Raw genomic sequence first — 288,358 nt, 5'->3', positions numbered from 1 at the left:
AACATTGAACAGCCAATCCGGTTCCCCAGATGAAGACACGTGACGGTGTCGTAACGCGTAGGGATTGGCTGGAGCGGCTTGCATACTGAAGCACAAGTGAGAGGGCGCTGAGAACGCCAAATCATTCAGTATTTACTCTGCCTGTTTTGAATGTTTTAAATGTAAGAAGAATAACCTAATAAATAGCCCCCCTTTGATTTTAAACGTTAATACACTAGTGGAGACTTTCTTCTCTCTCCTCCTCCCCCCCTTTTTTTATCTTCCTTGATACTGAGTTTACTAGAGCGGAGTGACAGAGAAGAAAGCATGGAGAGATAACAACAAAGAAGGAGAGGCTCCCAGACACTGCTTCCATGTCTTAAAGTCATAACAACCCATATGCCTGTTTATTGCATAATTAAGGTGAGAGTTCTGAGAGACCACACTAGGAGGCACCACCACAAGATTAATACACCCAGTATACAAGATAGAACAGATCCGAATAGAAAAAACAATTTTTAATATTTTTTCATCATTGCCATCTATTTTTTCAAGAACTTTATATATTTTCAATTTTATTAATAATTATACAATCTTACCACTTGCACTTTAAAGTCACATTTGCATGAATTTTGACAGCACTATTTTAAGATTATTGCTGGTATTGTGATTGTTTATGAATTTATGTATGATGGGTTATACATAATATTATTTATTAGCACTTTAGAAAAAATTATTTCACTCATAAGTATTTATTTATTTATGCTTATTTATTCATGGATTTAACTTGTTTTCCACGATCTTTGTGTCACAATAGTATAATAGATTTTTATCATTAGCATATCATTTTAGCACCATCACTCTACCTATAGATAGTGGGTATTGCTATATGTGGCTAACATAGAGATCATTGATCCTAGTAATTATAGCTGTAGCAACCACTATCCAAAAGGTTTTATTTTGTCTATGTTTACACAGACTTGTACATATTTAGTATTGGTGATATTGCGCGAAATACATTCAATATCTACTGTATCAAGTGTTGGTGTGAAACACCCCCATTTTGCTGCAATATTGATACCTGTTTTATAGGAATATTTTATTAGAAATAATTTTTTTTTTAACAGAAGATTTTATTAAACAAATCAGCATTACAATACAATAAATTAGTACAGTCAATGCGATGAGAAAAGTGACAGTAGGATCTGCCTTCAATCAAAAGCCACTATTTAGCAGACATATCAGTTATGCAAACGTCAGAAATTACACCCAGCAATACTTCTTATGGCATTAAAGCGTAATAACCTCTTCAGGTGGAATAAAGTAGGCAACCAATATGCAGTCAAACCTAGTAGGAATGGCGGGGGGGGGGACGGGGGAAGAGGGGGGGGGGGGGGGAGGGGACCAGGGGAGGGGGAAGGAAGGGGATGAGGGGGGGGGGCGAGCATCAAAAAATGAACACGAGATGTAGGATGTCCTCTAAAATGTTTCACTTCTTGGTTATGGGGATGGGGGTTCAGAATCCCCGGAGGCATCAACCCAAGAGGACCAGATTTTATCAAACTTTCCTGGGCATTGTCTACTTTCATATGTCAGTCTATAAAGAGGAAGTGCCATATTCACCGACCTTCTCCACGAGGCCAGAGTAGGAGGCTCCACTAGTTTCCATCGCAATAAGATTTCACGCCTAGCATAGTATAATGCAAAGGTTAGACACAATTTACTATATCTATCTCCCTCCACTTCCTCCAAATGACTAAGCAGTAGTACCTGCGGATCAACCGGCAAGTGTGAGCCTATAACCCTGCTCATCGTGGAGGCCACTGCAGACCAGAAGGGGTGAAGTTTGGGACAGGACCAGACCATGTGCCAGAAAGTACCCTCCTCCTGCCTACATCTCTGACAGTTGGGATCTCTTTGATGGTAAATGCGCGCCAGTCTCTGTGGGGTGAAATACGCTCTGTGTAGGAACTTAAATTGTATGAACCTATCTTTTGCAGCTATCATGGAGGGAATGTAGGAGATTAAACACTCCTTCCATTCCTCCTCGTTCAAAGAGGGAATATCGACCCTCCACTTTTCCCAGGTTTTGGTCAATTTGGTATCATACTCCACTGTAAGGTAAAGATATAGTGTTGAGAGGGGCTTCCCCATCACGCTGGAAGTCAAGAGCCGTTCAATGGAGTCCGGTTCCAGAATGAGGGGGGCAGGGAACTGAGCTTCAAAGGCGTGTTTCAGCTGCCAGTACCTAAATTGGAAGGAGAGCGGAATAGCGAAAGATTGCCTCAGGGCTTGGAAAGACATAAGTCTACCCTCTTTGACTATATGTTTTAATGTGAGAATTCCCTTTTTTGCCCAAAGCGAGGGATCCGGTATGCTGTAAAAGTGGGGGAGCATAGGGTTACCCCATAGGGGCATATGGGGTGAGATGAAATTGGGCTTCCCATATATTTTCCTAGCCTCCTGCCATACCTTCACGGTAGTTCGCATCAGTGTTGTCATGGTCAGGCTGGCTCTAAGTCCACGGAACGGGAGATTGCTCAGGGCCGCATAGGAACCCAAAATAGCTGCCTCCAGAGTGACCGCCGGATTCTGTATGGGCTGGGAGAACCACCACCGAATCGTGACCAGAACAGCTGCCCAATAGTAGATTTGAAAGTTCGGTAGGGCCAGTCCCCCCCCCGAGAGCGGGAGATATAAAATCTGCTTAGCCACCCTAGGTGGCCTCCCGGCCCAGACAAAATGTATCAGCAGACTCTCCAACCTTCGAAAGAAAGTCCCAGGTATGTGTATAGGTGTATTACGGAAGAAGTAGAGATACTTGGGAAGAAAGATCATTTTTAGCAGATTAACTCTGCCAACAGGTGTCAGTGGAAGGGAACGCCAAGCAGCACATCTAGCCGTGAGCTGTGTCATGAGTGGTCGTAAATTGTTATCCATGTAGTCTTGGACCTTGCCGCTAACCTGGATCCCCAAATATTTGAAGTCATCTACCCATTTGAGCTGTGGGTGTGGCACCCTAGGGGTCGAGGGGTGGAGCGGGAAAAGAACCGACTTGTCCCAGTTGATGCGTATCCCCGAGTACTCACCGAATCGGTTAATCAGGTCCAGTGCAGTCTGTAAAGAGGACGACGCATCCGCTAAATAGAGCAGAGCATCGTCCGCGTATAATGATAATTTCTCCTCAATTGGACCTACCTGGAGACCCTTCACACCCGGATCTTCCCTCAGCAATATAGCCAGGGGCTCCATCGCCAGAGCAAATAGACCCGGGGAGAGAGGACACCCCTGTCGCGTGCCACGAAAGAGTCCAAACTTCCCCGATAAGCATCCGTTGGTACGTATTCTAGCTGAGGGGCCATGATATAACATGCGGAGCCAGTTCGTAAAACCCGTGCCGAACCCGAATCGCGAGAGCACCTCCCATAGGTAACCCCACTCGACGGAGTCAAAAGCCTTCTCCGCGTCGAGTGAGGCCACCACTCCTTTAGTCGCCTCATCCGCTCTATCTATGTGGGTATAAAGGCGTCTGATATTAATGTCAGTTCCCCTTCCGGGCATAAAGCCCGTTTGGTCCCTGTGGATGAGGGCAGTAATGACCAAATTAAGCCTGTTGGCCAACACTTTCGCCAGCACCTTTGCATCGACATTTAGAAGGGATATGGGGCGATACGAGGAGCATAGCGTGGGGTCCTTCCCCGGCTTAGGGATCACCACTATAATTGCCTCACTCATTGTGTCCGGGAGTTTTTCAAGACGCGCCGACGCAGAGAAGAGGTCCTGTAATTTATCAACTAGTTCTGTTGCGTACTGTTTGTAAAACTCCACTGGAATGCCATCAGGACCCGGTGTTTTCCCTGACTGCATTGATTTAAGTGCCCGGAGTATTTCCAGAGACGTAATTGGGGCGTCGAGCTTGTCGCGGTACGTAGCTGTAAGGGTTGGGATGTCAATATCATCTAAGTATGCTCCTAGATCTTCTCTTCTATAGTCTGCCCTGGAGCTGTAGAGGGATTCATAGAATTCCGCAAAACAGCCATTTATCCCTTCCGGTGTATGGATCAGCTGTCCCGATAGGTCTTTAATACATGAGATATTCATCCCACCAGCCTGTTCCCTGGAGAGCCAGGCCAGCAGATGGCCTGACCTCTCCCCCTGCTCAAAAATCCGCTGAGACTGAGCCAACATTTTCTTCTGGGTGAGAGAGGTGCGAAGACGCACCACCTCCTTCGTCATGAGTTGTAGATGCGAATAGTGCACAGGGTCTCGAGTACGAACAAAAAGAGTCTCCGCACTGCCCGCATCCCGCTCAGCCTTAATCAAATCTGCCCTACGCTCTCGTCGGACTCTGGCAATGATGGTCTGGTACCGCCCCCGTGTTGTGGCCTTAAAGGCGTCCCACACTACTGTGGGGTCTGCCGAGCCCACATTTACTGCCCAAAAGTCTAGGAGTTCCGTCCTAAATTGGGAATCTACTGCAGTGTCTGAGATCCAAAATCTGGAAAGCCTCCATACCCTTGTCACCGGGCCTAGGGAGAGGTCTAAAGACAACAGCAAGGGTGCGTGATCGGAAATACCTCTAGGGAGAATTTGTATGTCTGTGACCCGTGGGAGTACCTGGCTCCCTGCAAAGACCAAGTCTATACGGGAAAAAGCTCTGTGAGAGGCCGAGTGGCATGTGTATGCCCTGGTCTGGGGGTGACGCCACCTCCAGACATCCGTCAAGCCATAGGTATCTGCCCACTCAGCCAACCCAGAACAATGATGTCCCGCAGGAGTTAGCCTGTCAAAATCCGGGTCAGGGACCAGATTAAAGTCACCGAGTATAACAGTATTGTCAGATGCAAAATCGGCTATCTTGCTAGTGATCTGGTTAAGCACCACCAAGGAAGCCGGGGGAGGCAAATACAAGCCCACAATGGTCCACGTTAAAGAATATATTTTGGCATGCATAATGACATACCGACCATCGGGGTCAAGGGCCAAATCCAAGAGCCGAAAGGGGAGTGACTTCAATACCAAAATAGTAACACCCCTAGAGAAAGAGGAGTGCGTGGAATGATAGTGGTGGCCCACCCAAGGTTTTTTAAGAGCCATAACCCTTCGCCCTGTTAAGTGTGTTTCTTGGAGTATACATATATGCGGGTTATAAGATTTAATAAATTGGAACACCAGGGAGCGCTTGACCGGGGAGTTCAGTCCCCTGGTATTCCAGGAGATAATATTAAGGGAGGACATATCTGTCAAGAATTTTAATAATATTAGGATCAATGTAGATCACGGCTCCTGGACTGGACCCCGGGACCCAAAACGGACACATCTGGAAACAATGCAATGCTGATGAGTTAAGTTTTTTTGGTATAAACATCAAACAAAAACAAATAAACCCACCTAAAAACAGATAAAGGATATCAGTATCCAAAGTAAATGAAACAAGCCCCGTTAGGGGAACTTTCTTCACCCCACCCCCCACCCCACCCAACCCCCCAAAACTGAGGCGGGTATCAATCCCAAACTTATTCAGCTCGCCGGCTGCAACGGGGGGTCCGTGGAAGAGGCAAGCCCACCCCCCGGGCTTCACACGGGGGGGGGAAACAGCAGTTCAGGCGGCCCTACACAAGTGAGATCTCCGCTTGTAATGCAGCAGGCTGTGAGGACGTGGAAAGTCAGACATAAGGAAGTATCCGGTAATGCGACCTCACAGTAGTTACGATCCATCTTATAGTAGAAGATACAGAACAAAGACTCCAACGCTCCTCTTGGAGTCAAACAGATGGAGTGGAACTTCTTTTCCAACAGTCTCCTGGCCAAGTTCTTTGGCAGGGGCATTAACTTAACGTTTCCCTAATAAGGATAACCAGTGCTCCCTCCACAGATCCGCACACTCCATGGATTGAACTGGGCATAACCTGTGTAGCATAACAAAATCATCCATGTAGTAGTTCGTGTGATAGCTCAGACCCAGATTTAAGCTGTGGAGAGGGACCAATAAAAAAAGTCATGGAGAAGGATTTCACCTAGCATGCCAGGTAGACTGTCAGCGGATCCGTGGTAGCGAGTCCAGCCAGGTGGAGGCCTCCCTTGGAGAGGTAAAGAAACGAGTTGTCTCGCCATCCTGGACTCTCAGGCGAGCAGGGAAAAGTACACTGTAACGAATGTTGCGTGAACGTAGAGCCGCCTTGACTTGGTCAAAAGATTTTCTAAGCTTCTGGGTCTCTACCGTGTAGTCGGGGAAGACCATCAACTTCGAGTTCTGGAATCTGAGATCCCCAACGTTTCTAGAGGCACGGAGAACTTCGTCTCTGTCTCTAAAATTAAGTAGGCGTAGGATGAAGGTGCGAGGGGGGGATCCAGGAGGGCCCGGCTTAGGCGGGATGCGGTGCGCCCTCTCCACCGTGTAGTAAGGTGACCAGCGGGCCTCAGGTAGAAGGTCACGAAGCAAACCCTCTATAAAGGAGGTAGGGTTACTCCCCTCCACCCCCTCCGGTAGACCAACAATACGAAGGTTATTTCGCCGATTCCTGTTCTCTGCGTCCTCGGCTCTGTATTCGAGGGCCTTTACTTTAGTTTGGAGAGTACGGAGTGACCTCTCATGTTCCGCAATGGTGTCTTCAGTGGTACTCAGTCTTTGCTCCGTCTCAGTGACTCGTGATCTGATTTTGTCTATATCTTGACGGATTAGACCCATGTCCAACTGAACTGCTTCGATCTTTGTTGTTAGTGTTGATTGGCAAGTAGCAATGGCTGCCATGACGTCCGCCAACCAGGGGGGGCGAGAGTCATCCGACTCCATAATGACTGTCTGTGGGGCCCTGTGGGTGTCGCGTACTCTAGGGACCTCCGGAGGGGGACCGGTGGGCGTCTGGGGGGAGTCCGGCTGGGGCGGGAAGGTCAGCTTCTTACCCCCTCTACTGTATCTTGCGCTGGAATTCCGGCGCCTCATTCAGGTAGTGGGGGCCCAGGTCCGGGCAGTATTCAGCAATTGGTATAGGTCTGCAAAGTCAGGGGTATTCAAGCGGCTGGTAGGATAAAGTCTGTGTCCCCTTAATATTCTTCCCTCCTCTTCTGTATGCAAATGGCACAGGAGCCACTGACTTCAGGTCTGCACAGGCCCATAGGGAGAGCCAGCCCATCCACCACACTTCACTACCGGGGTAAGGGGGGGTATATGCACTCCAGGGTCTGGTCCTGCAGCTTGGCAGTGTCTCTGAGTGATCAGAGGGCCCCCTCCACTAGGCCAGCAAGACACAGCGCTACCCCCTTCTATCCGGCGGCCCCGGGGCTGCAGGAAAGGCCGCGGTCGCGGCCTAGCAAATCGCGGAGGGAGTAAAAGGAGTTCAGGCCCAGGATTCGGCCTGGATACAGTCCGGGGCTCCCTCTCCCGTCCTCACCTGTGATCCGAGGCAGCTAGCTAGGCCCGATGCTTAGGCCGATGGCGGCAGGAGGTCCCGGTTCGCCGCGCGGCCGTCAGGAAAGGCCGCGGCTTCGGCCTAGTCGCCCGCGGCAGGCCGGGCCCTCAATCTCGTGCCGGGAGTCGCAATTTCCCCCAGATGACAGCAGGGACAGGATCCCCTATCCCCTGCCTGGCAGCAGGAGTGAAATTGGGGTGATTTTGGGGCCGATGGATCCGGATTTCTATGCGGATCTGCGGAGCTCTCTAAAACACAGCCACCTACAGCGCCATCTTGGCCACGCCCCCTATTAGAAATAATTTAGTCACTCTTTATTTATTCTACATCTACCAGCGCGAAGGAAAATTTTTACTAATTCACTTTTCCTACCATTTCACAAAAAAAGTGTCAAAAATGTTAAAAATGACAAGAGACAGTTTTTGACAATTCCTTTATTTAAATGCTTCTTCTTTCCATCTTCTTTCTTCTATCTTCTATCTTCCTTCTGTTTCTTCCTCCATCTTCTTCTTCCTCTGATCCTCTGCTTCTTGCTCCGGTGTTCTCGTCCGGCATCTTCCTCCGTGGCGTCTTCTTCTCTTCTTTGTTCTCGGGCCGCTCCGCATCCTTGATGGGAGGCTCCCGCTGTGTGACGCTTCTCGTCTTCTGACGGTTCTGACCACCCGGTGACCCCGACCCCTCTGACGCACGGGGACTTGACAGGGACTTCCCTGAGTTTTTCCCCATGACATCAGAGGGGGAGGGGTCACCAGTTACGTAAATGTCAGGAAGATCCTGCCAGTAATCGGCATTCCAGGCTCACTGGCGCGCAGCCGCAGGCGCTACCACGCACGCACACGGGCGCGCACATCCCCGTTGGTGCCAGGCGGGCTATTTAAACCTGCCTGTCATACTCAGTCCCCACTGTCTGCTCTACAGCGTTCCCTGTGCCAAAAACCTGATCTGGTCTGAAACCTTCTGTTACCTGACCCGGCTTCCTGTTTGGACTATCCAGCTATCCGCCTGCAACTGACTCCCTGGCTTGCTGGCTTGCTTAGACCATTCTCCTGTCTGCCTGATACCTCTACTTGTCTGCCTGATATCGACCACCGGCTTGTCTTACTATCCTTCTGCTTAATCCCTGTTACCAGCCTGCTACCTGCTATTATTCCTGGTTCCAGTTCAGCGTTCCAGTATCCAGCCTGCTACCTGCTGTTGTTCCTGGTCCCAGTCCAGCGTTCCAGTATCCAGCCTGCTACCTGCTGTTGTTCCTGGTTCCAGTCCAGCGTTCCAGTATCCAGCCTGCTACCTGCTGTTGTTCCTGGTTCCAGTCCAGCGTTCCGGTATCCAGCCTGCTACCTGCTGTTGTTCCTGGTTCCAGTCCAGCGTTCCAGTACCAGCCTGCTACCTGCTGTTGTTCCTGGTTCCAGTCTAGCACTCCAGTTTCCTGCCTACTTACCTGCTGTTGTTCCTGGCTCCAATCTGCGTTCCAGTCTCCAGTCTTCTCTTCAGTTCCTGGTTCCTGAGTTCCCACCACTCCTGGACTTCTGGGTGACTGTTGATCCTGCCAGGCACCCATACCACTCCTTACTCCTGTGTCCTCTGTCTCCATTCCAGAGGACCGAGAGTGGGAGCCGTAGGGGAGGTCTCTCTCTGCGCTTCAGGCTCAAAACCTACCAGGTACGTGACAGTAGCAGACAGCCATGTCTGAGCCTGAGTAGGGAACCTCTCCCATGGAGGAACTATGTGCACACCTGGCAGGATTGACTGAAGCAGTCAAGAATCTGCAGCAAGGATACACCCGGCTGGAAGAACGGGTATTAACTTTGTCTAACAATACCGGTGTCCAGGGAGCCCCTCCTGCTTCCGCTTCTTCAGCTGGGCCTTCCCCAATGGTGGTGATGCTTCCTCCAGAACCCAGAGTTCAGACACCTGAAAGATTCTCCGGAGATCGACATAAATTCAGGGCCTTTCGCAATTCCTGTGAACTATTTTTTGCCCTCCAGCCACGCACCTTCTCCCTGGAAGCCACCAAGGTGGGCTTCGTGATTTCCTTACTTACAGGCGATCCCCAAACCTGGGCCCATCGTCTCTTGGAACAAAAGGATGTAACTCTGACCAACATCACCACCTTCTTCGACGCATTGGCCCAGTTATATGAAGACCCCCAGCTCTCTGTGACTGCGGAAACTGTACTGCGTACCCTTCACCAGGGATGCAGGGCAGCAGAGGATTATGTGGCTGAATTCAGAAGGTGGAGCGCAGACACAAACTGGAATGATGCGGCCCTCCGCTATCAATTCCGTATGGGACTTTCTGATTCTTTGAAGGATGAGTTAGCCAGGGTTGGTATACCACAGACTCTGAATGCGTTAATCGATCTGGCCATTCAGATTGATCGACGCTTAAGGGAATGTAGGGCAGAAAGAGCTACAGGATTTTCTCGCCCATCCTGGATGCTTCCCAAGGTTCCAAATCATACTTCACCAGCGCCACCTACCTCCACGTTTAACCCACCTGAACCTATGCAGTTGGGGGTCCTTCGGCCTTCTCTCACCCAGGAGGAGCGTCAATGTCGTCGGATGAATAATCTGTGCCTGTACTGCGGGGAACCTGGACACTACATCAGGAACTGCCCTCTTAAGCTCCGTAAGTGCCTCTCCCTGTCTACTGACTATGTTGTTCCCCTGGCCAAGAGGACTTCTCACCTTGCTCTCTCTATCTCATTACAGCTCCCAGGAAAGACTCTGCAAATAACCGCCATTATTGACTCCGGAGCTTGCAGCTGTTTCATGGATTCCTCTTTTGCTGCAAAACACCAGATTCCCCTGTTGACAAAGGCCCATGGACTCTCCATCCATCTGGCTGATGGGACCGCCATCAAATCCGGCCCTGTCACTGAAGAGACTGCTCCAATACCTGTTATCATATTTAACTCTCATCACGAATTGCTACGCCTGGACATCATTGCTTCACCCTTGTTCCCCATAATCCTCGGCATGCCTTGGTTGCAAGCGCACAATCCTGACATCAACTGGGCCACAGGAGAGGTTACCTTTTCTTCTTCCTATTGTCAGCAGTTCTGTGGATCTCAAGACGCTCATAGGGCCACTACCTTGCTATGCCTGGACACAAATTCCAGCCTACATCAGTCTATTTCCGAAGCTTACCATGACTTCCTAGATGTGTTTAGTAAACAGGGGGCAGAGGTCTTGCCTCCCCATCAGGCCTATGACTGTCCTATCGAATTGCTCCCTGGGGCAGAGATTCCGTTCGGAAGAATTTTTCCCCTAACAGAGTTAGAACAAGGGGCATTAAAGGAGTATATCGATGACAACTTAAAGAAAGGCTTCATTCGCCCGTCCACATCTCCAGCAGGCGCGGGCATCTTCTTTGTACAAAAAAAAGATCATACCCTTCAACCATGCGTGGACTACCGTGAACTAAATAAAATTACAGTAAAGAATCGCTATCCTCTTCCCCTGGTACCAGAATTGTTCCAAAGACTTGGAACTGCCACTGTATTCACTAAGCTTGACCTCCGCGGAGCCTACAATTTGGTCCGTATCAGGGGCAGAGACGAGTGGAAGACTGCCTTCTGTACCCGCTATGGGCATTTTGAATAATTGGTGATGCTCTTCGGATTGTGTAATGCCCCTGCTACGTTCCAGTATTTCATCAATGATGTTTTACGAGACTTTCTAGACCTTTACCTAGACGATATACTAATCTTCTCTTTTTCCCTTGAATCTCACCGCAGGCACATCATAAGTGTGTTGGCTCGGCTTCGACAGCATGGCTTATATGCAAAGGCAAAGAAGTGTGAGTTTGAACAGGAAAGTATACCATTTTTGGGGTTAATCATCTCCAGTAGGGGCATTAAGATCGCTGCAATATTAGATTGGCCGGTCCCAACAGACAAAAAGGGAATCCAACGGTTTGTTGGATTCGCCAATTTCTATCGGAAATTTATTTAGGGGTTTTCAGCCATTATCACGCCCATTACCCAGTTAACCAAAGAGGGAACACGTTTTCACTGGTCTGCTGAAGCCCAAAAGGCTTTTGAGACCCTCAAGGCCCTCTTTACTTCTGCTTTCGTATTAAAACATCCAGATTCCTCTCTGCCGTTTGTACTTGAAGTGGACGCATCTGAAATTGCTGTAGGAGCAGTGTTGTCCCAAAGACAAGGAACCAAGACCCTGCTGTACCCAGTGGCCTTCTTCTCTCGCAAGTTGTCCACGGCAGAGAGAAATTATGACATGGGAGACAGAGAGTTGTTGGCAATTAAATCGGCATTGGAGGAATGGCGCTACCTTCTGGAAGGACCTGCTCATCCAGTCTTAATTTTTACAGATCATAAGAACCTGGAGTATTTGAGGTCTGCAAAAAGATTGAAGCCACGACAAGCCAGGTGGGCCCTCTTCTTCTCCAGGTTCTCTTTTCATGTCACTTACTGCCCTGGCTCCAAAAACACTAAGCCTGATGCCCTATCCAGGATGTTCCACAAACCCCAAGAAATTTCCCCTCCGGATACCATCCTGTCCCCGGGGAATTTTCTCCTGCTTCAGGGAAACCTGCTTTCTCAAATTAAGCAAACTTCCGCAAAACTGGGACCTTCTGTTGGGCCATAACTTCAGATTAGGGATTACTTTGGCACGAAAATGAGATTTATATACCCGAAAACCTACGAGTACCTATATTGGAACTTTGTCACGATCATGCATTGGCTGGGCATTTCGGTATAACCAAGACCACCGATTTGGTACAGCATACCTTCTGGTGGCCTCAGTTACATGAGGATTGCAAAAAATTTGTGGAATCCTGTACAACCTGTATTAGGAACAAGGGTTACAAAACCAAGGCATGGGGGCTACTAAGACCTTTGCCTGTCCCAGACATGCCATGGAAGATGTTATCCATAGACTTTATTGTTGAACTACCTCCGGCGGGGGGCTACACCACCATCTTTGTGATAGTAGACCGGCTATCAAAGATGGCCCATTTTGTTCCAAAGACGGGTACTCCCTCAGCTTCAGAAACAGCACAAATGTTCATCAAAGAAGTCATCAGACTCCATGGGGTGCCGGCCAATATTGTTTCAGATCGGGGGGTACAGTTTACCTCCCGATTCTGGAAGTCTCTGTGTAAAACTCTGAACATTGAACTATCATTCTCCTCTGCTTACCATCCCCAGATTAATGGGCAAACAGAGAGAACAAACCAAACTCTTGAACAATACCTACACTGTTTCTCTTCTTTTGCCCAAGATGACTGGATTTCCGTACTTCCATTGGCTGAATTCGCTTACAACAACTCCATTCACTCCGCTATCAAACAGACTCCATTTTTTGTAAATTATGGCTTCCATCCTTCATTCCTACCTACCTAATTCCCTCCCTGAATGTACAGTACCCACAGTTCAGGAGAAATTGAATTTCTTTACCTCCAAAAATCAAATTCTGCATGAAACCATGACCCAGGAGTACAACAAAATAACTTTCGATAAGAAAAGGCGAGGTGAGCTGTTACTTGCACCCGGTGACCGGGTATGGTTATCCACGGTGAACCTTAGGTTGGCCTGCCCTTCGAAGAAATTGGGCCCCAAGTTCTTGGGGCCATTTCCTGTCAGATGGAGGATTAATGAGGTGGCATATGAACTAGAACTCCCTGGTTTGTTAAAAGTCCACCCGGTATTCCATGTATCTTTACTCAAACCTTCCATTTTCAATCCATTTCCAGGTCGAAGTACGGATCTCCCTGATCCAGTTTTGGTAGATGGCGAGGAGGAATTCGAGGTGGAATCTATCTTGGACCACAGGAGGAGAGGTAATCAGAATCAATTCCTGATAAAATGGAGGGGGTTTGGACCCGAAGAGAATTCTTGGGAGCCTGAGGGTAATATCCATGCTGAAGGTCTGTTACAATCTTTTAAGAGGTCCCATCCTGAAAAATTTGCCCGAAATGGCATCCGGAGGCTGCCCCTTGGGGGGGGCAATGTCAGGAAGATCCTGCCAGTAATCGGCATTCCAGGCTCACTGGCGCGCGGTCGCGGGCGCTACCACACACGGGCGCGCGCACGCGCATCCCCGTTGGCGCCAGGTGGGCTATTTAAACCTGTCTGTCATACTCAGTCTGCTCTACAGCATTCCGTGTGCCAAAAACCTGATCTGATCTGATCTGATCTGAAACCTTCTGTTACCTGACCCGGCTTCCTGTTGGACTATCCAGCTATCCGCCTGCATCTGACCCCCTGGCTTGCTTAGACCATTCTCCTGTCTGATCCCTGGTACCTCTACTGTCCGCCTGATATCGACCACTGGCTTGTCTGACTATCCTTCTGCTTGGTCCCTGTTACCAGCCTGCTACCTGCTATTATTCCTGGTTCCAGTTCAGCGTTCCAGTATCCAGCCTGCTACCTGCTGTTGTTCCTGGTTCCAGTCCAGCATTCCAGGATCCAGCCTGCTACCTGCTGTTGTTGCTGGTTCCAGTCCAGTGTTCCAGTATCCAGCCTGCTACCTGCTGTTGTTCCTGGTTCCAGTCCAGCGTTCCAGTACCAGCCTGCTACCTGCTGTTGTTCCTGGTTCCAGTCTAGCACTCCAGTTTCCTGCCTACTTACCTGCTGTTGTTCCTGGCTCCAGTCTGCGTTCCAGTCTCCAGTCTTCTCTTCAGTTCCTGGTTCCTGAATTCCCACCACTCCTGGACTTCTGTGTGACTGTTGATCCTGCCAGGCACCCATACCACTCCTTACTCCTGTGTCCTCTGTCTCCATTCCAGAGGGCCAAGAGTGGGAGCCATAGGGGAGGTCTCTCTCTGCACTTCAGGCTCAAAACCTACCAGGTACGTGACAGTAACGGTGATCCCGCCCCCTCTGACGTCACGGGGAAAGCCTCAGGGAAGTCCCCGTCAAGTCCCTATGCCTCAGAGCGGGGCGGGGTCACCGGGTGGCCCTGCCCTCCGTTATTTAAGAACCGTCAGAAGACGAAAAGCGTCACACAGTGGGAGCCTCCTATCATGGATGCGGAGCGGGCCGAGAACGAAGAAGAGAAGAAGACGCCGCGGAGGAAGATGCCGGACGAGAACACCGGAGCAAGAAGCAGAGGATTGGAGGAAGAAGAAGATGGAGGAAGAAACTGAAGGAAGATAGAAGATAGAAGAAAGAGGATGGAAAGAAGAAGCATTTAAATAAAGGAATTGTCAAAAACGGTCTCTTGTAATTTTTAACATTTTTGACACTTTTTTTGTGAAATGGTAGGGGTACTTTTGTACCCCCTTATTTCACACAGGGGGGGCTGGGATCTGGGGGTACCATTGTTAAAGGGGGCTTCCAGATTCCGATAAGCCCCCCGCCCGCAGACCCCCACAACCACCGGGCAAGGGTTGTGGGGATAAGGCCCTTGTCCTCATCAACATGGGGACAAGGTGCTTTGGGGGGGACCCCAAAGCACCCTCTCAATGTTGCGGGCAAGTAGCCTGGTACAGTTCAGGAGGGGGGGCCGCTCTCTCATCCCCACTGTTTTCCTGCGGCCTGCCAGGTTGCATGCTCGGATAAGGGCCTGGTATGGAATTTAGGGGGACCTCCACGCCATTTTTTTAATTTTGGTTCGAGGTTCCCCTGTGGGGAAATCCCATGCCATTTTTTATCAATAAACTTATATGTGTATTGTCGGACCGACAATTCATATAGCCACAAGTACTTTTAAATGACTTTTTTTCCTTTGAAATTTAATTTTGCTGTCAGACTGTTCTAAACACGGGAAACATGCGCCCTTTACAGGCATACTATAGACACCCCCAGATACAAAATTTAAAGGAATATTACACTTTTATTGTTTCACTTTAAGCATTATTAAAATCACTTCTCCCGAAAAAACGTCAGTTTTTAAAACTTTTTTTTGCATTGATCCATGTCCCCTGGGGCAGGACCCAGGTCCCCAAACACTTTTTATGACAATAATTTGCATATAAGCCTTTAAAATTGGCACCCTGCCCCCCCCCACCAGTTCACCACATTTCCAAACTGCCATTCAGGGACAAATTTGCTAAAGACGGCGGGGGGGATTATGTAGTCTCAGGGTTGATCAGCGGCAGGGTTGACTTGTGGGGCGATTGGCTGTTAGCAATTAAATCATCCAGACACCATGCTTGATATGGTGTCAGGATGATCAAATCACATTTCTTTTATTACATTGTAATACATTGTAATGAAATAGCTCAACTCACCAAAATGCAGAATCAGTGGGAACCTTGAGATTGTCACTTGCCGCTAGATGCAGCGTGTCACTTGCCACATCACCTGCCACCAGATGCAGCCTCACTTGCCTCCATCGCCTGCCACCAGATGCATCATGTCACTTGCCACCAGATGCAGCATGTCACTTGCCACTGTCGCCTGCCACCAGATGCAGCATGTCACTTGCCACTGTCGCCTGCCGATGGATGCAGCGTGTCACTTGCCACCATCGCCTGCCACTAGATGCAGCGTGTCACTTGCCACCATCGCCTGCCACTAGATACAGCGTGTCACTTGCCACCGTTGCCTGCCACCAGATGCAGCATGTCTCTTGCCACCATCGCCTGCCACTAGATGCAGCCTGTCACTTGCCCCTGTCACCTGCCACCAGATGCAGTGTGTCAGTTGCTACTGTTGCCTACCACCAGATGCAGCCTGTCACTTGCTACTGTCGCTTGATATGGTGTCAGGATGATCAAATCACATTTCTTTTATTACATTGTAATAAATTGTAATGAAATAGTTCAACTCACCATAATGCAGAATCAGTGGGAACCCTGAGATTGTCACTTGCTACTAGATGCAGCGTGTCACTTGCCACCATCACCTGCCACCAGATGCAGCATATCACTTGCCACCGTTGCCTGCCACCAGATGCAGCATATCACTTGCCACCGTTGCCTGCCACCAGATGCAGCATATCACTTGCCACCGTTGCCTGCCACCAGATGCAGCATGTCACTTGCCACCATCGCCTGCCACCAGATGCAGCATGTCACTTGCCACTGTTGCCTGCCCCCAGATGCAGCATGTCACTTGCCACTGTCGCCTGCTGTTAGATGCAGCATTTCACTTGCCACTGTCACTTGCCACTAGATACAGCGTGTCACTTGCCATCATTGCCTGCCACCAGATGCAGCATGTCTCTTGCTACCATTGCCTGCCACTAGATGCAGCCTGTCACTTGCCACTGTCGCCTGCCACCAGATGCAGTGTGTCACCTGCCACTGTTGCCTGCCGCCAGATGGAGCGTGTCACTTGCCATCGTCGCCTGCCGCCAGATGCAGCGTGTCACTTGCCACCATCACCTGCCGCCAGATGCAGCGTGTCACTTGCCACCGTCGCCTGCCACCAGATGCAGCCTGTCACTTGCTACTGTCGCCTGCCACCAGATGCAGCGTGTCACTTGCCACCGTCACCTGCTGCCAGATGCAGCATGTCACTTGCCACAGTCGCCTGCCGCCAGATGCAGCATGTCACTTGCCACAGTTGCCTGCCACCAGATGCAGCGTGTCACTTGCCACCTTTGCTTGCTGCCAGATGCAACATGTCATTTGCGGGCAGCTGTGCTGGTCACAGTTAGATGGTGGTTTGAGCAGTCTAGGGCCAACGCGGCAGTTTGTTTGGAGTCGGCTATGGTGGGTTCCCTTAAAGAACTCGGGAACTTGGTATATCGTGGGGCCTCCTCTAGTCCTGCCCTTGCCGATCCCACTCGAACCACTCTGCGTGTATGGGGGGTGGCTAGGAAGCTGTACTTAGTTCCAAATAGGTGGTCCCCTTATTGCCCACTATGGGGAAATCCTAATCTCCCGCATTTTAGGACTGTTCCTGATCCTCAAGTGTGGGCCCGGTATGGAATCAAGGTTCTGAAGGATATTGTCTCATCTGGGATCCTGGTTTCCTTCCAAGATTTGGTAGCGAGATGTGGCCTTCCAGAGGGAATGCTGTTCCGCTATTATCAGCTGCGTCATGCCTTCCGGGCTCAGTTCCCGACGCCACCCGACCTGTTGACAGATGATGTTGAGGAACTATTGGCGCAGGAGTCCCTGGTTAAGCCCCTATCAACGTTATACTCGACGTTACTTAACACAGACTCCAAAAAAATGGATGCATTGTGGGACAAATGGAGGGCAGATATCCCATCCTTAGATAGAGAGACTTGGAATGAATGCTTTGAAAATTCCTCGCAGCTGGTGATATCCTCTAGGGACAAATTTATACAAACAAAATTCCTGCATAGGATTTACTTTACGCCTCAGAGGCTGCACAGAATTTACCCACAGATATCCCCGAATTGCCCAAGATGTCAATCTTTGGAAAGTGATTATATGCACATGTTCTGGCTGTGCCCGAGGCTCAACCGTTACTGGGCTGATATCTTCGAGTTTATTAGTGTACGGCTCCAGCTGGAGCTCCCCTGGTCGGCTGAATTGGCCCTACTGGGCATACAGGACGATGACCAAAGGCCTCGATATACTAAGCTTTTACTTTCATTGCTACTCTTTTATGCAAAAAAAGAGATCCTCCTTAGATGGATGTCTCCTTCACCACCTACTATAAGGTCATGGGAAAACTCAATCAATGCTATTTTGCCAATGTATAAACTTACATACATAAGTAGAGGTTGTCCTCGTAAATTTGAGAGGGCCTGGCAGCCATGGACCGATCCCCTATGATATTGCTCTACATTATCCTCTTCTGTAGTCCCCACCCTGTGGGTCTATGTTGCACTGTATTAGACTGAGCAGTAATTATTGAGGTTCCCCTCCCTCTGCCCCCCCCTTCCCTCTTCCCTCCCCCCCCCCCCTCTTCCCCCACTGCATACTGCATATGTACTGCTTTTGTTCCATCGATGTGTTCACTGCAATGTTTGTGTGCCTTATAATGTACTGCAACTTGATTTTTTCCAATAAAGACCAACCTTGTTGTTAAAAAAAAAAAAAAAAACATGTCATTTGCAACCCTTACCTCCTGCCAGATGCAGAGTGTCACTTGCCACCTATATCCTGGCTCTCTCTCCCTCCTCTTCAGCTGGGCATGCTGGGGGCTGCAGTTTCCCTCTTAGGATTGCTGGGGCTTGCCAGTCCTCGGGACTACATGTCCCATGATCCTCTTTTGTGCTCCTCACTGCTCCTCACTCCCGAGTACAGCAGGATGAGGAGGAGAGGGAGGGGGAAAGAAGAACCTGCAGCTGCTCTTTCCACACAGAGACACAGCCACTCCCTCAGCTGCTGACGAAAGGAAGGAGGGGGGGATGGGTAGAAAACAGAGGCCCTCTCCTTACAGCGGAGGCTCGAGGGGTGGGCAGCACAGTTTCTCCTCCTCGGACCCACTCGCCGCTGCTATCATTTGCCGGCGGAGAGAGGATGCGGGAGGGGGATCCACGGCACCTGAGCTTCACCCCCCCCCCTCTGCCTTAGCTCGTGTCGCCTGGGCGTGGGGCATAGGGTTGCCACATCATCCCTTTAATCCAGGACACACATTAATTACATAGGTTCTGTGACTGATTAAGGTGGTAATTAAACTCACTTGGTGCCTTATCTGCATTAAATCAGCCTCAGAACCTGTGTAATTCATATGTGTCCTGGATTAAAGGGATGATATGGCAACCCTAGTGGGGCACACAGTGTACCCGCCCAGGATCAGCCCTGGCTGAGCCTTCAACGGCCTCTGAGGCACTCTCTGCTTTGTGTCTTCTTTTAGTATCATTGTTTAGGTAACCGTTGCCTTAATGCCAATCCATTCCAACTTTAGCTATTTCTGGTATGTATGTTGATGCTTATGCTACTCATCTGCCTAAGGAAGCCATGCCTTCTCTCTAATTAGTGTCACTCTCCTAACATCTTGCTGATTGCATTTTTGATGTACATTGTGCTCTACATCCCCTGTGAGGGTCGCACTGTTACTAATGATTTGTGTATGTGTTTCTTACATGTTCGTGACATTAAAACTAATAAAAAGACTATTAAAAAAAAAAAGGTTCATGTGCGTGTAAAGGCAGGCATTTCAGTACTAAAATTATATAGAACATCCTGTGAGCCTCCACTAACAATAATAAACCAATAAATCCTCTTTGAATCAGCTGCAAGTCTCATAAACCATGTAAAAGTACTAAAATCGCATTAAAAACGCTGCGCTAGCAAAAAGCCTCTGAACTGGTAAAAATATATCCTCTACACTGTGGTAATAATAATGTATAAAATATATGATGAAAAATATATAAAATGGCACATGCTTAATAGCCAAATAATAAAGTCACAATGTGCATTCATATAGTGATAAAAAAAATTAAAGCAAATAAGTCAGTGGAAATTTAAATAGCTCCAAATACTGGAATTATAAAAAAGTGCTTAAGTGCACTGTGCAAAGTTCAAATTGATCCAATTTACAGGTGCTCCACACTTCATGCGATTCAGTATGCTGTGAAAGTGATGCGATAATCAGATGCTGTGTTCTCACTCAGGTGCTCCCCCCCATGTAATGAAGGCTCACCTTAAGGTGTGTGACCTTGCTGTTAAGCTTGGTCAATACACGCTTTGGAACCACTACAGGGTTCAACAGTGCGTCCGGGATCCTGGATCAATTACCAATGTGCCTCAGTAAATCAATGAAAAAAGGATCTCATTGTGTAGTATGCTTATGCAATTTATTGTACCAAAAGTAAACAGGTCCCACACAGGGTACTCACAATATCCAGGCGCTTCAGTGCGCCATTCTACATCAAGCAAAAAACGAATGGTTGAAACCGGTCGGTAACGGGATGGTATGCTGATTGTTCCTAACAGGTGATCTATTAAACGTGCCATCCTGTCCCCTTCCCCTACATGTGTCGATACAAGGGAATTGGATGGTGAAGCTGTCAGTTAAAATAGAGTGTCCGTGGCCATTTTGTTGTGGTCCGCAGGACACTCTAGTGCTGGGTCTATATACTTCAAAGAGACCAACACATAAAGTTAAACTACTTGGATGCATTTAAGTGAATACCAATCCATAGTGATTCACCATTTTTCCTATGATGTACGGTGTCCTACATGAGCCATCACTGCTCAATAAACAGTGTCCTCCATGAGCCATCTTTGCTCAGCAAATAAGTGCACAAAAATACAAATTAACAGGATGGACACAGAAAAACCAGCCTATCATCCCTTTTGTTAACCGGCAGTGTTAAATGCTTAAAACAGTTACTAATAGTAATATATAATTGCAGTTAAAAAAGGAATAAACTTTACTATGTACTTAAAAAAAAAAAATTTAATTATAAAAAAATATATATAAAATATATGTACATGAACCTGGTTTTAAGTAGAAGTGACGGTATAACCAGGAAAAGGGAGCTAATGCTAGAAAAATGCATACCATATTAATATAGGATAAAGACATGTAATTATATGACTATACCAATAATGAAAAAGATAACCGTAATATACAGAGGGGGCAGAAATTATTCAGACCCCCTTAAATTTTTAACTCTTTGTTATATTGCAGCCATTTGATAAAATCATTTAAGTTCATTTTTTTTCCTCATTAATGTACACACAGCACCCCATATTGACAGAAAAACACAGAGTTGTTGACATTTTTGCAGATTTATTAAAAAAGAAAAACTGAAATATCACATGGTCCTAAGTATTCAGACCCTTTGCTGTGACACTCATATATTTAACTCGGGTGGGTCCATTTCTTCTGATCATCCTTGAGATGGTTCTACACCTTCATTTGAGTCCAGCTGGGTTAGATTATACTGACTGGACTTGATTAGGAAAGCCACACACTTGTCTATATAAGACCTTACAGCTCACAGTGCAGGTCAGAGCAAATGAGAATCATGAGGTCAAAGGAACTACCAGAGACAAAATTGTGGCAAGGCACAGATCTGGCCAAAGTTACAAAAAAATTTCTGCTGCACTTAAGGTTCCTAAGAGCACACTGGCCTCCATAATCCTTCAATGGAAGACGTTTGGGACAACCAGAACCCTTCCTAGAGCTGGCCGTCCGGCCAAACTGAGCTATCCGGGGGGAGAAGAGCCTTGGTGAGAGAGGTAAAGAAGAACCCAAAGATCACTGTGGCTGAGCTCCAGAGATGCAGTCGGGAGATGGGAGAAAATTGTAGAAAGTCAACCATCACTGCAGCCCTCCACCAGTCGGGGCTTTATGGAAGAGTGGCCCGATGGAAGTCTCTCCTCTCCTCACATGAAAGCCCGCATGGAGTTTGCTAAAAAAACACCTGAAGGACTCCAAGATGAAATAAGATTCTCTGGTCTGATGAGACCAAGATAGAACTTTTTGGCCTTAATTCTAAGCGGTATTTGTGGAGAAAACCAGGCACTGCTCATCACCTGTCCAATACAGTCCCAACAGTGAAGCGTGGTGGTGGCAGCATCATGCTGTGGGGGTGTTTTTCAGTTGCATGGACAGGACGACTGGTTGCAATCAAGGGAAAGATGAATGCGGCCAAGTACAGGGATATCCTGGACGAAATCCTTCTCCAGATTGCTCAGGACCTCAGACTGGGCCGAAGGTTTACCTTCCAACAAAGCAATGACCCTAAGCACACAGCTAAAATAACGAAGGAGTGGCTTCACAACAACTTTGTGACTGTTCTTGAATGGCCCAGCCAGAGCCCTGACTTAAACCCAATTGAGCATCTCTGGAGAGACCTAAAAATGGCTGTCCACCAACGTTTACCATCCAACCTGACAGAACTGGAGAGGATCTGCAAGGAGGAATGGCAGTGGATCCCCAAATCCGGTGTGAAAAAACTTGTTACATCTTTCCTAAAAAGACTCATGGCTGTATTAGATTAAAAGGGTGCTTCTACTAAATACTGAACAAAGGGTCTGAATACTTAGGACCATGTGATATTTCAGTTTTTCTTTTTTAATAAATCTGCAAAAATGTCAACAATTCTGTGTTTTTCTGTCAATATGGGGTGCTGTGCGTACATTAATGAGGAAAAAAAATTAACTGAAATGATTTTAGCAAATGACTGCAATATAACAAAGAGTGAAAAATTTAAGGGGGTCTGAATACTTTCCGTCCCCAGTGTATTGTATACAGAACCACTGGAATATATATATACATACATATACGGTGAATCAATGATCAGAACTCATTAAGAAAATAAAAACATTATTAAATTACACAAAAATATATAAAATGTATACATATCTTGGTCTCATCAGACCAGAGAATCTTATTTCATCTTGGAGTCCTTCAGGTGTTTTTTTAGCAAACTCCATGCGGGCTTTCATGTGAGGAGAGGAGAGGCTTCCATCGGGCCACTCTGCCATAAAGCCCCGACTGGTGGAGGGCTGCAGTGATGGTTGTGTATATATATATATATATATATATATATATATATATATATATATATATACACATATATATATGTATATATAAACTCATTGTCAGACTTTTACTTACCAGACTGATGAGTCCGCTTGGGCAGAGGGTAGACTCCCTTACTGATCCAACTCACGGCCCCTGGTAGAGCAGACAGGAGGCACGAGAGTGCAGAATGGTATGAGAGCCTGCTGAAGAGATCCAGGTACAGGATGAGAGATGATCTTCAGACAACAGGTCAGTAGTCCGTAACACTGGTAACAGGTGCTGAGCAGGAGCAAGACAGGCAGATCGGGACACAAGCAGGGTTCGGCAACAGACTGGCAGCAAGGTACAATAGGAGCAGGCAGAAGCGGAGTCAAACAGGCCAAGGTCAGGTACAGGCAGCAAACAGGAGAATCCAAGGGCAATCCTGGTCGTCAGGAGATCAGGTAAACAGGAAGACAAGACAGGAAACAGGAACTATGGCACAGGAAGCTGATGATCAGGCAGCACTGAACAGAGTGCCTGAAAAAACTTAAATAGGCCGGTTTGCTCACAGGCACGCCCCCAGGTGGCCAATCCCATGACCAGCAAGGTGAGCTCTCTGACACTCATACTCCATAAGGAGGTATCATTTTACCTAATGGCGAATAAATTAATCATTGTGGGGGGCATGCACGGACAGCTCGGGGAACCCGGCGGCAGGTCTGCACTTGGTCAGAGACGGCTGGTATCGTCCCCTTCTCCTCCCGCCAGGCCTGCTCCACGAGGCGCCGCAGCCGGCGCACACGAGGCATCCGGAGACTCAGGCCCGTCCTGTAGACCAGGGCTTACAGGAAATTGATAGCCTGGGCAGAAACCCGGAGGACACCGTCCAGGATCCAAGCAGCGGCCGGACACCTCTGCCCCTTCCGACCGGACCTCCTCCTCATAGACCCTGAGAGGCTGACAGCGGCGCTGTGTTCCCTGCCTGCACACCAGAGTAAGAGGGCCCAGGAACCAGCAGTTAAATCCTTTTTAAACGTTATTACACCATCCAGTTTTTTCTTTTATTCTCCTATAATTGTGGAGCTGCTACTTACGTTGTACACCTGGATACCATAATTGAGCCGTGGGATGGCTCCAAAGCGTGTGTAGACTTAGTTTCACAGCTGAGTCACAGGCTCTGAGGTGAGAGGCTTTCCCAGGGGGGGTCACTGATGACACTGAAGCATGATTTCATAAGCACTAAGATTTGGAGCATGCTGGATTTTCTTATGGGCATTTGTATGGATTTTTTCGTAGACTTATATTATTGAATATTAGACTCCCGGATCACTTGTAAAATTGTTTTTGGATTGCATATTACATCATTGTATGGCACTTGGCACTTTTTTGAACACTGCACATATTACATCTACTGCGGTAGATTATTTGCCCATTATATTTTTTATTGATTTATTTACTTATTTTGTATATTGGTATTCGCTGATTTATTTGCATATCTTGCACTGATGTAAATAACACTTTTTCACTTTATTGTTTTAATTATTTATTTTGTATATTGGTATTGTTTTATTCACACTGATGTAACAACACTATTGTGTAGCACTCTTAGCATACTACACATATATCATTTAATATTATCCTTGTTTGATATACATATTTATTCTTTACAACTCAGCGTAGCGTATATATATATTTTCCTATAGTGGTGCACGGTATATGAGACATATTCTACAAAGGCAGCTAGGTGTTTACTCTTGAGGCATTAAATCGTTGTGGCTCGCAAGGTTTTTTCTTTATTTATTCCATTGATTTCATATGCTTGTTAGTAGCCCTATGGATCCTTTTGCCTTTTTTGAAAATAGGGAATTAGACCTGGAGGGTGCGTGGGGGTAAGCAGGCGAGATAGATATATTCTAATAGGATATTTGTAAAATGCAAGCAATCCGCGCTACCCCCAAACAAACTAGAAATGAATTGAGTGATAAATTAGTAAATATATGATTTTAGTGTAGGGGCTGCAGCCTAAAAAAACCTGAATGCACGGCTCTAATAAGATGTACAAGTGAAATAAGGTGCGCAACCTAAAGTGTACAAATACATATGTGAAAAATCAGTGAAAATAGAAATCAACCTAAACTGCAAACTGAAAAATAGTTCATTTAGATATAAATGTGACATCCGTCAGAGGGCTTAATATTGTCCTTATACCACCCAGAAGATATATATAAGAGACTTCATTAACCTCCTCATATCCGCGCTATTACCAAATGACAGCAACAGCGCGGATCTACATTACCGGGACGACGTCTATTGCCGTCGTCCCCTTTCCTCGTTCCCAGCGCGCTCTCATGAGCTCACCTCAGGGAAAATCTGTGTTGGCCGTGTCCCTTGGACACAGCCAATCACAGATCGCTGTAAATGGCCAATCACAGCGGTCGTTTACAGCGCGATCGGCAGTGCCAATGAGAGATGATCTCAAATGTAAACAATTGTGAGATCATCTCTCATTGCCGGCTCTCTCTCCTCACACAGAGACAGCGTGTGAGGAGAGAGAGCTTCTGTGAACAGTGTGTGAGTAAAATTTTCAGTCTAAAACACAAAGTGTGCCCAAAAAGTGCCCAACAGTGCCCACAGTGACATCTATCTAGTGCCATCTGTGCCCACCTGTGCACATCAGTGCCCACTTGTGTCATCAGTGAATCATCTGTGCCATCAGTGCCCATCTGTACCTGTCTGTGCCCATCTGTGCCCATCTGCAATCAGTGCGCATCTGTGCAATCAGTGCCCATCCGTGCCACCTCATCAGTGCCCATCTGTGCCATCTCATCAGTGCCCATCTGTGCCATCTCATCAGTGCCCATCTGTGCCACCTCATTAGTGCACATCTGTGCAATCAGTGCTCATCTGTGCTGCCTCATCAGTGCCCATCTGTGCTGCCTCATCAGTGCCCATCTGTGCCGCCTCATCAGTGCCCATCTGTGCCACCTCCCCAGTGCCACATCAGTGCATATCTGTGCCCACCTGTGCCGCCTCATTAGTGCACATCTGTGCAATCAGTCAGTGCCCATCTGTGCCACCTCATCAGTGCCCATCTGTGCCGCCTCATCAGTGCCCATCTATGCGATCAGTGCCCATCTGTGCCGCCTCATCAGTGCACACCAACGGGGAGCTCTCTTTTTTGGATTCCCTTTCCAATTCGGATTCTGAGTCTGACGTAAATTACGAGCCAGTCCTCAGTAGTGGAACACTAACAGACTCAGAGGAGGAAGAAATTCGGCCCGCAAAACGAAGGCGATCTGGTGAGGAGGCAGTGGCATCCACCAGCACCGCAGTGGCATCCACTAGCACCGCAGTGCCATCCCCCAGCCAGGAGGACACAGAGAATTTTACCCCAATTAATTTTTTTCATTTCATTTTTACAGAGGACATGTTGGCGTCAATTATGACCTGTATGCACAGCAATTTATTTTTCAAAATCCCACATCATATTATGCCCGTCCCTACGAGTGGTTAGTTAGTTAGTGGAGACCTAACAGTGGAGGAGTTCAAGGTTTTTTTGGGCCTCACATTTAATATGGGACTCGCCAAAAAAAATGAATTACGTTCCTATTGGTCAACCCACCCCCTCCACCACATGCCGCTCTTCTCTGTGGTAATGCCCAGAACCAGGTATCTGATGATAATGAAGTTCCTACATTTCAGTGACAATACCCAGTGCCCTCCCCAAAATGACCCAAATTATGACAGGCTTTACATAATTCGGCCAATATTAAATTATTTTTCTGAAGTATTCCCCCAGCTGTTCACCCCGGACCAAAACATATGTGTGGATGAGTCCCTTATTAACTTTAGTGGCAGGCTTAAAATTAAGCAATTTATCCCCAGCAAAAGGGCCCGCTATGGGGTGAAGGTGTACAAATTATGTGACCGAGCCACAGGGTACACATATGCCTTCATAGTGTACGAAGGGAAGGACACCCAGCTGCAGCCCTCTAATTGCCCGGACTACTTGGGAACCAGCGGGAAAGTTGTTTGGGACCTCATATACCCCCTACTGGAGAAAGGCTACCACCTGTATGTAGACAACTTCTACACTTCTCTGCCCCTGTTCCACAACCTTCACTGGAAGAAGACGCCAGCATGTGGCACGATAAAAAAGAATCAGAAGGGCTTTCCTCAAAGTCTTGTTAATAAGAAGTTGAGAAAAGGAGAAACTGCAAGTCTGCGTACCAAAGGGATTCTGGCAGTGAAGTGGAGGGACAGAAGGGATGTGTACATGTTGTCTTCCATCCACAATAACACCTATGTGGAAATCCCCAGAAGGAATGGCCCCATCCAAAAACCAACATGCATCCATGAATACAATTTGTTTATGGGGGGGAGTCGACTTCAACGATCAAATGTTGGAACCATACCTTGCCACAAAACGGACATACCATTGGTACAAAAAAGTAGCAATTTATTTTTTTCAATTGGCCATATTCAATTCCTATATCATTTACCGCAACTCCACCCAAAACCCCCAACCCTTCCTTGGCTACCAGGAGGAAATTTACACTTCCCTTATATTCCCGAACGGCCCACCAGAAAACATCCGATCAGATGTTGTTAGTTGACTCTCCGAACGGCACTTTCCAGATAAACTCCCTCCCAAACCAACAGGCCAAAGACGTCAAAAAAGATGTAAGATGTGTACCAGAGCAGGAGTCAGAAGAGACAAATCTTATTATTGTGCACAATGTCCTTCCCAACCAGGCCTCTGCAAATGTTTCCGCTGTTACCATACTTCACTAAATTATTAGTGAAGTATGGTAAACGTAATCCTCAGTTCCTGCCTTCACACACCTTCACACCCCTTATGCCACTGCCTGCTCTGTAACTGACCCTGGCTTGTTCGTCGACCACGCTTCTGCCTGCCGATTTTGTACATACCGCTGCCTGATCTGGAACTGACCCTGGACTGTTATTCGACTATGCTTCTGCCTAACAATTCTGTTCATACCTCTGCCTGATCTGGAACTGACCCTGGACTGTTATTCGACTATGCTTCTGCCTAACGATTCTGTACATACCTCTGCCTGATCTGGAACTGACCTTGGACTGTTTGACCATGCCTCTTGCCTGCCTCTTGCCTGCCTCTTGGACTGATCTTGTACCCTGCAACTGGACTAATGGGATTCAACACAGGGGTCTCACATATGTGAGGGGCTCCAGAATAGTTTTTCTGGATGAAGAAATCCATTTTCTTTTCTCATTCCTAGATTAGGGTCTGGAGACTCGGAGTCTTCAAAGAGATTTGGGTGGGAGAAGCCTCTACCCCTGTCCCCATTCTGTCCTGAACGAGGCCCTACTTCTGCCTGCTGCTTGTAGGACTTACTGCTGTCATGCCTCTGTTTGTCGCACTGACCACAGCACATGGACCATGTTCCTGCCTACTACCAAGACCAATATTTTGGCACTGCTGACAATCTCTGCCTGCACTGACCCTGGACTGTATATGGACAGTATCCCTGCCTGCTGCCTGTACTGACTATGGACAGTATTCCTGCCTGCTGCCTGAAAAATTGTGTTCGCTGTTGCTGACCAAGTCCCTGCCTGCTGCCTGGACCAGTGCTATCCTCCTGTGGACAACTGTGCTACTAAAACCACAGGTAATCTTTTGTTTACCCTTTGTTCAGCATAATGTATTTTGAGGTGTAATTCTTGGTATGTGCATGCTATGTGTCCCTGGAACACCTGACGGTGTTCCTTGCATGTTGGATCTCTGTATGTGGCCAGGCTGTGTAAAGGTCTCACACATGTGGTATTGCCATACTCAGGAGTGGCAGAATGTATTTTGGGGTGTCATTTTTGCTATGTAAATGCTATGTGTTGGAAATATCTTATAAACTGACAACTTTGTTGTAAAAAAAAATGCATTTTCATTTTTTTCCACATTTTCCAAAAACTTCTGGAAAAAAAATGAACCGTTCAAAAGACTCATTATGCCTCATAGATTATACATTGGGGTGTGTGCTTTCCAAAATGGGGTAATTTTGTGGGCGTTTCCATTGTCCTGGTGCTCCAGGGCCTTCAAAAGTGTGATAGGTGGGTGAGAAATTAGATGTGTAATTTATGCTCCTTGAACACCTGAAGGTGCTACTTCAATGTTAGGCCTCTGTATGTGGTCAGGCTGTGTAAAAGTCTCACACATGTGGTATCGTTTTACTCAGGAGGAGTAGCAGAATGTATTTCAGGGTGTTATTTTTGCTATGTAAATGCTATGTGTTGGAAATATCTTATAAAATGAAAATTTTTTATAAAAAAAAAATGTTTTCATTTTTTTCCACATTTTCCAAAAACTTCTGGAAAAAAATGAACCGTTCGAAAGACTCATTATGCCTCATAGATTATACTTTGGGGTGTTAGCTTTCCAAAATGGGGTAATTTTGTGGGCGTTTCCATTGTCCTGGTGCTCTAGGGCCTTCAAAAAAGTAATAGGTAGTCAACAAGTTAGATGGATAATTTATGCTCCTTGAACACCTGATGATGCTCCCTGCATGTTGGGCCTCTGTATGTGGCCAGTTAGTGAAAAAGTCCCACACATGTGGTATTGTAATACTCAGACGGAGTAGCAGAATGTATTTTGGGGAGTCATTTGTGGTATGCACATTCCATGTGAGAGAAATAAGCTATTACAATGACAATTTTCTGAAAAGAATATAAAAAATAAAATAAAATCTTAATTTGCAAAGAATTGTGGGAAAAAATTACAACTTCAAAGAACTCACCATGCCTCTTACTAAATACCATGGAATGTCTACTTTCCAAAAAGGGGTCATTTGGGGGGCATTTGTACTTTCCTGGTTTGTTAGGCTCTCAAGAAATGAGATGGGCCTCAGTACATCAGATGTGATCATTTTTTTATGATTTGCGCCATAGCTTGTAGACTCTATAAATTTAACACAGACCACATAATATCCACTAATTTGGGTTATTTTTACCAAAGATATGTAGCAGTATAAATTGTGGACAACATTTATGAAGAAAAATTGCTAATTTGCAAAATTTTATCACAGAAACGAAGAAAAAAAGCATTTTTTTTCAAAATTTTCGGTCTTTTTTCATTTATAGCGCAAAAAATAAAAAACACAGAGGTGATCAAATACCACCAAATGAAAGCTCTATTTGTATGAAAAAAAGGACAAAAAAATCATTTGGGTACAGTGTTGCATGACTGAGTAATTGTCATTCAAAGTGTGAGAGCACTGAAAGCTGAAAATTGGTCTGGGCAGGAGGGGGGTTTAAGTGCCCAGTAAGCAAGTGGTTAAAGAAAAGTCCTTCTGTGACCTGGGAACATTATCTTCATCAAGTATTCTCCCGAGCAGAGCGATAATGGTGTAAAAAAGGGGCCGCTTACCAGATACGTAGGACCCCCCACTACAGAGATCTTATGGGCTCAGACAAACCAGATATCTAAAACAGGGACGGCTGCTTCTGACATCCACCGGGATTCCCTCCTCATCAGGCACTTCGTAACAATATCGGTTCAAAAGGCTGCAGTGTTCTCCTTGTGTTCCTTGTTCACATAGGATCACTCGTGAGGTATGGTGTAGTATTTAGGGGAGGAAAGAAAAGTGCCTCATGGTGCAGTAGATTAAAAAAATCTTTTTATTCCATAAATAAAGAAAAAACCTTGTGAGCCACAACGATTTAATGCCTCAAGAGTAAACACCTAGCTGCCTGCGTAGAACATGTCTCATATACCATGCACCAGTATAGGGAAAAAAATAAAATAAATATATTATATATATATATATATATATATATATATATATATATATATATAATATACGCTGCGCTGAGGTGTAAAGAATAAATATGTATATCAAACAAGGATAATATTAAATGATATGTATGTGTAGTATGCTAAGAGTGCTACACAATAGTGTTGTTACATCAGTGTGAATAAATCAACAATACCAATATACAAAATAAATAATTAAAACAATAAAGTGAAAAAGTGTTATTTACATCAGTGCAAGATATGCAAATAAATCAGCTAATACCAATATACAAAATAAATAAATAAATAAATAAAAAATATAAAGTGCAACGTGCAATTAATCTACTGCAGTAGATGTAATATGTGCAGTATTCAAAAAAGTGCCAAGTGCCACAGAATGATGTAATATGCAATCCAAAAACAATGTTACAGTTGATCCGTGGCTCTAATATTCAATAGTATAAGTGTATGAAAAAATCCATACAAAAAAAGTGTCCATAAGAAAATCCAGCATGCTCCAAATAATCTTAGTGCTTATGAAATCATGATTCAGTGTCATCAGTGACCCCCCTGGGAAAGCCTCTCACCTCAAAGCATGTGACTCAGCTGTGAAACTAAGTCTACACATGCTTTGGAGCCATCCCACGGCTCATTGATGGTATCCAGGTGCACAAGTAAGTGCAGCTCCACAATTATAGGAGAATAAAAGAAAAAAACTGGATGGTGTAATAACGTTTAAAAAGGATTTATTGAAGTAAAAAACACTCCCCACAATGGGGTACTCACAAATTCGGGGTGCGTAAGTGCACCAGCCTAGCAATAGCCTCCGGATATTGATAGTCAGAGAGGGTAAAGTGTGCGTCGCATCACAGCAAAATAGACAGCTCCGCGCTCCGTCCTGGCCCCTCCCCTACGCGTGTTCGACACAGGGTCATGTGTCGTCATCAGGGAGATAGGATTGGACGGATGCTCTGTATGGCACTTTATCATAACAAACGCGCATAATAATGCATTGAAATTACAATGTGCCCTGCAGACATATAGCCCAATTTAAATGTCCTACTCAAAATAGTGGTAGTGCAATCCATATGGATCACCCCCTAATCAAAAACCTCTGATGAGCTATATACAAAAACATGTATTATGTTACAATCAAAATTACTAAAGATAAGGAAAAATATAAAAATGGGATAAAAATAAAACATTATAAAAAAAATATATATATATATATATATAAATAAAAAAAATAAAATAAAAAACAAAATGAAACAACATTATAGCAGAAAAAACCCTAATTGGTTGGTCCATCATTCTAAATCCTCCTTTTAAGTATTGATAGGACTCCAAGTATATAAAACAGCTGAGCTATTATAGTAAATCACAAACAAAGGTAAAAAACATACCCCAGCTCTAAAAATCAAAAACTCCTTAAAAACAGATCTAAATGTAAATAAAATCATTGAGCATGGAAAAATGTATGTACATGCCCCCCACCTGTCTATAATTACATCAAGGGAAATAGAAAAAGAGAGAGAAACAAAAAGCAGAGGAAGAATCTCCTGAGCAAAAAATATATATCTATGGGTTAATAATTACTTAGGAAAGATCTGAGGTCGAACTCTTTCTTCAATCCTCCAGGTGCCAGCGAACCCAACTGGTGTATCCACCAAGATTCACGTTTGCTAATATCTCTAACATAATTTGAACCCCTCCAATGGCGCTTAAAAATGCCCCAAAATCACATTCTAGCTGTGCTCTGATTGTGCACATCTCTAAAATGTACAGACAGATGATGCTTATCGAAGCCTTTGCGGATATTTCTGACATGTTCCTCCATCCGGTCTTTTAAGGCCCTAATAGTGCGACCAACATAAAAGAAGTCGCAGGGACACTTAATCACATATACGACCCCTACAGTGTCGCACGAGATAAAATCCCTAATATTGTATGATTGGCTGGTGTGAGGGTTAAAAAAATTCTCTCACTTTTCTAATGTTAGATGGGACTCTTATACAACTATAACATCCTCCGCAACCATGGAAACCTTTTAGATCCCAAAACATTTTGGGCTTGGGGGGGAGGTTCCACAACATTATGCACTAATAGGTCGCGCAAATGAGGTGCTCTCTTATAGATAATTTTAGGTGTGTCAGATAAATGGTCCTTAAGGTGGATGTCCTGTTTCAACACATTCCAATATTTCCTTATGATCCTCTCCACCTCTTGATTCTGTAGATTATAGTCAAGCACTATGCATGTACCTATATCCTCATTTGTTCTTCTAGTGTCGGCTCTTTCCATTAGCAGATTTTCCCTATTCAGATTCCTGACCTCAGTTCTTTCTTTCTTTCTCAAGAAAAACATCTTGATACCCCTCATCCTTAAACATCTTATTTAGCATATCTGATTGGGCCTCAAAATCTCCATCTAATGTACAATTTTTTCTCATTCTCATAAATTGACCTCGAGGGATGTTATCCAACCATGGTCTAAAGTGGCCAAGTAAGGGAGATGTTGCGATCATTTTTGTTCATAGACTGAAATATTTCCATCAAGGATTCCATGCTACCCTTCCAGATGATCAATACATCGTCTATAAACCTTTTGTACAACATGATATTCGCATACCCCTCACCCAGAACTCCTTCAGCCTCCCACTTAGCCATATAAAGATTTGCCACACTAGGGGCGAACTTAGCACCCATAGCGACGCCCTTTGCTTGTAAGTAAAACTTATTGTTATACCAAAAGAAATTGTGCTGTAAGCAAAATTCCAAACATTTAAGGATGAAATTAAGTAAATTCACCTCCATAGAATTATCACCTTTGTCTAGAGCCCACCTTACAACATCCAGGGCCCCATCATGATCGATATTAGTGTAAAGAGAAGCTACATCACCCGTGGCCATAACCACATTAGTATCCGTCACACATTCCTTCAACAGTTGTAGAGTGTGTTTAGGATCTTTAAGAAAAGCTTGCATATTTTTCACCAAGGGTTGTAAATGGAGATCTATGTATTCTCCCAATCTCGATGTTAAAGATTCAATCCAACTTATTATGGGTCTTCCGGGGGGATTAATGCTATTTTTATGAATCTTTGGTAAATAATATATCACTGGAATCCTACTAGCCATTGGGATCAAATATTTGGCTTACTACTTACTCAGAAGCTTATGATCTACACCATATTGTATGATACCTTCCAATTTCTTCCTAAAGACCCTTGAAGGGTCCATACTCAGTGATTGGTATGTGTCCCCATCACTCAATATTCTGTTCATTTCCTCTTTGTATTGTTCTAACAACAATATCACTATGCCCCCCCTTTATCCGCTGGGCGGATCACTATATCAGTTCTCTTACCCAACGATTCGATGCCTTTTTTGAGGTCCCTATGTTCATATACCTTCTTGGTGGGTAGTTGTTCTAATTCAGTGGTAATCAATCTTTTGAACAGGTCCACATACTTGTTTTTGGCTATATGGGGATTGAACACAGAGTTATTCTTCAAACCAGTGGTGTTGTTCTCCATAGCCGTTCTTTCAACAGGATTAAGAGCATAGTATATCTTAACATTCAATTTTCTGACGAATATATGTTTATTTGTTTAGCCCCTTTTTGGGCGCAAATTTAATACCCTTGTCTAGGGTTAAAATTTCCTCCCTTGAAAGTTGCTTGTCACTTAGATTATAAATGCCTTCCCCTAGTCTTCCCTTCTTCTCTTTTTGCTGTACCCTTCATCCTGCTCTTTTTCCTCTTTTTCTAGGTTTCTTACTCCATGGGTGGGTTCCACCCGGCCTTTCCCTAAAAAAGATCCATTACGGTAGTGATCATCATCATCCTGCAGTGGTTGGTAGCTATTGTAGACAGGTACCCCATACTGGTCTTGGGGTGGTCTCTCATATCTAACCCTTTGGGGTTTGGGCGAATAATACACCCCATTATCTCGGGAATCCTCTCCCACATGGGGAGCGTTCCCCTGAGGTGGTATTCTGTTTGTTGGGGACCCCTATATGGTTACCGCGGGCCCCCTCTGTGGGGTGTTCCACGTTGGTAGCCTTGATACGATGGACGACCATGTGAATTCTGGTCATAATGCTGCCTACCCCTGTGGTGGGGATTGTTATAATAGTAACCCCTCCCATATTGATTGCCTCCTCGATGGCCCCTATTTCCACTTCCCCAATATTGCGGTGCTCCAGGGTTCCAACTTCCATAGTTTGACGGCGGACCATACTGTGAGGGTCGATAGTCATTCCCATACGACCCATAATTATCTTGATGTTCATAATGGGGTCTTCTGGGTGGCTGCCCTTGTGGTATACTCAAATGTCTCCCTTCATGCTGATACTAGGGGTGCCACCTATACGGCTGTTTTATATCTTGCTGTGGATATTGTTGCTGCTTCTGTGATTGTAATTGTGGTTTTGATGTCTTCACACCGGTATTGTGATCCAACTTATTGTGCTCATGGGGGTTCCCACATTCATACTGGTCATTACCGTGGATTGCCAACGAAAAACTTGCTTTTTTTGGTAATCTTCAAGATCCCTCAAATATTTATTTTTCTTAATATTTCTAATCTCCAACTCTTTCTTCTGCATACTTTTCTGAAGTTCCCCCATAAGCTTGGCATATTCTGGCGTATCCTTAAATGGGTTAATTTTATTCCTAATATCCTTAATATCCTTAATCTGAACCTCCAATAATTTCAGTTTTCGCTGTTTCCTCTTAATCAAAAAATCCATAACCTCTCTCCCTTTTCCTTCAAAAAAGGCATACCACTCATCAATATCTTCTTTCCCCAATAAACCATCATTAATGGGTAAATCCATCTCAGTTTCCTAGGTACCATATCGTCCTTTAAGTACTTTTCCATGGTAGATTGATCCCATCAAATATTACTTTTTTTATCCATACATTGTCCCAATTTCTTCAACAAATGTGTAATATCATTCTCTTTGGTACTAGAATCAGAGAATAGACCCTCCAGATCTAATTCCCTATTTTCAAAAAAGGCACCATAGGGCTACTAACAAGCATGTGAAATCAATGGAATAAATAAAGAAAAAACCTTGTGAGCCACAACGATTTAATGCCTCAAGAGTAAACACCTAGCTGCCTGCGTAGAACACGTCTCATATACCGTGCACCACTATAGGAAAATATATATGTATATGCTGCGCTGAGGTGTAAAGAATAAATATGTGTATCAAACAAGGATAATATTAAATTATATATGTGTAGTATGCTAATGCCCCGTACACACGGTCGGACATTGATCGGACATTCCGACAACAAAATCCTAGAATTTTTTCCGATGGATGTTGGCTCAAACTTGTTTTGCGTACACACGGTCGCACAAAGTTGTCGGAATTTCCTATCGCCAACCACGCGGTCACGTACACAACGTACGACGAGACTAGAAAAGGCCAGTTCAGAACCAAGCGCGGCACCCTTTGGGCTTCTTTTGCTAATCTCGTGTTAGTAAAAGTTTGGTGAGAGGCAATTCGCGCTTTTTCAGACTCGTGGCTTTCAGATCGTTTTCTGCGGTTCAGTTTGTGCTTGTGGGTTTGTATCTGCTCTTCAGTGCGTGCACGCAAGTTCCGCGTGACTTAGTCATTGTGTTCTTGTTCGTTCGTTACTGTCTTTCAGGTCGCACTTCACAGGCCTTGCTGTTCTTCAGTGCGTTCTGTTACTTCGTTCTGAGCAGCCGACTGTTTTCTAGCCATGTTGCGTATACGTACTCCTCGTAGAGTTCGTGCTGTGCAGGGGCTTGGTGTTGGGGTCCTGACCTTGACACAAGTCCAGTCCATGAACAGGGTGGGGAGGAGTTCATGGACCAAGAATTGGTTGCTTCAGCGTGACCAGTTCTCTCATATGCCTCCGTGAGATCCGTGAGAATAATCTTGATGATTTCAGGAACTTTCTCAGGATGACGGTCCCCGTATTTCACCGTTTGTTTGCTTCGCTGACCCCCTATATCAGCAGGCAGGATACCTGCCTGAGGCAAGCCATCACTCCGGAGCAGAGGCTCGTCGCTACCCTGCAGTACTTGGCGACAGGGAGAAGTCTGCAGGACTTGAAGTTCTCGACAGGCATCTCCCCCCAGGCTCTGGGGATCATTATCCCGGAGACCTGTTCTGCCATCATCCAGGTCCTGCAGAAGGAGTATATTAAGGTAAGATTTTTATCCTTTAATATCACATTTTATTGTATTGAATGTTTGCTAATATCTTGTATTTATTTCCTCATTCCCTAATTACCATGATTGGAATATGCTGTGAATGTCCCCTTTGCATGCATGAGGATGCATGCTGTATTTTTAGGTCCTTCATACATATTTGCCTTCACTTACCTCCCCAGCATGGTCTCCTGGCCCTATATTCACCTCATGTAGTCACTTAACAATGTATTTTTATCAGTTATCAGTAGTAGTGCTTTACCCCAAACACCCCCTAAAATGTTTTGAAATGTGATTTGTGCTTTAAATTCAGGCAGAGGGCCAGAGGCTTTTTTTTGTAGTGTCCCCAAATCATTTTTATTAACCCTCCCCCCAACTGCTAAGTCAGCTGATACCAATTCTCTATCTATCCTCAATCATCTATCTGCTGACTTTGCCAAACCCATACACACTATACCCACCTCTTTTGTGCTCAGATTTATGGATGAATTCCCCAAAGCATGTAGTGCAAGGGCCTGCCTGTATACTTTCAAATGGTACTGTTTAAAGTTTTTGTATCCTATTATTATCTTGATAGGTAATAGCAGAATGCTCAAATGTGTAAAATGTGTATTTATATCTTTGTATTATGACACTTCTTACCTGTCCAGTGGTCTGCCAATAGTGTAATTAAGGAGGGGCAGTTCCAAGTAATACCCTGTATTTAGGCATTCATCTCTCAATGAAGTGAAGAGGGTTACCTGTCCAAGATTCCCCCCCCCCTATAATGTTAGAAATGGCCCATGAGGGGGGGGGGATATGATAGGTGTACCTTATACTTTGGTGTTGTCAAATTCCCCTTAAATGTTATATGGATGTTGGCCAAGAATGTTTGTGTCTACAATCTGCTTTCCATGTTTATGTGCAAAAATACTAATTTTTTTTTGTTTTCCTCAACAGTTTCCTTCCACGCCACAGGAATGGCAGACTGTGGCCTCCCACTTTGCCCAGCTGTGGGACTTTCCTAACTGCGGAGGGGCAATTGATGGGAAACACGTCCACATCGTCCCACCACCCAACTCGGGGTCGTACTATTATAATTACAAGGGGTTCAATAGTATTGTGATGTTGGCAGTGGTGTCGGCTAATTACGACTTCTTGTATGTGGACGTGGGGAAGAATGGCCGGATGTCTGATGGTGGAGTCATCGCCCAGACGGAGTTTTACAGGCGTCTCCAGAATGGCAGCTTGGATTTGCCACCTCCAGAAGAGAATGTGGAAGGACTCCCATTCGTCTTCGTAGCAGATGAAGCATTTGCGCTGAGGGACCATCTTATGCGGCCATTCCCGATGAGGACCCTCACCCTGGAACAGAGGGTTTTTAATTACCGTCTGGCCAGAGCCAGAAGAGTGGTGGAGAACACATTTGGAATCCTGGCCAGCCGGTTCCACCTATTTCTGACACCCATCCATATGGCGGAGTATAAACTTAATCATATAATCCTGGCGTGCTGTGTTCTACATAACTTTTTACGCCAACATTCGGCCAACTATGCTGGCTCAGTTGGGCCTGAGGCTGGAATGATACATGAAACAACACTGACGGCGCTTGAAAGTGGCCGTCCTGGCTTGCCCTCCCTGAGTGCCCATGATGTCCGGTTAAGATACCTTGAGTTCTTTGCGGGTAGGGGGGCCATCAATATGCCAGCAAATTTGTGAAGCCTTTATCAAATAAAAACCAAAAAAAAAAGAAAATCTTTGTTGACATTTACTGCTTGTGTTTGTTTTAGATGACTCTGACAGAAATGTGGTGAGTCCAGAAAATGGCGTGATTGTGTAACCTTATACAAAGCACTGTTGGTTGTTATTTACTAAAGGCAAAGACACTTTGCACTACAAGTGCACTTTAAACTGCACTGAAACTGCACTTGTAGTGCAAAGAGGATTTGCCCTTAGGAAATAACCCCCATTTTCACAGAAAGCAGCAATTACATCACCACAAAAGTGTTGTGGCATTGAGACAATAATCCACACATTCTTGATTAACAATCTTTTTAATACCTGCACAATCACATGTGCATTTAGAAAAGGTTTTTAAAACAAACCAACATGTTTGTTGTATAACAATTTTTGGGGTGGCATTATCAAAAATAGAAATGTCCATTTAAGATAAAACAGGCATGTGTAAAACCAACAAGAAAGACACAAATCTTGAACTTACAAAGTTCACATTTGGTAGAACTTAAAGGCAATATCAGACATGAGTATTTAGGAACTGTGTTTGATATTGCGTTCAGATGGGGTGAAGTCACCCCAGGAAAAGCACAATTTGGAAGATGCACACAAATTTGCCAATGTCAACATGTGCTAGCTGCCATCATGGGGGATCAAGGCACGTGTTTTGGGGGAGAAACCCCTTCCTCTCAGCTACTTTATTATTGAGGAAGGGGTTGCACCCCCAAAATGCGTCCATTGATCTCCCGTGATGGCAGATAGCACATGTTGGCACACTGTGTGCATCCTCCAAATTTGGCTTTTCTAAAAATCGCTAAAACATTTTGAACTTTGTAGCACACAAAAGAAGATAGTGATTTGGAGGGGTTTTAAACTTGCCCCAAAACATCAATGATGTTTTTATTTTTTTGAATAACATCATTGATGTTTTTCTTGAGGTTTTCCAATTGTAAATTACAGCCCATGATCTTCCCGATCAGGATCTGGGCACTTTCTGATGTGAAAGGATCTGGATCCACAACATCACGATCACCTAAAAAGAGAGAAACCAAAAAAAACAGGTATCAAAAATATGCCGGCATCCATCTCTTACCTGAGCCTGTGGTAGCAGACACTCACCTGTTGTGACAATTTCCACCACATCTTCCTCCTCCTGCCCTTCTTGTGTTGGGTGGATTTCCCCTTCTTCCAGAGGTGGGGGGTCTGTGGTCTCCTCCGGTGAGGGGTGTCCTCCGAGTCTTTTCTCCCCTATGTAAAACAAAAATGGTATACTTAGCACACAGATATTTGATGGCAGAACTATAAATAGGAAACATTGCTTGGAAGTGGGGTACAATTGTCTATTTTGGCCGAGTTCCAAAATGGAGCATTTTCAGTGTCCTTTGTCAAGCTTCAATACTTTACCTGTTTTGTACAAGCTTCACAGATGGAGACCCCCCTATAGTATACACTGGAGCACCTGTGTGGCCCCCCTAATAAAAATGGTGTTCTTGTGTCCCACACTAGTGCTCCAGTGTCCAGATGTGAAAACAGTTGCTCAGTGTCCTCTCCTTACACAGAATCTAGTTTGCATTTCATTCTAGTAACAAAGCCATCTACACAACCAAATTAGTTTCATACAAGTAGGGCATAAAAATTGTGGGAAAATGCATATGGCCAAAACAATGGTGTTTTATAGGCCGAAAGAAAAATGTTTGATACGAACGAATAATGTGGCCATGAACATGAAAGTTGCCATTTAAAAATGTACACTTGTAAGAAAAGCACATGGAGCAGCACGAACGTAATAAACATAAAGAATAGGAACACAGGACAACTACTTACTTTTTTGCAGCACTCTCCGGATCTTTCTGTACTGCTCATGTTCTCTTAATTTGAGGTCCGACCACCGCTTCCTGAGCTGATCTTTCGATCATCGTACCCCGAAATGCCGGTGCAGACTCCTGACTACTTTCGCCATGATCTTGGCCTTTCTGACAATGGGGTTGGGGTAAGGTCCATACTTCCCATCATAGTCGGCCTTCTTCAGGATGTCCACCATCTCCAACATCTCCCCAAAGGACATATTTGAGGCCTTAAATCTCCTTCTGGATCGGGACGTTTCCGGCTCCGGGCTTTCCTCCTCCTCCTCCTCCTCATTGCTATAATTAGCACAAAACTGCTGTGTATCCGCCATGTGCTCTTCCCCCACTGCGCTGAACGAAAAGGGGCGGGGAATTGACTAGAAAGAACGTCAGGGGCGGGTGGAGTTACACGCATGCGCAGTGTGTATAAAGTGAACACGCGTGCGTATTACGTACGATCTGTGAGCAGAGGAAGGAGCGGAGGCGCTGATCGTGATAACGAAGGTAAGATCTAAACTTGGGCCTATACTGCTTCGAAATGGAAGCCTATATTGTAACGAGATTTGGAGAGTTTGGCCTGACATTAGGGTTTGTCTTGTGTTGTGTCTTGCAGAGAAAATGGATGGCTTCAATGACCACAACTTCCTCCCCCTGTTCATAGACAAATACAGGGAGCTGCCCTGTCTGTGGCAGGTGAGACATCCCCATTACAACAATAAACAAAAGAGGCAGGCAGCGCTGGAGAAACTGCTGGAGTTGGTGAAGCCGGTGGTCCTCACAGCAACCATCCCCTATTTAAAAACCAAAATTGGTGGCCTGAGGAGCATTTATCTTAGGGAGCGCAAGAAGGTCACAGATTCCCAGAGGTCCGGAGCTGCAGCAGATGACGTTTATGTTCCCAGGCTGTGGTACTATGAGAGACTGCGATTTCTGTCAGACCACACTGAAGTCAGGGAATCCCTCTCCACTCTTCCTTCCACTCTTCCTTCCACCCCAGCTGAGGCTTCCGATGTCCAACCTGGGCCTTCCAGCCAGGAAGAAGTGGAGGAGCCCAGCTGGAGCCAGGTATAGCATTCTTCTATCATTCTCTCTTTCTGGTCAATAAATAAATGATGTTTATTAGATGTTATTATTGATCACTAATTGCTGATTGAAAAAAGTGTTTTACATATCAATAGACAGTAGTGGGCACTCAAAATTGGGACAAGAATGAAAAATGCTTGGCTCAGAAGGATAGTCTGTTATATTTGTTAACATTCAATTTGCAACAGTCAGGAGGTGAAAATTGTGTGTGAATGATGAATAAAAAACTCAAACTATGTCCCCTTTTCATACACAGGAAGACCTCAGCCAGGAGGAGGTTGTTGAATGTGGCAGTCAGGAGGAGGCGGGGATTAGTGGCAGCCAGGAGGAGGCGGGGCTAAGTGTCAGCCAGGAGAAGCCTGGGACCAGTCGCAGCCTGACTGAATCGCAGGTTCCTCTCCTCCGCCTTCCATACAAGAGAGTGAGGAAGGCGACTCACATGCAGGATTCTGCGCTCAGGCTCATTCAGGAGGCTTCTGCATCCCTCCGAGCCTTACCCACTCCTGAAGAGGCCTTTGCCTGCATGGCTGCCACAAAACTGCAGGGCATGCAGGAGGGTCAACGCAAGCTATGTGAGGACCTGCTTTATAAAGTCCTAAGTAAGGGGGTGAGTGGGGAACTAACACCCAAGACCGACGTAATTGAGTTGGACCATCCTCCTCCTCCTGCTGCCACAACTCCACCACCAGAGCCACCGCGTAGAAGGAAGCGTAGAAGGAAGACAAGAGAGTGATGGCCCTGGGTTCAGTCTGGTCTGACAAAAGCTGCAGTCTCTCGTATGACCACAGCCTGGGGACACAGATGTCATCTGCTGCTTTCCGGATCTCTGGGACTTCTGGACCAGACTGCACTCCCTTAGATATGGACTCCTCAGGCCACCAATTTTCCTTGAAAATAGTTGATGTGTGCCCTGGGGGTCCAAGGCTTCACCCATTTCAGCTGTTTCTCCAGCGTTGCCTCCCTCTTTGTTTAGTTGTGAGCCCTTAATAAATGTTTTTTTTTGGAAAATTCTACTCTCCTATGTGTGTTTTCATCCAAAAAGGACAGTTTGTTGGTGACGATTCAGGTAAATTTCTAAAATACAATGTGAAATTAACAAGGGACAACAACACCAAACAATCTCCTACAGATTAAATATAACAACATATCAATGGTGTTGTGGTAACTTGACACAAAAAACACACACAAATATTTACTGGAGTAAAAATAAAAATCCAATAAAACAAAAATCAGCCTTGAAAAAAATACAAACCAAAAATAACTGCCTTAAAACCAAAAAAAACCCCAAAAAAACCACCAAAATAATGTTGTCAGATGTGACGAATCAAAATATATTGAGGGAATCCCGATAAATAATAAAGAAATAAGTTTGTGAGAAGTCTGTATGAATATGAGCAGCAAAACTACTTAATTCTTCTCACATTATAAAGAAGAAGAGAGTGTGCTGTATTAAACCATTTTTTACATTGCACCGTGACGAAAGTGCTGTATCCATTGCGAACGCTAAGTTTACCAGACTGAGCTGTTCCGTGTCGGAATTTCTTCTGAGCATGCGTGGCACTTTGTGCGTCGGAACAGGCCACACACGGTCGGAATTGACGCGATCGGATTTTGTTGTCCGAAAATTTTATAGCCTGCTCTCAAACTTTGTGTGTCGGAAATTCCGATGGAAAATGTCCGATGGAGCCCACACACGGTCGGAATTTCTGACAACACGCTCCGATCGGACATTTTCCATCGGAAAATCCGACCGTGTGTACGGGGCATAAGAGTGCTACACAATAGTGTTGTTACATCAGTGTGAATAAATCAACATTACCAATATATAAAATAAATAATTAAAACAATAAAGTGAAAAAGTGTTATTTACATCAGTGCAAGATATGCAAATAAATCAGCGAATAACAATATACAAAATAAATAAATAAATTAAAAATATAAAGTGCAACGGGAAAATAATCTAACGCAGTAGATGTAATATGTGCAGTATTCAAAAAAGTGCCAAGTGCCACAGAATGATGTAATATTCAATCCAAAAACAATGTTATCGGTGATCAGTGAGTCTAATATTCAATAATATAAGTGTATGAAAAAATCCATACAAAAAAAGTGTCCATAAGAAAATCCAGCATGCTCCAAATAATCTTAGTGCTTATGAAATCATGCTTCAGTGTCATCAGTGACCCCCCTGGGAAAGCCTCTCACCTCAGAGCGTGTGACTCAGCTGTGTAACTAAGTCTACACACGCTTTGGAGCCATCCCACGGCTCAGTGATGGTATCCAGGTGCACAACGTAAGTAGCAGCTCCACAATTATAGGAGAATAAAAGAAAAAAACTGGATGCACAGGGCATCACAGACCAGCCCCAATGGCAGCCGAGGAAGCAAGGCCCGCCTGGCTAGCAGAGGTCATGGCAGCCATAGCCACATGTCAATCCACACTTACTGCTAAGATAGAGGCGGTGCAAATGGACGTGGGCCTCCTGAGACAGGATATGGATAAGCTCAGTACCAGGGTAGCAGAAACATAGCAGAGGGTCAGTAACACAGAGGACATGGTTGCTGAACACAGTACAGCTCTTCACACACTTCAGACTAATATTGAATTAAAAAATGGGGGGGTTAAGGGACTTTAGGTGAACCTGTGACCTGGTAAGGCCAGCTGTTCCATCCCTTGGGACTTTAAATGAAAATTTGGCCTGGTAAGGTCACATATTACCATCCTTGTCATACATCAAAAAAGGGGGGAAGAACAAGGGGGTGGGACTTTATATGAGGCACGTGGTAGCCAAAAAATAAATGGTGGACATTATAGAATCTTGTTGTTATTTTGTATTTATATTTTAATTGAATGCCACTAGATACAATTAAGTGAAGCAGGTAGAACATGTAACAATGGTACAATGGTAATACAGTATAAATAACATCATAAAATCAGTATCACATGATATAGCAAACACAATTCTTCCGTAGTGCACCAGAATATAGTTGGATAAACCAATAAAGCATAATAATACTTGCAGAGTCTATGACCTTGTTGGTCCAAAAAGAAGGGGTATAAAGGTAAACTTGGTATCCGGGTAATGTGTATTGTAATCATGGCATATGGCAGCTCTACGCGTTTCGTGGCTAGAGGGCCAATCATCAGGAGAAAGCACAAGATGTGTCTATGGGTAAGAAAGATTGGCTAGTTGGTAGGATATATGCAAGGTTTTGCAATGATGGGGTAACAAACCCCTAACCTAAAGGTCAAATGACTTACTGAGGTTTGTGTGTTGGCTGTGTGATGCCGGGCACCAAAGGCCGTCAGAACAAGTGCTCCCAACCGGGAGCTGCGGCGGACATCTCGCCCGAAGCCCCCCAACAAGCGTCAACCAGGGCAGGCAATGGAACACAGGGCAACCTAAGTGTGGGTTGGAATAGAGAGTGGACCATTGTGAGACTGTGTGCAGAGGGAAGGTATGAGGAAGATAGAGGAGAAGACCCAGATTGGAGAAACTGAGTGGAGGATGACAGCCATAGGGCTAACATAAAGTGAATGCGAGAAGAGAGGAGTTGGAAAATAGAATGACCCACCCATGGGACCAGGACAGTGCAGTTGAAAAGCAAGGAAGGGATTAGCAAATGGCTGATACCTGTGATGAGAAAATCTGGTGACAAAAGGAAAGAAGGAATCCTGGACTACGGTGGATGTGTGGAGGAGCCCTGAGTGCCAGAGCCGACCCGGGAGACGCCTATAAAGAGGCCGCAGTAATGACGCCGCCGACGTCACACCAGCGCAGCAGAGAGCAGGGTGAAGGGAAAGGGGGCGGGAAGGATCCGGCGACCAGCACCCGACCCAGCGCCACCATCCATTCCCCAATCTGCTTGCGAGTGTGGCAACCGCAACCATGGACGCAACTATGCCCATGGGTGGGTCATTCTATTTTCCAATTCCTCTCTTCTCGCATTCACTTTATGTCAGCCCTATGGCTGTCATCCTCCACTCAGTTTCTCCAATCTGGGTCTTCTCATCTATCTTCCTCATACCTTCCCTCTGCACACAGTCTCACAATGGTCCACTCTCTATTCCTACCCACACTTAGGTTGCCCTGTGTTCCATTGCCTGCCCTGGTTGACGCTTGTTGGGGGGCTTCGGGCGAGATGTCCGCCGCAGCTCCCAGTTGGGAGCACTTGTTCGGACGGCCTTTGGTGCCCGGCATCTCACAGCCAACACACGAACCTCAGTAAGTCATTTGACCTTTAGGTTAGGGGTTTGTTACCCCATCATTGCAAAACCTTGCATATATCCTACCAACTAGCCAATCTTTCTTACCCATAGACACATCTTGTGCTTGCTCCTGATGATTGGCCCTCTAGCCACGAAACGCATAGAGCTGCCATACGCCATGATTACAATACACATTACCCGGATACCAAGTTTACCTTTATACCCCTTCTTTTTGGACCAACAAGGTCATAGACTCTGCAAGTATTATTATGCTTTATTGGTTTATCCAACTATATCCTGGTGCACTACGGAAGAATTTTGTTTGCTATATCATGTGATACTGATTTTATGATGTTATTTATACTGTATTACCATTGTACCATTGTTACATGTTGTACCTGCTTCACTTAATTGTATCTAGTGACAATCAATTAAAATATAAATACAAAATAACAACAAGATTCTATAATGTCCACCATTTATTTTTTGGCTACCACGTGCCTCATATAAAGTCCCACCCCCTTGTTCTACCCCTCCCTTTTTTGACACTTCAGACTAAGGTTAAAGCCCTGGAGTACAGAGCAGAAGACGCCGAGAATAGAAACAGGCGTAACAACCTGCGCATAGTTGGCATGGCGGAGGGCATGGAGGGCAACAATCCCACGGGCTATGTGGAGGACATGATATGCAACCTTCTACCTGATGCCTGGCTGTCTCCTCCCTATGTGGTGGAACGGGCACACAGGATCCTGCCTAAGCCTGGCCCCCCCCCGGGTGCCCCCCCCAGCATTCATTCTAAGGCTCCTTAACTTTCGGGACAGGGATGAGATCCTCCGTGCATCCAGATCAGTGGGGGAATTGAGACACCAAAACAATAAACTAATGATAATTCCCGATTACTCGTTAGAAATGCAAAAACTGAGGAAATCATTTGATCACATGAAGGCTGCAATGAGGGCACGCAACATTCGATATAGTGTTCTATTTCCAGCTCACCTGAGGTTCCAGGATGGAGAGACGGTTCGCTTCTTCACCTCCCCCAGAGAGGCATCTGCATGGCTGGATTCACTGCCCCGTGAGCGACAACCAAGAGACTGATAAGTGAGTACCCTTTATTCATGACTGCAACACATGGGGCCCTGGGAGGACACCTGTTTTGGTGAACCTTACACTGACTGATTTAACCCTTACTGTCTGATGGCGTATGTTGCACCCATTGTGCCTGTTCACGCTAATACTGCCAACACAAGGCACCCAGGAACACCCCATGAAGGACTGATAAGATAGTGCCCTTGGACAAGAGATCCAGGAGACCCTCAAGGCCAAAATGGCTGTATATTCCTTCTCCTGGGGATCTCAAGGGAACCTAATGGCTACATACTCCTATCGATGGTTGAATAATTCTCCTTGCCTTCCACTGAAGGGACAGATCCAGTTAAACGTCCTACTCCCCCCCCCCCAATTCTTGTCCCCATCAGTTCAAGTTATGTCCCGGCGGATGTCTCAGCTGCGAGGAGGCAGCTCGGCTCACTCCTTGACCCCGCAGAACTTCCAGGGGGTAGGGAGCGCCTTTGCACTGAGCAGCAAACAAGCCGCCCATGATCTCTCACTGGCAGACATGGGTGCTCACTCGCTGTTAAACAAATTTTCTGAGCTGCTAGAACAAGGTCTGGCCAGAGCGCTCAGATCACTGCGGATATTAAAGCGGACATCCAGAGCTTGGGCACCCGTATTGAAGTCTTAGAAACAAAATTGCAATCTACCATTGCGTGCACAAATCAGCATGTGCAGCGCATCCAGGATCTCCAAGAGCGCTTGGATGGGGTACTTGCTAAAATCGATGACCTTGAGAATCACTCTAGACACTATCATTTCTGCATACTGGAGGGTTCTGGAGCAGTGTTGCCAACCATCAGTATTTTTACTGGCAGCCAGTAAAAAACAGGCACTTTTTGACAGGAAAAGGTTGCCAGTAAAAAATATGGCTGTGATGCTCAGCTCGCTGACCTGAGACCATCCGAGTGCCTGCTACAGTGTGTTTAGGCGGCACCAGCTGCTCTGGCGGAGGTGGTGCCTGAGCACCATTATGTGATGTAATGGTACAAGGGAGCCGAAGGGAGCAGCCGGAACCTTGTGTGCTTTCTCAGGGCAAGCCTGAGAGTGGGACTGTTAGTGCTGTTTGCACTGGAGTGGACTGAAGTGACCACCTACCATGGAGGGAGACTGTCACTGTGACTCAGGAGGGGATGTGTTGTATCGGTGAGGTGTCATCATTATCTGTGCTGCTGCATACTACTGTCAGTGTCGCTGTGAGAGTCAATTTCATGTGTGTGTGCCTGCCTATTCTAATTTCTTTCCTTCCTGAGTCCTGTCCCTAAGCTAGTTACTTACTATATCAAAAATAAAATAAGAAATATGTTTTGTGCCTTAAATCACATTGCTAATTGCCTATTGTACTAGCCTAAATACTGAAATTTGCACTTAAAACTGTAATTTTGTATCTTTTGGAAATGTCAGTAAAAACTTGGCGTTGCCAGTAAACGTTGGGTGTCATGTCAGTAAATTTCATTCTGGTAGGTTGGCAACACTGTTCTGGAGTCGATGAAGGATTCTGACTCAGCAGTACGCTCCTTTCTTCAAGATCTCTTCCTAGACCTATCTGACCACTGCCTGGAACTTGACAGGGTTCATAGGGCACTCCAAGCCCCACATCCAGATGGCTTCCCCTGCAATATTATTGTCAAACCGCATTTGTATGCCGTCAAAGACGTGGTGATGAAAGCTTCTAGGGCCAATGAGAACTTGACTGTCCTGGGGCACAAGGTACAAATCTTTGTGGATATTTTGCCATACACAGTCCAGAAGTGCTGGGCCCTGAAACCTTTGCTACAAGCCCTCTCCGGCAAAGCTATTAAGTATTGGTGGCCCTTCCCTTTCTGTCTTGATTTAATGCATGAGAATAAATCCTACACATTTACCAACTTTGTGATAGGGGAGCAACTGCTTCTACATCTGAACATCATCTCCCTTGAGCCTCATACCTCTTATCCAAAACTCCATTCAGCCTCGCTGACTGCGGAGATGCCTCCTATGCGACCAATCTCTCCTTTGTGGCACAGTCAATGCTCCCGTACGTTCAGAAATTCTGCCCCTCCACGAGGAGTGAATGACCTCTGTTAGGTTCTTTCTTGGCCTGTGGCCTCTGTGGAACATCCTCTGAGCTGGTCAATTTCTGAATGTGATTTAAATACTGCCTATAGTTCGGTAATACCCAAGCCTAGCAAAGATCCAGAAGTTGCAAATTATAGTCCTATCTCTCTGATCAATAATGATATGAAGATTTTAATTAAAATTTTAGTCAATAGACTCGCCTCTTTTATTAATAAGTACATTCACAGGGATAAGGTAGGGTTTATACCTGGTAGGCAGGGCCCTGATCAGATTTGGAGAGCCATTAATGTCATGTCTTTATTGTTCTCTGAGTGGTCAGGGAATCCACATCAGGAGGTTTTTCTGCTCTCTATTGACCTCCAAAAAGCATTAGACTCGGTCTTTTGGTCATATTTGTTTGAATTGCTAGGAGCTTGGGGTTTTGGCGATCATTTTCTCACTGTTATGCGTTCCTTATACGGGTCACCGATGGCGAAGATGCGCATGCAGGGCTTTCATTCTGACTCTATCCGTATCTCTCGGGGGACAAGACAAGGATGTCCACTTTCACCCCTCATTTTCGCCATATCCATTAAAACTCTGGCGATCCCGTCGAACTCGAATATTCAGGGTGTGACCTGTGGCAATCAAACTTATAAATGCGCCCTTTTTTCCGATGTTTGTCACATCGCCTTTTATTTTCTTGCCCAATGTGCTTCACTTTTTACATGCAGTAAGTTCAGGGGGTCTCAGGTCTGCATGTTAAAGATCCTAAATCGGTGGCAATGAGCATTAATCTTCCACCAAATTTGGTGTCCGGTCTACAAGCGGTGTTTCCGTTTCACTGGAAGTCCGAATTTGTCCCTTACCTCGGTGTTCATTTTAACCCCCCTCTTTGGCAACTTTATATAAGATAAATTATCCACCTCTCTTAAAGAAATTAGAGGAGGATCTAGGGGGGTGGATAGTCCATGGTCTGTCCTGGTTTGGCAAAATTCACTCCATTAAGATGACACTTTTACCACGCTTATCTTATTATTTTCGTTCTTTGCCGATATTGATATTAAGATCTGACCTAGTGAGGTTCCAAACAAATGTTGCTCTTTGCTCACAAAACAAGGGTGGTCTCAGTCTCCCGCATCTCATGCTGCACTATCAGGTGACCCAGGTGCCACAGTTATCGGCAGTGTATTCATGGGGTGTGAAACCTGAGCGGGTGGCCATGGAGCGGATGGCAAATAATAAAATTCCATTAGATTATCTTAAATGGCAACCCAGGAGGCATAGACTAGCCATTCTTGCCCCTACATCATCTAATTCACTGGCCGTTTGGGACTGAGTTCAGAATAATTAAATAAAGTAAAGTGACAGCTCTTAGGACAAGTGAAAAGGTATGCAGCCCCCCTAAAGAAACTCCCCAAGGTGTTTCAGAAATGAGTGTATATGTATAAATGGGGTAATGGCGCTCCCTAGAATTTTATTGGGCAGGTGAGTAATATAAAGTACCACTAATAATATATAAACTCCACACCGAGTGGCCCCACCCGGATAAGTTGAGTAAGTGAATAAATAAATAGGTACTAAGCAACCGTGAAGTAACAAATCTCCCTCCACGTCCGTGAGTGTGCAGGTAAAAAATAATAAAAATGTGCTAAGACAGAAAAGTAAATAATGAAAGTTATAAGTGATAATATGGTAGAAAAGTCTACCCTATTTAAACATACATTATATGTTAAAGTAACCGTAACAGGTGCCTAATTGAATAAGCTAAACATATAAGTGTGCACACTCCAAACATATGTGATAATGTGCCTGTGATTTAACAAAGTGTAAATATCTGAAATGAACATAGGCACCAATAAACCTATAAGTGTCTATACAATTGAAAGCCCAAATACAGGTTGATTGAGCACCCAATCGCACATTAGGCCTCTGCCGGATTATGAATCCACACCCATATGCATAAACCAAAGTGCTTTAAACATATATCATTTAAACCTTAGTTTAATATTTAATCACTCTAAACATATTAATGAACAGTCCAAAAATATTAACCAGTCCGTCATTGTGAGAAAAAGTCTTCAATACGATGTGGAAGCACCCCAGGAAAAAAAAAAAAATTATAAAAAACTTATAAGCAAAATTAAAGTTGTGACTTGAGTGTATTCAATGTTCTTGGTGACTTAGTGCTCCCCCTCAAGGGTCCCCACTCACCAGATCCATCCACCCCAAAGGGGTAACCCGCATAAAGAATGTGGCCTCTACGATCCTCCTGCCAACACGGTAGGTAGGTTTCCCAGGAAGGTCCTCAGCATATATAGGATGGAGAAGTTTAATCACTCATGCAGAAAAAAAGAGGAAAGGTGGACTCCCATAGTGTAGTAGTATTTGGATTTATTCCAACATAAAAAACTTTATTTAAAAAACTTGCGTTAAAAAACTACAGTCCAGGTCAGCTGGCTGTAGTAATGAGCATCAGACAAAAATAAAATAAAAAATAATAAAATTGAATAGGCACACCATAAGCCTAGATATGCAGCATAAACAGTGCCTTACACAACCGCTCTCGTACTATAGGAATATCCTGGCCGGGTAGCCCGTGACACAAGGTAGAAGTGGAGCGCTCGGGTCTCTATTATATACAAATCTTGCTTGATTCCACAATAAAACAACTTTATATGCAAGTGTGGGACTTAGAAGTAGCTTTTAAAAAAGACCTGGACCATTGGCAATCCTCCATTCTGCGTACAAAGGATTATTGAATGTCTCCTTGGTGGAGGTGAGTGTTAAGGTCCTCACCAGATGGTATATGGTTCCAGCACGTCTTGCGAAGCTATTCCTGACCTCCTCGCCTTTCTGTTTTTCATTTTTTATATTTGGTGGGTATGCCCCAGAATCCGGGGTTTCTAGAACAGGATTTTTGTTTTAATATGGAAGGTTATGGAAACGTCTGTTCCACAATTACCCCGTATTGCCTGAACGAACAGGTTGACAATATATCTCGATCAAAACAAAAGTTGATTCATTTTATGTTTCTAGCTGCCAAACTTACTATAGCTCGATCCTGGAAGAACCCCTCAGTTCACATTGTTCACTATGTTCAGGTGCAAGGTTTCCTGGATTATGCTCAATGAGCATCTTGCAAGCCAGCTTAATGATTCCATACTGCGGTTCAGGAAGGTATGGGAACCATGGACTAGCTACGTCAATATAGAACTTTAGGGATTCATTCCTATCCTGCTCAGGACTCCCTCGATCTTGATGCCTTTGCAGGCTCACTCTTTGGGTTTCCTCCTCCCTGTTCTGTCTCTCTTTTTCTTCTCTCTACCCTTTTGGGACCTACTTTCCTGTTTTCTAGCTAGATCCCTTCTTTCTCTCTTGTTTTGCTTTTACTTTTTTATTCTTCCATCTTTTGTTTGTTTTTCTAACGATTGGGGCTAGACTCTGTTTTATTCTCAATATGTGAAACCCAGCCAGCAGGCTCTGATAGGCTTTATGGCCACTTGGAAAGTTTTGGTGTTTATTTGCTGTTTGCTTGGGTATTTGCAGTTATCTTACCCATTATGGTTTTGCTGATGCTGACGCCACTCCATTGCTGTACTTTGGTCAGGGCTCAGCCTTTGTTTCTTTTATTCAAAAACTTTGTATATTGACTCTTTAATAAAAAGATTGAAAGTAAAAAAAAAAAAGAGAACAAAGCTCTTTTAATGTAAATAAAAATACAGTATATGTATCCAAATTCACCACCAAATTAAAGCCCTATTTGTCCTGAATAAAGCAATATATAATACTTTGGGGTAGACTACAAAACCTAAAAGATAATTAGCGGTACTAAAACATCCCCACAATGGGGGACTGTCACTTCTGAGTCACATTAAATGCAATACATTGCCATAAAATTGACATGGTAGTTTTCAGCCTTTGACAGCCCGAATGCACTCCCTTCTGGGACCTGCTTTGTTCTCACCAACTAAAGCTGGCCATACACGGTGCAAATTTCTTTCCTGCAACTACGGATTTCAGGAAAGAAATTTGCTTGATTCCCCCATCAACACAGACAGTGTTGATACGGGAATCCTTCCTGCCAAACCATTGTATTCTCCCCCCAGGAGAAGACCCTGATTATTGCTAGCAGCTGTACCAGCCGCTAGCAATAATCGCATGCAAAATATGACAGGCTGGTTGTACCCAAGTTGATAGATCGATGTTGAACTGGCTGTGTGGAAAAAACAAGTGGCAAATGCTGCGAAATACATGCAACCCACAACACGCCAAAAAGTCCCATGAGCCTCATGTAGAGCAGCCCACTGAAATCAACAGGCTTTTTCAGACCACACCAAACGTACTCACGTATTGACTATTTTCTGATCCCCCCTAGACACATACAAGCAATCAAAGATACCACCATAGAGTAAATCACATGGTCAGATCATGCCCCGATAACCCTACAGTATGCCATTTCTGACATCCATAAAGCGGAAAGACAACCATGGAGATTAAACGAAAGCTTATTGAGAGACCCAGAAGTCCTGACAGACGTAGTAAAAGAGATAGGACAATATTTAAATTCTAACTGTGCTTCTGACAGCAATCCAGGGGTAGTATGGGAGGCACACAAAGCCATGATCCGCGGGGTCCTCATCAAACACGGCTCCCGACTTAGACAAAGGACAACATAACTGACCGCTTTACTCCATAAACTACAGGCACTAGAGACAAAGCACAAGCAGACCCCATCCAGGCAATTAGGTATTGAACTCAACATTACCCGCAAACAGATCACCGACCTATTGCACTTCAAAGCCAAAGCTGCTCTTCAAATTTGCCGGAAAAAAAATATGAGTCGGGTAACAAATGCGGAAGGCTCCTAGCTCAGTCCCTACGAACACAAAAACTGGCATCTTATATACCACATATAATGTCCCCCAGAGGACAGAAATTATCCTCACCCTAACACATTTCACAAGAGTTCAGATCATTCTATAAATCCCTATACAATCTACATACAGCACCACCGTCCCAAGAAACAACATCAAATTACATTGCCTCCTCCCTCATGCCAACCCTATCAGCAGAAGCTAAAGATTTATTAGAAGAACCCATCACACTACCAGAACTTCAAACCGCTTTAGGCAACGCCAAACCGGGTAAAGCACCAGGCCCAGATGGTTTTACCACTACATACTATAAGACTCTACTCCCTTCCCTAGGTAACCACCTAGTAAACCTGTTCAATGGCCTTAGCTCAGGATCAAAACTACATGAATCTACACTACAAGCGCTGATCTCTGTAATACCCAAAGAAGGTAAAGACCCAGCCCGATTCGGAAGTTACCGCCCAATCTCTCTATTAAATACCGACCTTAAGCTCTTCACCAAGATCGTAGCATCCCGATTACAACAACACCTACCCTATCTAATACATCTGGACCAAGTCGGCTTTTGGCCAACCAGAGAAGCCAGAGATAATACCACCAAAGTCCTAAATTTACTACACATAGTCAATAAAAAAAAACACCAAGTGTATTCATTGGAACTGACGCTGAGAAGGCGTTCGACCGAGTGAGTGGTAATTCATGTTTGCGACATTGAAACATATAGGAATAGGTGAAAAGATGCTAAACTGGATATCAGCGGCATACTCAAACCCGACGGCTAGAGTCAGAGCGACCGATGTGATTTCAGACTCATTCCAGATTATTAATGGGACCAGACAGGGATGCCCACTCTCACCCTTACTTTTTGCGCTGTCCCTAGAACCTTTCCTGTGTCACGTAAGATTAAACCCAGACATTTCCGGCATAGAAGTAGACAAATCACAATATAAGGTATCTGCCTACGCAGATGACCTGATGTTCTCACTAACGAACCCAATGATCTCCCTCCCCAACCTAATGTGCAAATTTAATACTTACGGGAAACTCTTGAATTTAAAAATTAATTTCAACAAATCAAAGGCAATGGGGATAGGGATATTACAACCACTACTTGCACACCTCCGAGCTAGCTTTAACTTAAATATTTCAGGGCTGTGTCTGTCCATTTTAAGTACATACATCCCCCCGAAATTCTCCCAGCTATTCAAACTCAACTTCCCACCTCTCCTTAAAACGTCCAAAAATTACTTAACCAATGGAACGGCGGCCTACACTCCTGGTTCGGCCACTGTAACATTCTCAAAATGACAATTCTACCCAAATTTCTCTATCTCCTGCAAGCCCTTCCTATACATATACCCGTGGAATATTTCAAACAAGTACATTCAACGTTCATAACGTTCCTATGGGCAGGGAAAAAACCCAGACTACACAAGAAGATACTCTCCCTTCCAAAATAGTACAGGGGTCTAGCAATGCCAGAAATCCGCAGCTACTATCACACGATACATTTAAGCAGACTTGTTGACTGGTGCCGACATAAAGAAACCAAACTTTGGCCACAGATAGAACAAGCACAGAGTGAAACTCCTCTACATAGAGCCCCATGGTATCACACAGCCTTACCATCGAGTGTCAAACACCAACCACTGATGAACCAGGTATACGAGACATGAAATTCCGTGCGCTGAGGGAATCGGGACTATACCAAGCCTCACATTTCAGCATTGCGGGACGATAGAAAACAATTGCAGAACTCTCCGACCCAGTAGGCCAATACAGACTGGACTTCCTAAGAGCTCTCCAACTTGGCCATTTTCTTAATACCATAGCGCCTCCGGATACTACAAATCAACCCCTCACAACGTTAGAAAAGCTTTGTACAGAAACAGGTATAATACTACATACACTTTCCCTTACGTACAACTTGCTAATAACACCGTCAGAGGACTATCAACTTCTGAGCCTCAACATATCATCACATTCACTCGCAAATCTTCCATATGTACCAAAATTCAGGAGACCAACTATAAAATTCTTACTCGTTGGTACAGAACCCCAGCTCTACTGAACAAACTCTTCCCGACAACATCAGATCTATGTTGGTGCTGCCAACGGGAAAGAGTACCTTGTTACACATTTTCTGTTCCTGCCCCAGGCTACAGAATTTCTGGGGAGAGGTCCGCCGGATAATACAAAAATGTACAGATCGTACATTCCCAGACGACCCGGCATATTTCTTACTACATGCAAATGACACCCCCGCACGCGTCTACAAAAAGTCAGTAGTACGACACCTCCTAGACGCAGCCAAGGCCTGTATTTCGCTTAACTGGAAATCACCACACCCACCGACCATTGACTTATGGCTTCAAAAAATAGATGACATTAACAAAATGAAAGACCTCATCCTTACAAGCCAAGACAGACAAGAGGCATACTCTAAGACAGTGTTTCTCAACTCCAGTCCTCAAGGCGCACCAACAGGTCATGTTTTCAGGATTTCCACTATTTTGCACAGGTGATTTGATCAGTTTCTTTGCCTTAGTAATTACCACAGCCATTTCATCTGAGGGAAATCCTGAAAACATGACCTGTTGGTGCGCCTTGAGGACTGGAGTTGAGAAACACTGCTCTAAGACATGGCAACTATGGAATATTTTCAAATATTCAGAAAAGGGACAAGCCCTCAGAGGAGACCCACTAACTTAAAAACTCAAAATTCAACTATACAGCTCCCTAATATCAGGCAAATAATTTAGTGCAACATACCTTAGAGACATTCCATTCATTGTATGGATGCTTGGGTTCATGTTCGTGAACCCCCCCCCCCCACACCCCCCCCCCCTCAGTACAATCCCCCTTCTATTGACTACATCTCTTCTCCCTTCTATACACTAGGGAACTGCCCACGTAACTACTATCTTTAGCCTTCTTCACCTTTACTTCTACTATTTTGGAAAAAGAAATGAGATGGGCCCACGGAGCTAATAGTTACCTGACTTCCCACAGTCGTGAACACGAGAAAACCCTTTGGACATAGGGAAATACATCAGGAACCTAGATCCCTATAGATAGACTTAACCAAGAACAAACATCCTTATTTAATATATCTCCCAACACACAGCAACATGGGACAATGTTGTTATTACACCAAGCACACCCATATGATGTTTCCCATGTCCATGTACCTTTATTTGTATCTGTATTACTGTTATCCTGATTGTTTTGTTGTTGCGGTCTCTGTGGATCTTTTTCCTGATATAAATAAAAAATTAAAAAAAAAAAAAAGAAATCAATAGGCTGCCCAGGTGTCACAGGAAAAACGAACCACAAAACGTGCGCTGCCACTATGCTAGTTGTGAATGGGGCCTAAAAGTGAAATTGGTGCGTTAACACAAGAACAATGAGGCTCCATTCACATCTGTGCTTTTCCTTGTATTTCAGAAATGCGCTGCACCAAAAATTACAGTAAAAAGCTCCGCTCTTAAAAAAAAGTTCTGAAGCTTCTTTGGAGTGATTGTTGTGTGTAGGGCAGCCCATTCAGGTTGGATGGGCTGCCCTATGCGTGATAAGTGAAAATGCTCCAAAACACCCCCCCCCAAAAAAAAAAAAAACGCATGTGGGAATGTGGGTTCCCACTATGCAGAGATGTGGGCTTGACAGTTGAGTGTTTCTGTCCACTCCCTCCTATCTACTTGTATAAAGGAGGCCATACACTATGTTATTTGAGTGTAAAATCTCTGTACAATTTCGTTTAGATTTACCAGAACTATGGATTAGGACCACCTATTTATCCATTCACACTGTATCCAATCAGGCAGACCCTTGCACTACATAGTTGATGGCAGATCTAAAGGAGATTGTACAATCAGGTTGTATAGTGTATGATGAACTTTACAGAACCCAGGACACACTTCTCCTGTTTTCATTAATACAGCTCTCCTCCACATTAACAGCTCGGCTGTTATCTCATCTTTCATTGCCTGCACACTTCAAAATGCCAAATGAACGATCTATGCAAGATTAAAATTAAGGAAGGAAAAAAATCAATGCCTGTTTATTTAGTGAGAAGGGTGATCACTGATTGATTGCATTTCATTAAAAAAACACACACCAAGGAGTGGGTGGATAGGTAGGAGGGTGGATGATGCAAGGTGTGTGCTAATGAGGTCAGCTGGTCAACTCTTTCCTGTATCATGACCTATAGTCTGTCCAGGAAGTAAGGTAGAACTAATGGATACGTTTGTAAACATGGATGAGGACAGTGAAGTAAGTGTATGTAGAATTAATGGAAAGCTTTGATATTGATGCAAAATAAGTACACTACTGCTATATTGGTACATAGGGGAGCTGAAATTTAGAAAAATATATGTGAATAAAGGTGAACTTATCCTTTAAATTTGTTGCCAATTGCATTCTGAAAAATCTGGGTTCAAAGTCCAAGTTACCCCTTGCCAAAAACCTTGATAGGACTACTTTTCTAAATAGAGTAATTTTTTGGGAGTTTCTGGGGTCCTGTCATGTCCCAAGCCCCTGTAAATACAGTTTGTAGCCAAAAACAGACATGTCAGTTTTTAGCCATTGACATGAGAATGCCTTCCCTTGTTTCCAAGCCCTGCCATGTTCACACCATGCAAGACATACTTTTGTGGTGTTCTTATGTAAAGGAGTAGTAGTATAATGTATTTGATAACATCATTAACTACTTATATATAAAAGAAACTGAAAAAAAACTAAAAACAACCATTTTTAATTAATTAATTTGTTTAATTTCAAGTAACCCTAATATAAAAAATATTAATTACAAATGTTCAAAACATTTACAGTCTAACACTTCAGACTGTTTACTGTTCAAATTTTCAAAGATAGGGCCTATGTTGTCATGTCATAGTGTGAGAAAAATGTTTTGTAAATAAAATCTAAAATATACACGGTTGTTTCTATAGCATACATTTTCTCCATAACTTAAAAACAAAGACAAATTTGATAATGTTTGATTCCAGACAAATTAAAAAATGTATTTCAGAAAAAAAAACACCGTGCCTCATTCTTTACGTGGTGAAAAATCACAAGAAAAGCACATTTTTCATAATTTTCACAATTTTATTTTTTATGCTATCAAAAGAAAATTCTAAATGTCCCCTAAAAACAATGTCAAGACTGGCTAGACTTACTGCCAAACCAAAGCAGAAATTGTAAGCCAATCTATCCATGTCCAAAATCTGAAAAAATTCCTGGGACTCAAAGGGGTGTATAGTGCCCTAAGGCTAATAGTGTGCTGGAACTCATGTAGTTTAAATATATTTTTTTCCTTAGTATCTCTTTGCATAACACCCATAATATACAAAAATATGAAGCTTGTGTTTTTCAGAAAGGAGGACATCTGGTTTGCATGTTAACTTCTTGGTCACCTATTTTGTGTTCATATTTTTAAAAGGAGCAAGGTTTAGTCTGAATGATATATGAATATTACCATTAAACCAGCCCATAGATGTCATTCTTTCTGCCTTGGATGGCAGGAAAGAAAATCGCTTGAGGAAATGCCTCTCATGCTGCTATTGTGTTCTGCTGGTGAGGGGTGGGGGGACGGGGACGCGGGGAGCCTTCCTGGTCGTCAGAACATGATTAGTGCTAGCAGCTATAGCCACCAGCAGTAATCAAATGTAAAGAATCCAACAAGCTGGTTGTACCCAAGTTGATTGATTGACTTGGGTACAATCAGCCTGCCCATAAATAGATCAAATCTTGACGGTCCCTGTTGAACTGGCAGAATTTTGATCCATGTATGACCAGCTTTGGACAAAAGCTTAACCAAAATTAGGTATCATTAGTTTATCTTTAAGGCCGGTTCACATGTGATTCACACCGCATTGCTGTTCAGATCACATGCGATGTCTGTGCAATGCAATTTTAGCAATACAAACTGTATGGCTTAAATTGCATCATATTCGCACCAAAATGGTGTAGGACCCTTTTTTGGTCCGCACTGGAATCGGATCTCATCGGCACTGCGATCTGCTGACCAATCTGGGGGTGTCGTTAACTTTACATAGACACCCGCAGCTGTTCGCAGATCTCAGTGTGAACCATGGTGTGATTCAGGTGCGATGCGGGAACCCACACTGGATTCGCAAGGTTCTCGCATCGCACTAGTGTGAAACGGCACTTAAGCGTTTATTGACTGATTTGATTTGTGGTTTTGTTCAGTTAATTGGCTTATTTCCTTTTTATAGTTTCTAATTATAATCAGTCAGCTGATCTGATTAGTTAATGTTGTGGTTTTAATAAACTTAATTGTTATGTTTTGTTTAACCCTACTAAGCCTGCAGTATATATTTATAGATGCCTGCATGTACATACATGTACATACTTTGCAAAGCACCCTAAGGCCTCCTTTATACGGCCATTTAGCCACATACACCAGATTCCAGTGACCAGGGTATGCGAATACCGGTGGTTGTTCAGCCTATATTAAAGAAGTACAGCCAAAGCTGTGGATCGCAGGAGTGCAGTATGTTCTGCACTCCTGTAACCCGTTTTTTGGGGGACATCATAAAGCGGTCCAGGCTTGGGCAAGGTTGCGACAATAAAGTCAGGATCTGCTCACATGCCTGAACTGGCACCCGGCTCAGCCTCTCAGCTAGCGAGAGGCTGAGCTGGCCGCTCCTGCTCCCTTCACAGCACAGTGTTCTAGTGAGTGCGGGGTTGTGGGGACAGAGCAGAGACCAGTGACTGACAGTCACCAGCTCTCTGTGCATCGGAGTAATGCTCCATCCACCTAGGTAAGTATGATTTGTGAAAAAAAAAAAAAACTTCTGTTAACTAATGTCCTGCTAACTGTGGTTGCCGCTGTTCACATGTAGCTGCACACCACAGAGTTACCTGTGGTTAGAGACAGATGTCTGAGCCTGGACGCAGTCAGCTGCATCCCAACTCAGACATCCGCAGCTAACCGCTTGGTGTGCAGCTATATGCAAACAAAGCTTTTTGTATGTCCCGGTTATTCCAGCTGCAAGAATCTGTTGGTTTTTGCTGTTGGAATCCGGTAAATGAGGCTTAACAGCTGTGTAAAGGAAACCTAAGAGTACCAAAATCTGGAGCAGTCTGAGCCTCCAATACTTCACTTTGGGTCTGTGAAACTGCCCATTACAACGATGGTCTTTTGGTGAGGAACAGGAAGTATTTTTGTAGTATGTAGTGCCTCTATGTGATTGCTTTCCAAGTCTTCTGCCAGTGTTATGGTCTAAAGTTGACCACAACCTCTCTTTACACTGTAGCTTTGGGTCCTCACAATAATCATGCAGCTGAAATTTTAAACTAATGAATTGCAAGTTCAATTTTGATCACAATTCTATTTGTACCAAATTTTCTCCAAACATTGCATTTGATCATTATACTATCAAAATGTTCTGAAGGGAATATTTGTGTGTGTATTATGTACTGTATATGTGAGTATATATATATATATATATATATATATATATATATACACACTATATTTACAGTATATACACACACACACTGTGTGTGTGTGTGTGTGTGTGTGTGTGTGTGTGTGTGTGTGTGTGTGTGTGTGTATATATATATATATATATGTATGTGTGTGTGTGTGTGTGTGTGTGTGTGTGTGTGTGTGTGTGTGTGTGTGTGTGTGTGTGTGTGTGTGTGTGTGTGTATATATATATATATATAATGACTTCTCAGATCAAGGTGAGTGAGCTAAATAGAAAATTACTTGCATTCTTGGTCTAAAAATGAATATATTTTTGTATGATTATATGCCTACAGTATATAAATAACAGTTTTTATCGGGTGTTATGATCAAAGTGACAATGTAATATTTATTTATTTATTAATCCTTTACTTGGATTTCTTTGGCTATTGAATTTGGGGTAAGCATGTTTGTAAAGAAGAGGGGTTTCTTTACCATGGGAATCGCAATATTCTTCAGTTTATTCAGCTTGCTTTTTTCAGCTTGACACTCTGCGACACAGAGGCTGCACAAATTCTTCTCGCGTACAAGATAAAGATTTTCAAAACGTTGGATGGCCTCTTGTTGTTCTGCCTCCAGTTCTTCATTTGTTGGCAATATGGGATTTCTCTTGGTGTTCAGTTTCTTTAATTTAGGCAATTTAAGGATGCCAGGGGGCACTGTAGTAAGATGATTATCAAAAAGACCTACCTCTTTGAGTTCTTTAAGGGCACCTATTGCAGTTGGTAGAACGTCAATATCATTAAGGCCGAAATTAAGGTGTCGAAGATTCTTAAGTTGGCACAGTTCCATAGGGACACCTTTTGCTGTGAGTTTGTTGTTGCTAACATTAAGATGAAGAAGATTTTGAAGCTGTCCTAAAGATTCTGGAAGTTTCTCAATCTGATTGCTATGCAGGTCCAACAAGCGAAGGTTCCGAAAACGCTGTATCCAATTAGGCACCTTCTGAATTATATTTCGACTTAAATCCAGCTCTTCCACATCACAGAGCTTCAACAAACATTTAGGAATGACTGCAATTCCCATCTTAGATAGATCCAACCTTCGACGGCCATCAAATGTAATCCTGATGGAATTCTTAGCAGCTTTAAGGGTTATTTTTTTACCCTTAGGGGCTTTTTTCCCTTTTGCCATTGTCCTGAAAAAGTAAAAAAAAACAAAAAAACAAATAAACTTAAACTAGAATTTGAAGTATATGGCAATTCATTAAAACTAAATTAAACTTGCTATGGTAACAATGCCACTGTGTACAAGATTTGTCACTCAATTTGTAACCTGCCTTGTGTACCATTGTACAAATTCAATAAAATGTTTACCTGTTAGAAATTTTTTTTATTAAACTTGGCAATTGTCTTTATGGGTCTACTTAGCTATTATTTGTAATGGAAGAGGATTTTATACTGTTAGTATCAACACTATTAATTTTGAACTTTGCTATTTATCTGAATTCCTTTTCTGCAAATACTTGTATGTATGCTTTGTACAAGGCTTACCACTCCAATAGGTTTTTCCTGACACAAAGCATGACAGCATCCACGTATGGGATAGGCTCTGCCTCTTGCCCAATCAGGGCTGGTTATACTATATTTAAAGAAGTCGCCTCCCCCTAGGCAACATTCTCTTTTTTTTTCCCCTCAAATGCTCAGGCGGTTATAACTACAGAAGATTTAAAAATTTTCCCTCACCTTGCCGGGTTGATCTGGCCAGTCGCACAGGTTCAGCCTCTTTCCTGTAGTGAAGCCCCTCTGGTTGTAAATCATCCATACAAGGGAGCCCCGCCTCCAGACCTAGGTGCTGGAGGGGCCGGGTTACTGGTCTCTGGGACAGGTAGGACGCAACCCCCCCCCATACACTCAGGCAGCATGGTTCCTCCATTGCTGGCACTTCAATCCATAAACAGGACATCCTTCTGGTAAAAAGCACTGTTGGACACTCACTATTCAGGAAGCAAACTACAGCAGAAACAGGAAAATAAGGGCAGCGCCCTCTTCCAAAATGGCGGTTAAGGGACTTCCGGTCAGCAGAGATGTACCAAGATGGCGTCGGGCCGACTTCCGGTTTGCTAGGAGAGAAGCTTTAAGTAATCAAGGAACACCTGTGTGAGGTAGAAACCCTCCCCCCATGCACTTATAAGGAGAGAGATGCAACAGTATGGTGCACAAACAGGAGAGAGTGCACACAGCGGACACCAGGTAAGGGGGGACCAAAGGTTGCAGGGGGGGGGGAGATGGGAACTGTAACACTGCATAGCAAAGCATTGAAATGTCATTATCTAACAGGTGGACTATTTGTCCCGTGTATGGGTCATTACATCTATAGAGGTAAGACACACTCCTAAAACTTACTAATGTTGCAGCACTATTAGAAGCTATAGCACAAATGTCTGTGTATTGCAGTTTTCTCAGAAACATCATGAGTTCTCCCAGAGACCAGCCACACAATATAAGGTGAGGGTTAGGTAAGTAGGTAATAAATACATGAAAAGAGAGTACTTGGGCTAATCAAATGTAAATCTTTGCAGCCCCCACAGCCAATACTGTTCCTCAAAAAGGACAGACAGAAGCCTAAGCTCAGCAACAGCCCATTCAAAGACCTGCCAAGAGAGCCGGCATAGAATGGAGGATACGCAGGCTGAGGAAGATACAGAGGGCCAATGTATAGGATGCGGTTTTAAGGCATTACCCCAAAAGGTTTTATGCCAGGTATGCCTACTGGAAGCCACAAGAGACAGAAAAGGCTGACGTGATTGCATTAATCAAACAGACAGTACGAGGGGCATGGCCTGGAGTTACATGGCATAGGGTGTGCTGCGTCAGAGCTCCATCTGAGACATTATCCTTTTCACCTATCCTCCAGGGAAATCCTGCTACAACCATGCCGACCGGTTACCCACGGTGCCTACCTGCACTGCAGCCTTCATGTCGCAGCTGAAATGGACATCTGAGGCCATAGAAAAGCTGGCCAGATATTTCCACGAGGGTCAGGACAATGAGGAGGAAGATGGTGCCGACCCTGTCCAGGCCGCAGCCTGTTCCCCCCTTATCCTCTCTCCCATCCTCTGTGGCACCCTTTGGACAGCTTGGCTCCCTCATTCAGCCTCCATGCCAGTGCTGACGTACTGGGTGCCCTGCTTCTCCTCTTCCACCCTCCAGTCTTTGGATTCCCCCCCCTTTATTTTTTCTTCTTGTTCTCAGACACTCCATTGACACTCACTTAGACTAATTGCACATTTTCCACCCCACTCAGCTGTGTGCTCTGCAGTTTTTTTTTTTGTTTGTCGCCACAACAACCCCCCATGGTCACACCCGGAACTGTGCATTCCCCCACTGTTCTCTTGACCTGGCGGCCATTAACATTTTCTCAAGTTTTGTTTCCCTGGCCAGCTGCCACCCCCACGGCCATGGTGGGTGGCTGTTTGTATGTCATGCCGGGCTGGTCCAGAGCTGGCAAAGTTCATAAGTTTTACCTGATATGTTTCTTACATTTGACTTACCTTATGCTTCAGTTTTACAGTGCCTACTTTATATTGTGCCTCGTTTGTTTTACAATACTGAGGGTGACACTCTGTGCAACCAGTCATGCTAACCTTCTGCTCCCAGCCGCCTGCTTGCACAGATATGCTGCACCCCCATGTGCACTCCCTTTTTCTCTATATTTTACATTGCTCTACACGACATGTCATATGTCTGACTCCTCTGCTGGGTGCCTCTCCCGACGGATGCGACTGCATGCCCAAATCCTCCAAGACACCTCATGGCCTCGCTTAAGTTAATTACCTGGAATGTGCGGGGACTATGCGCTAAACCCAAGCGAGTAGCTGTCCTCTCACACCTCAAATCTATGCGTGCAGATGTATCAGTCCTAGTTGAAACCCACAAACTCAAATGGCACTCAAAAAGCCCTGGGTTGGCTGGCTATACTATGGTTCGTATACCTCTAACTCCCGCGGAATAGCCATCCTCATTGCCAAAACAGTGCAATTGCAGCTCCACAATTTGCGGTCGGATCTTCAGGGTCAATTCCTATTCCTTCATGCTATAATTGGTGGCCTGGAGATGCTTTTTATGGCATTTTAAATTCCACCACCATTCCAGTTTCATGCTCTGCAGGTGGGACTTGCTTTTATGGCTAAACACCCCACAGTACCTGTAATCTGGTTGGGCGACTTTTATATGACGATTAACCCCAGCTTAGATAGACTTAGCACGACTGCCCAGACGCCACCGCCTCTATCCACCACTAGATTTGGCAGGTTAATTTCAGAGTTCGCCATGACAGACTCCTGGAGGCACAAACACCCAACCAAAATAGACTTCTCATGCTTCTCCCCCTCACAACCAGCCATGTCCCGTATTGACCTAATACTGATCTCCCCCACCCTGCTGCCTTACCTCATAGATGTGTGATTCGACACCAGAGTGCTCTTAGATCACTCCCCGTATTGGATGACAATACGACTTCCCGCAACATCCCTCCCCGCATATGGTGGCTGAACACATTTTGGCGCACCGTTCTGCCGGACATGGACGCCGCCCAAAGGGAGTGGACACACTTCTTTCACGCTAACCTGGGCTCGGCGCCCGCCGAGTCGGCCTGGGAGACTTTTAAACTCCACGCCCGACTGGTTCTGTCTACACGCATGAATAGACACATAGCCACATCCAAGCTCGCACTACAACAATCTTAAGAGCGGCTGAGCTCCCTAGAACAGGTGTTTCTTGCAGACCCCTCGGCAGCCAATGCTTCAATTGTCCATCTGCAATCTAGATTAACTGATCAATTACATTCTGAAAAGGCCAAGCAGGCAATCTTTTTTAGCAAGCAGCGCCTATTTGAACACAGCGAACGGGCGGGCAAGCTGCTAGCATACATGGCCCATCTCGACCACAGCCCCCCAGTTGTGGTCCAGCTCCAGACAGCCTTCGGACCCCAACTTGGTGGCAGAGGAGTTCAAGCAATTCTACTCCACTCTCTATACATCCACAGCATGTCACACTCAAGCTGAACTATCTTGATTCCTCCAAGACATTGACTTCCCCAACCTTACCCACTCCCAAATGTCCCAACTAGAGGCGCCTATCACCTTGGATTGTATCGCCGAGGCATTGGCACACCTTCCACCCTCTAAGGCACCAGGTTCTGATGTCCTCCCTCTAGAATTTTATACACAATTTCAAGAAGTCCTCATCCCCAAACTACAAGCTCTATATGCCCACATCTTTGAATCTGCGACTCTCCCGGCATCTATGGGAGAAGCGCTCATTGTTCTCATCCCTAAACCTGGTAAAGACCCTCTCTTTCCTGAGTCCTATCGCCCCATCTCACTCCTACAGTTAGATGTAAAAATCCTAGCCAAAATTCTTGCCTTACGACTTAACAAAGTAATACTTTGTTTGATTCATCCCGACCAAACCGTGTTTATGCCCAATAAGAACACTGCGTTCAGCCTTCGCAGGCTCTTTATGAATCTACAGGCCGAACAAGACAACATTGGATCCAGGGTAGTGGTGAGCTTGGACGCCATTCATTGGAATGGAACTACCTTTGGGAATGCCTCCACAGATTTGGCTTCGACCCTAAATTTGTCAAATGGCTACAGCTTCTCTACCAGGCCCTCACTGCCTGGATCCAAGTCAACGGCAGGATCTCCTGACCCGTTTGCACTATCCAGAGGCACTCGTCAAGGGTGCCCCATTTCTCCATTACTATATGCCCTGGCTGTGGAACCTCTGGCTATTGCCATCAGGGACCACCCACATATCAAAGGTCTCTGTATGGGGCAGATGACTGAGACCCTCAGCCTATACGCGGATGACATGCTCCTTTATTTGGAAGATTCAGGCCCCTCTCTAGTGGCAGCTCTACAGTCAGCGGTATTATTCTGTCCTGCAAATTAATTGGTCCAAATCCCAAATCCTTCTGCTGGACCTGCCCCATCCGCGGCCCAGGCAGCACTCCCTCTCGTCAGAGCAAGTCAAATCAAATACTTAGGTGTGCAGTGCTCGAGAGCCATCGCGGACTATGTAGGCCTGAACTTAGAACCCCTATTTGCCATCCTTAAAACAAAGACCCAGATTTGGTCCTGACCCCCTCTTGGAGTTATGGGGCGTATAAACTTAGTTAAGATGATTCTCCTCCCTAAGCTGCTCTACTTGTTCTGGCACACTCCCTTCTACATCCCCCCCTTCAAGTCCATGGAAGCTATCCTCAACACATTTGTATGGGGCTCATCCCGGCACAAACTCTCCTGGCAAGTACTGAAGTGTCCTGTCCATCTGGGTGGTACTGCCTTTCCTGACCTTGTCACATATAATATTGCCTCCCAACTGTCGCATTACTATTATTACATCCAAATAGATAAGGACCGCTACTCAGTCCTGGTGTGTTCCCCTGCATTGGCTCAGTTGCCCATCCATTCCAGATCCTCCTACGTGGCACCCATGGGCCCTCGGACATCAGAAACAATATGTTGTCCCATCATTGTAAAATCTAGCAGCATGCCATGAACACAACCAAGGCTCCTATATTTCACACCCACACGCCTCTGTGGGACAACTCTCAACTTCCTGAACTACACACAGTCCCTGACCAAAACCTCTGGACAGCCAAAGGAATTCTATTTCTTTCACATGTTCTAGGCAATGGGATAGTCAGATCGTTCCAGGCCATCAAAGACGAATTTGGCCTATCCAACCGAATGCTCTTTCACTACCTCCAGCTTTGACATGTCCTCAAGAATTTGTCCCCAGACTTGAGTCGCTGCCTCTTGTGAATGTGATCCGCGGTCAGGACCCCAAGGGACTGATTTATTTTTTTTTACAACCATCTCATGCTGCCTGCAGCCACTTCGCAGGCGTACCGACTGAAGTCCAAGTGGGAGGCGGACCTGGGGGCTGTGGAGGATGGAGACTGGGAGGATGCATTGGCCACCTCTAAGACGGTATCCCCTAAATTGTCAGACAGACTCACACATCTATACATTCTGCATAGGTCCTACCTCACCCCGACCCATCTATCCAGATTTAAACCTGCTCACAGTCCAGCATGCCCCAAGTGCGGGGATTCATGGGGTACATTTTATCACCTGCTATGGGCTTGCTCATGACTTCAGGAATACTGGTCACAGGTAGTTAAGTTTCTCCATGACCGTATGGGCTCTCCCTTATCTCTGTGCCCCCGCCAATGCCTACTTGGCATCCTCTCTCTCCCCAAAGAGGAAAAGTACCTCAATATATTCCTACAGGAATCTCTATTTCTTGCCAGAATGCAATTCGCCTGCACCTGGATCGAAGCAACCCCCCCCACTGTGCAGCAATGGATGGGGGCGGTAAACTTATTTGTAAGTTATGTCAAATGTGTTATCCTTCTGTATAGTGCCTGTTGCACTTGGTACTTGATTACGTATCCTCGTTTTTCATGCTCAATCAACTTTTTCTTGATTTAAAAAAAACAAAACAGACAGTATGAGACTCCCTGCAGGAAGCGTCAAGCAAACTTACACAGCCAGGGACAGTGTCCAGCCCATCATTAGCACAGAGAAATACCACAAGAGAACCTTCACTAGCGTCAGGCTCAGAGGAGGAATCTCTGGCAGTAGAAGAGTCATTTGCTGGGTTTGACTTTGCTCTAGTACAACCACTGGTAAGGGCAGTAAGAGAAGCCCTCGAGTGGGAGGAGGAAATTGCACAACCTGCGAAAACCAGGAAATACTATCCGCAATTAAAAAAGACAATACTCTCATTTCCCTTGATCGAGGAAGCAAGGGAGCTCATGTATGATGAGTGGAAGAAAGTTGACAGAAAGCCATCTCTATCAAACAGGTTTGAGAAAATGTACCCCTTCAAGGAGGAGGAAGTCCAGGCATGGGAAGAACCACCATTAGTGGACGCAGCTGTCATCAGACTAGCTAGGCACATTACACTGCCGATGGATGATGAAGTCTCCTTCAAGAAAGGAAGATAGTCATGGAACTAAAGAAAGTCTGTATGGTCGCAGGGAGTGCCTGTAAGCCAGCATTGGCACTAACGTCAGTAGCCAAAGCCATAACAGCATGGGCAGAGAATGGGGAGGCAGAACTGATGACAGACACAGGAAACACGTTAGTAACAAAGGTACTAGGCGAAATTAGGATGGCAGGCAACTTCGTTGGCAAAGCTGCGATCGATATGCTGTGGACTGCAGCCAGAATAATGTTGTCATCATTAATGGCGAGGAGAACGTTATGGCTTAAGCCTTGGATGGCAGACGGGTCATCGAAAACCAATTGGTGCCATATTCCCTTTGATGGGAAAGCTTTATTTGGTAGCAAACTAGAAGCTGCCATCTCAAAACTGACAGGGGGTAAGCCAGGGCTGATCCCGCAAGACCTGAAAACCAGGCGTCAACAACATCCAGAAAGAAGACAATTTACAGATAAACCAAAAGACAGAAGGTCATGTGGAGCAAACAGAAACATCAGAAGAAGTTGGAGAAACACACAAACGTCAGTAACACGAGTGAACAAAGCTAAACAAAGCACGGCACAGAAACCTTTTTGAGAATCCCTCCGCCCAAACTGGCCCGGTTGGTACCAGACTGCGCCACTATGCGTGAGTTTGGGCAGAGCAGATCAAGGACCCTTGGGTCATGAAAATAATTCAGGAGGGCCATCGTTGGTTTTTACAACGATGCCAACACAAAACACGAATAGTTCTCGAATATGTTCAAACACTACTACAGAAAAGAGCGATAGAACCAGTGCTGGACCAAGAAAGATACCAGGGATTCTATTCTCCTCTTTTCTTAATCAAGAAAAAAACAGGCGATCTAAGGCCGGTATTAGATGTCCGAGAATTGAACCAGTACATAAGGGTGCAGAAATTCCAAATGGAATCTCTACAAATGGAATCATACAAGCCATCGGCCAGAGGCAGGGGGTGTAAGAGAAGGGTAGAGAAGGAAGCGCTACCTGAGTGTAGTATTAAAAATGCTTTGAATGACACAAAGTAAGATCACACTTACAGGATAAAAACGTTAGAAAGGCTCATTTGTGTATATATGGACCATGGTGTGCTCCTCTGGTCTTGATCCGGTAGTGCTGCAGGGATGCAGACTGTAGATTATCGGCTTGGAGCTCCCTCTGTGGCCATCAGGAAGAGGCTGGGGCCGGCGTGGAACGCATGTGATGTCACAGGTCGTCCGGTCACTTACGGGAACACGTCCGGGGGAGGGCTTCACCCAAGGAAGGGGCTGTTGATAGGCTACGCGCTCGGAGCAGCTGCTCCTTCAATAGGCCTGAGTGGAGGGGAATAGTGCCAGCAGTGTGCTATTTATAGGCTGGCGCCATGGGACAACAAGTCCCAGCGCTGGCCGAAAACAACACAACACTGGCAATGAACAAGAGTACAATATACAATAAAAAGGGGGAAAAAATGATGGTGCATTAATAAATATATATGGATGTAAAACAAAAGACATGTAAGGTAGGCAATTGATACATGTGTGGATGTAGGCAATCGATACATGTGTGGATGATTGATTAGTGTTAAATAATGGTCCAAAATGGATAGTTATTGATAGTATGACAATAACTATGGCCGCACCAAAGGGTAGAGATACCATAAAAATAAATGGCCATAAAAATAAAAAAGTAATTAAACTAAATCTTATGCTGGTGTATATTTTAAGAAATTATTTTAAAATATGTATATGGTTACTAAAAACAATGTCCTGATTAAAAGGTAAAAAATATATTAAAAAATTTAGGAAATGTATATATGTACATATACATACATACATATATATATACATACACACACACACACACACACACACACACACACACACGAGTAGATATATGCATACATACAAACACACGCACAGATGCATGTCCCCCTCGGAAAACACACATGTATCTATATGCTCATCAAAGGAGGGGAAAAAAAAAAAAAATATATATTATATATATATATATATATATATATATATATATATAGCGACATACTAAGTGGTATACAACCATGTTAGGAACTATACAGGTCTAATATTATATGGTGGTTTGGCATGCATGTTGGGAAGGCACAAAACGTATGAGTGGGCGTACCCATGCATGGTTGTGCACAGTACACATATACATACAATTGCTATGCTGGGGGAGGGGAAAAAAAAAAAAAAAAAAAAAAGGACCCTATATACACATATCCCCATGTGTGCATACACATATGAATGTGCATGCATAGAATGGATACACGTCAAAAGGGGCTAAAGAACATATATATTGGGGGGTGTGTAGACATGTACATGCTTAGACGTGACTAAAAAATGTCAAGAGGGGAGTAAAATAAACGGGAGCTGCATTGATTGCTGTACTTATAACTATAGTACTTACTTGACTGTAAGAAATATATAGGGGATATCTGTAAAAATGGACAGAAAAAGTGACAAAAGAGGGGGGGAGTAGGAGGAGAGATTGTGGTTGGTTAGATAGGTATATGCACATAGATGAAAAAAAATTATATATAGAAGCATAGTTACTGTTACATATGCGCATGGGAGAGTCAGTGGCAAAAGGACATTCCCAGATGTGCACAAGTCCATACAGAATGACAAGAACCTAAGGGCCCGAATGGTTCTGCCAACGTAAAATAGTTCACAGGGGCAGGTGAGGCAGTATATGACAAAATCTGTAGAACAATTATAAAATTCTTTTAGGCTATAGTTTTTGCCTTTAACAGTGAAAGTTTTTTGGCCATGTTGGACGAACTGGTCGGTTAAGCAGAGGGTTTTTTTGCATTAGTACATCCCTCTGCGGGGTATCAGGGTAGGTTGTAATGAGGTTGGTTGAACAGGCTTAATTCTACTGGGTGCAACGTTGCTCTTTAGGTTCCTAGATTTTCTGTATGCCACTTTGGGTTTGGTATCAACTGTGGTTTTAAGGTGAGGGTCCTCTAACAGAATAGACCAATGTGAGGCCAGAAATTTCTCCATTTTCCTATAGTTGTCATGAAACTGTGTGATGAAATGGGTTCATTGTTTAACAGCAGATGAGGAATGGTTAGAGCCTGTGGGTAGGCTGCGGTATTTGTGGAACGCTGTGTCTATAAGTGGGGTGGGGTATCCTTTTTCTTGGAATTTCTTAGACAAAAGTTGTCCGTGAATGTCATAGTCTGAGTCTCTGGTACAATTTCTTCGAAGGCGGCAGAACTGGCTGCGGGGGATGTTATTGACCCATCTGGGGTGGTGGCAGCTGTCATAGTGTATGAAAGAATTACCTGCAGTAAGTTTGGTAACATTTTTTGCACATATATTTTCATTGTCATGGCAAAATTCAAGATCTAAAAATGCCAAAGTATCGGGGTCAACCACATGGGTAAAGGATAGGCCCAAGTTGTTATGATTACAGTACTGTACAAAAGCCACAATGTCATCAAACATGCATACATTGACCGTAGTATATCACATGGGCAGCGAAGGGGTGGTCGGCTGCAAGATAGATATGTTCCCAATATCCCATTGTGAGATTGGCATAGCTGGGGGTAAAGTTTGCCCCCATAGCTGTGCCATTGATCTGAAGGTAGTGTGTGCCTTCTGACTCAAAATAATTATGCTTTAGGAAAAAACTAAGGCTTCAAGTATAAAGTTGGCTTGCCGGGGGTTGGTGAGAGGATTGTTTGCCAGAAAATGTTCAACGGTCATACTCCCACATCATGAGGGATTGACGTGTGTAGTGACGAGACGTCAAGAGAGAGCCACCAGTAGTTTTGTTCCCATGTGTAAGGCTTGAGCATATCAAGTAGATGAGGCCCATCGCGTATGTAGGAAGGGAGATTCTTTGTCAGGGGTTGAAGGAATTGGTCAATATAGATAGAGAAGGCGCTGGTAACGCTGTCTATAGCAGCTACTATTGGACGGCCTGGAGGATTGGTGAGGTCTTTATGGATTTTGGGTAAATGGTAGAAATATGGGACTTTGTAGAAATTTTTCTTAATAAAAGAGGCTTCTGATTTAGAGATGATTTTGTCTGTGAGCGCTTGGTTGACGAGTGTAGTGGCTTCAAGGGCAAACTGAGATGTGGGGTCGCTAGGGAGAATGGAAGATGTCTTGGCACACCCCCCAACGTCCTGCTAGACCCCTAAGCCGAAACATTCCAGGAATAGACCGAAAAAAGCCCCTATTGGTCAGATCCAGGTGCCAATACCCTCTACATATGACAACTCCATACAATCATCTTTTTCTGCCCAAGAAATAGATCCTACGGATGTTTCTCAACGCACCCTACCACGTGCTCTCACGTTAGAACTCGAGGAACTATATGCCGAGAATTTTAATGCTGACCTGGAATGGCTCACCCAACATGACCCCACCTCACCTCCAGTCAGATATACCACATTACGCCCCAAATCTATCTTCAACCCCACACACAACAAAGGCCCCTATCACAGACCTTTTACCAGGTAGTATACTCCGATCTCATCCAAATGTGCAAAACTGATCCGAAGCACACCGATGTCAAATCAAACCTTTCCCCACTAGAACGTAAGGCATTAGAACAGCTGACCCATAATGAGTCCATTGTCATCAAACCCGCGGACAAAGGGGGTAGTATAGTGATTTAGGAGAGGGACGATTATATCCTTGAATCACGTAGACTACTCTCTGACTCCAATACTTATTCCATTCTCCCTAGCGACCCACATCTCAGTTTGCCCTTGAAGCCACTACACTCGTCAACCAAGCTCTCACAGACGTAATCATCTCTAAATAAGAAGCCTCTTTTATTAGGAAAAATGTCTACAAAGTCCCATATTTCTACCACCTACCCAAAATCCATAAAGACCTCACCAATCCCCCAGGCCGTCCACTAGTAGCTGCTATGGACTGCGTTACCAGCGGCTTCTCTATCTATATTGACCAATTCCTTCAACCTCTGGCACAGAATATCCCTTCCTACATACTCGATGGGCCTCATCTACTTGATATGCTCAAGCCTTACACATGGGAACAAAACTACTGGTGGCTCTCTCTTGACTTCTCGTCACTACACACGTCAATCCCTTATGATGTGGGAGTACGAGCCGTTGAACATTTTCTGGCAAACGATCCTCTCACCAACCCCCGGCAAGCCAACTTTATACTTGAAGCCTTAGTTTTTTTCCTCAAGCATAATTATTTCAAGTCAGAAGGCACATACTACCTTCAGATCAATGGTACAGCTATGTGGGCAAACTTTACCCCCAGCTATGCCAATCTCACAATGGGATATTGGGAACATATCTATCTTGCAGCCGACCACCCCTTCGCCGCCCATGTGATATACCACGGTCAATATATCAACGATATAGTAATCATCTGGGATGGCACTGTGACAGACCTAGCCGGGAGAGAGACTTTTGGAGGGGATTGAATGCTAGCCTCTTGCCGATCGATCGTGGGCCCTGGCATTTGGGGGAACGGTGCTCTTTGTGAGCTGTGTGCCTGGGGACCCTTGAGGTGGTATTACTGTGGATTTGGGTCCTGGTCCCCAAGGACACACAGACTCTGGGGACCCTGGATTTGCCATATTAGAAATAGTGGCTGATTCATAATGCTGGGACAAATACTGTTGGGAGGTGCTGGTGTCAATTCCAGCCACCTGTCTGTCTGTTGCCTGCTAGAATGTGTATTGTAAATAAGTCTCTAGTATGGGATCTAAGAGTCATTAGATCCCCATTGTTGTTTGTGTTAATTAACTCTGCTATTGTGATAAAGTTGATTGGGTTTTCTAAGCTACAAGATGGCCAGTCTGGCCTAAAGGTCATGTCTGAGTCATCTAGGCTGTCTAAAGGGATTAGTTAATTAGCCCATGTTAATTAGGTTTCTGGTCACAAGTGTATGTTCAGAGTAATATGAGCCGGAGGTACGCACCTCCTCTTTTATTGTATAAAAGAGACTGTATTCCTGTCAATAAAGAGAGATTCCTGGTTGAACTTACATACAGCCTGCCTGGTGTTTGTTCTGAGCTACACAACTGGATTAGAACGGCACATAGCTGTAGTTCTAGTCCCGGAGCATCGGATGACCGAACCACCAGATGTTGCGATCTGCAGTCTGATTCTATAGCCGCAGAGGAGTGTCGGGAGAGTGGAACCGAGCGAGCAGGGGCTTGTTACAGGCACGTTCAATGACATTGTGGCTTTTGTACAGTACTGTAATCATAACTTGGGCCTATCCTTTACCCATGTGGCTGACCCCCATACTTTGGCATTTTTAGATCTTGAACTTTGCCGTGACAATGAAACTATATATGTACCAAACCTACTGCAGGTAATTCTTTCATACACTATGACAGCTGCCACCACCCCAGATGGGTCAATAACATCCCCCACAGCCAGTTCTGCCGCCTTTGAAGAAATTGTACCAGAGACTCAGACTACGACATCCACGGTCAACTTTTGTCTAAGAAATTCCAAGAAAAAGAATACCCCACCCCACTTATAGACGCAGCGTTCCACAAATACAGCAGTCTACCCAAGGCTCTAACCATTCCTCATCTGCTGTTAAACAACCAACCCATTTCATGAGAAGTATAGGAAAATGGAGAAAATTCTGGCCTCATATTGGTCTATTCTGTTAGAGGACCCTCACCTTAAAACCACAGTTGATACCAAACCCAAAGTGGCATACAGAAAATCTAGGAACTCAAAGAGCAACATTGCACCCAGTAGAATGAAGTCTGTTTAACCAACCTCATTACAACCTACCCTGATACCCCTCAGAGGGATGTACCAATGCAAAAAACCCCTCTGCTTAACTTGCCAGTTCGTCCAACATGGCCAAAAAACTTTCACTGTTAAAGACAAAAACTATAGCCTAAAAGAATTTTATAATTGTTCTACAGATTTTGTCATATACTGCCACCCTGAGGACTATTTTACGTTGGCAGAACCATTCGAGCCCTTAGGGCATGTTTTGGCGAACATAGGTGCTTTATTGAAAAAGGCTGTGATCACCACAGCGTCCCTAAACATTTCCTAGCACACCATGACCAATCTACAGCTGGTCTTGGCGTGTGGGTTATTGAATCTATTCCTGCTACATACCCTGTGGCCGAGCGTTATAAACGCTTGTGCCAACAGGAAACATATTGGATTTACTCCTTGGGCACTTTAACACCTGGGGGGTTAAATGAGGATATCGAGGTGCATACACTGTTATGAGTTACCTCGTCTCCTCATGAGACTACCCCAACAGATGCCATTCAGCTGCGTGTGTTTTTCATCATTCTTGTCATTTTGAATGGGCTTGTGCACATCTGGGAATGTCCTTTTGCCACTGACTCTCCCATGCGCATATGTACAGTAACTATGCTTCTATATGTAATTTTTTTTCATCTATGTGCATATACCTATCTAACTAACCACCATCTCTCCTCCTTCTCTCCCCCCCTTTGTTGTTTTTTCTGTCCATTTTTACAGATATCCCCTATATATTTCTTACAGTCAAGTAAGTACTATAGTTAAAAGTACAGCAATCAATGCAGCTCCGTTTATTTTACTCCCCTCTTGACATTTTTTAGTCACGTCTAAGCATATACATGTCTACACACCCCCAAATATATATGTTCTTTAGTCCCTTTTGACATGTATCCATTCTATGCATGCACATTCATATGTGTATGCACATATGGGTATATGTGTATATAGGGTCCTTTTTTTTTTCCCCTCCCCCCAGCATAGCAATTGTATGTATATGTGTACTGTGCACAACCATGCGCGGGTAGGCCCACTCATACGTTTTGTGCCTTCCCAACATGCATGCCAAACCACCATATAATATTAGACCTGTATAGTTCCTAACATGGTTGTATACCACTTAGTATGTCGCTATATATATATATATATATATATATATATATATATATATATTTTTTTTTCCCCTCCTTTGATGAGCATATAGATACATGTGTGGGGGACATGCATCTGTGCGTGTGTTTGTATGTATGCATACATCTACTCGTGTGTGTGTATGTATATATACACATTTCCTAAATTTTTTAATATATTTTTTACCTTTTAATCAGGACATTGTTTTTAGTAACCATATACGTATTTTAAAATAATTTCTTAAAATATACACCAGCATAAGATTTAGTTTAATTACTTTTTTATTTTTATGCCCACTAAGCATCTCTACTCTTTGGTGTGGCCATAGTTATTGTCATACTATCAATAACTATCCATTTTGGACCATTATTTAACACTAATAAATCATCCACACATGTATCGATTGCCTACATCCACACATGTATCAATTGCCTACCTTACATGTCCTTTGTTTTAAATCCATATATATTTATTAATGCACCATCATTTTTTCCCCCTTTTTATTGTATATTGTACTCTTGTTCATCGTCAGCGTTGTGTTGTTTTCGGCCAGAGCTTGGACTTGTTGTCCCACGGCGCTGGCCTATAAATAGCACACTGCTGGCCCTACTCCACTCCACTCAGGCCTTTTGAAGGAGCAGCTGCTCCGAGCGTGTAGCCTAACAACAGCACCATCCTTGGGTGAAGCCCTCCCCCAGAAGTGATCCCGGAAGTGACCGGACGACCCGTGACATCACGTGCGTTCCACGCCGGCCCCAGCCTCTTCCTGATGGCCACAGAGGGAGCTCCAAGCCGATAATTTACAGTCTGCGTCCCTGCAGCACTACCGGATCAAGACCAGAGGAGCACACCATTTTATATCCTAAGTATTGTATGCACCTGTGTATTTGCGCTTACAGTTACCTGTATTTTATTCAGAGGGAGTGGATATTGTCCTTGGACTTGAAGGACGCATGTTCAGTTCCATCAACAATGCCACAAATATTTGGGCTTTGCGATAATGGAATACCACTTTCAGTTTGTATGCTTACCATTCAGCCTATCAACATCCCCGAGAACATTTTCCAAGGGACTACTCCCGGCCATAGCCAAATTACGCAAACAAGGCCTGCGTGTGTTCCATCACTTGAACGACGTCCTACTAGTAGCCCGAACACCTCAAGTCTTAACGGAACATCGGGAGATCCTAGTCAGAACCTTGTTAGGTCTAAGTTTTTTTTATCAATTGGCAGAATAGTCAACCAATGCCCACACGAAGAATGTTATTTTTGGGGGCCATTCTGGACACCGAGAAAAAGACGGTGGAACTCCCTCCAGAGAAGGCAACAGCGTTAATCTCCCGACTAGAGAGAACAGCAGCTCAAACATACATCACGCCATCTCACTGCCTCAGACTACTAGGATCGTTAACAGCCACAATCCCTATGATAAAGTGGGCCCATTGGCGGATGAGGACATTTCAAGTTAGATTCTTGAAATAATGGAAACGCCGATCCAGCGAATCAGGTTGTCACCAATAATGAAACATTCCCTCAATTGGTGGCGGAAGCCGACCAATTTAATGAACTGTCACCAACTTAATCCACCATTGCCAATAATAGTCACGTTGGATGCATCGGCGATGGGCTGGGGAGCACACTGCAACGGGCACCTAGCCCAGGGCCGATGGGAAAACAAGAAGAAGGTTTCCAACATAATAAGGTTAAGGGCAGCCTTCCAAGCACTGAAGGCATTTCAGGATCAGATAAGAGGGGCAAGTGTCACACTTCAAATGGACAACAAGACAGCGGTAGCATATATACACCATCAGGGAGGAACGCAGAGTCAAGCACCCCTAACGAAAGTCTCACCAAACATGAATTGGGCACAACAAAATTTAACGAATCTAACAGCCATATACATTCCGGCCCCACATGACTACCTAGCGAATACACTGAGCCGGAAAACGTTGAACAACAACGAGTGGGCACTAGACCAGACGGTCTTTCAATGGATCTGCAATCAGTGGGGTCAACCAGACCTCAACTTAATGGCATCTCCGACCAACAGGAAATGCAAACAATTCCTGGCAAGGGCGAAGTTTCCGCAGGCGGAAGCAGTGGATGCACTCAGCTCCAAATGGATCTGCGCACTGGCATACGTATTTCCACCAATAGCGATAATTCCCAGACTATTGAACAGAATACGCAACTATCCAGAAACAGTGATAGCAGTCATACCTATGTGGCCACGCAGACCATGGTTCCCATTACTCCAAGCCTTGGCAATGGAAACCCCGATCCCATTACCAGAAATACCAAGCCTCCTCCAACAAGGTCAGGTGTGGCAGCTTGGAGGCTGAAAGGCAGAGACTAGGAAACGCAGGTTGTTTGGCCTTGGTCATCGAAACCTTGTTAAAAGCAAGGGCAGTAACGACTAACAAAACTTATTCTAAAATATGGGAAAGGTTTGACGCCTTTTCAAAATGACACCTCGGGAAGCGCAGGTGTTGGAGTTTTTACAGGCAGGCCTGGAAATGGGCCTACAAACCAATACATTGAGGGTGCAGATATCAGCCCTGTCGGCGCTGACAGGAGTGAGATGGGCTACCCACCAGTTAGTACAACAATTTTTGAAGGCCTGTGACAGACTCTGACCTCAGGCAAGATTGTTTGTGCCCCCATGGGACCTACAAGTAGTGCTGGAGATGTTGTTCCAGTCATCATCTTTAGAGACTCAAACAACTTCACTATGGGACATTACAATGAAGGCAGCCTTCCTCACTGCCTTCCCATCGGGCTGAAGGGTGTCAGACATCCAAGCTTTAGGGTACAAACCCCCTTACTGTTGTCACCTACCCAACAGAGTGGTATTAAGGACATTACCACAACACCGACTGAAGGTAAATAAATCATTTCACAGAAAACAGGACGTTGTCCTCCCAACAATGCAGAAAGTGGCATCCAATCAAACACATGAGTTAGATGTCGGGGTCACTCTAAAAACATACATACAGAAAATGGCCTCTTTCAGAAGGGCTGAAAACCTGTTCATTATTCCAAATCGGAAAAGAAAAGCAGCGTCCACAAGGACTCTGGCAGTGTGGCTGGTCAGGATCATCAAGAGAGCTTAAGATACAAAAGGCCTGGACCCTCCAACAAATGTAAGAGCACATTCGACAAGAAGCCTGGCGGCATCATGGGCAGAATTCGAGGGGGTATCCCCAGAAATTATTTGCAGAGCCACGATATGGTCAACAAATGGTACATTCCTGACTCATTATAAAGTGGATCCAGCAGCATTAATGACCATAGAGTTTGGTCGTTCTGTACTAAGCAGAGTGGATAACTAATATATTTTCTTTTGCTTCAGCATACCCTCCCTTGTAGTTCTTTTAGGACGTGCTACATCCCATAGTGTATGCTGTCATGCTTTGTGTCAGGAAAACGGTAATTTTCCTTTCCTGATGCAAAGCATGACAGCATACAGGTCCCTCCCTTGTGGGCCTCACATTTGAGTATAGTTACGAGAATGCCGCCTAGGGGGAGGCGCCTTATTTAAATATAGTATAGCCAGTCCTGATTGGGCGAGAGGCGGAGCCTATCCCATACGTGTATGCTGTCATGCTTTGCATCAGGAAAGGAAAATTACCATCAGGTAAGTATAACATTTTACGTTTTAATGTTTGTTACTATTCCTAGTGCTATCTCCATAGCAACGTAGGAAGCACCAATAGACTGTTTTCATAGACTGTTGTAGACTGTTGCCGGACAGTCTGTGGTGAGGTGGGATCCCTGATTAACCACTTGCGGACCAGCCACCGTCATTATATGGGAGCAGGTCGGGTCATTCCCCCGAATTGCCGTAGCTGTACTGTGGTCCCTTAAATGCGCGCCGCGGTGTTAGAGTCGTTGCGCATGGCCGGCGGCCGCGAATACTGGGACTTTTATAATACTTTTAATAATACTTTTATACTGGGACTTTTATAATAAAACCAATTAGTGACAATCTGTTACACTTTGGTGGCAGGTGACAGTGACAATCCACATCTGGCGGCAGGTGACAGTGACAATCCACATCTGGGGGCAGAAAAGTGGCAATCCACATCTGGTGACAGGCCGCAGCAGTGGCAATCCACATCTGGTGACAGGCTACAGCAGTGGCAATCCACATCTGGTGAAAGGCTTTGCTAACTAGCCAAAATGAGTAAAAAACAAACGTCATTGGAGAGCTTTTTTGAAAAGGGGGAAAGACCCAATGATAAGACAACAGAAGACTCTTCTAAGACTGCAAACAGTCCTATTTAAATTACGGGTTCATTGCATCAGGTGATTCACATTCTCCAAACCCGCTTTGTATAATATGTGGTGAGCGGCTATCCAATGAAGCCATGAAACCTTCAAAACTGCTTCGCCACATGGAGACCAAACACCCTTCATTAAAAGACAAGCCTGTTGAGTTTTCAAAAGAAAAAAATGTAAACACACAGTACAGAAGCAATTATTGAAGACCACCTCTTCGATAAATGCGTCTGCATTGAGAGCCTCATTCTTAGTGGCTAACCGTATTGCTAAATCTAAGAAACCCTTTACAATCGGAGAACAGTTGATCCTGCCTGCTGCAAAGGACATTTGCTGTAAAATTTTAGGAGAGGCTGCGGTTGAAAAGGTGACATGTGTTCCTCTTTCGACTAGCACTTGTAAGCTAGACGAATTAATGAAATCGCAGAGGATATTGAAGCACAACTGATAGAGAGAATTAAGGAGTCAACATGGTATGCCATACAGGTCTACTGATGACAACAAGGCAACAATGCTTGTTTTTGTGTGATATGTTTTCCAAGTGGATGTCCACGAGGATCTGCTATGTGCACTCTTCTTGCCAACCAACACCACAGCTGCAGAATTGTTTAAGTCTTTAAATGATTATATGTCAGGAAAACTGAATTGGTCATTTTGTGTTGGTATATGCACGAACAGAGCTGCTGCCATGACTGGACGGCTTTCTGGTTTTACTACTCGGGTCAAGGAGGTTGCTTCCGAATGTGGGTCTACACACTGTGTCCTCCATAGAGAAATGCTGGCTAGCCAAAAAATGTCACTTGAACTGAACAACATTTTGCAGGCTGCAGGGCTGGACTGGGACAAAAATTTGGCCCTGGACTTCTTTCAGACCGGCCCACTTTACTCCAAACACCTGGTGTTGGCGCTTCAAGCTTCTCGGCCCCATGGTTGTTATGGTGTCAGGATGATTGAAGCGCATTATTTCTATTATTACATTGTAATATAACATGAAATAGTTCAACTCACCATAATGCAGAATCAGTGGGAGCCCTGAGTGTGTCACCTGCCATGTAACTTGCCACATTGCCTGCCACCAGATGCAGTGTGTCACTTGCCACGGCACTTGTCAGCAGAGGCAGCTTGTCACTTGCCACGTCGCCTGCCACCAGATGCCGCATGTCACTTGCCACCAGATGCAGAACGTCACTTGCCACGTCGCCTGCCACCAGGTGCCGCATGTCACTTGCCACCATCGCCTGCCACCAGATGCAGCGTGTCGCTTGCCATGTTGCCTGCCACCAGATGCCGCATGTCACTTGCCACGTTGCCTGCCACCAGGTGTCGCATCTCACTTGCCACCATCGCCTGCCACCAGATGCAACGTGTCACTTGCCACGTTACCTGCCACCAGATGCAAAACGTCACTTGCCACGTCACTTGTCAGCAGAGGCAGCTTGTCACTTGCCACGTCACCTGCCACCAGGTGTCGCATGTGAATTGCCACCTTCGCCTGCCACCAGATGCCGCATATCACTTGCCCCGTCGCCTGTCACCTGCCAAGTTACTTGTCACCAGATGCAGTGCTACTACAGAACTTGCTGGGCACCTCCAACCCAGCTCTGTACCCCCCAAACACACAACGTGACAGGGGAGAAGAGAGAGATACACAGCGCCAAATGTAGCATTAAAACAACTTGTATTCCACTTAAAGAACGTTACTGACAAAGTTAGCAGGGTGAAAGGCATTGAGACACTGTGCAAGAGTCCAGGCTTGTCATCGTTCTGAATTAGGAGCCGCCACCGGGAACCGATCGGGCCAGTAGATGCAGAGCTACTACTTCCTGGTAGCGGTGGAATGCATGATGGGGCGGACGTGATGTCATCATCCGGAAATGATGCAAGGTGTGGGAGGTGATGCATCCTTCAGACCATCATTCCTCTGCCACCAGGAAGTAGTAGTACACACCGATGCGCTCTGCATCTACTGGCCCGATCGGTTCCCGTTGGCGGCTCCTAATTCAGATTGATGACAAGCCTGGACTCTTGCACAGTGTTTCAATGCCTTTCACCCTACTAACTTTCTCAGTAACGTTCTTTAAGTGGAATAAAAGTTGTTTTAATGCTACATTTGGCGCTGTGTATCTCTCTCTCCTCCCCTGTCTCTGAAACTGGCCCACTGAGCCATCGGCCCACCGGGAATCTCCCGGTAGTCCCGATGGCCAGTCCATCCCTGGCAGGCTGTGATTAAAATGATAAACCACATTAAAGTACATGCCCTTAACTCATGTCTGTTTGAACAGCTCTGTAAGGAGATGGATGCAGAGCACACACGTCTTCTCTTATACACAGAAGTGAGATGGCTTTCTACAGGTAGATCCCTGCGCAGAGTGTTTGAGTTACGAGAGCCGCTCCAGAGATTTCTTTCTGAAAAACAGTCACCACTTGCAGCACATTTCAGTGTCACAGAATGGGTCACAAAACTTACTTACTTGTGTGAGATATTTAACCTGCTCAACGAACTCAATCTGTCACTTCAGGGGAGAATGAGAACTGTGTTCAAGTCGGCAGATAAAGTGGCTGTATTCAAAGCCAAACTGGAAATATGGGGGTGACGAGTGAACAATGGGATTTTTGACATGTTTCCAACATTATCAGAGCTTTTGAAAGAGACTGAGCCAGAACCTTCTTTCACCCAGCTGGTGCATGATCACCTCTCTCAGCTTTCAAAAGAATTTGAGCATTACTTCCCAACCACAAAAGACCCCCGAACTGGGAAGGAATGAATCCGTGACCCATTTGTGAATAAACCAGGTGAATCCACTCTGTCGGCGCTAGAAGAGGATCAACAGCTTGAGATCGCAAATGATGGTGGCCTTAAAAGTATGTTTGAGACGACTTCGAACCTCCATACGTTCTGGATTAAAGTCAAGGCAGAATATCCTGCAATTGCCACAAAAGCACTGAAAAGCCTGCTGCCATTTCCAACATCCTATCTTTGTGGAGCTGGGTTTTCTGCAGTGACAGCAACCAAAACGAGATTACGGAGTAGATTGGACATAAGCAACACACTTCAAGTGTCACTGTCTCCTATCACCCCAAGATGGGATCGCCTCGTTGCAGTAAAACAAGCTCAGGGCTCCCACTGATTCTGCATTATGGTGAGTTGAACTATTTCATTTTATATTCCAATGTAATAGAAATAACGTGCTTCAGTCATCCTGACACCATAACACTGTCTAGTTGCAGGGAAACAAGCTCGGGGCTTTCCACTGATTCTACATTACAGTGAGTTGAACTATATAATCACTGTATTATATTGTAATAATATAAATAATGTGCTTCAATCGTCCTGATATTATGATATCAGGATGATTGAACAACTAACGCAACACATCACAATTCCTCCCCCCCCTCCTACCAGGCCTTAGAAAAATATTCTTCCACAAAACCGGTTCTTGATGCCAAAAAGGTTGGGGACCACTGACCTAGAGAGTAAGTGACAAGTTGTCACCCACAGCAAACATAGACTAAAGTTGCTGAAGTTGCAATGAGCTGTTTGATTGTTGGATCAGTCCCTGATGGCAATGTTTACACTCTGCCTTATCATAACATCAGCTGTTAAGCTGGATACTTTGTGTTCTACAGCACACATTGAAGTCACACTGATTCCTGCTTGCTAGGGACAGCATTATCCTTCAGATCCAGCAGGGAGGATAGGGGGAGGGGCCAGACACAAATTGGTCTAGCCACCAAACAACCCTGCTATGCCAGGTGGTGAAGGAGGTGGAATGCCTGAAAAAAGAAAGGGGTAGACAGGGCCTAATGAGTTCACATATAATAAAAAGAGAGTAAATAAATAAATAAATTAAAAAAATATAATAAGATGAAAAATACAATTTTATAAAAATAAACTAAAAATTAACTGAATTCCCAAAAACCCACATTTATGTTAGTCCTCAAGTAGTGGCCAAATGTGTACCATGAAATATGATATCTTAAAAATATGTAGATATAAATGTAAAAAATATATGTGGATATGTATGAATTAACTCATTAAGATAACAAGACACACAACTGGAACCAATGTCCAATTGCAGATATCTGTGAAGCAAGTGCATATCAAAAAGATGTAGCTCATGTGATCAATGCTGAAAGCCTACCCACCTGGTTGCAGGATAGTGATTGCTATTGATGAATAAGTCAAATCATAATGTGTAACATAATGTCTAAACACTTGATAAGTGAACTCTCCAAATAGTGTGATAAAAAACAAAACTCAAACATGAAAAAATATAAAAATGGCCCCAGTAAATTGTGAATATAACGTGCCATGAAAAATGTATATATAAAATCACCAATAAAAAAAAACAAAAAACAAACCGGAAGAGACCACAGAGAACACTTACCCACTAAGATCCAATAGTCTCAAATGGCAGCGGTCTGCTCACAACAAAATGCAGGGAGCAAAAAAGGACATGTCCCAGGCTATAAATAGCCGGAGCATGATCCTTCCCCTATCATCCCAGCATCACCATTGGGCTTGGGTCAAAAGGGGAGGGGAGGCAGGGACACTGCCACCCAGCCAGATGGTCTCTCTCATCACAGACCCGGACAGGAAGCATCCCAGAAGGACTGATCCCGCCAGGGAAATACGGACCAATCACACATGCGCAGACAGCGCATGCGTGAGCCCAGGACCAACGAAGGGGCCCCGGCACAGCCCGTCACACCAGGACAGGCATCTGAGCAATGGTGAACTGGAATTGCGCATGCATGAGGGAGAGCCTCCACCGCACATGGGTGACCCAAATGCGACATGATGCACACGGCGTCAGTCACAATGTGGGAGAATAGTGTGTCAAACCAAAAAAGGGGACATAAGGTGATGCCAATCCCACTTGTCCCCTAAAGCATGAGGCAAAGGGTGACATGAAGCCCAGCTGCACGCCGAGAGCCAACCCACAGGAAATCCCGGGGTGGCATTCGCACAAGGCCCGGGACCAAAGGTCCCTGTTGGTCATGGCGGGAGCAGCCGGGGGTGGCATGGACATATTGGATTTCAACTCCCAGAGGGGAAAAGAGGAACCTAGAAGGGAAATAAGGTACAGCAAAAGAAAAAAAGGGAAATCTGGTACATCAAAAAACAAAAAGGGAAATATGGTACAGCAAAAGAAAAAAAAAACTGGGCATTCAATGCCGAAGCTAATCACTAAATGGAGGGAGGACATACTCCACTGCTGGATTCTCTGAATTGAGACAGCCATTATCGGCTATGCATAGCCTGTCCCATTTTGCAGCTATCCTCACTTACTAAGATCGAGTCTTGGTCGGATACGCATTGACCAAATGAACATTGCTCTTGTTGGCCTATTACTTGTGTGCACCTAGGAGGCATTTTACACAGATCCACTTTCAGACCATATCTAACGTAATTGTGGCCCAAGCCTGACGTTGTGTGTGTGTGTGTGTTTGTGGGGGGGGGTAGGTCTATGTTTGCTGTGGGTGTCAACATTGTCATTCTTTTTATGTGGTCATGGATGTAGGATTATTGAAATTTTAGTACTTTCTCCGGTCTCTCCTCAGAGGGGAGGCAGAGAACTGAACTATCAGCGGTCTTTGATCGCTCAGTTCTCACTGCAAAGCCGGCAGGGGACAGATGCAGCATTGGATTGATGATGCATCAACCTAGGTTACTATAAAATGTTTGTTTATTTTTGGAAATCCCATACTTCTCTTTTACGCCCCTTCCACATGGGACCGACGCCACTAAGAGTCCACCTGCTCAGCGGAGAATCTGTCCACTGATCCCCACTGAGTAGGTTGATGGCTGGTCCATGTCTGCTCCGCTTATGCAGAGCAGACACAGACACAGCCTGCTCTCCTCTATAGGCGGTCAGATATAAATGGATTCGATCCGCCAGACAGATGGGGAATGAATCCTCATCCATCTGTTTTTAACACATCGGTTTGTCCGTCCGCTCTCCGTTGACATCAGCATCTCCATAGAGGACAATGGAGATCAGGTCCGCCTGAAAAACTGACAGATGGATCCGATCGTTCTGCTCCTGTAGAATGGGCCTTAAAAACACAGCAACTCATAGCACAATGTGTTATGAGCATGTGCTAGCTCAGCTTGAAACACAATAACAGTTATTCCTTCTACTTTCACTGCGATTGCTTCGTTTTTAAGGACTTTTTGTGGCTACTGGAGTGCCGCTACTGGAGTGTCCAGAGTTTCTGTTTACCTATACTGCACAGTTAAGATATGAGCCGGCACCCAGAAAAAATAAGTAGTAGATTGGTGTGGACCGACCTAGAGTGGTATTCATCTTTTTGTTAGGCTAGGTTCTTTTGTTCTTATTCCCACAGTCCTTCAGACTGACACTCATCATTAGCCTGCCCAACTCTCAGGAGATCTCCCAGTAGTGTTAACCTGCCCCTGCTGTCCTCTCTCCTTGCTCCTGTTCCTGCAGGAAGGGATTCCTCTGTGTGCTTTGGCAGGATTCTTCCAGCACCCGAGCTCTGGCCCAAGTTCTCTCCCCCCAGACTAAGGGGCACTCCCCAGGGCCACTGACTGCCTCCTCAGCACTCCTTTTCCATCTTCCACCCAACTGCCCCTGCTGGCATCTTGCCTATTTATGAGGAGGCCTTGCCAGCTCTTTGCTGGGGATTGGCTGAGGACCTCATAAATATGTTAAGCAAGTCCTCCTAACATAACCCACTATGTCTAGAGCTTTCTTCAGTGTCCTAGTAAACGGGGGGGGGGGGGGGGGGGCACCAGAGAGGCTGCTTAGATGAATCATCCAGAGTCATTGAACCCTGACCCAGATTCACAGCTCGGGCTTAGCCCTGAGCTGAACCACATTTTCCTACACTAACAAATCTACACTAACAAATCTATACTAACAAACCTAGCACACTAGAGGGTGTTTTTTTGTTTCATACTTGTTTGCTGCAGCCAGTAGGACTTCCTAGACTTATTCATGATTGTTTATCTGGGAGGGGCTGGTGAAACAAAAGGTAGGGGCTGTGAGGGTTGAACTGATGAGGGGAGTAGAAGATTTGGATGTTAGCTTCCCATTGCCATGTGTCCCCAATGCAGCCATGTGTCCCCATTGCAGCTATGTTTCCCCAATGCAGCCATGTGTCCCCAATGCAGCCATCCTGGGATGGGTGATCTGTCTATCAAAGTTCCCTGGACAAGGGGGAGGGGCTGTATATGACAGCGCGTGGTGGGGAACACACAGCTATTGAAATGAAAGCTGTTATGTTCCCCGCGCTCTGATAAACCAGGCAGCAGCGGCTCACCTCTTCCTTCCCCTACGATCGCTCCCATACAACCCAGGCTGCCGGGGGGTGCTCGCCCCCCCGGCAGCCCACACTTGCCAGCCCTCAAAATCCACTCGCAAAATGCGAGCAGGCGAGTGGAATTTTTGAGGTCTGCTAACAATATCAAATCTTGCAAGATTTATTGGATATTATTCAAAAAATTCACAATTAGAAAATCTTAAAACTGGGACAAAAATACAGTGGGGACAGAAAGTATTCAGACCCCCTTAAATTTTTCACTCTTTGTTATATTGCAGCCATTTGCTAAAATCATTTAAGTTAATTTTTTTCCTCATTAATGTACACACCACCCCATATTGACAGAAAAACACAGAATTGTTGACATTTTTGCAGATTTATTAAAAAAGAAAAATTGAAATATCACATGGTCCTAAGTATTCAGACCCTTTGCTCAGTATTTAGTAGAAGCACCCTTTTGATCTAATACAGCCATCAGTCTTTTTGGGAAAGTGCAACAAGTTTTTCACACCTGGATTTGGGGATCCTCTGCCATTCCTCCTTGCAGATCCTCTCCAGTTCTGTCAGGTTGGATGGTAAACGTTGGTGGACAGCCATTTTTCGGTCTCTCCAGAGATGCTCAATTGGGTTTAAGTCAGGGCTCTGGCTGGGCCATTCAAGAACAGTCACTGAGTTGTTGTGAAGCCACTCCTTCGTTATTTTAGCTGTGTGCTTAGGGTCATTGTCTTGTTGGAAGGTAAACCTTCGGCCCAGTCTGAGGTCCTGAGCACTCTGGAGAAGGTTTTCGTCCAGGATATCCCTGTACTTGGCCGCATTCATCTTTTCCTCGATTGCAACCAGTCATCCTGTCCCTGCAGCTGAAAAACATCCTGATACTGCCACCACCATGCTTCACTGTTGGGACTATATTGGACAGGTGATGATAAGTGCCTGGTTTTCTCCACACATACCGCTTAGAATTAAGGCCAAAAAGTTCTATCTTGGCCTCATCAGACCAAAAAATCTTATTTCTCACCATCTTGGAGTCCTTCAGGTGTTTTTTAGCAAACTCCATGCGGGCTTTCATGTGTCTTGCACTGAGGAGAGGCTTCCGTCGGGCCACTCTGCCATAAAGCCCCGACTGGTGGAGGGCTACAGTGATGCTTGACTTTCTACAACTTTCTCCCATCTCTCGACTGCATCTTTGGAGCTCAGCCACAGTGATCTTTGGGTTCTTCTTTACCTCTCTCACCAAGGCTCTTCTCCCCTGATAGCTCAGTTTGGCCGGACGGCCAGCTCTAGGAAAAGTTCTGGTCGTCCCAAACATCTTCCATTTAAGGATTATGGAGGCCACTGTGCTCTTAGGAACCTTAAGTGCAGCAGAATTTTTTTTGTAACCTTGGCCAGATTTGTGCCTTGCCACAATTCTGTCTCTGAGCTCTGCAGGCAGTTCCTTTGACCTCATGGTTCTCATTTGCTCTGACATGCACTGTGAGCTGTAAGGTTTTATATAGACAGGTGTGTGGCTTTCAAGTCCAATCGGTATAATCAAACACAGCTGGACTCAAATGAAGGTGTAGAACCATCTCAAGGATGATCAGAAGAAATGGACAGCACCTGAGTTAAATATATGAGTGTCACAGCAAAGGGTCTGACTAGTTACCCTGTTTCCCTGAAAATAAGACCTAGCGTGATTGTCGGTGATGGCTTCAAAATAAAACCTACCCTCCAAACAGGGGCGTAACTACCACCAGAGCGACCCATGCGGGCGCTATGGGGCCCGCAGCCAAGTGGGGCCCAGTGAGGATGAGAGCACCGCTGGCACAGTCTCCCAGCCAGGGGAAGAGAGAGGAGAGGAAGAGGCAAGCTGTGACCTGTGCCCAATGCAGCGTGACCTGTGCCCAATACAGCGTTGCCTGTGCCCAATACAGCCTGGTCTGCCTGTGCCCCATACAGCCTCACCTGTGCAGAGGAAGAGGCAAGCCACCCGGATCAGCAGAGAGCTGAATTGCCCGATGTAATAGCTTTCATTAGAACTTCCAGTGTTCCCGGGGCTCACGTCACATAGCTCCACCTCTTGGCCCGGCACCTTTGATAGACAGAACGCCAATCCAATGCGGGACGTGTGACGTCATCAAAGCCATCAGGCCAAGAGGTGGGGCTATGTGACGATGAGCCCCGGGAGGACGGGAAATTCAAATGAAAGCTATTACAGCGGACAAACCCGCTCTCTGCTGATCCGGGTGGCTTGCCTCTTCCTCTGCACAGGTGAGGCTGTATGGGGCACAGGCAGACCAGGCTGTATTGGGCACAGGCAATGCTGTATTGGGCACAGGTCACGCTGTATGGGGCACAGGTCAAGCTGTATGGGGCACAGGTCACGCTGTATGGGGCACAGGTCACGCTGCATTGGGCACAGGTCACGCTGCATTTTGCACAGGTCACGGTCTTATTTTCGGGGAAACAGGGGAAGACCATGTGATAGTTCAGTTTTTCTTTTTTAATAAATCTGCAAAAAATGTCAACAATTCTGTGTTTTTCTGTCAATATGGGGTGCTGTGTGTACATTAATGAGGAAAAAAATGAACTTAAATGATTTTAGCTAATGGCTGCAATACAACAGAGTGAAAAATTTACATAAATATACATATATATATACACTAAACTGCCTGCACGCCACTAACTAACCTGCTTCTAGCTAACGTTCTCTCAATTATAACAATATATATGGCTGCCGTGTAAGCAGCCTTATATAGTGTGGGGCATGGACTTAGTCCCCTGAGCCAGGATTGGCTAAAGGCACCCTGCCTTTGGCCAATCATGGCTCTCACAGCAGAGCGTGCTGTGATTGGCCAAAGCATGCAGGGCAGGTGCATGCTTTGGCCAATCAGATGTCAATGCACTGCGATCTCGCAGTGCATTATGGGGCATTCCGCAGCGCTCAAATTTGCTGCGAATGCCCTGCGGCGTTCAACTGGAACATCAGGCCCATCCCTACTCGTGAGGAGCTACTCTTCAAACATAAAAAAGTCACTAGCGATCTTCCATCTATACGTGTAATTTTGAGACATACTAATCAACAATCAGAAATTAAAAGAATTTCGAATAGGCATTGGCCTATTCTAGCTAAAGACACTGTAATTAAGCAGTTCATCAATGAAAGACCAGCCATTACTTTTAGAAGGGCTGTTTCATTGAGGGACAAACTTGTAAGTAGTGAATTCCGGAATGGGAAAGGCGATCCATGCCGACATGGTGGCACTTTTGCCTGTGGTGGGTGCTCTTGCAGTACTTACATGTTGGGGAAAATTGTTTAATTCTTCCCAATGGTGAATCCTTTGATTTAAAACATTTTGAAAATTATTGCACGCAGGAAGTAGTATATGTGATTGCGGTTCTTCCTGTGTTAGTAAAACCAAACAAGAACTATGGCAACGTTTATATAGACATATTCATTGCATGCAAACACGCAACCCGGATTTACCATTGGGGAGGCATGTTAAGAAGATCTATAGGGGTAAATTTCCAAAAATGAAAGTCACAACACTGGATAGGATACAAAAAGAAAGGGGGATTGGAATAAAATACTCTTACAAACAAAACAGAGATGGATATACAAATTAAGGGCTACTTCCCCTCCGGGGTTAAATGACACTATCACCTTTAAGTCCTTTTTAAAGGGTTTTGCATCAGGTAAAACAGATTAGTCATTCTTGGATTTGTGTTTTTGTTTTTTTGGGGGGTTTTTTTTTGTTGTTGCTTTTGTCACCTTTATTTTTAAATATTTTTTGTCCCAGTTTTAAGATTTTCTAATTGGGAATTTTTTGAATAATATCCAATAAATCTTGCAAGATTTGATATTATTAGTATATATCTGATCTTAGGTCCATGACTCATTTGGTGTGGCTGCTTATTGGTAGCTCATCTGGGCTCCTGGGTCCCCCAGCGTGGACGTGGGGGGTTTGTGTCTGTACAATGGACAAGCTCTCCCCCTTCTTGCCTTTCTGCCTGCTTGATCCCTTTCGCGGGTAGTTTTTGGGCAACACGTCCACGCTGTCGGTGTCCCCACTGTGTCTCCGCCGAGTTCCCATCTATTCTGGCTACACTGCTTGGCACGCATTACTTCAGCAGCAGCAGCCATCCACGCCTCCCGTAGGCAGCGAGGAGGTGATTGGGCACCAGGGGAGATCAATGTTAATGGCTTCAGCTGGGGGTAATCAAGTAGACTTGCATCACCATTTATATAGAGCTCCCTTCCCACATTCAGCCAGTGGAGTCCATACAGTCAACCCATGCTAGATGTGAGTATGAAAAAACCCTTTTTCTCTTAACAATTTTAAACTTGAATGTTCCTCTACAGCTCTTCTTTTTCTTGTTTGACCATAAGCCTTTATAGAAGATTGCTCTCCTTTTGCTGCAGTTTATCCAGCTTTACACTTATATTTTGTGGCCTCTTACTCTTTCATTAGGTATGTTTCAGTTGTGCTTTGTTATACTTGATAGACTTTATTGGATGTTTGTTTCAAATTTATATAATACTACATTCATCCCGATTCTTGCCTATATTTATAAATGCCTATAAGAATTTGTAACTTACAATACCTTTCAAAAATGTATGGATCAGCTAAAGAGTGTCCCTATGCTTTGATTCAATTCAGTTGCTTTCTCCTTGATAGTCATTGATCTTCTTCTGGATTCTGGGTTGGGCTGAGACCCATGTGGTTTGCACTACTGAGCCATTACCTGTCGGTCTGGACATCCAGTCATGTTCATATCTTTGTAAGTGTATAATACTTGCTTTGAATGTCATATGAAAATAATAAAATCACGTACAATCTGGTAAAATTTTATATAAATCTCATGCATTTTCTTTTGCTGTTTTGATGTATGTAGGATTGCTTCCACTTCCTTATAATCAAAGAAAAACAAAAGGGGATTCTCAACTGCTCCTAAATACCGATCCGATAATCCCCCTTTAGAACATACTGGCCATATCTTGGCCTGAACCTGTAATGGGGATTTCTAAACGGTTCCACCGTCTAAACCAAGTATCTCGGATGATAGCAATCCAGAGACACTAGGATTTAGTAGTCCTCTGAGTTATAATTAAATCCAAAAGAAAAACGTGACAAGCACAAAAACTCTTCTATGAGAACAATTCAGTGATATAGGTACAAATCTTTATTAAAGACTATCCAAAAGTAAAATTCCATATATAAATGACTGTTAAACTACAACCCTATTCCCAGTATACATTAAAAGACCTAAAGTCTGGAGGAGGAAAAGGTGGCCACCATTTTCTAAATCCCCTCATACAACTCTCATTCTCACACACTCACATACACCAGTAGATATTGATTGGTCATACAATCTATTTGGATTGAAGGTGAAGTCATCAGGTGATCAATAGAAATTAGTCAATCCTGATAACTGGCATAGTCTTCTAGTGACTGACATATCCGATCACAAATTGTTTAACCACAGATGTAACAATCTTATAAATATTGTAAAGTGCAGGTGTGGTGTAGCATTTTCTTTTCAGTAATACCAGCTTGTGACAATTGCAGCCTCCGTTTCACACTGTGAATATTGTCTATTCAGAATGATTCAGTTGTTAAATAGCACAGTCACTGAAGCATGACAGCTAGAGGATACAAAATGAAATTGAAACTGACTTTACCATATGCTGGAGTTGAACTGCAAGCAGTGTGTCATGAGAAGCAGCGGGGGAATCCGAGTACAGGAACCAACTTTCAGAAGAGATCTGTTAGTAGCTGTCTCTGATGCTGGAAACAGGGATCCCACTTGCTAGACACAGTGCAGCTTCCTGCTTTCACGATGCTTGCTGTAATCAGCTGTTTGTGTAGATTCAAGTCCTCGTCAGTAATACACTTAGAGTATCCGCTGTCTGGGCTGCAGATGTCAGGCTCTGATGCTGGCATTTAGTCAGAGGGAAGCGAAGAGGTTTAGAGGCATTTCAGTAGGTGAAAATAGGTGGTCATCCATGGATCCTCCTCACAGATACAGATGCTTACATGTTTCGCTAATTAATTAGCTTCCTCAGAGCATGCGCATTAGTGTGTCAGCCAGGTTTAAATCTTCATCTCAATCAAGTGTCAATTAATTACAGCAGGTTAACAACACACTATGCTTTAATCACTCCTGGTATCATTCACCCATACACACACACACATACATCGTGCAGAGGAGCACTCAGAGTTAACCCTATATAAACCTCCGATCATCTCAAGACTCAGTTATAAATGGGATTGCGCTTTCTATTTAAGAGACTAACAAGAGCCTGGGTAAAGTGAAACCACTTAATTATAGAAAGGTTTAGAAACAAAGTTATTACATTTCAAAATCAGCTACAGTTCCATTAGTTGCCCAGGATAAATAACAAAGTAGCAATTTCATAAACCAATATAGCTCATGTTCGCATGTCATTCCTATAAATATACATATGACACATCATTGCTGGTTTAGTTGGATACTATTGTGGATATTATAAATAACAGGAGTAGCTCAAAAACGTGAATAGGGAGATCTCGTATACAGAGTTAAGCAAAATATCAGCATGATGTGAAGATTTAGACAGCATATCCCTGGTTATGTTTATTACCCACAAATGTACCTTATTTACCTAGTGGTCAGAAAACCTACTACCACAGCCCCAATACATGAAGAATTCCTCTTGATGTCAGCAGAGCTAATAATAAAGGGGCATTTACTCGATATGGGGCATCTCTTATTGTTCCAAAAAAAACGATAAGTTACATTCATTGTTCAAGCCTAGTGGCTACATACTTCTTAACATAAATATCCACATCTTTTCCTTTTGATATAGCACTTTGTCAAAATCCCCTCTCCTTGGGGGCAAGTTTAATTTGTAGATTCCTTTGCATTTGAGACCTCTAGGGTTGCCATCATGTTTCTCAAAAAAATGTAACGATAGTGGTCTGTCATCATCCTTGTTTAGTATACTCTGGACATGTTCGCCAACTCTGACCTTGAGCTGTCTTTTGGTCTTGCCCACATAGATAAGACCACATGGGCACGTTAGCATATATATGACTCTTGTTGACCAGCAGTTAATAAAATGGTGAATTTTATATTGTTTCTCAAGTCATCTTCCAGGACGGCACACCTGAGAGATGAGAGGCTCCTCCCCACAGGAAACACAATCAATCAACAGCTGTTTTAAGTCCACACCCTTCCCCCTGATCCTCAGTTTTTGATTGTGTTTCTCCCTACACGGCGAAACTGTTTGTTTTTTTCCAAATGACCGAAGCCTGGGGCTGGTGGTCTCCCCCTGGGAGCCGGACCAAATGCCTGGGAAGCCTCTGGGTCTGGCGGGATATATTTATCCTTCCCGGGGGGTTCCCCTATCCTTTCCTCAGGGGGGGCAGCAGAAACTGGGAAAGCCCCCCTGAGAGCTGAAGGCCCCTGGGTACAGTGGTGTCCCCAGAACTTCAGGGGCCTTTATCCTGTCTCCCCCCCCCCCTTACCTGTCCGGAAGTCCTTTCAGACGGGGGTGCTGGCCGTCGGTTCTTTCCAGGGGGATTGTATCCCCTGACTCCTGGGTCCCTGGTAGCTTGCGTGGGCTGATGGGGAGGGCACCGCCTGAACGACCCGCGTTCTTACCCAGAAGGGAAGGCTGAGAGTCAGCAGGAGCAGGCGCCCACATCCTCCTTTCGAGGAGGCACTAGTTTACTATGGTGAATGTCTGCCTAAACCACCTCATGGGAATGAGGAACGTACGGCATTGCCCCCCCCCCCCCATGTGTATATACTGACTGGACAGAGCAGGACACAGCCTAACCTTCAGCTCCCTAAAGGGACAGCAGTTGTGGGGGGGGGGCACTTTGGCGGCTATCCTCCTTGCGTGTGGACCATAAGGATGGAAAAGCAAGCCCGGTGGCTGTGGAAAAAGGGGAAGACGACAACGGTGAGTCAAAAATCCCCAATCCCAGCCAGATGGTTTCTGGGCATTTGAGATAATCTCCCCTGGGGTCTGGATTCAAATAGCCCAGAAGCTTTTGCTAAAGACACCAGCCACAGCTCCCTCCTACATCAGAGATGCTGTATGGTGGACAAGTGGTGCAGAGGAGCGAGTGTGCCTAAACCACCTCAGATGGGAAAGAGGTAGGTAAGGCATTTTTTCCCCTTCCACCTGTATTTACTGAGTGGTGCAGTGCAGGACCTGGGGTCTCCATAACAAAATAGCCCAGAAGATACTGCTAAAAACCACCAGCCACAGCTTCCTCTTATAGCAGAGACACTGAGGTTATCACAACAGTAGGTTGCCAGCCTCTCCCTACATACCCGGTTGTGGTACATTAGTAGGGGTGAATACAGCAAAGAGGGTGACCTGGTAGAACAAAGAGTTCCTTACTGGCCAGGTATACCACTGAACAAGTTATTAATGGTGCAATGGTTGAAGGATTCAGGAGTAAGCTCCCTTGCTCAGCAGGTGCACTAGGTTATCTGGCCCTATTAGCCCAGCTGCTAGGAATCTGCTTAAAGTTGCTCCAAGATGCTTAAAAGCTGACCTAACTTTCAACAATGTGGCAGGGACCAAGCTTCTGTGTGGCACAGTAGGGGTTCCCTTGTGACAGATCCTCCTTTTGGGGGTTGCTTGCTATGGGTAACTTTTCATAAGCTCCAACCTCCCACTCCACTCTTACATTGTGGTTATATTTTAATGCAGGGGGTAAGAAAAACCTTTTTGTTGGTTTGAGCTACAGTCCACTCAGTGACAAATCTAAAAGCGATTTACCACAAATCGTTTTTCCTATATCCTTTGATTAAGGATTTTCTGTGCAAACATATGCAAGAGCTAGATGGTTATATGATTGCTTCTTTAAGGGCTGCAGTTGGCTATTTACCTCCAGGCTAAATTGGTAACCACCCTTTTTAGAGGTCTTATATTGGTCTCTAGGGCTGGGCTCATTGAGACTTTAGTTACTGATCAGCCCCACCCGTGTATGAGCTGGCTAGCGTTTGCTCAATCTACGGAGGTAAGGTAGGACAACAGCTACTATAGTAAGGTGTCCAACCATTTTAGGATTGGTTCCTTCACTGGTGGTGAAGGATTAGTATCTACAGCCCAGGCTATGCCTATGAAATAATTTGCTCCTGTTTGGTTATTTCATAAAGGGATACACCATGACTCCTTGGCTGCTCACCAGTAGACCTCAGTAGTGAAGGTTTGTCCTTGCTGGGGTGTTTGGCACAACTAAAGTACACATTGAGATTTGTGACCTCTCTGCTGAAGCTTGTTGGGTGTCCTTTATATCCTAAAGGTACTGCTTTGTTTGGCTACAGATCAGAAAATACAACAGGGAAGGTGGTCTGTACTTTCTGGTTTTGTGCCGCACGCCAGAAACGCACATCATTGAGTCTGGTGATGACATTTCTGCTCATAATTGTTATATTGCTGCACATCAGACCTACACAAGATTGGGGTCTGTCTGTGGGGTTTTTGTGTCCTGTATTACTGCCTTATTGGTTGCTTATCAGAAAGGCAGCAGGAAAGATTGATGGCAGGGGTAGTACATATACTGCCTTTGGTAATCGGTACAGCACCACAAGGTGGCGTCGTGCTGATTCAGACAGTGCTATTAACGGCAATAGCTGCCGATTTTAGGCATGTGATTTGACATGTGAGTCGCATGCCAAATCGCTTCAATATGGATGTGCTATCTCTATTCAGAATTGTTAGATTGTTGCACATTAGAGATATACACGATTGAAGTTTGTCTGTGGGTCCTGTATTACTGCCTTATTGGTTGCTTATCAGAAAAGGTAGCAGTGAAGATGGATGGTCCTGATTTTGTTGGAAAATACAAATTAAACCTGTGCCATGGGTAGTACACATACTGCCATTTGTAATCGGTGCAGCACCACAAAGTGACGTGCTGATTCAGACAGCGCTATTAACAGCAATGGCTGCCGATTTTAGGCATGCGACTTTGACATGTTGAGTTGCATGCCAAATCACTTCAATATGGATGTGCTATCTCTATTCAGAACTGTTATATTATTGCACATCAGACATATACAAGATTGAGGTCTGTCTGTGGGTCCTGTATTACTGCCTTATTGGTTGCTTATCAGAAAGGCAGCAGTGATGACGGATGGTCCTGATTTTGTTGGAAAATACAAAATTGAACCTGTGCCAGGGGTAGTACACATACTGCCATTGATAATCAGTGCAGCACCACAAAGTGGCCCGGGCTGATTCAGACAGTGCTATTAACGGCAATGGCTGCCAATTTTAGGCATGCGATTTGACAAGTTGAGTCACATGCCAAATCACTTGAATATGGATGTGCTATCTCTATTCAAGATTGTTGTTGCACATCAGACACGTACAAAATTGAAGGTTTACTGCCTTATTGGCTGCATATCAGAAAGGACACAACAGTGAAGGTTGTTTGTCTTTTTCTGATTTGTTTTTGCTGCTCAGCAGGGAGACACATTGAGGGTAATGACATCTCTGCTCAGTATTGGTATATGCTACACATCAGACAAAGATTGAACATTGTTTGTGTCCTGTATGTCCTATATTTACTGACTTATCGTCCGTATATCAGAAAGGCACAGCAGTAAGTGGTGTTTCTCATTGATCTTCCTTGCTGTTTCTTAGGTATAAACAGTAGGGGGTTGTTGGCTGCACTCCTCCCAGGGAGCCACAGCATGGGGACCCCTTGTTTGTTCGACCCGAAAACTGCTTTTCCTGCGACCTGTGTAATCTTGAGGTCTGTGGTTCCGTAAGCAGGGACTGCTGGATACGCTGCGACCCGGAGTCGCAAAGTCACGAATGATACCCTTTGGAAGCCATAGTAATGACTTCTCATGCGTCTTGCAGTCCCAAGTGGCAGGTTGGGTCGCACGGGTGTGGGAACCCTAAGCTTATCTGTCCCTTCTGGTTCAGGTTTTGCAATGCTGCAGGAATACTCATTGTGGAGTTATTGCCTTATTTTGCAGTAGACCAGAAAGATCGCAGCTGTAAAGGCTGTCTGTTTGTTTTTATGTTGCTGCACAGCAGAAGTACTCAACATTGAAGCTTGTTGGTGCTTTCTGTTTCATATTGCCTTACCTTATGGCACTTCAGAAAAACACAATGCTGTAGGTTGCTTGTGTTCTTTCTCTGTTGGTTCTATGTAACTGCACTACAGAACTGCATAACAGGAAGCATTGTCTTATAACTGTACTTGGTGGTTCGTCATAAATACGCAACATAGAAGTTTGGGTCTTTCTGTCTTCTCTTTATAGCCTTGTTTTGCTGTACATCAGTAAAACACCACTGTAAAAGGGGGTTCCCGTCCTTTCTGTATTTACCAGTTATGACCTAACTAGCTGCACTTCAGAAATGCGCAGCATTTAAGGTGTGTTTGTGTCTTAATGCTTACATATTGGCCGCACATCAGAAAACTAGACTGTGAGGTTCAGATTTGGGTCTCTTCCCATATTTGATATTTTGGTTTAGCTAGTCACACTCAGATACACAACATTGATGTCTATGCTTGTGTCCTTTCTGTCTAAATCTATTGTGCTATGTCCACAATCTATGATTTTTTTATTTGTGATATTAATAATACATGTATCACCTTTTTGTATTTCAGCCTTCTCTTCCGTGAAAGGGCCAGGAGTTCTGGTGCAGATGTCACATGTCAGAAAGCCTCGACCCCTTACATTCAGGGATGCCAGAGCCATTTCCTAGGGTTGAAGCCCAGTAGAGTTATGGGTCACTGGAGGAAGGCGATAATGAATCGCCCTGTTTAATAAGAACTTAGGAAGTTCAGTTCAGAGGAGTTTTATGGCCTGAAGATGAAGTATAAACATGTATACCCGACCAAATAGGTTACAGCTCGGTGCATGGCCTTCATTTTGCCCTTCTAGCAAAACTAGATGTAGCAATATGAGTGTTCTTCTCCTGCTATAGATGTTAATCTCCTGAGTAGGCTCTCAGGCGTAAGTAAAACTATAGATTGGGCATGCCTTAAACCCAGGGATTAAGTTTTTGTTAATCTATTTCCCTTAAGTAGGTTTCCCTTCAGTCTTTGCTGACGTAAAGCTAAAAATGAACAAAAAGGGGTTGTCTGTCAGGGGCCCCCCTTTTTTGGCAGTTTTATTTCCCTGGACAGGGTTGTGTTAAGACAGGCCCCCTTATGGATCAATGTAGTGTCCTTGTCTTACAACACAGGTCTCCGATTAATCTTTTTAGTGGTTCTAAACAGCACCTATGGGCCATTGTTGGTAGATGTGTGACAGGCAACATTGATAACCTACAAGTTTAACATGTTTTCTGATTCCATCTTTAAGAGCCCACTCCACCTAGATCCTGCATCCGAAACAGAAGGCAGGGAAACCGGTGGAGTAGACTGGCAGATCAGCCGCATGATCCAGCTAAGATACCTTCATCAAGCATATGGAGTAAAGGTAAAGCTTACTGCAGAACCGAGGTTCGCCAAGAGTCTTGCAGTGGTCCCACCCTAAGGTAGGCCTGAGGTACTTGATTATCCTCTCAGGTGTGCCGTCCTGGAAGATGACTTGAGAAAAGTACTAGTTACTTACCGGTAACTGTCTTTCTGGGAAATCTTCCAGGACGGCAGGCCTACTTCCCACCCGTTGGAGGAGGGAAAATTTTAGAACACTAGAAGGTGAGTGCCTATGAAGAATGATTTCCCTTGTGAACCAGGTTCAGGAGTTACTTCTCTACAAACTGAGGATCAGGGGGAAGGGTGTGGACTTAAAACGGCTGTTGATTGATTGTGTTTCCTGTGGGGAGGAGCCTCTCATCTCTCAGGTGTGCCGTCCTGGAAGATTTCCCAGAAAGACAGTTACCGGTAAGTAACTAGTACTTTTTGTGCCGTCAGAGTTGGCAAACATGTCCGTCTTGTCCACAAATTTGCAGATATGACATCTGCCACATTGGAACATACCCTTTAAGGGGGGAAGGCTAGTAAGCCAATTTCGTCTGTTGGGTCTCGTGTATTCCGAGTGGACCAAGTTGTCTCTTAAATTTGTAGCTCTTCTAGCTGTGAGAAGAGGTCTATTGCCAACTATCCTGCCAAGGATGGGGGATTCGACTAAGATATGCCAGTGGCGATTCAGTATTTTTCTGACTTGCCCCCATTGAGCCCCAAATTTTGTAATGATCCTTATTGGGGGAGGGGGGGTGACTTCGTCTAGATGTTGGGCCATCTTGTTTTTAGAGAGTAAAGACGAACGTTCAGCGAGATGCGCTTGTTTTTTGGCTTTTCTAATGCAACCATGCGAATACCCTCGCTCACGGAACCGCCCATATAGTTCATGGGATTCCAAGAGGTATTCATTATCCTCTGAACAGTTTCGTCTGGTGTGCAAAAACTGTCCCACTGGGATTCCATGAATGAGGGACCTCAGATGGTGGCTAGTGGCAAGAAGCAGGGTATTAGCTGCCGTGTCTTTTCTGTACGTTTTAGTAGATATTTGCCCATTCTTGATCTGAATAGTAAGATCAAGAAATGGCAGGGAAGATAAATCAAACGAGAAGGTAAGTTTTATGTTCTTATTGTTTAGGTTCAATTCATCAATAAAAGCTTGTAATTCCAGGGGCGTACCCCCCCCGACAGCATTATCACATCATCGATGTACCTCAGCCACAGCGAACAGTGGCTGAGGTACATCGACGAGGGATAAACACACTCCAACTCCCACAGCCCTAGATGTAGACATGCATATGCTGGGGCCCATGGGGCCCCCATGGAGGTACCTCTTACTTGTCTATAGTATTGATTGAGAAACTGAAAGCAATTATTATCCAACATAAATAGCAGCAGATCTACAATGAACTCATTCTGTGCAGCTAATTATAGAAATTAGGAATCAAGAAAGTGCTGTACCGCTTGTATGCCGCATTCATGCAGGATTGACGTGTACAAGGATTCTACGTCAATCCCCACCAATAGGGTGTCTGTCGGCACTTTTATTCCATCTATTTTCCTAAGGACGTCACGTGTATCCTGCACATATGAGGGGAGTTCACCCACTAGTTCCTTTATCATTGCGTCAATGAATTTGCCCACTCTCTCCAGTGGTCCTTTAATTGCGGACACAATAGGTCACCTACTGAAATGCCTCTAAACCTCTTCGCTTCCCTCTGACTAAATGCCAGCATCAGAGCCTGACATCTGCAGCCCAGACAGCGGATACTCTAAGTGTATTACTGACGAGGACTTGAATCTACACAAACAGCTGATTACAGCAAGCATCGTGAAAGCAGGAAGCTGCACTGTGTCTAGCAAGTGGGATCCCTGTTTCCAGCATCAGAGACAGCTACTAACAGATCGCATAGATCTCTTCTGAAAGTTGGTTCCTGTACTCGGATTCCCCCGCTGCTTCTCATGACACACTGCTTGCAGTTCAACTCCAGCATATGGTAAAGTCAGTTTCAATTTCATTTTGTATCCTCTAGCTGTCATGCTTCAGTGACTGTGCTATTTACAACTGAATCATTCTGAATAGACAATATTCACAGTGTGAAACGGAGGCTGCAATTGTCACAAGCTGGTATTACTGAAAAGAAAAGGAAATGCTACACCACACCTGCACTTTACAATATTTATAAGATTTTTACATCTGTGGTTAAACAATTGGTGATCGGATATGTCAGTCACTAGAAGACTATGCCAGTTATCATGATTGACTAATTTCTATTGATCACCTGATGACTTCACCTTCAATCCAAACAGATTGTATGACCAATCAATATCTACTGGTGTATGTGAGTGTGTGAGAATGAGAGTTGTATGAGGTGATTTAGAAAATGGTGGCCACCTTTTCCTCCTCCAGACTTTAGGTCTTTTAATGTATACTGGGAATAGGGTTGTAGTTTAACAGTCATTTATATATGGAATTTTACTTTTGAATAGTCTTTAATAAAGATTTCTACCTATATCACTGAATTGTCCTCATAGAAGAGTTTCTTTGTGTTTTGTCACGTTTTTCTTTTCCACTTCCTTATACCCTGATGAAGACTTTATATAAGTTGAAAGGCGTTGGGTTGACTTAGTGGATATGTCATTTATTTTAATAATTTCACGTATCCCTGCAGTATGTGTATATTGTAGGAATGGTATAAGATCAGGATGTGAAGTGTCTAGACCAGCCAATTTTAAACCCGTTGCTCAATAAAAGTTTTTCTAATTTTTTTTTTTTTTTTTTTTTTTTTTTTTTTTTTTATACACACCAAATTTGTAATTGTGAGATTTCTATTGCTGCAACAAAGTCCCATGGGAGATATCTTTTGTCTAGTGTATCAGGGATGGAGCAGCCTTCTTCCCATGATATAACTGCTATTCTGAATCCAGGTTCAGCTGACCATGCTGACCTCTCTAAAGCTTGAGGAACAGGACAACTGGATCCACGCCAGCCACTGCAAGAAGCTGCTCAACTACACCAAAGAATGAGAAGTATCTTTTTTATTTTATATTGTTAGTTTAATGAATTTTAGCAAGGGTAACACTGAAAAGCATACCAACTTTTTGTTTAAAATGTACCTCCAACTGGCTAAAACGGCGAACAGGACCAACTCCTGGGTATGCTCTACACCCCCACCGAGGCTTAATACCCCGGCAATGGCAGCAGTACATGCTATATATGATGTCTGTATTGGTATGAGGAAATTAAAAAAATTAGTAAAGACTCCAAACAGACACTTGTCAATAGAACTTACAGTATCTCACAAAAGTGAGTACACCCCTCACAATTTTGTAAATATTTTGTTATATCTTTTCATGTGACAACACTGAAGAAATGACACTTTGATACAATGTAGAGAAGTGAGTGTACAGCTTGTATAACAGTGTAAATTTGCTGTCCCCTCAAAATAACTCAACACAAAGCCGTTAATGTCTAAACCGCTGGCAACAAAAGTGAGTACATCCTTAATTGAAAATGTCCAAATTGGGACCAAACTGTCAAACTGTGTGGCCATCATTATTTTCCAGCACTACCTTTTTCACCAGAGCTTCACAGGTTGCCACTGGAGTCCTCTTCCACTCCTCCATGACTCCATCACAGAGCTGGTGGATATTAGAGACCTTGCGCTCCTCCACCTTCCGTTTGAGGATGCCCTACAGGTGCTCAATAGGATTTAGGTCTGAAGACATGCTTGGCCATTCCATCACCTTTAGCAAGGCAGTGGTCCTCATGGAGGTGTGTTTGGGGTCGTTATGTTGGAATACGGCCCAGTCTCCAAAGGGAGGGGATCATGCTCTGCATTGGCATTCATGGTTCCCTCAATGAACTGTAGCTCCCCAGTGCTGGCAGCACTCATGCAGCCCCAGACCATGACACTCCCACCACCATGCTTGACTGTAGGCAAGACACACTTGTCTTTGTACTCACCTGGTTGACGCCACACACGCTTGACACCATCTGAACCAAATAAGTTTATCTTGGTCTCATCAGACCACAGGACATGGTTCCAGTAATCCATGTCCTTAGTCTGCTTGTCTTCAGCAAACTGTTTGCAGGCTTTCTTTTGCATCATCTTTAGAAGATGCTTCCTTGTGGGACGGCAGCACTGACAGACCCCCTTCAACCTCTGCAGCAATGCTGACAGCACCCGTACGTCTATTTGCCAAGACAACCTCTGGATATGATGCTGAGCATGTGCACTCAACTTCTTTGGTCGACCATGGCGAGGCCTGTTCTGAGTGGAACCAGTCCTGTTAAACCGCTGTATGGTCTTGGCCACTGTGCTATAGCTCAGTTTCAGGGTCTTGGCAATATTCTTATAGCCTAGGCCATCTTTATGTAGAGCAGCAATTATTTTTTTATAGATCCTCAGAGAGTTCTTTGCCATGAGGTGCTATGTTGAACTTCCAGTGACCAGTATGAGAGAGTGAGAGTGATAACACCAGGCTTAACACACCTGCTCCCCATTCACACCTGAGACCTTATAACACTAACAAGTCACATGACACCGGGAGGGAAAATAGCTAATTGCGCCCAATTTGGATATTTTCACTTTGGGGTGTACTCACTTTTGTTGCCAGTGGTTTAGACATTAATGGCTGTGTGTTATTTTGAGGGGACAGAAAATTTACACTGTTAAACAAGCTGTACACTCACTACTTTACATCGTAGCAAAGTGTCGTTTCTTCAGTGTTGTCACATGAAAAGATATAATAAAATATTTACAAAAATGTGAGAGATGTACTCACTTTTGTGAGATTCTGTAACAATACATTTCTAGAGGGTAACATTAGTTATAGTTTTAACATTAGCTCTGGTTCTTGCCCCTCCCTCACAAAACCAATATGGGTATCGGAACAACTTTAATTTTGGTAAAGGAGATAACTTTGTAGGATCCACCACCTGTAAGGTAAGTATAACAGTTAATTTTACCAATGAAACCCCCAACCTTTTTAATAACACCAATAGACCAGATTACATCTGTTTGGAAGGAAGGGTGTGTCGTTCAGACCGAGGAAGCAATCCCCCCAGTCTATCCTGAGCCACGTGGAGTATGGTTTTTGCCAACAGTAAACAGCGGGAATATGCACATAGTCCTGATCAGAGTAGTGTTTGCACCCGGCACAATGCGAGGCGCATTGTTTTGGATGCCTGCGTGCGCATTTCTGTGCATGATGAGTGGGAAACTGCACACGTTGCTTTGCACACAAACGATCACATACGTCACTACCTGATATCGATTTAAATGTATACAAGTGTCTGGTCCTTTTTGAAGCTATACAAGTGTCTGGCTGATTGTGAAGCCACCACCTCTCTTTGTTATCTCTGTTCAGCCCTATAAATAAACGGGACCACCCTAGGTCACTAGGACAATATACTGAGCTCCCAACGTGATACCAGCCTTTGTATCTGTGTTACTTGGTTTTATGCAAGCGCGTTTTCCCGGATTATACGAAAGAGCTGTAATTGTGCTTCTAATGCCCTGTACACCTGGTCGGATTTTCTGATGGAAAATGTGCGATCGGAGCGTGTTGTCGGACATTCCGATCGTGTGTGGGCTCCATCGGACTTTTTCCACACACAAAGTTTGAGAGCAGGCTATAAAATTTTCCGACAACAAAATCCGATCGCGTCAATTCCGACCGTGTGTGGCCAGTTCCGACGGACAAAGTGCCACGCATGCTCAGAAGAAATTCTGAGACTGAACAGCTCGGTCTGGTAAAATTGGCATTCGGAATGGATACAGCACTTTCGTCACACTGCAATGTTTTAAATAGTTTAATACAGCGCACTCTCTTCTTCTTTATAATGTGAGAAGAATGAAGTAGTTTTGCTGCTCATATTCACACAGACTTCTCACAAACTTATTTCTTATTTATCGGGATTCCCACAATATATTTTGATTTGTCACATCTGACTAAATTTCTTTTTGGTTGTTTTTAAATATTTTTTTTTTTCAAGGCTGTTTTTTAATTTTTTTTATTTTGTGTTTTACTCCATAATATTTTTGTGTGTGTTTTGTGTGTCAAGTTACCACAACACCATTATTATCTTGTATTATTTAATCTCAAGGAGATTGTTTGTTTGGTGTTGGTGTCTCTTGTTAATTTCACATTGTATTTTTGAAATGTACCTGCCTCCTCACAAACTGTCCTTTTTGAAGGAAAACACACATAGGCAAGTATAATTGGAAAAAAAATTCCTTTATTAAGGGCTCAGAACCAAACAAAGAGGGAGGCAACGCTGGAGTAACAGCAGAAATTGGCGAAGCCTTTGACCCCCAGGGTAGACATCAATTATTTTCCAGCAAAATTGGTGGCCTCAGGAGTCCATATATAAGGGAGTGCAGTCTGGTCCAGAAGTCCCTGAGATCCAGAAAGCAGCAGATGACATCTGTGTCCCCAGGCTGTGGTACTACAAAGCCTGCATATTTTGCCAGACCAGACTGAAACCAGGGCCATCACTCTCTGGTCTTCTTTCCACGTTTCCTTCCCGGCTGTGGCTCTGGTGTTGGAGATGTGGCAGGAGGAGGAGTAGGACCTGGAGGAGGAGGACCATGTGTGAGGTCACAAATGTGGGTAGCACATGTTGTTTGGCCCCTCAACCCCTTATTGAGAGCTTCCAAAATTAGGAACTCACATAGGAGTCGCCCTCCTCCATCTGAATCATTTTGCAGGCAGTTGTGCCAGCAAAGTCCTCCACAGTGTGGGGGGTTCTCAGGGCCTCTGTAGTTTTCCAAAAGAGGCCTATGGCAGCCTCCTCCAGGTTACTCCTCTTCCTGGCACTTTGTCTTTGAAGGTGTAGGGGAGGGACCTGGATATCAGGCAGCCTGCTTGGCCCGGCCACCTCCTGGCTGAGACTTCCCTGTGTATGAAAAAGGGACATGGTTTTAGTTTTTGCTTCATCAATCAGAAATTATTAGTACTCCAATCTAACATCTAGTTAACATCATTGATTGGACAACCAGAAATATTTAGAGGAATGCTATACCTGGCTCAGTCTGGGCTCCTCCACATGTTGCTGCCTGGAAGGCCCAGGTTGGGCGTCAGAAGCCTCAGCTGGGGGGAAAGGAAGCGTGGAAGGAAGACTGGAGAGTGCTGGCCTGGGTTAAGTCTGGCCTGCCAGAAAATGCAGACTGTCATAGTACCACAGCCTGGGGACATAGATGTCATCTGCAGCTCCTGATCTCTGGGAATCCTGGACCTTCTTGTGATCCCTTAGATAAGTGCTCCTCAGGCCACCAATTAGAACCTTCAAATAGATGTCTGCTGTGGGAATCACCGACTTCATAAATTGCAGCAAATTATCCAGCGCTGCCTTCCTCTTTGTTTGGTTCTTATATTCCGGGTGGTTTATCTGCCACAGACAAGGCAGCTCCCTGAACATATCAATGAAGATTGGCATAAAGTCCTTATCTTTCAAGATATCCATTTTCACTGCAAGACACAACACAAGACAAACCCTAATGTCAGCCTAAAGTCTACAAAAACTTGTGCAAATACAGGCCTCAATCTAGAAGCAGTATAGACCCAATGTTAAATCTTACCTTCGCTATCACGATCGGCTCCTCCGTTACGCCTTCCTCCGCTCACAGATCGTACATACTACGTACGAGTGTTACGCTTTTATAGACACTGCGCATGCGTGAAACTCCGCCTGCCCCTGACGTTCTTTCTAGTCTATTCCCCGCCCCTTCTCGTTCGTCGCAGTGGGGAAGAGCACATGGCGGAGACAGAGCAGGTGTCTGATAATTACACCAACGAGGAGTAGGAGGAGGAAAGCCCGGAGCCTGAAACATCCCGATCCAGAAGGAGACGATTTAAGGCATCAAATATGTCCTTTGGGGTGATGTTGGAGATGGTCGACATAATGAAGAGGGCCGACTATGACGGGGTATGGACCTTACCCCAACCCCAATGTCCGAAAGGCCAAGATCATGGGGAAAGTGGTCAAGAGTCTGCACCGGAATTTCGGGGTACGTCGATCGAAAGATCAGCTCAGGAAGCGGTGGACGGACCTCAAATTAAGAGAGCATGAGCAGTACAGAAAGATCCGGAGAGTGCTGCAAAAAAGTAAGTAGTTGTGCTGTGTTCCTATTCTTTATTTTTATTACATTCGTGCTGCTCCATGTGCTTTTCTTAACTGTTGTCCAGTTTAAAATGGCAACTTTCATGTTCATGGGCACATTATTCATTCGTATCAAACCTTGTTCAATCGGCCTAGAAAACACCATGGTTTTGACCATATGCATTTGGCCACATTTTTTAGGGCCTACTTGTCTGAAACTAATTTGGTTGTGTAGATGGGTTTGTAACTAGAATGAAATGCAAACTATATTCTGTGTAAGGAGAGGACACTCAGCAGCAGTTTTCACATCTGGACGCTGGAGCACTAGTGTGGGACACAAGAACACCCTTTTTATTAGGGGGCCCACACAGGTGTTCCAGTGTATACTATAGGGGTTTCTCCATCTGTGAAGCTTGTACAAGACAGGTAAAGTATTCAAGCTTGACAAAGGACAAGAAAAATGCTACATCTTGGAACTCTGCCCACAAAAAAAAAATTGTACCCCATTTCCAAACAATGTTTCATATTTATAGTTCTGACATCAAATATCTGTGTGCTAAGTATACTATTATTATTATTATTATATATTATTTTTTTTTTTTTTTTTTTTTTTTACATAGGGGAGAAAAGACTCGGAGGACACCCCTCATCCGAGGATACCAGAGACCCCCTCCCACCTCTGGAAGAAGGGGAAATCCACCCAAGACAAACAGAGCAGGAGGAGGAAGACGTGGTGGAAATTGGCACCACAACAGGTGAGTGTCTGCGACCACAGGCTCAGGTAAGAGATGGATGCCGGCATATTTATAATACATGGTTTTTTTTTTTTTTTTTTTTTTTTTTTTTTTGTTTCTATCTTTTTAGGTGATCGTGATATTGTGGATCCAGATCCTTTCACCTCGGAAAGTGCACAGATCCTGATTGGGGAGATCAAGGGGTGTAATAGGGACTTGGAAAACATCAATGATGTTCTTCAAAAAAATAAGAACATCATTGATGTTTTAGGGAGAGTTTAAAACCCCTCCAAATCCCTTTGTTTTTTTGGTGTGCTACAATTTTTTGACAAATTGGAGAAAAGACAAATTTTGAAGATGCACACAAATAACCAAATGTCAACATGTGCTATCTGCCATCACGGGAGATCAATGGACGTGTTTTGGGGGTGCAACCCCTTCCTCAATAATAAAGTAGCTGAAGTTGCACCCCCAAAACACGTCCCTTGATCCCCCATGATGGCAGCTAGCACATGTTGACATTCGGCTATTTGTGTGCATCTTCAAAATTTGGCTTTTCCTGGGGTGACTTCACCCCATCTGAACGCAATATCAAACACAGTTTGTAAATACTCATGTCTGATATTGCCTTCAAGTAATACCAAATGTGAACTTTTTAAGTTCAAGATTTGTGTCTTTCTTGTTGGTTTTAAACATGCCTGTTTTATCTTAAATGGACGTTTCTAATGTGACCCCAAAAATTTGTGATACAACAAACATGTTGGTTTGTTTTAAAAACCTTTTCTAAATGCACATGTGATTGTGCTGGTATTAAAAAGATTGTTAATCCAGAATGTGTGGATTATTGTCTCAACGCTACAACACTTTTGTGGTGCTCTAATTGCTGTTTTCTGTGACAATGGGTGTTATTTCCTAAGGGCAAATCCACTTTGCACTACAAGTGCAGTTTCAAGTGCACTTGTAGTGCAAAGCGTCTTTGCCTTTAGTAAATAACACACAACAGTGCTTTGTAATGTTACACAATCACACCATTTTCAGGACTCACCACATTTCTCTCAGGGTCAGCTAAAACAAACACAAGCTGTAAATGTCACCAAAGATTTGATTCTTTATTTTTTTTTTAATTTGAAAAAGGTTTTAGACATTGTCTGGCATATTGATAGCCCCCCTACCCGCAAAGAATTCAAGGTATCTTAGCCGGACATCACAGGCACTCAGGGGGGGCAAGCCAGGACGGCCACTTTCAAACGCCGTCAGGGTTGGTTCATTTTGAATTTCGGCCTCAGGCCCAACTGAGCCAGCATAGTTGGCAGAATGTTGCCGTAAAAAGTTGTGTAGAACAGAGCACGCCAGGATAATGTGATTCAGTTTGTACTCAGCCATATGTATGGGTGTAAGAAATAGGCGGAACCAGCTGGCCATGATTCCAAACGTGTTCTCCACCACTCTTCTGGCTCTGGCCATCCAGTAATTAAAAACACTCTGGTCCGGGGTGAGGGTCCTTATCGGAAATGGCCGCATAAGATGGTCCCCCAGCGCAAATGCTTCATCCTCAATGAAGACGAATGGGAGTCCTTCCACATTGTCTTCTGGAGGTGGCAAGTCCAAGCTGCCATTCTGGAGATGCCTGTAGAACTCCGTCTGGGCGATGACTCCACCATCGGACATCCGGCCATTCTTCCCCACGTCCACATACAGGAACTCATAAGTAGCCGACACCACCGCCAACATCACAATACTATTGAACCCCTTGTAGTTGTAATAGTACAACCCCAAGTTGGGTGGTGGGACGATGTGGACGTGTTTCCCATCAATTGCCCCTCCACAGTTAGGAAAGTCCCACAGCTGGGCAAAGTGGGAGGCCACAGTCTGCCATTCCTGTGGTGTGGAAGGAAACTGTGGAGTCAAAACAAAAAAAAATTTAGTCATTTTGCACATAAACAGGGAAAGCAGATTACACACAAACATTCTTGGCCAACATCAAGATAACATTTTTTGGAGGGAGTTTTTAAAGACCAAAGTATAAGGTACAACTATCAGATCCTCCCCCCCCCCCCCCTCATGGGCCATTTCTAACACTATAGAGGGGGAGCTCTTGGACAGGTAACCCTCTCCACTTCATTGAGAGATGAATGCCTAAATAATGGTTATTACTTTGAACAGCCCCTCCTTAGTTACACTATTGGCAGCCCATTGGACAGGTGAGAAGTGTCATAATACAAAGATATAAATACACACTGTACACATTTTAGCACATTTGGACATTCTGCTATTACCTATCAAGATAATAATAGGATACAAAAACTTTAAACAGTACCATTTGAAAGTATACAGGCAGGCCCTTGCACTACATGCTTTGGGGAATTCTTCCATACATCTGAGCACAAAAGAGATGGGTATAGTGTGTATGGGTTTGGCAAAGTCAGCAGATAGATGATAGAGAATTGTTATCAGCTGACTTAGCAGTTGGTGGGAGGGAGGGTTCCAAATGATTTGGGGACACCTAAAAAAAAAAAAAAGCCTCTGGTACAAATCACATTTCAAAACATTTTAGGGGGTGTTTAGGGTAAAGCACTACTATGGAGCTGACAAAATACATTGTTAAGTGACTACATGAGGTAAATATAGGGCCAGGAGACCATGCTGGGGAGGTAAGTGAAGGCAAATATGTATGAATAACAACAAAAATAATTAGATAAAAATCCAGCATGCATGAGGACAAAGGGGACATTCACAGCATATTACAGTCATGGTAATTAGGGAATGAGGAAAGAAATACAATATATTATCAAACATTAAATACAATAAAATGTGATATTAAAGGATAAAAATCTTACCTTAATATATTCCTTCTGCAGGACCTGTATGATGGCAGAACAGGTCTCTGGGATAATGATCCCCAGAGCCTGGGGGGAGATGCCTGTTGAGAACTTCAAGTCCTGCAGGCTTCTCCCCGTCGCCAAGTACCGCAGGGTGGCGACGAGCCTCTGCTCCGGAGTGATGGCTTGCCTCATGCAGGGAGTCAGCAAAGCCAACAAACAGTGAAATACGGGGTCCATCATCCAGAGAAAGTTCCTGAAAATCATCAGGATTATTCTCACAGATCTCACGGAGCAAATGCATGTGACAGGACTGGTCACGCTGAAGCATCCAATTCTTGGTCCATGAACTCCTCCCCACCCTGTTCATGGACTGGACTTGTGTCAAGGTAAGGACCCCAGCACCAAGCCTCCGCACAGCACGAACTCTACGAGGAGTATGTATATGCAACATGGCTAGAAAACGGTCGGCTGCTCAGAACGCAGTAACAGAATGCACTGAAGAACAGCAAGGCCTGTGAAGAGCAACCTGAAAAACAGGAACGAACGAACAAGAACACAATGACTGAGTCACTGAATAGCAGAAAACGATCTGAAAACCACAAGTCTGAAAAAGCGCGAATCGTCTCTCACCAAACTTTTACTAACACGAGATTAGCAAAAGGAGCCCAAAGGGTGCCGCGCTTGGTTCTGAACTGGCCTTTTCTAGTCTCGTCTACGTGGTGTACGTCACCGTGTTCTTAGCGAGCGGAAATTCCGACAACTTTGTGCAACCGTGTGTACGCAAAACAAGTTTGAGCCAACATCCGTCGGAAAAAATCCATGGATTTTGTTGTCGGAATGTCCGATCAATGTCCGATCGTGTGTAAGGGGCATAAGCGCAGTGGAATTATTTGCTTATAGGAAAAGTTCATAATTTCCACAACACAGCCATGCGGACCAATTTGATGCAGTGTGCGGCGTATGGTCTGAGCACTGACAGGTTGACCCCCCCAACCTCTGCAGCAATGCTGGCAGCACTCATACTTCTATTTCCCAAAGACAACCTCTGAATCTGAATTGTTACAGCCCTTGCTACTGGTGCTGTTCCTCTTTGATGAGCTGTGGCAGAGATAACTATGACAGGTACAAAACAGCAATTTGGTATGGAGAGGTGATCTGTTATGACTGGGATTGCCAACAAGTCTCTGGTAAATGGGTGCTTTATTAAAGATGGAAAAAGATATATAAAGAAATCCGAAGCCTTGAATATGCCAGTCAGTGCTGTTCAATCACTTATTAACCACTTAAGGACCGGAAGGATTTACCCCCTTAATGAACAGGCCATTTTATGCAGTACGGCACTGCACTGCCTTAACGGACAATTGTACGGTCGTGCGATGTTGTACCCAAACGAAATTGATGTATTTTTTTTCCCTACAAATAGCTTTCTTTTGGTGGTATTTGATCACCTCTGCGATTTTTTTTTTTTTTTTTTTTTTTTTTTTTTTTTTTTTTTTTTTGCGCTATAAACAGTGGCGGCCCGTCCATAGGGGGCGCCGCCCCCCCCCCCAGGCAGCAAAAAAAAAAAAAAAAAAAGTAAAAAAAAAAAATTAAACTTTTTTTTTTTTTTTTAAATACTGGCCCTTTAAAAAAAAAAAGGTAAAAAAAGGTCCTTAAGTGCACTGTGTTCGGACGCCGGACACAGTGCGACGCCAGACACTTATAGGAAGCGTCACGTCTATGCAATCACGAGATTGCAGACGTGGCGCTGCATTTGCGGGCGTTTAGCCCGCCTTGTGGCGTTTTCTGAAGCGCCGAGTAGCTTCCGCCCGGCGCCTGTAGTATGTATTACTATGGCCGGGAAGCTATTCGGCTCTTCAGATTTGATTGACATCTGCCCTGAGTCAGATGTCACTTCCTGCTTCTCTCTCTCATTGCGCCCGAGAGAGGAAACAGGAAGAATGCTGGTGCCAGTGTGAGGAGGAGGACACAGCAGGAGACCCAAGGTAAGTACCGCTGTGTGGAGAATGGGGGGGACAGAGGCTACATTTGGGGGGACAGAGGCTGTATTGGGGGGACAGAGGCTGCATTTTGGGGGGGGCAGAGGCTGCATTGGGGGCAGAGGCTGCATTTTGGGGGGGACAGAGGCTGCATTTTGGGGGGGACAGAGGCTGTATTTGGGGGGACAGGTAGCATTTTGGGGGGGACAGAGGCTGCATTTTGGGGGGGGGACAGAGGCTGCATTTTGGGGGGGACAGAGGCTGCATTTTGGGGGGGACAGAGGCTGCATTGGGGGGACAGAGGCTGCATTGGGGGGACAGAGGCTGCATTTTGGGGGCGGATAGAGGCTTTATTTGGGGAGGGACAGAGGCTGTATTTGGGGGTGACAGGTAGCATTTTGGGGGGGCAGAGGCTGCATTTGGGGGGGAACAGAGGCTGTATTGGGGGGCAGAGGCTGCATTTGGGGGGACAGAGGCTGAATTTTGGGGGGGGACAGAGGCTGAATTTTGGGGGGGACAGAGACTGCATTTTGGGGGGGACAGAGACTGCATTTTGGGGGGGACAGAGACTGCATTTGGGGGACCGGACAGAGGCTGCATTTGGGGGACAGAGGCTGCATTTTGGGGGGGACAGAGGCTGCATTTTGGGGGGGCAGAGGCTGCATTTTGGGGGGGGACAGAGGCTGCAATTTGGGAGGGACAGAGGCTGTATGCATTTGGGGGGACAGAGGCTGCATTTGGGGGGATAGAGGCTTCATTTGGGGGGGACACAGGCATGCTGCATTTGGGGGGGGCAGAGGCTGCATTTGGGGGGGCAGAGGCTGCATTTGGGGGGACAGAGGCTGCATTTGGAGGAACAGAGGCTGCATTTAATGGGACACAGGCATGCTGCATTTGGGGGGGACAGAGGCTGCATTTGGGGGGGACAGAGGCTGCATTTGGGAGAACAGAGGCTGCATTTAATGGGAACAGAGGCTGCATTTAATGGGACACAGGCATGCTGCATTTGGGGGGGGGGCAGAGGCTGCATTTGGGGGGGGGACAGAGGCTGCATTTGGAGGGGGGACAGAGGCTGCATTTGGAGGGGGGACAGAGGCTGCATTTGGGGGGGCAGAGGCTGCATTTGGGGAGACAGAGGCTACATTTAATGGGAACAGAGGCTGCATTCAATGGGACACAGGCATGCTGCATGTAATGGGACACAGGCATGCTGCATTTGGGGGGAACAGAGGCTGCATTTTGGGGGGGACAGAGGCTGCATTTTGGGGGGGGACAGAGGCTGCATTTTGGGGGGGACAGAGGCTGCATTTGGGGGGTAGAGGCTGTATGCATTTGGGGGATGCAGAGGCTGTATTGGGGGCAGAGGCTTCATTTTGGGGGGCGCACAGGCATGCTGCATTTGGGGGGGACAGAGGCTGCATTTGGGGGGGACAGAGGCTGCATTTAATGGGACACAGGCATGCTGCATCGGAGGGGACAGAGGCTTCATTTGGGGGGGGGGACAGAGGCTGCATTTAATGGGACACAGGCATGCTGCATTTGGGGGGGCAGAGGCTGCATTTGGGAGAACAGAGGCTGCATTTAATGGGAACAGAGGCTGCATTTAATGGGACACAGGCATGCTGCATTTGGGGGGGGGGAACAGAGGCTGCATTTGGGGGGGGGACAGAGGCTGCATTTGGGGGGGGACAGAGGCTGCATTTGGGGGGGGACAGAGGCTGCATTTGGGGGGGGGACAGAGGCTGCATTTGGGGGGGGGACAGAGGCTGCATTTGGGGGGGACAGAGGCTGCATTTGGGGAGACAGAGGCTGCATTTAATGGAAACAGAGGCTGCATTTAATGGAAACAGAGGCTGCATTCAATGGGACACAGGCATGCTGCATTTGGGGGGGGCAGAGGCTGCATTTGGAGGGGGGGCAGAGGCTGCATTTGGAGGGGGGGCAGAGGCTGCATTTGGAGGGGGGGCAGAGGCTGCATTTGGAGGGGGGGCAGAGGCTGCATTTGGAGGGGGGACAGAGGCTGCATTTGGGGAGACAGAGGCTGCATTTGGGGGGACAGAGGCTGCATTTGGGGGGACAGAGGCTGCATTTTATGTGACAGAGGCTGCATTTGATGTGACACAGGCTGCATGTAAGGAGGGACTCTGCTGGGGGCACCTGATGTAAGGACGGACTGCTGGGGACGCCTGATGGCATCTGGTTGTAGGCGACGTGGCTAGTGACACACTCGGGACTCCCACTGATTCTGCATTATGGTGAGTTGAATTATTTAATTTTATATTACAATGTAATAATAGAAATAATGCGCTTCAATCATCCTGACACCATAACAACCATGGTGCCGGGATGATTGAAGTGCTAACACCAGGTGTTTGGAGTATCTTTAACTGCTGATTGTTAAACTTTCTAGAATACACATTTCTATTGTTGTGTAGGATCTGGGCCTGCTGTCCCTCTCTCCCTCTCCCTCCATCCCTCGTTCATCTCAGACGCTAACCACACCACCTTAGAGCCACGCCCACTATTTCGCTGAAACCACGCCCATTTTCACCAAGTGGGAGGGGTCAAAAAGGAAGGGCGGGGTCTGGAGCCCCCCCATCCTAAAACTTCACCAGCCGCCACTGGCTATAAACAAAAAAAAAAGAGCGACAATTTTGAAAAAAAATCTATATTTTTAACTTTTTGCTATAATAAATATCCCCCCCCAAATATGGCCAATATGTATTCTTCTACATATTTTTGGTTAAAAAAACCCCCAAAAAAACGCAATAAGCGTATAGTGATTGGTTTGTGCAAAAGTTATCGCGTCTACAAAATAGGGTATAGATTTATGGCATTTTTATTATTTTTTACTAGTTATCTGCGATTTTTAACAGGACTGCGACATTGCGGCGGACAGATCAGACACTTTTTTGGGACCAGTGACACTTATACAGCTATCAGTGCTATAAAAATGCACTGATTACTGTATAAATGACACTGGCAGGGAAGGGGTTAACACCAGGGGTGATCAAAGGGTTAAATGTTCCCTATGGAGGTGCTTTCTAACTTTGGGGGGAGGGGACTGACAGGGATTAGGAGAGAGAGATCTCTGTTCCTAATCACTAGGAACAGACAATCTCACTCTACTCCCCTGACAGAACAGGGATCTGTCTGTTTACACTGGCAGATCCCCGTCCTGCCTCTCTGTGAAGCAATCGTGGTTGGTCGGCGGACATAGAGTCTGCCAGACCCACTAATTGGCTCCCCCGCTAGCGAATTGGCAACGCTCGTGAGCCCACACATCGCTGTGTGCGCGCCCGATGTACAATTATGGCGATTGGCGCAGGAGAGCCAACCTTCCGCAGTACAACTGCGGCCGCTGGTCGGAAAGTAGTTAAGTGGAAAATTGGGGATCTCTTGTTACCAAGCCAAGGTCGGTTAGACCAAGAAAGATTGCAGCCACAATTGCGAGAAGAATTGTTCAGAATATTAAGACCCCTTTCGCACTAGGGGCGCTTTTCAGGCGTTTTAGCGCTAAAAATAGCCCGAGTGCTTTCACACCGGGGTAGTACGCTTGCAGGATGGGAAAAAAAGTCCTGCAAGCAGCATCTTTGGGGCGGTGCAGGAGCAGTGTGTACACCGCTCCTCCACCACCCCTGCCTATTGAAATGAATGGGCAGCGCTGCCGAAGCTCCTGCAAAGTGCTTCGACAGCAGCGCTTTTTGGGTGCTATTAACGCTTTCCTTGGCCACTAGCAGGGGTTAAAAGCTCCCGGTAAGTGGCCGAATAGCGTCACTACAACAGCAGTAAAGCACCGCTAAAACCAGCGGAGTTTTACCGCTACCGCATGCACCGCCCCAGTGTGACAGGGGTCAAAGAAAAACCCACCAGTAACCTCAGGAGAAATACAGGCTGTTCTGAAAAAAAGACAATGTGGTTGTTTCAAGGAGCACAATACGACAATACTCGAACAAAAATGAGCAGCATGGTCGAGTTGCCAGAAAGAAGCCTTTACTGTGCCAATGCCACAAAAAAAGCCCAGTTACAATATGCCCGACAACACCTTGACACGCCTCACAGCCTTAGGCCTTCTTGCACACTGTAATCTGGAATGATGAGAACAAATTAGAGCTTTACAACCATAAGCGCTATATTTGGAGGGGGCAACAAGGCCTATAGCGACAAGAATACCATCCCCACTGTGAAGCATGGTGATGGCTCTCTGATGTTTTGGGGGTGTGTAAGCTCTAAAAGCAGGGGAAATCTTATGAAAGTGGCAGATGAATGCATCAAGTTATCTGAAAATACTGGCAGACAATTTGCATTCTTCTGCAAGAAAGCTGTGCATGGGAAGCTCTTTCCAGCACGACAATGACCCTAAGTACAAGGCCAAGTTGAACCTCCAGTGGATACAGCAGAAAAAGATGAATGTTCTGGAGTGGCTATCACAGTCACCTTACCTTAATATCATTGAGCCTCTCTGGGGAGATCTCAAACGTGCGATACATGCAAGATGGCCAAAGGTGTTGCATGACCTGGAGATTTTGCCAAGATGAATAGACGTCTTGGCAAAATACGCCTAATTGCCATGGAGCTATACCACCTGCAAGAATTCAAGGCCTCATAGACAACTATTACAAAATAAAAATTATAAAAAATCTGCGCTGGAGCATATAGTGTTAAATAAATGATGAAGCAGCCACTCAAGCAATCGTGACACCAACAGCTAAAATTATAAATAACAAAAAAGTAGCTTATGTATATAGGCAATAAAAAACGATGCAAAGTCTCTAATGTCTTATTGCAGCAGCGCTATGTGTCAGAACTTCCCAGACACATTTAGAAATAGGAAAACCCAGTAGACAAGGAGATCTAGGAAAGCATGAGCAGCTGCGTTCTGTAGGAGTAGGGAGCTTCTTCCACCCAAAATAATCACCGAGTGAGGGGGAATCAACCCCAATGGCATTACACTCACCAGAAATTCAGCATACAAAAGCCTTTGTGATGTTATCAATAGTAGCTTTCCATCTCCTCTGCACGGCCACCAGATGTCAGTAACACTCTTGGTTAATGCAGCATAACATACGGGAGGAATAAAATATCCACATAGCGTAATATTGCTAAAAATAGTTTTATTTAAATCATCCAAATATATCCCCCCTTATTAAGATCTGCGTACCAGAGATTCAATAAAATAGAGCATTTGTTATAAAGTGCACTGTGCCTGATATCACGACTCCCGGGAGGTCCTCCAGAGCGTTCACTGTGTGTAGTGAACCACACACTTCCTGGTTCCTCTCCGGTGCGTGGAACGCACGCGTCACTTCCGGTAGATTACATCCCTGGCGCTTTTCGTCACTTCCGGACGTCGTCTGAGGGCGTAATCTACCTTTATGATGGGCCGGTATTTATACAAGTGACAGGTTCAGTAGCCAATGCGGTGAGTCCTGCTGGCAAATCCCCGCTGCGCATATATCAGTACCCGGGGAGCTGTCGGCAGTGGGGAATAATTACAAAAGAAGCCCCCTATCACTCAAAAATTATCTAGACTGCTCTGAGTCAGTCACAACCGGACACTTAAAGGAAAGTGACCCACATGCATATTTCAAGAATATACCTTACATGCATTTATAGCAATACAAATATCGACCATGCAGGTATTATTCCATAAATAACACTTCGGGAGATATATAATTTTCCAATGGGATGTATATATCACCCTGCCTGCTGGTTTATCCTGTTTCAACAATCTATAATACAACATATAATATTTCCATACTGGGCGACTGCCCTCAGTATTAGTATGGGCATCAGGATAAACATGCATGGAGGATGCGATACAATGGCACTAAAACTAAAAATGGTACATGATCCACATAATGCAAACAATATAGACAATATAAAAACCAATATAAAACGGTCCATATAAAACCTGCAATATAGACAATATAAAATATTTGCAATCTAAAAAATATTATTAAAAAATAATATTATTAAAAAATTATGTAAAGTTATGACCCACATGAAATTCAGAAATTTAAAACATACATTTTTTTCTTTACTATATATAAGATAGCTATTATGTGTGACAGAGACTACGCGGGGCTATATGAATCAACCTGTGCAAATAAATAATGTGTCGGCTAAAATACTATGTGTCACTGATAAAACAATTAATAACCAGCTCAATGTTAAGGCCTTTGGGGGAGAGTACATCTACAGAATAAATCCACCGAGTTTCGCGTTTAGATAATTCTCGGATGCGATTTATACCTCTCCAATGAGTTTGGAGATGTTCCACACCCCAAAATTCCAACCCCGTGGAATCCATATTATGTTTTAACTTAAAGTGTTTAAGTTTAACTTAAATACAAGTAAAAAGGCGCAAAGCACGGGGGCGTGGCCTGGACCGGCATGGTGTGAGGAGCACAGCACGAGAGCTCCGCTCGAGGGAATATCCGTAGCCATAAAATCCTGCACTTATCAGTAGCCTTTCTACCCCTGCAAGGCTAGATATTCTCCTACTGACCCCCCGCTACTATGTCGCCGCCAAAAAAAATGGCAGAATCAATTGCTAAACTCGACAAATACCGCCTGAAGGAGAAGGGGAACTCAGGAGAAAATGGCGCCGATGCTTCTTCCTCCTCTGAATCCACGACGGACGACACGGCCCGGGTCCTAGAGGCAATATCGGATTGTAAGAGCTCCCTGACCTGCAAGATTGAGGAGGTAAAGATCGATGTGTCCCTCATAAGGCAGGATCTACAAAAGCTCAGGGAGCGTGTCACGGAAACGGAGACTCGAATCAGCAGAGTGGAGGACGACATGCCGCCATTACAACAGGCCACGGAACATATACAGCAGCAACTCCATTCTATCCTCTCCAAGCAGGACGACATGGAGAACCGCTTGCGGAGGTGTAACCTCCGCTTTGTGGGATTACCGGAGGGTGCGGAGGGCTCAGATCCCCCCGAATTTTTGGAAAATCTCCTTATTTCTACCTTCGGGCGAACGGAATTCTCAACGTCCTTCGTGGTGGAAAGAGCACACCGCTTAGCGGCGAAACCCCCATCGCAAGGCGCACCTCCCAGGACATTTATAGCTAAATTCCTGAACTTTAGGGACCGGGACGCTATCCTCCGCCTCACAAGGCTGAAAGGCAACATCCCCTATAAGAACTCTGAAATAAAAGTATTCCCGGATTTTTCAGCGGAGGTGCAGAAGAGGAGAGCGCACTTTACTGAAGCTAAGCGCCAACTCAGGATTCGACACTACACCTACGCCATGTTGTTTCCCGCCAGGCTCCGTGTGGTGGGAGATGATCGCACTCACTTTTTCGATACCCCGGAGGCGGTGTTCGAGTGGCTGGAGGGACGCGCGGCCCCTCGCCGCCCACCACCGGGAGACTAACCACTCCACTCAGCTATCCTACCGCGATCAAGGCACGGATATGGAACTTTCTCCTACCCAACAGAGCACTCCGTCTAACTTCCAGATAAGGTACCTATGACCTCCTTTGCAATATCCATCTGTATGTCGCGGTATACTCTCAGTGGCTTGTGATGCTGAGGGAGTCTGACTTACCTACACTCACTCCTCTATGAGCAATACGGCCGAGCAGCTATTTTGTGTTAAGGCCTATTATAAGCATCACACACCTTGGTGATATCCTCGGAGCGGCTGTGCCGTGGGATATAGAACTTTTCTCCGTGAGCCCAGAAGAGGATCCCCCGAGACACTCTCTACTACCAGCCCGCTTATCCGGATTTCTCTCCCCTTCTTCTCCCATGCTCCTAGTTTAGACATATTATTTCTATCTCTACTGACCCTTACTTACCCTGAAGCCATCTACTGTGCTTGTCGATTGTTTGGAACAACCTCGAGCTATCTCACACCCGAAAGCTTTGTGATTGGGCATACAATGACTGTTTTATGTTTTTTTATTTTTTTCCTTTTTATTCTACCACCTTCCTTGTTTGACCCGATCCTGAGGAAAGCTTTCCTCACACGGATGCTGGCTTTTCAGCGGATGTTCGCCCCACTAGTTGCGGGTGCTGTGTTAAACCCCGCTGTTTCAATACAGGATCATACTGTAAATGTTGCACAAGCTAAGTTTCCCCGGTCCGTCTGGGAGCACGCCCTCTGCGAATATTTACGCGGGAGGTGTGGGGAGCCCAGCCGGATCGGTGCAATGGTTCACAACACTGTTTTGTTTAATTTTAAGTTTATTGTTCTTATCATTATTTCTGTCGTTATACATGGTATTATACAAAGGCACGCAAACCCTGCGGAAAAATGTGAAATGCATATGATAAACCTGTCTGCATGCCTCCGGGTCGTTTGTTGGGCGCCTCCCAGCGGCATTGGGCGAGTAAGCCCTGTTGCTGGGACGGGTCGACGCGAGCTGGGGGCTATGCACGTACTTTGATTGCAAGACTATGTTGTCTTTAAAGTGTCTAGTATGGAATGTTCGGGGACTTAGAGACAAATCCAAGAGGAACGCTGTTATGACATATCTTAAGGCACAACGGGCACAGGTGATGGTCTTGGTAGAAACACACCTAACTGGTCAGTTAATGCTATCTCTTAAAAAACCTTGGCTGGGATGGGTGTACCAGGCCCCATACTCGGCCTATTCTAGAGGGGTGGCGATATTAGTAACCAAAACAACACAGTTTGTTATGCTGACACTGCGGTCTGATCCCCAGGGTAAATTTTTATTTATACACTGCAGACTAAATGGACTGGAAATACTTATACTGGCAATATATATACCTCCCCCTTTTCAGTTTCAGGTCATTAATGAGGGACTGGACTTTATGGCACAATTTCCCACAATCCCAGCCCTGTGGATGGGAGATTTTAATGCGGTGTTGGACAGCCACATAGACAGGACCTCCCTGACATCCCCGATTGACAACACTCCCTCTCCCACACGCTTCGGAAAATTATTAGGTGAGATGGGACTGATAGACACATGGAGATCCCTCCACCCCATAACAAAAGCATTTACATGCTTCTCTGCGACACATAACACCATGTCGAGAATCGACTTAATCCTTATCTCCAACACTTTAGCACCAAACCTCAAAAAAGCGGGGATGTCCCCTCGCATTCTTTCTGATCACACCCCTTACTGGATAGAACTTGAGATGGGGCCCCCCCTCCTCTTCTTATGCATGGAGACTCAACCCCTTCTGGCTGTCAGTTGTCCCTGGATTGGAGGTTATGGGAGAGGAATGGAAGTTTTTCTTCCACGTCAACACTGGCACAGCCCCCCTTGACATAGTTTGGGACACGTTTAAAAATCACGCCCGTATGCTTTTAGCACAAAAAATCTCCAGACACAAACGAACGTCAAATGACATCATCCGGCAGGCAGAACTAGCAATGGCAGATGCGGATAAAGCCTTCTCAGACCATCCCTCTAATGAAACAGCGAATCGGGTAAAACTACAAATGCGTATAGTGAACGGGCTCCACTTTGAAAGAGCAGAAAGAAAGATATTTTACACCAGGCAAAAAGTGTACGAATGTGGAGAGCGAGCGGGACGTTTATTGGCATATTTGGCCCATATGGAGCACAGGCCACCCACTGTTGTTGCCCTAAGAGACCATATGGGGGATCTGATACAAGATCCTGACAGGGTGGTGGATGTGTTCCGCGCCTTCTACGCCTCTCTATATTCGTCCAAGACCAACAAATCTAAGCAAGAAATAGCAGACTTCCTATCCAATATAACCTTCACACAATTAACCGGTTCCCAAATAGAGACATTGGAGGCGCCCATCTCTAAAGATGATGTTGCGGAGGCCATGTCCCACCTTGCCTCTTCAAAAGCTCCTGGATCAGACGGCCTCCCACTGGAATTCTATGATACCTACAGTGAGATCTTGACCCCCAAACTCCACGAGTTATTTAACTATATGTTTGATTCTGGCTCCATTCCCAAATCAATGAATGAGGCATTCATTGTACTCATACTAAAGCCGGGTAAAGACCCCACGCTCCCCGAGTCTTACCGCCCCATCTCGCTATTGCAATTGGACATAAAAATATTGGCCAAGGTCCTGGCGCTACGCATGAATAGGGTGATCTTGAACCTTATACACCCTGACCAGACCGGATTCATGCCGACAAAAAATACAGCATTCAATCTACGGAGGCTGTACATGAACCTACAGGCCAGACACGACCAAATGGGTACAAGAGTGGTAGTGTCCCTAGACGCTGCCAAAGCATTCGATTCTGTTGAATGGGACTACCTTTGGGAGTGTCTGGCCAGGTTTGGGTTTGGTCCTAAATTCATCCGCTGGATCCAGCTTCTGTACCAGGCTCCAAGCGCCAGGATCTTGGTCAACGGTAAAACGTCTCAGGCATTCCCATTGACTAGAGGTACGTGGCAGGGCTGCCCCCTCTCCCCTTTATTATACGCCCTGGCGGTAGAACCCTTGGCAACAGCACTGAGGGAACATCCCGGGGTTAGAGGGCTGAATCGCGGTCCGTTGGTTGAGAAGATTAGTCTATATGCGGACGATATGCTTTTATACCTAGAAGATTCAGGCGACTCCCTGCTAACGGCCCTCGATATTATTAAACAATTTGGAACCTACTCAGGTCTAAATATTAATTGGGAAAAGTCTCAGATACTCCCCGTGGACCTTGGTGTCCCAACCGAGATACAGGTATCCTCACCACTAATGCGAGTCAGCGAAATTACATATCTAGGCATAAAAATTACACGCTCCCCAATAGATTATATCAGACTTAATTTGGAACCCCTATTTCAAATACTAAAATCCAAAACACAACTATGGTCCAGACTGCCACTGGGTATCATGGGACGAGTAAATTTGACAAAAATGATCCTGTTACCTAAATTCCTATATGTATTCTGGCATGCTCCTGTCTATATACCCCTGAGATTTTTCAAATCTATAGAAGTGATCTTAAACACATTTGTGTGGGGAAAGTCACGGCACAAGTTGTCCTGGCAGGTGCTGAAAAACCCCACTGATTTGGGGGGCACGGCGCTGCCAGATTACAACTTGTGCTACCTGGCAGCACAACTGTCCCACTTCTTTCATATCGACAAAGGTGACAAGGAGCGGTTCATGCTTCTAATAGGCTCTCAGGCTGCAAAAATGCATATTCACCCCTTTCAGCTCATTCTTAGAGAGAATAGAGAACGAAGTGGGACAGAGGGAGGTGTAGACAGGGGGTTACTGTATACCTACCGTAAGATATGGGAGACTGTTGGACGCAAACTTAAAATTCCCCCAACACATAGTCAGACACCAATGTGGGACAATCCAGGCCTACCTGAACTATTACACTTACCTGACAATGAGTTGTGGATCTCTAGAGGGGTGGTATTTCTAGCAGACATGTACACTGGGACGATACTGAAATCATTCCAGCAATTGAAAGACCAGTTCGGGCTTCCAAACTCTATGCATTTCCGATACCTCCAGCTTCGCCACGCTCTAATGACCCAATTTCAGAACTCTCCACCCAACCTAGAACAACTGGACGTTCTGGCTGTGATAAACGGCCCAGATCAACAAAAATTAATATCTATATTGTACTCGCATTTAACACGTCCTGATGCGATAACAATCGCTTATAAACTAAAGGAGTGTTGGCAAGGAGATGTGGGTGAGATGGAGGACGAGGAATGGGAAGAGGCTCTGGACGCTTGCAAAAAAGTCTCACACAAACTATCAGACCGCCTCACGCAGTTATTTATTCTACATCGCTCATATCTGACCCCCACACGACTAGCCAAATTTAAACTTAACTATAGCCCACTCTGCCCTAGATGTGCAAGCCCTCAAGGAACATTCTTTCATCTCTTTTGGCTCTGTCCCATAATACATAATTACTGGGCCCAAATTGTTAAATTTATCCATGATACTATGGGTTCCCCTTTAACTCTATGCCCGAAACAGTGCCTATTGGGAATATTCCCAGACCCTGAATCAGACAAATTTCATCATATTTTTCTCCAAGAAACATTGTTCTTGGCCAGAGTGCTTATTGCAAAGAAATGGCTCAGGGCAATACCACCTTCTGTTAAGGAATGGGTTACACTGGTAAATGCTGTCCTGCCATACAAAAAAGAAATATATGCTCATAGGGGCTGCCCCGCTAAATATAACAAGATATGGGATACTTGGCTAAATGAAGCCTCCACATGTGATGAACTAGATGATACAGCACCTGTCTAAATAAAACTAGAAAACTAACCATGCTAGTAAATTACAACAACTGAGAGTATTGATATGCAATGAACAAACCTATATACTGATCTATACCTGGTGTATTTCCATCACTTTGCCTGTTCTCAACAAATGTAAGATCTTGATGTACTCCTCACTTGTCATGTACTGCCTGTGCCTGCCACATGTACTGTGAAATTATTGTATTGTACACCTGTATACTACTTCAATAAAGAACGTAAGTTTGTAAAAAAAAAAAAAAAAAGGCGCAAAGCACAGTTACCTTGAAAGTAAAACCGATTAGTCCAGAAACTGAAAACTGTAAAAATGCATGTGTAAGTTCATGCATATATACTGGGAGTATATACAAGAGGTCAGTCAGGGCGGCCACCAAAGGAACCAAAAGCAGGGTCCAGCAAGCTAAAACAACAACAAGGAGAGGGGCGCCTCTGAGTATAAATCATAAATACATTTTATTAAAACAACAATATCCACTCACATGGAAGTTGGAGAAGTTGCATTAGGGTCGGTTGGCTGGGCTGGAGAGATGCGGTGGAACTACAGGTCACAGCGGTTCCTGCAGGGCATGCCAGGTCCAAAGAGGATTAGTTCTTGCAGCCAGGTTCAGTCTCTTGCAGCGAACAGTCCAACACAAATCCTGCTGGGTTGGGAGCCAGGTTATGTCCCAGATGCACAGATAGGGGTTCCAGGGAAGGAAGAGAGAGATGTGTAGGACGCCAGAGCATCCGTTCAGCCATGCTGCTGCTCACTGATAGAATGGTGTGAAGCCTCTAGGAAGGGAAAAAGGCCGGCCGAGCCGAAGATCTCAAACGTGGGTTGGAGAGCAAGTACAGCGTGGCGCCCGGTGATGACGTCACACGCATGCGACGCGTTTCAGAATAGGCTTGCCATTGGTGGACGAATGGCCGCATTCCTTTGTCAAATTTGTTGATTTGTGTTGGACTGTTCGCTGCAAGAGACTGAACCTGGCTGCAAGAACTAATCCTCTTTGGACCTGGCATGCCCTGCAGGAACCGCTGTGACCTGTAGTTCCACCGCATCTCTCCAGCCCAGCCAACCGACCCTAATGCAACTTCTCCAACTTCCATGTGAGTGGATATTGTTGTTTTAATAAAATGTATTTATGATTTATACTCAGAGGCGCCCCTCTCCTTGTTGAAGTTTAACTTAAACATCAAGTTGAAAACGTTATGGTCCTTATAACCTATTTTGATATTATGAATATGCTCAGCGATTCTAACTCGTAGCAATCTTTTGGTACGGCCTATGTAAATCAGGCCGCAGGGGCATTTTAGAGCATAGACCACGTAAGTACTATTGCACGTTATAAACTGTTGATGTCAAAGGATCGATTATTAACAGGGGAGACAAAATTATCAATGCCCCTAAGGGGTCTAGCAACTTCCCTGCATGCTTTACGTTTCCTGCATGCAAAAAAAAATTTTGATCCCAAAACGTCTGAGGGCGTTTAGAGGGATGTATCACTTTTTTTTATCACTTTGTCGCCAAAGTTCGTGGTTTTTCTGTAAATAAATTGAGGTGTGGGTGGTAGTACAGTAGTAAGTTTCTTGTCCATTAAAAGAATATGCCAATGCTTTTTAAAGATGTTCTCAACTTCCTTGTACTGAAAGTGGAATTGAGAGATGAAACCCCATTCTTTATTGTGATTATTTTCTTTCATGGATGGCTTTTCGGAACTCTCTTGATCTACTTCTTGTAAGCATGCTGCTCTAGGTAGAGCTGCCACTTCTTCCACCACTTTTTTCAACATATCAGGTTTGTACCCCTTAAATTCAAATCTTTCCATGAGGATTTTGGATTGGAGAAAGAACTCAACCTGTTCAGAGCAATTTCTTTTCACCCTCATAATTTGTCCTTTTGGAATATTTCTGAGCCGTAGGGGGTGATGGCCACTGGTGATAGGTAAATAACTGTTCCTATCAGTTTTTTTGAAGTATACCTTCGTTTCTAATTTATCATTCCGTCAATATACGGTAACATCAAGAAAATTAATTGTGTCACTATGCCAATTCGAGGTTAATCTTATATTGTCATTATTATGGTTTAAGGTTTGTAAAAACAATTCCAATGAATACGTAGTCCCAGACTCCAATCCAACACAGGGTCCCACAACCCTCAACTCAGCACAGGGGTCCACAACCCTGGAATTATCAAAAAATCCCTCATTGGAAGGAACAACACTCACAACAGGAAAAAGACCGCCCTCAGCACACTGTTCCAACAAAAGGAAATACCGGGGCTGTAGGGCAGGATCTAGAATCCAAAAAAAGAAGAAGGGGGTCGGAGTAGGAGGTATTTTCAACCTTTCTGAGGCAAAGTTATCGCATAAGGAATTGAACATCTTGAACTTAGGTTTAAAATGTGGTCTAAAGAAACCTATCAGTAAATTTGATGTCTTCATCGACATCCACACATATATCAGAAAGTTGAACATCAAGAAATACTTTATAGGTTGCAATTCTTCTACCACAGTCACTGTTCAGAAGCCCAATGAAGTGATTAATAGTGGCCTGAAAAATAAGTCTCTTTTCAATCCTCTTAATAACCCGAACCATCAAGTAGAGGTGTTTAAGGGATTGATTTTACGGGACTTAGAACACCTCAAACCAAATAAAGAGGTGAACATGAGACATATTAGTGAGGGCATCACTATGTTAGAAGAAAGAAAAGAGATCATCATAAGGCCAGCTGATAAGGGAGGAGGTGTGGTGATACTCCCAAAGGATTTTTATCATGGCCAGATCATGGATATGTTATCTGATCAGGTGACATATAAACCTCTTGATAATGATCCAACTCAATCCTACAGGGATCAACTGAAAATTCTGGTGGACATGGGATCAAGAAGTGGGGTCTTAACCGAGAAAGAAGCGGTTTTTATTACCCTCTAGCAGCCGTATACTTACATTATATACTCTGCCAAAGATCCATAAAGATCCCTCCAATCCTCCAGCGAGACCCATTGTAAAAAGCATTGAGTCGGTTTCTGCTAGAATGGGCCAGTATTTAGATACAAAAGAGTGTCATCTTAGAGACACTAAAAACTTTCTGAACTGTTTGCAAAACATTGATTTGGCAGGCAAACCACAGGTCCTCTTGGTCACAGCAGACGTTGCATCTCTGTACTCCATTATACAGCACGATGATGCTCTTTTGGCGCTCAATTGGGCTCTATGCCAAAGAGATGACCTTCCCCACAATCAAAAAGTTTTTTTGAGGAATGCTCTTGATTTCTGTCTTAGTCACAATTACTTTTGGTATGGTGGCACATTTTATACACAACAGAGAGGAGTTGCGATGGGCACGAAGTGTGCGCCCAGCATCGCAAATCTTTTCATGGCAGAGTGGAGGATAAAATCATCTTTAGGGAACATCCAGAATTAATTTTCTACAAACGCTTCATTGATGATCTGTTTTTTATTTGGGCTGGGTCACCTGATTTTTTGGAATTTGTTTTTACAAACCTTAAACCGTAATAATAACAATGTAAGATTAACCTCTAATTGGCATAGTGACACAATTAATTTTCTTGATGTTACCGTATATCGACGGAATGATAAATTAGAAACGAAGGTATACTTCAAAAAAACTGATAGGAACAGTTATTTACCTATCACCAGTGGCCATCACCCCCAATGGCTCAGAAATATTCCAAAAGGACAAATTATGAAGGTGAAAAGAAATTGCTCTGAAGAGGCTGAGTTCTTTCTCCAATCCAAAATCCTCACGGAAAGATTTGAAGCTAAGGGGTACAAACCTGATATGTTGAAAAAAGTGGTGGAAGAAGTGGCAGCTCTACCTAGAGCAGCATGCTTACAAGAAGTAGATCAAGAGAGTTCCGATATGCCATCCATGAAAGAAAATAATCGCAATAAAGAATGGGGTTTCATCTCTCAATTCCACTCTCAGTACAAGGAAGTTGAGGACATCTTTAAAAAGCATTGGCATATTCTTTTAATGGACAAGAAACTTACTACTGTACTACCACCCACACCTCAATTTATTTACAGAAAAACCACGAACTTTGGTGACAAAGTGATAAAAAAAAGTGATAGATCCCCCTAAACGCCCTCAGACGTTTTGGGATCGAAACGTTTTTTTTTTGCATGCAGGAAATGTAAAGCATGCAGGGAAGTTGCTAGACCCCTTAGGGGCATTGATAATTTTGTCTCCCCTGTTAATAAATCGATCCTTTGACATCAAACAGTTTATAATGTGCAATAGTACTTATGTGGTCTATGCTCTAAAATGCCCCTACGGCCTGATTTACATAGGCCGTACCAAAAGATTGCTACGAGTTAGAATTGCTGAGCATATTCATAATATCAAAATAGGTTACAAGGACCATAACGTTTTCAACTTGATATTTAAGTTAAACTTAAACACTTTAAGTTAAAACATAATATGGATGCCACAGGGTTGGAATTTTGGGGTGTGGAACATCTCCAAACTCATTGGAGAGGTATAAATCGCATCCGAGAATTATCTAAACGCGAAACTCAGTGGATTTATTCTGTAGATGTACTCTCCCCCCAAAGGCCTTAACATTGAGCTGGTTATTAATTGTTTTATCAGTGACACATAGTATTTTAGCCGACACATTATTTATTTGCACAGGTTGATTCATATAGCCCCGCATAGTCTCTGTCACACATAATAGCTATCTTATATATAGTAAAGGAAAAAATGTATGTTTTAAATTTCTGAATTTCATGTGGGTCATAACTTTACATCATTTTTTAATAATATTATTTTTTAATAATATTTTTTAGATTGCAAATATTTTATATTGTCTATATTGCAGGTTTTATATGGACCGTTTTATATTGGTTTTTATATTGTCTATATTGTTTGCATTATGTGGATCATGTACCATTTGTAGTTTTAGTGCCATTGTATCGCATCCTCCATGCATGTTTATCTTGATGCCCATACTAATACTGAGGGCAGTCACCCAGTATGGAAATAATATATGTTGTATTATAGATTGTTGAAACAGGATAAACCAGCAGGCAGGTTGATATATACATCCCATTGGAAAATTATATATCTCCCGAAGTGTTATATATGGAATAATACCTGCATGGTCGATATTTGTATTGCTATAAATGCATGTAAGGTATATTCTTGAAATATGCATGTGGGTCACTTTCCTTTAACCTCCCTGGCGGTATGATTCTTTCGGATTTTAGGAGCTGAAAGCGGTACAATTATTTTGCATGGAAATTTGGCGTTTTATATTGTAGATCTGTAAATCTTACCAATAACGCACTTAAATCTGTTCAAACCAGAGTCTAGTAGATATCCCGGGTATGATAAAGTTTGAAACACAAAAACATAAATTATAATATAATAAATAAAAATAAATAATTAAAAAAAATAAAAATAAATAGTAATAAAATAAATTTCCCCACGATTCACTATCGTCCAATTCTGCAAGTGTTCTAATTTACTATCGCTGTTTTCTAGCTGGTCTAAAGCCACTTTTGACGTAAAGGGACACTTTTTGGTTGCTATGGACAATCTCCAGTTTCAAGGCAGAAAGAACAGTGTATATCATGTAAAACTGCATGCAGGGCATGGGCCAAAGCACTGGGGACAAAAGGGATGTGAAATCATTTCATACAGTACTGTAATCTGTAAGATTACAGTACTGTATGTGTTATGATTTTTACATTATTTTGAATTTGCCGCCAGGCTCCGCCCCCGTGCGTCGCGACGCTCGCAGGGAACAGAGCCTGGCACGGAGAGGCTTCGGAGGAGGAAACAGCCCTCGGACACTGCGGGGGACATCGCAGGATCCCGGGGACAAGGTAAGTAAGGAGGCACCAGGATCCTGCAATGTAATCCCGAGTGTGGCTCGGGGTTACCGCTAATGGTGCTGAATTTTAACCCCCGAGCCACACTCGGGAAAACCGCCAGGGAGGCTACGTGTCCGGTTGTGACTGACTCAGAGCAGTCTAGATAATTTTTGAGTGATAGGGGGCTTCTTTTGTAATTATTCCCCACTGCTGACAGCTCCCCGGGTACTGATATATGTGCAGCGGGGATTTGCCAGCAGGACTCACCGCATTGGCTACTGAACCTGTCACTTGTATAAATACCGGCCCATCATAAGGTAGATTACGCCCTCAGACGACGTCCGGAAGTGACGAAACGCGTCAGTGACGTAATCTACTGGAAGTGATGCGTGCGTTCCACGCACCGGAGAGGAACCAGGAAGTGTGTGGTTCGCTACACACAGTGAACGCTCTGGAGGACCTCCCGGGAGTCGTGATATCAGGCACAGTACACTTTATAACAAATGCTCTATTTTATTGAATCTCTGGTACGCAGATCTTAATAAGGGGGGATATATTTGGATGATTTGAATAAAACTATTTTTTAGCAATATTACGCTATGTGGATATTTTATTCCTCCCGTATGTTATGCTGCATTAACTGAGAGTGTTACTGACATCTGGTGGCCGTGCAGAGGAGATGGAAAGCTACTATTGATAACATCACAAAGGCTTTTGTATGCTGAATTTCTGGTGAGTGTAATCCCATTGGGGTTGATTCTCCCTCACGCGGTGATTTTGGGTGGAAGAAGCTCCCTACTCCTACAGAACACAGCTGCTCAAGCTTTCCTAGATCTCCTTGTCTACTGGGTTTTCCTATTTCTAAATGTGTCTGGGAAGTTCTGACACATAGCGCTGCTGCAATAAGACATTAGAGACTTTGCATCGTTTTTTGGTTTTCTATGATTTTATTGCCTATATACATATGTTTTATTATTTAAGTAGCTGCTTTATTTATACTATATCATATATTGATTTGGTTCCTGGCGCGGAGCAGTGTGAGGTAGAGGCGGTTAAACTTTCACACTTTCTTGGTAAACAAAAAAAGTAGCGCTAAATCAAACAATTCTTGGTGATGCAGAGATACATCTAATACAAAGAGAGTACAAAAAGTTAGAAAGTGCAAAGTGAAAATGTGACATTAGTCCATAGAAACCGATCAGCAAGGGTTATAAAAATGTGTGCATAAGCAATAAAGTTCAAAAGTTGAATCCTCATTCCATTTCTCATGCGAGTGTCCCTACACTCCCAATTTCTTGTGCATCTACCACCGAGTGACATCATACAGATGAGCCTCTTACCAGATCCAGTGGACCATCACATGAATGGTCAAACACGCTCAATAAAATCAGTTCAATCAGGATACTCCAGGCATCAGGCATGTGTCCCAGCAGAATTACTCCACCTGTTTCAGTACCGGGTCTTTTTCTCTAAGTGCAGCCGCCAGCTTCCAGCCAATCACTGAGGGGTGCTGTCTTAAAGGGTTTGCATGCATGCGGGTTCCTCAACATTCAAGCAAAGTCAGCAGCTGGGCCCCCTGTGTTCCGAAGTGTATTCTCAGTATTGTCTTTGTGACCTCTGTGTTCCCAGTGTCCATCCAGCCTGTACCAAACTCCTTTGTGTCTCTCTATCCCAGCATTCTCCAGTGTCTTCAGTTTCCAGTCTGTGACCAGTCTTGTGATTTTAAACCAAGGGTTGTGTTTCTTGTGTTCTCTAGTCTGTTTTCTACCCCAGTGGTTCCATGCATTCCTGCCAGCATCCATTCATACTTCAAACAGTTCCTGCTTGTCTGCACCAGTCTGTTTTCCTGTGAGTCTCAATCAGACCCTCGTCATCAGCACCAGATTTTATGGAGTGCGTTTGACCATTCATGTGATGGTCCACTGGATCTGATAAGAGGCTCATCTGTATGGTGTCACTCGGTGGTGGATGCACAAGAAATTGGGAGTGTGGGGACACTCGCATGTGAAATTGAATGATGATTCAACTTTTGAACTTTATTGCATATGCACACTTTTAGAACTCTTGCTGATTGGTTCTTATGGACTAATGTCACATTTGCACTTTGTATAACTTTTTGCACTTTCTTTGTATCAGATGTATCACTGCATCACTAAGAATTGTTTGATTAGTGCTACTTTTTTTTTTTTTAATTATTATAACTATTACAAAAGACTGCACACTGTCATTTTGATGTATCATTAGATACATAATTACAGTGGGAAAAATAATTATTTAAAAATAATTATTTTGTAAGATTTTGTAAGTTTGTCCACTTGCAAAGAAATTAAGGGTCTATAATTTTATCCTAGGTCTATTTTTAAATGATAGAGACAGAATATCAACCAAAAACCCAGAAAAAACACAAATGTGTTTACAAAAAAATACAAATGTTATAAACTGAGTTACAGTTCAGTGAGTAAAATAAGTATTTTATCCCCAAGCAAAACATAACTTAGTACTTGGCGAAGTAACCTTTGTTGGTGAGCACAGAGGTAAGACGTTTCTTGTAGTTGGTTACCAGGTTTGCACACATCTCAGGAGGGATTTTGGTCCACTCTTCTTTACAGATCTTACCTAAACCTTTAAGGTTTCTTGGCTGTCACTTGGCAACTCAAAGTTTCAGCTCCCTTCATAAATGTTCTATAGGATTAGGGTCTAGAGACTGGCTAGGCCACTCTATGAGCTTAATGTGCTTTTTCTTGAGCCAATCCTTTGTTGCCTTGGCGTATGTTTTGGATTATTGTCATGCTGGAAGACCCACACACGACCCATCTTTAGTGTTCTGGCTGAGGGAAGAAGGTTCTCAGCCAAGATTTTACAATACATTGCCCTGTCCTTTGGTCTGTACCTTTAGCAGAGAAACCGCCCCAAAGCATAATGTTTCCACCTTTTGTGCGTAAGTGTACGGATGGTGTTCTTAGGGTCATAGTCAGCATTTTTCTTCCTCCAAACATGGCGAGTCAAGAAGGCACCTGTGCAGTTATGCCAATGAACATCTAAACGATTCAGAAGGATTGAAAGTGCTGTGATCAGATGAGACCAAAATGTAACTGTTTGGCATTAACTTGACTCGCCGTGTTTGGAGGAAGAAAAATGCTAACTATGACCCTAAGAACACCAACTCCTACAGAGTAGGAGGAAAAATTATGCTTTGGGTGGTTTCTCTGCTAAAGGTACAGGCCAACTTTACTGCATTGAGGGGCCAATGGACAGGGCAATGTATTGTAAAATTTTGAATGAGAACCTTCTTCCCTCAGCCAGAACACTGAAGACGGGTCATGGATGGGTCTTCCAGCATTACAATGACCCAAAACATACGTCAAGGCAACAATGTATATGTACTTTCCGGATGAAATAGATCTATCTATCTATCTATCTATCTATCTATCTATCTATCTATCTATCTATCGTGCATCCGGAAAGTATTCACATCTCTTGGCTTTTTCCACATTTTGTTATGTTACAGCCTTATTCCATGACAACGTGAAAGAAGTTTGTTTGAAATCTTTGCAAATGTATTAAAAAGGAAGGAAAAAAATGTCATGCACGTAAGTATTCACATGACAATCAAAACTGAGCTCTTGTGCATTCTGTTTCCACTGATCATCCTTTTTTTTTTTAAATCAAAAAAAAAAAATTGAACATATACAATAGTTTCCAATGCACAAGCCAAAGATTTTTTCAAAATTGACAGTTACACAGTTGAGTTAACATTGCATTTGTTACATATCCAAACATATCTTTCATTTGTTCACCTCCACACTGCCCCCTCATGAACACAAACCGCTTCATGCATGGGTCATATAGATGGCATGTTCACTCCTAGGGACACTGTAGAAGTCTAATCAGCACCAACTTTCTGGGACTTAGTCCAGGTGTGTCCAGCCAGCGCGACTATAGCTTTTCAAACCTACCCAGGCATCCCCTGTGCTGGTACATATACTGTTCCATACTAAGTGTATTCCCCATATGTGTTATCCAGGAAGTGGGTGGCGAGGTTGAATTCCATCCCATTAGAATAAGTTTTCTGGCTTGAAATAGCGCCCTAGAGAATGCAATCCTGGGCAGTTCCTCTGGGATCATGTCCTCCAGGACCCCTAGTATACAACATATTGGGTCTATGGGTACCTTCGTTTGAAAGAAACACCCGATTGAGTGTTCCAATCACCTCGCTCAAATAGCGGGGGAGCTTCGGGCAGCGCCACAGGAGATGTATAAAATCCCCGTTGTGCTGTCGGCACCGACAACACAGAGGGTCCACCAGTATGAACATTTTATAGAGTTTCGTCGGGGTGTAGTGTGCTCTTAGTCTAATATAGAGTTATGCCGCATACACACGGTCGGACTTTCTAGAAAGCTAGGTCCGACGTACTTGCCGACAGACTTCCGGCGGACTACCGCCGGACTTTCTGAACGGCCGGACTTGCCTACACACGGCCGGACTTTCCGAAATCCGGTCTTCCCGACGGACTTCCGCCGGACTTTCAGAATGAACGGACTTTCCCACACACGGACAAGTCCGTTCATTTTGAACGTGACTTGGGTACGACGGGACTAGAAAAGGAATTCAATCTCGCCGCTTTTTTTGGCGAGATTGAAACCTTGCGAGCCCCGTCGCAGGCCCTTAGGTCTGGTATGGAACTTTAAGGGGAACCCCCTACGCCGAAAAACCGGCGTGGGGGTCCCCCCAAAATCCATACCAGACCCCGATCCGAGCACGCAGCCCGGCCGGTCAGGAAAGGGGGTGGGGACGAACAAGCGCCCCCCCCTCCTGAACCGTACCAGGCCGCATGCCCTCAACATGGGGGGGTGCTTTGGGGAAGGGGGCGCCTTGCGGTGCCCCCCCACCACAAAGCACCTTGTCCCCATGTTGATGAGGACAAGGGCCTCTTCCCGACAACCCTGGCCGTTGGTTGTCGGGGTCTGCGGGCGGGGGGCTTATCGGAATCCGGGAGCCCCCTATAATAAGAGGGCCCCCACCCTATGTGAATGAGTATGGGGTACATGGTACCCCTACCCATTCACCTAGGTAAAAAGTGTCAATAATAAAACACAACACAGGTTTTTAAAATAATTTATTAAACAGCTCCGGGGGGGGGTCTTCTTCCGTCTTCGGGGGTCCCTCTGGTTCATCTTCTCCCGGCGTCCGGTTGGTTCTTCTCCGCTCTCCGGCCTCTTCTCCCGGTGTCCCAGGTCTTCGGCCGGCCCCTCCGCTGTCTTCAGGTAGCTCTATTGCCAGCACGCCCCCTAAAACGTCACAGTCCCAGCATGCCCAGGGACTGTGACATCATATGGGGGCGGGGTCTCCGCCTATATAAGTCACAACGCAGCCCTCAGAGACCAGTCCAGCCGGAGAGAGCGTCGTGTCAACATCTGGGGGAAGAGAAGAGAAGAGAACACAAGAAGCCAAGAAGCCCAGAAGTCCGGACCTCCGCTGGCAATAGAGCTACCTGAAGACAGCGGAGGGGCCGGCCGAAGACCTGGGACACCGGGAGAAGAGGCCGGAGAGTGGAGAAGAACCAACCGGACGCCGGGAGAAGATGAACCAGAGGGACCCCCGAAGACGGAAGAAGACCCCCCCCGGAGCTGTTTAATAAATTATTTTAAAAACCTGTGTTGTGTTTTATTATTGACACTTTTTACCTAGGTGAATGGGTAGGGGTACCATGTACCCCATACTCATTCACATAGGGTGGGGGGGCCGGGATCTGGGGGCCCTCTTATTATAGGGGACTCCCGGATTCCGATAAGCCCCCCGCCCGCAGACCCCGACAACCAACGGCCAGGGTTGTCGGGAAGAGGCCCTTGTCCTCATCAACATGGGGACAAGGTGCTTTGTGGTGGGGGGGCACCGCAAGGCGCCCCCTCCCCCAAAGCACCCCCCCATGTTGAGGGCATGCGGCCTGGTACGGTTCAGGAGGGGGGGGCGCTCGTTCGTCCCCACCCCCTTTCCTGACCGGCCGGGCTGCGTGCTCGGATCGGGGTCTGGTATGGATTTTGGGGGGACCCCCACGCCGGTTTTTCGGCGTAGGGGGTTCTCCTTAAAGTTCCATACCAGACCTAAGGGCCTGGGATGCCCCCCGCGCTCGCCGCAATGGGAAAATTAGTTTTTCCTATTGCAGCAAGCGCGAGATGCAGTAACCTGCTCCTCCGTCGTATCTGGTCCTTCGGACTAGCATACAGACAAACGGGCTTTCCGTCAGGAACTGAGTCCAGGCGGAGGTACGACGTAAAGATTTGAAGCAGGCTTCAAATCTAAAGTACGTCGGATTTCCGCCCGAAACGGTCCGTCGGAAGTCCGATGGAGACCACACACGGTCGGATTGTCCGCCGGACTTGGTCCGGCGGCGTCCGTCGGACTTTTGCAGGTGAAAAGTCCGACCGTGTGTACGCGGCATTAGAAATACTTTTTGTGCCCCATTCAGAGAGCAATTATTTATGGACTGCAGGGCCTCCTCCCACTGATCTCCCGTAATATTTCCTAGGTCTCTCTCCTACAAATTCACTGCCCTATTGGGGTATGTCCGTAGGTGATTTGAAAGTAGCATTTGGTAGCATTGAGATATGATCCCTTTAGTTTCTGCATGTGGAAAATAGGAGTGGGTGACAGTGCCCACTCTCCTGCATCTCTCTGTGCACCTACGGCATGTCGGAGTTGAAGGTAAGAGTAGAACACAGATGTGGGTAGTTTAAATCTGGTTTGTAGTTCCAGGAAGGACAGCAGTTTACCATCGCTAAATATGTGGGATAGCAGAGTCACACCAAAGTTTCGCCACCTGGGCCCCTGCTGTAGCTTGGCCAATTCCACATATGAGCGATTACCACATATTGGATTGAACTCCGTGAATCCCAGCAACCCCTGCAGTTGCCTGCCCTTGTTCCATAATTTTTAGACTAGTGTGAGTGTTGGCATCTATAAATAAATAAGGAACCGCGCTACGTGCATAAATGTGAAGATGTGAAAAATAAATGAATCGTAAGTGACAAAGATTGAGTAAAATCCTGCTGCTAAACACTATAACCTCGATATAAGGCAAAGATCAAATATACAGCAATCAGTGTAGCGCTGGACATAAGAGTGTAACTGGTGATTAGAAATTGGTGCACAATCTCTGATAATGCTAGGGTGTAATGCCGAATAAACAATGTAAATACACCAAAAATAATCATCTAAAGCTTATATCTATACAATACATAGTGATATTCCTTTTAAATATGGGACCATGCCAGAAATAGGTATGTGTGAAAAGAATAATAAAAGTGAAAAATAAAATAAAAAGTTCAAAAAAGTGTCCCAAATAACAATGTGTAAAATCCAAAAGAGATCCGGAGGAAGATATATTGCAGGATTCGGGAATATTCGATCCACCTCCCGTGCAGCCCACCACCAAATGGTAAAGATGAAGGCTTACCAGAAAGCCTGCGACCGCCCTTACTCAGGGGGGTCAGAACAAGCTTAGTTGTGGAAATGTCCAGGGATGATGGAGCCTCCGAGTCCTCTCTCACTACATCGGGCAGGCAGCCCACAGCAACGGGAACCCCGAAGAAGAAGTTCACAAGAATTCCCTCAATGTTTCTTCTCGGAAAAGGTCAGATATAAATGAGCCTCAGATCCCAAGAAAAAAATAGAATAGGACTCCAGTAGTGTAGATTGAAAAATTGGGGGCAATTTATTATAACTAGAATGCAGTAAAAGCTTTTAAGACAAAATGACAGTAACAGGAAGGAAAAAACTCCTTTAGCGGTTTAAAAACAAATCGCGCATGCGCGATGCGCATCAACGTTGTGACCCTACGGCCGTTTCGTCACAACTGACGTCATCAGGGGTACGTGATTGCGTACGCGCATGCGCATTAAATAGCTTAACAGCGCTGCCAAAGACGGCGCTATTGGTTGGTTCAGACCAAATTAAAGGCTATAATAGGCTAATCCAAAGCCTATGAGCCACAAGTAACGCCCAATGTATAAATTGATAAGCAAATAAAACGTTGGTAAACGTGCATATAATAGAGAGCCAACCACAACAGCGCCATCTAGTGAACATTTAGCAGAAAACGTTAAGCAAATGACAAAATAAGCTTTCTATGACAAAAAACATTTACCATCTAAAAATTCAATTAAAATTAAAACCGATAATAAATCATCCCAAAAAACAATATTAATGTTATAACTAAATACATTTTAAAACATAAAAATCTAGTGTAGATTATGAAGTGTGTAATGATCAGTAGACTTATCATATTTATATAACATCCTCACTGACAGTGTAACTCTCCCACTGTATTCCTCATATGGGTATCTTCACTAGAAACCCAATTTAAATAAGATGGGCATAGGGGAAGACCATGAGTGCAATAATGGACACTAAATCCATAATCATGGGTAAAGGACCATAAATGTTCACAACAAAAGAAAAAGTTGTTGCACCCCTAAACAAGGAGGGGGAAGGGGGAGGGAGAAATTAAAAAAGCATAAAAATGAATGTATTGAAATAATCTAAAAGGAAAAAAATAATCTAAAAGGAAAAAAAACGAATATGGGAAACCTCCAAATAAAAATAACATGTCACAATCATAAAAGAAAACAGAATTAATAATGGACCCCAATTGATAATGGCCAAACAGATGTCCCAGAAGGGGACATCAACTGTTATTAATAAAACAGTTGATGTCCCATTCAATATTCAAACCACTGGGGGCATGAGAACCCAATCTATAAATCCAGTTGGTCTCGGCTCTAGAGATGGTTCTCTTACCGTTACTGCCACGCCAATGGGGAATATATTTCTCTATACCAATGAAAGTTGTGCCCGTTGGGTCTCGATTATGTACGAGATCATAATGTCTGGAGACACTGTGCTTATCGAAGCCCTGTTTTATATTGGTGATATGCTCACCCAGCCTCACATGCAATTTTCTAACAGTGCGTCCAACATATTCCAGCCCACAAGGGCACCTCAGGAGATAAACGACACATTTGGTAGTACACGTAATCAGTGATTTAATAGGATATGTTAAACCCGTATTGACTGAAGTAAATTCAGTCAGTCTCCTGTCCTTTAATGTGTTGACCTTACACACTACACATTTTCTACATGGAGAGAAACCCTTGAGGTCACCAAAAAAGGTCAACCGCACAGGTGGGTCTGGGACATTGGGTGCCAACGTATGTCTAAAACTGGTGGCTCCCCTAAACAAAACCCGTGGTCTATCCGACAATAAGGGCCCGAGGATCCGGTCATTTTTAATAACTGACCAATGTTTTTTTATGATCCTTTTTATGGCCCAATGTTGGCTCGAATAGGTGGTGATGAAGGCAAGTCCGAAATCCTCTCTATTCTCAGTTTGGGGGGAATTATCCATTAATAGGTCCCTTCGATCTCTATTCCCAACCTCTAAGATTAACGAGTCAAGGGTCATTGAATCATAACCCTTGCTCAGGAATCTGGATTTTAAGGTGGATGCTTCCCTATAGAATTGTTCTAGATCTGAACAGTTCCGCCTCAATCTTAAAAATTGTCCTTTAGGGACAGCCGTTAGCCAGGAACGGTGATGACAGGAATCAAGAGGAATGAAGCTGTTCCTGTCAGTTGGCTTGAAGAAAGTGGAGGTGGTAATTCTCCCATTGACAATATTAATAACTAGATCCAAAAAATGGATCTGAGTTGGGCTAGCTTCATGACTGAGCACTATACCCCTGTCGTTATTATTAAGGCCCGAGAGATAGGAATCAACCGATGCCTCATCGCCATCCCAAATAAATAGGACATCGTCGATAAATCTTTTCCACATGACAAGCTGGTCAGGCTTGTCATGTAGAACTATATCTTCCTCCCATTTAGCCATGAAGAGGTTGGCCATACTGGGGGCAAACTTAGCCCCCATGGCCACCCCCTTCACTTGCAAATAATGTGCACCATTATACCAAAAATGGTTGTGCTCCATTGAGAAGTCCAATAGCTCCATCACAAAGTTACATTGTGTGATGGAGATATTGGAGTCCCGAAAGAGGAAGTGTCGCACCGCCTCATGTCCCAATTGATGGGAAATCGAGGTATAAAGCGACGCGACATCAGCTGTCACTAGCGTATAGGTGTCCTTCCATTCCACCTCACTTAGTATATTAAGGACATGTTTAGTGTCCTTAAGAAATGAAGGTGTGCCCATCACCAGTGGCTGAAGATAAAAGTCAATATATTTACCAATACGTGATGTAATAGAATCTATGCCACTGATGATGGGCCTACCCGGAGGATTCACCAAGGTTTTGTGGACCTTAGGCAAAATGTAAATGACAGGTAGTCGGGGGGCCAAGGGAACCAAATGTTCCTTTTCTTTTTTATTTAGGATCCCCATATCGTATCCTTTTTCTATTAATGCACTCAGTTCGCGTTTATACGCGGCTGTCGGATCCGATGGCAGGGGACAATAGGTGTCCGTATCAGATAAGATTCTAGCCATTTCATTGGCATAAGAATCTTTATCAAGAATGACAATGGCCCCACCTTTATCCGCGGGGCGTATGATAATGTCCTTCCTGTTGCATAAAGTTTCAAACCCTACTTTAATATTTTGCTGAGTTTGCACTGATCTTAGTTTTAACTTAGTCAGATCACTCAACACCAAGTCTCGAAAAATGCTGATATTGGGTGCTGTATTACCGGGTGGATTAAACAGCGAAGCATTAGATAAACCAGAATGAACCACCACTGATGCTTCTCTGGTTAATTGTCTGGATGAGTTACTCATAATGTACCTTTTAATGTTAAGTTTACGAGTATACTTTTGTACATCGATAAACGTCTGAAACTTGTCCAAATTACGAGGAGGGACATATTTCAAACCCTTATTGAGAGTGATAAGCTCATCCTTTGTGAGTTCTTTGGTGCTTAAATTAATAATGCCATTGGTGTCTAAATTCTCCTCCTTTTTGGGGTGAAGCTTCCTCCCCCCTCTGCACCCTCTCTTGCATCGCCATTTCTTTTGTTTCTTTTGTTACTTGTGGCTCATAGGCTTTGGATTAGCCTATTATAGCCTTTAATTTGGTCTGAACCAACCAATAGCGCCGTCTTTGGCAGCGCTGTTAAGCTATTTAATGCGCATGCGCGTACGCAATCACGTACCCCTGATGACGTCAGTTGTGACGAAACGGCCGTAGGGTCACAACGTTGATGCGCATCGCGCATGCGCGATTTGTTTTTAAACCGCTAAAGGAGTTTTTTCCTTCCTGTTACTGTCATTTTGTCTTAAAAGCTTTTACTGCATTCTAGTTATAATAAATTGCCCCCAATTTTTCAATCTACACTACTGGAGTCCTATTCTATTTTTTTCTTGGGATCTGAGGCTCATTTATATCTGACCTTTTCCGAGAAGAAACATTGAGGGAATTCTTGTGAACTTCTTCTTCGGGGTTCCCGTTGCTGTGGGCTGCCTGCCCGATGTAGTGAGAGAGGACTCGGAGGCTCCATCATCCCTGGACATTTCCACAACTAAGCTTGTTCTGACCCCCCTGAGTAAGGGCGGTCGCAGGCTTTCTGGTAAGCCTTCATCTTTACCATTTGGTGGTGGGCTGCACGGGAGGTGGATCGAATATTCCCGAATCCTGCAATATATCTTCCTCCGGATCTCTTTTGGATTTTACACATTGTTATTTGGGACACTTTTTTGAACTTTTTATTTTATTTTTCACTTTTATTATTCTTTTCACACATACCTATTTCTGGCATGGTCCCATATTTAAAAGGAATATCACTATGTATTGTATAGATATAAGCTTTAGATGATTATTTTTGGTGTATTTACATTGTTTATTCGGCATTACACCCTAGCATTATCAGAGATTGTGCACCAATTTCTAATCACCAGTTACACTCTTATGTCCAGCGCTACACTGATTGCTGTATATTTGATCTTTGCCTTATATCGAGGTTATAGTGTTTAGCAGCAGGATTTTACTCAATCTTTGTCACTTACGATTCATTTATTTTTCACATCTTCACATTTATGCACGTAGCGCGGTTCCTTATTTATTTATAGTTTCTGTATTTTCGATATCTAGAGCTGCAGCTTGTGCGTGTCTTCTATCCTTAAGATGGATATATTTGAGTATAGGTCCCAGGTAGTTACGGACACCACAGGTGTCTTTGATGGAAGGGAGGATCTGAGGGACGATTTGGGAGGGTGTTTCCTCAGACTTAAAAACCTCACCATCACGGAAGTACATCTAAGATGGGACATTGCGTATTTGGAGGAATACATAAAAGAGAATATGGTTCCCAGGAGCCTGAGATGGGAGGTTAATCCCCAGAAGGAGGATAAAGAACTAGCTGAGTGGTTTAAGTATTTTAATGAGGCAGGAGTGGGCTTTTTGCAATTTTTGGTGGCAAAAAAGAAACGCAGGCTCACTATGCTGGATCTAGAAATTAATGATATTAAAACAAGGCTTACCCCCTTTAAAGATGACCAGGAATATTCTCGTAGATCTGAGGCTTTAAAAACCATACTTATTAAAGAAGAAGGTGAGCAAAAGCAGAAGAAAAGGAGGAAGTACAATAGGGATGCTAAGGACTATAAAGATAACTTGGTCTTTAAATGGCAGATACCTCCCCCTATTGATCCCTCTACCACTTCTGTTGGTCATGAGCCACAACCCTTGGCAGTGACTCAAGAAACAAGGGTCCCTGTCTCCAATACAATATATCATAATCACCCTCAATCTTTTAGAGGGAGAAAGCCACAACGACACCATAGTCAGTCTAGAAATATGAGAGAGAGTAATAATTCTCTCCCTCGCTCATATCGGCACTCACCTCCACCTTGGAGACAGGATGGCCGAATGAACTATCAAGGTCGTAATAGTGATCGTCACCGTTTTAACCAGCATAACCTTAGAGCTGGACGTCGCCAATATGATGACGAACACGAACAATATGGTGCCAATATCAATACTGGAAACAGATTTCTGCCTTTGTTGAACACCACTGATGACAACACGTTGGACTTAGGCAGTAATCGTAATAATACTGGCCCTCCTCCAGGCCAATATATAGGAGAAAACCAAGTTAGACGGGATTTTCAATTGGCCAGCAGAGGGAGAAACAAAAGAAATGGCGATGCAAGAGAGGGTGCAGAGGGGGGAGGAAGCTTCACCCCAAAAAGGAGGAGAATTTAGACACCAATGGCATTATTAATTTAAGCACCAAAGAACTCACAAAGGATGAGCTTATCACTCTCAATAAGGGTTTGAAATATGTCCCTCCTCGTAATTTGGACAAGTTTCAGACGTTTATCGATGTACAAAAGTATACTCGTAAACTTAACATTAAAAGGTACATTATGAGTAACTCATCCAGACAATTAACCAGAGAAGCATCAGTGGTGGTTCATTCTGGTTTATCTAATGCTTCGCTGTTTAATCCACCTGGTAATACAGCACCCAATATCAGCATTTTTCGAGACTTGGTGTTGAGTGATCTGACTAAGTTAAAACTAAGATCAGTGCAAACTCAGCAAAATATTAAAGTAGGGTTTGAAACTTTATGCAACAGGAAGGACATTATCATACGCCCCGCGGATAAAGGTGGGGCCATTGTCATTCTTGATAAAGATTCTTATGCCAATGAAATGGCTAGAATCTTATCTGATACGGACACCTATTGTCCCCTGCCATCGGATCCGACAGCCGCGTATAAACGCGAACTGAGTGCATTAATAGAAAAAGGATACGATATGGGGATCCTAAATAAAAAAGAAAAGGAACATTTGGTTCCCTTGGCCCCCCGACTACCTGTCATTTACATTTTGCCTAAGGTCCACAAAACCTTGGTGAATCCTCCGGGTAGGCCCATCATCAGTGGCATAGATTCTATTACATCACGTATTGGTAAATATATTGACTTTTATCTTCAGCCACTGGTGATGGGCACACCTTCATTTCTTAAGGACACTAAACATGTCCTTAATATACTAAGTGAGGTGGAATGGAAGGACACCTATACGCTAGTGACAGCTGATGTCGCGTCGCTTTATACCTCGATTTCCCATCAATTGGGACATGAGGCGGTGCGACACTTCCTCTTTCGGGACTCCAATATCTCCATCACACAATGTAACTTTGTGATGGAGCTATTGGACTTCTCAATGGAGCACAACCATTTTTGGTATAATGGTGCACATTATTTGCAAGTGAAGGGGGTGGCCATGGGGGCTAAGTTTGCCCCCAGTATGGCCAACCTCCTCATGGCTAAATGGGAGGAAGATATAGTTCTACATGACAAGCCTGACCAGCTTGTCATGTGGAAAAGATTTATCGACGAAGTCCTATTTATTTGGGATGGCGATGAGGCATCGGTTGATTCCTATCTCTCGGGCCTTAATAATAACGACAGGGGTATAGTGCTCAGTCATGAAGCTAGCCCAACTCAGATCCATTTTTTGGATCTAGTTATTAATATTGTCAATGGGAGAATTACCACCTCCACTTTCTTCAAGCCAACTGACAGGAACAGCTTCATTCCTCTTGATTCCTGTCATCACCGTTCCTGGCTAACGGCTGTCCCTAAAGGACAATTTTTAAGATTGAGGCGGAACTGTTCAGATCTAGAACAATTCTATAGGGAAGCATCCACCTTAAAATCCAGATTCCTGAGCAAGGGTTATGATTCAATGACCCTTGACTCGTTAATCTTAGAGGTTGGGAATAGAGATCGAAGGGACCTATTAATGGATAATTCCCCCCAAACTGAGAATAGAGAGGATTTCGGACTTGCCTTCATCACCACCTATTCGAGCCAACATTGGGCCATAAAACGGATCATAAAAAAACATTGGTCAGTTATTAAAAATGACCGGATCCTCGGGCCCTTATTGTCGGATAGACCACGGGTTTTGTTTAGGGGAGCCACCAGTTTTAGACATACGTTGGCACCCAATGTCCCAGACCCACCTGTGCGGTTGACCTTTTTTGGTGACCTCAAGGGTTTCTCTCCATGTAGAAAATGTGTAGTGTGTAAGGTCAACACATTAAAGGACAGGAGACTGACTGAATTTACTTCAGTCAATACGGGTTTAACATATCCTATTAAATCACTGATTACGTGTACTACCAAATGTGTCGTTTATCTCCTGAGGTGCCCTTGTGGGCTGGAATATGTTGGACGCACTGTTAGAAAATTGCATGTGAGGCTGGGTGAGCATATCACCAATATAAAACAGGGCTTCGATAAGCACAGTGTCTCCAGACATTATGATCTCGTACATAATCGAGACCCAACGGGCACAACTTTCATTGGTATAGAGAAATATATTCCCCATTGGCGTGGCAGTAACGGTAAGAGAACCATCTCTAGAGCCGAGACCAACTGGATTTATAGATTGGGTTCTCATGCCCCCAGTGGTTTGAATATTGAATGGGACATCAACTGTTTTATTAATAACAGTTGATGTCCCCTTCTGGGACATCTGTTTGGCCATTATCAATTGGGGTCCATTATTAATTCTGTTTTCTTTTATGATTGTGACATGTTATTTTTATTTGGAGGTTTCCCATATTCGTTTTTTTTCCTTTTAGATTATTTTTTTTCCTTTTAGATTATTTCAATACATTCATTTTTATGCTTTTTTAATTTCTCCCTCCCCCTTCCCCCTCCTTGTTTAGGGGTGCAACAACTTTTTCTTTTGTTGTGAACATTTATGGTCCTTTACCCATGATTATGGATTTAGTGTCCATTATTGCACTCATGGTCTTCCCCTATGCCCATCTTATTTAAATTGGGTTTCTAGTGAAGATACCCATATGAGGAATACAGTGGGAGAGTTACACTGTCAGTGAGGATGTTATATAAATATGATAAGTCTACTGATCATTACACACTTCATAATCTACACTAGATTTTTATGTTTTAAAATGTATTTAGTTATAACATTAATATTGTTTTTTGGGATGATTTATTATCGGTTTTAATTTTAATTGAATTTTTAGATGTTAAATGTTTTTTGTCATAGAAAGCTTATTTTGTCATTTGCTTAACGTTTTCTGCTAAATTTTCACTAGATGGCGCTGTTGTGGTTGGCTCTCTATTATATGCACGTTTACCAACGTTTTATTTGCTTATCAATTTATACATTGGGCGTTACTTGTGGCTCATAGGCTTTGGATTAGCCTATTATAGCCTTTAATTTGGTCTGAACCAACCAATAGCGCCGTCTTTGGCAGCGCTGTTAAGCTATTTAATGCGCATGCGCGTACGCAACCACGTACCCCTGATGACGTCAGTTGTGACGAAACGGCCGTAGGGTCACAACGTTGATGCGCATCGCGCATGCGCGATTTGTTTTTAAACCGCTAAAGGAGTTTTTTCCTTCCTGTTACTGTCATTTTGTCTTAAAAGCTTTTACTGCATTCTAGTTATAATAAATTGCCCCCAATTTTTCAATCTACACTACTGGAGTCCTATTCTATTTTTTTCTTGGGATCTGAGGCTCATTTATATCTGACCTTTTCCGAGAAGAAACATTGAGGGAATTCTTGTGAACTTCTTCTTCGGGGTTCCCGTTGCTGTGGGCTGCCTGCCCGATGTAGTGAGAGAGGACTCGGAGGCTCCATCATCCCTGGACATTTCCACAACTAAGCTTGTTCTGACCCCCCTGAGTAAGGGCGGTCGCAGGCTTTCTGGTAAGCCTTCATCTTTACCATTTGGTGGTGGGCTGCACGGGAGGTGGATCGAATATTCCCGAATCCTGCAATATATCTTCCTCCGGATCTCTTTTGGATTTTACACATTGTTATTTGGGACACTTTTTTGAACTTTTTATTTTATTTTTCACTTTTATTATTCTTTTCACACATACCTATTTCTGGCATGGTCCCATATTTAAAAGGAATATCACTATGTATTGTATAGATATAAGCTTTAGATGATTATTTTTGGTGTATTTACATTGTTTATTCGGCATTACACCCTAGCATTATCAGTGAGTGTTGGCATCTGTTTATTGGATTTAGAGAAAAATTGCTCCTCCAGTCCCATCGGGATGGTCTCGGCCCCTGAGGCAAACAGCATCAGCCGAGCCGATGAGCCCATCGGATACAGGCACATAGAGCCAACCAGAAGTTGCATCTGGGCAGCTATGCTGCAGCTGCTCCAGTTTAAACATGGGGGGCTTAGTGTTCCATAGTAATCGCCGGAAAAGGGTGTTTACCGCTCTAAAGATTTTAAGGTGTATCACGAGGAGCGTGTTATAGAGAAAATATAGCAGCTGGGGCATTAAGATAATTTTAATTAGGTTGGCTTTACCTGCCAGTGACAATTTAAGGTTATTTTATGTATTAATCTTATCCCGAAAGCGGACAGTAGGGGATGTACATTTAGGGAGCAATACTCTGTGAGTCAGGGCAAAACCTGTATACTTAGGTATTTGAAGTTGGTAACTACTGGGATGGGACAAGAATCAGGGAGTTCCACCTCCCACTCCTCGTCCAGCATCGTGAGGGCCGATTTAGACCAGTTTATGGTCAGGCCAGAGTAGTGACCAAACTCCGAGATTATGGACATGACCCCCTTTAATGAGTGGTTGGAATCCCCCAGGAAGAGCATCATGTCATCCGCATATAGCATGATATTTTCATGCATAGCACCATACTGGAACCCACGGACCTGGGTGCTGGCCCTCACCAATGCTGCCAATGGTTCTATGGCTATTGCAAAGAGCAGGGGAGACAGCGGTCAACCCTGTCATGTTCCCCTGCCCAGAGCAAAAGCAGGTGACATCCTGTCTGCCACGCTGATGGACACCTGCGGGGAAGCATATAGCAACTTAACCCAGGCAACAAACCAGTCCCCAAAGCCAAACTTGGATAGCACTGCCCATAGATACCTCCAACTGACGCTATCGAACGCCTTATTGGCGTAGAGAGACAGAAGAGCTCTGTGACCCCCATTGTCTGCTTGCAGTTGCATGTTAAGGAAGAGTCTCCTAAGGTTGGTAGCCATGGACTTGGGTGATCTGGGTGGATCAGGGCCGTCTTTAAGACAGGGCAAAAGGGGCAGCTGCCCTGGGCCCTATCATTGTTGTGGGGCCCAAAGTAGCTGCTTCATAGTTGTCAATGCTGCCCAGCTCTGCCCTATTGTTGTGTACAGATGACGCACCTGCAGACCCGGGGTTTACATGTAAATAACCGGCATTCATATGTAAATAATGGCGGCATTACTAAGTAAATAGTTGCGGCCTGCGGCATTGATATGTAAATAAAGGCGACATTCATATGTATATCATGCTTCCCTGCAGTGAGGAGATGATGTGCTGTAACCTCTAGCAACCAATCAGTGAACAGTATTACTGTACAGTAATCTCTAACAACCAATTAACAATTAGCCAATTTTGCTGTAACCTGTAGCAACTAATCAGTGAGCCGTAATGTGTGCTGTAACCTCTAGCAACCGGTTAGTAAGCAGTAATGATATGTTGTAACCGCTGGTAACCAATCGCAATTGCTGCCTGATCTGATACAGTAACTGATTTTAAGTCTAGCTGCTATTTATTGTATGTCTCAGAGCAGGTGGAGAGTGAAATTGCATGGGGGGGAGGGCCCAAGAAAATTTTTGCCCAGGGTCCAATCAATATTAAAGAAGGCCCTGGGGTGGATAATAGAGGATACTATCCCGTTGACCCGAAGCGCCAGGACCTTTGCAAGAATTTTTACATCGCTCTGAATCAGTGAAATGGGTCTGTAGGAGCCTGACTTAACACTGAAGAAATGGCTGCACTCCAAGATCCATCAAAATTCTTATTTAATGAACGAACATCCCAAGTGTTACAAACATTTCAAATGGTAGATGCGTTTCACACACTAACAGGTGCGCTTATTCATTAGTCATCTTAATGAATAAGCGCACCTGTTAGTGCGTGAAATGCGTCTACCATTTTGAACTGTTTGTAACACTTGGGATGTTCGTTCAATTTAATAATAATTTTGATGGATCTTGGAGTGTAGCCATTTCTTCAGTGTTGATCGTATGCAGAGGCGAGCCGAGGCGGGCACCCGTGATATCATTAGACTTCCTGTCTCACCTGGAGCAGCGAGTTCTTTTGTTATGAGCCTGGGTCAACTGGATCCTTCTCTGGCTTACGCAACAATATCACATTCCCACTGATCATCTTTGAGATGTTGCTACAACTTGATTGGAGTCCACCTGTGGTAAATTCAGTTGATTGGACGTGATTTGGAAATGCACACACCTGTCTCTATAAGGTCCCACAGTTAACAATGCATGTCAGAGCACAAGCCATGAAGTCCAAGGAATTGTCTGTAGACCTCCAAGACAGGATTGTATCAAGGCACAGATCTGGGGAAGGGTACAGAAAAATGTCTTCAGCATTGAAGGTCCCAATGAGCACAGTGACCTCCATCATCCTTAAATGGAAGAAGTTTGGAACCACCAGGACTCTTCCTAGAGCAGGCTGCCGGCCAAACTGAGCAATCAGAGGAGAAGGGTTTTAGTCAGAGAGGTGACCAAGAACCTGATGCTCTCTCTGACAGAGCTCCAGTGTTTCTCTGTGGAGAGAGGAGAACCTTCCAGAAGAACAACCATCTCTGCATCACTCCACCAATCAGGCCTGTATGGGAGAGTGGCCAGACGGAAGCCACTACTCGATGAAAGACACATGACAGCCCACCTGGAGTTTGGCAAAAAGCACCTGAAGGGCTCTCAGACCATGAGAAACAAAATTCTCTGGTCTGACAAAACAAAGATTGAACTCTTTGGCCTGAAGGGAAAGCGCCATGTCTAGAGGAAACCAGGCACCGCTCATCACCTGGCCGATATCATCCCTACAGTAAAGCATGGTGGTGGCAGCATCATGCTGTGGGGATGTTCTTCAGTGGCAGGAACTGTGAGACTAGTCAGGATCGAGGCAAAGGTGAATGCAGCAATGTACAGTGACATGGTTGATGAAAACCTGCTCCAGAGCGCTCTGGACCTTACACTGGGGCAAAGGTTCATCTTCCAACAGGACAACAACCCTAAGCACACAGAGAAGTGGCTACAGGACAACTCTGTGATTATCCTTGAGTGGCCCAGCCAGAGCCCAGACTTGAACCCAATTGAACATCTCTGGAGAGATCTGAAAATGGCTGTACACCGACACTCCCTATCCAACTTGATGGAGCTTGAGAGGTCCTGCAAAGAAGAATGGGAGAAAATGCCCAAAAATAGGTGTGCCAAGCTTGTAGCATCATACTCAAAAAGGCTTGAGGCTGTAATTGGTGCCAAAGATGCTTCAACAAATTATTGGGCAAAGGCTGTGAATACATGGGATTTTTTTCATTTTTTATTTTTAATAAATATGCAAAAATGTCAAAACAAAATTCTTACACATTGTTATTATGGGGTATTGTTTGTAGAGTTTTGAGGAAAATAATGAATTTAATCCATTTTGGAATAAGGCTGTAACATAACAAAATGTGGAAAAAGTAAAGTGCTGTGAATACTTTCTGAATGCACTGTATATAATATGTTATTATTATTATTATTTTTTTTAGCAAAGATCCTAGAGAATAAAATGGTGGCTGTGGCAATTTTTATGTCACATGGTATTTGCACAGTAGTTTTTCAAATGCAATTGTTTTGGAAAAACTACACTTTAATTGTATTGCAAAAAAACACAATACATAACCACATTTGGTAAAATATAAATTACGCTGAGTAAATAGATACCTACCATGTCACGCTTTAAAATTTGTGTACACTTGTGAAATGGCTAAGATACTTACAAATCTCCATAGGTGACGCTTTAAACATTTTTACAGGTTACCAGTTTAGAGTTACTGTACAAAAGAACTAAAATTATTGCTCCCTCTCGCTATAAATGTTTGCAGCAATACCCCACATGTGTGGTTTGAACACTGTTTACATATGTATGCTGTCCAGTTCTGGGCACCAGTCCTCAGGAAGGATGTACTGGAAATGGAGCGAGTACAAAGAAGGGCAACAAAGCTAATAAAGGGTCTGGAGGATCTTAGTTATGAGGAAAGGTTGCAAGCACTGAACTTATTCAGTGGAGAAGAGATGCTTGAGAGGGGATATGATTTCAATTTACAAATACTGTACTGGTGACCCCACAATAGGGATAAAACTTTTTCGCAGAAGAGAGAGTTTAATAAGACTCGTGGCCACTCATTACAATTAGAAGAAAAGAGGTTTAACCTTAAACTACGTAGAGGGTTCTTTACTGTAAGAGCGGCAAGGATGTGGAATTCCCTTCCACAGGCGGTGGTCTCAGCGGGGAGCATTGATAGCTTCAAGAAACTATTAGATAATCACCTGAATGACCGCAACATACAGGGATATATAATGTAATACTGACACATAATCACACACATAGGTTGGACTTGATGGACTTGTGTCTTTTTTCAACCTCTCCTACTATGTAACTATGTGTGTGCAGCCTACGTATGCGTTTGCTTCTGTGCATAAGCATGGGGGGGGGCTTTAAAAAAATGTATTATTTTTTTTAAATGTTTGCACTGTCCCTTTTAAACTTTTTTTTCTTTAGTTTTTTTTGTTTAGTTTCGTTTCGTTTCTTTCGTTTTTTTAATTATCACTTTTGTTGCTATCACAAGAAATGTAAATAACATTTTGTGATAACAATAAAGCATGACAGGTCCTCTTTATGACTCTAAAATGCATCAGATCCAAAAAAACATTGATCTGATGCTTCCCCCCTAAAAAATGGCAGTGTTTACATTTGCCCTAAACTGGAATTGATGTCATGCTGTCGATTCCGGTTTCCTAGATCATAGAGATGACCAGAGACATTCTGGTCCCTGTTCACCTCTGGCCAGCCGCACAAATTGCCGGATTGTTTCCTGGGCTCGCCGGTAAGCCCAACAAACACTGGAGCCACAGTAAACCATATAGCATCGGTAAACCGCTTCAAAACCGTAATGTATTGAGGTCTACATTCTGTATATTACCAATTCCTAAGGGTATTTAAACTTTTAAGCACAACTGTATAAGTGAAGGCAAAACATTTTTTAAGCTTTGGATTGAGTGGAGGGTGATTGGAACCCCATTTGATTTTTGTTTTTTACAAGTAGAAAAACCCTTTTAGTTTTTTATTGCTGTGTGTGCCCCTGTAAGGCTCAACTCACGTCTATGCATATTGCTTTTGAGCATTTCTGCAGTGCTTTTTGCGGTGCTTGTCGCGTTCTTGGACATGCGTTTTTACATCGATTTTGCAGCAATTTGCATTTTTTTACACTGTATGTAGCTGGTTGCTAAGGAGGGGGTCGGGAAGCCACGTCTTTAACAACCAATGAGTTATCAGCTGTCAGCGGGATTCCCTGCTGAATGTAAAAAAAAAAAATTGAAAAAGAAAATTGTGAAAAAATCGTGAAAAAAAACAGTGTGGGGTCTCCCCAGGTCCATACCAGGCCCTTGGGTTTAGTATGGATGTGGAGGGGACCCCCCCCATGGCAATTTTTTTTAAAAATGGCATGGGGTCCCCCCCAAAATCCATACTAGACCCTTATCCGAGCATGCGGACAGGTAAGGGAGGGGACGAGCGAGCGCCCCCCCCCCCCCAACCATACCAGGCCGCATGTCCTCAACATGGGAGGTCGGTGCTCTGGGGCAGGGGAGCCTCTGCATCCCCCACCTAAAAGCACCTTGCCCTCATGTTGATGGGAACAAGGGCCTCTACCCAACAACCCTTGCCTGGTGGTTGTTGGGTCTGCGGCTGGAGTGCTTATTGGAATCTGGAAGCCCCCCTTTAACAAGGGGGCCCCCAGATCATGGCCTCCTCCCCATGTGGTACGTTGTACCAAAAAAAAAAGTAGTGTAGTGTGCAAAAAATACAGTTGACAGTTTATGACAAGTCTGTTATTAAAAACACCTTCTTCCCCGCTTCTTCCTCCGGCCTTCCTTCATCTTCTCCCACATCTTCCTCCTTCTCTTTCTCCCGCTCTTTTTCTTTCTCCGGTGTTCTTCCTCTGCCACCGCCGACCCTCCTGCTGATCTGTCCACGCCGATGTCAAGCATTTCTTAGATAACAATGGGGGCATGGCGATCGGATAACAGCATATGGAGGCCCCGCCCCCTTTTGAAGTCATGGACCCATCATGCCCCGGGCGGTGACTGATAAGCCCCCCGCCCGCAGACCCTGACAACCACTGGGCAAGGGTTGTCGGGAAGAGGCCCTTGTCCCCATCAACCTGGGGGCAAGGTGCTTTGGGGTGCAGAGCCCCCCCCTGCCCCAAAGCACCCACCCCCCATGTTGAGGGCATGTGGACTGGTATGGTTCAGGAGAGGGGACGCTCGCTCATCACCTCCCTTTCCTGACCTGCCGGGCTGCATGCTCGGAGAAGAGTCTGGTATGAATTTTGGGGGGACCCCGCACCCTTTTTTCAAAAAATTTTGGCGTGGGGGGGGGGTGTGTATCCATACAAGACTCAAAGGCCTGGTATGGACCTGGGGGCAGGACCCCACGCTGTTTTTTTTTTCACAATTTTTTTTTTTTAACCGGCAATTCTTTTAATTTACATTAAGTGGGGAAGCCTGCTGACAGCTGATGACTCATCGGTTGTTAAGGACATGGTGGCCGGCTTTCTGGCCCCCTCCTTGGCAACCAGTTATATACAGTGTAAAAAAAAAAAAGCAAATTGCGGCAAAATCACGGTAAAGCACTGCAGAAACGCTCAAAAGCAACATGCATAGATGTGAAATCGAGCCTTAGTCCTCTTTACCATTATCACCAAAAGTGAAAGTAAAAGAAAATTCCAAAATCTGGGTTGTCCCTAGAACAGGAATAGTGGGGATAACTTCCAATGGGGACACTAGTTCTGGTGACTGTGATGACAACCCGGGATTCCCTCACTTTAGAGGGATTTTCTCTCACTTCCCCTTTTGCCTTAATTTAGGTTCATCATAAACAGCACCTAATGGGGGTTTATCTACTTCAGATGCTTATTCCCTTATTGCTGCTAAAGTCTGTTGTTTTATCAGAAATGATAAAAGTTCCAGTTTCTAGGCAGAAGCAATGAGAACCTATAAGCAGACATTTATCCAGGCTAAAGCCTTGTACACACGATCCAATTGTTGGCCAACCGAGTATCTGGTTTTTGTCTTCAGGGCGTGTGCCTGGCTCTTGTCTTGCATACTAAAGGCACACAATTGTCGGCCAACAAACATGTGAACGTAGTGACGTACTACGAGGAATTTCTGCTCTTGAGCACCACCCTTTGGGCCCCTTCTGCTAATTTCGTGTTTGGTGAGCACTGATTCTGAGCATGCGTGTTTGTACTTTTAACTTGTGTGATGGACTTGTGTACTGACGATACGAAAATCAGACAACAGACCGTTGTCTGCTGAAAACTTACTAGCCTGCCATCCAACATTTGTTGGCCGAAGGTGGACAACAATTGTCAGATGGAGCGTACTAACGGTCAGATTTTAGGACTAAGGTCTGTCAACAGACAATCCCCTGCCAACAATGGGATCGTTTGTACGAGGCTTAAGGCTCCATACACACTATTAGATTTTCTGCAGATTTTTGTCTTCAGATTTACCAATATCATATAATATGAGGTCAAACCTTAATGCCGCGTACACACGACCGGACTTTCCGGCAGAAAAGGTCCGACAATATCGTTCCGTCGGACATTCCGATCATGTGTGGGCTTCATCTGTCTTTTACTTTCTAAAATTCCGACGGACCTAGAAATAAACGCATTTTTAAAACAGCTTACCTGTAAAATCCTTTTCTTGGAGTAAATCACGGGACACAGAGCACCATAATAATGACTATGTGGGTTATATGCTTACCTTTAGGTGATTGGACACTGGCAACCAATAGTAAGACGGTTCCTCCCATATAACCCCTCCTATACCGGAAGTACCTCCATTTTGTAGCAAGCAATGACGATCTCAGAAAGAGGGGAGGGACCTCTGTGTCCCGTGATGTACTCCAAGAAAAGGATTTTACAGGTAAGCTGTTTTAAAAATCTGTTTTTCTTTATCGTACATCACGGGACACAGAGCACCATAATATGTGGGATGTCCTAAAGCAATGCACCTGAGGGGGGGGGAACACATTATCCCTAAGCCCAACGGGCCTGAGACTATAAAGCTGCCTGCAACACGCTGTGGCCAAAAACAGTCTCTCTTTGAGATCTCATATCCACCTGGTAAAACCTGGTGAACGTATGAACTGAAGACCAAGCGGCCGCTTTGCAAACCTGAGCCATAGACACCTGTTGGCGTACTGCCCATGATGCACTAATCCCTCTAGTGGAGTGTGCTTTTAAATCCCAAGGTGGAACCCTGTGCTTTAATCCATACGCCTGGATAATAGTCTGGCGAATCCACCTGGATATAGTTGAACTTGTTGCCGGCTGTCCTTTCTTAGGACCCTCTGGCAAGACAAAAAAACAGTCAGTCTTCTGAAAGGGAGCTGACATCTTCAAGTAAATTTTGATTGCCCTCACCACATCCAGTGTGTGAAGCGACCTTTCCTCCCTAGTCTTAGGGTTTTGGAAAAAAGGAAGGTAAAATGATATCCTGATTCAAATGAAATTTGGAAACCACCTTCGGTAGAAAATCCGGACGAGGGCGCATGACCACTCTGTCCTGATGAAGAATCATAAAAGGTTCTTTGCAAGAAAGGGCGGCCAATTCAGACACCCTTCTAGCCGATGTTATAGCCACCAAAAAAACTAATTTTCCGGTCAATAGGACAAAAGGAATATGCCTAATAGGTTCAAACGGTTGACTCTGTAAGGCTGACAGTACCAAATTTAGGTCCCAGGGACATAAAGGTGGTTTAACCGGCGGCCTCAGGTGTGTTACTCCCTTGACAAAGGTTCGCACCAAAGAATGGGATGCAATCGGTCTTTGGAAAAAAAACGATAAGGCCGAAATCTGTCCCTTAATTGTCCCTAAAGCGAGCTGCAAGTCTACTCCTGTTTGAAGAAAAACTCTTCCAATCGTATACCTACGAGGGTTCTATTTCCTCTCCTCACACCAAGAAATGTACGACTTCCAGACTCTATAATAGATAGCTCTAGAAACTGACTTTCTAGCGTTTATCAAGGTAGACAAGACTGAACCCATAATACCACGGTCTTTCAATAGTCTGGTCTCAATAGCCAAGCCATCAAATTCAGCAACCGTAAAGAAGGATGGAATATGGGTCCTTGAGACAACAGGTCTGGACGGCATGGAAGGACCAATGGGTCCCCTACTGCCAACTTTACAATCTCCGAGTTCCAGGATCTCCGGGGCCACGCTGGGGCCACTAGGATCACTGGTTTTTGCTCCTCCTGTATTCTGCGTAATAAGTGCAGCAGAATTTGGATCGGGGGAAAGGCATATATCAGAGAATACTGATCCCAAGGAACTACTAATGCGTCTATCCCGACAGCAAGCGGATCCTTGGTCCTGGAGACAAACCTGTCCAGCTTGGCATTGAATCTGGATTCAATCTTGGCCAGCAGATCCACATCTGGGGTCCCCCAGTATTGGCAGATCTGTAGAAAAACCTTGGGGTGCAGGGACCATTCCCCTGGCAACGATTTCTGGCAACTTAGGAAATCTGCCTGCCAATTGTCCACCCCCGAGATAAACACTGCCGAAAGGAACGGCACATGTTTTTCTGCCCAAGTCAATATATGGTTTACCTCCCTCTGGGCTGCTCGACTCCTGGTACCTCCCTTGTTGTTGATATATGCCACCACCGTGGAGTTGTCAGACTGGACTCTGACAGGAAGACCCCGCAATCTGGATGTCCAGAATCGCAGAGCCAGACGAGCTGCCCGAATCTCCAATAGATTGATGGGCAGGGTCCTTTCTGTCTGGAACCATATTCCCTGTACAGACCCTTCCTCTAGGACTGCACCCCAGCCGAGAAGACTGGCGTCTGTGGTTATGACTTTCCAGGCTACCGGTAGGAAAGATTTTCCTCTTTTCAAGTTGCTGGTTCTTAACCACCAAGAGAGGTTCCATAGAACCTGTGGAGATAGAGCCGACTTGTCCCAGGCTTTTAGAATACTGTTCTGGAACACTCGAGTGGAACTGTGCATATGGCACTGCGCTGAAGGATGACACCATCTTGCCTAGTAACCTCATGCACAGCCGAATAGAAGGTGTTAGTTCTTTTTTCACCTTCTGTACAAGTTCCACTATGGAGGCGACCTTTAAGGGAGGAAGAAACACCTTTTCTTGAGCAGTGTCCAAGACCAGACCCAGATACACCAAGGCTTGGGTTGGACAAAGAGCTGCCTTGTCCACATTTAGAATCCAACCTAGGTGTTGTAAAACCCGTACTGTTCTTGACACATTTTGAACCAGTATGGAGCGAGAGCATTCTCTTAGAAGAAGATCGTCCAGATATCCTACTACGGAGACCTTCTGAGACCTTAGAGAAGCCAACACTGGGGCCAGAATCTTTGTGAATACCCTGGGGGCCGTGGCCAGACCGAAAGGTAGTGCCACAAATTGGAAATGACTGCCCTCTACAGCGAAGCGTAGGAACCTCTGATGTGGACCGAAAATCGGCACATGAAGGTACGCGTCCTTGATATCTATGGACGCTAAATAGTCTCCCTTTCTCAGGGATTTTATTATTGAACGAATCGACTCCATGCGGAAGGATCGGACGTCTACAAAGAGGTTGAGAGTCTTGAGGTCCAAAATGGGCCTTACTTCCCAATTTGGTTTCGGCACGGTGAATAGGTTTGAGTAAAACCCCTTGAATCTTTCCTCGTGCGGAACCGTTACAATTACCCCCTGCATCAACAGATGCTGTAAAGCTAGGAATAGGCATCTTCTTTTCTCTGGATCTGACGGAACCCTTGAGTACAGAAACTGATTCGGGGGATCCCCCGGAACTCTATTCTGTAACCGTATTTTACAGTGGAAATGACCCATCTGTCTTGAACCAGTTCTTCCCAGGCCTCCCCAAACAGCCGAAGCCTGCCCCCCACCCGTGAGAGCGGGGGCGCCCCTTCACAAGGTAGACTTGGAGCTGGGCTTGGGTGGCTTTTGGGTCCAGGGTTTCTTCTGACCCTGGGGTCTTTTAAAGCCAGACGGCTGAGGCCGTCGATACCCCTTAGGGGAAGAAGCACTAGGTCCTGGAGCATTGGGAATTTTATAAGAGGGTTGCTTCCCTTTCTTTCTAATAGGGAGTAGGGCACTCTTTCCTCCAGAGATCTTTTGGATATATTTATCCAGATCTTCGCCAAACAAGCACTCTCCATGGAATGGAAAAGCTGCAAGTAGCCTTTTACATGGCATCTCAGCAGACCAGTTCTTTAGCCAGAAGACTCTGCACATATGGATTGACAGTAACACAAAACGAGACATCTGTTGAATTGAGTCCTTCAATGCGTCTACTGCAAAACATAAGGCATGAGGAATCTCCGACAATTCCTCAGCAGATTCCTCCTGGCAAGGCAGGCTCTTTACCAACCTTCTAAAGCGATCCTTTTGGCAAATCCCAATAGCTGCAACTGCTGGCTGAACTGCTGCACCAGCCACCGAAAAGGAGGCTTTTAATAAGGACTCTAGCTTCTTATCAGCCGGATCCTTAAATAAACAAAACATTGTGTGCTAGCATAAATATATCATATATTATGAAGTGAATCTGCAGGTAAAACTTCTCAGAGCAATACCAAGAGCCACAGTGTATATATTAAGACAGACCACAGTACAGCATAATATAACAGATTACAAATTATAACACGTCTCCGTGAAGGAAAATATATAAAAAGGGTGAAAAGTTCAATCAAAGATGCAATTGGAATCCAAATCGCATGAAAATCGCTTAATTCAGTTCATGGGAAACGGAATCGCAAGGAGAGATATGTGAGAAAGGTAAGCCGTTCCTTTGGTGTATCACATCAAGATGGAAAGGTGCAAGATGTAGGAACACTTCCAAGCCACCAATAGTTCCGAAGGAGTAATTATGGATGTACTCTTACCAAACTTGTTGGACCTCCTATGTAGCGAGGTCATACAGGCCTGCAGATATAACCAGGGCCGGATTAACATAGGGGCTGGTGGAGCTGCAGCTCCAGGCCCCTCCCTCAATATAGGCCCATGCCAGTGGCTTATGAATATCTGTGTGCCTGAAGGAAGAGGAGGCCTCTGTGCACACATGGAGGAGACAAGAGTCAGTGCAGCCGAGTCCTGTCTCTGTCGATGCCTCCTGACTCCTATCACATGATCTGTTCACTCACACAGATCCTCCTCAGTGTCTGGGAGCTGCCTGGGGGAGGGGCGCTGATGTTCTAACCAGCAGGAGCCCGGGAGGAAGGACATCTACCATGCTGTTGTTGAGATAAGGTTAGTACATTTGTTAGGAAGGTGTTTTATTGTGCTAGGGGAAAGACTGCTGCTTCCCCCCATGTAATGTGCCCAGTGCCCACCATGTCATGTGCATTGCAGTGCCCCCATGTAATGTGCTGTGCCCACCATGTCATGTCATGTGCATTGCAGTGCCCCCCATGTAATGTGCTGTGCCCACCATGTCATGTCATGTGCATTGCAGTGCCCCCCATGTAATGTGCTGTGCCCACCATGTCATGTGCATTGCAGTGCCCCCCATGTAATGTGCTGTGCCCACCATGTCATGTCATGTGCATTGCAGTGCCCCCCATGTAATGTGCTGTGCCCACCATGTCATGTGCATTGCAGTGCCCCCATGTAATGTGCTGTGCCCACCATGTCATGTCATGTGCATTGCAGTGCCCCCATGTAATGTGCTGTGCCCACCATGTCATGTGCATTGCAGTGCCCCCCATGTAATGTTCTGTGCCCACCATGTCATGTGCATTGCAGTGCCCCCCATGTAATGTTCTGTGCCCACCATGTCATGTGCATTGCAGTGCCCCCCATGTAATGTGCTGTGCCCACCATGTCATGTCATGTGCATTGCAGTGCCCCCCATGTAATGTGCTGTGCCCACCATGTCATGTGCATTGCAGTGCCCCCATGTAATGTGCTGTGCCCACCATGTCATGTCATGTGCATTGCAGTGCCCCCATGTAATGTGCTGTGCCCACCATGTCATGTGCATTGCAGTGCCCCCATGTAATGTGCTGTGCCCACCATGTCATGTCATGTGCATTGCAGTGCCCCCATGTAATGTGCTGTGCCCACCATGTCATGTGCATTGCAGTGCCCCCATGTAATGTGCTGTGCCCACCATGTCATGTGCATTGCAGTGCCCCCATGTAATGTGCTGTGCCCACCATGTCATGTCATGTGCATTGCAGTGCCCCCCATGTAATGTGCTGTGCCCACCATGTCATGTGCATTGCAGTGCCCCCATGTAATGTGCTGTGCCCACCATGTCATGTCATGTGCATTGCAGTGCCCCCATGTAATGTGCTGTGCCCACCATGTCATGTGCATTGCAGTGCCCCCATGTAATGTGCTGTGCCCACCATGTCATGTCATGTGCATTGCAGTGCCCCCATGTAATGTGCTGTGCCCACCATGTCATGTGCATTGCAGTGCCCCCATGTAATGTGCTGTGCCCACCATGTCATGTCATGTGCATTGCAGTGCCCCCATGTAATGTGCTGTGCCCACCATGTCATGTCATGTGCATTGCAGTGCCCCCCATGTAATGTGCTGTGCCCACCATGTCATGTGCATTGCAGTGCCCCCCGTGTAATGTGCTGTGCCCACCATGTCATGTGCATTGCAGTGCCCCCATGTAATGTGCTGTGCCCACCATGCCATGTCATGTGCATTGCAGTGCCCCCATGTAATGTGCTGTGCCCACCATGTCATGTCATGTGCATTGCAGTGCCCCCATGTAATGTGCTGTGCCCACCATGTCATGTGCATTGCAGTGCCCCCATGTAATGTGCTGGGCCCACCATGTCATGTCATGTGCATTGCAGTGCACCCCATGTAATGTGCTGTGCCCACCATGTCATGTGCATTGCAGTGCCCCCATGTAATGTGCTGTGCCCACTATGTCATGTCATGTGCATTGCAGTGCACCCCATGTAATGTGCTGTGCCCACTATGTCATGTGCATTGCAGTGCCCCCATGTAATGTGCTGTGCCCACCATGTCATGTGCATTGCAGTGCCCCCCATGTAATGTGCTGTGCCCACTATGCCATGTCATGTGCATTGCAGTGGCCCCATGTAATGTGCTGTGCCCACTATGTCATGTGCATTGCAGTGCCCCCATGTAATGTGCTGTGCCCACCATGTCATGTCATGTGCATTGCAGTGCCCCCATGTAATGTGCTGTGCCCACCATGTCATGTGCATTGCAGTGCCCCCATGTAATGTGCTGTGCCCACCATGTCATGTCATGTGCATTGCAGTGCCCCCATGTAATGTGCTGTGCCCACCATGTCATGTCATGTGCATTGCAGTGCCCCCCATGTAATGTGCTGTGCCCACCATGTCATGTGCATTGCAGTGCCCCCCGTGTAATGTGCTGTGCCCACCATGTCATGTGCATTGCAGTGCCCCCATGTAATGTGCTGTGCCCACCATGCCATGTCATGTGCATTGCAGTGCCCCCATGTAATGTGCTGTGCCCACCATGTCATGTCATGTGCATTGCAGTGCCCCCATGTAATGTGCTGTGCCCACCATGTCATGTGCATTGCAGTGCCCCCATGTAATGTGCTGGGCCCACCATGTCATGTCATGTGCATTGCAGTGCACCCCATGTAATGTGCTGTGCCCACCATGTCATGTGCATTGCAGTGCCCCCATGTAATGTGCTGTGCCCACTATGTCATGTCATGTGCATTGCAGTGCACCCCATGTAATGTGCTGTGCCCACTATGTCATGTGCATTGCAGTGCCCCCATGTAATGTGCTGTGCCCACCATGTCATGTGCATTGCAGTGCCCCCCATGTAATGTGCTGTGCCCACTATGCCATGTCATGTGCATTGCAGTGGCCCCATGTAATGTGCTGTGCCCACTATGTCATGTGCATTGCAGTGCCCCCATGTAATGTGCTGTGCCCACCATGTCATGTGCATTGCAGTGCCCCCCATGTAATGTGCTGTGCCCACTATGCCATGTCATGTGCATTGCAGTGGCCCCATGTAATGTGCTGTGCCCACTATGTCATGTGCTGTGCATTGCAGTGCCCCCCATGTAATGTGCTGTGCCAACTATGTCATGTGCTGTGCATTGCAGTGCCCCCCATGTAATGTGCTCTGCCCAGTATGTAATTTGCTGTGCATTGCAGTGCTCACTATGTATTGTGCAGTGCCCACCATGTCATGTGCTGTACATTGCAGTGCCCACCATGTAATGTGCTGTACATTGCAGTGCCCACCATGTCATGTGCTGTACATTGCAGTGCCCACCATGTCATGTGCTGTGCCATGCAGTGATCCCACCAAGTAATGTACAGTGCCCACCATGTAATGTGCTGTGCCCACCCTGCCATGTGTTGTGCCCAGCATGTAGTGTGTTGTGCCCACTGTGCAATGTGCTGGGCTGTTCAGCAGTGCCCACCATGTCATGTGCAGTTCCTAACATGTAATGTGCAGTTGCATTGCCCACGATGAAATGTGCTATGCCTTGCAGTGCCCACCATGTAATGTGTTGTGCCATTCAGTGCCCACCATGTAATGTGCTGTGCCCACCACGTTATGTGCTGTGCCATGCAGTGCCCACCATGTAATGCGCTGTACTCACCATGTAATGTGCTGTGCCATGCAGTGCCAACCGTGTCATGTGCAGTGCCCACCATGTAAATTACTGTGCAGTGCCCACCCTGTCGTGCTGTGTTGTGCCCACCATGTAATGTGCTGCGCCATGCAGTGCTTACCATGCAATCTGCTGTACCCAGCATGTAATGTGCTGTACATTGTCCACCATGGCATGTGCCGTGCAGTACCCACAGTGGAATACGCTATGCAGGGCTCACCATGTCATGTGCGGTGTCCACCAATTAATGTGCTGTGCTCACATTGTAATATGCTGTGCTGTGTCATGCAGTGCCCACCATGTCATGTGGTGTCATGCAGTGCCCACCTTGTCATGTGCTGTGCAGTTCCCACCATGCCATGTGCAGTACCCACCATATAATATGCTGTGCCCACCATATAATGTGCTGTGCAGTGCCCACTTGTAATGTGCAATGCCCACCATGTAATGTGCTCAGCTGTGCCCACCATGTCATGTGCTGTGCCCACCATATAAGGTCCTGTGCCCATCTTGTGCATGTGCTGTGTTGTGCCCACCATGCAATGTGCTGTGTTGTGCAGTACCAACCATGTCATGTGCTGTGCCCACCATATAATGTACTGTGCCTACCTTGTAATGTGCTGTACTGGGCAGTGCCAACAGTGTAATGTGCTGTGCCCGCTATGTAATGTGCTGTGCTTCACCCACCATTAAATGTGCTGTATCCATGTATCCACCATGTAATGTACTGTGCTATTCCCCCCCCCCGTGTAATGTACTATGCTGTGCCCCCCACAGACTCACCCCCTCACTCTCACACCCCCTCTCTCTCTCTCTCTCTTTCATCCCCGCTCTCTCATCCCCTCTTTTTCACCCTGTTCTCTCTCTCACCCCCTTCATCCCCCATTCTCTCTCTCTCTTGCCCCCTTCAACCCCCTCTTTCCTACCACCTTCTCTCTCTTTCACCCTCTCTCTATTCCCCTTTTTCTCACCTCCTCTCTCTCGTCCCCATCTCTCTCATTCAACACCTTTCTCTCTCTTTTCCCCTCCCTCTCATCCCCTATTTTTCAGCCCCCTATCTCGCTATCACCCCCCCCCCTCCCTCTCTCTCTCTCTCTCTCTCTCAACCACTCTCTCACACTCTCTCTCTTTAATTTAATTCAACAAAAAATTTTTGCGTTTTCATTTTATTTATTTTCATAAAAAGGCCCACCAAAATCCTTAGCACCAGGCCCATGTTGCTCTTAATCTGGCCCTGGATATAACCCTCTGCTGGGATAAATGGATACCGATGTCCTGGTCCTGCTAGCGAGCGCCGCCCACTCAGAGATATTATCACTGTTTCAGCGTCAGGAGGGAGACCGCCTTATGTTGGCATCTGTGAGAAGCCCCTGGACACACAGAAGCTTTATCAGTTTGTCCTTTAAGTTTGGTGGGAGGGGTTCTATCTCTGACTCGTATCGAGCGAGGTTCTTTGAAAGGCAAATCAGACACCAGGCATTACATAGGAGGTAGTAGCTTGGATGCACCTGTTCCAGTTCTCATCTGTGTACAGAACGTCTCCAGATATCCATATCGCATTGCATTTTACAGAAAATTACAGCAAGAGGGTAGAAATATTATTAGGCAAAGAAAAGCGATAGTTTGCAGACGGCTCCTTAAATACCTGGGCATTATCCACTGGACAGGTTAAACTTTTATTCACTGAAGATATGGCGGCGTCCACCAAAGGTGTCCCCCATTTCTTCCTGAGCTTCTCCTCCATAGGATATAAGAAAACCTTTTTGGAGGTAAGTATATCCTGTCAGGGTGCTCCCAGTCCGCGTAAACCACCTGCTCCAGTAATGGATGCAAAGGGAATGCTTGGGAAATTTGCTGAGATCGCAAAGATCCCAAAGTAGAACAGGAGAGTCCAGACTCCTGAACCGGGGGTAACTTAAACCCAATTCGTACCATCTCAATTAGAGATTGGATAAACAATTTTTGGGAATGGGAGGCTGAAATTGGCTCTTCAGAGCCGGAGTCCTCAGCCGGGGATTCTTCAGCCTCTCCTTCCTCCCGGTCTTTTATGACCACCTCTTCCAAATCCATTCTGGTTCCAGACCACCTGGACCCATCTGGCTATAAGAGTCCTGGTGCTCTAGTGACTCACCACTTGGCCCAGGCTCAGGGGAGGGAGATCTAATACGCTTCCTCCCCCCCTGTGTTACAGAGGCAATCATGCCAGCTATTTTGCCCTCAAGGCCCGCTAAGGCAGATGCCAAATCATCCTTTGTAACATAAGCCGAGGCAGGTATATTGGTAGTGGCCACTATGCCTGACAAATGCAATGGCTCAGCCAGGCCAGATGCCGCAGGTCTTTCTGGAGAAACTGAGGCTGTATCAGCATGGGGTTGGTCTCCTGTTTTTAGAGGAGGGACTCTTACTCCTGTGCTTGCCTTGTTCCCTATACCTCGTTTTCTGGAAGACATTGCTTACACACGAGGAAGAAAAGGAGTACTCCCCACAAACTATAACCAGCCTTTAACCTGTCACCACTGTGTCCAAGACCACCAGACTTGCATGCCCAAATATCGCTCTTTGTTGTCCACGCGCACGCCAGGAGCTCCATCCCTATAAAGCTTTGGCTTGAGAGTGAGCGTGCGCATCAGCGATCGGCGGCATGCCCACCGCATGGCGCATGCGCCCTCCTGATGCACGCGGCGCATCTGTGACGCGCACAGGAGCGGCGCACACCATGCCGGCGGCGTGAGCACGGCGCATGCGCACATTCGCGCACGCCAGTACTCAAAAATGCGCGCCAAAACCGGCCATCTGTAATCCCTGACACAGGCTTAAGGTTTACTAGCAGTTTCAAAGGGCCCAATCTTCCCCCATCACGGTGGGTAGCACCTCTAAGGACCTTCAGGGACCGGGTCCCCCCATATACTGGGGTCCACACCCCTGGACCTGTAAAGCACCCTTTCTGGTTTACTTTGGGCAAGATTGACCAGGAATACCAACTTAACAAGGGTCCAGCGCCTATATAGGACACATTACAAGCAATAACTCGTTCTTGAACCGAGGTTCGGGTACCACCCACTTTAGCTTTGTTATGCCATCCGAATGGATCCGATTATAACATCCTCAGTGGGACATTTTTTGAAGAAATTTGAAGAGCTTCAACAGCCATGACCATCACCTTCAAGACACTGGTGAAAAAACTGAGGTACTTCCGGTATAGGAGGGGTTATATGGGAGGAACCGTCTTACTATTGGTTGACAGTGTCCAATCACCTAAATGTAAGCGTATAACTCACATAGTCATTATTATGGTGCTCTGTGTCCCGTGATGTACGATAAAGAAAGAACATGTTTCAAATCTTTGCGACGGAATCAGTTCCTATTGGGAAAACTGCTCGTCTGTATGCTATTCCAATGGACCAAAAACGAGGCAAGGGCAGCTATTCATTATTGGCTATTGAACTTCCTTAATGTAGTCCCGTCGTACGTCATCGTGTTCTAAACGATCAGACTTTGGTGTGATTGTGTGTAGGCAAGTCCATTTTAGCGGAACTGCGTCGGAAAGACCATCACTATTCTGACGGAGAGTCCGGTCGTGTGTACATGGCAAAAGAGTTTCAATTTGTATGCAATCAGGCAGGCCCTTGCACTACATGGTTTTGGTAAATCTGAAGACAAAAATATGCAGGAAATCTAATAGTGTATATGGGGCCTTGGGTTGGATTCACACCTATGCATTTTTAGTGTTCCGTAGGAAACCATGTTAGATGGACTGTAGTGCAAATCTGCAAAATGCAAAAAAGCACAAAAAATGCATATGTGTGAATCCAGCCTAATAGCATTAGGTTGAGCTTTATTACCCTATCATGAAATAATTTGGCCACTAGAAAACAGAATACACATTCCTGGCTGAATAGCTCTCCTGGCAAAATCTAGGTCTATAAGTCATAACTTTTGAACTGATAACCTTACATCAAGAATAAGAATATATTTACATGTATCCAATAATTACCAGCATTTTCAGACCAGCATTTTCAGAAGTATCGGAAGCAAGTTAGGCACATCTAATCTCTTAGACCAGTGGTTTTCAGCCCTGTCCTAATGTACCTCCAACAGGCCATGTTTGCAGGTTTTTCTTTATGTTTCACAGGTGCTTTAAATCAGAGTCAATGGCTTGGTATTTTGAACAGCTATTTTGTCTAATGCCGCGTACACACGGTCGGACTTTCCGGCATACTTGGTCCGGCGGACCAGAGTGTGCCGGACAATCCGCCCGTGTGTGGGCGGCGGCGGACTTTTCCGGCGGACTTCTTCCCAAAAGCCCGCCGGACCTAGATTTTAAACATGTTTTAAATCTTTCCGTCGGACTCAGTTTCGGGCGGAAAGTCCGCTCGTGTGTGTGCTGGTCCGACGGAAAGCCCGCTCATGTGTAGGCTGGTCCGACAGACCAAATACGACACGAGGGGATGGTATTGCATCTCGCGCTCGCTGCAATAGGAAAAACAAATCTTCCTATTGCGACGAGCGCGGGGCATACCAGGCCCTTAGGTCTGGTATGGATTATAAAGGGGAACCCCGCTACGCCGAAAAAACGGCGTGGGGCCCCCCTAAAATCCATACCAGACCCCGATCCGAGCACGCAGCCTGGCCGGTCAGGAAAGGGGGTGGGGACGAGCGAGCGCCCCCCCCCCCTCCTGAACCGTACCAGGCCGCATGCCCTCAACATGGGGGGTGGGTGCTTTGGAGGAGGGGGGCGCCCTGCGCCCCCCCCCCAAAGCACCTTGTCCCCATGTTGATGAGGACAAGGGCCTCTTCCCGACAACCCTGGCCGTTGGTTGTCGGGGTCTGCGGGCGGGGGCTTATCGGAATCTGGGAGCCCCCTTTAATAAGGGGGCCCCCAGATCCCGGCCCCCCACCCTATGTAAATGAGTATGGGGTACATGGTACCCCTACCCATTTACCTAGGAAAAAAGTGTAAGTAATAAAACACACTACACAGGTTTTTAAAATATTTTATTAAACAGCTCCGGGGGGGGGATCTTCCTCCGGCTTCGGGGGTCTTCTTCCGGCTTCGGGGGTCCCTCCGCTTCATCTTCTCCCGGCGTCCGGTTGGTTCTTCTCCGCTCTCCGGCCTCTTCTCCCGGTGTCGCAGGTCTTCGGCCGGCCCCTCCGCTCTCTTCATGTAGCTCTATTGCGAGCGGAGGTCCGGACTTCTGGGTTTCTGGGCTTCTTGGCTTCTTGGCTTCTCTTCTCTTCTCTTCTCTTCCCCCAGATGTTGACACGACGCTCTCTCCGGCTGGACTGGTCTCTGAGGGCTGCGTTGTGACTTATATAGGCGGAGACCCCGCCCCCATATGATGTCACAGTCCCTGGGCATGCTGGGACTGTGACGTTTTAGGGGGCGTGGTCGACCACGCCCCCTAAAACGTCACAGTCCCAGCATGCCCAGGGACTGTGACATCATATGGGGGCGGGGTCTCCGCCTATATAAGTCACAACGCAGCCCTCAGAGACCAGTCCAGCCGGAGAGAGCGTCGTGTCAACATCTGGGGGAAGAGAAGAGAAGAGAAGAGAAGCCAAGAAGCCAAGAAGCCCAGAAGTCCGGACCTCCGCTCGCAATAGAACTACATGAAGAGAGCGGAGGGGCCGGCCGAAGACCTGCGACACCGGGAGAAGAGGCCGGAGAGCGGAGAAGAACCAACCGAACGCCGGGAGAAGATGAAGCGGAGGGACCCCCGAAGCCGGAAGAAGACCCCCGAAGCCGGAGGAAGATCCCCCCCCCCCGGAGCTGTTTAATAAAATATTTTAAAAACCTGTGTAGTGTGTTTTATTACTTACACTTTTTTCCTAGGTAAATGGGTAGGGGTACCATGTACCCCATACTCATTTACATAGGGTGGGGGGCCGGGATCTGGGGGCCCCCTTATTAAAGGGGGCTCCCAGATTCCGATAAGCCCCCGCCCGCAGACCCCGACAACCAACGGCCAGGGTTGTCGGGAAGAGGCCCTTGTCCTCATCAACATGGGGACAAGGTGCTTTGGGGGGGGGGGCGCAGGGCGCCCCCCTCCCCCAAAGCACCCACCCCCCATGTTGAGGGCATGCGGCCTGGTACGGTTCAGGAGGGAGGGGGGCGCTCGCTCGTCCCCACCCCCTTTCCTGACCGGCCAGGCTGCGTGCTCGGATCGGGGTCTGGTATGGATTTTAGGGGGGGCCCCACGCCGTTTTTTCGGCGTAGCGGGGTTCCCCTTTATAATCCATACCAGACCTAAGGGCCTGGTATGCCCCGCGATGGGGCTAGCAAGGTGTCAATCTCGCCGATAAAAGCGGCAAGATTGACATCCTTTTCTAGTCCCGTCGCACCTGAGTCACGTTCAAAATGAACGGACTTGTCCGTGTGTGGGCAAGTCCGTTCATTCTGAAAGTCCGCCGGAACTCCGGCGAAAGTCTGTCGGAAAGACGGGCGGACTTAGCCCGCCGGAAAGTCCCGGCGTGTGTGGGCAAGTCCGTCCGTTTTAAAGTCCGGCGCACCTGGCAGACAAAGTCCGTCGGAAAGTGTGCCGGACCAAGTAGGATAGAAAGTCCGCTCGTGTGTACGCGGCATAAGAGAAATTTCCAAAACATTGCCTGTTGGGGGTACTTGAGGACAGGGTTAAGAACCACTGTTCTATAGTGCAGTGGTCATCAACCCTCTGTCCTCAGGGCCCACTAACAGGCCAGGTTTATGTATTACCTTGGGGAGATGCAGACTAGAATACTGCAATCACTGAGCAGCAAATTATATCACCTATGATGTATTTCAGTTATCTTGCAAACCTGGCCTGTTAGTGGACCCTGAGGACAGGGTTTATGACCACTGTTATAGTGTATACACACTATACAACTTTTGTTGTCTGATTTCCTTTAGATTTACCAAAACCATTTAGTGCAAGGGCCTGCCTGATTGCATACAAATTTAAACACTTAAGGTTTTTTTTTTTTTTTTTTTTTTAATTAAAAAGGTTTTTTATTGAACATGTCAAAAAACAACAGCTTCCAATGTACAGGTACATAAAGGAATCTCCAACCAATAACATATACACAAGCATGTTAACCTTGCTGTTACTACACATCAAAGTACTCCTAGCTCTCGCATTCCACCCAATCTTCCCACTGATACAACCCGCAGCATGCATGGTATATATGTGGTGTATCTTTACCCCTAGGGACACCGTAAAAGTCAAGACAGCACAAGTTCTCTAGGTGCATCTAACCAGCATAACCATATGCGGTCAAAGCTGCCCGGGCATCCCCTGTGCTGGTAAATGTATTTTTCCATGAAGGGTATTTCCCATGTGTGTTATCCAGGAGGTGCTAGTGGGTGGCAAGGTGGATTTCCAGCCCATTAAGATAGGTTTCCTGGCCTGAAACAGTGCCCTAGAGAATGCAACCCTGATCAATTCCCCAGTATACAGCATATAGGGTCTGTAGGTACCTTCGTTTGAAACACCCCATTGAGCGTACCAACCACCTCATTCCAATATCGATGGAGCTTCGGGCAGTGCCACAGGAGATGGATAAGATCCCCGTTGTGCTGCCAACAGCGACAGCACAAAGGCTCCACCAGTCTGCCCATCCTATGTAGTTTTGTCGGGGTGTGGTGTGCCCTTAGTATTAGTATACAGTTGGGAAACTTTTTGTGCCACATTCAGAGAGCATGTGGTTATGGATTGTAGGGCTTCTTCCCACTGATCTCCGGTAAGTTGGCCACGATCCTTCTCCCACACAGACACTGTCCTACAGGGGTATGTCTGCAAGTGTCTTGTGAGTAGCATTTAGTAGCATTGGGATATGATCCCCTTAGTTGCAATGCTGGAGTGCAGCACGTGGAATACCGGAGTGGGCAACAGTGCCCACTCTCCTGTATCCCCCTGCACAGCAAAAGCATGCCGGAGCTGAAGGTACAAGTACCACATGGTAGCTCCACATATGAGCGATTACCCCATATTGGCTAAAATCCATGAATCCCTGCACCCCCTGGAGTTGCCTGCCCTTATTACATATTTTTTGTATTAGCGAGAGCGACGGGATCTGATTATTGGATTTCATGAGTTCTGGCAGTATTTGTTCACCATCCTCTAAATGTAATCGGGGCATCTAGTTGTTGTTTAGCCTCAGCAGACAGCGAGGGTAGATCAATATTGGACACATAGGCAGTCAGGTTCTCATCTGAGTAAGCCTGCCTCGACCTGTAGAGGTCTTCAAAGAAGGATGCCAACTCGGATATAATGGCCTCTGGTGAATTAACCACTTTGCCATTTGAGGCGCGAATAGCGCCAATGGCCAGTGACTGTTGAATCGTGCTATTTAGGTAAGTAGGTGGCCCGTCTTTTCCCCCTCCTCATAAAACGCCAGTTTTGTGAAGAACCTCTTACATTCCGCAGTGGAGGATCTCAGGCGGTCCAATGAATCTTGAGCCAACCTCCAAGCCTCCCTTGCAGAATTAGTAGGATTAGTCACATAAGTCAGTTCCAGCTGCCTCACCAGGTCCCCTGCCTGCTCCAGCAGAGCAGAGGAGTTCCACTTAACAATTTGTATGTCCTGTATAAATACACCCCTAAGATATGCTTTAAAGGTTTCCCATTTCTGCAGGCTGTCAGTATACTGCCGGTGTGACCGGAAAAAGATCTGAATCTGAGAGGCTATCCATTCCTGTAAAGTAAACAGCTTAAGCCAAAAGGCGTTTGTCAGGAAGATCCTGCCAGTAAACGGCATCCCAGGCTCATTGGTGCGCGATCGCGGGCGCCATTGCACACGGGCGCGCGCACACGCATCCCTGTTGGCACCAGGCGAGCTATCTAAACCTGCCTGTCACACTCAGTCCCCGCTGTCTGCTTTACAGCGTTCTGTGTGCCAAAACCTGATCTGAGACTGTTACTTGACCCAGCAACCTGTTTGGCCATCCAAGCTTTCTGCCTGCATCTGACCCCCGGCTTGCTTAGACCATTCTCCTGTTTTGATCCCTGGTACCTTGCTGTCCGCCTGATATCGATCACTGGCCTGTCTGACGATCCTTCTGCCTGATACCTGCCTACCTACCTGCTGTTGTTCCTGGCTCCAGTTCAGCGTTCCAGTATCCAGCCTGCTATCTGCTGTTGTTCCTGGTTCCGGTCCAGCATTCCAGCTTCCCGCTTGCTTACCTGCTGTTGTTCCTGGTTCCGGTCCAGCATTCCAGCTTCCAGCCTGCTTACCTGCTGTTGTTCCTGGCTCCAGTCCAGCACTCCAGTCTTCTGCCTTGCTTACCTGATGTTGTTTCTGGTATGTCTGCAAGTGTCTTGTGAGTAGCATTTAGTAGCATTGGGATATGATCCCCTTAGTTGCAATGCTGGAGTGCAGCACGTGGAATACCGGAGTGGGCGACAGTGCCCACTCTCCTGTATCCCCCTGCACAGCAAAAGCATACCGGAGCTGAAGGTACAAGTACCACATGGTAGCGGGCAGGTTGAATTTGGCTCGTAATTCAGGGAAGAATAGCAATTTACTGTCCTCAAATATGTGGGATAGCAGAGTCACACCATGAGCGCCCCATTTGGGCCCCTGCTGTAACTTAACCAGCTCCACATATGAGCGATTACCCCATATTGGCTAAAATCCGTGAATCCCTGCACCCCCTGGAGTTGCCTGCCCTTATTCCATATTTTTTGTATTAGTGAGAGCGACGGGATCTGTTTATTGGATTTCATGAACATTTGCGCCTCCAGTCCCATCGGGATGGTCTCAGCTCCAGAGGCAAACAGCATCCGCTGCGCCGTCGAGCCCACCGGATCTTGGGACATAGAGCCGACCAAATGCTGCAGCTGGGCTGCTATATAGTACAGCCAAGGGTTGGGAACTGCCAACCCTCCGCCATCCTTAGAATGCTGTAGTTGCTCTAGCCTAATCCTAGGGGGGCTTGGTATTCCACAGCAGTCGCCGAAAGAAGGTGTTTACCACTCTGAAAATGTTTAGGTGTATTACTACTGGTGAGTTGTGTAAGAAGTATAGCAACTGGGGCATTAGAATCATTTTGATTAGGTTGGCCTTGCCTTCCAGTGACATTTTAAGGTTGTTCCATGTATTAATCTTATCCCGAAACCAAGATAGTAAGGGATTTACATTCAGGGAGCAATAATCCCTGAGTCTGGGCGAGATTTGTACACCCAAATATTTGAAGCTGGTAACCACGGGGATGGGACAAGAGTCAGGAAGTTCCACCTCCCGGTCTTCGTCCAGCAGCATCAGGGCTGACTTAGACCAGTTTATGGTCAAACCAGAATAGCGGCCAAACTGCGTTATTATGGACATTACTCCAGGCAAAATGAGTGGCTGGGATCCCCCAGAAAGAGTAACATGTCATCCACATACAACATCATTTTTTCATGCAGGACTCCATCCTGGAACCCACAGATCCGGGAGCTGGCCCTTATAATGGCTGCCAGTGGTTCTATAGCAACTGCAAAGAGCAGGGGAGACAGCAGGCACCCCTGCCTCATTCCCCTGCCCAGAGCAAAAGCAGGTGACATTCTGTCCGCCATTCTAATGGTCGCCTGTGGGGAAGCATAGAGAAACTTAACCCATGCATGTCCCTGAATCCAAACTTATCTAGTACTGCCCACAGGTACCTTTAGCTGATACTGTCAAATGCCTTATTGGCATCTAGGGATAAGTGAGCCCTGTGACCCCCCATTATCCGCTTCTAGTTGCATGTTTATGAATAGCCTCCTTAGGTTTGTAGCCATGGATTTTTGTGGCATAAAGCCAGCCTGATCCTGGTGAATAATGGATGATACTATCCCGATGACCCGAAGCACCAGGACCTTAGCAAGGATATTTATATTGCTCTGAAGGAATGAAATAGGCCTGTAGGAGCCTGGGTCAACCGGATCCTTCCCCGGCTTAAGTAACAAAATCACATTTGCTCTGGCCATAGAGTCAGGGAGTTTACCTTCATCTAGACAGGTGTTAAAAACCTTCAACAGTTCTGGCAGTATTTGTTCACCATCCTCTAAATGTAATCGGGGCATCTAGTTGTTGTTTAGCCTCAGCAGACAGCGAGGGTAGATCAATATTGGACACATAGGCAGTCAGGTTCTCATCTGAGTAAGCCTGCCTCGACCTGTAGAGGTCTTCATAGAAGGATGCCAACTCGGATATAATGGCCTCTGGTGAATTAACCACTTTGCCATTTGAGGCGCGAATAGCGCCAATGGCCAGTGACTGTTGAATCGTGCTATTTAGGTAAGTAGGTGGCCCGTCTTTTCCCCCTCCTCATAAAACGCCAGTTTTGTGAAGAACCTCTTACATTCCGCAGTGGAGGATCTCAGGCGGTCCAATGAATCTTGAGCCAACATCCAAGCCTCCCTTGCAGAATTAGTAGGATTAGTCACATAAGTCAGTTCCAGCTGCCTCACCAGGTCCCCTGCCTGCTCCAGCAGAGCAGAGGAGTTCCACTTAACAATTTGTATGTCCTGTATAAATACACCCCTAAGATATGCTTTAAAGGTTTCCCATTTCTGCAGGCTGTCAGTATACTGCCGGTGTGACCGGAAAAAGATCTGAATCTGAGAGGCTATCCATTCCTGTAAAGTAAACAGCTTAAGCCAAAAGGCGTTTGTCAGGAAGATCCTGCCAGTAATCGGCATCCCAGGCTCATTGGTGCGCGATCGCGGGCGCCATTGCGCACGGGCGCGCGCACACGCATCCCTGTTGGCACCAGGCGAGCTATCTAAACCTGCCTGTCACACTCAGTCCCCGCTGTCTGCTTTACAGCGTTCTGTGTGCCAAAACCTGATCTGAGACTGTTACTTGACCCAGCAACCTGTTTGACCATCCAGCTTTCTGCCTGCATCTGACCCCCGGCTTGCTTAGACCATTCTCCTGTTTTGATCCCTGGTACCTTGCTGTCCGCCTGATATCGATCACTGGCCTGTCTGACGATCCTTCTGCCTGATACCTGCCTACCTACCTGCTGTTGTTCCTGGCTCCAGTTCAGTGTTCCAGTATCCAGCCTGCTATCTGCTGTTGTTCCTGGTTCCGGTCCAGCATTCCAGCTTCCCGCCTGCTTACCTGCTGGTGTTCCTGGCTCCAGTTCAGCGTTCCAGTATCCAGCCTGCTATCTGCTGTTGTTCCTGGTTCCGGTCCAGCATTCCAGCTTCCAACCTGCTTACCTGCTGTTGTTCCTGGCTCCAGTCCAGCACTCCAGTCTTCTGCCTTGCTTACCTGATGTTGTTCCTGGTTCCAATCAGCATTCCAGTCTCCAGCCTTCTCTTCAGTTCCAGGTTCCTGGATCCTAACTACTCCTGGACTTCTGGGTGGACTGTTGATCCTGCCAGACACCCATACCACTCCTCACTCCTGTGTCCTCTGTCCCCATTCCAGAGGGCCGTGAGTGGGAGCCGTAGGGGTGGTCTCTCTCTCTGCACTTCAAAACCTACCAGGTACGTGACAGTAGCAGACAGCCATGTCTGAGCCTGAGCAGAGAACCTCTCCCATGGAAGAACTGTGTGTACACCTGGCAGGATTGACTGAAGCAGTTAAAAATCTACAGCAAGGGTACACCCGGCTGGAATAATGGGTCTAACCTGTCTAACCCTACCGGGGTCCAGGGAGCCCCTTCTGCTTCCACTTCTTCAGCTGGGCCTTCTCCAACTGTGGTAAAGCTTCCTTCAGAACCTAGAGTTTCGACGCCTGAAAGGTTCTCCGGAGATCGGAATAAATTCAGGGCCTTTCGCAATTCCTGTGAACTATTTTTTGCCCTCCAACCACGCACCTTTTCTCTAGAGGCCACCAAGGTGGGCTTTGTGATTTCCTTGCTTACAGGCGATCCCCAAACCTGAGCCCATAGTCTCCTGGAACAAAAAGATGTGTCTCTGACCAACCTCACCACCTTCTTTGATGCATTGGCCCAGTTATATGAAGATCCCCAGCTCTCAGTAACTGCAGAAACTGCACTGCGTACCCTTCAGCAGGGACGCAGGGCAGTGGAGAATTATGTGGCTGAGTTCAGACAGTGGAGCGCAGATACAAATTGGAATGATGCCGCTCTCCACTACCAGTTCCACATGTAGAGGGCTACAGGGCTTTCTCGCCCAACCTGGATGCTTCCAAAAGTTCAAAATCATATTCCACCAGCACCATCTATCTCCATGTTCAATACGCCTGAACCCATGCAGTTGGGGGTCCTTCGGCCTTCCCTCACCCAGGAAGAACGCCAATGTCGTTGGATGAATAATCTGTGTCTGTACTGCGGGGAACCCGGACACTACGTCAGGAACTGCCCTCTTAAGCTCCGTAAGTGTCTCTCCCTGTCTACTGACTATGTTGATCCTCTGGCCAAAAGCACATCTCACCTTGCCCTCTGTCTTATTACAGCTTCCAGGAAAGACTCTGCAAATAACCGCCATTATTGATTCCGGAGCTTGCAGCTATTTCATGGATTCCTCTTTTGCTGCTAAACATCAGATTCCCCTTTTTCCAAAGGCCCATGGATTTTCCATTCACCTGGCTGATGGGTCCGCCATCAAGTCCGGACCTGTCACTCAAGAGACTGTCCCAATACCTGTTACCATATCTAATTCTCACCAAGAGTTACTGCGCATGGACATCATTGCTTCACCTTTGTTCTCTATAATCCTTGGCATGCCTTGGTAACAAGCGCACAACCCTGACATTAACTGGGCTACAGGAGAAGTTACCTTTTCTTCTCCCTATTGTCAGCAGTTCTGCGGTTCACAAGACGCCCATAGGGCCACTACCTTGCTATGCAGACACCAGTCTACATCAGTCAATCCCAGAAGTTTACCAGGACTTTCTAAACGTGTTTAGTAAACAGGGGGCAGAGACCTTACCACCCCACCAGGCCTATGACTGCCCTATCGAGCTACTTCCCAGTGCGGAAATTCCGTTCGGAAGGATTTTTCCCCTGACAGAGGTAGAACAAGGGGCGTTAAAGGATTACATTGATGAGAACTTAAAGAAAGGTTTAATTCGCCCGTTCACGTCCCCAGCGGGCGCGGGCATCTTTTTTGTACAGATGGATCATACCCTTCGACCATGTGTGGATTACCGCAAATTAAATACAATCAAGGTAAAAAAACGCTATCCTCTTCCCCTGGTACCAGAACTATTCCAAAGACTTGAAACTGCCACTGTGTTCACTAAGCTTGACCTCCATGGAGCCTACAATTTGGTCCGTATCAGGGACGGAGACTAATGGAAGACCGCTTTTCGTACCCGCTATGGGCATTTTGAGTACTTGGTGATGCCCTTCGGGTTGTGTAATGCTCCCGCTACTTTTCAGTATTTCATCAATGACGTTCTCCGGGACTTTCTAGATCTGTTTGTCATTGTCTACCTGGACGATATAATAATCTTCTCTTTTTCCCTTGAAGCTCACCGCAGGCACATCAGAAGTGTGTTGGCTCGGCTTCGACAGCATGGCTTATATGCGAAGGCAGAAAAGTGAGTTTGAGCAGGAAAGTATACCATTTTTGGTGTTAATTATCTCCAGTAGGGGCATTAAAATGGATCCTCAAAAGATCGCTGCAATACTGGATTGGCCGGTCCCAACAGACAAAAAGGGAATCCAACGGTTCATTAGATTCGCCAATTTCTATCAGAAATTTATTAAGGGGTTCTCAGCTATCATCACTCCAATTACCCAGTTAACCAAACAGGGAACACATTTTCACTTTTCTTCTGAAGCCCAAGAGGCCTTTGAGACCCTCAAAGGCCTTTTTACTTCCGCTGACGTATTAAAACATCCAGATTCCTCTCTGCCATTTGTACTTGAAGTAGATGCATCTGAAATTGCTGTGGGAGCAGTGCTGTCCCAAAGACAAGGAACCAGGGCCCTGCTGTACCCGGTGGCCTTCTTCTCTCGCAAGTTGCCTGCGGCAGAGAGAAATTATGATGTAGGAGATAGAGAGTTGTTGGCAATAAAGTCTGCATTAGAAGAATGGCGCTACTTGTTGGAAGGAGCTGCCCATCCAGTCCTAATTTTTACAGATCATAAGAACCTGGAGTATCGGAGATCTGCAAAAAGACTGAATCCACGACAAGCCAGGTGGGCCCTCTTCTTCTCCAGGTTCTACTTTCATGTCACTTATCGCCCTGGTTCCAAAAACACTAAACCTGATGCCCTATCTAGGATGTTCCACAAACCCCAAAAAGATTCGCCTCCGGACACCATCCTGTCCCCGGGGAATTTTCTTCTGCTTCAGGGAAACCTGCTCTCACAAATTAAGCAAGCTTCCACAAGACTGGGACCTTCTGTTGGGCCAGAACTACAGGTCAGAGATGGGTTACTTTGGCAGGAAAACAAGATTTACATACCTAAAAGCCTACGAGTGTCCATATTGGAGCTTTGTCACGATCATGCACTGGCTGGGCATTTCGGTATAACCAAGACCACCGATCTGGTACAGGGTACCTTTTGGTGGCCTCAGGTACGTGAGGATTGCAAAAGATTTGTGGAATCCTGCACAACCTGCATTAGGAACAAGGGTTACAAAACCAAGGTATGGGGGCTACTGAGACCTCTGCCTGTTCCGGACAGGCCATGGAAGATGTTATCCATAGATTTTATTGTCGAGCTACCTCCGGCGGAGGGCTATACCACCATCTTTGTGATTATAGATCGACTGTCAAAAATGGCCCATTTTGTTCCAATGAAGGGTACCCCCTCAGCTTCAGAAACAGCACAAGTGTTTCATCAAAGAAATCATCAGACTCCACGGGGTGCCGGCTAATATCGTCTCAGATTGGGGGGTACAGTTTACCTCCTGATTCTGGAGGTCTCTGTGTAAAGCTTTGAATATTGAACTGTCATTCTCCTCTGCCTATCATCCCCAGACTAATGGGCAAACAGAGAGAACAAACCAAACTCTCGAGCAATACCTATGCTGTTTCTCCTCTTTTGCCCAAGATGTCTGGATTTCTGTGCTCCCATTGGCTGAATTTGCCTACAACAACTCCATTCACTCCGCTATCAAACAGACTCCATTTTTTGCAAATTATGGCTTTCACCCTGCATTTTTACCTAATTCTCTCCCTGAATGTACAGTACCAGCAGTTCAGGAAAAATTAAATTTCTTTGCCTGCAACAACCAAATTCTACAGGAAACCATGACCAGGACCCAGGAACACAACAAAATAACTTTTGACAAGAAAAGGCGAGGTGAGCTGTTACTTGCACCCGGTGACCGGGTATGGTTATCCACGGTAAACCTCAGGTTGGCCTGCCCTTCAAGGAAATTGGGTCCCAAGTTCTTGGGACCATTCCCTGTCAGAAGGAAGATTAATGAGGTGGCATATGAACTAGAACTTCCTGACTCTTTAAAGGTCCATCCGGTATTCCATGTATCTTTACTAAAACCTTCCATTTTCAATCCATTTCCAGGTCGAAGTACGGATCCCCCTGATCCAGTTTTGGTTGATGGCGAGGAGGAATTCGAGGTAGAATCTATCTTGGACTACAGGAGGAGAGGTAATTAGGATCAATTCCTGATTAATTGGAAGGGGTTTGGACCCGAAGAAAATTCTTGGGAGCCCGAGGGTAATATCCACGCTGAGAGTCTGTTGCAATCCTTCAAAAGGTCCCATCCCAAAAAATTTTCCCGAAAGGGCATCCGGAGGCTGCCCCTTGGGGGGGGCAATGTCAGGAAGATCCCGCCAGTAATCGGCATCCCAGGCTCATTGGTGCGCGATCGCGGGCGCCATTGCGCACGGGCGCGCGCACACGCATCCCTGTTAGCGCCAGGCGGGCTATTTAAACCTGCCTGTCACACTCAGTTCCCGCTGTCTGCTCTACAGCGTTCTGTGTGCCAAAACCTGATCTGATCTGAGACTGTTACTTGACCCGGCTACCATCCAGCTTTCTGCCTGCATCTGACCCCCGGCTTGCTTAGACCATTCTCCTGTTTTGATCCCTGGTACCTTATTGTCCGCCTGATATCGTTTACTGGCCTGTCTGACGATCCTTCTGCCTGATCCCTGATACCTGCCTACCTACCTGCTGTTATTCCTGGCTCCAGTTCAGCGTTCCAGTATCCAGCCTGCTATCTGCTGTTGGTCCTGGATCCGGTCCAGCATTCCAGCTTCCAGCCTGCTTACCTGCTGTTGTTCCTGGTGCCAGTTCAGCGTTCCAGTACCCAGCCTGCTTTCTGCTGTTATTCCTGGTTCCGGTCCAGCGTTCCAGCTTCCAGTCTGCTACCTGCTGTTGTTCCTGGTTCCAGTCCAGCACTCCAGTCTTCTGCCTGCTTACCTGATGTTGTTCCAGTCTCCAGCCTTCTCTTCAGTTCCAGATTCCTGGATCATAACTACTCCTGGACTTCTGGGTGGACTGTTGATCCTGCCAGGCACCCATACCACTTCTCATTCCTGTGTCCTCTGTCCCCATTCCAGAGGGCCATGAGTGGGAGCCACAGGGGAGGTCTCTCTCTGCACTTCGGGCTCAAAACCTACCAGGTACGTGACAGCTTTTAACTTCCATGGGGCCCTGGGTAATGAACTGGGTGGTTGGGTGATCAGCCATAAAGCCAGTGGAGAGTGGTCCAATACTCCCCGTGGGAAGTATTCCACCTTAGAGGTGTAGCCGACCATGTTTGGGGTACCCAAACTTAAGTCAATACAGGACAGTGAGCTATGGGTCTTGGAAAAACATGAGAATTGTTTACTGTCTGGGTTACGAATGCGCCATATGTCGGTCCATCCCACCTCTGCCAATAGGCGGCTAAGAGCAGTGCCCCGGCCGCCCCTAGGGGGCGACATGGGGGGTGTCTGTCAAATCTGGGATCTAATTAACAGTTGAAGTCACCCATAATCAGGACTGGAATAACAGGCTTGTTAGGTAAGACAGCAGCAACTCTAGCACCTCCTGAGAAAACGGGGGGATATGTACACAAAGGCCAAAATCATGGTAATTGTATACAGTTTACAATACAGAAACACAAATCTACCAGATATATCAATGAGGGAATCCAGCTCCTGATAGGCCAGTGCTTTATGTATCAGTACACTTACTCCACGAGAGAAGGCGGAGTAAGTGGAGTGATAGGCCTTCCCGAACCACGCATATTGTAAGAACCCAACCGTGTCTCCCTGCAGGTGGGTCTCCTGCAGGCCGATTATGGCCAGATGGAACTTCTGCATACATGCAGAAATCAAAGTCCTTTTCAATGGATCATTCACTCCCCGGACATTACATGACACTATAGGTGTAGAAGACATGGCAAACATACATATATCCACTTATAGATATGGAGGAGTCTTTCAAGCATAGACAGTGTTCCCGCATACCACCAGCAGCTGGCCAGTGAACAGTCTGGAGCAGTCATCAAATAGTGTAGCACATATGAGGTAGTAATGGAGTAACATGTACATTGGAAAGGCATTAGGAAACTGAGGTAGAACATCATGCACAACTGCGCAGCGAAGCAAGCAGATTGACAGGTAGAGAAGTGGCACTGAGCCTGTGGCCCACTCCCTGCCAACAGGGCAAAACAGGGGCCTTCCAAAAATTGTGGGGCTTGGTCTTTATTTGCCTTCATTGTGCCAACAGGGCACAGAAACTTGAGCCATGTCAACCATGGCAACAGGTAAAGAACAGGTGATGTGCACAATCACATTCCGCCTGTACACATGCACTAAAATGCGGAAAAGTAAGTAAGTGGAATTTCACCCATTGATAGTGGGTATCAAGTAAAGGCCCTCTCTTAGCCACATGAATGCTGAAAAGGTAATTGGGCGCCCTTCATGCCTGATAAAGATGATTAAAGCAGCATCAACCTTCTCCATTATCTTGACCCTGGCGGCAGAGATCTTGTTCATTCTGATCCAGCCATCCTGCGGCATCCTGTGCATTTTCAAAAAAGTGATTCTGATCTCTGGCTGTTATTCGTAACTTGGCCGGGAACAGCATGGCATAATGTAACTGTAGACTTTGTAGCCGCTTTTTGACGTCTGCAAACTTGGACCTTCTGCATTGCACTTCCGCCGAAAAGACAGGGTAGAAGGATATATTGGTGCCATTGTACTGCACAGCACCCTTTTCTTTGGCCAGTCGCAGCACAACCTCACAGTCCCTGTAGTTCAGGAGTCTGGCTAGCATGATCTTGGGGAGTTGCCAGGCGGGAGGGGACGTGGCGGCACCCTGTGTCCCCGGCCCACCGTGTAGAGGAGAGAAAGCCTCCTTGCCAAACACTTCCTGCAGCCAACCTTCAATGAATGCAGTGGGGTCTCTGCCCTCCACCTTCTCTGGGAGCCCCACGATGCGGACATTGTTGCATCTCAGGCGGTTCTCAATGTCGTCAGTTTTATCAAAGGCCTGGCGTGCTTGCTGAGCAGCCACCCTCACATCCCGGTTCATATGGGGCATCTGATCCTCGATGTCACTTACTCTACCCTCCACAGCAGTGGTCATCTCTCTGATTTTCTGAATGTCCTGGCGGAGGAGAGACACCGTCTCCTTCAGCCCCCCAAACTTCTCTTTCAAATCATCCACCGAGGCAGAGAACCTATGTACAGCATGCAGTATATCACTCAGTGTGGGTTGGGGGCTATCCTCCAATTGCATATCAAACAGGTTGGGCATGGGATCAGGGACAGGCTCCATAGGTTCAGCGTCATCCAGCCTGTCTGCATTATCCCTGTCTGCCTTGTTCTGTGGATACCGCAGGGTGCTGCGTTTTAGCCTATGAGGATTCTGCAGGGCCTGCTAACTTCTGCGTATAATATAGCATGTCTCTGGGCTGTTCTTTAGTCTTAGGGGGTTTTGTGAACTTACCCCCCTGCTCCGTTTTCTTGTCCGGGACTCGTGGCATCCTCTGAGGCTGAGATTGCCAGGAGCCAACTTGGAAGTCCTGAGATGCCACGGCCGCAGCATCTCCCCGTTTCCCGCAGATCATCATGCCTGTTTTTTCGGCAGCCACAGGGTCCTGGGGTGTCAGAGAATCAGCAGGCACCGGTACCGGTCGATTTCGGGCGTCTATGGTGGTGAGGGAGGGATCGTCAACAGGATCACCAGCGGGAGCTCCGTGGAACAGGTCTGTTCACATGCCTTGTTAGGCCACACCCCCAACTCTTAAGGTTTGACCTCATATTATATGGTTTTGGTAAATCTGAAGGCAAAAATGTGCAGAAAATCGAACAGTGTGTATGAGGCTTTAGACGATCTACGTATCTAATAGATATCATATTTGTATTCATCCAGAAGGCAATTCCATTCTGGACAATAATATACAGGTTGCCAGAATGTAACCTGTAGGCCTCTGAAGATAATAAAACATTTAAAAAAAAAGTATTTAAGGGAGTGTCAGCTTGTATGATCATAAACATTTTGACACCTATCCTTTTAGTATGGCAATGAAGAAACATCAGCCAACGGTCTCAGGTCCCTCTTTGGCTCTCCTGGCCCCTCCCTCCTTTTGGGTGCCCCCACAGCAAGCAGCTTGCTATGGGGGCACCCGAGCCAAGTCACAGCTTCCTGTGTCCATTCAGACACAGAGCTGCGACCTGGCACGCCTTCTTTCTATTCTCATTGGCTGAGTGACTTTGATATCCAGCAGCGGGAGCTAATGGTTCCACGCCGCTGTCTCAGCTAATGAGGAGGGGAGTCCCGGACGGCTGAGACATTCCTACAACATCGCTTGAGCTAGAGGGACCTCGGGTAAATATTAGGGGGGCTACTGCACACAGAAGGCTTTTTATCTTAATGCACAGAATGCATTAAAGGGTTTGTAAACCCTCACAATTTTTTAACTCAATGCATTCTATACATTGAGGTGAAAAACCTCATGTAGTGCACTTGCCCCCCAGAGCCCCCCTTTTACTTACCTCCAATCGTTCCTGTGCCGGGCACGAGCACACCTGCTCCAGCTGGTGTCTCAGGTCCTGATTGGATAGATTGATAGCAGTGCAGCCATTGGCTCTCCTTGCTGTCAATCGAATCCAATGACTCGAAAGCTGGAGGGCAGAGCCGAATGGGAGTGCACTCGCATGGGTGCCCGAGGGAGAGCACCTTTCCAACGGGGCACTCGAGAAGAATAGGAGCAAGGAGCACCACTGAGGGACCCCAGAAGAGGATGGTCAGGGACACTCTTTTTTTCTTTTGTAGTATTGCCTCTTTTTTGTAATAGCCTTTTCCTAATTACTAAAATCACTGAGCCATACCTTAACCACTTCAGCCCCGGAAGGATTTACCCCCTTCCTGACCAGAGCACTTTTTACAATTTGGCACTGCGTTGCTTTAACTGCTAATTGCGCGGTCATGCAATGCTGTACCCAAACGAAATTTGCGTCCTTTTCTTCCCACAAATAGAGCTTTCTTTTGATGGTATTTGCTCACCTCTGCCATATTTATTTTTTGCGCTATAAACGGAAAAAGACCGAAAATTTTGAAAAACAAATATTTTCTACTTTTTGTTATAAAAAAAAATCCAATAAACTCAATTTTAGTCATACATTTAGGCCAAAATGTATTCGGCCACATGTCTTTGGTAAAAAAAAAATGTCAATAAGTGTATTTATTGGTTTGCGCAAAAGTTATAGCGCCTACAAACTAGGGTACATTTTCTGGAATTTACACAGCCTTTAATTTATGACTGCCTATGTCATTTCTTGAGGTGCTATAATGGCAGGGCAGTACAAAACCCCCACAAATGACCCCATTTTGGAAAGTAGACACCCCAAGGAAATTGCTGAGAGGCATGTTGAGCCCATTGAATATTAATTTTTTTGTCCCAAGTGATTGAATAATGACAACAACAACAAAAAAAAATTACAAAAAGTTGTCATTAAATGATATATTGCTCACACAGGCCATGGGCATATGTGGAATTGCACCCCAAAATATATTCAGCTGCTTCTCCTGAGTACGGGGATACCACATGTGTGGGACCCTTTGGGAGCCTAGCAGCGTACGGGGCCCCGAAAACCAATCACTGCCTTCAGGATTTCTAAGGGCGTAAATTCTTGATTTTACTCCTCACTACCTATAACAGTTTTGAAGGCCATAAAATGCCCAGATGGCATAACCCCCCTCCCAAATGACCCCATTTTGGAAAGTAGACACCCCAAGCTATTTGCTTTGAGGCATGTTGAGTCCATGGAATATTTTATATTTTGACACAAGTTGCGGAAGAGTGACAATTTTTTTTTTTTTGCACAAAGTTGTCACTAAATGATATATTGCTCACACAGGCCATGGGCATATGTGGAATCGCACCCCAAAATACATTTAGCTGCTTCTCCTGAGTATGGGGATACCACATGTGTGGGACTTTTTGGGAGCCTAGCCACGTACGGGGCCCCGAAAACCAAGCACCGCCTTCAGGATTTCTAAGGGTGTAAATTTTTGATTTCACTCTTCACTGCCTATCACAGTTTCGGAGGCCATGGAATGCCCAGGTGGCACAACCCCCCCAAATGACCCCATTTTGGAAAGTAGACACCCCAAGCTATATGCTGAGAGGCATGGTGAGTATTTTGCAGCTCTCATTTGTTTTTGAAAATGAAGAAAGACAAGAAAAAAAATTTTTTTTTCTTTTTTCAATTTTTAAAACTTTGTGACAAAAAGTGAGGTCTGCAAAATACTCACTATACCTCTCAGCAAATAGCTTGGGGTGTCTACTTTCCAAAATACGGTCATTGGGGGGGGGGTTTGTGCCACCTGGGCATTCCATGGCCTCCGAAACTGTGATAGGCAGTGAAGAATGAAATCAAAAATTTACCTTAGAAAGCCTGAACGCGGTGCTTGGTTTTCGAGGTCCCGTACAAGGCTAGACTCCCAAAAAGTCTCACACATGTAGTATCTCCATACTCAGGAGAAGCAACAGAATGTATTTTGGGGTGTAATTTCACATATTCCCATGGCATGTTTGAGCAATATATCATTTAGTGACAACTTTGTGCAAAAAAAAAAAAAAAAAAAAAAAAGGAAAAAAACCTGTCTCTTTCCCGCAACTTGTGTCACAATATAAAATATTACATGGACTCGACATGCCTCTCAGCAAATAGCTTGGGGTGTCTACTTTCCAAAATGGGGTCATTTGGGGGGGGGTTTGAACTGTCCTGGCATTTTATGCACAACATTTAGAGGCTTATGTCACACACCACCCACTCTCCTAACCACTTGAAGACAAAGCCCTTTCTGACACTTTTTGTTTACATGAAAAATTTTTTTTTTTTGCAAGAAAATTACTTTGAACCCCCAAACATTATATATTTTTTAAAGCAAAGGCCCTACAGATTAAAATAATGGGTGTTTCATTTTTTTTTTTTTCACACAGTATTTGCGCAGCGATTTTTCAAACGCATTTTTTGGGGAAAAAACACACTTTTTAAAATTTTAATGCACTAAAACACACTATATTGCCCAAATGTTTGATGAAATAAAAAAGATGATCTTGGGCCGAGTACATGGATACCAAACATGACATGCTTTAAAATTGCGTACAAACGTGCAGTGGCAGCAAAATAAATACATTTTTAAAAGCCTTTAAAAGCCTTTACAGGTTACCACTTTAGATTTACAGAGGAGGTCTACTGCTAAAATTACTGCCCTCAATCTGACCTTTGCGGTGATACCTCACATGCATGGTGCAGTTACTGTTTACATTTGACGCCAGACCAACGCTTGCGTTCGCCTTAGCGTGAGAGCAGGGGGGGACAGGGGTGCTTTTTTTTTTTTCTTTTTTTTTTTTTTTTTTTTTGCTTTTTTATCTTATTTTTAAACTGTTCCTTTCATTTTTTTAAAATCATTTTTATTGTTATCTCAGGGAATGTAAATATCCCCTATGATAGCAATAGGTAGTGACAGGTACTCTTTTTTGAAAAAATTGGGGTCTATTAGAACCTAGATCTCTCCTCTGCCCTCAAAGTATCTGACCACACCAAGATCAGTGTGATAAAATGCTTCCCCAATTTCCCAATGGCGCTGTTTACATCCGGCGAAATCATAAAATGCTCGTAGCTTACGGTTTCTTAGGCCATAGAGATGTTTGGAGCCACTCTGGTCTCTGATCAGCTCTATGGTCAGCTGGCTGAATCACCGGCTACATTCTCAGGTTCCCTGTTGAGACAGGAGAGCCAGAGAAAAACATGGAAGACGGTGGGGGGGGGGAAATTCCCTCCCACTGCTTGTAAAAGCAGTCTAGAGGCTAATTAGCCACTAGGATTGCTTTTACATGAAAGCCGACCGCTGGCTGAAAAGAATGATACCAAGATGATACCTAAACCTGCAGGCATCATTCTGGTATAACCACTCAAAGTCGTGAATGGCGTACCTGAAGACAAAAAAATGGTTAACAATAAAGCACAGTAAACGGTAAAGTATAAAAAATTGCATAACTGAAAAGCAAACATGGTAAAACATAAAAACAATAAAACATTTCAGAATAGAATACAGTAAAAAAGAGCAGAACAATAGAGAGAGAATAGAGAGAGAGAGAGAGAGAACAATGAAATGACAACTATTTTTTTTTATTTTATATTTTTTTGTGTGTTGTTTTTTTTTTCACACTTTTTTTTGTAACTGTAACTTTTATAACTGTAACCGGTTCCAGGTTCGGGTCTCTCAAAATGCGATGGCATCTTGGGAGACCCTGTGAAAGTGTGCCTAGTCTGTGCAATGCTGTACCCTACGCTAATACTCAACTAGTGTATGGTAGCGTTCAAAACATTCACCAATGAAAAGACCAGGATTGTCAGGACAGGAGGGAAAATAATAGCGTGTGTCACGCCTATATCCGCGCTTGCTGCAGACACAACATCTTTTTTGGGGGGGTTCGTTGGGTAGGGGTACTCGGGAGGACATAAAGAAAATGCCTCTCATGCAGCCGACTGCATTTGGTTGGGGATGTGAATGGGGGAAGTACGGGCGCTGCAGAAGTGGTGGGTTCCCAATTAGGATTGGCGAATGCAGCAAGAAGGGCATTATGGGCACGACGGGCCTGTTTGTCTTCTTCTTGGTGGCAGCGGGACACTACTTGTGCTTGCCACCTCACCAGCTTGAACTGCACTTATGGGACTCGCCACGTCACTAAGTGTTACTGCAGTGCTGGTTTGACTACGACCGGGGTGTACTAGGCCGCTGGCGCTTGCCAGTTCACCAAAACGCTACCAAAAAAACTGTTAGCGATCGCAGGGATCAGGCCTGACTTCTGCGAACGCTGCAGTTATGCGTTTAGTGTTTTGTAAGTGACAGTGATTGATCGATACTGCACTTTGGTGGGCTGGACTGGGCTGGGCCGGGCGGAGGGGCAAAACGCAGGTGCTAGCAGGTATCTGGGCTGATCCCGCTACCACTGCATTTTTGGGAACCCTAAACTGCTGGGGACGCTAGTATAGATCTGATCGGATCAGATATTGATCCCTACAGATACTATACCACTAAGGGAGGCGTATGCTGCATGTGTGGGTGTTAGCGGTACTGGCGCTAATCTGACGCTGCCTGGGGCGACGTATATCACCGCCGGGCGATCAGGGGGCTAAACCTTTATTCGGTAATAAACGGCGGGTGCCCTGACACTATAAAAAATAAACGAACTAACCAGCGTCACCCGTAAAGGTTATACGGTGATCAGTGGTGAAAGGGTTAACTAGGGGGCAATCAAGGGGTTAACACATTAGGTAGTATATGGGGGTCCCTGTTGCTATAAAACACTGACAGCGAACCTAAATATTTACCTCCCTAACTAGCGTCACCAGTGACACTAATACAGCAATCAGAAAAATGATCGCTTAGCGACACTGGCGACGGAGGGTGATCAAGGGGTTAAAACTTTATTAGGGGGGGTTAGGGGGGTATCCTAGACCTAAAGGGGGCTAACAATAACTGCCCCACCACACTAACTGTCACAAACTGACACCATGCAGTAATCAGAAAAAAAAAAAAACTGCTTGGTGTCAGTGTGACGGGGGGGGGGGGAGGGGTGATCGGGGGGTAAAGGGGGGTGATATGTGTACCTGGCATGTTGTACTGGGATGTGTGTGTGTTGTGCACTCACATTTCAGTCTTCTCTCCTCGGCGCCAGAACGGAAACTGCTGAGCCGAGGATAGATGACATCACAATCGGACCCCCGGCCGCGGGAATGCAATCACATACCAGGTACGTGATTTTGCCTGTCCGTGCCATTCTGCTGACGTATATCAGCGTGAGGCGGTCGGCAACTGGTTAAAGAATCCTTGTCTTTTTAAACTATGGCATATGCCGTAAAAGTGTGTATTACAGATATTTATTAAAAGTCATAATTGTTATTGCAGATAATTGGTATTTCCAATAATGCTCCTGGGGGGGCTGTATTGTGTGTAACAGGTTAACTCTAAGCAATGTCAATCAGTCTGCTGGCACATAGATTGTGGTCCTGTGAGCTAGAAAATCTTTGTGCAGGGTGAGTCTGAGTGTAAAATTGATGGGATTGATCTCCCTGCCTTGGTATATCTGATCAGTCCCTAACTTGTCCATCTTTAGGAGATCCCTGAAAACTCCCTTATTCAGGGAAGCCTATCCCACACCCACCTATAACAACTATCCCCGAGCCACCCCCATCAAATCATTCCCTGCATCTATTACCTTTTGTACCACCACCCCCTCCCTTTAAAAAACCTATAAACCATGCGCTTACTCCAAAAAAGTCATAGATGTAAGCAGCTATCACAACAAATAGAAAATTTGTAATAAATCATATGTAACCAAGTGTAGCGCTAAAAAATGAGAAAGAGAATATTGCTATACCACATATAATAGCAAAATGAATTGTGAAAAGATAGTGTTTTGTATACTTTGTGAACATTCATACATATAGAACACTTATGTTATAAAGCCTTAGGGTCACCAAAAGTGATAACAGGATGTAAAAATGGCAATAAAGTCCAAAACTGAATGTGCAGGTACGATGAACATAAATTTTGCAATGGTGATAAATTCCAAAACATATACTCGTGAGAGATTTCTGTATGTAATCCAACATGTGCTGACAAACACTTGTGCGAAACCGCCACCTAGGATGACTGGAGGCTTACCAGAAAGTTGGGACCCACCTAGCATACGCTATATGGGTCAAACAGGCTTGGATTGCTCACTGGCAATGAAGGTAGGGAACCAAGGGCTGGTGAATGGTGAAGTTGTAATGTTGTTATCCCAAAGAGGTCTTCTTCATATGGAAGCTCGGACACCAACGGACATTACCCACATGTAATGAAGAAGGGGCTCATAGCGTAATTCCGTAAACCATAAAAAATTTATTAAAAGGAAAAACACTTACATTTCAGAATAAAAAGCGCTTGCAAGTAAAATGGCGGCAGTGGAGTCCTCCCGACGCGTTTCATCATACAAGACTTTGTCTGGGGTACCCCCTCCCTTTAGAATGTAGGCTATACGAGCAGGGCCCTCCTGTCCCCTCTGTATTGAACTGTACTGTAATTGGGCTGTCCCCCTCTACATTGTAAAGCGCTGCGTAAACTGTTGGTGCTATATAAATCGTGAATAATAATAATGCCTCTGACAGCATTGTCCAGCGACAAAGACATGTTCTATGCGATGGAACAGGGCAGGGATAGACTTCTGAGATATGTAATGGCAGCTGAGTATTTGTCACTGTGAGGCAGTACAGAACATTAAATTACAAAAAGAAGCTTACTGCTGGAGAAAGTGGGATGGATTCTGGCAATTGTTGAGGTGCCAAATGTGCTGTCCCCCCTCTACATTGTAAAGCGCTGCGTAAACTGTTGGCGCTATATAAATTGTGTATAATAATAATGTGTATTCATGACAGTGTGATATGATTTTACCCCTCATTTGTCACGTGTTGGTGACAGCATGGTCATGGTGAGATTTCAACAGCCATTTGTCACATATTGATGAAAGTGGCTGGGATCTGACAGTGCTGTTGTCACAATGCCACAAACTTCACCTCTTTTGTGTTCCCCACAGTACCCAAGGTTTTGTGCAATCTTAGCAACACTCCTGTGTTTAATTACAGCTTGCTTAGTTTTTTTTTTTCTTGCAATAAAATCGAGCTGTCAGTCTCTGAACAAATAATGAAGTTCAGTTCTGTCATTCGTAGGGTGGATGCCATAGCTGTGACATGGCATATATCTTATATATTTTTTGACTATTGTTGTAAAATACCAGTTGCTTTAAAAATTTCTAATCAGTACTTAAAGAACCATTGTGTTACAAGCCGTATTAAGATAGCTCAGCAATAGCAGTACATTGTGATTTAAACCTATCCCTTGCTAAAGAGTTAACATAAAAAAAAAAAAATGAGTGTCAAAATTGTGTAATTATACATCAGACTAAAATCTACTGTTATATAATCAACACCACAAACATTCGGTCTTACCTTTTTTCACACTGCTCTCCAAAGTAGGACAAAAAGGGTGCTGCAGATCAGACCTGCACAATCTACTTCTGTAACCAGGTAACACGCCTAGGAGACAGAGAAAGCTTGCAACAACATGAGTCAGTAGAGGGAAGTAAAGGAAGAAAAGGGAGGCCGTTGATGGCACTTCTGCACTCCTTATGCTGCTTCAGATGTCTTCTGGGAACATGTTTTTAGATGATCATATTTATGATAGAACTGTATTAATCACAGTTAAAAGACATCTGACTTATTGTCACTGAATTAATATTATCTGTTGACTTTTTAAAAATGTATATAGTTTTCAGTACAGGTGTGAATGTTCAAGGGCTACTATGTTCTCTTTTTTTTTCAAGATTGTAGGTTTAAAGTACCAAAATCTATGTGAGACTCCTGCACAAATTGTAACTACATGGCCCTTGCTATTTCATGCCTGTTTTATTACCTTTATAATGGTTTCTCCAAAGTGTTACTATATTCATGTTTCTCATACAGTGCATGGTATCTGTGAATTAACAAAATTGTATTTTTTCTACCTCTGAATATCTTCTGAAGTCTTCAAAATTTCTGTTTCAGCATTCTTATGCATTAAGTGCTGCCTAAATGTTGCTATAAACATTGGTTACCAAGAGGCTCAAAAACTGCAGCTATAAACATCCTTGTACACATTCTCACACTAGGGTGAAGAAGTAAGCAAGCCATAACATAGTAGATGGCAATCTACAGGGTTCAAGGGCAGATATTTTTAAACTGATATGAGATGGGTTTTTTTTAATGAAGATAGGAGAAAATATATTTTTTTTAATTTTTCATAGCTCATTTAACTGAAAAAAAAATAAGGTTACCTTACTTAGCAAATTGTGAGGAAAAAACACCTATTGTAGATGCTTTTATTTGACCTAATTTATGCTAGAGATTGGATTTAATTAACAAGTATGTTTAGGATGATTCAAATGTTGTAAACTTAATGTAGGTTCATAAAAAAATTGTATACAGGCTTGTCTTTTCTTAACAAAGATAGAAAATCTTTTATTTTTACAAATGTCAAATACACATTTAAAATATATAAGGACATGCAAATGTTATTTTTATTTAACAGGATTTATATAGTCAAAAGTGTGCACAGAACTATACTATTGAATTGATACTATATTAAACGGAGACAGTACAGTTACAATACAATAAAATACAGGACAGTTAAGAGGGCCCTGCTCATAAGACCTTAGGCCTGATTCACACCTATGCATGTTTAGTGCTTTTTGCATTTTGCAGATTTGCACTACAGAAAAAGTTCCATAGGAAACCATGATAAAAATGGACTGTATTGCAAATCTGCTAAATGCAAAAAGCACAAAAAATGCATAGGGCGAGGCAAGTGGTTTTGTACAAAAGGTAATAACTGTAAGGCCGCGTACACACGAGCTGACTTTTCGGCAACAAAAGTCCTATGGCCATTCCGGCAGACTTTCGTCGGACTTTAGAAGGAACAGACTTGCACACACATGGTCACACAAAAGTCCGACCGTCTAGTACGCGGTGACGTACACCAGGTCCGACGAGACTATAAAACGGAAGTTCAATAGCTTGTGCGTGAACTGTTGGGCCCCTTCTGCTAATCTCGTGTTAGCAGAAGTTTGGTGAGACGATTCGCGATTGTGAGACTCGTATTTTTCAGATCGTTTAACTGATGTTCAGTTTGTGCTTGTGAAGTTTGTATCTGCTTTTCAGTGCGTGTAGTCAGTTCGCAGTTGATATATTCAGTGTGTTATTGTCCGCTCGCTGCTGATTTTCAGTTCGCACTTCACAGGCCTTGCTGTTCTTCAGTGCATTCTGTTAAGTTTGCTTTGACCAGCCGACCATTTTGAAGCCATGTTACGTGTACGTACTCGTCGTAGAGCTCATGCATTGTATGTGCTTGGTGCTGTAGTTCATTCTTCAGCCCAAGCCCAGTCCATGAACATGGCGAGGAGGAGTTCATGGACGAAGAATTGGTTGCTCCAGCATGACCAATTCTGTCACATGCCTTTGCTCCGCGAGATCCATGAGAATAACCCTGAGGATTTCAGGAATTTTCTCCGGATGACGGACCCTGTTTTGGACCGTTTGTTGGCTTTGCTGACCCCTTATATCAGCAGGCAGGATACCTGCATAAGGCAAGCCATCACTGCGGAGCAGAGGCTAGTCACCACGTTGCGGTACTTGGCAATGGGGAGAAGCCTGCAGGACCTTAAGTTCTCAACACGCATCTCCCCCAGGCTCTGGAGATCATTATCCCAGAGACTTGTTCTGCCATCATCCAGGTCCTGCAGGTCTATATTAAGGTAAGAATTTGTACCCTTTAACATCACATTTTATTGTATTTAATGTTTGCTAATGTAATGTATTTCTTTACTCAAACACTAATTACCATGATTGCAATATAGTGTGAATGTACCCTTTGTCCTCATGCATGCTGTAATCTTTTAATGATGTTTTTTGTACTGCATGCATATTAGCATTCACTAACCTACCCAGCATGCTATGCTGGGCCCATATCCACCTAGTGTAGTCACTTTAACAATGTATTTTGTCAGCTCCATTGTATTGCTTTACCCTAAAATGTCTGCAAATGGTCTGTATGTCCTTAAATTGATTTACAATCCCCCCCTAAAATGTCTGCAAATGGTCTGTGTGTCCTTAAATATATTTACAATCCCCTCTCCCCCTAAAATGTCTGCAAATGGTCTGTGTGTCCTTAACCACTTAAGGACCGCCTAACGCCGATTTACGTCGGCAAGGCGGCACGGGCAGGCAAAATCACGTACATGTACGTGATTTGCCTCTCGCGGGTGGGGGGTCCGATCGGACCCCCCCCCGGTGCCCGAAGCGGTCCCGTTCTGTTCCCCGGCGATCCGAGATGAGGGGGAGGCCATCCGTTCGTGGCCCCCCCCTCGCGATCGCCGCCGGCCAATGGGAACACTCCTTTGCTGCTGTATGCTAAACAGCAGCAAAGGAAATGATGTCATCTCCCCTCGGCTCGGTATTCCGTTCCAGCGCCGAGGGGAGAAGACATCAATGTAAGTGCACAACACACTACACACACAGTAGAACATGCCAGGCATACAAAACACCCCGATCCCCCCCCCGATCGCCCCCCGATCCCCCCCCAATCCCCCCCCCCCCCTGTCACAAACTGACACCAGCAGGTTTTTTTTTTTTTTTTTCTGATTACTGCATAGTGTCAGTTTGTGACAGTTACAGTGTTGGGACAGTTAGTATTACCCCCCTTTAGGTCTAGGATACCCCCCTAACCCCCCCTAATAAAGTTTTAACCCCTTGATCACCCCCCATCGCCAGTGTCGCTAAGCGATCATTTTTCTGATCGCTGTATTAGTGTCACTGGTGACGCTAGTTAGTGAGGTAAATATTTAGGTTCGCCGTCAGCGTTTTATAGTGACAGGGACCCCCATATACTACCGAATAAATGTTTTAACCCCTTGATTGCCCCCTAGTTAACCCTTTCACCACTGATCACCGTATAACTGTTACGGGTGACGCTGGTTAGTTTGTTTATTTTTTATAGTGTCAGGGCACCCGCCGTTTATTACCGAATAAAGGTTTAGCCCCCTGATCGCCCGGCGGTGATATGCGTCGCCCCAGGCAGCGTCAGATTAGCGCCAGTACCGCTAACACCCACGCACGCAGCATGCGCCTCCCTTAGTGGTATAGTATCTGATCGGATCAATATCTGATCCGATCAGATCTATACTGGCGTCCCCAGCAGTTTAGGGTTCCCAAAAACACAGTGTTAGCGGGATCAGCCCAGATACCTGCTAGCACCTGCGTTTTGCCCCTCCGCCCAGCCCACCCAAGTGCAGTATCGATCGATCACTGTCACTTACAAAACACTAAACGCATAACTGCAGCGTTCGCAGAGTCAGGCCTGATCCCTACGATCGCTAACAGTTTTTTTGGTAGCATTTTGGTGAACTGGCAAGCAAGCACCAGGCAGCGTCAGGTTAGCGCCAGTAGCGCTAACACCCACGCACGCACCGTACACCTCCCTTAGTGGTATAGTATCTGATCAGATCAATATCTGATCCGATCAGATCTATACTAGCGTCCCCAGCAGTTTAGGGTTCCCAAAAACGCAGTGTTAGCGGGATCAGCCCAGATACCTGCTAGCACCTGCGTTGTGCCCCTCCGCCCGGCCCAGCCCAGCCCACCCAAGTGCAGTATCGATCGATCACTGTCACTTACAAGGCACTAAACGCATAACTGCAGCGTTCGCAGAGTCAGGCCTGATCCCTGCGATCGCTAACAGTTTTTTTGGTAGCATTTTGGTGAACTAGCAAGCACCGGCCCCAGGCAGCGTCAGGTTAGCGCCAGTACCACTAACACCCACGCACGCAGCATACGCCTCCTTTAGTGGTATAGTATCTGAACGGATCAATATCTGATCCGATCAGATCTATACTAGCGTCCCCAGCAGTTTAGGGTTCCCAAAAACGCAGTGTTAGCGGGATCAGCCCAGATACCTGCTAGCACCTGCGTTTTGCCCCTCCGCCCGGCCCAGTCCAGCCCACCCAAGTGCAGTATCGATCGATCACTGACACTTACAAAACACTAAACGCAAAACTGCAGCGTTCGCAGAGTCAGACCTGATCCCTGCGATCGCTAACAGTTTTTTTGGAAGCTTTTTATTGAACTGGCAAGCACCAGCGGCCTAGTACACCCCGGTCGTAGTCAAACCAGCGCTGCAGTAACACTTGGTGACGTGGCGAGTCCCATAAGTGCAGTTCAAGCTGGTGAGGTGGCAAGCACAAGTAGTGTCCCGCTGCCACCAAAAAGACAAACACAGGCCCGTCGTGCCCATAGTGCCCTTCCTGCTGCATTCGCCAATCCTAATTGGGAACCCACCACTTCTGCAGCGCCCGTACTTCCCTCATTCACATCCCCAACCAAATGCAGTCGGCTGCATGAGAGGCATTTTCTTTATGTCCTCCCGAGTACCCCTACCCAACGAACCCCCCCAAAAAGATGTTGTGTCTGCAGCAAGCGCGAATATAGGCGTGACACCCGCTATTATTGTCCCTCCTGTCCTGACAATCCTGGTCTTTGCATTGGTGAATGTTTTGAACGCTACCATTCACTAGTTGAGTATTAGCGTAGGGTACAGCATTGCACAGACTAGGCACACTTTCACAGGGTCTCCCAAGATGCCATCGCATTTTGAGAGACCCGAACCTGGAACCGGTTACCGTTATAAAAGTTAGTTACAAAAAAAGTGTAAAAAAAAAATATATATATATAAAATAAAAAAAAATAGTTGTCGTTTTATTGTTCTTTCTCTCTATTCTCTCTCTCTATTGTTCTGCTCTTTTTTTACTGTATTCTATTCTGCAGTGTTTTATTGTTATTGTTATTATGTTTTATCATGTTTGTTTTTCAGGTATGTAATTATTTATACTTTACTGTTTACTGTGCTTTATTGTTAACCATTTTTTTGTCTTCAGGTACGCCATTCACAACTTTGAGTGGTTATACCAGAATGATGCCTGCAGGTTTAGGTATCATCTTGGTATCATTCTTTTCAGCCAGCGGTCGGCTTTCATGTAAAAGCAATCCTAGCGGCTAATTAGCCTCTAGACTGCCTTTACAAGCCGTGGGAGGGAATGCCCCCCCCCCCCCACCGTCTTCCGTGTTTTTCTCTGGCTCTCCTGTCTCAACAGGGAACCTGAGAATGCAGCCGGTGATTCAGCCAGCTGACCATAGAGCTGATCAGAGACAAGAGTGGCTCCAAACATCTCTATGGCCTAAGAAACCGGAAGCTACGAGCATTTTATGACTTAGATTTCGCCGGATGTAAATAGCGCCATTGGGAAATTGGGGAAGCATTTTATCACACCGATCTTGGTGTGGTCAGATGCTTTGAAGGCAGAGGAGAGATCTAGGGTCTAATAGACCCCAATTTTTTCAAAAAAGAGTACCTGTCACTACCTATTGCTATCATAGGGGATATTTACATTCCCCGAGATAACAATAAAAATGATTTAAAAAAAAAAAAATGAAAGGAACAGTTTAAAAATAAGATAAAAAAGCAAAAAAATAATAAAGAAAAAAAAAAAAAAAAAAAAAGCACCCCTGTCGCCCCCTGCTCTTGCGCTAAGGCGAACGCAAGCGGCGGTCTGTCGTCAAACGTAAACAGCAATTGCACCATGCATGTGAGGTATCGCCGTGAAGGTCAGATCGAGGGCAGTAATTTTTGCAGTAGACCTCCTCTGCAAATCTAAAGTGGTAACCTGTAAAGGCTTTTAAAGGCTTTTAAAAATGTATTTATTTTGTTGCCACTGCACGTTTGTGCGCAATTGTAAAGCATGTCATGTTTGGTATCCATGTACTCGGTCTAAGATCATCTTTTTTATTTCATCAAACATTTGGGCAATATAGTGTGTTTTAGTGCATTAAAATTTAAAAAAGTGTGTTTTTTCCCCAAAAAATGCGTTTGAAAAATCGCTGCGCAAATACTGTGTGAAAAAAAAAAATGAAACACCCACCATTTTAATCTGTAGGGCATTTGCTTTAAAAAAATATATAATGTTTGGGGGTTCAAAGTAATTTTCTTGCAAAAAAAAAAAACTTTTTCATGTAAAAAATAAGTGTCAGAAAGGGCTTTGTCTTCAAGTGGTTAGAAGAGTGGGTGATGTGTGACATAAGCTTCTAAATGTTGTGCATAAAATGCCAGGACAGTTCAAAACCCCCCCAAATGACCCCATTTTGGAAAGTAGACACCCCAAGCTATTTGCTGAGAGGCATGTCGAGTCCGTGGAATATTTTATATTGCGACACAAGTTGCGGGAAAGAGACAAATTTTTTTTTTTTTTTTTGCACAAAGTTGTCACTAAATGATATATTGCTCAAACATGCCATGGGAATATGTGAAATTACACCCCAAAATACATTTAGCTGCTTCTCCTGAGTATGGGGATACCACATGTGTGGGACTTTTTGGGAGCCTAGCCACGTACGGGGCCCCGAAAACCAAGCACCGCCTTCAGGCTTTCTAAGGGCGTGAATTTTTGATTTCACTCTTCACTGCCTATCACAGTTTCGGAGGCCATGGAATGCCCAGGTGGCACAAAACCCCCCCAAATGACCCCATTTTGGAAAGTAGACACCCCAAGCTATTTGCTGAGAGGTATAGTGAGTATTTTGCAGACCTCACTTTTTGTCACAAAGTTTTGAAATTTGAAAAAAGAAAAAAAAAAAAAGTTTTTTCTTGTCTTTCTTCATTTTCAAAAACAAATGAGAGCTGCAAAATACTCACCATGCCTCTCAGCAAATAGCTTGGGGTGTCTACTTTCCAAAATGGGGTCATTTGGGGGGGTTTTGTGCCACCTGGGCATTCCATGGCCTCCGAAACTGTGATAGGCAGTGAAGAGTGAAATCAAAAATTCACGCCCTTAAAAACGCTGAAGGCGGTGATTGGTTTTCGGGGTCCCGTACGCGGCTAGGCTCCCAAAAAGTCTCACACATGTGGTATCCCCGTACTCAGGAGAAGCAGCTGAATATATTTTGGGGTGCAATTCCACATAGGCCCATGGCCTGTGTGAGCAATATATCATTTAGTGACAACTTTGTGCAAAAAAAAAAAAAAAAAAAGTGTCACTTTCCCGCAACTTGTGTCAAAATATAAAATATTCCATGGACTCAATATGCCTCTCAGCAAATAGCTTGGGGTGTCTACTTTCCAAAATGGGGTCATTTGGGGGGGGGTTGTGCCACCTGGGCATTCCATGGCCTCCGAAACTGTGATAGGCAGTGAAGAGTGAAATCAAAAAGTTACACCCTTAGAAATCCTGAAGGCGGTGATTGGTTTTCGGGGTCCCATACGCGGCTAGGCTCCCAAAAAGTCCCACACATGTGGTATCCCCGTACTCAGGAGAAGTAGCTGAATATATTTTGGGGTGCAATTCCACATAGGCCCATGGCCTGTGTGAGCAATATATCATTTAGTGACAACTTTTTGTAAATATTTTTTTTTTTTTTTTTTTTTTGTCATTATTCAATCACTTGGGACAAAAAAAATAAATATTCAATGGGTTCAACATGCCTATCAGCAATTTCCTTGGGGTGTCTACTTTCCAAAATGGGGTCATTTGGGGGGGTTTTGTACTGCCCTGCCATTTTAGCACCTCAAGAAATGACATAGGCAGTCATAAACTAAAAGCTGTGTAAATTCCAGAAAATGTACCCTAGTTTGTAGACGCTATAACTTTTGCGCAAACCAATAAATATACGCTTATTGACATTTTTTTTACCAAAGACATGTGGCCGAATACATTTTGGCCTAAATGTATGACTAAAATTGAGTTTATTGGATTTTTTTTATAACAAAAAGTAGAAAATATCATTTTTTTTCAAAATTTTCGGTCTTTTTCCGTTTATAGCGCAAAAAATAAAAACTGCAGAGGTGATCAAATACCATCAAAAGAAAGCTCTATTTGTGGGAAGAAAAGGACGCAAATTTCGTTTGGGTACAGCATTGCATGACCGCGCAATTAGCAGTTAAAGCGACGCAGTGCCAAATTGGAAAAAGACCTCTGGTCCTTAGGCAGCATAATGGTCCGGGGCTCAAGTGGTTAAATTGATTTACAATCCCCTCTCCCCCTAAAATGTCTGCAAATGATCTGTGTGTCCTTAAATTGATTTACAATCCCCTCCCCCACCCCCCTAAAATTTAGCAATGTGCCATCAGAGGGGGTGATGAATCTGATAATTGGGCCTTATATTTTACTCTTTAAATAATACTTATTACAGTTAATATTATACTGATGCTGAGCAAGAATGTTTTTTGTGTAATGTGCTTGCAATGTTATGTGCAAAAGTACTTATAATTTTTTATTTCTTGTTTGACTCCCCAGTTTCCTTCAATGCCACAGGAATGGCAGACTGTGGCATCCCATTTTGCCACCCGTTGGGGCTTTCCCAACTGTGGAGGGGCTATAGATAGGAAACACGTCCACATCGTGCCACCACCCCATTCAGGGTCATACTATTTTAATTATAAGGGGTTCCATAGTATTGTCTTAATGGCAGTGGTGTCGGCACAATATGAATTTCTGTATGTGGACGTGGGGAAGAATGGCCGGATGTAGGATGGAGGAGTCTTTGCCCAGACGGAGTTCTACCAGCGTCTCCAGAGTGGTGGCCTGGGATTGCCACCTGATGCGGATAACGTGGAAGGATTCCCCTTTGTCTTCATGGCAGATGAAGCCTTCGGTCTGGGCGAGTACATGATGAGGCCATTCCCACAAAGGACCCTCACCCCAGAGAGGAGGGTATTTAACTTCCGGCTGGCCAGAGCGAGAAGAGTTGCGGAGAATGCCTTCAGGATCATGGCCAGCTGGTTCCGCCTGTTTCAGACAGCTATCCACATGGCGGAATACAAACTAAATCACCTTGTCCTAGCGTGCTGCATCAGGCACAATTTTTTAAACAAACATTCCAGCAATTATATTGCATCACTTGGGCCTGAGGCCGGACTTATACAGAATCCTCTGACGGGCCTGGATATTGGCCGTATTGGCTTGGCCCCCCAAAGCGCCCGTCAAGTTCGGGATCAATATGTTTATTATTTTATGGGTAGGGGGGCCATTGCAATGCTAGACAATCTATTTTTTTTAATAAAAAATATTGATCAGATAAAATCTAGAATTGTATTTATTGCTTGCCTTTCTTTTTGGCTGTCTCCTAGGTTATCCTAGTGCACTTGTAGTGCCAAGTGTATTTTCCTTTAGTAAATAAGCCCCATTGTCACTGTAAACACCGAATAACTTCCAAAACTGATATTGAGCATTGAAAGAAAAAGCCACACATCTTGTTGTTTAATAACAGATGTTCTTAATCTGTGCACATTCACATGTACGTTTGTAAAAATGTTATGATTTCTAATAGATCTAATTTTTTTTTTTAAATCTAATTTTTATTTGTACAAAAAATATTTTATCTTTATAAAATTTTTAGAACAACCAGACCTCAAGTTTAATTTTTTTTTCTAACAAACAGGCCTCTATTTTTTTTTTCTAACAAACAGGCCTCTATTTTTTTTTTTTTTTTTTTTTTTTTTTTTTTTTTTAGAAACAGGCCTAAAATCTATAAAAAAAAAGTCAAAGCCCAGAATGGGGTCAGCAAAACAGGATGTTTTTTTTGTGAAAAAGTTTTTTAGATTCTCCCCAAGCATCGATCATGTTCTTCATTTCCTGCTGCATATTGTCCAGCCGATTGCGCATTAGGTCAAGGCTAGTGCGCATGGCATCTATATCCCCATTCCAGGCCATGATCTGCCCAATTAATCTTTGGGCACTGTCTGTGGTAAATGGTTCCCCTTCTTCCACAACCAGCACATCACCTAAAATTGAGGAAAAAAAATGTCCTTGGAAATATGCAGGCATACATAGATTACTATAAGCTGGGGTGTCAGACACTCGCCTGGTGGGGTGCACATGTCGCCCACTTCCTCCACCTCTCCTTCGTACAGATCCTCGGGGGGGGCGCTGGCACTTGGACCTGCTTCCACTGCTTCTTCCCCTTCCACAACCACATCACCTAAAATTGATGCAAAAAATATGTATTTAGAAATATGCAGGCATACATAGATTAACATAAGCTGGGGTGTCAGACACTCACCTGGTGGGGTGCCCATGCCGCCCACCTCTCCTTCCTCCACATCCTCCCTGGGGCTTGGGCTGATTTGCCAAACGGGCTGTTGAGGTCGGAGTCCCTTGTCTGAGGAGTCTTTTCTCCCATATGCGAATGAAACAAAAGGTATACTTAGCACACACATATTTGGGTCCAGGAATAGGAATATGAAACATTGCATTGAAGTGGTGTACAATTGTCTGTTTGGACAGAGATCCAAGTTGAAGACATAATTAAAATTCCCTAAGAAACAAGCTGGAATACTTACCTTTTTTGGCCACATTTCACAGATTGAGATACCCCAACAAGTATCCACTGGAGCACCTGTGTGGGTTACCCTAAAAAAATGTATTCTGGTGTCCCACACTATAGTGCTCCTGTGTCCAGATGTGTAAACAGCTGCTGAGTGGTGGGGGCGTGGCTTGGCGGCTGATGTAACAGGCAGCAGGGACGCGCTGCTCTGCCATACATCCGGGCAATAATCATGAAAAAGGTACCAAATACCGCTCGTTCCGCTGCACCGAATACCGGCACGGATAGCCACAGTCACCAGCTACACGGAGACATCTTCAGCTTCATCAGACACTATGTCACCGCAGGGATCGGCGTCCCACTCCACTCCGGACCAAGCTGGCCAAGATGGTGGCAGGCCACCTCGTGCTACAAAGGAGACTTACAAAGCGGCAGCTATGAAGCTTATTGCTAAGATGGCTCCCAGGGACTCCCCTCAGTATACATCCACCCATCCTGAGCTGGCTGACAACCATAATGAAGCGGATGACACTATACCGCTGGAGGACCCTGCTACGCCTTGTCTCCCATGGGACAGTGTGAGTACCCCAGTCTGCATGTCAGGTACACCATCAGCTCATGCCCCTGACCAGAACAGCCCAGAACCCACTCTCAGAGACATCATGGCTGCAGTACTCTCCTGTAATACTTCTATAGCAGCTTTGACTTCAGAAACTGAGGGGGTTAAGGCGGAACTTTCTTTTGTTAGACAAGACATGCAAAAGTTGAGAGACCGTACTACAGCCCTGGAAGACAGACTAGGTACACTGGAGGATGACTGGGCCCCTATACAACGAGAGGTCCACTACAATACCATGGCGGTCGACAGACAGGCGGCTCGCATTGACGACATGGAAAACAGAATGAGAAGAAACAATGTTAGGGCGATCGGCATTCCTGAAAAGACCGAAGGGAAAAACCCGGTACAATTTATTGAACAGTGGCTTCTCCAGACTTATGGGAAGGAAGCTTTCTCCCTCATGTTCTGCGTTGAAAGAGCCCATAGGGTGCCCATGAGACCTCTACCACCGTGCAATCCGCCCCGTACGTTCCTGTTCAAGCTCCTTAACTACAAGGACAGGGACGTCATACTTTCCAAAGCCAGGAATCTAGGAGATGCCCTAAAAATGGCTAATTCTAAAATTTCACTATTTATGGATCTCTCCGCTGAAGTGCAAAAGCAGAGAGCACAGTTTAAAGACGTCAAGAAACGTTTGAGGGCCCTCAACGTACAGTACTCTATGCTGTATCCCTCCCGTCTCCGTGTGGTGGCCAGAGATCAGGTCCATTTCTTTGACAGACCATAATTGGTGTCACAATGGCTAGACAGAGAGGAACGCTCCATCAGGGAGGAAGCGGCAAATCGCAGAATGGCTGAATGAGACATATACACTCAAGGTATGCGGAACACAAACTTTGACATTGTATATCCTCTCCTACTGATAGCACATTCTTGGCAAGGCGGATGCCCTACATAATGAAACCTGATGCAATCACGATCCCCATCTTGCCTGGTGTGCCTTTTAGGCCCACGAACAGCATCAACCTCGTGGTGAGAGCCACGTCTCCCCACACTCAGGAAGCATTCTTTGTTCCAGGAGGACGAAGTTTATTCTTTACAAGGTTTTTTGTTGAGGCCCTGTTGGCCTGTTTGATGCCTCTTCTCATGGACTGGAACACTTTACAGATCTCCAGGAGGATATCCCTTTTACCTAATGGCGATCCCGCAATGGGGTTTGAACTGCAACGCACTCATAGGAAAACCTTTTTGCCTTTTTACCATATACACCTTCACTGGCATAGCATGCATGTAAGTTGTGTAAGGGAGATATGCGCACCTTTCAGAATTCCACTTGATAGTCAAATATATGCTTTGCTAATACAACATGGCTAGATCCCATGTAGTGCTTAGTTGGAATGTGCGTGGACTGAGTAGCGGAGTGAAAAGGCTGGCTGTGTCACATGTAGCTAGACGCCTACGGTCCTCAATATTTTGTTTACAAGAAACGCATATGCGCACGGATCGATCTATGCAATTTTCAGCCGTTTGTTCACCCGGCAATTTCACTCTGCATATTCTTCATTCTCTAGGGTTTGTAAGTATTTTGATCCCCCAGGGGACCCCCTTTACATGTGCGCATTCAGTAATAGATGATAAGGGGAGATATATTTTTCTTAGTAATGTGGAGGGCTTGGAGTGTATATTGCCAAATGTATACATACACCCCCCCCCCCATTTTCTGCAGAAGTTCTAAATATTTTTGCTAGTTTCATGGCTCATCACCCTAATGTTCCAGCTCTTGTTGTGGGAGACTAATAATTATCTAAATCCCCAGTTGGACAAATTTTCAATGACCCACCCTGATAGATTTAGGACAGGCGGCCTAACACCATTTGCCCATCGACTGACGGTGATGGGGCTGCATGATGTTTGGCGCTTAAGAAATCCCCATACTAAAGCATATTCTTGCCATTCGGCATCGCACAGAGGCCTCTCCAGGATTGACCTTGGTCTTTGTAATGTGGAGATGTTACCACTTATAGCCGATACCCAGTATGAACCGAGGACGGTCTCTGACCACTCATCATAATGGGTTAAGGTAAATACGGCAGGCCCTAGTAAACGGAATCACTGGAAAATAAGTCCATTCTGGCTATCCTTGTTCCCCACACCAGAACCAGTAACAACTGCTCTTGCAGACTTTATTGCCATCAATAAAAATACAGCGCCCTCAGGTATTTGCTGGGATGCGCTTAAAGCTTTTCTCAGAGGCCAGTTTATAAAAACAATCTCCTCCATTAAGACCAAGACCAAGGTCTGGGAGCTTTCTATACTGCAGGAATCTGGGGAGGCGGAGTCGTTAATAGCAAACCCGACTGACCATACTGAAAAGAGATGGTTGGAGGCACAAAAGTTGGCTAATACTATGACAATATCGAAGGCAGAAAACAAATGCTTTTTTTACAACAGAAATACTATGAGGAACGGGAAAACACTGGACACATGTTGGCCATGATGGCTAGGGCAGGTAGAGACCCCTCATTTATAGCGACAGTAAAGGACACCACTGGATGGCTAGTGAGTACCCATTCGAGGGTTATCACGACATTTCAAACAATCTATGAAGATGTCTATTCCTCCAAGGTTACCTCCGTCCCCACAGCAACCCAAGATTTTCTCGAGGGGTGTAATTTACTACGGCTTGAGCAGACTGACAGAGATGTGTTGAATGCCCCCCTCACGACTGATGAACTTTTAGAGGCATTGTCCCTTTTGCCCCCGGCAAGACCCCGGGTGCGGACGATCTGCCGGCAGAAGTATACAAAAAATATGCAGACACGCTGATTCCACAACTTAAACATACCCTAACAGAAGCTTTGGAACTAGGTCAATTGCCTCCATCCATGACTGAGGCCACTATCATATTGATACTTAAGCCAGGCAAGGACCCCCTGCTTCCAGACTCTTATAGGTCCATTTCTCTATTAACAACAGATGTGAAGCTGCTGGCCAGAGTTCTGGCCACTCGGTTAGCGTCGGTCCTTCATAAACTCATTCACCGAGACCAATCGGGGTTTATACCCTCCAGATCTACGGCTCTGAACATACAACGCTTATTCCTTAATATGCAGATACCAGTAGACAATCCAGGCAATAGAGCAGTCCTATCCCTCGACTCTGCCAAAGCTTTTGACAGCGTCGAGTGGCCATACCTATGGGAGGACTTGGAGAGGTTTGATCTGGGGGAGACTTTCATTAAATGGGTCCAACTTTTATATACGAATTCCACAGCCAGGCTGCGTGTTAATGGTGATCTCTCTGAACCCTTCAGGCTTTTCGGGGGTACGAGGCAGGGGTGCCCTCTTTACCCCTGCTATTCGCCCTAGCCTTGGAGCCGCTGGCGGAAACGGTGAGAGCGTCTCCATTGATAGAGGGCTTCACGAGGGGCTCTGCAACTGACAAAATGTCATTATATGCGGACGATGCTCTCCTATATTTAGGAGATACCTCTACCTCATTATCAAACGTGATGTCTATAATCACACAATTTGGTACCTTCTCTGGTTTCTCCATTAATTGGAGTAAGTCGGCCCTCCTACCCTTGGACGAACTTACAGCTCCGTTACCGGAATGTGCCGGGTACCTCCAAGTGGTTACCTCATTCAAGTATTTAGGTGTGCAGGTTACTCCAGATGCCTCCAAATATCTAGCCCTAAATCTCCTCCCTATGTTTACCAAGTTACAAACCAAATGTGATGCTTGGTGTAAGCTACCCATTTCTGTAACCGGTAGAGACAATCTCATAAAAATGGTATGGGCGCCTCAGTTACTCTACATACTACATAATTCCCCGCAATGGGTCCCACGTAAATGGTTTACACGTATTGATACTATATTTTGAAGTCTCCTTTGGAAGAAAAAGATTAACAGGATCAAGCTATCCACATTGCAGTACAGTAAAGACCAGGTGGGGTTGGCAGTCCCTAACATGCGACTCTCTGGCCTCACAGTTACAGCATCTAGGTGGCTGGGGTGAGGTTGATATAACAGACCCTATCCGTAACATACTATTTCATGCGACATCGGACCTTCCCGCAGCTTCACATCTTGAGGCGGACCTACCCCAACACCCCAAATCACTACCTACTATCAACTTATTGACCAAATCATGGGGCCACATTAAACATAGCTTGGGTATGATGGGAGTCACGGAGAACACCCCGCTTTGGCGTAATCCATGTTACTCGGAACTCCAGAAGCTAGAGGGGTTTCAGTCTTGGGAGGCAAGGGGCATCAAGTATATACTGCAACTATACTTACAGACCATTTTTAAATCCTTTACTGAACTGCAGGAGGAATTTGGACTGCCAAGACACAACTTTTATAGATATCTCCAACTTCGGCACGCCGTGCAATCACAGCCACGAGTGTCCAGTTTGGTACATGTGGAACATCCGACCATAACTTACATTCTAAATACACAGAATAAAAAAGGCATGATCTCTCACATATTTATAACCCGCTCTCATCTAGATCACAGGATGCAGCAAAACTACCATGTAGACATCGGTGGGAACAGGACCTAGGAGAGATTGGGGGTGAAGACTGGGAGCAGTGTTTGCAGTCTTTGCCAATCGTCTCGGTGTCCCCTTCCTACAGGCTCTCCTATCTCTTCATCTTACACAGAACCTACCGTACATCGGTGCTGCTTCACAGATGGGGCAGGAGGGATTCCCCTCTGTGCCCCAGATGTGGGGGGGCTAATGGGGACCTTATACATTTGCTGTGGCGCTGCCCGAAATTGTTCAGATATTGGAGTAAAGTAACTAACACCATATCGCAAACATATCGATCCATTGTTCCATTACACCCAGTTACATGCTTGTTGGGTGCGGTGGACAAGGAAATGTTCATCCCCCCGGCCAATATTGCAGTTTCTAGATTACTATATATTGCACGTAAGCAGATAGCTCGCCTATGGTTATCACCACATAGCCCAACAACGAAACAGTGGATCGAACAGGTCAATAACACTCTAATTAAAGAAAAACTGACGTAGTAACATAGAAATGCTAGTAATAAGTTCTACAAAATTTGGCAGCCCTGGCTGGACACTCCAGGTTTGGCACCCACTCAGCTAGTCCTTGATAGACTACTCCAAATGTAAACTTCTGGCTCCATACGGGTAGTGACCATATACCTATACCGAGTCACAATACTACAAAACCCTGAAATAACTCTTTAAAAAATCAGGGTGTATTTTTATAATTTTCTGTTAGGGGGTTAATTACCAATATGGTTCGTTGCAACCTAAGGGGGTCCGGTTGTGAGTGAGGGCATCAGTCAGTTCCACCTTCCCGTTGGAAGGAACTTAGTTCATTAACAGTTTCTCTTTTGATTTAGAACTTTCATTGTGTCGTGAACATTGTTACCAACCTACTAGCAGTACTATATGGAACCAAAAGCATAAAAGGAACATAATTGCTATAAGTACATTGGTAGAATTGTCATGACTAAGTTCCATGCTTTAAACCATCAACCATAATACTGTTGCTAATGTTTATTCTAAAAGAAAAATTGTTACTATGTATCTGTATACTATGTAAATCTATTTTTTATGACACAATAAAATCTTTTCTGATTAAAAAAAAAAAACAGCTGCTGAGTGTCCTCTCCTTACATTCCACTGAATGAAGTTTGCTATTCATTCTAGTTTCAAAAGACATCCAGACAACGATGTCATAAACTTCACAAACTACCAAGACCAAAAATATTTTTGAAACCCTGTATCAACTAAATACATCGTATCTAATTATTTATATCGTTGTTTACTGCGAACGATGTTTCATACAAACGTTTAAAGGAGTACAACTTGTACAGTAAAAAGATAACCAAATGGAGCAGCATGCAAGGTAATAATCACAATATGAACACACGACAAGTACTTACTTTTTTCAGCACTTTCTGGATTCGTCTGTACTGATCCGGCTCCCTAAGTTTGAGGTCAGACCATCATTTCCTCAGCTGATCTTTAGAGCGCTGTACCCCAAGGCTCTTCAATTTCCCCATTATTTTTGCCTTTCCTAAATTAGGCTGGGCGTACGGTCCATGTTTCCCATCGTAATCTTTTTTTTTTTCAAAATTGCTACCATCGCCACCATCTCTTCAAAGGCCATATTGGAGGCCTTAAATCTCCTCTTCCCGGATCGGGACATTTCAGGTTCCGGGCTTTCCTCATTACTGGAGTTAGTACACACCTGCTGTGTCTCCGCCATTGTTACTCCTACTGCGCACCGTAGAGAGAAGGGGCGGAGAATATTCCTTAAAAAAGAACGTCAGGGGCGGGCAACGCAGGCGGAGTTTCACGCATGCGCAGTGTGTATCCAAAGCTATCACGCATGTGCCGTACGTACGTTCTGTGCGTAGAAAAAAAGGGGCGGAGAATATGCGTTAAAAAAAAGAACTACAGGGGCGGGTTGATGCAGGCGGAGTTTCACGCATGCGTAGTGTGTATAAAGCTATCACGCATGTGTCATGCGTAACTTCTGTGCACGGAGGATAGAGGAACTGAATTTGCGAGCGTCCGAAACTAAGGTAAATTTTTATAACTTTGTATCAGCCTATACTGCTTAAAAATTGAGGCCTATGTTGGGATAAGTAAGATTATGAGAGTTTAGCCTAACATTAGTGTTTGTCTTGTGTATTATCTTTGACAGAAAACATGAATACTAAGTTTAAGGACCCTGAATTTCTGATTCAATTTATTGAGAAGTACAGGGAGATGACGAATCTATGGGAGGTCAAACACCCTGCATATTATATTAAAACAATAAGGAAGTCAACGCTGGAGAAACTTCTCACATTTGTGCAGACTTTCATCCCAAAAGCAACCTTTAAGTTTGTAGAAAATAAAATTGGGATCTTGCGAAATATGTATAGGAGGGCAAAGCTTTGAACGGGAGAATCTGGATGCCGCACACCGGATGAAGTTGAAAAAATGTCTTCATTATAAAAATTGGATCATCAAAAATACAAGACAATCTGGCAGAATGTACAGACTCAGCTGACGCGTTTCGCACTCATGGTTGAGTGCTTACTCATAGCTGACAAATATTGGAATTACTAACATATAAATCTTATGAGGGATACCACATGACCACATAATTGTACATAAAATTGATATCAGCTGAAAGCTAATTTTGTGAGGTCTTGGCATCTGCTGTCAAATAAGTGTGCTATCCAATAGAAAAGACTTATAAGAATGACATATAAGCAGCAGCAAAAAACTTTAATAAATAAATGTGGAAATCTATGCATGTGAGTGAAAAAAGAATATATGTATTTATATGTGCAATAAAGTGTAATCAAGTTTGATTGTGGTAAAATAAAATATGAAGAAACCAAATAAGTGAAAAATGTATGACAAGAGTAAAGAAATATATTTATGGATGTGTATGGATGGTGCATGAAAATGATAATGTATGCGTACTACATATAAATAAATATGTGCATGAGTGGATCATTCAATGTGGCAATATGCAAGTGATAGAAACGTAAAATGTGAAGTGAAAACAAAAATGTGTGTATACCGTTAAATACTAAAAAATAAATAATAAACCGTAATGTAATTACCCACAAAGTTGTTTATGGAACTTATGTATGTATACATGTGGTATAAATTACAGAAAAATGTCCAAAATTTGTTTAGAAATTAATGAATTACAAATGACTAAACAAAGACAATGTTATGGTACCTGTGTCTACCAACCAAGATGATTGATTGCGAGTAAGGATTGGCATGTGTATGGATGTGCCTGAACGATCAAAGTTAAAATTGAGTACCTAGCGATATAGCGTAAAATAATGTGGAGTTAATAATAGTCTAGCTAAAAGCAAGGTATATTATGTAGAGCTGTTCAGTGATGGAGAGTGCACAAGAAAACACAAAAATGGAAAAGTGAATATTGAAAATAAGAGTGAGGGGTAAAAAGTAAAAAATAAATGAAAAATAGGGAAAAGTTAAAATAGTGAAAGATGTTTATTATATCAAAAATGTAAAAGCAAATAAGTGGAACTTCGCCAATCGAAATCGCAACAGTGCAATCTAGTGTTGCTGTAGAGATGATAGTTGTATATGCGGAGTGCAGACTGACTTTTTAAAGGTTAAACACTAGGGAGGGTTCACAGAAACCAACTGGTTTAAAAAGTTGTAAAGCTATACTGAGACTATACACCCCAAAAATTGGAGAACGGTAAATGTAAAGTATATCAATGGGTGATATTCCCATAGTGTCCCATATAAAGATGTATCCACGTCTATAGATGTCAGCAAATGCCGAGACCGCTGAACAACTAACAATACTAGTTTCTCACACTAAATGTAGAAGACAATGAACACACTATTCCATTACTCAAATGATGATGTTACCAGCAAATGAAACAATTAAATACACAAGCAAGCACATAAGAAGTCGGTGTGGATCCAGTCTATAGAAATAATAAAACATGTATCACTGTAATGAACATCGCAATGAAACAAATTATATCGTGCTCAAAACTGAATAGGCAAAACGGATACTAAACACATGACTGCAACATTTAAAAGTTTGTATGCACAAATATATACTGCGTATAACAGAACAATAATCCTAAAGCATAAGTATATATCTTTTTTAATTGGACGTCAATATATTGAGAATATGTTGAAAAGTATTTATATAAATAAATAATAAAAAAGTATATATGCTGGATTATTTAGTTCAAAACTAAAAGTAAAAATAAAATAAAAAATGAAAGTGAAAAATAAAAAATAAATGAAAATTAAAAATATTGTCGTATGGAAGTCCACAGAAAAGTGAAAAAATGCATATATCATCTTTGGACAAATTGGAAACCATAAAACAATATTTGAGGGTTCTTCATAAATTTATGCTGACCATTATGTGTCGGAGCTCCTATGGTCCTATCATTGATATAATTGATAAGGAGTTCGTCCAGACAATATAAATTAATCAAAAATGTGAATTATTTTATACATAGTTAGATATATATGTGTGTGTGGACTACAATGGTCAATAAATGAAATAACCCATGCCGTGACACTATCTGACAAGAGTGTATGATAGAAAAATAGAAAACGACTGGAAAATGTAAAAAGATAAGTGAGTTATTATTATTCTTATAATGTAAATGTTTCCAGACAGTATGTTATATTAATTACTCGTAATAATAGGAAACATCCCATTCAAAATTGAGGCCTAGAGGGATGCTCGAGTTCAAAGAGAATATCCAATATACCTCATGTTTGCAAAGTAATTGGAACCTGTCACCTCCTCTAGCAGGTGTTACAACCTTTTCTATACCCTGGATAAAAAGGCTTGATACATCCTTCTGGTGCACAAAAATCCAGTGTTTGGCCACGTTGGTTAATCTGTCCTTTTCAATGTCATGCAAGTGGTCATATAAACGATCTCTAAGGTGGCGTGTCGTCCGCCCGACATACTGGATTTGGCAAATGTCGCAAGTGATAACGTATACTATAAACTGAGTGTTGCAGTTTATAAATGAGGTGATGTCGAAGACTTTGCCATTTGTGCAAGACTGAACTTGCTTACCCTTCTTTATATGACTGCAATAATTGCATCCCTTTTTGCCGCATTTGTAGTTACCCACAAAGTTTAACCAATTGGATTTGGTTCGTTCAGTCAGCACCAGACTGGGTGAAAGGAAGCTCCCCAGGGTAGGTGCCCTAGTAAGCACTCAACCATGAGTGCGAAACGCGTCAGCTGAGTCTGTACATTCTGCTAGATTGTCTATTTTTGATGATCCAATTTTTATAATAAAGACATTTTTTCAACTTCATCCGGTGTGCGGCATCCAGATTCTCCCGTTCAAAGCTTTGCTCTACCTTGCATTTAGCCAGGACTCTTCACCTCTAAAGGATTCACATTAATTACACACCTGGGTTTAGAGCTACCTGAGCGGTGAAACACTTTCTATGTATAGGAGGGAGCATAACAAAATCCAGATTTCCCTGAGATCAGGAGCATCAGCAGATGATGTGTATGTACCCAGGCTGTGGTACTACGATAAACTACGTTTTCTTGATGACCAGACTGAAGCCAGGGCATCACTTTCAACCCTTCCCTCCACCCTTCCCCCAGCAGAGGCTGATGAGGAGTAAGCTGGGCCTTCCATCCTGGAAGAACCGGATGTGACCATCTGGAGCCAGGTATATTATTTTTAGACATATTTAGTGTCCTAATATTAATGATGTTAACTACATGTTTAGAATTGATTATCTATAATTTTTTTTTTTTATGAAAAAAATCATGGATACATATCAATTGACAGTAGTGGCCAAAAATGTTTGTCACCAGCTTTAAAAAAATGCAAGTGGTGCAAGTCATGAGCTGAAAATTGTGTGTCATTGATGAAACAACAGTAGGAGCATCACACAATCTGCTGCTCTTGATCTCTGTGATTCCTGGACCAGATTGTGCTCCCTATTATATGGACTCCTCAAGATCCCAATTTTCTTTTCCACAGACTTGATGTGTGCCCTGGGGCCAAAAGTCTTCACAACTTCCAAAAATTTCTCCAGCATTGACTTCATCTTTATTCTGTTAAAAATAATAAATGTATATTTTATGAAAATACTTGCCTATGTGTTTTTATTGTTAACATCATTTTTTTGTAGACAATGTAAAATTAACAAGGGACAACAACCTCATTGAGGTTCCAAAAAAAAAAAATATATATATAATGTTCTTGTGGTAACTTTATAAAAAAAAAAGAAAATATATACAAAAATAAGGTACACAGAATTTGCAGCGTGAGGAATGTGCTACCTACAATACGAACACTAGTTTTACCAGACCGAGCGCTTCCGTTTCATACTTGCTTCACAGCATGCGTCGTTTTTTGTCGTCGGACTAGCATACAGACGAGCGGATTTCTCGATAGGGACTGGGTCCGGCGGAGTTACGACGTAAAGATTTGAAGCATGTTTCAAATCTAAAGTGCGTCAGATTTTCGACTGGAAAAGTCCGATGAAGCCCACACACGATCGGATTGTCCGCCGGATTCGGTCCGTTGGACCAGTCCGGTTGAAAAGTCCGCCCGTGTGTACGCTGCATAAGGCTCAATTCAAACGAATGCGTTTTTTGATGCATTTTGCAGAAATGCAGGGAATTTTTTTAACATGAGTTCCTATGGAACACGTTCACATCGATGCATTTTTGTGCCTCTGCGTTTTTGGAAAGGGTTGGGGACTTTTTATCCCGCAGAATGCAGCATGTTTCATGTAATAGACTTCAATAGACCCACATCCAAAATGCAAGTACCGCTTTTTTTTTTTTTTTACAAATAATGTGGTGTTTTTTATTGAAAGAATAAAGACATACAGAATGCATACAGCAACAACAGAAATATGTCACTTCCATCATCTACCAGAAAGTCCATGTAGTTTACACATATTATACTTTGTAAATGTACAATATCGTAAAGTCTAAGCGTAATCTATTACATTCTATATAGTAAAATATCAGAGGCCGCGACATCAAGTTTATGCAAGTGAGAAAACAATAGAGGTCTATAAAGATCAATCAGGTAATGCGTTACAAGTGGCTGCGTTTTCTAACCAAGTATCCCATATTTTACCATATTTGGCAGGGCATCCTCTGTGAGCGTAAATTTCCTTCTTATACGGTAAAACCCTGTTCACTGCTGAAACCCACTCCTGAAGTGTCGGTGGTGTGGCCTCAAGCCACTTTCTCGCTATAAGTAGTCTAGCACTGAAAAGTGTCTCCTGAAGGAATATTTTATGGGGTTTATCCGAGTCAGGATCGGGGAAGACCCCCAACAAACATTGCTTGGGGCACAATTTCAAAGGGGATCCCATCGAATCATGGATAAATTTCACTATGTGAGTCCAATAGTCCTGTATCGCTGGGCAGGACCAGAGAGGATGGAAAAAGGTACTGGAAGGACTATCACACCGACGGCACAATAGATTTCGGTCAGGCTTGTATTTGGCCAGTCGGAGGGGGGTCAAATATGATCTGTGCATAATATATAGTTGCTTGAGGCAGTTTGATGGTTTTGTGGAGACCTTTTTGCAGGTGTCCAGTGCGTCATCCCATTCATCATCCTCCAGCCCCCCCCCCTCCCTCCAGACCAGCGCTCTTTCAGTTTATATGCAAGGGAAGTTACTGCAGGGAGAAGTAGTGAGTTGTAGAGCCCAGAAAAAAGTTTACGAGAATCAAGTCCCATTATAATATATGAAATATCTAGGCGATCTATATTAGGGGAAGCGCCACCAATCTGGGTCTGAAGGGCATGGCGGAGCTGGAGGTAACGAAAATGCATAGAGGCAGGGAGGTCAAACTCCATCCTAAGCTGTTGAAACGATTTAAGAGTGGTATTATGGTAGACATCTGATAGAAACCTTATCCCTTTTCTGAGCCATAAGGCCTGATCTGGAATTGTTAACAATTCTTTTAGGCCAGGGTTATCCCATAGGGGTGTGTGAAAGTGTGTGGGTGGTATCTGTAGCCTACGTCCCGCTATCTCCCAAATTTTACAGTGATGGTATAATAGGCCCTTACAGTGATCCATCCCAAGTGTACCTGTAATGCCCTTAAACAAAATTTGGAATGGATGGGTGACCTCGCGAATGTGGGGAGAGCATATCAGGGATAGATAGCGACCTTTATCATGTTTATCAATGTGAAAAAAATAGGACAGCTGCGCCGCCAGGTAATAGAGATTAAAGTCGGGCAAAGCCACTCCCCCTCGGTCAGCAGCGTTTTTTGAGTGCCTGCCAGGACAGCTTATGGCGACTCATCCCCCAAACAAAAGAGTTGAGGAGAGCGTCGATGGATTTAAAAACCTTAAGGGGCAGATAGGCCGGAGCATGCCAGAAAACGTATAAAAACTTGGGGAGAAGAACCATCTTGATCATATTTACCCACCCCATTACCCCCAGGGGTAGTTTGGCCCATGTTTGTGTTTTGGATTTTAAGGTTCGCTATTAAGGGTTCTATATTTAGTCTGGCAAAGTCTTCAGGTGAACGGGTGATCACAATCCCGAGATATGTCATGGAGCTGACTCTGAGTAGTGGGGATGAGGACTGAAGTGATGTGGGGACGCTCACATCAATAGGGAGAATCTGGGATTTATCCCAATTTATCTTTAGGCCAGAGTATTTACCAAAGTGTTGAATAATTTCAAGAGCAAATTGTAAGGATGGGCCTGTATCTTCTAGGTACAATAGCATGTCGTCCGCATATAGACTAATCTTTTCTATCAGATCACCTCGTTGCAGTCCTAGTACACCTGGATGTGTCCTAAGCATAGAAGCAAGAGGTTCTACTGCAAGGGCATATAACAAGGGGGATAGGGGGCATCCCTGGCGTGTGCCCCTGGAGAGAGGGAAGGGGTCTGAGACTTTACCATTGACCAAGATCCTGGCACGTGGGTGGTGATATAGAAATTGGATCCATTTAATAAAATTTGGTCCGAATCCGAATTTTGCAAGGCATTCCCAGAGGTAGTCCCACTCGACTGAATCGAACGCCTTTTGCAGTGTCGAGCGAGACCACCACCCTAGAACCCAGTTGGTCATGCTCAGCCTGCATGTTCATGTGAAGCCTGCGCAAATTATATGCCTTTTTTTTAGCTGGCATGAACCCGGTCTAATTCGGGTGAATCAGCGTAAGGATCACTGTATTGAGATGCAGCGCCAGGATCTTGGCCAGAATTTTAATGTCTAATTGGAGGAGGGAAATTGGACGATACCATTCAGGGAGTTTTAGGTTTTTACCAGGTTTGGGTATTAACACAATGTGGGTCTCTCCCATAGAGGAGGGTAGGGAGCCATGTTCAAATATGAAAGAAAACAATTCATAAAGTTTGGGGATGAGGGTCTCCCTGTAGGTCGTGTAAAATTCGAGAGGTAGGCCATCAGACCCTGGTGCTTTGGAGGGGTTGAGCAGGGATATCGTCTTTGTAATTTCATCTACAGTGATGGGGGCCTCAAGTAACTTAATTTGGGGGGGCGTAAGTGTGGGTAATTCTATGTCTGCCAGAAAGGACATTATCTCTTCTGTGGAGTTATTGGTGTTGGAGGAATATAGGGATGTGAAGAAAGAGTGAAATTCATCGACCACCACATCGGGGTCAGTCAACAACTCACCGTCAACTGTACGGAGAGAGACCACCGTGGGGGGTTTGTGACCCAGGTGGGCTAAATAAGCTAGAAGGCGGCCTGCCCGTTCTCCAAATTCATAATGCCTCTGTTTAGAGTAGTATATGTTCTTTTCTGCCTTTTTGAAGAGAAGGTTGTTTACCACCCTTGTTTGAAGTTTTAGTAGGTCTGCAGTAGATGGTGAGGGATCAGTAAAATGTTTCTCTGCGTCCGTAAGAGCCTGCTCTGCCTGTCGGAGCACTTGGGAGGAGGTCTTTCGGTATATAGCTATGCGATGGGACAGAACCATACGGGCATGAGATTTGAATGCGTCCCATATCACATCAAGTGGCGCAGTGTCTGTTAGTCTGGAAAAAAAAATCCCATTCAGTGGCGGCCTCCCCCAATGCAGGGACAACCGTCAACCAAAATGGATTAAGTTTCCAATTGTAGGTTGTGGGGAGGGAGTTTAGACGGAGAGTGATCCTACTGGATGGGGGCATGGTCAGAAAGAACACGTGGGTTAAAGCCTACTTCCCCTAATATAGGGAGAAGATTGCGTGATATTAGAATAAGGTCTATTCTTGACATGGAACTATGTGTGGTTGAGAAGCAGGAAAATGCCCTGTCTTGGGGATATCGATGTCTCCAGGTGTCCACAAGGGTGAGGTCAGCGAGAAGTCTACCAAATCTAGTGTATAGGCGAGGGGGATGATCGTGAGATGTCATTGAAAGTCTCTCCAGATTACCATGCACAACGTTGTTGAAATCTTCTAGCCAAATCGCAGGGACAGTAGGAAATTGGGACATAAAAGCTACACCTTCGGTGATAACATTAAACTGGAAAGGGGGAGGTATATAAAATTGCAAGGATCAATACTTCTAGGCTATTCAGTTTAGCATGTAGAAATAAAAATCTACCCTGAGGGTCAGATCTAAGTGTCAGCAACACAAAGCGGACCGTTTTGGCTATCAGTACCGCAACACCCCTGGAGTGTGCAGAATAGGGGGCCTGATACAACCAGCCCACTCATGTTTTTTTTAGTGCCATTTGGAGTTGGCCTGTGATATGAGTCTCCACCAGCACCATGAGGTCTGCCCGTTGTGCTTTAAGGTACGATAGGACCGCATTACGTTTAGCTTTAGCTCTAAGGCCACGCACATTCCACGTAATACATTTAAATTCAATCATGGTGGCAGGTAATAAATCTCAGAGTACCCATCATTCGGAGCTCCCGTCTTGACGTCCCGGGTCATCCCATAAACAGGATGGCCTCTGCGATCACCCCCAATGTATGGGACGAGCCCACAAGGACACCGCAACACAAGCCAGCAAATCTCCGGGGTTACATTGTAATGTAAGGCATCTATATAACCATTAAAACACCAATATCCTATATTTCTGTACTCATATTGTATGAAATGAGCTGCAGACCAGTAACAAAACCTTAACAGAGAACAAAACAAAAGAAAAAAAACAAACCAATACACTGGCATATCCGGGTAGGCAATGCACCAAACACATATTAAGCGCAGTTTGCTGGGGCCGGACAGGCCAGGGAAACATACTTGTTTTTTAACGTTACATCTAGGAAGTAGAAAGACGGGATCCGTGGGGATTCCCGCAACTAGTGGGATGGTTATTCGCTGCAGAACGAGCAGCAGCAGTAGGAGTGAGACTCCTGGTCTGGGATCTCCAGGATAACCCATACGGGGAAAGATACAGGATGCAGATGTCCAAGTCCATGTACCAGGTGTCATAGCGGGCATTTGCTTGCCATAAAAAAAAAGAAAAAGGGGAAAATTGAATTACGGGGCTAAAACTGATGTCTGTCCACAAAGCTCACAGGTGCATACGAGGGGAAGGAGGATACGTGACATTGGAACCATACCTTGAGTTCTGCAATAGGGGGTTAGGTTGCCAGGAGGGGAGCAATATAGAGGGGGTGGGGAAGGGGGAGAGGGGGGCACAGTACCTTCGATAAGAGAGAACTCAGGGTCCCTGTAGAGTGTAGGATCACGGTACCGTATGTCCTCCGGTATGGACTAGGCGGTCAAAAGCCAGGACTCTAAGCAGGTTCTCTACCCGCTGCTGTTTTACTTTCCAGCCAGGATAGGACAGCCTCCGGCGTGTCGAAGAAATGCGCTCTATCTTCTCCAAAACCCCGCAACCTGGCCGGAAACAGCATAGCATACGAATAGTGGCGGCTCCTCAGCTGGCACTTGGCTTCCATGAAGTGAGCTCTTTTCTTTTGGACCTCCGCCGAGAAGTCCGGAAACACTTTAATCTCGCTATTCTTGAAGGGGATGTTGCCTTTTAGCCTGGTAAGGCGCAAAACGGTGTCCCTGTCCCGGAAATTCAGCATTTTTGCAATGAATGTGCGCGGCGGTGCACCCGGAGGTGGAGGTTTAGCAGCCAGCCTGTGTGCGCGCTCGATCACAAAAGAGGTAGAGAACTCATTCCTTCCAAAGGTGCTGACCAACAGATTCTCCAGGAAGGAGGGGGGGTCAGAGCCCTCAGGGATACCCACAAATTGCAGGTTGCAGCACCTGAGGCGATTCTCCATATTGTCCTTTTTAGCCAACACCATGTTCAGTTGGTGTTGTAAGCGTTCAGTGTGAACCTGTAATGGCGGTAATTCATCCTCCACATGGCTGATGCGGGCCTCCGACTCTGTGACCCGGTCCCTTAGTTTCTGCAGATCTTGGCAGATCAAGGAGACATCAATCTTCACCTCCTCTATTTTGCTGGTTAAAGTGCTTTTGCAGTCGGCAATAGCCTCAAGGACCCGTGCTGTGTCTTCTGCAGCCACGCAGGGAGGGGGAGACGAGCCGGCACCATCTTCTTCCCCAGTCCCCTTGTCAACGTGTTTGTATTTGGCCAGCTTTGTGGCCGGATCAGTAGCTTTCTTCGTTGGCGACATGGTCTCTGTGGGCAGGAGAGTCAAGGTATCCAACAGAGGGTGAGTATTGCGCAGTAATTAGCCCCAGGATATAAGAAGTCGGATATCGGGCAAGCGGAGCTCCCGTTCAGTGCTTCCTACGCCATGCCGATCCAGGCCACGCCCCGCAAGTACCGCTTTCAACTGCGATTTTGCGATTTTGTGTTTTTTTTTTTTTTTTTTTTTTTAGCTGTACATTCACTGTATATAACTGGTTGCTAAGGAGGGGGCCGGGAAACCAGCCGCCGCATACTTAACAACTGATGAGTCATCAGCTGTCAGCGGGCTTCCTCGCTGAATGTAAAAAAAAGAATTTCCGGTAAAATAAAATTGTGAAAAAAAAAACGGCGTGGGGTCCAGGCCCTTGGGTCTAGTATGGATTCGAAGGGGACCCCCATGCCAAAATGTAAAAAAATGGCGTGGGGTCCCCCCTCAAAATCCATACCAGACCCTTATACAGCCTGGCAGTTGATGGGGGCAAGGGCCTCTTCCCGACAACCCTTGCCCGGTGGTTGTCAGGGTCTGCGGGCTTTAACAAGGGGGCCCCCAGAACCTGACCTCCCTCCTATGTGAATGAGTATTATTATTATTATTATTCAGGATTTATATAGCGCCAACAGTTTACGCAGCGCTTTACAATATAAAAGGGAGACAATACAGTTATAATACAATAAAATACAAGAGGATTAAGAGGGCCCTGCTCAGAAGAGCTTACAATCTAATAGGGTGGGGCAGGTGGTACAAAAGGTTGTAACTGTGGGGAATGAGCTGGTGGAAGTGATAGGAGATTAGTTGGAGACGTGATAGGCTTTCCTGAAGAGATGAGTTTTCAGGGATCGCCTGAAGGTAGCAAGAGTAGGGGATAGCCGGGTAGATGGAGGTAGCGAGTTCCAGAGGATGGGAGAGGCTCTGGAGAAATCCTGGAGACGAGCATGGGAGGAGGAGATGAGAGAGCTTGAAAGCAGGAGGTCTTGAGAGGAGCGTAGAGGTCGATTTGGATAATATTTGGAGAAAGATTAGTGATTAGGGATGAGCCGAACACCTCCCTGTTCGGTTCGCACCAGAACATGCGAACAGGAAAAAAGTTCGTTCGAACACCGTTAAAGTCTATGGGACACGAACATGAATAATCAAAAGTGCTAATTTTAAAGGCTTATATGCAAGTTATTGTCATAAAAAGTGTTTGGGGACCTGGGTCCTGCCCCAGGGGACATGGATCAATGCAAAAAAAAGTTTTTAAAACGGCCGTTTTTTCAGGAGCAGTGATTTTAATAATGCTTAAAGTCAAACAATAAAAGTGTAATATCCCTTTAAATTTCGTAGCTGGGGAGTGTCTAAAGTATGCCTGTAAAGGGGCGCATGTTTCCCGTGTTTAGAACAGTCTGACAGCAAAATGACATTTTGAAGGAAAAGACCCATTTAAAACTACTCGCGGCTATTGCATTGCCGACAATACACATAGAAGTTCATTGATAAAAACGGCATGGGAATTCCCCACAGGGGAACCCCTAACCAAAATAAAAAAAAAAAAAAAATAAGACGTGGGAGTCCCCCTAAATTCCATACCAGGCCCTTCAGGTCTGGTATGGATTTTAAGGGGAACCCCGCGCCAAAAAAAAAAAAAAAAAAGGCGTGGGGTCCCCCCAAAAATCCATACCAGACCCTTATCCGAGCACGCAACCTGGCAGGCCGCAGGAAAAGAGGGGGGACGAGAGTGCGCCCCCCCTCCTGAACCGTACCAGGCCACATGCCCTCAACATTGGGTGGGTGCTTTGGGGTAGCCCCCCAAAACACCTTGTCCCCATGTTGATGAGGACAAGGGCCTCATCCCCACAACCCTGGCCGGTGGCTGTGGGGGTCTGCGGACGGGGGGCTTATCGGAATCTGGAAGCCCCCTTTAACAAGGGGACCCCAGATCCCGACCCCCCCCTGTGTGAAATGGTAAGGGGGTACTTACCCCTACCATTTCACTAAAAAACTGTCAAAAATGTTAAAAATGACAAGAGAAAGTTTTTGACAATTCCTTTATTTAAATGCTTCTTCTTTCTTCTATCTTCCTTCATCTTATTCTTCTGGTTCGCTGCGTCTTCTATCTTCTTCTCCTCGGGCCGCTCCGCACCCATGGCATGGGGGGAGGCTCTGCTCTTCTCTTCTTCATTTTCTTCTCCGGGCCGCTCCGCACCTATGCTGGCATGGAGGGAGGCTCCCGCTGTGTGACGGCGTCTCCTCATCTGACGGTTCTTAAATAACTGGGGGCGGGCCCCCCCGGTGACCCCGCCCCCTCTGACGCATGGTGACTTGACGGGACTTCCCTGTGACGTCATGGGGAATGCCACAGGGAAGTCCCGACATGTCCCGTGCGTCAGAGGGGGGCGGGGTCACCGGGTGGCCCCGCCCCCGTTATTTAAGAACCGTCAGACGAGGAGACGCCGTCACACAGCAGGAGCCTCCCTCCATGCCAGCATGGGTGCGGAGCGACCCGGAGAAGAAAATGAAGAAGAGAAGAAGGGAAGAAGGAAGAAGATGAAGAGAAGAGCGGGAGCCTCCCCCCATGCCATGGGTGCGGAGCGGCCCGAGGAGAAGAAGATAGAAGACACCGCGGAGGAGATGCTGGACGAGAACGCCGGAGGAAGAACCAGAAGAACCAGAAGAAAAAGAAGATGAAGAAGGATAGAAAAAAGAAGAAGCATTTAAATAAAGGAATTGTCAAAAACTGTCTCTTGTCATTTTTAACATTTTTGACATATTTTTTTTTTGGCGCGGGGTTCCCCTTAAAATCCATACCAGACCTGCAGGGTATGGTATGGAATTTAGGGGGAACCCCACGTCATTTTTTTTTTTAAATTTTGGCCGGGGTTCCCCTGTGGGGAATTCCCATGCCGTTTTTATCAATGAACTTCTATGTGTATTGTCGGCAATGCAATAGCCGCGAGTAGGTTTAAATGGGTTTTTTCCTTCGAAATGTCATTTTGCTGTCAGACTGTTCTAAACACGGGAAACATGCGCCCCTTTACAGGCATACTATAGACACCCCCCAGCTACGAAATTTAAAGGGATATTACACTTTTATTGTTTGACTTTATGCATTATTAAAATCACTACTCCTGAAAAAACGGCCGTTTTTAAAACTTTTTTTTGCATTGATCCATGTCCCCTGGGGCAGGACCCAGGTCCCCAAACACTTTTTATGACAATAACTTGCATATAAGCCTTTAAAATTAGCACTTTTGATTTCTCCCATAGACTTTTAAAGGGTGTTCCGCGGCATTCGAATTTGCCGCGAACACCCCAAATTGTTCGCTGTTCGGCGAACTTGCGAACAGCCAATGCGTCGAAGCTCATCCCTATTAGTGATGTAGCTCGGGGCAGAGTTGTGAATGGCTTTGTACGTTGTGGTTAGTATTTTGAATTTAATTCACTGGGTGATTGGGAGCCAGTGTAGGGATTGGAGTAGAGGGTTGGCAGACACTGAGCGGTTGGTAAGGTGGATAAGTCTGGCAGCAGCATTCATGATAGACTGAAGAGGGGATAGTCTATGGAGAGGCAGGCCAATGAGAAGGGAGTTGCAATAGTCAAGGCGAGAGATAACGAGGGAGTGAATGAGGAGCTTGGTGGTTTCATTTGTTAAAAAGGGGCAAATTTTAGAGATGTTACGGAGGTGAATTCTACAAACTTTTGACAACAATTGGATTTGAGGCTGAAATGACAAGTCAGAGTCTAGGATTACACCTAGTACCCTGGCGTGAGGGGAGGGACTGATGGTTGCATTGTTGATTTTGATGGAAAAGTCATGGAGGAGTGCACGGGCGGGGGGGAATATTAATAGCTCAGTTTTAGAGAGATTTAGTTTAAGGAAGTGGTGCGACATCCATGCTGATATGTCAGTTAGTAAGTTAGTAATGCGAGAGGAGACTGAAGGAGTGAGGTGAGGAGTAGACAGATAGATTTGGGTGTCATCAGCGTATAAGTGGTATTGGAAGCCGTGGGCAGTTATTAAGTGACCGAGGGAGGAGGTGTAGATAGAGAAGAGAAGGGGTCCAAGAACCGAGCTTTGGGGGACCCCCACAGAAAGGGGCAATGGAGAGGAGGAGACAGAGTTGTAGGTGACACTGAAGGAGCGCTGTGATAAGTAGGCAGAGATCCAGGATAGAGCAGAATCTCAGAGGCCAAGGGAATGTAGCTTATTGAGAAGGAGCGGGTGGTCAACAGTATCAAAGGCCGCAGAGAGGTCAAGTAGTAGGAGTATGGAGTACTGGCTGTTGGTTTTAGCAGTTAGTAAATCCTTAGTGAGTTTTAGTAAGGCAGTTTCCGTGGAGTGCTGCGATAGGGTACATTGTATGGGGTACATTGTACCCCTACCCATTCACCACAAGTGTAGTGTAGTGTGAAAAACACAGTAGACAGTTTTTGACAAGTCTTATTCAAAATATCTTCTTCCCCCTTATTCCTCCGGTCTTCCTCCATCTTCTCCCGCATATTCCTCCTCCGGGCTTCTCCTTCTTCCGCTCTTCTTTCTCCTGTCTTCCTTGTCCGGTGTTCTTCTTCCTCTGCCGCCGACCCTCCTCCGATACTGCGTCCCGCCGATCTGACTGCACCGATGTCAAGTATGTCTTAGATAACGATGGGGCCATGGCCATCGGATGATGTCTTCCAGAGGCCCCACCCACTTCACCAACCTGGGCATGATGGGTCCCCCCCGGTATGGACCTGGGGGGGGACACCCAATGCTGTTTTTTTTTCACTTTTTGTTTTTTTTAGCCGGCAATTCTTTTTTTTTACATTCAGTGGGGAAGCTGACAGCTGATGACTCATTTTTTAAAATAACAAACATATCATACTTGCCTCCACTGTGCAGTTCGTTTTGCACAGAGTGGCCCCGATCCTCCTCTTCTGGGGTCCTCCCCACATCGGGAAACCACCTAGGTGAAGCGCTCTCCTTGGGGGTCCCTGTGCGGCCACGCTCCCAAGTTGAGCATTTGCATCCATAGACACAGAATGCCGGACTCGACCCCACCCCCCGGCACCCATGTCATTGGATTTGATTGACAGCAGCAGGAGCCAATGGCTGTGCTGCTATAAATCTATCCAATCAAGAGCCGAGACAACGGGCAGAGAGGGTGAATGTGTCTCCGGCGTGGGAATTACTGGGATCAGGTAAGTAAAACGGGGGGGCTGGTCAGTGACAGAAGTTTTTTCACCTTGATGCATAGAATGCATTAACCAGTTCTGGACCAGCCGCCGCAGTTTTACTGAGGCAGGTTGGCTCGGCTGGGCAAATCGACGTTACCTTAGGCCCCTTTCACACTGGGGCGGCGTCGGCGGTAAAGCGCCGCTATTGTTAGCGGCGCTTTGCCGTCAGTATTCGGCCGCTAACGGGGGTTGTTTTACCCCCCCGAGAAAGAGTTAAAAGCCACCGCAAAGTGCCTCCGCAGAGCGCTTTTCCGGCGGTATAGCCGCATTGTCCCATTGATTTCAATAGGTTCACCACTCCAAAGATGCTGCCAGCAGGACTTTTCCTGTCCTGCTAGTGCACCGCTCCAGTGTGAAAGCCCCGAGGGCTTTTACACTGGACAGACAGCAGCGGCTGTTTCGGGTCGGTTTGCAGGCGCTATTTTTAGCGCAATAGCGCCTGCAAACCGCCCCAGTGTGAAAGGGGCCTTATGTCAGCCATGCCAATCAAATTCGCTTCGGAACCGATCAGTCTCCAGGCCCAGCCTGGCGAATGAAATCCTCCCCTGCCTGTGTAAGTGTAAACACAGGCAGGGGAAGTGACGTCATCTCTCCTTGTGGAAGTCTTTTCGTTCCAGAGAGAGGAGAGAAGACATCCAAACGTGCGTTGCACAAACACTACACTGACACAGTACACATAGGTACACTTGTCACCCCCGATCAACCCCCCCCGGTTAACCCCTTTACCCCCTGTGACTGCGTCACCCAGTGCAGTGTTCATATTATTTTTTTTATCACTTTACTGGTGTCATTAGTGACAATAATCAGTGTTAGGGTACTTAGTGGTAGGCCCAGATAGGTCTAGGGACCCCCCTACCCCCCCTAATAAAGGTTTAACCCCTTGATCATTCCCTGTCACCAGTGATCACCGTATTAGTCTCACGGTTGATGCTGGTTAGATAGTTATTTTTTATAACAGTTTTTTTGGTAGCGTTTGAATCAGTTGCTGACAGTCAGGTGCTTTTTGTCCTGTGAGTTTCACTACTGTACCAGTAAATTTAGAGGCCAAAATGTAAAATCGAAGGTACAGTAGTGAAGAGATACTGAAATGTATAGTTATTCCTGCGCTACCATGTAAACGAAGGGCAATGAACGTTGAACTGCTGCAAGCACCGAATATAGGTCAAACTCAGCCCATACAGCAATAGAAATAAGGTATGTAAAAATTGGTGCTCCACTGTTCTTCTTGCCGACTGCCTCGTGACAATATACGTTGACAGAATGGCACGGGCAGGCAGAATCACGTACCTGTACGTGATCTGCCTCCCGCGGGCGGGGGGTCCGAGCGGACACCCCCGGTGCCCGAGGCAGTCGGCTTCTGTCTGGGCGCGATCTGACGTGAGGGGGAGGCCATCCATTCGTGGCCCCCCCTCGCGATCGCTCCCAGCCAATGAGAATCTTCCTCTGCCTCTGTATAGTAAACAGAGGCAGAGGAAGTGATGTCATCGCTCTTCGGTTCGGTATTTTCCGTTCCGGCGCCGAGGAGAGAAGACATCCGAGTGTGTGTAAAACACACACACACAGAGTAGAACACGCCAGGCATACATTACACCCCCCAATCACCCCCCCCCCCCCCGTCACCCTGACACCAAGCAGTTTTTTTTTTCTGATTACTGCATTGGAGTCCATTTGTGACAGTTAGTGTGGTAGGGCAGTTAGTGTTAGCTCCCTTTAGGTCTAGGGTACCCCCCTAACCCCCCCTAATAAAATTTTACTTATAAATTATACTACCTAATAAATGTTTTAACCCCTTGATTGCCCCCTAGTTAACCCTTTCACCAGTGATCACCGTATAAGTGTTATAGGGCGTACACACGGTCGGACTTTGTTCGGACATTCCGACAACAAAATCCTAGGATTTTTTCCGACGGATGTTGGCTCAAACTTGTTTTGCCTACACACGGTCGAACAAAGTTGTCGGAATTTCCGATCGGCAACCACGCGGTCACGTACACCACGTACGACGAGACTAGAAAAGGCCGGTTCAGAACCAAGCGCGGCACCCTTTGGGCTCCTTTTGCTAATCTCGTGTTAGTAAAAGTTTGGTGAGAGACGATTCGCGCTTTTTCAGACTCGTGGCTTTCAGATCGTTTTCTGCCGTTCAGTTTGTGCTTGTGGGTTTGTATCTGCTCTTCAGTGCGTGCAGTCAGTTCGTATCAGAGTTTTTTGTGTGATCTTGCCTGCTCGTTGCTGTTTTTCAGGTCACTCTTCACAGGCCTTGCTGTTCTTCAGTGCGTTCTGTTACTTCGTTCTGAGCAGCCGACCATTTTCTAGCCATGTTTCGTATGCGTACTCCTCGTAGAGTTCGTGCTGTGCGGGGGCTTGGTGTTGGGGTCCTGACCTTGACACAAGTCCAGTCCATGAACAGGGTGAGGAGGAGTTCATGGACCAAGAATTGGTTGCTTCAGCGTGACCAGTTCTGTCATATGCCTTTGCTCCGTGAGATCCGTGAGAATAATCCTGATGATTTCAGGAACTTTCTCAGGATGACGGACCCCGTGCTTCACCGTCTGTTGGCTTCGCTGACCCCCTATATCAGCAGGCAGGATACCTGCATGAGGCAAGCCATCACTCCGGAGCAGAGGTTGGTCGCGGTATATGTCGCGGTATTTGGCCACAGGGAGAAGTCTGCAGGACTTGAAGTTCTCGACAGGCATCTCCCCCCAGGCTCTGGGTATCATTATCCCAGAGACCTGTTCTGCCATCATACAGGTCCTGCAGAAGGAGTATATGAAGGTAAGATTTTTATCCTTTAACATCACATTTTATTGTATTTAATGTTTGATAATATATTGTATTTCTTTCCTCATTCCCTAATTACCATGATTGTAATATGCTGTGAATGTCCCCTTTGTTCTCATGCATGCTGGATTGTTATGTAATTATTATTTTAGGTCCTTCATACATATTTGTCCTTCAATAACCTCCCCAGTATGGTGTCTCCTGGCCTATATTCACCTCATGTAGTCACTTAACAATGTATTTTATCAGCTCCATAGCAGTGCTTTACCCCAAACACCCCCTAAAATGTTTGTAAATGTTATTTTTGATTTAAATTCAGGCAGAGTGGCAGAGGCTTTTTTTTGTGGTGTCCCCAAATAATTTTTAGTAACCCTCCCTCCCCCCAACTGCTAAGTCAGCTGATCCCAATTCTCTATCCTCAATCATCTATCTGCTGACTTTGCCAAACCCATTCACACTATACCCATCTCTTTTGTGCTCTGATTTATGGATGAATTCCCCAAAGCATGTAGTGCAAGGGCCTGCCTGTATGCTTTCCAATGGTACTGTGTAAAGTTTTTGTATCCTATTATTATCTTGATAGGTAATAGCAGAATGTCCAAATGTCCTCAAATGTGTACAATGTGTATTTATATCTTTGTATTATGACACTTCTTACCCGTCCAGTGGTCTGCCAATAGTGTAACTAAGGAGGGGCTGTTCCAAGTAATACCCATTATTTAGGCATTCATCTCTCAATGAAGTGAAGAGGGTTACCTGTCCAACAGTTCCCCCTCCTATAATGTTAGAAATGGCCCATGAGAGGGGGGGGAGGGGGAATATGATAGTTGTACCTTATACTTTGGCCTTGTTAAATTCCCCTTAATAAATGCTATCTGGAGGTTGCCCCAGAATGTTTGTGTCTAATCTGCTTGCCATGTTTCTGTGAAAAAATAGTAATGTTTATTGTTTTTTCCTCAACAGTTTCCTTCCACGCCACAGGAATGGCAGACTGTGGCCTCCCACTTTGCCCAGCGGTGGGACTTTCCTAACTGCGGAGGGGCAATTGATGGGAAACACGTCCACATCGTCCTACCACCTAACTCAGGGTCGTACTATTATAATTACAAGGGGTTTAATAGTATAGTGATGTTGGCGGTGGTGTCGGCTAATTACGACTTCTTGTATGTGGACGTGGGGAAGAATGGCCGGATGTCCGATGGTGGAGTCATCACCCAGACGGAGTTCTACAGGCGTCTCCAGAATGGCAGCTTGGACTTGCCAGCTCCAGAGGACAATGTGGAAGGTCTTCCATTTGTGTTCGTTGCTGATGAAGCGTTTGCGCTGGGGGACCACCTGATGCGGCCATTCCCGATGAGGACCCTCACCCCGGAACAGAGGGTTTTTAATTACCGGCTGGCCAGAGCCCGAAGAGTGGTGGAGAACACATTTGGAATCCTGGCCAGCCGGTTCCGACTATTTCTGACACCCATCCATATGGCGGAGTATAAACTAAACCATATAATACTGGCGTGCTGTGTTCTCCATAATTTTTTAAGAAAACATTCTGCCAACTATGCTGGCTCAGTTGGGCCTGAGGCCGGAATCCTACATCCAACAACACTGACGGCGCTTGAAAGCGGCCGTCATGGCTTGCCCTCCCTGAGTGCCCGTGATGTCCGGTTACGATACCTGGAGTTCTTTGTGGGTAGGGGGGCTATCAATATGCCAGACAATATGTGAAGTCTTTTTCAAATAAAAAAAAAAAAGAAATTCTTTGTGGACATTTACTGCTTGTGTTTGTTTTAGCTGACCCTGACAGAAATGTTTTGAGTGCAGAAAATGTCGTGATTGGGTAACCTTATACAAAGCACTGTTGGCTGGTATTTACTAAATGCAAAAACACATTTCACTACAAGTGCACTTGCAACTGCACTTGTAGTGCAAAGTGGATTTGCCCTTAGGAAATAACCCCCACTTTTGCATAAAACAGCTATTACATCACCCCAAAAGTGTTGTAGTGTTGAGACAATAATCCACACATTCTTGAGTAAGCCACTTTTTTATACCTGCACAATCACATGTGCATTTACCCAAGGTTTTTAAAACAAACCAACATGTTTGTTGTATAACAATTTTTGCAGTAGCGTTATCAAAAATCGAAATATCCATTTCAGATAAAACAGGCCTGTGTAAAACCAACAAGAAAGCCAAAAAACTAGAACTTAGGTAAAACCTGAAGGCTATATCAGACATCAGTATTTAGGAACTGGGTTTGATATAGCGTTCAGATGGGGGGAAATCACCCCTGGAAAAGCCAAATTTGGAAGATGCACACCAATTTACGAATGTCAACATGTGCTATCTGCCATCAGGGGGGATCAAGGGACGTGTTTTGGGGGAGCAAGCCCTTCCTCAACGCGACTTTATAATTGAGGAAGGGGTTGCACCCCCAAAACGCGTCCATTGATCTCCCGTGATGGCAGATAGCACATGTTGGCACATTGTGTGCATCCTCCAAATTTGGCTTTTCTAAACATTGCAAAAAAATTTTAAAGATTGAACCACAATACAAAAAGTGATTTTGTGGGGTTTAAATTCACCCCAAAACATCAATGATGTTATTATTTTTTTTAATAACATCATGGATTTTTTGCTGGATGTTTTGCAGTTCGGCATTACACCCCATGATCTCCCCGATCAGGATCTGGGCACTTTCAGAAGTAAAGCGTTGGGGATCCACAACCTCACGATCACCTAAAAAGAGATAAATAAAAAAAAAATAGGTCTCAAAAATCTGCCACCATCCATCTCTTTTACCTGAGTCTGTGGTCGCAGACACTCACCTGTTGTGGTGCCAATCTCCACCACATCTTCTTCTTCCTCCTGCTCAGCTTCGTTTGGGGGTATTTCACCTTCTTCCATAGGTGGGGGGTCTCTGGTCTTCTGGGATGAGGGGTGTCCTCCGAGTCTTTTCTCCCCTATGTAAAACAAAAATGGTATAATTAGCACACAGATATTTGATGGCAGAACTAGAAATAGGAAACATTGCTTGGAAGTGGGGTAAAATTGTCTATTTTAGCAGAGTTTCAAGATGTATATTTTTTATTGGCCTTTGTCAAGCTGCAATACTTTACCTGTTTAGTACAAGCTTCACAGATGTAGCCCCCCCTATAGTATACACTGGAGCACCTGTGTGGCCCCCCTAATAAAAATGGTGTTCTGGGGTCCCACACTAGTGCTCCAGTGTCCAGATGTGAAAACAGCTGCTCAGTGTCCTCTCCTTACACACAATCTAGTTGGCATTTCATTCTAGTAACAAACCCATCTACACAAACAAATATTTGGCATCCAAGTAGGCCCAAAAAAAATATGTGAAAATGCATATGGCCTAAACAATGGTGTTCTAGAGGCCGAAAGAAAAATGTTTGATACGAACGAATAATGGGCCCATGAACATTAAAGTTGCCCTTTTAAACGTTACAATTAATAAAAGCATATGGAGCAGAACGAACGGAATAAAGACAGAAAGAATAGGAACACAGCACAACTACTTACTTTTTTGCAGCACTCTCCGGATCTTTCGGTACTGCTCTGGCTCTCTCAACTTCAGGTCCGACCACCGCTTCCTGAGCTGATCTTTAGATCTTCGTACCCCGAAATTCCTGTGAAGGCTTTTGACCACTTTAGCAAAGATTTTGGCCTTTCTGATATTGGCGTGGGGGTAAGGCCCATATTTTCCGTCATAGTCGGACTTCCTCATGATGTCGACCATCTCCAACATCTCCCCAAAGGACATATTTGTGGCCTTACAACGTCTCCTTCTGGATCGGGACGTGCCTGGATCTGGGCTTTCCTCCTCTTCCTCCTCGTTGCTATAATTAGCACGCACCTGCTCTGACTCCGCCATGTGCTCTTCACCCACTGCGCTGAACGAAAAGGGGCGGGGAATAGACTAGAAAGAACGTCAGGGGCGGGCGGAGTTACACGCATGCGCAGTGTGTATAAAGCGTAACACGCGTGCGTATTACGTACGATCTGTGAGCGGAGGAAGGAGCATTGGACGCGCCGATCGTAAGAACGAAGGTAAGAGACAAACTTGTGCCTATACTGCTTCTACATTGAGGCCTATATTGTAACAAGATTAGGAGAGTTTTGCCTGACATTAGGCTTTGTCTTGTGTTGTGTCTTGCAGTGAACCTGGATATGGTACTCAAAGATAATGACTTCATGTCAGTATTCATAGAGACGCTAAGGGAGCTGCCTTGTCTGTGGGAGATTAAACACCCCCATTTCAAGAACCAAGCAAGGCAGCACTGGAGCAATTGTGTGAAATTGTGAAGCAGGTGATCCCCACGGCAGACATCACTTAATTAAAGATATTAATTGGTTGCCTGAGGAGTACATATCTAAGGGAGCGCAAGAAAGTCCTGGATTCACAGAGATCCGGAGCAGCAGATGACATCTATGTCCCCAGGATGTTGTACTACGACAGGCTGCATTTTCTGGCAGGCCAGACTGAACCCAGGTCATCCCTCTCCAGTCTTCCTTCCACGCTTCCTTCCCCCCCGGCTGAGGCTTCTGACGCCCAACCTGGGCCTTCCAGGCCACATGTGGAGGAGCCCAGATTGAGCCAGGTATAGCATTCCTCTAAATATTTCTGCTTGTCCAATCAATGATGTTAACTAGATGTTAGTTGGGAGTACTAATTTAGGATTGGGATTGATGAAGCAACAACTAAAACCATGTCCTTTTTTCATACACAGGGAAGTCTCAGCCAGGAGGTGGCCGGGCCGAGCCGGCTGGCTGATCTGCAGGTCCCTCCACCCCCCCTGAAAAGAGAAAGTGGCAGTAGGAGGAGTGCTCTAGAGGAGGCTGCTATAGGATTCTTTTGGAGGGCTACAGAGGTCCTGGGAGCACCCCACACCATGGAGGAGAACATTGCTGCCTTCATTGCATATAAAATGCAGAGGATGGAGAAGGGCCAAAAAGTAATGTGTGAGGCCCTCATATCGGAGGCTCTGGAGAAAGGTATGAGGGGCCAAATTACACCTCAGACACACCTTCGCGATGGTCCTCCTCCTCCTGCAAGTCCTCCTCCCTCTCCTCCAGGTCCTCTCAGTCCTCCTCCAGGTCCTCCAAGTCCTCCTCCTCCTGCAGGTCCTCCTCCTCCTCCTCCTCCTCCTCCAGGTCCTACTCCTCCTCCTGCCACATCTCCAACTGCACAGCCACACCCGGGAATGAAGCGTGAAAGGAAGACCAGACAGTGATTGCCCTGGGTTCAGTCTGGTCCGCCAAAAAATGCAGCCTCTTGTGGTACCACAGCCTGGGGACATACGTGTCATCTGCTGCTATCCGGATCTCTGCGAATTCTGGACCAGACTGCCCTCCCTTACATATGGACTCATCAGGCCACCAATTTTGATGTTGAAGAATTGATGTCTGCCGTGGGGGTCCCAGGCTTCGCTAATTTCTCCTGTTGATCCAGTGTTGCCTTCCTCTTTGTTTGGTTCTGATCCCTTAATAAAGGATTTTTGTTTTGAATTATACTCTCCTATGTGTTTTACTTCAAAAATGACAGTTGGTTTGTGAGGATTCAGGTACATTTCAAATATACAATGTGAAATGAACAAGGGACAGCAACAACAAACAATCTCCTGGAGATTAAATAATATAAGATATCAATGGTGTTGGGGTAACTTGACACACAAAACACACCCAAAAATATTCAGGAGTAAAAATAAAAATAACATTGAACAAAGATCAGCCTTGGAAAAAATCCAAACATTAAAGAAAAAAAAAGGCTGAAAATCCAAAAAAAAAAAAAAAAAAAAAAAATATAAAACTGTCAGATGTGACAACTAATAACAATATATTCAGGGAATCCCACTAAAAAAACACAAATAAAACTTTGTGAGAAGTGTGTGTGAATATGAGCAGCAAAACTACTTAATTCTTGTCACATTATAAAGAAGAAGAGAGTGCGCTGTATTAAACCATTTTGAACATTGCAGCGTGACGAAAGTGCTGTATCCATTGCGAACGCTAAGTTTACCAGAACGAGCTGTCCAGTCTCGGAATTTCTTCTGAGCATGCGTGGCACTTTGTGCGTCGGAACAGGCCACACACGGTCGGAATTGACGCGATCGGATTTTGTTGTCGGAAAATTTTATCTCCTGCTGTCCAACTTTGTGTGTCGGAAAATCCGATGGAAAATGTCCGATGGCGCCCACACACGGTCGGAATTTCCGACAACACGCTCCGATCGGACATTTTCCATCGGAAAATCCGACCGTGTGTACGGGGCATTACAGGTGACGCTGGTTAGCTCGTTTATTTTTTATAGTGTCAGGGCACCCGCCATTTATTACCGAATAAAGGTTTAGCCCCCTGATCGCCCAGCGGTGATATAACTTAGGTTTTGGGTCAGATAGGGTCTGCGTTGCCCCAGGCAGCGTCAGGTACCGCTAACACCCACGCACGCAGCATACACCTCCCTTAGTGATATAGTATCTGAACGGATCAATATCTGATCAGATCTATACTAGCGTTCCCAGCAGTTTAGGGTTCCCAAAAACGCAGTATTAGTGGGATCAGCCCAGATACCTGCTAGCACCTGCGTTTTGCCCCTCCGCCCAGCCCACCCAAGTGCAGTATCGATCGATCACTGTCACTTACAAAACACTAAATGCATAACTGCAGCGTTCGCAGAGTCAGGCCTGATCCCTGCGATCGCTAACAGTTTTTTTGGTAGCGTTTTGGTGAACTGGCAAGCATCAGCGGCCTAGTACACCCCGGTCGTAGTCAAACCAGCACTGCAGTAACACTTGGTGACGTGGCGAGTCCCATAAGTGCAGTTCAAGCTGGTGAGGTGGCAAGCACAAGTAGTGCCCCGCTGCCACCAAGAAGAGAACAAACACAGGCCCGTCGTGCCCATAATGCCCTTCCTGCTGCATTCGCCAATCCTAATTGGGAACCCACCACTTCTACAGCACCCGTACTTCCCCCATTCACATCCCCAACCAAATGCATTCGGCTGCATGATAGGCATTTTCTTTATGTCCTCCCAAGTACCCCTACCCAACGAACCCCCCCAAAAAAGATGTTGTGTCTGCAATAAGTGCGGATATAGGCGTGACCCCCGCTATTATTGTCCCTTCTGTCCTGACAATCCTGGTCTTTGCATTGGTGAATGTTTTGAACGCTACCATACACTAGTTGAGTATTAGCGTAGGGTACAGCATTGCACAGACTAGGCACACTTTCACAGGGTCTCCCAAGATGCCATCGCATTTTGAGAGACCCGAACCTGGAACCGGTTGCAGTTACAAAAGTTACAGGTGATATATGCCGAAGTATGGGGGCAGCAGGGGCGGAGGAGTGATTTGCTCCTACCTTTTGCGGGAGGATACCCCCCTGCTTCGATATATATAAATGGTGCATGTATGCCCATCATTAAAAGTGGGTGGATGAAGGGAGGTATTCTAATAGTGGGCATACCCACCGATCAATCTCTTTTTTTTGATCAGCCCACAGGCTGCATGAAAAAAAAAAAAAAAAGATTACAATATATGCCCAACAATGACCAGCAACGTACTGGTATGTTGCTGGACTTTGAGTGGTTATACCAGTATGATGCCTGCAGGTTTAGGTATCATCTTGGTATCATTCTTTTCAGCCAGCGGTCGGCTTTCACGTAAAAGCAATCCTAGTGGCTAATTAGCCTCTAGATTGCTTTTACAAGCAGTGGGAGGGAATGCCCCACCCCCTCCGTCTTCCATGTTTTTCTCTGGCACTCCTGTCCCAACAGGGAACCTGAGAATGCAGCTGGTGATTCAGCCAGCTGACCATAGAGCTGATCAGAGACCAGAGTGGCTCCAAACATCTCTATGGCCTAAGAAACCGGAAGCTACGAGCATTTCATGACTTAGATTTCGCCGCATGTAAACAGCGCCATTGGGAAATTGGGAAGGCATTTTATCACACCAATCTTGGTGTGGTCAGATGCTTTGAGGGCAGAGGAGAGATCTAAGGTCTAATAGACCCCAATTTTTTCAAAAAAGAGTACCTGTCACTACCTATTGCTATCATAGGGGATATTTACATTCCCTCAGATAACAATAAAAATTATTTTTAAAAATAAGATAAAAAAGCAAAAAAAAAATAACAAAAAAAAAAAAAAAGCACCCCTGTCCCCCCCTGCTCTCGCGCAAAGGCGAACGCAAGTGTCGGTCTGGCGTCAAATGTAAACAGCAATTGCACCATGCATGTGAGGTATCACCGCGAAGGTCAGATTGAGGGCGGTAATTTTAGCAGTAGACCTCCTCTGTAAATCTAAAGTGGTAACCTGTAAAGGCTTTTAAAAATGTATGTAGTTTGTCGCCACTGCACGTTTGTGCGCAATTTTAAAGCATGTCATGTTTGGTATCCATGTACTTGGCCTAAGATCATCTTTTTTATTTCATCAAACATTTGGGCAATATAGTGTGTTTTAGTGCATTAAAATTTAAGAAAGTGTGTTTTTTCCCAAAAAAATTCGTTTGAAAAATCGCTGCGCAAATACTGTGTGAAAAAAAACATGAAACACCCAATCTGTAGGGCATTTGCTTTAAAAAAATATATAATGTTTGGGGGTTCAAAGTAATTTTCTTGCAAAAAAAAAAATAATTTTCTCATGTAAACAAAAAGTGTCAGAAAGGGCTTTGTCTTCAAGTGGTTAGAAGAGTGGGTGATGTGTGGCATAAGCTTCTAAATGTTGTGCATAAAATGCCAGGACAGTTCAAAACCCCCCCAAATTACCCCATTCTGGAAAGTAGACACCCCAAGCTATTTGCTGAGAGGCATGTCGAGTCCATGGAATATTTTAAATTGTGACACAAGTTGCGGGAAAAATACAATTTTTTTTTTTTTGCACAAAATTGTCACAAAATGATATATTGCTCAAACATGCCATGGAAATATGTGAAATTACACCCCAAAATACATTCTGTTGCTTCTCCTGAGTATGGGGATACCACATGTGTGAGACTTTTTGGGAGCCTAGCCACGTGCGGGACCCCGAAAATCAAGCACCGCCTTCAGGCTTTCTAAGGGCGTACATTTTTTATTTCACTCTTCACTGCCTATCACAGTTTCGGAGGCCATGGAATGCCCAGGTGGCACAAACCCCCCCCCAAATGACCCTATTTTGGAAAGTAGACACCCCAAGCTATTTGCTGAGAGGTATAGTGAGTATTTTGCAGACCTCGCTTTTTTCAAAGTTTTGAAAAAAAAAAAAAAAAATTTTTTTTCTTGTCTTTCTTCATTTTCAAAAACAAATGAGAGCTGCAAAATACTCACCATGCCTCTCAGCATATAGCTTGGGGTGTCTACTTTCCAAAATGGGGTCATTTGGGGGGGTTTTGTGCCATCTGGGCATTTTATGGCCTTCAAAACTGTGATAGGTAGTGAGGAGTGAAATCAAAAATTTACGCCCTTAGAAATCCTGAAGGCAGTGATTGGATTTCGGGGCCCCGTACGCGGCTAGGCTCACAAAAAGTCCCACACATGTGGTATCCCCATACTCAGGAGAAGCAGCTGAATGTATTTTGGGTTGCAATTCCACATATGCCCATGGCCTGTGTGAGCAATATATCATTTAGTGACAACTGTTTGAATGACAAAAAAAAAAAAATTACAATCACTTGGGGTCATTTGGGGGGGGGGGGTGTACTGTCCTGCCATTTTAGCACCTCAAGAAATGACATAGGCAGTCATAAATTAAAGGCTGTGTAAATTCCAGAAAATGTACCCTAGTTTGTAGGCGCTATAACTTTTGCGCAAACCAATAAATATACACTTAGACATTTTTTTTACCAAAGACATGTGGCAGAGTACATTTTGGCCTAAATGTATGACTAAAATGGAGTTTATTGGATTTTTTTAATAACAAAAAGTAGAAAATAATTTTTTTTCAAAAGTTTTGGTCTTTTTCTGTTTATAGCGCAAAAAATAAAAATGGCAGAGGTGATCAAATACCATCAAAAGAAAGCTCTATTTGCGGGAAGAAAAGGACGCAAATTTTGTTTGGGTACAGCATTGCATGACCGCGCAATTAGCAGTTAAAGCGACGCAGTGCCAAATTGTAAAAAGTGCTCTGGTCAGGAAGGGGGTAAATCCTTCCGGGGCTGAAGTGGTTAAAAAAAAAAAAAAACCCTATGCTGCTAGAGGTAGTAGTACAAAGGTAAATGAACATGTAAAATGATATAAACATATAAAAAAAACAGAAACAATATAAGAATATGAGTATATAAAAACCAAAAAGAATTGAAAATGGGAGTCCCATCTAAGTACACAATAGGTAGCACTCACCACATATGTATCGGGGGTGTAATCAAATAAGTATACCAGAAAATAAAAAAAAATTAAAAACTGAATGACCAAAACACACCCTCAAGAGTAAACTACACAAGGTTTATTAGCTATATAAAGCAAGATACAGAAAACATGTGTACAACCACCCCTAAAAAATAGATATGATGAGGATACCCAAAACAGTGGGGCTCCACCAAAATATCTATACCCTCCCTATAAACAAAGTATATGCCCACATGGATGAGCGAGAAAGCTCGCAATGGAGGGAGCCCTCCCTTCCCCAATAATCAGCACTCCCCTATAGCACCTGTAAAGCACAGGCTGAACTGAGCAATTCCTGAAGGGACAGCGTGATAATGCTAATGCAAAAATGTTCACGCTGTACCTATAGACGAATAGCTCAAGGGCTAGCCATAGTAGTGTCAGTCCGTCAAAAAATGGAATGAAAAATAGAAAAAATGGACACAAAGTAGGCAAAGGACAATATGAGGACAAGTGTGGTAGTTCAATAATAGGTATAAAGGAAAACAGGGAGAACTGATTCCACCTGATGGAAAATTGTCCTGAAATGTGGATCAAGCCCAAGTTCTCATCCTGTGTTGCAATGTAGCCAAAGTATATGTGAAATGTCCAACATTGTTAATTCGCCACTGGATATCAAGAAGATGTACTACCACAAAAGTGGGTATATGTGAATAAGTGAGTATGCAATGTGACCATAAGACGAGGAGTTAACAGTAGGAAAATATGTCCTCAAGGCTAAATTAATGCTATATGAGGGTACAATTTCAATTTATAGCATGCAGAGGTGCAAAAAAAAGATATATGACCACCAGGGTTACCTACTGATAGTTGATCATATGGATGTCCTTCCAATGCACAATAATGTTGGAGTAATCAATCAGTGAACGGTCTTCGTGCATATCTATGTGGTATAGATATCCAAATAGTATTCCAATGAGTCCATATTAGGAGCAGGGCAAAGGTGCATCTTCACCTGAAATGCTTAGCCGGTCAATAGAGTTACAATCCATTCCGTGACACCTGCTGCTGGTTCTATCCGTAGTGGCTCATTTGAGAAAAACTGAGTTGGAAGTAGTCAGGTAGCAATTCAGTACCCCGATTTCCACATATCGGTGTAAGCTGGGGGGGGGGTGCATAGCAGGGGTGCTCTCCCAGCATGAGATAGCTTACATGTTTCGTTCCCTTAATTCATGGAACTTCTTCAGAGCTTGGGAATTGGCCGGTCATCGTCTGTTTAAATAAGGGAGCCACAAACCACCCCTAATTATGTGTAATTAAAAACAGGTGCTACCCACCCTTCAAACAAATAACAATATGATATACATAAAAAGACCTTAAAAAGATTCCTTTGAAGTGATGTGCCGCTCATACATTAAAATTACATAGTAACACCTATATATCCATTAGGACGTGATAGTGACAGGAGTACTAAATAAATAGATACATGAACGTCACAAATAATACCTAGAGAAACCCAAAAGATACAATGTCTTTATCATGATCTTACTCGCTACAATGATAATTGATTTGAGAGGACAACTCCAGATGAGACAAATGTCTCATCGTGCTGTGAGCATAGATCTATACGTTGTAATGTATAGGAAACTAAAGTGGGAATATTGTATATACATCTACATCATGCTCTCATTTGGTCATTTTGCAAATACATAAATTTTGTTCTCTGTATCTCGATGGTTTCCTCAAGTTTGTTTGTCATTGCAGATATGACAGACCATTATTTTTTATTTTTTCATCACTTGGCGCTCACCAAGTGTATATCTCCCATTCGTAGACCATTATCTAAAGCTTCAATTGACCGGGGAGATAGCTAGTCTCTCAAAGGTATATGGCATATCTAGTCCCTCATACATGTGCCGATCCAGCTTCAGCTAGATGTAATGTTGTTCGATTGGAGACACAAGCTGGCACAACGGTTAGTTAAGATTAAAGTGGAGGACCCACTGAAAACAAAAGCACGGACATGCACACCATGTTATTTAAGAAACTATTATATAAATAGATAGTTACAAGTATATATGTCTTAGTGGTATTCACCTTTTTCAATTTATTAGGTGTACATATCCTGCCAGGCCCGGACTGGGACAAAAAATAGGCCCGGGCATTCTAAGCTGAGCAGCCCATTTTTTTAAAAACCAAATTACAAATAATGGCAACCAGTTTCTCGATGTATTTTAGTTATATTTAGCCTGCTTCAGTCACTGTAACTTGTCAGTCATTTGGAATTATCTAAATATATGATAATAAATGATAGAATGAATGCAATATATAAGGTGAAACATCTTTAATGAACGATTCAATACAATAACAAATAGCAAAATATATTACATTTTTTGGCATATATTTTTTTATATTCAAAATCACAGAACAAAATAACTGCACTAAGGATTCAGCAAGTTTCGTAGAAGTTCACTGGTTTCTGCAACTTTGTCAATGACATCATCAGAATCCAGGTTCATTAGTATATCCTTTTCGATTGCCATCAGCATCAAAGAGCTCAAATGCTCTTGAGATACAGAACTTCTTAGATGGGTTTTAATAAACTTCAATGTGGAGAAACTTCTTTCACAGGCGACTTGAGTAAAAGATAGTGTAAGCAAAATTTTGTAGGCTAAACCAATGACATTATAGGCATCAGTTAACAAATTATAGCGCTGCAGAATCTTATAGCAGCAAATGGCACAGTTCTTACATGCCATGCAAGATTTGTTGACCAGTTCTGTTTCTGTTAATTTGCTTTCCTGGTTTTCCATAGATACATCTTCTACAATACTAAATTCTTCAAGAGGTGATGATTTCAGCCTGTCCCACTGCATTGCAAAATTTGCCAGTTGGGAACGCAAATTTTCTGATGTTGCTCCCTCATCAAATCTAAATAATCGTTTGCTGAGTTCTTCCATTGCTGGTGCCTGAAGTCCAGATTTTTTTATATCAGAAAAGCTGTTTGGGGGGACGTGACCTAGCTATGGAAACGTGAGGACGCGTCGTCGGGAGCTCTGCACTGAAACGGGCCGTGAATCACCCGTAGCACTGATCAGCTAAGCCATCCATTCATGCCAGGAGGCCGCAGGCACCCACCGGTCACTGAGGAACGGAGGGGACCTGAAATCTCACACTACTTTCTGAGGCAACAGCAGGTTTCCTCGCCGGCAGGACGGAGCAAGATGGCGCCGCCTCGAGTCAGCATGGCGGGCGCTGCATCCTCAAGTAAGAAGGGCGCTCCTGCAATTACCTCCGCAGCGGAGGAGGACTTTCCCCCCTTGCCGCACAGAGCACCCTCTCCTATAGTGTCCCCGGCTCCCATAACTGCTGACACCCTATTGCCTCCAGATAACGCTGGTGACCTAAGCGGCCTAGTTGAAGGCTCTCTGAGAGACATAGTGTCGGGCCTCCCCACCAAACAGGACTTAAACGCCATGGCCACCTCTATTGTCAACGCACTAACCAGAGAACTGCATGACCTAAAACAGCAAGTGGATGTTGTCGAGGAGAGAGTCACCACGATCGAAGCCTCCCAAACTACCACAGAAGCGCGCCTCACTACACTGGAGTCGGAGTACGGGGCCTTCCGCCGCCATCTTGTCGATGTTCAGCTGCGCCTGGACGATGGCGAGAATAGGAGCAGGCGGAACAATTTGCGCCTAAGGGGGATCCCAGAAGCCACCATGGGCCCAGACCTCCGATCCACAGTGGTCGCCATCCTAAACCAGGTTCTGGGCAAACCACCGACAGCTGACCTGGAACTGGACAGGGTGCATCGTATTCCAGGCCCCAGACCCCCGCCCTCCGCACAGAGATCATCATCCGAACTGGACTTTCCCCGTGATGTATTATGCAGGGTGCATTTTTTCACTATTAAGGAGGACATTCTTCGCCTTGCCTGGGAAAAGGGCCCAATAGACTTTGACGGGGCTCCCATCAGGATTTTCCCTGACATTTCCAGACAAACACGCACCATGCGTGGGCTCATGCGACCCCTACTGGAAGTTATCCGCGAGGCTGATGCCACCTACCGATGGGGTCACCCCTTCCATCTTATTGTCAAGAGGCAGGGGGCGGAATTCTACCTCCGCACGCCAGACCAACTCCCTGCCCTTTTTCATTTCATTTCCAGGCCAGTGATTGAGGTGCCCAACTGGTTTGACTATCTGCTTTCCCAGGATCCACAAGGTTCAGCACCACCCAGACAGCAAAGGTTTCGACGCCCAAGATCTCGCCCGCCAAACCGAGAAGTCAGAAGAGCCCATCCAACATCATCCGAGGACTAAACGCACGCTACCTTTCGGTTTTCGGTAAGACTTTCAGTACCTCATGTGGGCAGGTGCCCCGCTCCTTCCCCCCTCTATGGCGATCCTCCCAGGAACATTTAAACCCACGCACCAGGACCCCCCCTTTTTTTTTTTTTTTTTTTCATCAGACACCATTTTTATTTTTGTCTTCCTGAAGGTGCCTCCTTTTTTCCATGGGTTAATTCTTAATTCTGGACAGGGGCGGGGGGAGGGGGGACGCATTGTTATAAATGTTGCATTTTTGCTGCAGGCTAGACTTCATGCACTCCATCCGAGTATATCTGATGTGAACGTTGACGCTGAAGAGGAGGTGCATGCATGTTTTTCATGATTCACATCCGGCCATGCTGCCTTGGCGCACTGACAGTCGGGCGGTGGGGGTTCCCTCCTGGTCCTGTCTAGGAGAAGGGCGAGTTGACCCCAGGGGTCCTCTGTCCTCGGCCGCCTCTGCAATGTGTCAACGCCAGTAGGTCATGGATGTTAGAGGTCTACTTAGTTGCACTTACTAGCCTTAAACACAGTTGCGTTTATGGATGTTATGCCCAGATTTGTGGTAAATCACACTTTATTTACGATGGTTAATGTATTGTTTTTCTCAATGTTTCTGATTCTGAAGGCCCCCCACTCAGTGCATCTCCCTACCACCCCCAAAAGTACCTTTTTATATTGCTTTTCTTGCTTACATAGGTGATAGCAATAACTATTTTGTTGCGCACTTCGCCGCATCGACCACCCCCCTTTAGGGCGACCTCCCGGTTGCTGCACAATTCCTTTTGTGTCTCAGCCGGGAGCTCATAGAGTAGTTACTTGACTAACTTAGATTGCTCCCACCCTCCTTCCCCTTCCTCCCCCCCTTACTTACCCTCCTCTCCTCTCTCTCTAATCCTGTCATCTCCTTCTTTGTCCCCCTCTCTTCCCCGGTGCTGTTACTCTCTAGTTGGGTGGGGGCGTGAACTTGAACTAAAAGTGATTGTCCTCCTCATCCTGTCAACGATTCTCAGCGCCCCGGCTGCCACAATGGCTCTCCTAAAGGTGACCTCCCTTAATGTACGGGGTCTCAATATCCCGGAAAGGCGTTCTCAGCTCCTAGCTGACCTACGCAGAACTAAAACCCAAATTGCCTTTCTACAGGAAACCCACTTTCATGGCGAGCATATTCCTAAACTGACTAACAATCTGTTCCCGACGGCATACCACAGTATCTCACCTATCTCCAAATCTAAGGGGGTTAGCATTTTAGTGGCAAAATCTGTACCTTGGGAGTTCGGGGCGCAGCAGGCGGACCCCCAGGGCCGCTTTCTCCTGATTAAGGGAAAGGTGTTTGACGTTCAGGTCACTCTTGTCAATATCTATTTCCCCAATGCCGACCACACACAGTTCCTGCATGGGCTGATACCCAAACTGCTTGAGTTTACGGAGGGGGTGCTCATTTTTGGGGGTGATATGAACTTTGCGATGGACCCCCTGTTGGATACCTCGCGGGGTGCCTCCCATCTCTCATACGCCCGCCTTAAACAAATTAAATCTGATCTTCACTCACTTTGTTTGATGGACCCCTGGCGCCTCTTACACCCCAGGGACAGGGATTACTCGTACTTCTCACAAGTTCATCATTCGTACTCAAGACTAGATTACCTGCTCCTTTCCCATAAGGACCTGCCGAGGGTGGTGGACTCATCCATAGATGTCATCTCCTTTTCTGACCATGCCCCAATACACCTGACGCTCCAAATGGGACCAATGTCTAAATCTCCACCTTCGTGGAGACTGAACGAGTCACTGCTTCAATCTGCAGAGATCCGCGCTGAGATTCAAGCCAAACTACAGAAATACTTTGCACTTAATGAAGCCTCGGTCCCCAACCCCTTGGTGATGTGGGAGGCGCACAAGCCAGTTATCAGGGGCATTTTGATAGGCATTGGGGCACGTCTCAAGAGGGAAAGAATCCGTAGAACTGAAGAACTTCTTCTTCAGATTAAGACCCTTGAATGTACACATAAGGCTAGCCTAGCTCGCTCCGTATACCAGGAGTTACTTAAAGCACGTGAGGAGCTTCGCTCGCTTCTGTTACATAAAACTAAAGAGAGGCTAGCATAGTCACGTCGTACAATGTACGAATTCTCTAACAAACCTGGCTCTCTTCTAGCCAGAGCTTTACGCGGTCCCCGCACCAAAACTTTCATCCCCCACATTCTGTCCCCTTCGGGTCGGAGGGTCTCTACCTCAACAGAAATGGCGGAAGAATTCCGTTCATTTTACAGCGGTCTCTATAACCTAGACAGACCCTCTCCCGATGCCCCTAACTCCTCTGGGGGACCCACCCCACACGAATATTTAGCCTCCTCTGGCATGCCATCTCTATCGGCCGATACCGTGGAAGAACTGGAAGACCCCATTACGGTGGAGGAGTTGGGGGTAGCACTGGCGAGTTCCAAGCCTAAGAAAGCCCCAGGCCCTGATGGCCTTACTCCAATCTATTTCAAAACCTTCTTTGAGACGCTTTCTAAACCGCTAGTGGATGCACTTAACTCAATCACGAAAGGTAACTCCTTCCCCATAGACTCCCTTAGGGCTTACATTTCTCTCATCCCTAAAGAGGGAAAGGACCTACTTCGGTGTGGGAACTACCGACCGATAGCTTTGCTAAACACCGACTTGAAACTATTTGCCAAGATCTTGGCGAACAGATTGCTCCCACACATACCAAACCTAATTCACAAAGACCAAGCGGGCTTTGTCCCCCAACGGGAACCCCGTGACAACACAATTAGGGTGCTGAACCTCATACATGCCGCTAGGACCACGCGACGACCCCTTCTCCTGCTGTCAACTGACGCGGAGAAGGCTTTCGACCGTGTAGACTGGACGTTTGTTAGAGCTACTCTCGAACACATTGGCCTCCGGACGTCGATGCTCAGCTGGATTTTATCACTCTACTCTAACCCCACAGCGGCGGTTAGGGTCAACGAAACCAGGTCGGGTTATTTTAACATTCGGAATGGTACCAGACAGGGTTGTCCCCTGTCTCCTCTAATCTTTATTCTTACCTTGGAACCCCTGCTCTGTAAGATACGGGCCAACCCCCACATAGAGGGCTTCCGTAAAACATCTGGAGCCCACAAGGTCGCCGCCTTCGCAGATGACCTTATCTTCTTCCTGGCTGACCCCATTGCCTCACTCCCCGTCTTGCTTCATTCCTTGAGGGAGTACGGGGCTTTGTCTCTATTTAAAATAAACATGTCTAAATCCTCCATGCTTAATATCACACTGAGCTCGCAAAATATCCGACAATTGCGCTTGAACTACCAGTTCCACTGGGCAACCGATACCATTCCGTACCTAGGAGTGGCCATCACCGCGGACCCCGCCGACCTTTACCAAGCAAATTTTGCCACTCTTCTACACAGACTTAAAACAGACCTGCAGCATTGGCACTCCCTCACTTTAACGTGGTTTGGATGCTGTAATGCCATCAAGATGACAGCTCTCCCGAGGATACTCTATCTTCTGCAGGCCCTTCCCATACATCTCCCGCCCTCCTTCTTCAAGCGAATCGACGCACTCTTCCGAGAATTTGTCTGGTCGCACAGGCAGCCACGCATCAAATTACAACTACTTTATATGGCAAAACGCAGGGGAGGGGTGGGACTACCAGACGTAAAAGCCTACTACAGGGCAACACATCTTACCAGACTAATAGACTGGTACTGCCACTCAGAGGCCAAACAATGGGTCACTATGGAGATAGAGGACTCCGATGGTACGGCTAGAAGTTGGCTGTTGCTCTCCACTCCGATCCCGAAGTTCATCGCCGAACACCCAACTCTGGGAAACACATTGAGAGTGGCCAGAGAAACCTTTCGTAAAACCCTGATATCACCTATTCCTTCTCCTATGGTGCCGATCCTGGGCAACCCTGATTTCTTGCCGGGCTGCCAGGGGCCGATTTATAGAGCCTTATCAGAGGGAGATAGATGGCCACACCTCCACGACTTCCTGGATTCCGGTGGCCGGCTCAGGACGGCCGCGGGAGTGGAGGACCTGGACACGCCATTGGATTTCCTGAGCGGTCTCCAACTGCGTAACTTTTTACGCCGAAGCGCTCGGACTCTAGGTCCCCCACGCCCACTCACGGAATTGGAACGTATCTGCCACCGCAGAGAGCCCGTACACCACTCTTTATCCCTGATCTACCTCTCTCTGATTGCCCCGGCTGAAGGCTTTGTGCCCCCCTTCCTTACTAAATGGGAGACAGAATTAGGAGCGCATTTTGATGAAGCACAAAGGGGAAAGATATTACATTTCGCCCAAAAATCTTCTCTAGCCACAAGGGTCCAGGAGACATGCTACAAGATTGTGACCAGATGGTACAGAGTACCATCCACTCTTCACAGGTTCCTCCCGCAGGTACCAAGTCTATGTTGGCGTTGTGGAGCAGGAGAAGGAACAATGTTGCACATTTTCTGGGACTGTCCCAAGATTAAACCTTTTTGGAAAGAGGTGACAGATACGGTCGAGCGTTTGACGGGTGTCGCACTGGAGGGAGATCCCGGGGCCTGTTTGCTGCACCTATCTAGAAGTCCAATTAAGAAGTATAAAGCTTCACTCACTATACAACTACTTAATGCGGCTAAGGCCTGCATCCCTCTATTTTGGAGATCGGAAATCCCACCAACGAAGATCCAGTGGTATGCCAGGGTTAACGAACTGCGTGACATGGAAGATCTTACGGCCACCCTGCATGACAGGGAGGAAACCTTTCGGGAGACCTGGCGCCCCTGGCAACACTTCATCTACTCCGAGGCCTACCTCTGGGAGGTGACTTAGCGTGGACACTCCCTGATACGAGGGCCCCGCCTAGCTGGAGGGTGGCACCACCACCCTCTTCTCTTTACCTCTCTCTTCACCCCTTCCTCTTCTACTTCCCCTCCTACTCCACCTCTCCTCTCTATCTTCCTTGGCCCTCCCTCCCTATTGTCTCCCGCTTTTTACCTCTTCCCTCCCCCCCCCCCCCACTCTTCCTGGGTTCTCACACAACCCCCTATACTCTTCCGGCTAAGGGAAGATCTGATCAGATATATTGAATATCATGGTCTACATTACTTTACGTTAGTTGCCCTTTGCCGGACTCTACTGATCGGCAAGGAATATCTCCACCCCCGGTCAGTGGAGAGCTTCTCTCTTTGTTATTTTGGTTTACCCTTTTACCTGTCGATAAAGGATAATTACACGAGTCATCAGTTTACACAAGGCATATCTCAGGGAATTGCTTGCAAATGGACACTAAGATAATCATTACATTAGACCCTCCCATGCACTCAGGCTCCGCCTTCACCATACAGATTGTGTAAACAAGAGGAATGTATATGTGTTACATCTTTAGTCGACGACAGTTTCTGTTAAAGTCCTCTCCCTACTTCTGTTTTATATTATCCATTAAATGTTATAGATCTTGATAACATGTACATCAAATTGTAACATGCATTATTGAAAATAAAATAAAGGAATTTAAAAAAAAAAAGAAAAGCTGTTTGGCTCCAAGCAAGCTAAGTCGGAATAGAGGGTCCCACAGGAGAGAAAGCGGCGATTTATGATCTCTGTGACCGTATCCAAGATTACATTGTGCACACGGATTTTATAAGCTGAAACAGCATCAGAAACTGCTACATCGTCATCAGTCTCATCAGCCATTCGCTTTCTTTTTCTTATTCTTTTTTTAGGCAAAGTGGTCTGTACTTCTAGGTGGTAACTTTCTTCTTCTTGAATCTTGTCATTTGCCCACTTAACAAACTTATCAGCAGTCATTTGTATGGAATCAAAATCTCGTGTAATTGTTTTAAGTTTTTCATAAGTTCCCTGTACCATTTGAATAGCTTTTGAGATATCCATCTGAGTTGTTTGCAGATATTTGGACAATGATGTTGTCAATTCAAATATTCTCAGAAAAATTTGAGCTGTAAGAATGGTTTCATACTTGAGTAAGGATTCTGCATAAGATTTTGCTCTAACACGCACCTCAGGTTTCGATGAGACGCTGTCTTCGATTCTGCTCAAAGTGTACAGTAGACTAGGAAACAACGCAGAATCAGGATTTGAAAATTCTCCAAACACTTTTCTTAGAGCAGCATCTTTTGACCACCAACGCGTTTCCCCACTTACTGAAATTCTTCGATGGTGAAGGTCCTGGCTAACTTGTTCCCAGGTATTCATGCGCTGATAAGAATCACGAATAAAGACAGCAATGTCATTCAACAAACTGAATAGTGATGCGCTTTCAACTATCACCTTTGTTGTATCTGCAAGTACTAAATTCAGAATGTGTGCATAGCACCAGATGTGAATTTTCCCTGGTGATTCAGTTGACAGCCAGGAAGAGAAACCATTGTATTGGCCTTGCATATTTGCTGCTCCATCCATTGAATTGCCAATGCAATTAGTAATATTAAGATTGCATGATTTTAAGACTTCCATTAGCAACTTAAAAAGGTTTTGCCCTGTTGAAGATTCACATTCAACAACTGCAAGAAGCTTTTCATTGATACAATCAGTCACATAGCGAACAATTATGGAGCATTGATCTTTTGAAGTGATGTCTTGAGTTGTATCAATCTGAATTGAAAACATCCCGGCTTCCCTTACTTCTTTTGTGATATTTTCCTGGATAAGCATCCGAATAGCATGTATTACTTTGTTCACAGTCGTTTTTGAGAGCAAGGTTATCAAAGATCCTCTTCCTTTTCCTCCAGAAGACTGCAGTTTCTTGCTGTTTTCAATACATTTGTTTACATGATCTTTCAGACAAATATCATACTTGCTGACGAGAATAATGAGCTCTAAAAAATTTCCATGGTCTTTCGTTATGTCCTCTAGGCAGCCTCATCTTTATCTCCCATATAACTCAAACCTTGCTTTCCTATAACTTTTATTACATCTACAACCCGCTGTAGTACTTGCCGCCTGGTTCTCACTTGTTCTCGCCTTACAGACATTTGCTTATACAAAAGTAGATCATCAACTCCAGCACTGCTGGATTTCACAAAAAAGGCTTCGGCACACAAGTTGCGCATTACACTCTTCTCTAGTTTCAATATATTTTTATTTTCAAAAAAGAAAAATTAAAAGGGGAAGAGGGGGGAGGGGAAAACAGTGCATGACATGACTATATCTCGAGTCAACGCAATACAGATGACCAACACGGTCGCATTACAAACAACTTAAAGAGGTTTTGGAGTACAAAACATCGTAATACAGAGTAAACGAAGTTAGACATGAACTTTGTAAGTGTTAATCATGAAAAGACATATGATCAGATATTGTAGATGATATATGCGATATTGGGAGGAAGAGGTCCGCCACCCCAATAGGGTACACACTGTGGCGGGGCCTCCCCACCCCCGACATCCTTCCAACTAGAGAAAGGAAAACGTCAATTCTCTGAGAGGGATGAAGGTGATATTACCCGAGGCTACCAAATTTATGCTCACCGCAGTGGGTGTGTGAGTTGATCTGATGTCTTCTGATCAAATTAGAGCTTTTTTAGAAACTGTTCAACGTTAATAACTAAATAGTTGATAATGAAAATAAAAGAATTAGGAGGTAGGGGGAATGGACTCCAATATGGCTGTTCAAATCTGGGCCAGGGTCAGAGGCAAGCTCAAGATGGCCCCCGGCCGAAGCCCAGGTCATGGCCGTCTGAGAACAGGCCGATGCCCAAGACCATCAGTAAGGAGAGAAAGTGGGAAAAGAAAAGGACGAAAGGCGTATGGAGAGAAGAAGAAGAGAGAAAAGAAGAGGGGGGGAGAGAAGGCAGAGGAGAAAAAGGTTGAAAGATGTGCATAAGAGTCGACTGGGGGGGTATAGACATATCTAGATGCGGCTGCTCTGTGGAAGGGTCAAAGTATGACGCCAATGTGGTTTGCCCAGGGTTCCCAAATTTGTTTGAACTTGGTCGAGCGTTCCAGGGTCACACTAGCCATTTTTTCTTGGTTCATAATCCAAGAGATCTTTCTTTTGGCTAGGATTGTTGAGACTGAGGATTTTTTCCAGGCTTTGGCTAGGGTGAGTTTAGCTCCTAGAATGATGAAGAAGATGAGGCGTTGTGTAACCCTGGGGACTTCCCTTACTGGGAAGTTGAGGAGTGCTACCAGCGGGGACATCTGCACAGGCCTTTCGGCTATCCTACTAATCCAAGTGAAAATCCTGTGCCAGAATTTTCTGATCCTAGGACAGGTCCACCATGTATGAAGCATGTCTCCCCTCAGGCCACATCCCCGAAAACAGAGGGGTGAAGCCGAGGGGTAGAAGCGAGCTAATTTGGAGGGCACCAGGTACCATCTAGTGAGCACTTTTAAGTTAGCCTCTACTAGACCAGTGTTTAAAATGCGTTTGTAAGACTGGGAGAAATTCCTATGCCAAGTTTCTAGCTGCCAACTTTGAGAAAGATCCTCTTCCCAGGCTAGCATGTAAGGTGCCTTGAGTTGTGCAGAGGATAGTGCCTTGTAGATCACCGAGATGCCCCCCCTCTGCTCGCAGGCCTGGCCACACCATATTTCATAAGGAGTCATTTGGGGTCCATTTGGTAGGGACCTACATTTATTGTGTAGGTAGCTTGAAATTTGGGAGAATCGAAAGGATTCTCACTGTGGCATATCGAGTTTGCTGACACAAAAAGCTTTAGAGAGTGGACCTAAAGGTCTAAGGAAGTGTCCTATTCTGTACATCCCTTTGTCGAGCCACCATTTAAAGGCAGAGATATTGAGGCCTGGGGGGAAATCGGGATTGTGGAACAAGTGCTGTAGTGGTGTCGTGGGGGATATTAAGCGGTTGTTGCTTTTCATTCTGTCCCATAATGTAAAGGAATGTGACAATGTTGGGGAAAGGATGGGGGGGTTTGAGTTTCTTTGGGCTCCAGAGGAGGAAGTCTAGGGTGTGGTGGGGGACTGCTTGCCTCTCTATGTGAATCCAATCAGGATGTTCCCATCGAGAGTAGACTGTAGAAATCTGGGCTAATTGAGCCGCTTGTAGGTACCAGAGTAAGTTTGGTAAACCCAAGCCGCCCTCTGACCTAGGTCTAAACAGGATCGTCTTAGAGAATCTGTGTCCCCCTTTACCCCATATGTATTTAACAATGTTGGCCTGGAAGCGTTTTAGGCGGATAGTATCTACCGGTATCGGAAGAGCTCTAAAATAGTATAGGATGCGGGGGAGTAGTGTCATCTTGATCATGTTGATCCTGCCTAGCCAGGTCAGGGACAGCCTGTACCAACGAGATAGGTCCTCCTCTAGTTTTTTATAAAGAGGGGGGTAATTGGCTTGATAAAGGAGAACTGAAAGCCGTCCCTGAGTCTGGCCAGGAGAGGATCTGGGATATTGATATTAAGTGCCTGGGATTTGTCATAGTTGACTCTAAGGCCTGAGATCTTCCCAAAATCATCCAAGAGACGGCAGATATTGGGGAGCGATGTCAGCGGAGAAGATACAAATAGCAAGATGTCATCAGCAAATAATGCACATTTATGACACTTGGGGCCACTGTGAATGCCTTGAATGTTTGGGTTGTTTCTGATGGCGATCGCCAGGGATTCGATTGCTATGGCGAAGATCAACGGGGAAAGTGGGCACCCCTGTCTTGTACCTCTAGCTATGGGAAAGGAGTCTGAGTAGAACCCCTGCAGACGCACCTGAGCTGAGGGAGTTGAGTACAATGCGTGAATGACATTGAGAAAAGAATCCCCAAATCCCCATTTTTGTAGTAAATGGAAAATGTAGGGCCATTGGACAGCGTCAAACGCTTTTTGTAAATCTAGAGATAGAAGACATCCCTGCCTGGAAGAGCCCCCATCCCAGTTGGAATTTATAAGGGAAACTATGTCTATCGCTCTTCGTATTTGGTCGGGCCCCTGTCTCCCCGGTATGAAGCCCACTTGGTCTTTATTAATGTATATGCTGATGAAGGAAGCCAGGCGGTCAGCAAAGATCTTAGTCAGAATCTTTAGATCATTGTTGATGAGAGATATTGGTCTATAGTTGTTGACCGAGCTGGAGTCCTTATCTGGCTTGGGGAGGACCGTGATGTAGGCCGTGTTAAGTGAGGTATCGAGGGGATCCCCCTTCCTAAGAGCATTGAAGAATCTAGCCATGTATGGGGCAAGTAAGGTGGAGAATGATTTGTAATATGGTATGGAGAAACCATCTGGACCTGGGGCTGAGTGTGATTTCAGGTTTTTGATGACCGCGCAAATTTCTTCGGCAGATATAGGAGAATCCAGAATCTGGTGGTGCCTAGCTTCTAATTTGGGAATCTGAATGTTGTTTAGGAAGAGGTCCATGGCCTCTGGAGAAGGGCTGGTTCCACTACTGTATAGGGATTTATAGAAGGTTAGGAATTCCCCAATTATCCGTTGGGGGTTTTGGGACAAAGTGCCACCCTGAATCCTGATCTTTGGCAGGGCCGGAGATCGAAATTTCGGGGATAATTTGCCTGCAAGCATAGAACCGATGCGGTCACCATTGCTATAGAATCTGTTTCTATTCCACCTAAGCCATTTCTCAGCCTTAGTGGTTAGAGCGAGGTTTAGGGCTGTGCGAGCTGCATCCAGCTGGGTGATAGGGACTGTATTTTGGTCCGCTTTGTGTTGTTTAATTAAGGCTGTATAATCCCTGTCCAGCTTTTCTATGTCGGTTTTGTTTTATTTATTGATTTGAGAAGCTAATTGGATCAGGTGTCCTCTTATCACTGCTTTATGAGCCACCCAGAGACAAGAGGGGCTAGTGTCTGCAGTATCATTAATGAGGAAGTAGTTGCGTATGTTAGTTTCAATATCTTTCGATCTGATCGGATCACTCAGGATGGACTCGTTAAGCCTCCATCTTCGGGTAGGTTTATGGCTCCTCGGGCGCTGAAGTACAAGAATCACCATCGAGTGGTCCGACCAGACTACGTCTTTAATATATGCCCTGTGCGTCAATGGAATGGATGTTGAGGCTATAAGGATGTGATCGATTCTTGCGAAAGACTTATGGGGGTTGGAGAAATGGGTGTAGTCTCGCAATGTAGGATTTACTTCCCTCCAAATGTCTATTAGTCCCTGCTGGAAGATAAGTTTGGCTATGCGTAGGCTCTGTTTTGTCGGTCTAATGAGGCGCTTGCCCAGGGGACGTGATTTGTCCATGCCCTGGTCAAAGGCCGAGTTAGAGTCGCCGCCATAGATCACTGTGCCTTCCAATAGTGGCGTTAATGTTGTGAACATGTTTTGAAAGAAGGCAAACTGGCCCCTATTGGGAGCATAATACGAGATTAGAGAGTATAATTGATTGTCTAATTCCCCCACTAAGAGAAGGTAGCGCCCATCCGGGTCCCTAAATTCAGATTTGGGGGTAAATTTGCATCGTTTGGAAATAAAAATACCCAGCCCCTTTGTTTTGTTCTCAGCATTGGCAAGTTTAAAGAAGGGAAATTTGGAGTGGATGAAGGTAGGGTTGAAACTTCTAGAAAAGTGAGTTTCCTGTAGAAGGATCACATCTGCTTTTTGGGAATGTAGGTATTGAAAAACTTTGCGTCTTTTGGACTGGGAGTTCAGGCCTTGAGCATTATGGGACACTATTTTAAGGGCCGCGTTTACAGGTGTGTCATTAGCCATTGAGCAGAGGTAAGAGCAGAGCTGGGCAATCAACAGCACTCACCATCCTGTGTCCACGGGTCCCAAGGTTCCTCAAGCGATGAGCTGAGAGGGGTGAGAGCAGCCGTAAATGTCTAAAGTAGTCCCCCCAGAGGACTCCTGTGGGGAAAAACATATTAGAACATGAGCAGAAAAGGGAAGTGGGAAGGTAAAGAGGAAAGACGGGGAGCAAGGGAGATCCCCAGAGGATGGAGGGGACAGAGTCCTCCATCAAGAAGTGTGAGTCACAGAAGAATCTCTCCAGTGGGAAGAGATTGGTCCTGTCCAGTGGCAGTTGGAGAACCAAAGACCACTAGGCAGAAAGGGGGGCATGAACACCGCCCCAGCAGAGGGACCTTCTATTAGAGTATTTAAAAAGAAAATCCTAGAGATAGGCACTTGGCCCGACACATACACCTCCACCTCCAGCAAAGTTAAGCATTCACTTTAAGTAGAGCCCGGAGGAGAAGATGTACAGGTCAACATACTATTAATCAAACTAATAAACTAGTATTAGAACTGTGCAAAGGGACCTGGAATAGCAAGGGAAATTGGGGAATACGCCCATTCAGCCAGGGACAGGCCTTACGAGGGGACCTCCAGAGTTAGCATGGTTTATTGAGAATAGTTCCCAAGGTCAGTCTAGCAGGACGGCTACCCGCCCTCCCCTCTACCCACCCGGACCGACCAAAAGCTGTGAAGGCGTAGATCAAAGTCAGTGTAGGATTAAAAGTATGGGATAATAACGTCTCCAAGGATCATGCCCCCCGAGATCGCCTCAAAAGAGGCGTAAGGGTGTCCCTACTTGACACTCATCTCGGGGGTCACAAACGGGGAGACCCCACCCCCCCAGCTAACATCCGAAGAGGGGTGGGAGAAAGGGGGCTACTAAAAATGAGTGGACGTCAAAGGAATTGAGTTCCAAGGAGAAAGTGAGGATTGGAGTTCACGGAGGATTAGTTTCCTTAGACTTCTTGGATCTTGCTTTTTCCCAAACCGGATTCAGGAGACTCGTTGGCAAGTGTCTCTTTGCCGCATTGGGTTGATTTCCTGGGTGGCGTGCAGTCGAGTCCTGGTTGATGAAGCCTAATTGAAGAAAAAGCTTTTCTCCTTCCTGCAGGGATCCGAAGGTATATGCCTTGCCTTTGTGGAGCAATTTAAGTTGAAACGGGAAGAGCCACCAGTATTTGATTTCTCTGTCCATCAGGATTTGGAGAAGTGGCTTTAGGGTTCTCCTTTTTTGTATAGTCGAGGGGGATAAGTCAGCAAATATTTGCAGACGGTGTCCCTGGAATAATATTTCAGACATGGATCTCGATTTCCTCATGACCTCTTCTTTGATTGAGAAGAAATGTGGTTTCACCAAGACGTCACGGGGGAGACCATCTGCTCTGGGAGGTCGGAGTGCTCTGTGGGCTCGATCCAGCTCAAGCCTGTGCTGTGGGGTGTCTGGGAGCAAATCTTTAATAAACGATTTTATCATTTCAGGGATGTCCTTGTAGGATTCAGGGAGCCCCCTAACCCGAAAATTGTATCTTCGGTTACGGTTTTCAAGGTCATCAATCTTGGCATTAGCAGTCTCTAGTTGTTCCTGCAAGGTCTGTATACATGAAGTATTTTGGTTCGTTCTGGAAATCGTGGAGTCCAGATTAGATTCAATGATTTCCATGTGGGTGCCAATGTTCTGGAGATCTGCTTTAATGTCACTGGTTATTTTGTGAGCAGTATTATGAAGGCCTCTGTCCAGTAGTTCTGCAAACTTGGTGTACAGGTCTGCTACTGAGGTTGGCTGGAGTAGGCCTGAATCCCCATGCTGTAGTAGCTAGTGAGACTGGGGAGGGCCTGCATCCATTGGGGAATACCCCAGGCTTGTCAGGTTATGCTCCAGGAGAGAAGCGGTGGAAGCTGGGGAGGCTGGGTTCGATGGGATGTTGTCTGCAGGGTGTTCTGGCTGAAGCAGGGAGGGGGAGGCCGAGTATGGGGGATTCGGCTGTGCAGCCTGAGGAGAGCTGTGAGGCGCGATCGCCATCTTGGCAGTTTCGGCCTGCGGTGTGGCGGCTTCAAAGGCCGGTTTTAAGTTTCTCCTTACTGCACCCGAGTACATCGGGAGTGTCCCCGGGGATTCTGGTGGCCGTGTGGGGCAGTTCCAGGTGCCGATCGCCGGTCCAAGTGCCGAGATTTCGATCCGGTCTGCTGAGGCGGGACGGAGCTCCCGGACTACGCGTCCATCTTAGGTGCCGCCGCGCATGCGCCTCGCATTACACTCTTCTCATGCTCTTCGATTCTTTGATGAATATGACGCTTATCTGTCATTCCTTCAATAAAAGAATTAGTTTACCGAGACTTTGAAAAAGCCAGACAAACAGAGCAAAACATCGATTTTTTTTCATTGCAGTAGGTGAGCCATTTGCGACTTGTTCCATCTTTACGTTTTGTAGCCTTTTTTAACACTGGATCTGGAATATCCTGCCGTGGATGATATTTGAAAAAGACAGCAAGCTCATTTTTATTTGGACGAGCAAAATAATTAAATGATATATCTGTGTCTTCAGTTTGACACTCTGAAACATCCATAATAACTTGCTTACTTGGTAATTCAGTGTGCCCCAATTCTCTATGTTCTTCAGTGGATAATTCTGATGTTTCATCAACAGATTCCACTAAATCACCTTCTATTGTTTTCTGTTCTATGTTTGTTGCCTCTCTACTGGGCCCTGCCATGGGATCACTGGAACTCTGTGCATGAGGACTGAACATATCTGAAATTTTAGCACATTTCTGAGCATCAAGTTCCAAAGACTTCTTATGTTTCTCTCTGATTTTTTTTGCTCCTCCTTTTTGCTTTTTTGGAGACATCTAAGTAAAATATAAAATCATAAAGAAAAAAAAAAGTGTCACTAATTCTGGGCAGTCGGCAGGAAAGATAATTCTCACAAACTTACTGTGAGAGGAGGACCAAGCCCCCTGCCAGCTTATTGGAGGGCAGCAGACCAGCACAGCACCAGAGAATAAGAATAAAGACAGTATCTGGCGGCACCCATAGTGTATTCTAAGCACATTGCATATCCTACCTGATACATCTTTATTCCTCCTCCATAGGGTTGCCAGGACTAGCAGCCTACTGCCCCTCTCTGAATGCTGGCATCTCTATTGAGCGCCACGAGAGGTGACCCACTGCAGCGGAGCATTACTCAAGCAGAGTAAGTTCCATCCCTGAAGAGGCCCGCACCAGACTCACTATAGAAGTATAAAACAGAACCTGGCTACGCACATCGCGTAACAGATTCTGTTTTCTGTCTTCCACCACCGGATTTTTACAGGCAGCTACCACTAAGCAGTGTCATCATGTTCTGTGGTGAGGCCAAAGGGAGAACCAGTCCGGGAGGTCGGTGTCACTTCATAGATTCCCACTTGGTTTCAGCAGACAGAGACCCGTGGGTGAGAGCCAGGTGCATGATGTATACAATCTAATTACATATTTTATGCTGCGGTTCTCACCCTCTGGAGCTCTCTGTCACATTCAGGGCTGTCTTCAATGTTGATTGGGCCCTGGGCAAACATTTTCTTGGGGGCCCCCCAACCGCTCTTAGACAGATAACAAATAGCAGGAAGACTCAAAATCAGTTTACTGCAGCAGATCAGGCAGCACCTGCAATTGGTTAAAAATATAGGGAGTGGCGCTGTATTAGAACAAAGGGTGTGACTGTAAAATTAACAAGTGCTCTGGTGCGTGATATAAACGCTTCTTAGAAATGAAGAAATATATTATAATATGAAACTCCCAAAAATCAATGTATCCATGTATGTAATGGATATGTAAATTAGCAACTATGTGTGCAAACAGTAACTCAAACTTTAAGTTATCACCATTATATAACATGTGTTGACAATGGTGTATATAAATCTACTAATTAGTAAATATAAAGTGACAAGTGCCAGGTGGTGCTATGTATAAAAACTAAGGTTATCAAACCATTGTGCAATAATGTGCAAAAAACATTTAAAAATGATAAATCATTAATTATGTGTAAAATCCACAACTATGTATCGAAAAAAATCCCATATACTGTTTATTGCAAAGTGTTCGTAACATTAATATTAGGGTTGTCCCGATACCAATACTAGTATCGGTATCGGCACCGATACCAAGCATTTGCCCAAGTACTTGTACTCGGGCAAATGCTCCCGATGCTTCACCCGATACCTAAAAGTCAGCTGTGATCGGCGCGTGGGGGAGATACAAGATTCTCCCCCAGCGGCTTTCAGCTGCTTTAGTGACACAGCGGTGATCGCTCACCGCTGACTGTCACTGCATTATCCTCCATGCCCCCTCTGTTCCTCTGTGCCTCTCCGCTGTCCCCCTCCGTTCTTCTCTCTTTTTCTGTCCCCCTCCGCTGTCCCCTCCGTTCCTCTTTCCTCCTCTGTGCCTCTCCGCTGTCCCCTCCGTTCCCCCCTCCTTCTCTGTCCCCCTCCGTTCTCCCCCTCCGTTCCTCTTTCCTCCTCTGTGCCTCTCCGATGTCCCCTCCGTTCCCCCCTCCTTCTCTCTCCCCCTCCTCCTTCCTTTGTGAATAGACAGAGTCAGCTGACTCTGTCCATTCACATAACTGAAACATTGTAATCTCTTGTGATTACGATGTGTCAGTTTATGAATGGAGAGGAGCCGCTGTCTTCTCTCCATTCATTCTCAGTGCAGCTGAGGCTGCAGAGAAAGGGACTGGGGAATCTCTATCCTCTGTCTCTTTCTCCGTCTCAAGGGGGAGATATCAGAGGTCTGTTAAGACCCCTGATATCTCACCAAAGCCCCCCAACAGGGCTGATTAAAAAAAAAAAACAAAAACAAAAAAAACACATATTGCAATAAAGAATAAAAAAAAATTATTGTAAAAAATAAAAATTGTAAATTAAAAAAAAAAAACAAAACACACACACACACATACACCGTCCCCCCCGTCCCCCCCCCCCCCAAAAAAAAAAAAAAAAAAAAAGCACTGTTAAAAAAAAAATAAAAAAAAACACTGTCACGTGACATAAAAAAAAAGTATCGGTATTCGGTATCGGCGAGTACTTGAAAAAAAGTGAAAAAAGAAAAGTGTGTGAGTGTGGCGCTGTCCCAAAGTTGCAGAAGAAATGTCTGCATATATACAGTTTTATCAAAAGTGTCACGTGTGTATTCCTTTAAGTGAAATATGTATGGCAGTTATTACCACTCCTGTGGGTTAAAGTGACTGGTGATTTAAACATGAGAAGCATAATGAGTGCAATAAATCGCATCCAAGGTGTCTAGTGCTATATTCCCTCAAAAGGAAAAAACAGTATTAACCACTGCTAAGAGCATGAAGCGGTCTGTGTCTAAACACTAGAAAACACAAAGTTGCAATAAATACATCACACGTGACATGCAAAAAATTCTAAAGTGTCTAGTGCTAAATAAATAAATATTAAAATGTTGTTCTACAAACGTTGCAAATAACAAAGTGACAAGTGCCCTATGAAGAGGTCACTCTGAAAAGTGCTAAACACACGTGCCATGCAAATGGTTCTATGATAGTAAACAGTTCATATGGGTAAGTCCCCGGTGCACTATAAGTGAAAAAAGACGTCCTTTGTGGGATTCCTCAAAGCATACAACAGGTGTTAATCCAGTGCTGGTGTCTCGCGTTGTGATTGTGCAGAGACTCACCAGCTGTATATCCCCTGCAGGGGTAACGAGTAGTCACAGTATGTGCCACTGTGCAGCAGTGCTTGGCAAGACCAGGACCAGGATGATATCATAAGGACATAAGAAGAAAGGATTCCATAGTGTGAAACCGTTTAAAACCACTATTTATTAGGTCAGATAAAAAGGGTACTCACATTGTAATGGAAAAAATGAGCGGTGTACAATGCTTACAAAGATGTTCCTAAGCGTCAGCTTTGCAGGGAGATGTCAGCAAGGCGTTCAGTCAAAGGCCACGATTTAGGAATATACTTCCCACCTAGGCTTCTAATTACACCCATTAGCGCGGACTCCCTATTTCCTCTGTTACACTTGAAAAAAAGTATCGGTACTTGTACTCGGTCCTGAAAAAGTGGTATCGGGACAACCCTAATTAATATAATGTGCCATGCACCAAATCCCCGTAGAAATCATGCAGAAGGTTCTTCTTTGGTGGTAAAGAGCCGTGCTGTAATTGTTGGCAATCACCCCCCAATGTGGTTACACTCACCGGAGCGCTCCACCCCTGCAGGGCTACGAGCGTATGATGTTGATCCTGTTGGTCTCTCCGATTGTATGGGTGCCAGTATCCTTCCACGCGTCCCAATCCAAAGCAGCTACTTGCATACAGGGAGATGGGGACTCACTGTCCTTTGATGTAATGCAGGTCCCCACTAGATATCCACTTTGATGTTAAAAAATGAAAAATAAAAGGTTCCACATAGCGTGACTCTGTTTAAAATGGATTCATTTATATATATTAAACAGTCCAGTCATATAAGACTGATTTCACACTGACGGATAAAAAACACTTTAAAAATAATGTTCCCAAAAAGGAGAGGGAGCTCACAGGCTCGTATACTCTCCACACAGTCCGGGGACGCAGCTCTAACATGAACCGCCGCTTGCGTTCCACCGGTCGGGTATCCAGAACCACGATCCACGGAAGTGACTTGTGCGTGCCAAGATAGTCCCGCCTTACGCGTTTCGTCATACGGAGGTCATCGGAGGAGCTGCCATCTTGTCACTCCCAACGTCTTATATCGAGGGTGTAGTCATTGCTGCGGCCAATCACCTCCTGGATGCCGAGATCACACATCCAGCGGAGTAAATTAGTAGTTTAGTTGCTAGGTAGAATTAGGCCTAAAACGAATAATGCAGCGAGGGGAGATACCATAGGAGCATAGCATAGCCCCATATGCGCCCTCTAGTGGTTTAAGCAAAGCCGATTTCTACAACAGCCGCAGCGATCACCTACCCCTATACATTCATTGTTTCATAGGTATTATACAGAAATCATTGATCGACAGTTATATTCATATTACAGTAAAGATGACTGTTCAAACCATTCCATATAACCAATATGTATTTCAATATTTTCAAGAGGTACGAACTTGATAGAAAATTGTATTAAATTAGAGAAATAATAAAAATAAAAAATAAAAATAAAATTAAAAAATAATAAATGTTAAAAATCTTTTTTATTTCTTATTATAAAAGGTAAAATAAAAATATTAAAATAATATAACCATACCCAAATATTCATGAAAAGGCAAGTGGAAATATAAAAATGGAGAGTATATAGATGAGTGACCCTAAATTAGTATTATCTAATTAGACATGTGGAAATATATATAAGCAAGGGGTAAACGAGAATTAATGTGGGACATATTTTTATGTGTAGACCCCATATATGCTAATTGGGTTATCTATGAGGGGAAGGATAATAAATTCTATTTATTATATAAGGACCAATCCATTAGATAAATTCAATAAAAAAGGGGGAAATTAAAAAAATATAAAAATACATGTGTAAATATACATGTACTTATCATATCCGTATATAAAAAATGTAGTAAAATCTCTAATATGTAAGCAAGTTATAAAAATCTACGTGAGCCTAAAATGGCCTACTAGTGGGACACTTTTAAAGTGATCAATTTACTGGTGGTGTTATTAAACAGTATTTCTATTAAAAATTGGACAAGAAACAGTTGAGGTCTATATCCACATTAAACCCCCTTGGAACCAAACTTCCCAGGCGGTAAATCCACTTAGTTTCATTCTGGGACACTTTTATTCTCTTGTTACCACCCCTCCAATAATCTTTAATCAGATCAATACCATAAAAAATTAGTCCCGTGGGGTCCCTATTGTGGAATTCGTCGAAATGCCTCGAGAGATTGTGTTTTGGAAATCCTTTTTTAATATTGTTAATATGTTCTCTGATCCTAACAAAAAGCGGCCTAGTAGTTCTTCCCACATACTTTAATCGACAGGGACATTCGATCACATATGTAACGTGAGTACTGTCGCAAGTGATCAGTTCCCTAATCTGATACTCTTTCCCGGATCTGGATCTAAAAGATAATTTTTTTCTTGGCTGTTTTTTGCTTACCCGACAAGGCAAACATTTTTGGCATCTATAAAAGCCTTTCATTTCGGGGAACAATCTGATTGTCTTAGGTGGGTCGATCACATTGTGTACCAATTGATTCCTCAAATTAGGGGCCTTTCTGTAGATAAATCTTGTTTTTTTTGAAAGCAGCCCTGCCAGGGTCCTGTCGGATTTTAGAATCGGCCAGTATTTCCTGATGATATGTTCAACTGAACGGTATTGATTATTAAATCCGTGATGAATGCCGTGTCTGTCCCAGAGGAGTTGTTATCTTTTTCTTTTTTCCTCAATAAGGAGTCACGGTCCAGATCACCTATCTCCATCTTCTGCCTCAATAGGGATTCCTTTCGGTACCCTTTATCAATGAATTTTCCGATCAGATTATCAGCTTGTATATAATAATCCTCTATTCTATGGCAGTTTCTTCGTAGTCTCATTAGTTGACCCTTCGGGATGTTCTCCTTGCATTTAGGGTGGTGACAACTGGAAATCGGGATATACCCATTGCGATCTGTTGTTTTAAAAAAAGTTCTGGTGTGCAATTGATTGTTCTCTTTAAAAATTTGTAGGTCTAAATATTCTATTTCTTGAGGATCGCATTTCCCACTGAAGGAGATACCATATTGGTTCCGATTCATCATTCCCAGGAATTCCTGGAAGGAATCTGTCGTGCCTTCCCACACGATAATCACGTCGTCTATGTAGCGACGGTAAAATTTTATCTCTGGGCGTAATCTCTTGTAAATATGTTCTGCTTCCCACATGTCCATAAATAAATTCGCCACGCTCGGGGCGTATCTAGCCCCCATGGCAACGCCCTTAGTCTGGAGGTAGTAATCTTTCTGGTACCAAAAATAATTGCTTTCCAGCGCTAATTTCAGGGCCTCTAAAATGAAATTGATCTGTTCATATGAATATAACTGTCTATCAATGATTTCTGTATAATACCTATGAAACAATGAATGTATAGGGGTAGGTGATCGCTGCGGCTGTTGTAGAAATTGGCTTTGCTTAAACCACTAGAGGGCGCATATGGGGCTATGCTATGCTCCTATGGTATCTCCCCTGCATTATTCGTTTTAGGCCTAATTCTACCTAGCAACTAAACTACTAATTTACTCCGCTGGATGTGTGATCTCGGCATCCGGGAGGTGATTGGCCGCAGCAATGACTACACCCTCGATATAAGACGTTGGGAGTGCCAAGATGGCAGCGCCTCCGATGACGTCCGTATGACAAAACGCATAAGGCGGGACTATCTTGGCACGCACAACGTCACTTCCGTGGATCGTGGTTCCGGATACCCAACCGGTGGAACGCAAGCGCCGGTTCATGTTAGCGCTGCGTCCCCGGACTGTGTGGAGAGTATACGAGCCTGTGAGCTCCCTCTCCTTTTTGGGAACATTATTTTTAAAGTGTTTTTTATCCGTCAGTGTGAAATCAGTCTTATATGACTGGACTGTTTAATATAAATAAATGAATCCATTTTAAACAGAGTCACGCTATGTGGAACCTTTTATTTTTCATTTTTTAACATCAAAGTGGATATCTAGTGGGGACCTGCACTACATCAAAGGACAGTGAGTCCCCATCTCCCTGTATGCAAGTAGCTGCTTTGGATTGGGACGCGTGGAAGGATACTGGCACCCATACAATCGGAGAGACCAACAGGATCAACATCATACGCTCGTACCCCTGCAGGGGTGGAGCGCTCCGGTGAGTGTAACCACATTGGGGGGTGATTGCCAACAATTGCAGCACAGCTCTTTACCACCAAAGAAGAACCTTCTGCATGATTTCTACAGGGATTTGGTGCATGGCACATTATATTAATGTTACGAACACTTTGCAATAAACAGTATATGGGATTTTTTTCAATACATAGTTGTGGATTTTACACATAATTAATGATTTATAATTTTTAAATGTTTTTTGCACATTATTGCACAATGGTTTGATAACCATAGTTTTTATACATAGCACCACCTGGCACTTGTCACTTTATATTTACTAATTAGTAGATTTATATACACCATTGTCAACACATGTTATATAATGGTGATAACTTAAAGTTTGAGTTACTGTTTGCACACATAGTTGAAAATTCCCTCTACCACTAAATAAGGATTTTTCACTAATTACGTATATGGATACATTGATTTTTGGGAGTTTCATATTATAATATATTTCTTCATTTCTAAGAAGCATTTATATCACGCACCAGAGCACTTGTTAATTTTACAGTCACACCCTTTGTTCTAACACAGCGCCACTCCCTATATTTTGATTTTTAGTTTTTTTGGGGTATCACTGAGGTGTTCCCTACTTACATAGAGGGGCTGCAAGTGTAAAATAGTCTGAAGCGCGGATCTGCTGATATATTTATAACCTGCAATTGGTTGTCAGAGGATACAGCATATTATTACCGATCACTGACTGGTTGTTAAAGGTTACAACACATAATTTCTGCTTCCTCATTCTTTGCTAGAGGTTACTGCACATCATTACTGCTCACTGCAAGACGTACTACATGAGATGACCAGAGACTGCGGATCTAATACATGAGATGACCAGAGACTGCGGATCTAGTACATGAGATGACCAGAGACTGCGGATCTAATACAGGAGATGACCAGAGACTGCAAATCTAATACAGGAGATGACCAGAGACTGAGGATCTAGTACATGAGATGACCAGAGACTGCGGATCTAATACAGGAGATGACCAGAGACTGCGGATCTAATACATGAGATGACCAGAGACTGCGGATCTAATACATGAGATGACCAGAGACTGCGGATCTAATACATGAGATGACCAGAGACTGCGGATCTAATACAGGAGATGACCAGAGACTGCGGATCTAATACAGGAGATGACCAGAGACTGCGAATCTAATACAGGAGATGACCAGAGACTGCAAATCTAATACAGGAGATGACCAGAGACTGCGAATCTAATACAGGAGATGACCAGAGACTGCAAATCTAATACATGAGATGACTAGAGACTGCGGATCTAAAGCATGAGATGACCAGAGACTGCGGATCTAGTACATGAGATGACCAGAGACTGCGGATCTAATACAGGAGATGACCAGAGACTGCAAATCTAATACATGAGATGACCAGAGACTGCGGATATAGTACATGAGATGACCAGAGACTGCAGATCTAATACAGGAGATGACCAGAGACTGCAAATCTACTACATGAGATGACCAGAGACTGCGGATCTAGTACATGAGATGACCAGAGACTGCGGATCTAATACATGAGATGACCAGAGACTGCGGATCTAGTACATGAGATGACCAGAGACTGCGGATCTAATACATGAGATGACCAGAGACTGCGGATCTAATACATGAGATGACCAGAGACTGCGGATCTAATACAGGAGATACCCAGAGACTGCAAATCTAATACAGGAGATGACCAGAGACTGCGGATCTAGTACATGAGATGACCAGAGACTGCGGATCTAATACATGAGATGACCAGAGACTGCAAATCTACTACATGAGATGACCAGAGACTGCGGATCTAATACATGAGATGACCAGAGACTGCGGATCTAATACATGAGATGACCAGAGACTGCGGATCTAATACATGAGATGACCAGAGACTGCGGATCTAATACAGGAGATGACCAGAGACTGCGGATCTAATACAGGAGATGACCAGAGACTGCGAATCTAATACAGGAGATGACCAGAGACTGCGAATCTAATACAGGAGATGACCAGAGACTGCGAATCTAATACAGGAGATGACCAGAGACTGCAAATCTAATACAGGAGATGACTAGAGACTGCGGATCTAAAGCATGAGATGACCAGAGACTGCGGATCTAGTACATGAGATGACCAGAGACTGCGGATCTAATACAGGAGATGACCAGAGACTGCAAATCTAATACATGAGATGACCAGAGACTGCGGATATAGTACATGAGATGACCAGAGACTGCAGATCTAATACAGGAGATGACCAGAGACTGCAAATCTACTACATGAGATGACCAGAGACTGCGGATCTAGTACATGAGATGACCAGAGACTGCGGATCTAATACATGAGATGACCAGAGACTGCAAATCTACTACATGAGATGACCAGAGACTGCGGATCTAATACATGAGATGACCAGAGACTGCGGATCTAGTACATGAGATGACCAGAGACTGCGGATCTAATACATGAGATGACCAGAGACTGCGGATCTAATACATGAGATGACCAGAGACTGCGGATCTAGTACATGAGATGACCAGAGACTGCGGATCTAATACAGGAGATACCCAGAGACTGCAAATCTACTACATGAGATGACCAGAGACTGCGGATCTAATACATGAGATGACCAGAGACTGCGGATCTAGTACATGAGATGACCAGAGACTGCGGATCTAATACATGAGATGACCAGAGACTGCGGATCTAATACATGATATGACCAGAGACTGCGGATCTAGTACATGAGATGACCAGAGACTGCGGATCTAATACAGGAGATACCCAGAGACTGCAAATCTAATACAGGAGATGACCAGAGACTGCGGATCTAGTACATGAGATGACCAGAGACTGCGGATCTAATACATGAGATGACCAGAGACTGCGGATCTAATACAGGAGATGACCAGAGACTGCGGATCTAATACAGGAGATGACCAGAGACTGCGAATCTAATACAGGAGATGACCAGAGACTGCAAATCTAATACAGGAGATGACCAGAGACTGCGAATCTAATACAGGAGATGACCAGAGACTGCAAATCTAATACAGGAGATGACTAGAGACTGCGGATCTAAAGCATGAGATGACCAGAGACTGCGGATCTAGTACATGAGATGACCAGAGACTGCGGATCTAATACAGGAGATGACCAGAGACTGCAAATCTAATACATGAGATGACCAGAGACTGCGGATATAGTACATGAGATGACCAGAGACTGCAGATCTAATACAGGAGATGACCAGAGACTGCAAATCTACTACATGAGATGACCAGAGACTGCGGATCTAGTACATGAGATGACCAGAGACTGCGGATCTAATACATGAGATGACCAGAGACTGCAAATCTACTACATGAGATGACCAGAGACTGCGGATCTAATACATGAGATGACCAGAGACTGCGGATCTAGTACATGAGATGACCAGAGACTGCGGATCTAATACATGAGATGACCAGAGACTGCGGATCTAATACATGAGATGACCAGAGACTGCGGATCTAGTACATGAGATGACCAGAGACTGCGGATCTAATACAGGAGATACCCAGAGACTGCAAATCTACTACATGAGATGACCAGAGACTGCGGATCTAATACATGAGATGACCAGAGACTGCGGATCTAGTACATGAGATGACCAGAGACTGCGGATCTAATACATGAGATGACCAGAGACTGCGGATCTAATACATGAGATGACCAGAGACTGCGGATCTAATACATGAGATGACCAGAGACTGCGGATCTAGTACATGAGATGACCAGAGACTGCGGATCTAATACAGGAGATACCCAGAGACTGCAAATCTAATACAGGAGATGACCAGAGACTGCGGATCTAGTACATGAGATGACCAGAGACTGCGGATCTAATACATGAGATGACCAGAGACTGCAAATCTACTACATGAGATGACCGGAGACTGCGGATCTAATACATGAGATGACCAGAGACTGCGGATCTAATACATGAGATGACCAGAGACTGCGGATCTAATACATGAGATGACCAGAGACTGCGGATCTAATACAGGAGATGACCAGAGACTGCGGATCTAATACAGGAGATGACCAGAGACTGCGGATCTAATACAGGAGATGACCAGTGAACAGAGTACAGGAGGTGATAAACTAAGTAACCATTTAAAAAAATTTTTTATATATATATCCAAAAGGTGTCAGGAAGTTGGACTGCATTGCCGGTTTGAAATCTGAACTCGCACGATTTTAAACCGGCAATGCAGTCCAACTCCGGGGGGTGATTTGACAGACATCTATGCGGGTTCATGCACAGATATCTATTGAAATCGCCCCCGAAGTCGCCAAAAGTAGTACAGGAACTACTTTTGGGAATTGGTGCGGCGTCGCACTGATTCAGATGGTACTATTGCCGGAAATACCCACCGATTTGGCATGCGATTTGACATGTCAAATCGCATGCCATATCGGCCCAATGTGAACGTGGGCTCAATGCAGGAGACCTTTTGGGCACAAGAACTGTTCCTCTCTCACACAATGTTTGACTGATGCCAGGCCCATCACTTTGACCCCTTTCACACTGAGGTGCTTTTCAGGCATTTTAGCGCTAAAAATTGTGCCTGAAAAGCGCCTCTCAAGCCTCCCCAGTGTGAAAGCCCGAGGGCTTTCACACTGGGGGCGGTGCGCTTGCAGGACGCTACCGCCCGCAAAGTGGCGCTGCAGCACCGGTAAAGTGCTGCTAAAACGAGCGGTGCTTTAACGCTACCACGGGGAGGTCTAGGTGTGAAAGGAGTCCATCAACCTTTGTTTAGAATCACTCAAATTGTGTAAGACCCCTTTCATACTGAGGTGCTTTACAGGTGTTTTTGCGCTACAAAAAGCACTTGTAAACTGCCTCTTCTTTGCTTTCATGCTGAAGCGGTGCACTTGCAGGACGAGAAAAAAAGTCCTGCAAGCAGCATCTTTGGGGCGGTGCGGGAGTAGTGTATACACCGCTCCTCCACCGCCCCTGCCCATTAAAATGAATGGGTACCGCTTTCAAAGCGACTTAAAAGCGATTTGAAAGCAACGCTAAGCGGGTGCTTTTAACCCCTTCTGGGGGGTTAAAAGCGCCTGCTAGCAGCGCCAAAGCACCGCTATAACAGCAGTAAACGCCCGCACCGCCCCAGTGTGAAAGGGGTCTGTAAGAGAGACTGACCACTTTTATTTTTTATTAAGATCAGTTTAAAACATTGGCAGTGGTAGGCATGAAAAAAAAAAAACATTATCAGCTAAGATACAAAAAACACCCCAAAAAAACACTGGGCTGGCAGGCATGGTAAAAAAAAAGACATTATTGGCCAAGATACAAAAAAAAAAAAAAAAAAAAACACCCTGGGCTGGCAGGCATGGTAAAAAAAGACATTATTGGCCAAGATACAAAAGAAAAAAAAAATACATATTGGCAGGCTGGCATAGTGTTTGTCACACTTACCTTTCTAGCAGGTCCTTTTACGACACCAGGCAGACAAGGTCTCATCCAGCTCCTCCCCCTTCACAGTCACATGACCTACCTGTTCATTTCCTCCTATTAGGAGGCTCCTAAGATCAATAGAAGGCTGGCTGGACGGCCGCGGAGGTGGCCGTGGTGAGCGGTGCTGGCACAAGGAGCAACCAAGCCCGCTCGCTGCCTTTATAATGGGGACGGCAGGCCCGGAACTCTGCCAGAAAGAAATGCGGCCGTCTCCTCGGAGTCGGCCGTGGATTCGGCCCTGAAGCTTGTCCAGAGAGGAATGAGCAGGGCCGGCCAAACAGCTGCAGAGTGGGGAGGGAGATGCTCAGATGTGACATGCGGCCCAGATGCCCCAGCCCACCGGGCATATGCTCGGTATGCCCTATGGCCAGTCTGGGCCCAAAGCAAGTGCACGGCTGGCTGACATTCAAAGGAAATGTAACCTGCCCACCAACCGCCTCATTTGTGACATGTCCACCAGGTGGAACTGAATGTTGGCAATGCTGCATCGGCTGCACATGCAGAGGGTCGTCAATGAGTACCTGTGTGAGTATGGCACCAGAACAGGGTCAGGGGAGCTGGGCTTCTTTTTGCCACGCCAGTGGCTACTGATCAAGGATGCATGCACTGTCCTGTCACCATTTGAGGAGGCCACGAGGATGGTGAGCAGCGACAATGCATGCATCAGTGATACTGTCCCTCTTGTCTTCCTGTTGGAGCACACGCTTCATGCAATAATGGACAGGGCACTTGAGGCAGAACAGCGGGAGGAAGAGGAGGACTTCCTTACCTCTCCAGCATGCTTTCTGAATGCACATTCAGTGCTGCTGAAGGGTTTGTAATGGATCAAAGAGTGCACCTGTCCACAGACTCTTTTGTCACATTCATAAAAATGAATCAGTCTTGGATCAGCAGTTATCAAGCACCTGATGCGGATGTAACTGATTGAATTTGCTTTTGATCTGGGATCCTTTGAAGACTGCCTATGCTGAATATCCTATTCCTCCACAATCTTGATGATGCTAGCTTCCAACAATATTTTTGGTTTAGGGCACCACCACCACTGCCTAAGGCCCAATTTTCTGTCCCTGTTTAAAAGGGGCATGTATTTACAATTTTTGATCTAATATTTCACAGCAGGGCCCGTTCCTGCGCCCAACAAGAGTATCTGTGAGGGGTTACAGTGTTGTGGCACCACCACCACCAAAGGCCCAATTTTTCTGCCCCAGCAGTAGAAAAAAAAAGGACAAGTGTGCCACACAACCACCTGCAGAGGATGCACCATGTCCATAACCAGCACTGTTGACTGTAGACACAGAGCCTGCTTGCCCTCTTTAATGGCCTGTGAGTGTCTGCCTCTCCTTGGTGGCCTTCTGGACATGATGTATATTTTGTTTGGCAACACCACACTGCACTGTATTGTGTACTGTGAACACCACCAGAAAAGTAGTAGCAACTGCACTATGGTTGCACTGTATTGTGTGCTGTGTACACCACCAGAAAAGTAGTAGCAACTGCACTACAGCTGCACTGTATTGTGTACACCACTAGAAAAGTAGCAACTGCACTACGGTTGTACTGTATCGTGTAATGTGTAAACTACCTGAAAAGTAGTACCAACTGCACTACAGTTACACTGTATTGTGTGCTGTGTATACCACCAGAAAAGTAGTAGCAACTGCACTATGACTGCACTATGATCGCACTATATTGTCTGCTGTGTACACCACCAGAGAAGTACTAGCAACCGCACTATGGTTGCACTGTATTGTCTGACGTGTACACCACCAGAAAAGTAGTAGCAACTGCACTACGGTTGCACTATATTGTCTGCTGTGTACACCACCAGAAAAGTAGTAGCAACTTCACTACGGTTGCACTGTAGATATACGCTACACTGGATACTGCAGAGTGTATATATATATATATATATATATATATATATATATATATATAAACTAGACTGTCGGTGTATATATATATATATATCAAATACGCTGCCTAAAGTATTATTATTATACAGGATTTATATAGCGCCAACAGTTTACGCAGCGCTTTACAATATAAAAGGGAGACAATACAGTTATAATACAATAAGATACAGGAGGATTAAGAGGGCCCTGCTCAGAAGAGCTTACAATCTAATAGGGTGGGGCAGGTGGTACAAAGGTTGTAACTGTGGGGAATGAGCTGATGGAAGTGGTAAAAGATTAATTAGAGACGTTATAGGTTTTTCTGAAGAGATGCGTTTTCAGGGATCGCCTGAAGGTAGCAACAGTAGGGGATAGACGGACAGGTGGAGGTAGCGAGTTCCAGAGGAGGGAAAGGCTCTGGAGAAATTGGAGAAATCCTGGAGATAAGCATGAGAGGAGGAGATGAGAGAGCTTGAGAGTAGGAGGTCTTGAGAAGAGCGGAGAGGACGATTTGGGTGATATTTGGAGACAAGATTGGTGATGCAGCTCGGGGCAGAGTTGTGAATGGCTTTGTATGTTGTGGTTAGTATTTTGAATTTAATTCGCTGGGTGATTAGGAGCCAGTGTAGGGAATGGAGGAGAGGGTTGGCAGACACTGAGCGGTTGGTAAGGTGGATAAGTCTGGCAGCAGCATTCATGATAGACTGAAAAGGGGATAGCCTATGGAGAGGCAGGCCAATTAGAAGGGAGTTGCAATAGTCAAGGCGAGAGATAACAAGAGAGTGAATGAGGAGTTTGGTGGTGTCAGGAATGGTGTCATCTCCGGTTTCACCTGCTGGTGACACTATTACATTCAGCACCAAAGGGTGTAATTCCAGTGGCCACCAGTGGGTGTCTCCCTGCCTGGACTTCAGACTTGCCATCAAGCACACCTGTCATGGGTCTGCTGGACTATATAGACCCGCCCTAAACTAGGCTTAGGTGCTTCAGAATTCCTCTGCTAAGCCCTTGTCCCTGCCAGTACCTGCTCTTGTTCCAGCCTGTTCCTGTTTGTTCCTGTTTGTTCCTGTTTGTTCCTGTTTGTTCCTGGACCCCGTTTGTGTATCCTGTCCTTGAGTCCTGTTTCCTGTTCCCTGCTCCTTGGTCTGCTTCATTATTCCTGGTTTCTGTTCCCTTGTCGCTTTTGCCCATGCCTTATTTTTATTTCATGTTTATTTCCTTGCTCGTGTATTATATTAGTTAGATAGATAGTTAGGTGGGTTTGCTGTGTTTTCACCATTTACTTGTTATTGGTTTGCTGTCTTGATTTCACGTGTATCTTTATCATTAATAATAAACATACTTTTTTTATTTATTTACTCGTTTGTCCCTGATTCCTTGGTGCAGCCCAGCGATCTGATCACCTGCATTGGATGTTGTGTATAACATCCCCTGACAGGTGGTTTAATTTGTTAAAAAGGGGCGAATTTTAGAGATGTTACGGAGGTGAATTCTACAAACTATTGACAACGATTGGATTTGAGGCTGAAATGACAAGTCAGAGTCTAGTCTACACTTAGTACCCTGGCGTGAGGGGAGGGACTGATGGTTGCATTGTTGATTTTGATGGAAAAGTCGTGGAGGGGGGCACGGGCGGGGGGGGATATTAATAGCTCAGTTTTAGAGAGATTTAGTTTAAGGAAGTGGTGCGACATCCATGCTGATATGTCAGTTAGTAATGCGAGAGGAGACTGAAGGAGTGAGGTAAGGAGTAGACATGTAGATTTGGGTGTCATCAGCGTATAAATGGTATTTGGAAGCCGTGGGCGGTTATCAAGTGACCAAGGGAGGAGGTGTAGCTAGAGAAGAGAAGGGGTCCAAGAACAGAGCCTTGGGGGACCCCCACAGAAAGGGGCAATGGAGTGGAGGAGACAGAGTTGTAGGTGACACTGAAGGAGCGCTGTGATAAATAGGCAGAGAACCAGGATAGAGCAGAATCTTGGAGGCCAAGGGAATGTAGTTTATTGAGAAGGAGTGGGTGGTCAACAGTATCAAAGGCCGCAGAGAGATCAAGTATTAGGAGTATGGAGTACTGGCTGTTGGTTTTAGCAGTTAGTAAATCGTTAGTGAGTTTTAGTAAGGCAGTTTCTGTGGAGTGCTGTGAGCGAAAGCCAAACTGTAAAGGGTCAAGAAGGTTATTTTCACTGAGGTAGGGAGCTAAGACGGCTGTAGACTAATGCCGCGTACACACGGTCGGACTTTTCAGCTACAAAAGTCCGACAGCCTGTCCGACAGACTTTCGACGGACTTTCGACGGACTTGCGGCGGACTTGCGGCGGACTTTCTAACGAACAGACTTGCCTACACACGATCACACAAAAGTCCGTCGAATTCTTACGTGATGACGTACACCGGACTAAAATAAGGAAGTTGATAGCCAGTAGCCAATAGCTGCCCTAGCGTGGGTTTTTGTCCGTCAGACTAGCATACAGACGAGCGGATTTTTCGACCGGACTCGAGTCCGTCGGAAAGATTTGAAGCATGTTTCAAATCTAAAGTCCGTCGGATTTGAGGCTGAAAAAGTCCGTTGAAAGTCCGGAGAAGCCCACACACGATCGGATTACCAGCCAGCTTTAGTCCGTCAGCGTCCGTTGGACTTTTGTAGACGAAAAGTCCGACCGTGTGTACGCGGCATAAGCGTTCTAATGCCAAAATAGTGTGATATCGTACAAACTAATTTATTATAAAAGAAAAAATCCACTTACAAACATTTTGTTTAAACAACACAGGATAAAATGATGCCGGCCGGCAACAGACAAACTCCCGTCCTCCTCAATGGGGCGACGTGCTGTCACACAATTTTGGCGTTGTTCCTTTTTTTGGGCATTGTTATAACATCGTGTGAGCCCATAGTTGAGGCTGCAGAGACGGAACATCCACCTCATTCAATCAGCTGTACATCCATCCGGTTGATCATTAATTTGTCTTTTGGGATCTGGCATCTGGTAAGCAGGTCCATTGTGCGGTGGTGGTGCCCTCTCTGTATAGTCACTGGTTTAAGATCGGTTGAAGTCCCATACTATTGCAGGACTCACTACTTATTATTTAATTTCTGGTAAGCAGGTTCTTTGTCAGGTGTTGGGTGCACTATGGATTTTCTCACTTGCAGCTGATTATACCCATATATATGTATAGCACTTATTAAAAGCTATCTGGTAAGGAGGCCTTTCGTGTGGCATCCATGGTTATCAGCCTTTTAAACACCGGGTGTTTAATTAAGAAAAGATATTTTTTATTCACTGTGTGAGTGTCACTCTTTTTATTTAACCACCCATTTATATGTCAGTGTTACGCTATGTTTTCACTTTATTTTTTGGGATAAACGCATTTCCGTAGATTCAACATACACCATATGTGAGTGCGAATCACCATCCCCCACTGTGACTGGTCTGCATCAAAGCCCAGGCTGGGTTAAGCCACCTGCCCGTTTTGGCTTACAATCTGGTAAGCACGCCATCCATTGGTTGGGGATTTTCATATTTTGTTTCGGAATATTCCTGATTGTCATTGAGCGGGAAATTGGGACTATTTTGGACTTAACAGCCTACTATCATCTATTAAGGCTTTCCAAAGGGAATATTATAATTTTGGCTCTTTATTGGAGTTTCACTACATGGACTATTGATTAGGATTTGACTATCCTTCACCAATTTTTCATATAGATTTTAGCGCAGCATTTATTTATTTATTATTCTGTTTGTTGTGTTTACCTCACTGATTGCTGCAGCTTTATTCACCATTATATTTTTTATTTTTCATTTTTTATTTTCTATGGCACTTTTCTAGCGCAGTTTTTGTTTTTTCTTCTACAAGTAATTGTTTGCTGCTTGGAGGGATGAGTGGTTGAGGCAAGTATACAGTGAAAGTAATGAGGTTGTGATCAGAGAGAGGAAAGGGGGTGTTGGTGAGGTTGCCAGGGTTGCAGAGATGGGAGAATACAAGGTCAAGGGTATTACCATTGGAGTGAGTGGAAGTATGTGTCCATTGGGTTAGGTCAAAAGATAAGGTTAAGTTGAGAAGTTTAGCTATAGTTGGGCTGTTAACATTGATGGGAATGTTGAAGTCACCAAGAATGATAGTGAGTATTTCAGAGGAGAGAAAGTAGGGTAGCCAGGTAGCAAAGTCATCAAGAAAGCACGATACCGGCCCAGGAGGCCGATAAATTGCTGCAATCCTCAGTGAAATGGGAGAAAACAGACGAATACAGTGCATCTCAAAAGAAGAGAGGGATAGAGAGGGAGAGACAGGAAGGACTTGGAAGGTGCTTTTTTGGGGATAGAAGGAAGCCAACTCTACCTCCTTTCTGTCTGTTGGGTCTGGGGGAGTCCAATGGAGACCACCATGGGAGAGGGCAGCAAGAGAAGCTGAATCAAAATTTTGAAGCCAGGTTTCTGTTATGGCGAGTATGTTAAAGCCATGAGAGATGAAGAGGTCATGTACAGATGTTAGCTTGTTATAGATGGAGCGGGCGTTCCAAAGGGCACATGAGATTTGTGGGCTGCTTTGAGGAAGCAGGGGGATAGAAATTAAACTAAGCGGATTGCGGTGGTTTCCAGAGATGGAGGGGTATTGGATAGGTGGCTTGCAGTTAGAAAATGGCAGTCCAGGATTAGGAGAAGTGTCATCTAAGACTAGGAGAAGGAGGAGGGCAAGAAAGGTAAGATGGGAGTAGGATGTGCATGAGCGCACGTGCCTAGTGGCTCTGGTGTTTATGCCAGCATGTGGGTGCAGCAAATGCAGGAGATGATGGGTGCCATAGTAGGGAGAGGGTAGGAGTGAGGGTGATATGTGCATGCTGCAGGGAAGAGAGGAGGGGTAGAGTAAAGATAATTTGAGGATAGAAGACACCAATGTGAGAAGGAAGAGAATAAGGAGCATGTTAGTGGATAGAGAGTGGGAAACTGACTTTATATAAAATATAAATTAAATGTCAAAAGCTGGTTTGTGTGTCGCCTTGCAGTGTGGAGCAGAGTTCTTGTTGTATCTTCATCCAGCTTTAGTTATCCTACTTTCGTTAAACTGCGTCGGTGAAACTGCGCATCACTCGTGACAGAGCCACTCAGGACAGAGCCATGATGTCTGCGCCACCCCATAGGATGCTTTAAATTTATAGGGAGACTAAGCAAGCATGCTTTTCTCAGTTGGTCATTATTGGGTCTGATTTGAGACACCTGAGGGGGGATGGCCAATACCAGACCAGCTACAGACCCAGGCTAGGGTCGTAAAGCTAATTACCTCTCTTGATCACTCAGCCAAATGGGGTTGAGAATCAATCACCAGTAATATTGCTATTGCAGTGGGGTTGGTTTAGAGCTAGCATTAAATACAGAAGTTTAAAGATATGGCAGCAGAAGACATTTACCAAAAATGTTACAGCAAAGTCAGTTCAGTAGAGATATACAGATAGATAGAAGACATTTACCAAAAATGTTACAGCAAAGTCAGTTCAGTAGAGATGTACAGATGGATAGAAGACATTTACCTGTGACAGAGCCACTCAAGACAGAGCCATGATGTCTGCGCCTTGCCCCTGTCTACGCCACCACATAGGATGCTTTAAATTTATAGGGAGACTAAGTAGAAATGGTACACCACGGAATGCACTGTAGAATGTAGATCTCTAGGCTACACCGACTGGATGCAGAGTGTGTATATATATATATACACATACACACACACACACACACACACACACACACACACACACACACACACACTAGACTGACTGTATATATATATCAAATACACTGCCTGAAGTAGATTAGAAATAGTACACCACCACAGAATGCACTGTAGAATGTAGATCTCTAGGCTACACTGACTGGATGCAAAGTGTATGTATGTATATATATATATATATATCTATATATATATACACACACACTAGACTGAATCCAGAGATGCAAACCAAGCAGAGAACGGTCCCACCGCTCAGGTAGGCACAAACCAGTGGAGATAAAAGCCAGTGTAGTTTTATCCTTCAGAGGGGAAGAGTCCCAGGTGCTGGCTGATGCAAGATGAAGCAGGAAAATCGAGGAAAGCTGGAAGCCGCACACCGGTGTAATGATGAATGCTTTTATTGATAAAAAGCTAAATCATAAAGGAACACAAAACACTACAGCAGAAGCGTACTGAAACAGCTGACGCATTTCACACTCACGATGAGTGGTAGAGACTCCCATGTGAATGATATATAAGCAGCAGTGGAAAAAATAAAAAATAAATGGTGAATGAATAAAAAAGTGAAAGTGAAAGAACATATAAAAAAGAAAAAAATGTTGTTAATATGTGAAATATAATATTGTATAATGTGTAAATATGCAAAAATGTATTTGTAATTGGAAATACATAACCAAAGTGTAGAAAAAATAATAATGATAATAGTGTGAAATCTGAAAAAATCGTTGTCCAAATGAACTTGTTTCAAAAAATAAAATGTTTTATTTTTTTTACATATATAATATTATGTGTACATATATGGAGATAAAAAACATATAATTATACATGTGTGATAATGTGATTGTGTACACAAGAAAATCGCCTACGTAGAGCGATATGTGCAATAAAACTGGAATATGAAACCAATAGATGTGTGCCATGTATATTCAAATGAATTTAAAATAGAAGACAATGATTTTAATAAATAATATTGTTGAGTGAAAAAAGAAAAAGGATTAAATTAATAAGGTGGCGTTATGTGATGTGTGTGTTTAAAAGCCATAGTACTTAGACCTAAATAAGAATTGGCCTGTGTATGTTCTCATGAGCGACTAGAATTCGGTTTAAATCCTGGTCCGCAGTGCAGAGCATGGAACCCATATCAATGCAGTGCCAACCAGGATAAATGTAAATATGTAGATGAAAGAGAAATTAATATAAATATTTCTAACAAAAACGAAGATCGCTGTCAGCAGCAAACAGAGAAGCCAGGATAACTCATATCCAAATTGGCTTACTCGTGTGCAATAAAAGCATTCATCATTACACCGGTGTGCGGTTTCCAGCTTTCCTCAATTTTCCTGCTTCATCTTGCATCAGCCAGCACCTGGGATTCTTCCCCTTTGAAGGATAAAACTACACTGGCTTTTATCTCCACTGGTTTGTGCCTACCTGAGCGGTGGGACCGTTCTCTGCTTGGTTTGCATCTCTGGATTTATGCTTTTTGACCACCAGCCCAGAGGCCATCTGTGTATCTTTTCACCTTAGCCACATCCTTCAGCGTGACTTTTTATTCCTTATACACCTTAGAAGAGTTTGCTTCATTTTTCCACATGGATCATGCGGTTACCTCTACACCTATGGCAGAAGCAACGTACAGCAGAACTCTCAAAGCTCCTTGTGACAATCCTTTAAGACAATCATCACAGATATATACATCACGATTATCTGACGATGATGGGTCCTTTTGATACGTCATTTCAGGAAATGGGAGCATCTTATGGCCAGAGAAATCAGAGCCTTCTGGGACATCAGTTTTTTATCAGACTACCTGTCATCAGCACAAATACCACGAGGATTACGGATAAAGAAAATTCCCACTTCTGAATTGTTTAATGATCAACTTAAAAAAGGATGGACAGACACTTTGGACACATGTTCCTTCAAACTAATGAACATTCTTATCTCTTCTAAACAAAAAGAAGTGATACTACAGTCTGACATGTCTCAGATCCAAAAAGAACTTTCCTCTTTACAAAACCACACGGCATTCACGAACCTTGATGGTCGTCTAAACATCAAATTAGACAAAATGGAAAAATCAGTCATTGCTAGCAAAAGAGGCAAGATGGCTCGAGACAAAAACGACTACGAAAGCAATAGAGTCTACATATGGAAAAGACCAGTGTTCACTCCAAATCGATCACGCAGGAACCGAGGAGAGCAAGTTAGCTTTTCCGACCAAGACAGTGAGATAGGAGATGACACTCTTGCTCATACAATGACTGACTCTTCTCCAGATTGTTCCACAGATCCCATAGAACCAGTGAGGAACAACAGTCATCAAAACACCGGAAACCCTCGCAGGTCAGGCCAAATGAAGAAAAAGAAATCGTCTATAAGAAAACAAGAAGGGTCGGCAGGAGACACAAGAACTTCAAACGACGGGCATTGCAGTCTACGGGGCAAAATGAAGAACTAAAACTCAGTGTTCTGAATGTTTCAAAAAGAGATTTAAAAGAGGAGGAAATTAACCTCCTAGCAAGGGGCTTGAACTTTTGCCCAAATAGACGCTTTGATTTGTTTAAAACAGTTTTGGATGTAAATAAATTCTCCCGCACCCTGACACTTAGAAAACACTTCCTTGGTTCTTCTGTGGAACAAGAGGTTGCTGTGGACACTGACGGCGCAGGTGAGTCTCCTACTTCACCCATAAATTTTATCGAAACTTGTGCATTGAATGATCTAATTGATTTAATGGAGGAATCAGATCCCTCCCCTGTCGATCCCACTGATTCACAAGACAATTTATTGGGTTCCATGCTCTGCACTGCGGACCAGGATTTAAACCAAATTCTAGTCGCTCATGAGAACATACACAGGCCGATCCTTATTTAGATCTAAGTACTATGGCTTTTAAACACACATATCACATAACGCCACCTGATTAATTTAATCCTTTTTCTTTTTTTACTCAACAATATTATTTATTAAAATCATTTTTTCTTTTTTATATGTTCTTTCACTTTCTTATTCATTTTATTCATTCACCATTTATTTTTTATTTTTTCCACTGCTGCTTATATATCATTTACATGGGAGTCTCTACCATTAAAGTCTACCAGTTTAACAACAGGTGTCGGGAATTGGCATGATTGACTTTCAGCTGTTGTCAATGATTAACACGATCACATGGCCACACTGGAGGGAGAAGGGACTTAGAGTGGTGGATGTGCCTAAGAGCGTAATCCTAATGGCAGACTTCAGCGAGAGGGTGGAAGTATGAGCAGTGATTGGACGAATTAATATTGCAGTTAGAAGGGTGTAGTGGGCTATGTGAAGCTGTATCCCATTGCCCATGGCTTTTTAAAATAAACAATGAAATCCCTGGGGGGGGGGTTGGGGTTCTGTCCTTCACGGAAGAGGGAGGAATGGTTACCTCCTTTTGCCTAAGGGGCAAGTTGGGGGGGGGGGGGGGTCGGTTGCACTGATTGGTTTCTACTGTTTAAAAAGAGAGCAACTGTTCCAGGGTATGGGATAGGGTTGGAGGTTGAGGACACTATGGTTATGGAATGCTGATGGTTACTTGTCTGGATCACTGTGGAATTCACTTCTGACTACACTTGATGTAATACCTGCCCGATGTTTTGTATGCTTAATTTCTGATATGCTAAATAAAAATGTTTTAAAAAAAAAAAGAAACTTCAATTCAGCATAAATAAAAGATTTAAACTTATACGTATAAAGTAACTCAAAAATAAAAACTGTTACACTAAGGGCCGGTTCACACTGCTGTGGTGCGAATTTAGCGCAAAATTTGATCCGATTGCATTGCGGATTTACATTGCAAATTCTTTATGGGTTCTGGCGAATCTACTGCGAATATTGCATTGAATTCAGATCGCACACAGATCAAACTCACACAGGACCCTTTTTGTATGCAGCTTAGATTCACAACGCATTTATGTGAACGGCACTAATGGAAAACTATATTATTTAAATGACTTGCGAATTTGAGCGATCGCAACAGCTCAAATTCACAATAGAATTCGCAGCAGTTTGAACCAGCCCTGAAATACGTTTTTAGAGGACTTATAAAGCCTAACACTATAATTTTTCACTATAACACATTTCCTCGCTTATACTTAAGACTAGGAAATATAGGCCATCATCTGTACGTAACCATTTTTCAAAAATCAGCTATGACTCAAAAGCTAATGAAGTGAAAAAACAGAAAGAAACCAGAGAAAGGAACCACCACCAAGAGATCAACAGATGGCAGCCACAGGCCTGATCACCCGGAACCCCACTTTCTATCCTTCTGAGGAAGGGGTCGATCGTAAACAGGCCGAATCCAGGCCCCCTGCCTCTCTCAAGACCTCAGATTGTTCCCACCTCACCAAGGATGTCACGCACCACCACCTGGACAGGAAGCATTTTCTACCGAAGGGAAACCTGACACCGTGCATTCCAGGTGAAAAAGCGGACCACTAAACTGACTAAGAAAAGTGTCCAGATCTGACTTTGCATAAGACATGCATGAGAAAAGGGAATACCCAGAGCCCTCCCCACCTCTTTATAAACCTCCACATTGAAAGGGCACTGAAGCAAAAAATGGTTCATACTTTCCACTTCACCCTGACACTCCACTCTCAGACAACCATGGTCACCCAGAGGTGGTCACCCAGTGCTTCAAGTTTCCCTTCACATAGAGTCTGCCATGGAACAGGAGCCAGGCCTGGTCCCTAAACTTCAAGGGAGTCCACTCAGAGTTTATTAAATGTATACCCTCCCTCATAATATGACCTGTGCGGGGGAGCATGTGCAGCGCGAAGCTGGACGGTCGCAACTGAGCGGAGCTCCGAGCACAGAAGGGACTCCAGCACCTTCCCTGGGGCCATTAAACTGCTCAATTTGACTTCAAAACTACCTGCACCCCCCGGGGGAATGAGCGTTGCATGCCGTCCTCCAAGTCTCGTGGCAGGAAAACAGCACAAAAGTCCCTCACAAACTCAGGGTCCGGGAGATGGCAGGAAAGCTTCAAGATGGCGCTGAGCCACAACGAGCTACAGCCACAGTACACAGCCCAGTGGTTTCCCCTGTGCATTCGCCAGGAGACGGTGTGTACACTCTGCAGCTCACCAATGCTGACCTAGATGATAGCCTAGCTGCCATGTACACCAAAATAGCAGTGAAATCCCAGACCCAACTCCATAAATCCACTAACACATTGCAGCAGGAGATAGCGGTCTTGGGGGGCAGAACAGATCTCTTAGAGACTAAACACGATGAGCTGCAACTTGCCTACACTGACCAACGCAGAGATAATGAATCCCTCACTGAATCTGTCTCCCAGCTCCAGGCTCACCTGGAGGATTTGGACAACAGAACTAGACGGAACAATCTGAGGATAAGGGGGGTCCCTGAGGTGGTCACAAATTTAATCCCGGCTATCCACAAACTGTTCCAGTCCCTGCTTCCCCAGTGGCTGCTTTCACTTGTGATAGGATTCATAGAGCCCTTCGCCCCAAACCACCAGAGGACAAACCACCCAGAGATATTATTCTATGCCTTAAGGATTACCTAGTGAAAGAGGAGATCCTTAGGGCTTCCCACAATACCCCCAATATTTTGCTGGACGGGATCAGGATACAGGTTTTCCCTGACATATCCCCAGCCACGTTAGATAAATGCTACAAATTAAAAGGAGATCACCACACCACTCCAAGAGGCAAGAATCCAGTATAGATGGGGATTCCCTTTTAAACTCCAAGTTCCCAATAATGGAACTACAGTGGTCACCAATCAGGAAGGGAAGGAGCTCCTGGTCAAGCTGGGTTTATTGGCTAAAGAGGATCTTCCTAGGATGCCCTCCACCCCTCGCCCTTCAGCCATATGGGCAACCCCTTTGCCACACCGGGATCGCAGAAGGCAGAGGCAAGATCTCAGGGATCGCATGAACTGACCTAACACCGCTTTCCACTTGTTCTGGACCCACCACCTTTTTTTGGGACTGCTCCAGACGGTTGAGGAGTACCACTGATACACACGGGGGAGGTGAGAATTGAAAGGCTTCTTCCATTATCAGGGCCCCCCCCCCTGTGGAATGTTCACTCCTCTCTGCACCATATTTCAACTTGTTTGCTTCCCGCTGTGGCAGCACACAGCAGCTCCCATTTGGTTGTCCCCCCACTCTTGTTGAAACTCACAGCGAGATGGAGATAGACATTCTCAGGTTTGGGGTGGCTGGTTCCAGTCCCCCCCACCGACTCGTATTGAAGGGAAAAGAAAAGAGTAGAAGGAACATTTATTCTTTTTTCCACTACATAACTTTTGGGTTTCTTTGTTTCCCAACAGGTTGACAAGAGTGTTGGACACTAATGTCCTACTGTTCAGGAAGTTTTATACCTGACAAGTTATTGCAATCTCATCGTCGGGAGGAAGGCCTATCCCCTCCCGACCCCAATGTTTTTTTGGTTTTTTTTCATTATGTATTTTGTTTCTGGCTTTTATGGTTACGGGACTTTTGTTTATGATAGCACTTACTTTGCAGGAATGGGTATTTTTGCCTTTTTGGCTCAACTTATATACAGCCCTCTAAGGGGTACCACAAATTCACTTAATAATCCGGGTGCTCTGACCTCAGCCCGATGGAAGTTACTGGCAGCCCGCTCCTTGGGACCCTCCCCCAATTGTCCATGCCCATATAGCCACCCTCATTGAAAATGGGTATTAGAGTAATTTCCCACAATGTCAGGGGTTTTAACTCCCCCCAAAAAAGGAGTAAAGCCTTTAAAACTTATAAACGCTTAAAAGTAGACATCATACTCCTACAAGAGACCCATTTCTCTGAAGTCAATCATCCCATCTACTTTGACAGATAATATGGCCTAGGGCACTATACTACTTTTGGGTCCAGGTCCCGAGGAGTGGCGATATTTATTAAAAATAACATATTGTTTGATGTTGAATGCATTTACAAGGATCCAGCGAGCAGGTTTATCATCCTTCAAGGTTCATTACAAGGGAAGGAGGTTACTATAGCTAATGTGTATGCCCCTAACGATTCTCAAGCAACCTTCTTTAAATCTTTTTTCCAGATCTTAGACAAATATTCCTCCCCACATTTACTGCTTGGGGGTGATTTTAACTTGGTGGCACACTCAGGTAGTCTCCCTAGACATCTCCCACATAGGCCTTAAGCCTTCCGTTGCAGGTTGGAAACTAAATGAGTCCCTCCTCATGGACCCAATTCTGGTATCCCAAATTTCTAAACACATGGAAGAATATTTTGCCACCAACAATACAAATGACATCTCTCCCACAGTTTTATGGGCTGCCCATAAAGTGGTAATTAGAGGACACCTGATCCAAATAGCGGCAGATAGGAAAAAGCAGAGACTGGCAGACTCTCCCTGCCCTTACACAAGAACACCTCCAGGAGCTGAACGCCCCTTGCTCTGACTCCAAACTAATCAACGTAATCAAATCTTTAAAACCCTCTAAAACCCTTGGCCCAGATGAATATTCAGCCCCATATGATAAAAAATTCCAAGGTAATTTAATCCCTCTTTAATCACATTTTTAAAGGCCACGTTTTCCCAGATGACATGCTTATGGCAAATATGTCCCTGATCCCTAAACCCAACAAGGACCACTCCCTACCCCAAAACTATAGACCAATCTCGGTCATCAACAAAGACTTGAAAATTTTCGGCCGCATCCTAGCAGACAGACTCTCTAACATAATTTAACTCCTTAAACTCCCCTGACCAAACGGGATTTATCCCAACCAGACAAATCACAGACAACATCAGACTTGCTTCCAACATCATACAAGACACTGACATTCACTCACGCAGGGTGCTGCTCCTGAGCCTTGATGAATGCACAAGGCCTTCGACAGCGTGTTATGGCCATATCTCGAATTGACCCTTGAGAAATTTGGCTTCCTGGGGGCTTTTGTCCACGGATTCCGGGCACTTTACCATCACCCTCGCACATGGATTAGACTTCCGGGCTGCAACTCTGATTACTTCACACTAGGCAGGGGAACAAGACAAGGGTGCCCCTTGTCACCACTTTTATTTGCCCTTGAGCCCCTGGCCCACTCTATCAGCCTAGACACCAATATTAAAGGATATTTAAAGGGGGATCAGGAATTCAAACTTAGTTTGTATACGAATTATGTCCTACTGTTCCTGACTGACACGATCGTCTCTATGCCCAATTTCATCTCCACTCTACGCACTCCACAAACTAGCCCATACGCTCTTTAGTGCGGTCCACTGGACTATTGCTCTGTTTTGGCGTGCTCCAGTGGTCCCGTGGGATCAGGTCCTTAAATGTATGGTGGCCATACAACCCACGGAGAAAGTTTTCCATACTATCATGAACACCATGCCCATCTATGAGTTGAAGTGGAAGTCTTGGCCCTCTTGATCTCGCATAGTGCACTTTTGCTCTTCCTGGGCAAAATCCTCAAATTAAACTGCATTGTAGACATCCTTTACCATATTGGTTTCCCGTAACCTCCTTTTTATTTAGTTTTGTGGTTTATTTGTTCTGTATTTGGTTTGTTCTTATTTCACCTGTTATTTCTGCAGTAGAAGTGTCAGGGTAACAAGGGGATGCCCTCTAAACCCCCAGTAAGTTTCCAGGCTCCTCTCATTGGGCTGTTTCCCCCAGTAGACCAATGTATTTGACAATTTAGTTGGAAGTTGATCACAATCGCCCCTTGTGGTCTTTGGAACACATAACCTAGCTATAAGCACTTCAATATTATTGATTATATAACTTATTACATTTTTTGTATCACTCTCTCTAACTGATGTTTACTGTTACTGCTCTTTATTTTTTTCAATAAAATCTTTTGTATTAAAAAAAATAATATGACTTGGGCAATCTCTTAAGGCCAATGAT

General features: G+C 45.0%; 1 protein-coding gene across 1 annotated transcript; it reads right to left on the bottom strand.

Moving 5' to 3' along the window:
- Positions 1–61,200: 61,200 nt before the first annotated feature.
- On the bottom strand, positions 61,201–193,789 carry LRRC18 (leucine rich repeat containing 18). The gene is made up of 2 exons (XM_073595210.1): positions 193,597–193,789; positions 61,201–62,150 (listed from the first exon to the last, which is right to left on the bottom strand). The coding sequence occupies exon 2, from the start codon at positions 62,144–62,146 to the stop codon at positions 61,373–61,375; it is 774 nt and encodes a 257-aa protein (XP_073451311.1). The 5' UTR covers positions 62,147–62,150; positions 193,597–193,789; the 3' UTR covers positions 61,201–61,372.
- Between the last annotated feature and the right edge of the window lie 94,569 nt (positions 193,790–288,358).

The sequence above is a fragment of the Aquarana catesbeiana genome, linkage group LG08 (genome assembly GCF_042186555.1).
Source record: "Aquarana catesbeiana isolate 2022-GZ linkage group LG08, ASM4218655v1, whole genome shotgun sequence".
Lineage (NCBI taxonomy): Eukaryota > Metazoa > Chordata > Amphibia > Anura > Ranidae > Aquarana > Aquarana catesbeiana.
The sequence above is the reverse complement of the archived record's forward strand: the minus strand, read 5'-3'. Positions and strand labels throughout refer to the sequence as shown.

Bases quoted from the DNA above. Each gene is read 5' to 3' on its own strand.
- LRRC18 (XM_073595210.1), bottom strand. From the start codon at position 62,146: ATGGCAAAAGGGAAAAAAGCCCCTAAGGGTAAAAAAATAACCCTTAAA.